This window comes from Lynx canadensis, chromosome X (genome assembly GCF_007474595.2).
Source record: "Lynx canadensis isolate LIC74 chromosome X, mLynCan4.pri.v2, whole genome shotgun sequence".
In the NCBI taxonomy this organism is placed as follows: Eukaryota; Metazoa; Chordata; class Mammalia; order Carnivora; family Felidae; genus Lynx; species Lynx canadensis.
The window spans coordinates 10,665,869-10,954,226 of record NC_044321.2 but is presented as its reverse complement, the minus strand read 5'-3'; the positions used below and the strand labels follow the sequence as shown (position 1 = coordinate 10,954,226).

Sequence of the window (288,358 nt, the reverse complement as noted above, 5' to 3'; positions counted from 1 at the left end):
ATTGACATGAGACAGACTAACAGGAGAAAAAACCCCAAGTTTTATTATGTGTGCACACAGGCCCAATAATTACATTGAGACCAAAGAAATGACCAAAGCAGGCAGGTTTTTGTACTTTTTAGGCAAAGAGACAATAAATCAGAGGAACTGACAGGACAAAGAAAATTTAACTTTGGGGTCTTTGATTAGTAAGGAATTCTAAACAATTTGGGCTGGGGTAGAAAATTAGTAAAAAGTAGCAAGGGTTATTTATACAGCTTTCTCAGCCCTGAATTTCCTATCTCTGGTGATGAGGATGTCTCTTTACCTCCTGATACAGGGAGGGTATCTTTCACATGAGAGATTTATTTCTTGCTTTCAGGGGGACAAAGGAGGGCCTGAGTGGCCTTCTTGTGCAGGTTGTCTCTTAAGTAACTTTTCCTTAACATAATCAGTATGTCAAAGTGGCACATTTTGGAGCAGCCTGCCCTTGGGCCCTACAGATTCAATTTAACTGGGCCACAGGGTTTCTGGACATTCGGACAAATACTATTCTGGGTGTGTCTGTGAGGGTGTTTCTGGATGAGATTAACGTTTGAATAGGTAGACTGAGTAAAGCAGATTGGCCTCCCTAATGTTTACGGGCCTCATCTAATCCATTGAAGACCTGAATACCACAAAAAGAATGAGTGAGAGGGAACTCCTCTTACCTGAGTGCTTGAACTGGGACATCAGTCTTTTCCTGCCTTTGGACGTGAACTGAAATACCTACTGTTCTTGGGTATCAAGCCTGCTGGCTTTGGGACTGGAATTGACACCATCAGCTCTCCTGCTTCTCAGGCTTTTGAATTTGGACTGGAATCACAGCTTTGGCTCTCCTGGGTCTCTAGCTTGCTACCTACAGATCTTGGGACTTCTCAGCCTCCATAATCATGTAAACAAATTCCTTATTTTATATATATATATATATATATATATATATATAATATATATATACAAATATATATAATATATATACAAATATATATGTACATATATACAAATATATGTATATATATACATATACAAATATATATATACAAATATATATATATATATACACACAAATATATGTATATATATATATATATTTGTATCCTATTGGATCCTCTTTGGAGAAGTCCGTCAAATCAGCCTTCTGTCAATCGCCATGTAAGAGAACCATCTTGCAAGCCCCATTCAAACCTTCAGATGACTGCAGCCCAGGCTGTGGCAACCTCATGAGAATTGCTGAGCCAGAAACTTGAACTAGGCTATTCCCAAATTCCTGAGCCATAGAAACCGTATAGGATAATAAATGTTCATTGTTTTCATCTACAAAGTTTTGTGGTAATTTTTCATATAGAAGTAGATTAGACCACCCTAGGTGATACCAATATACGGCCAAGCTTAAGGCGCACTGCCTTACTCTTCTGTCTAAAAATCATGAAATACTTGCCTTTTAGGTACTCATAGGGATCTTTAGCACTTATTTGTGTTGTAACAGATCTGTCAAATGTCTCACTGAAGCAACAGATCTGTTGAGCTAACTCTTCTGCACTTCCCAATAATTTCCAGTTTCGTCCTTATGTCCAGTCACATCCTCCATCAGTGAGCTTCATATCTGGACCATGTTACATTGACCTGGCCCTTTTCTCTATGCACTTGACTTCCCAGAATTGACTTCCCAGCTCCAGTGATTCTGGTATCTTATGTTTGGGTGTAGACATCTTTGTGTTTGGGACAGGGTAAAAGCCCGGTGAAAGACAGAGTATTGTTCTCAATGTCTCTGCTTATTTGCACCTTTCTTCTTTATTTTCAGAAGAAATTCCCACTGGAAGAATAACGGAAGCCACTGCACACAAATTCCCTCAATTTTCTTGCCATCATGCTGCTTTTGTGTGCAATCTTTTCTGTCCTCTGGCTGTTGTTCTTGAAGAGTTGCTGTTCTCCTTTTCATGGGCGAATATTCCCACCTCTGTTCTGCGTCTTCACTGTTCCCCCATCTCCTAGCCTCTTCTCATTGAAACTACTCGTAACTTAAGGATTAGACTCTTTCCTCAGCTGAACTCTAGACTTCTAGAAAGCAAGAGGAGTGTCTAATTGATGAAGATTCATTGAATATAGGAGTGAATACATTACTTTTGAAAATACAGGAACACTTAAAAATAGAGTTGTTCTTTGTCCACGTCTACCCCCAAATTTGTATTTCGTTTCATCAAAAAGGAAAACTAAGATGAAATTTAGAGCCTCTTTTCCAGAGATGTAGTGAAGGAAGCTACTGGCTGGTGGTAACTACCAGTTTGGCAATGTAATGGCCACTTCACAACATTTAAAGCATTATATTGAAACAAGAAGCCAGAGATTCAAGACATTTTTTCTCTTACTGATACCTGAGTATTCTTGATTTCTCTTTATTTTGTAGAGTCAGAAAGGCATGTCCACTCAAAGAGCCTAATGAAATTTTCTGTAGGAAGCAGAATAACAGCCATTATTGGGTGTGAGGATCCCTGTAGCAGGGTGGCTGCCTTTGCTCTCAGTCATACCCTTTATTATATTCTCCTCTTGGAATGTGAACTGTACACTGAGTACATTGGATTCTTGCCTTGCCCCCAATATCGTGCCTATTTTCTCTATACTCCACAGGCCTGTTGTTTGTTTTCGAAAACTCCATCCACTGCCATGACTTAGGGTCAGTAAGACACAGGAAGGAACATGGACTTTGTATTTAATGAGAGTTAGTTGAATCCTGCTTCTGCCATTGATTAGCTATGTGGCTTTTGGGAAGTTTTTTCGTCTTTCAAAATCTCTTTTAAAATGAAAAAATGTCCTCGTCAGTAAAAATAATGCATAGGTCAGAGTTGTCACGGACATTGGATGAGATCATTTTAAAAACATTTGTTATGGTGGCAGTTTTGTTGCTTTCCATATTCACAGGTGACTTCCTAACATACATAGTCCCAGTTTTCTCCTTAGATCCAAATCCATGATTACAACTGCATATCTCAAAGGCACCTCATAAAGGTATCTTCAACACAGTGATTCAACCCATATCTTTCCTTTCATCCTTTCTTTTCTGGTGTTCTCTAGTTTAATTAACAGCAACTTCATTCAGCTGTCCAACCTAAAAACCTTTGCATCATCATCCATCTTTCATCTTCCTCCCCCTCAGTCCCCAGGATCTATCAGTCAACAAACTGTTGATTCTGTCTTGATGGTACGTTAAAAATATAACCTGTCCTCTTCCTCCCTATTCAACTGCTTTACTTCTGACTCTTGAACCTGGGCCTGGGCCATTGCCTGGGCCATGTAAACAAAAGCATTTCATTCATTTGCTTACCCACAAGACACATTTTTTAAAAAATTTTTTTAACGTTTATTCATTTTTGAGACAGAGAGAGACAGAGCATGAATGGGGGAGGGGCAGAGAGAGAGGGAGACACAGAATCGGAAGCAGGCTCCAGGCTCCGAGCCGTCAGCCCAGAGCCCGACACAGGGCTCAAACTCACGGACCGCAAGATTGTGACCTGAGTCAAAGTCGGACGCTTAACCAACTGAGCCACCCAGGCGCCCCCCACAAGACACATTTGTAACAGTGTTCTAGAGGACCCCACAGCCCTTGTAGCTTCTTCAGATCCCCCACAGTGCTTGCCAAGGACCATGCAGTTGATGCTGTGGACCCCAGTAGCCTGAGCCAGTGAGTCACCACAGCCCCCACACCCAGAGTCTCCACACACCCCTTCAGTTGGCACCTTGCATTACTAGACCCAGCGTCACAGCCTACTCCAGTGTGCCTCCACCCACTGGTGAAGGTCTTTCCTTGCTAAAGTCAGCCCATAAAGTTTGGAAGAGACGACTGCTTCTTCAGCCATGCAGATACGTATAGAAGGCTACAGGGATCACAAAGAATCAGGGAAATATGACTCCACTAAGGAAACACAGTAAACTTTTAGTTCAAATTGACCCCCAAAGAAGTGGAGATACATTAATTGCCCCAAAAAGAACTCAAAATAATTGTTCTAGAGGTTATTAGAGAACTACAGGACAATGCAGTTAAACAATTTAATGAAATCAAGGCAATGATGTAAGAAAAAATTGGAAGTCTAACAAAAAGATAGAAAACAAAAAAGAACCAAACAAATTTTTTAGCTCAAAAAACAAAGCCTGGACTGAAATTCCTTAGAGAGCCTCAACAGCAGACAGGACCAAAGTGAAAAGTCAGTCAGCTCAAAGACAGATCATTTAAAATTGTCCAATTAGAAGAACAAAAAGAAAAAAGAATGAAAAGAAATGAAGGAAGCCTATGGTCCTTAGGGACACAATTAAGAGAAATAATCTATATATCATTGGAGTCCTAGAAGAAGAAGAGAGAGAGAGAGAGACAGAAAGCTTATTTTATTTTACTTCATTTATTATTTTTTAAAGTTGATTTATTTGTGAGAGAGAGAGAGAGCACAAGCAGGGGAGGGACAGAGAGAGGTGGGGGACAGAGGATCTGAAGCTGTCTCCATGCCCACAGCAGAGAGCCCAATGTGGGGCTTGAACCTAGGAACCATGAGATCATGACCTGAGCTGAAGTTAGATGCTTAACTGACTGAGCTACCCAGGTGCCCTCAGAAAGCCTATTTTAAAAAATAGTGGCTGAGAACTTCCCAAACCTGGGAAGAGACTTGGAATCTAAGTTCATGAAGCTAATAGGCACCCACCCCCCTAAATTTGAATCCAAAGCAATCTACTCCAAGACCCATTATAATAACACTGTCTGAAATCAGAGACAAAGAGAAGTTTTAAAGCAGCAGAAAATTCTCTCACACAGCTGAGCCCATATAAGGCTTTTAGCAGATTTCTTAGTAGAAACCTTGCAGGCCAGGAGAGAATTGCATGATATATTCAAAATGCTAAAAGAAAAAACCTGTCAGCCAAAAATAGTTTACCCAGTAAAATTGTCCTTCAGGAATGAAGGTGAGATAAAGACTTTCCCTAACCAGCAAGAGCTGAAGGAGCTCATCATCACTGGACCTGCCTTAAAGGAAATGCTGGAAGGATTCAAGCTGAAATGAAAGTACACTAACGAGTAATACAGAAAGGTGAAAATATACAACACACTGGTAAAGGTATGTATATATAGTCAGATTCAAATACCTTCCTGAAATATGATGGGATGTTTACCACTTAACTGTATTATACAGATTAAAAGACAAAGGTATTAAAAATAGCAATAGCTACAATAACTTGTTAATAGGTGCACAATATAAAAAGATGTAAATTGTGGTATCAAAAAGCTAAAATGTGGGGGTGGGAGTAAAAGGAAAGAGTTTGTATGCAATCAAAGTTAAGTTCTTAGCAGCTTAAAATAGGCTGTTGTACTTATAAGATGTTTCAAATAAGCCTAAGGGGCCTGGTGGCTCAGTCGGTTAAGCGTCCGAATTCGGTTCAGGTGATGATCTCATGGTTCGTGGGTTCGAGCCCCACGTTGGGCTCTGTGCTGACAGCTCAGAGCCTGAAACCTGCTTCGGATCCTGTATCTCCCTCTCTCTCTCTGCCCCTCCCCAACTCGTGCTCTGTTTCTGTCTCAAAAATAAATAAACATAAAAAAATTTTAAACATAAAAAAATTTTAAACAAATAAGCCTAAGGGTAACCACAAAGCAAAACCCTATGGTAGAGAGGTATAAGATTAAGAGAAGGGAATCAAAGAATACCACTACAGAAAATTACCACTTCACAAAGGAAGACAGCAAGAGAGGAAGAAAGGAACAAGGGAACTACAGAACAGCCAGAGAACAATTAACAAGATGGCAATAGTAAGTCCTTACCTATCTAATTATTTTCAAATGTAAGTGGAGTAAATTCTCTAACTCAAAGGGCACAAAGTGGCTGAGTGGATTTAAAAAAACCAGACCTGAGGATATGTTGCTATGGAGTCTCACTTCAGCTTCAAGGACACGATAGGCTGAAAGTGAGGAAGGGGAAAAGATATTGCATGCAAATGGGAAACCAAAAGAGAGCAGGGTAGCTATACTTATATCAGACAAAATAGACTTTGAGTCAAAAACTGTAATAAGAGCAAAGAAAATAATTATATAATGATAAAAGGATCAGTTTGTCAAGAGGATATAACAATTGTAAATACATATCCACCTAATATTGGAACACCTAATACCGACAGAGCTGAAGGGAGTTGTAGATGAGAATACAATAACAGTAGGGGACTTTGGTACCTCATTTTCAAAACAACCTAAGTGTCTATTGATGGATGAATAAATAAAGATGTGGTCTAAATGTATGCAATGGAAGATTATTCAGCCATAGAAAGAAGGAAATCCTGCCTTTTATGACAACATGGATAGACTCTTATGCTAAGTGAAATTAGAGAAAGCAAAATACTCAATGATCTTATGTAGGGAATCTAAAAACATTGAAATTGTGGAAACAGAGTGGAATGACGTTTGCAGGGGCTGAAGGGTGGGGGACATCAGGAGATGTTGGTCAAAACCTACAAACTTATAAGCATACATTAAAAGACGAATAAGTCCTGAGGATCTATTGTACAGCATGGTGACTATAGTCAACAATGCTACACTGTATTCTTGAAAGTTGCTATGAGAGTAGAGGCTTAATGATCTCACCATAACAACGGTAACAACAAGAATAACAAAATGGTAATCATATGAGGTCAAGGATATGTTAAGTAACTTTATTGTAGTAAACATTTCACAATGTATGCATATATCAAATCATCACTTTAAACTTACAGAATGGTATATATCAATTACATCTCAAGAATGCTTAAAAAAAGAAATCTATTCTTAAAAAAAGAATGCTTAAAAAAAAGAATGCATGTTAGAAAAAGCCTGCACTTTAGATTCCTTATCCAATAGCATAGGCTCTAAATAGCACATTTCCTTTTCTAATTTATAGAATCATAAATGGAAATATTATTTATGATACAATGCGTACATTACTTCCAACTTACTTTTTGTGTTTTTAACTCGATGAATTATAACCCCTTTTATAATGAGGCAATATGTTTAATTTTTAAAATTATGCATTGATATTGAAACCCAGTTCCTGATTTCTGTTGGCCAGCAGGGTTCAATGTATGTGATCATTCCAGAAAACCACTTAGCTTCAGGGAGGGACAGGTCAGCCAGGTGGAGAAGGAGAATCAGGTTCTAAGCAAAGTAGGGCATGATAAAGTGGCTTTCATGAAGAGCCTTGCTTTGTCTTCAGATCAAACATATTCAGCATCTTGAAAAAGTCCTCTCACTAATTTGTGCACATATTTCTTTTGAGATTGATGCTTTTGGAAGGAAAGTACAAATGACAGTGTCTGAGGGCAGTGCTTTTAGTAAGATACTCCTGACCCAGTTAAAGAATCTCAGATTTCAAGGAAAAACCCATGTTCCCAATTTCCCCGGCAGGTCTGTGACACATTTGTAGTGAATTCATTACAATTTTTAAACCTTTTCCCATATAAAATATTATGAATATAAATGTATGATTTGGAGGTGTAACACAATTGTCATCCATTTTGTTTTGTTTTGTTTTGTTTTTGCTGTTCTTACCCTAGGCAGAATGGAGGCTGTTCTGGAAATCGGACTGTTAAAATGTCCCTTTTTCAAGTGTCAACAAATGTAATTGGTTCTTATGAAAGAGGACATGGTATCTTAATGGCTGCATTAGGAAGGAAAGGTATATTAACAATTGAGAGGATAATAGGAGGGTTTACCATTGCCTCACATATAATGAACACATAGAACACACCTTTAGGCAGTCTCCATTCTAGTTCTAACCATTGAGTATTGCAGTTTTCCCACCCTTTATTTAGGGGGAGCAGAGAAACAACAGGACAGTCTCTCACCCTCGAGATGTCTACCTTCTGTGCACTCTGTAGATGTCTCTAGTACCCAAGTCATCTCCCTTGACTACTTCTAATTTCCACCATAGCTGTGTTGCATAGTTCCTTGTGTTGGGGAGCATGAATGCCTTTTCCCCTTCACAGGAGCAAGAACGCTTGTCCCCTTCAAGCTCCTTTTAGCTGGACTAAGAAACAAATTGACATTGATAGGGAAAAATCTGTTATATGATGGCTGCAGGACTGATAAGGGAATTTCAGTCCCTGCCTGAAGACTTCCCATCTGGGCTCTTCTTCCCACCCTGTTTGCCTCAGGCGCCAAATTACTACTAATGAGGGATTGGGAAGTAACATACTATAAATTGTCCCCTCTGTTGATGCTCTGGGCTCAGACCTCTGGAGAATGATCTCCTCTGAGCCCACTGGTGTAAAATAAACCTCCTGCCTTCCAAGATCTCCGAGTACTGCTTGGTTCTTCTGCCAGGTGATCCAGACCAGTTTCTGTAACATTATAAGACAAATTAAGACAAGAAAAATCAAATATAATAGGTGTACGTGTGGGGAATCCATATACATGGAAATTCCAGAGTCAGGCACAATGAGGTCTATATGTCATCCTGAACTAAGGAGAAGGGGTAGGGAGGGATCTAAGACTTCAGAGGATAGGAAAGCACTTCACAGGCAATGAGAAAAGCAGATGTTTGGTGATTAGATGTTTGCCCTACCATACACATGGGTCACTCAGATAAAATTTCTCTCTGTTAATAACCCTTATTCTAGAAAAGACCCCCAATTTAGATTCTTCTGTGTGGTTAAGGGAGGGACAAAAGTTTTTCTTGAGCACATAGGGTCTCAAGTACCTTCAGCTCAAAATAATCCACATGCCAAAGTGGCATATTTGGTTGGGGTGGGTGCCTGTCTTGAACCCCTTCACTTGCATGCACAGATTTGCCACAAAAGTGTCTGTATTAGTTTCCTGGGGCTGCTGTAACAAAGTACCATGAACTTGGTGGCTTATATAATAGAAATGTTTTGTCTCATACTTCTGGGAGGGTGGCAATTTGAGATCAAGGTGTTGGCAGGCCATGCTCCCTCTGAAGATGTTAGGGAAGGCTTGGTTCCAGACCCCTCTCCTAGCTTCTGGCAGTTTCTTGGCTTGTGGCAGCAGAACTCCAGTCTTCATATAATATTCTCTTTGTGTGTTTGTATCTGTGTCCGAACATCCTTGTCTGGGTAAGGATAATGTTCATCTTGGATTAGGGTCTGCTCTAATGACCTCATTTTAAACCTTAAACTCCCCTTAAACCCTTGTTTTTGGTCTCATGGCCTTGGCTTTCTCTCCTGTCTCACTTTCCCTGTGTCTTACTACAACAACTTCTTGGGATCTGTTCTCACACAAATTACCAACACTCTGCTGAGATTATCTCCTGTCTCAGACTCTGCTTTTGAGACAGTCCAAACAGCTGCTTTCCTTATCTTCAGTAGAAAAAGTAAGTAATTCCCTAGAAGATTGACTCTCACTTCAAGTTATACATGATAGTAGTACCTATGGTTATGATATTACTATCAAAAAGTATATTTTTCTCATCTCCATAAACATGGCCAGTCTTGCTGATAGACATATAGCAAATATAACTTTACTGCTGAAAATACCTTTGAGACCCTACTCCTATGTTGGCAGGTGAGAAAATTGAAGCTCAGGGAATATATAATTGATACTACAAAAAGTTAAAAGCAGAGATAGGGCTAAAACCTAGATTTTCTGATACCTAAATTAGCATGTTTTCCCACTACATATTTAATTCCTGTTGCCAGGAATACTTCCTATGTTAATAAATGTCATTCCTTTCACAGAGTGCTTTATAACCTTTTAAGGTGATGGAATATAAACTTCTTAAAGACAGGGCAGATTCCTATTTGTATTGTGACAAATGGGGTTAATGTCTTTCATAGAAGGGTGCTAAATAAATATAATGTTAGCTCTGTAATGGCACAGGTTTTTTTTCTTACTGAAGTATAGTTGCCACACCATGTCACATTAGTTCTATGTATACAGCATCGTGATTGCATTGACCATTCAACTCTGTACTTTGTGCTATGCTTGTGACAAGTGTAGCTACCATCTGTCACCATACAACACTATTACAATGCCATTGACTATATTCCCTATGCTGTACCTTTCATCCTCATGACTTACTCATTCCATAACTGGAAGCCCGTATCTTCTACTCCTCTTTACCCGTTTTGTCGATCCCCCCCCACCTCCCTCCCCTCCAGCAACCATCAGTTTGTTCTCAGTCTGTTTCTGCTTTTTTAGTTAGTTCGTTTGTTTTGTTTTTTTAGGTGCCAGGTGTAAGTGAAATCATATGGTATTTGTCTTTCTCTGTCTGACTTCATTTAGCACAATAACCTCTAGGTCCATCCATGTTGTTGCAAATGGCAAGTTCTCATTCTTTTTATTATATGTGTGTGTGTGTGTGTGTGTGTGTGTATACACACACACATATATTTACCACATCTTCTTTATCCATTCATCTATCATTGAACACTTAGGTTGCTTCCATATCTTGGCTACTATAAATAATGCTGCCATAAACATAGAGGTGCATACATTTTTTTGTATTAATGTTTTCATTTTCTTTGGGTAAATACGAAGTGGTGGAATTACTGACCATATGATATATCTATTTTTAATTTTGGGGGGAGCCTTCATGCTGTTTTCCACAGTGGCTGTACTAATTTACATTCCCACCTGTAGTACATGATGGTTCCTTTTTCTCTGTATCCTCACCAACGCTTGTTATTTCTTATGTTTTTTATTTTAGCCATTCTGACAGGTGTAAGGTGATATCTCATTGTGGTTTTGATTTGCATTTCCCTGATGATTAGTGATGTTGAGCATTGTTTCACGTGTGTGTTGGCCATCTGTATGTCTTCTTTGGAAAAATTCAGGTCCTTTGCCCATTTTTAAAATTTGGCTATTTGGGTTTTTTTGGTGTTGAGTTGTATTAAGTTCTTTATAGATATTGGATATTAATTCCTTATTGGATATATCATTTGCAAATATCTTCTCCCATTCAGTAGGTTGCCTTTTCATTTTGTTGATGGTTTCCTTAACTGTGCAAAATCTTTATTTTGATGTAGTCCCGATAGTTTGTTTTTGCTTTTGTTTCTTTTGTCTTAGGAGACCTATCTAGAAAAGTATTGCTATGGCTGATGTCAAAGAGATTACTGTCTATGTTTTCTTCTAGGAGTTTTATGATTTGGGGCCTCATATTTTGACCTTTAATCTGTTTTGAGTTTATTTTTGTGTATGGTGTAAGAAAGTGGTCCAGTTTTATTCTTTGGCATGTAGCTGTGTAGTTTTCCCAGCACCATTCATTGAAGAGATTTTCTTTTCTCCATTGTATATTCTTGCTTCCTTTGTCATAGATTAATTGACCATATAAGCATGGGTTTGTTTTTTTTTTTGGCCTTTCTATTATGTTCCAATGATCTATGTGTGTCTTTTTGTGTCAGTACCATACTATTGTGATTATTATAGCTTTATAGTATGTCTTGAAATCTAGGATTATGATACCTCCAGCTTTGTTCTTCTTTTTCAAGATTGCTTTAGCTATGGGGTCTTTTGTGGTTCATTACAAATTTTAGGATTATTTATTCTAGTTCTGTGAAAAATACTATTGGTATTTTGATAGGGATTGCATTGAGCCTGTAGATTGCTTTGGGTAGTATAGACATTTTAACAATATAAATTCTTCCAATCCATGAGTATGCATGTCTTTCCATTTGTTTGTGTCATCCTCCATTTCTTTTTTTTTTTAATCATTTAAGTAATCTCTGTACCCAACATGGGGCTTGAACTCATGACCCTGAGATCAAGAGCCACATGCTCTTCTGACTGAGCCAGGCAGGTGCCCCTCTTCCATGGCATTGGTGTTTTATAGTTTTCAGAGTGTAGGTCTTCCACCTCCTTGGTTAAGTTTATTCATAGGCATTTTATTCTTTTTAGTATTTTATTCTTTTTAGTATAATTGTAAATGGTATTATTTTCTTAATTTCTCTTTATGCTACTCCATTATTAGTGTATAGAAATGCAACACATTAACAGAATAAAGGATAAAAATTGTATGATCATCTTAATAGATGCAGAAAAGGCATTTGACAATATTCAATATTCATTCAGGATAAAAACTCTCAACAAAGTGGGTTTAGAGGGAACATAACTCAACATAATAAGGCCAGATGTGAAAAACTCACAGCCAACATCATACTCAATGGTGAAAAACTGAGAGCTTTCCTTTAAGATTAGGAACAAGAGAAGGATGTACACTCTTGCCACTTTTATTCAACTTAGTACTGGAAGTCCTAGCCACAGCAGGCAGACAAGAAAAAGAAATATAAGGAACTCAAAATGTTAAGGAAGAAGTAAACCATCACTCTTTGCAGATGACATGATACTATATACAAAATGCTAAAGACTCCACCAAAAGACTATTAGAAGTAATAAATGAATTCAGTAAAGTTGCAGGATATGAAATTAACATACAGAAATTGGTTGTGTTTTCTCTAATGGCACAGATTTTTGTCCAGTGTGTTAGTGATCTATCCAAGAACCTAGAATAGTGCCTGGCACATAGTAGGCTTTCAACAAACACTTTTTGATTGAACAAATGAATGTATACATGCTTAAAAGATAAGAAATAATTCTGTCTCCTTGCCTTCTGTTAGAAAACCACCTAAAACCTATTAATAATAGTGCAATTATACATGTCAAAGAATGTTCTAGATTGTTTACATATATCCATGATCTAATTTAGTTTTTACAATATCCCTGTAAGGTAAGGAAACAGAGGCTTTGAGGAGTTTCATAATATTGTATTACCACAGAGCTAGCAATTGACCCAAGCATGTCTTAACCATGTTGCCTCTGATGAACATAACTGTGGTGTTAATGCTATAGAAAGTGAGGATACAAAGAGTTCTAGTCTCTAACTATAAATTAAGCAATCATCTTGCAAACATCATAAACAAAAGATGAAGGACTCAATCAAAGGTATTTCTAAACATTGAATCTGATAGAGTGTGATGACTCATCATAAAATCAGAAAGAAACTTTATTTCTCCCTTTTGGGTTGTTGCAAGTCTTCTGGGAGTGAATTTTATTAAACTGAAATTACTTTCACTGTCATAATTCCTTATGTTATTAAGTGTGATTATTGTTAGCTTTTTTGTCCAATTCATTCTTTCTGAGAAAATAATGTTCTACTGAACAATGGCATGCAAATAAAATCTTCTTGTGAAATGTCAGCTCCTTTTAACAGCCTGAGACAATATATCCCAGAGGGTTAAGTCAAGGGCTCTGTATAAACTGTGTGGCTTTGATAAGTTCCTTACCCACTCTAAATTCTAGGTTCTATATCTGTAAGATGGGATCAAAAAAGTACTTAGCTCATAGTGTTGGGGGTTAAGTGAAATACTGAAATCAAAATGCTTTGCACAGGACCTGACTCTAAATGTAGAATAAAATGGGAAATTAATAAATATAAGATGAAAAAACTGAGATCCCATGAGAAATACAATAGAAACAGAAGTTGAAGGAGGTACAGTTAAAATAAAGCTTAACACTTTTAGGTTAAAAGGTGAGGTTTCTATGTATAGAAATAGTGTCACTGCCATGACACCACCACCGTCCCGATCACATTGAAGAAAAGTCCTTTTTATAATGGCACAATACTGTTACTTGTTTGAAGAAAGATTACTTTTTGCTGGGGTAGGGACGGTTTCTCTGGGTCTTAAGACACAACATAGAGGGCGAAACTTGCCAAGATCATTTGTGTTTCTTCTTATGTGAGTTAGGGCCTCACCATCCTCTACAGCTGTGTTGTCCTACATGGTAGCTGCCAGCCTCATGGAGCTCTCGAGCACTCCAAATATAGGTAGTACAAGTGAGGGACTGAATTTTAAATTTTATTTCACTTTCATATGTTTAAATTTTAACGTCAAGAGCTCCCTGTGGCTAGTGACTACCTGGCTGGACAGCACTGTGCTTTGGCATGCTGGGGATGGGACTTTGCTAACCTTTGTCAGCTGTTAGGCTCTGCCGGTGGGGGGCACTAGACGGAGACTTCAAGGTTGGGAGAAGGGCCTTGCTCCTTCCTGTCCACTTCTGTTCCTGCCAGCTAGTATCACCACAGCAATGGCTCTTTACTTTTGCCAAACTTCCAGGACTAGCCCAGCTGTGCCCCTCAGAGAGGCCAGGACCAGCTGGGCAGTGCCCCTCCCCTCCCCCAGGGCTTTTCCTGCAAACCTTTAATTTCTAATTACCCAAACCTCTTACGCTGGGGTGGGTTGCTGCTTCAGTTTACTCTTTTTTTTAAAAATGTTTATCCATTGAAAATTTTTTTTTAATTTTTTTTTTTTTATTCTTGAGAGAGAGAGTCACAGAATCTGAAGCAGGCTCCAGGCTCTGAGCTGTCAGCACAGAGCCCAACATGGGGCTCAAACCCACAAACTGCAAGATCATGACCTGAGCCAAAGTCAGATGCTTAACTGATTGAGCCACCCAGATTCCCCTTCTTTCTGCTAATTCTTAACCTCAGCTTTTAACCAAAAAGTTTTATTTTAACTGTACCTCCCTCAACTTCTGTTTCTTATATGGTCACTATATTCATATATGGTCAACTATTGTATTTCTCCCTGGATCTCAGTTTTTTCATCTTAAATTTACTAATTTTCCATTTTTCTTTAAATTGGGTTTTTTTTTAATTGGGTTTTTAATTATTACTATTTTTATTTTGTCTTTTGGTTTTCTCCTATCTTACTCTTGGTTTCCTCATTTAAAGTCTCATTTGTTTCATTTTTTTTTCTTTCTGTTGTTTATACTGGGTATGTTTATTTAAAAAAAAACTTTAAAGGAGTTTTAAAATTTTTTAAAATTACAAAAAAAGCATTAGCTTTCTTTTATTTTTTAATTTATTGACTTAAGTCTCTGCTTCTTTTTCTTTTCCCTTGTTCTCTTTGTTTCATGTATGCTTTAAACATGTTTAAAATTATAGTAAGATACACTTAACATAAAATTTACCATCTTAACCATTTTTAAGTGTATAGTTCAATGATATTAAATACATTCACACTGTTGTGCATCCATCATCACCCTTCATTCCTGTAATTCTTTTCATTTTCTAAAACTGAAACTTGATTCCCATGAAACAATAACTCCCCATTCTTCCCTCCTCCCAGCCCCTGGAAACCACCATTCTACTTTCTGTCTTTCTGATTTTGACTACTCTAAGTACCTTATATAAAGTGGAATCATCCAGTATTTGTTTTTGGGTTTTTGTGTGTGTGTGTGACTGGCTTATTTTACTTAATGTAATGTCCTCAAGGTTCATCAATGTTGTATCATATTATAGAATTCTCTTCCTTTTAAATTTTTTTTTTCAACATTTATTTATTTTTGGGACAGAGAGAGACAGAGCATGAACGGGGGAGGGGCAGAGAGAGAGGGAGACACAGAATCGGAAACAGGCTCCAGGCTCTGAGCCATCAGCCCAGAGCCCGAAGAATTCTCTTCCTTTTAAAATTTTTTTTTTTCAACGTTTATTTATTTTCGGGACAGAGAGAGACAGAGCTTGAACAGGGGAGGGGCAGAGAGAGAGGGAGACACAGAATCGGAAACAGGCTCCAGGCTCTGAGCCATCAGCCCAGAGCCCGACGCGGGGCTCGAACTCGCGGACCGCGAGATCGTGACCTGGCTGAAGTCGGACGCTTAACCGACTGCGCCACCCAGGCGCCCCTAAATTCTCTTCCTTTTAAAGGCTGAATAATATTCCACTGTAGATATAGACCACATTTTGCTTATCCATTCATCCATCAATGGACATGTGGGTTGATTCCACAGTTTAGCTGTTGTGAATAATGCTGTGAGCATGGATGTACATCATATATGTTTTAAGTGACTTTTTATAAGCACAGCAAGAACTGAGTGAGTCCCAAAGGGCACTGAGGAAAGAACACTTTAAATGCTGATTTTCTTTCTCTGGCTCCCCCTAACGGATCCCCCAGCCTTGGTGAGGGATGTTCTCCCAAGAAATTCATCATGTAGTGACTGAGGCCATATGAAAGTTACCATTCCTTGGAATCATAATCCCCATTTTGCCTTTGACCCATTTTCTTCATGGGCACATTTCTACATTGTGACATTTCACATCATCTAACTCACTAGGCTGTAAATCTATGGCCTATGAAATATATTATCACTGGATCCTGGACAAATCCTCCCGGGCTTACAAACCTGGAGAGCTTGACACTAGGGAGTGGCAACCAGGGCAAGGCTGATTTCATGGTGCTCTCAAGTGGGAATGAACTTCTTGATACCAGTGGAGGCCCAATAACAGATTATATTGCCACTTCTTGGGCAATTTTACCCCAGTCTGCTTTCTGCCTACTAATTTGGAGGCTCTTTCTTTTCACTTTTTTTTTATCAGGGCCATGGAAAGGCTCTTTTGAGGTAAATTTGTCATCCCTTTCCTTGCCATGAAGGCCAAGGAGAAATGGGTGAAACAGGAATTAGCATTAACAGGAGTTTAAAAATAGTTTATATTGTATTGGGGAGGTTCTTTTATTTGTCAGGTTCCATTCTTGGCAACTGATGTTAAGGAGAAAGACCAGACCCTAGCACTTTTATATAATAGGTCCAAGATGCCACAGCTCCCACCTGAGGGTCAGGAAAAGTCATCTCCGCATATCAAAGCTTCTGGGGCAAAGCTTTTAGAGACTTTTTTTTACCATAGTCCTTGTAGTGTGTGCTGCCCGTTTTCCCTTCAGGACTGAAGCCCATCTCCCCATGAGCTGAATACTGGTGGCTCACAGTTCACAGTGGGAATCTCTCTTTGGGAATTTCCCTGGGTTGAAGAGAGTCACTGCGTAAGGGTCACAACCCTTCCCTGGGGGCAGGCACAGTTGTTGATTAGCTGATGCAAGAGTAGAAAGATCTGGCCCCCTTGCTTCAAGGCAGGACAACTTGAAGGGCAATTTCAGCTGCAGAGCTCTCCAAGTGGGCTCAACTGAGGCCATTGTTGTGAAAACTTAACTTCCCTCTGTGCCCAAACCTGCTTTCCTCCCACCCTTATAGGTGTTTCCAAAAACACTCCTACACCAAAGAGATTTGGTGCCAGGAGTGATGAGAAGAAGCTCACTCTAAAACAGGATTTGGGAGGTGGATTACGCACCCATCACTGGGGGGCAGTGAAGCATGGACAGCCTCTGGCATACTGTAGCCCACAGGTTATTAAACCTTTCCAGGGTGGCAAACTGGGACAGAATACTTTTTTCTCCTCCAGCCAATAGTAGACGAACTAGGGTCATTTTACACCATAACCCTGACAGAGAAGTGCTGGCCTTCTGAGAGAGGAAGAGGACTGTATCCCAAAGTTCTTGCAGGATCTAGCCAACAAATGCTGTTAGGATCCAGAAGAGAACAATGGTACTGAGTCTTGAGGTGCTGGATCAAGGGGAAGCGAGCCAAAGTTGGATCAAAGAGAGAGTATTGATTTGGGAACACTCTCCTGTGATGTAGGATTTGACATTCTGACAAGGATGCAAGAAGACTGTGCTGACATACAATTATGATAACTCTTGGAAGCTTGGAGAAAACAACAGTCTGCACCAAGTCAAGTAAAAATGGCAGAATTGCCATAGCAGGTGGTGTACGCAAGAACCAAAAGGCTCAGAGAAAGGGACACTCTGGCCTGGATATAGTATGTACGACTAGAAAATCCACTAGTGATGATATTCCTAATCCCCACAGCCTGTGAATATGTTACTTTACACAGCAGATGTGATTAAATGAAGGATTTTGAGATGGAGTGATCATCCTGGATTATCTTGGTGGGCCCAATGTAATCACAAAGGTCTTAATAAGGGAAAGAGAGAAGCAGGAAAGTCAAAGAAGGAGATGTGATGACAGAAGCAGAGGTTGGGGTGACAGAATTGTTGATTTTGAAGATGAAGAAATTGGCCATGGGCTGAGGAATGCAGTCAGCCTCTGGAAGCTGAAAAGGCAAGGAAATGAGTTCTCCCTTAGAACCTTCAGAAAGGAACACAGCCATGCTAACATCTTCCTCTTGGCCTAGTGAGACCAATTTCAGACTTCGGACGTCCCGAACTGTAAGACAATAAATCTCTGTTGTTTTTAAAAACCTAAGCTTATGGTAATTTATTACAGCAATGATAGGAAACTAATAGTAATACAGGCATGTATTGCTAACATAACATGTCTGTGTCCATTGGCATTTGTAACTGTTGCATTCATGGTAATAGGGTAAAGTGTCCAACCCCTCCAGGATATCTTCTCTTGTAGTTGTGCCCCAGCCTTTCCATACTGAAATATGTGTTGTTTTATTGTGAATTATATTTTCTATTCTTCCTGTATACACTCTTCCTTTTGGGTTCAAAATCCTCAAGATCTCTTCCCACAAATATCCCCCTGATCTTTGCTCTTATGGTTTAATGAATTCCTAAAGATCTTCCATTGTATAAGCCTTCTCTTCCTGAGTTTGATCCCACACTCAGCTCTCCTCCCAGGACATGCTGGAATCTGATTATGGTGACTGACTGAGTGACACTGACTGGTGGGGCACACAGTAGTAACTTTGTTCTGTAAGGGTACACATTCAGGCCAGGAAGTAACAGTTTCTCTAAGCAAGAGAGGGAGAACTGCTCTGCAGACACAGGAGACCCAGTGGGAAGCTCTTCCTAAGGGGTTGGGAATTTAGGGTACTCCTCAAAGTGTTCCAGATATTTCCCTTCAAGTTGTTGGAATTGTACTCTTTCCAGGGCGCTGCCTTCACTCACTTCAAAGGCCTGGAAGGGCTATGAATCCTACAGTGGATACTGCCATTCCGCAAGCAAACTTGGATGGGGTCAGACTCACAGTCTGAGTTAGGTTTTTGGGTATTTGATTCCTACAGCCATAAGAGAGAACATTATTTAAAAATCATGTTATGGAAAATCTTTGATCTTAATCTGTGCCTTGAGGTAAACGTTTAGGCATATGAGGTGTTTGTCCATGCTTTAAGTTCTGCACTGCCATCAGGAGCAGCTATCCAATTTCATGAGCTGTTTCAGCCCTGCCTAGTCTGAACCACTGGGTCCCTGTATCAGATTACGGACAGAAGGTTCAGTGTGTGTCCCATCCCTGCTACTCAGAGTGTGGTCTGCAAACCAGCAGCGTGGACATCCCCTACGAGCTTGTTAGAAATGCGACATCTGGTGCCCCATCCTACATGATGCTGAATTAGACTTGCATTTTAACAAGATCCAGGGTCTGTATGCACATTAAAGTCCAAGAAGCGCTTTACACACTGTCAGCCAGGTCAACAAGGCTAAGTTCAGGGTTTAGCTTCTCACTATCTCCTGGCTCTGCATTCCCTGAGGTTTTCGGTTTGAATCTTCAAGAGCTGGTCCTAGCCTCAACATATTCTTTAACCTCTCAGAGTTAGGCTAGGGGGAAAGGGTACCATTGTCCCCCCAAGAAGCCCTAAAAAAGGGCTAATTACCTCTCAGTAGTTCAACTGGGCCACACATTATTTCTGAACCAATCACCGGGGCCAGAGAAATGAGATACACTGACCGGGATTGCAGGCTTCAGTGCCGTAACGAGGAGTAACATCCAGTGAGAGATGCCCAATAAATATTGTCCGAGGGTAACTGATAGCATATTCCAAGAGAATATGTGGGGACTTTATGAGTATTGTTTTACTAGAAAAGCAAATAAACTCTGGGCCACACAGGATAGCAGCTGTTTGCTATGCATCTCCCTTTGAGTCTTTGTGATGGCTCCCAAGGAAAGTGAGTTCTCGTTCGCGAGAACTCTGCCCTGTCACTGAACGTCCCCTGCCCTGCTCAGCTTCAGACAGTGATAGTTTCCCTCATTCTCGTGACGTGAAACCTGAGTGGAGCATTGGTGCCACAGGCTGGCACTCTATCTTATTGCCTTTCTTCCCAGAATGAGTTGTTGGGACTCCTCCTCTGTGGCGTGAACAGTCTCCTCTCCCCTGCTGGTGAACTCGTCTTAAGACCTGCAGACTCGAGCTCCACTCTGGAACTGCTCAGGAACATTCTCCATCCATCTACTTAGACCTACAGCTGCAATTTTTTATTTTAGGAGTTTGCTTTCCACATGACCAACATTCCTTTCCGGATATGGAGCCCACTGAATAAGGTCCCCAAGATGTTGGCTTCATTCTGGGTTTTTACCTTCCCAGCCTGTGAGCGACCTAGCTTTTAGAATGTTCTTCCCCTCAGATTTGTAGTTCTAGGCTCCCAGAGAAATAACACAGAAATCAAGGTTATTCTCAACGTTAGTGAACACTTTTTTTTTTTCCTGTGCCACATTCCCTCAACCTACCTATGATAGCATATACCGCTCTGCTGGAAGGTTCCCCGGGATGGCTGGTACCACCTCTTTGCTTTTCTGTTTCACAGCTTCACCAAAGTGGAGGAGCTTTACTGACCCACAGCCAGGGCAACTTAAATCAAAGAGACTGTAGCCAGGAGATAGTGACCCAAGCCTCCTATTCTTCACAGGGGCGTTTCTGAGGCATATTCTACCAGTTTCTCAGAGGATCCCCAGTGGGATAGAGCCCAGCTGCCTTCAGTAACCAACATAATAACAATTTGTAGGGTTTTTCTCTCTTTTTTTTAGATTTTTATTACATTTCTTTATTTTTGAGAGGCAGAGAGAGACAGAGCATGAGCAGGGAGGAGCAGAGAGAGAGGGAGACACAGAATCCGAAGCAGGCTCCAGGCTCTGAGCTGTCAGCACAGAGCCCGAAGCGGGGCTTGAACTCACAGAGTGTGAGATCATGACCTGAGCCGAAGTGAGACACTCAACTGACTGAGCCACCCAGGCAGCCCGGGTTTTTCTCTTTTGTACCCTCTCTCTCTCTCCCCCTCTCTCCACCCCTTTCTCTCTGTCTCCTTCTCTCTCTCCCACTCTCCTATTTTGCCTCAGCCCTGGTTTGAGGAAACCCAAGCTGGGACACCAGGTTCTCGAACCAAACCCACCCCACTACCCATTTTTATATAACCCACTAGTGAGCGGAGAATGATTTTTACATTTTTGAGTGGCTGAAAAAAAATGAAAAGAAGACTATTTTGTGACACATGAGAATTATATGAAAATCAAATTTCAGTGTCTGTGAAGTTTTATTGAGACATAGCTATACCCATTGGTTTATGTATTATCTGTGGCTGCTTTTGCACCGCAATGCAAGGTTGAGTAGTTGTGACAGAAACTATCTGGCCTACAAAGCCTAAAATTATTACTGACTCTTGCTTGCCCGTGATTTATGCAATAAGCATCACGTTGAAATTGAATTGTAACATTATCTATCAAGTATAGACTGAACTGTAACCTTCCACATTACATCAAAATAATTTTCTTTCAGAATATTTTAGACACTTAAAAAGTTTAGCAGACATTCTTCTACCTGATTATCATTAATAAAACTTACTTTTTTGACCTCAGACTAAGAGTTAATGTTGTAGGAAATCCTCTTCTGGTTATATACAGAATATAGAGTTTAAAAATCCAGAAAACTGGGGCGCCTGGGTGGCTCAATCGGTTAAGTATCTGACTCTTGATTTTGGCTCAGGTCATGATCTCATGGTTCGTAGGATCGAGCCCAACGGGCTCTGCGCTGACAGCATGGAACCTGTTTGGGATTCTCTCTCCCCCTCCCTCCATGCCCCTCCCCTGCTCATGTTCTCTTTCTCTCTGAAAATAAATAAACAGTTTTTAAAAATCCCGAAAACTATTTCAATTTTTAACTTTAATGTTTACTCCTTAATCTATCTAGTGCTTGGAACATAGTAGGCAGACAGAGAATAACAATAAACAAACAAAAAATGACCCTAATTTTCTGAGATACCAAGTAGTTCTCCTGTTTCATGTTAGAAAATTACCTTGTTATAAAGACAAGTGTTTCATTTTGTAAAATAAGTGGTCCCAGGCCACAGGGAAACAAGCTTCCTTTTTATGGTTGGCCATAATCACAGTTCAAAGTCATTTGATCTATTCATGTATTTCTAGAGCAGGAAGCCCCTTTGTACACAGAAAGTAATCAACACCTAAGAATTTTTCATTTTCCTTTATTACATTTTGCTGTACTTGCAAGTTCCCCATTATTTAGTAACATGCTTGGAAGATGTCTAATAAATTACATTTAGTATCCACTAAGGTTTATTAATGTGGCCAATTCTATTTCATGTGGAATGCTCTCCCCTACTGAAAATACTGGTAATGGTTTTCTGTTGTTCACAGGCTACATCCAAATTCCTTAGTTAGACTCATCCTGGGTGTGGTCTATCTCTCTGACCTTATCTCCCACTATCATCCAGCTAAAGGTCTTCTTACTCAAAGGAGCATCCCCAACCTCTTTAGCCTCCAAGATACCTCTTCTTAGGCATTAGGTTTCCCAGACAGAGACTCGGAGACTCGGACACAAGGATTTGCGTGGAAACGATTTCTTAAGGAAGTGCTCTCAGGAGGAAATGCTGAGGGGGTGGAGTAAACAGGATAGGGAGGAGAGTGGTTGCAGGTACAGCCCATGAAGTGTCCCTCAGCCTGACCCCGCAGGGGAACCCTGGAGTGTAAGTTACTCCTCAGTGCTCGTCTTGCCTTGAAGAACAGCACCTGGACTTCTGTACTCCCGCAGTGCTGAGTTAGTGGCTGAGGGCTGCTCAGAGGCAAATAGAACACCAGGGACTGTGGACTTGCCATGCATGTGGGCACACTGGCTCTAGGCATGTAGGAAGTGTTTTGAACAAAGTCCTAGGTACATGCTGTCTTGAGCAGAAGCACACCGAAGCTAGTGAAGGGTGCATGGAAGCAGGAAGAAGGATCTCAGTTTCTGTCACCTGATCTCCTCCAGCATATGCTTGCCGTGTGCATGTACCACCTTGTACTTCCAAATACCATGGGAACGAGAGAGCCCTGGGAGTGAATCTCGGCTTCCTATCCTACCAAGGGACCCGAGTCGTGTCTAAACTTCTCTTAGTTTCTTAGGTTGTGCTTCTTTAAATGAGCATAGTTCTACATACCTCAGAGGATTATTCTGCAGATTAAAGAAGACACCTGGGAAACTGGTACAAGATAGGTCTTCCATGGATGTCAAATCTGAAGTCGTCCCACTTTGCTAGTCTCTGGCAGCCCCTTGCTCTCCTGGCCATAATGTAGAATTAGACTCTATTGCATGGCACAATGGAATGAATTATGAGCTTTTCTATTTAGTACAGGTAAGCTCCATTACAAATGGCGCGTCATGCCCTAGTTGAGTTAAGCGGGAGTTTTCAACCTCCGTTGACATTTTGGACTGGATAATTCTTTGTAACGGGGGGCTGTTTTGTGCACTGTAGGATGTTTAGCAGCACCCTTGACCTCTACCCACTACATCCTACTAGCACTCCCCCGAGTTGTGACAACAAAAAGTGTCTCCATACATTTCCAAATGTCCCCTAGGGAGCAAAATCATGCCTGGTTGAGACCAGTGGATTAAATAAATTCCTAGGATCCAGTGCAGGGTTGATTTCAGTCTTGGAAACCATGTAGGTTGATTAACAGTAGCATCTTTTTAAAAAAATTGTTTTAATGTTTATTTATTTTTGACAGGGAGAGACAGAGCATGAGCAGGGGAGGGGCAGAGAGAGAGGGAGACACAGAATCCAAAGCAGGCTCCAGGCTCTGAGCTGTCAGCACAGAGCCTGACTCGGGGCTTGAACTCACAGACCGCGAGATCATGACCTGAGCTGAAGTCAGACATTCAACCGACTGAGCCACACAGACGCCCCAACAGCAGCATCTTTTAAATGCCAGGAATATGTTCCTCCTTTCCCTCTTTAAACAATAGAATTCTTCATGCATGGTTGTTTTTCTTTGTTTTGGATGTTCACAGGTAAAAGGGAGGAATCTCACATTATCCAAATGCAAGAATTAGAGGAGCCATGCTCTGAGCAATATGTGGGTCTCAGAGACCCAGATGTCCCACATACAGTCTTATCCCAAGTCTCTGAAGAAATCAGGATTTGAATACAGACTGCCTTGCTCAATGGTAAGCAGCCATTAGAAGACTACGATACTGGGTAATGATTGTTTCCTACATAACATTTTATTGGGGACAAGAGGAAGAGAATGAGTATTATTGGCTAAGGCAGGATGTGCCAATCTCTTATTTAAAAGGAAAGGTTAACAGTGTTTTGTGACTGTGATTCTAATGAGACATATCGAGGAGCGGATGTTTCCATACAAAATGCTGTCCAGTGTTCTTATCTTTGTAAGACCTGTGTGTTACAATTTCAACTTGTTTCAGTCATCCTTGTCGAGGAGAAAGCCAGACTAGTTGAAATCATCAAATTACTGTAATTGTGACTTTATACTAATCCAGTAATTATCCCCTGAATTCAGTTTCAACACTGAATATTTATATCTCTATTAGGGGCAGAGAGAATTGAAAAAAATACTGAGTATTGCAAATCATAATCTCAGGAATTTGGACTGATACAAAGGCATTACCTTTCCATCTTAGAAAACTAGTTTGCTCTTTTTAAGCTCTCTGGAAGTGATGAAAGCTGACTCTCAGCAGGTGCCCTAACAAGTAGATCCCTGGGAAAAATCAGCGAATTTCTACTACAACAGACCTTTTATTCAAGACATACAAACTTCCAGTTATAAAATAAATAAGTCACGAGGATATAAAATATAGCACAGAGAGTATAGTCAATAATACTGTAGTAACTTGGTATGGTGACAGTTCGTAAGTGCACTTATCGTGGTGAGCATTGTGAAATGTATGGAAATGTTGTAATGATTGGTTTTACTTTTGTAAACCCACTTTTAGATTCAGCAATGCCTGCAAGGTCTGGAAACAACCCATTGTTGGTGTGGGCTGAAGCAGGAATACCCACAGAGGTCAGCACACATGGCGGTGTTGCCTGACCGTTCCCTTCTAGGCACCTTCCGGTTACTCTGAGCCCACCTCGCATGGGCAGCCAGGAGTCCTCCTACCTTGGTCCCTCTTTCTGCTGCTTCTTCCAGCCTGTCCCCTCAGTTTCACCCCTCCGATGACCCAAAAGGCCACCCAGTGTGGCCCACATGACAAGTTTTCACCCCTTGTATTACAACTTCCATTTTGCCCAGAATCCTTCTTCCATCCAGAGTGGCACCGCTACAAGATGGGCACCTATCTCTCTTGCTGATATTGATCAGTCCTCACAGGTGTCCCTTGATTTTTTCTTATGAGTAACTGTTTTAGTTTGGTGAAGTGATTGTCAAGCTTTATTTTAGCACCTAAGTTTCCCCCTTGAATAAAAACAGCTAAGCAGTCCCTCTATGTGAAATAGAAAAATAGATGCATACGTTGCTCCTAGAGAAGTGGGGCTGGGGCGCAGGGGCCGTCTCAGCTGGTCTTCACAGCTCCCTTCTCAGCTGAGGCACTCCAGAGCCTGGAGCTTCCTGTTCAGTATTCCTGGTGAATCACTCATCTAGTTCAACCTGTCTACTTTATGAAGAACTTAGGCCCAGAGAGTTATAGGTGCAAATTCAAAGCTTCATTGCTTGTTTCTGACAGAGCCAAGATTTGAACTGGCCTGCTGCTCTTTCCCCAGTAGCCCTCCCAACCATCCTGGCCAGATGTCCAGCGGGTGTTTTTAACAACTCGAAGCAAGTAGGCATTTTCCCTAGGATCGGTCTGAACTACTTGCTTTTATCATTGTTGATGAACTAAAAAGCACTCCAAAGAGCCACCGCATCCAAGCTGGTGATGTGCAGCCTCTCACACCATGAGGAAACCACTCTTTTTCTCATTTCTACTTTTCCTGCGATTGCAGAACCCTTGGCCCCTCCCTGTCTCCCCGCCATCCCAGTAGCTTTGAGAGCGACTAGGGCATATAAAATGTGCCCACCAACAGATCACCAATTGTATTCTCCTTCTGACAACCCCCAGCAGGCCTGCTGGTCTCAGGCCCTGTGTTCTCCCAGCTCAGCTTATGGACACGGGTGACCTGTCCACCATACAGCGCTGCTCTTGTTTGGAGAGCTGGTGTGGAGTGGATGGAGAATCTCTCTTTCCTCTGTCATCCTCCATATAGCAGCATCTTGTGCCCTGGAGATTTCCAGAGTTTTTGATGATTGTGACCACGAATCCTCCATAAGGCACAGCCATTTGTCCAACAGTAGGTGCTCAGTAGAGAGATAACTCTGAATAACTGGTTCCACGCGATACTCGAAACAGCCTCAACCCTCTGATCATTATAACTGGGTAAAGGGATCAAGCTGGTTGTGCACGACTTCCTTCTGTTTTGCTTTAGGAAGTTCTGTCCCGGGAGTTCCCTTGATTCCTCAAAAAACGTGGGGGGATTTCTGGCAGGCTTACCACAGCGGGCCCACAGACGTGCACAGACACTCTCAATTCCCCTTGGCGATCCGGTGGAAGCTCCAGCCGAGACTCCACCATGCTATAAAAAGTAATTCCTACAGCTGAGGATTTGTCTACAAGTTGCACTCCTCTCTAGCCCACTGAGAAGGTCCAGAATAGGTACCTCCCCTTCCAAGCTGCTTCCTCTCTGTGCCAGGATTCCCACGTGTCCTCCTAACACCATCTCCTGATGCAGCCTAGTTCTTCTGAGGTTCCTCTGCCCCTCGCTGACTGGCCAAGCAGGGATCGTTTTGAAATGCAGAGTAAGGAGGGTAGGGAAAGGTTTGGCAGTAGGAAAATCTGCAAGTGTAGAAAAGAGAGTTACATTTTAATTAGTGTTAAATAACAGTTCACAGTTTATAAAGGCTTTTATATATACACGTAACGTACTTAGCCCTCAGACTTGGGCATTGTTCTCCGCATGAGGTTTCAGGTTCTTGGAGAATACCGTGCCACGAAAATGTTGTATGTCCTCAGAGAAACTGATATTCACTCTCTTTAATGAAAACCAAATATATGTGACCTCATTTTTCCCTTCGTGCCCTGGCTTTTAGGAACCTCAGATTCTAATATGATGAAAACGAATGGCTTATGTCAACCTCTATAGTTAGCATGCTTTTTCCTTTTTCGTTGATCTGATTCTTCCCAGCTTCACTTCCTCTCTTTTCTTTCTTTTTCATTTATTCATTTCTTTCTTTACCCATATGTACCCTCCTTAAAAACATTTGAAACAGATTATGAAAACTTATACCAACTGGTACCAAAATAAAAAGATTGAGTTAGAGGAATGGAAATTACAGAGTGGAAATAGAAAAAGGCCCCAAAAGGGAATGTACTAGTTTATAGACAACAAAGAGACATGGTCAGGGCTCTAGGAATTGGGTCCTTAGCTACCTGTGAAAGGATAGGAAAGAAAATAAATACATATGAGAACATTTGTACTTTTCCTCCGGGTTAGATACTTTGAATCACAGGCAAGTTTTCACTACTCCCAGGTTATAAAGAAACTGGCCCATTTTTTTCCTCTAGTACTTTTAAGATTTCATAATTTTACCTTTAAATCATTGATGCATTTGGAGTTGACTTTGCTCACAATGTAAAGTGGAGAGCCAGTTTCATCTCTTTCCACAGTCGTCCCTACATTTCTTAAAACATCCAACTTTACCCAACAGGTTTGAGACACCCCTTCTAGCTTATACTAACTCCATGTGTATTTCCATCCTATATTTCTAGGCTATTCAGTTATGTTGGCATTTCTAGTTGTGCACTAATTCCATATTTTTAATATGAACATTATAGATATGTTTTAATATCTAATAGCATTTGTCACTCCTCATTGCTTTTATTACTTTTCAGGTGTTTGCTTAACTACTCTTGTCTATTCTCTCATTTAATTTTACAATTAGCTTGCCTAGTTCTAGACAAAAAATATTGTCATTTATTGGAATCTCATTAAATTTATGAAATATAATATAAAAATTTTTGTGGTTACTTCTATTCTTTCATATTGATCTATCCTAATTTATCTAACCATTATGCTCTTTTGGGACCTTTACATTACAGGCATTGATTGTGTTGTCAGGTCTTTATTTGCCCTCTTTCCTTTGGGTAATGCTCCTTTCTCAGTCTAATCCTATGACTTGGTTGAAGGACATGAAACAAAGAACCTCATTACATCCTGGTAGCTGGTTCAGCAGACAGAACGGTGACACAGGCCTAACCAGTTAGATTCTTTCTCTGGGACCTCTTTGAATTGGGAATCTCATGGTAGGGTGAGGAGATGTGAAGTTTTTAGCGTTGAGTTGTAAGGACGGAAGAATGGTTTCGCTTCATGGAGAACACAGCAAGAAAGAAAAAGGCTGACATCAATAGAGTGTTCTAGTGACATGGATCTCCTGCTTCACATATCTCTAACTAGAATCACACTCTTGCTGGTTATGAGAGCTAAGAATCCCATTTTGCTAAAGATAGTTTTTCCCTTCAGTTTTATAGAGGCATGATTCACAAATAGAAATTATGTATATTTAGGATGCACAGTGCACTGATTTAGTATATGCATACATTATAAAATGATTACCACACTCAAGGTAATGAAGACATCCATCACTTCACATAGTTACCATTTGTGTATGTGTGTGTGTGTGTGTGTGTGTGTGTGTGATGGGAACACTTAAGATCTATTCTCTTAGCAAAGTTCAAGTATACAACGCAGTATTATTAACTGTAGTCACCATGCTGTACATAGAACCTGAGAACTTATTCATCTTATTACTGAAAGTTTGTACCCTTTGACCATCATCTCCCTATTTCTCCCACTGCCTAGCCTCTGGCAACTACTGTTCTAAACTGTTTCCATGAGTTTGACTTTTCTAGATTCCATATACAAGTGAGAATATACAGTATTTCTCTTTTTGTTTGGCTTATTTCACTTAGCCTATCCTTCAGATTCATCCATATTATCACAAATGGCAGGATTTCCCTCTTTTTATGGCTAGATAATATTCCCTTGTGTGTATACAACACATTATCTTTGTTCATTCGTCGGTTGGTGGACACTTAGGTTGTTTCCATATCTTGGCTGATATGAATAATGCTGCAAAGAACATAAGAGTGTAGATATCTCTTTGATATACTGATTTCATTTCCTTTGGATATATACCCAGAAATGAGGTTGCTGGATCATATGGTGGTTCTACCGTTCTACCGTTTTTCATAGTAGCTGCACCAAGTTACACTCCCACCAACATTGTATGAGCTCTCCCTTTCCTTTGGATCCTCGCCAACATTTATTAGCTTATCTTTTTGGTGATACCCATTCTAGCAGGGGCGAGATGATATAAAATAGTTTTAATTGAAGTAGGACCGAACAATACAAAAGATACTTTCACTCCTTCCCTCTCTCCCTCCATGCCTTTGTTTAGATGTGAGAAGCTTACTGAGTATTGAGTATCCTCTAAATTTCAGTCATGGCCTTTCTTACCTTCCTGCTTGTCAGCCAAACTGCTTTAGGACTACACCTTTGCCTTTCTTGCCTTTGGAACCTCTTCCAAGATTCCCAGATCCTCCTTTTTTCTAATTTGAATAGCGCCATTATGATACTTCACCATTCGTAGGAAGTATGTTCAGAGCCTTCACAAAACCCCACCTTTGCTAAGTTGAAATGTTTGTTCGTGCTTCCTTTTGAGCTGAAGTTTTTGTACAAGGCATGTCTATATCCTAGAACTAGCTCTTCAATCATCACTGATGTTTTAGGTTTCACTTGATTGCTGTTTTTCAGTTTTTTTAATGTCTTCATAAATTACTATACACTGCATAAGATTAAAGACAAATGGAGGGCAGGCAATGAAAACACATGACCAGCTAGTTTGACACATTAGCCCAATGATGCATCTTTCACCTGTCCTATGGTCTTGTGATAACTGCTTTTTATATTACCTTACCTGAAGACAATTATCTGTTATTAGAATTACACAAAGCTTTGATTGTTAAGTCAGCAGGATTTTGCTTCATTTTTTTCTGTTTTTCATTTGTTTGCATTAAGTATTAACTTGCAATTTTGTTTTTTTGAGGGAAGAACACACATCTAATTCATCCCCCATATCACTCCCAGGTGCTTACTAATTTATTTAATGGCCGAATGAATTTCTTATACACAGTTTTTCACAAAGCACCTGGCACAGTGAAGCACTCAATAAAAATTTATTGAATGAAGTATGAAGATATGAATGAGTAGGGAATGAATAAATCAAAGTGTAGAATGGATCAATGAACTACATGTTTTCAAAGTAGAAATGGTCTGAATACCAGAGTATTAAAGCAACCTGGGGGCGCCTGGGTGGCTCAGTCGGTTGAGCGTCTGACTTCGGCTCAGGTGATGATCTCACAGCTCTGTGAGTTCAAGCCTCTCATCGGGCTCTGTGCTGATGGCTCGGAGCCTGGAGCCTGCTTCAGATTCTGTGCCTCCCTCTCTCTCTGCCCCTAACCCACTTGCATTCTGTCTCTGTGTCTCTCAAAAATAAATAAACATTAAAAAAAATAAAGCAACCTGACTTGTCAGTGTAACAAAAAATTCATTTACAGACGGTCTCCGACTTATGATCGTTTGGCTTGCAACTTTGTGAGTTTACGTTGGTGTGGAAGTGATATACAAACTGTACTCGGAATTTTGAATTTGGATATTTTCCCAGGCTGGAGACATGCAGTACAAGTCTCTTGTGTGATGCTGGGCAAGGCTGGGAGCCGCAGCTCCCAGCCAGCCATGTGACCATGAGGGCAAACAACCAATACACTGACAGCCATTCTGTCCCCAGAGAGCCATTCTCTTTGTCACTTTCAGCACAGTATTCAGTGAGTTACGTGAGATGGTTGATACTTTATAATGAAAGAGGCCTTGCGTTGGATGAGTTTGCCTGACTGTAGGCTAATGTAAGTGTTCTGATCACGTTTAATGTAGGCTGGGCTACGCCACGATGTTCAGTAGGTTAGGTGTATCAAATGCATTTTCTACTTACGATATTTTCACCTTAGGATGGGTCTATCAGGATGTAACCATGTTGTAATTTGAAGATCATATATTTCTCTCTCTCTCTCTCTCTCTCTTTTTTTATTACAAAGCTACTTTTAATGCTTTGGGGTGAGCCCCACAGGAAAAACAACTCTGGGAAGAGGTAAGCCCTTCACCACCCCTCCCCCCAGGAGTCGCCCAGTGGGAGAGTGGCCACCTGAAGGAAGGAAACATGAAGGGGACCCACTGAAACTCGAGCAAAGGGAACACCACCGGTTCTGGGGGCTGGGAGCGCAACAGGAGGAGCCACGAGCGAGCTAGAACTGGCTCCCGACACACAGGCCAAGGGCAAGAGGGTTAGACACGAAACCACAAAGCTCCTTGGCGGCCTCCTCCTTCTTTTTATGCTTCCACATGATCTCCGAGTCCTTGGGGGTAGAGAGGATGGGGCGCTGTGCCTGGCGCGGGCAGAGGGCTGGGGCACTGTACTTGAGAGTGGCCACAGAAAGCCCGTCGTGTTGGCGCTTCCCCTTAACTGAGTCACTCTGCTTTCTCACATTCTTCTGGTGGGCGAGCTCACTCTGGGCACCGTGGGTCATGGCCATGGCAGCAGCTCCAGCCTGCCCCTGCTGCATCTCTCATTCTGTCCGATTGGATATTTCTCTTATGAAGCAGGATTTTTCTCTCAGCTTCAGCCCTGAAGAATTTTGGGTCAGATAATTCTTTGCTGATCCCACGGCTGTCGTGTGCATTGTAGGATGCTTAGCAGCATCCCTGGTCTACTAGATTCTGGTAGCTTCTGCCACCCCATTTTGACAACCAAAAATGTCTCCAGCCTTTGCCAAGTGACTGCTGGGAGTGGGGGGCGGTGACAAAATTGCTGTAGTGGAGAAACACAGCTCTTAAGATCCTTTGCTTCGTTTCCTCCCTTCTCTCCAGCTACATGTTTAATAATGTGTAAATCATTTTTAAACGTCTTTCTGTTCCTCCAGCGGCAGAGTGGACCCTGGCAGATCTCAGTAGTCTAATACACATTTGTCGTTCCCATCCTGGCTTGAGGAACTGCAGGAACTTGTATTTCTAACAGACATCACTTGTCTATCATCAGCATTTTCAGGCTGAATCTAGCTGTCAGGCTTTGTCAGAGTGAAGCCACTGTTGCCAACTTCAGTAAGCAAGAACAACAAAAAATGCCTTCTGACTTCCCTAATAGATAAGTCCTGTTTGACAGATTTAATTCACATAGGTACTGGGGCCTTTCATTAATAGATGATGAACTTAACTGTCATTTCTGAACTGTCTTCTTACAGTTCAACTGAAGAAGGGGTTTTGTTTCTTAGACGATGGAACCATTCCTCATTATTGTGTCTCATAAAAGACAGGCCGATTGGCCGAGATAGCAGGTAGACAGTTACCTATTATATTAGTCATCACCTAGTGTGTAACAAATTACTCCCCAAACTTAGTGGCTTTAAATAATAAGCATATACATGGGGCACCTGGGAGGCTCAGTCGGTTAAGCGTCCGACTTCAGCTCAGGTCATGATCTCACGGTGGTTCGTGGGTTTGAGCCCTGCCTCAGGCTCTGTGCTGACAGCTCAGAGGCTGGAGCCTGTTTCAGATTCTGTCTCTCTCTCTCTCTCTGCCCCTCCCCCACTTGCACTCTGTCTCTCTCTGTCTCAAAAATAAATAAACATTAAAAAAATTTAAAAAAAAAGTAAATAATAAGCATATAGGAGGCTCCTGGGTGGCTCAGTTGGTTCAGTGTCCGACTTTGGCTCAGGTCATTATCTGGTGGTCTGTGGGTTCGAGCCCTGTGTCGGGCTTTGTGCTGACAGCTCGGAGCCTGCAGCCTGCTTCACAATCTGTGTCTCCCTCTCTCTCTGCCCTTCCCCCTCTCATGCTCTGTCCCTCTCTGTCTTGTTGTCTCTCTCTCAAAAATAAACATTAAAAAAATATAAAAAAATAACAAGCATATATGATCTCAGTTTCTGTGGGTCAGGAATTCAGAAGTAGCTTAGCTAGGAGGTTCTGGTTCAGGGTCTCTCCCAAGCTTGAAATCAAGAGGTCAGCTGTGGCTGCAGCCAGATGAAGTTTTGATTGAAACTGGGCTGGGGAATCCATTTCACTCATATGGCTGCTGGCAGGTAGGGCTAGCACAGTCTCAGAAAACAAACAAACACAGAAACACCCCAGGGTGCCTAGTTAAATGTGAATTTCAGTTAAACAACAACTAATTTTGCAAATGTCTGCAACATTTGGGACATACTTATACTCTTATTCATTGTTTATCAGAAATTCAAGTTGAATTGGCATTCTTTTTTTCAATCCAACAACCTTATTGGCAGTAGGTCTTTGTTCTTTGCCATGTGGGTCTCTCCAAAGGGCTGTTTTAGTGTCCTTATGGCATGGTAGCCAGCTTCTCTGAGAATAGGTGACAGAGAGGTGGAAACTGCATTGTCTTTTATGATATAGTCTCAAAAGTCACATGTCATCATGTCTACCAACTTCTGTTGGTCACATAGACCAATTCTCATTCACTGTAGGAGGGAATTACACAAGGGTCTGATCGTGGAGTGCCATCTTGGAGGCTGATTCCCACGTCTATATTCTGGGACTTGAGGGATGGTTGGTAAGATCTCCCTCAGTCTCCAAATATTATCTGTTTGTGCAAGGCAGAATTCTAAGGTGCCCCTAAGGAGTTATACCCGTATAAAATACCTCCTCCTTAAATGCAGGCAGAGCCTGGGACTTGCTTCTAGCCAACATAATAAGACCAAGGTGATGAGATGTCACTCTCTTGATTAGGTGATATTATATGGCAAAGATACTAGGGTTTCATTTTCATAATTCTTTTATATGAGTCCCCTTTAGCCTACTAGAGCAAGAGACTCTTCCTTGCTGGCCTTGAGGGAGCTTCCCAGTTGAGAGGTCTGCCAGACGGTCAGTGTATGACAAGATGGGTGGACTCTCAGAGTAGAGAGTGGCCCTCAGCTGACGGTCAACGAGAAACTGGGGGGGGGGCGGGTCTCAGTTCTACAGTGGCGCAGAACTAAATTCAGCCACTGATCATGTGAGCTTGGGAGAGGACCTATGACTCCCAAAAGGAATACAGCCCTGGAAGCACCTTGATTGTACCTTTGTGAGACCCCGAAGTAGAGGACCCAACTAGTCTGTAACCGGGGTTGTGATGCACAGAAACTGTGAGAGAGTAAGTATGTGTTGTTTTAAGCTGCTGAGTTTGTGGGTATTTGTTACAAAGCAATAGATAACTGGTTCCCCCTTCTATCTTTCACACTGTATTGGGCTGATATTCCACCCTTGGGAGAGTATTATTAAATCTCACTCCCTTCTCGTGCCCTCTATTAAAATTCGTGCACTTTCACAATGTGCCTGAAAAGATATATAAAGCCAATTTGCAAAACTTGATCAAACAAGTAGCTGTAATTAAATGTGGAGAGTTGTTAAGATAGGTGAGCAACAGGAGATGTTGAATACACAGCAGGATGAGCTAAAATAGTCTAGGGATTCAGGAAAGGGCTTCTGGAGAAAGTGATATTAAAAGTTGGAAGAGAAAGATTTCCTTAGACAAAAGGAGAGATGCAGAGTATGAAGGCGGAGAAGTTTTAAAAAGGGTGAACTATTGTGGTATGACAGAAAAAGTGCATAAATCCTAAGTGTGCAGATTGACACATTTTCACAAAGTAAACACCCATGCAACTTTCGCTGGGATCAAGAAACTGTTACCTGTCCCTTAGAAGCCTCCCTGTGTCCCATTCCAGAGAGGGACCTGCCCTTCTTCTCCAGAAGGGTAACCCTGTCCAAACTTGTAACATCATAGTTTCGTTTTTGACTATTTTTATACTTTATATACTTGGACTAAGATAGCACCTGGCCTTCTATACCTGCTTTCCTTCCCGGTGTTATGTCTGTGGGACTCATTCATGTTGTCGCATATAGCTGTAGTTACTTTTGTCTCATGGCTGCACAGTATTGCCCTTTAAGGGGATCCCACATTTATTCATGTTCATGTGGATGATCTGGGTTGTTTCCCATTTGGAATGATGGTACACAGTGCTGCTGTGAACATTGTTGTGCGTGGCTCTAGTGAACAACAACATATGTTGAGGAGATTCCTAGGAGTGGAATTGGGTTATGGTATGAGGCATTGGACTTTTGCAATCAAGGAGTGAGGCATCGAATGTGACTTATAGGAAACCAAGCAGTCTAATGCCAGTCTGCCTTTGCAAGCTTGGTTTAGACCACTCTCTGAAATACAAGAGAGTGGTCTCAACAGATTCCAGGAAGGTAGGCCAGTTCTAGATTATTCACTGCCCTGCAAACCACATTCAATTTGGACTTTGTCCTGAGGAGCCATTAAAGGGTTAAAGTGAGTAAACGATCAAAATTGATTTTTTTCAATACTTAAACATTTATTTACCTCTAATTATTACTAAACACAATGCTAGACACTGCAATAACACCAAAAATAACAAAACGGAGTTCACATCTTCTGGCTACAGTTTGAAGAATGAATTGAAAGGAGCCAGGCCTGGTGTGTGGAGACAGATGGACTGCTCTTTCAGTGCTTGTGAACCACAAAAATGTTTGATCTTATAAGGGTTTATTGAGTCTGGTATCGATGTTTTCTGAAGTGAAGGGCCTTGCGTTGAATCATTGTTTTCTCCTGGCTCAGCCAGAGGACTTAACTGGCATTTTTCACCGAAGAAATGGGGCGGCCGGTGGAGCTGCTGGTTCGCTTTTGTTGGCTGACATGCTGTCCCGTAGTAGTCGTGCACTCTGCAAATGCTCCTGTAAAGAAAACAAGAAAAGCCTGAGTGCCACTGTCCTAATGGGGCCTTTGACCATAGAACATTGCTGGCTGTGGAAGAAAGCATGACTCCAATACTTTAGTGATAGAAATGCAGACTAATGCTTGGGCCAGGAGGGCATCCTTGATTCTCTCTGGTAGACATGTGTGGTCAACCCACCGTCCTCTACACACTGAGACACTTCTAGCCAGAATGGCCCTTTCCCCACATCATGGCTAGGGTTCCCCCATCTTGCTCTCTTTAATCGTCCCCACCGAGGTTTAACCATCACATCTACACTTGTTCACTCTCTTTATAGAAAGCTAACTCTCTACATCAGTATATGCTCATCTTCTCCAGCAAGGATTGTGCCTGCTTGAGACCTGTTTCATGTCTGTTCCCCATGTATCCACAATCTGCCTTCCACCTTCCACTTGTTTGGCCCGGCCTTTCATGATCTTTCTCACCACTCTACATCCGTTCACTAAATCCCATCTGTTTGACCTCAGAAAACCCACTTATGACCAGTTGTTTTCTTTCTGCACCTCCTGCCGACTTTCTAGCCCTGTTTCAGGCACTCTGCATCTCTTGAATGACCCCAACTGAATGAGCCCAAGTGACGCCTTGCTCATTCTCCCCAGCCTGCTTCACTTTTTCTATATGTCCAGAAATTATTGTCTTTTTGGCACTATTCTTCCAGCTGTAGCCACAGTTAGGGTTCACTCTTAGAGCTTCTGAGACTGTTGCTGTTCATTCGAAAAAACTTATGATCACTGACCTGGAAAGTGATGAGATGCATAGGCCCAGAATGGACCCCCTTTCCTTGGGATTGGCCAAAAGAGGCAATTGTTTCTTAGCCTTCTAAAAGCTCAGTCTAAGAAAGCAAGAAAGAGAGAGAGAGAGAGAGAGAGAGAGAGAGAGAGAGATAGAGAAAGAAAGAAAAATTATATATATATATATATATATATATATATATATATATGCTCAGTCTTTGCCCAGATCTCACAATCATGCTTCTAATCCATTGCCTGCACACCTTCCCCCATTGTGCAGATGCTTAAGGATTAGGACTCCCCTCACACCTGTGTGCATGATATATCACTAAGTGTTCGTAATACTACCATCTCCTTCTACCAGCACTGTGTCCCCAACTCCTTATAATCTCTCACCATTATAGCCAATCGTGAACTTCTGCCCATTCTGTTTCAAAAGTTTATCTTGGGGCACCTGGATGCTCAGTTGGTTGAGCATCCAACTCTTGGTTTTGGCTAAGGTCATGATCTCACAGTTCATGGGATCAAGCCCCACGTCGGACTCTGTGCTGATGGGGCAGTCTGCTTGGGATTCTCTCTCTTCTTCTCTCTCTGCCCCTCCCCTGCTCACGTTCTCTCCCTCTCCCTCCCTCCCTCTCTCCCTCTCTCCCCAACTTTCCCTCTCTCAAAAAATAAACCTTAAAAAAAAGCTTATCTCATGCCAGCCTCTTTTCTCCACGTCTTCTGCCATGCCTTAATTCAAACCCTCATCATCTCTTGAATCATTTGCATCTGACCTCCCTGTCACCATTCCTCCTTCAGTAATTTATTTACAATTACCCAGACTCTTTCTCAAATACTGAACTGCTATGTTACTCTTAAAAACTTCCTAAGATTACCTCTGTAAGGGTATATATTTTGTGGCTATTTAATAATATTCCATTGTATAATGTACTACATATGGTTTATCCATTTATCAGTGAATGAACCTTTCAGTTGTTTCTAGCTTTTGGTGATCATGAATAGTGCTGCTATAAATATTGGCGCACAAGTTTTTATTTGAATACCTGCTTTCAATTCTTTTGGGTAGATACCTAGGATTGGAATTGCTGGGTCATATGGTAACTCTATTCGTAACTTTCTGAGGAGTTACCACACTGTTTTACATAGGGGCTACACCATTTTACATTCCCACCAGCAACGTATGAGGGTTCCGATATCTCCACATCCTTGCCAACACTTGTTATTTTCTGTTTTTTGATTATAGCCGTCCTAGTGCATGTGAAGTGGTATCTCCTTGTGGTTTTGACTTGCAATTCCTTAATGACCATTGATATTAAGCACCTTTTCATGTGCTTATGGGCCATTTGTGTATCTTTTGTGAGGAAATGTCTATTCAAGCCTTTTGCTCATTTGCCCTTAGGATCCTCTTTTTGTATTATGTTCTAAGAGTTCTAATTACATTCTGGACGTAAGACTGTTTTTAGGTACAGTAAAACCTTGGATTGTGAGTAACTTGTGTGAGTGTTATGCAGAATGAGCAAACATTTCGAATAAATTGTAACTTGATAAATGAGTGACGTCTTGCAATCCGAGTAGTATATGATGCCAAATGTCACATGATCACAACTGAGCCAGTGGTTCTTCTCTCTCTGTCTCACTGCGGGATTGTGGAAGATCCTCTCCCACACTTGGTGTCAGGTCAGGCCACGGTGTTAGGCCACGGTGTTTGGCAGAAATCAGTGATTTTTCAGAACATTGGAAGGTGCCCACAACTGGCACTGGTGTATTTTTTGTCGCTTCAAAGCACCCATGGCCAGTCCTTTGCTTTTCCAGACAAGAGTAAGCTTAGGAATGCTCTGCTTCATTCTAGGTCAGGCTGCCTGCAGATACAGACCCTTTCCTCTGCTGCCTTATTGCCAGTTACATTAAATACAGCCTGTGACAAGAGTTTATTAATGTACTGGAGTCAACATCTGTGCAGGCATATACAATGGCCCCCATACAGAAAAAGGTTGAAAAGAAAGGTGGTAAGAAGAAGACGATTACAATGAAAGTTAAGAAGGAATTCATCGAGAAGTACAAATAAGGTATGCAAGTGGCCAAAATTGCAAGATTTCATAAAAAGTCTCCATCAACCATTTGTACAACATTAAAGAAGAAAGACGAAAAAAGTGGACTAGATGCAGCAAAAGGAGTCATGAGAATATCAAAGCAATGGCCACATGTTCTAGAAGATGTAGAAAGTTGCTTCTGGTTTGGATAAATGACAAGCAACTAGCAGGTGATGCTGTGACTGAGAACTTTATGTGTGAGAAGGCAAAGGCCTTGTATGCCGACCTCATAAGTAAACTGCCAGGTATGTCAAGAGAAAACAAAGAAGGCTTCAAGGCAAGTAGGGGGTGGTTTGATAACTTTAAGAGGGAAGTATCATCCATGGTGTTGTGAGGCATGGAAAGATTCCGAGTTTAGACACTAAGGCAGCAGAGGTGTTCACTCCCAAGTTCCAGAGGCTCTTGGTTTCCGAGTGGTACCTGCTGGAGCAAGTTTTTAACTGCAACGGGACGGGGCTTTTTTGGAAAAAGATGCCAAAGAGGACCTACGTTACAGAAGAAGAGAAAGCAACGCCTGGTCACAAGCCCATGAAAGACCATCTCACCTTCCTGTTTTGTGCTAATGTAAGCGGGGATTTTAAAGTGAAGCCCCCGCTTGTCTATCATTCCGAGAATCCACGGGCCTTCAAGAAATGCAAGGTGCAGAAGAGCCAGTTAAACGTTATGTGGAGGTCCAACAGCAAGGCTTGGGTGACTCGTATCTTGTTCCTTAAGTGGATCAACGAGGCCTTCGGTCCTGCAGTGAAGAAATCCCTTTTAGGAAAAAGTCTGCCACTCAAAGCCTTGCTGCTTATGGATAATGCTCCTGTTTATCATCCAGGCTTTGAGGACCACTTCCTGGAGGAATTTGAGTTTTTAAGGTCAAGTTCCTTCCTCCCAACACCATTCCAGTCCTTCAGCACACAGATCAGCAGGTCATTTTGAACTTTAAAAAGCTTTACACCAAAGCATTATTTCAGCAATGCTTTGAGGCGACCAAAGGAAGGAACAAATCTTCCCTTCCAAGAGTTTTGGAAAGATCATTTCGACATCGTGAACTGCCTCAGATCATGGATAAAGCCAGGGATGGGTCACCAAGAGAACCCTCAATTCTGCTCAGAGAAAACTGGCCTGAATGTGTTCTTGGGCATGACGTAGAGGGGCTTGCTCATGATCAGGAGCTGCCAGTTGTCACTAAAAGTGTGTCCTTGGGGAAGGCCAGGGGCCTGGAGGTGAACAAGGACGACATTCAGGAACTGGTGGAGGAACATGGCCAGGAGCTGACCACTGACGAACTGACGGATCTGCATCGAGAGCTACAGCAAGAGGTTACGGAGGAGATCTCGTCTGCAGAGGAGGAGGGGAAAAAGGCAGAGGAATCCCTCACTTCAAGCGAGATTAGGGAGATGTGTGAAATGTGGGAAGCAGTGCGAAATTGTGTAGAAAAGCACCACCCGAATAAGGCTGCAGCAGTGTGAGCGAGGAATCTCTTTCACGACAATGCATTGTCACCTTTTTGAGAAATCCTCAAAAGGAGGCAAAAGCAAGCGTCATTGGATAAGTTCTTTGTTAAAGTTGCACGAAAAGAAAAAGATTCCATTGAGCCAATAGATAGCAGTGATTCTGTTAGTGAGAATGAAAGTCATCCTACACAGTAACCCTCTTCTCTCTTGTCTCCCTCACACCAGCCACGAGGGTTTTCAAAGGTAAGTGAAGGTTAATTTGTTTATTTTTCTTTCTATTTTGTATTTTATGTATTATTTTGTATTATATGACAGTGTTGTGATCATTTTTATATGAATATTTTGGGGTCGTGGAACGAATCATCTGAGTTTCCATGATTTCATATGGGGAAATTTGCTTTGATATACAAGTGCTTTGAATTAGAAGCATGTTTCCGGAACAAATTATGCTCACAAACCAAGGTTTTACTGTATGATTTGCAAGTATTTTTCCCCATTCTGCAAGTTGTCTTTTTACTTTAATGATAGTGCCCTTTCATGCATAAAAGTTTTAATTTTGATGAAGTCCAATGAACCTATTCTTACTTTTGTTGTTTGTGCTTTTGGTGCCATAACTAAGAATTTATTGACAGATCCATGGCCAGACTAACTTTTAAATTTCCATTTCCCACCATGAACCTTTATCCCATGGTTTACCCAGAATGAATGTCTAATAAATCCCTTGAAACCTTTTCCCTTCCTTCTAGATCCAGTTCACATGTCACCTCAGTGAATTCCCAATACCCACAGGAGGAGTGTTACTTATTCAAATACCTCCCTCCTTCAGGTGCTGATCCTATCTCACCTGGTGTATAAATGTATCTGTGTCTTTCTTTCCTTTTAAGATTGTGGTGCTTTGAGCACAGGGATGAATTTTATTTTACTCTGAAGCCTATGGCTTGAAAACTGATCAATGTCTGTGGAATGGATGGATGAATGAGCAGTTATGGGAAACAACACATTTTCTTGTTACATAGCTTTAAAGGCATTCCTGGCACCCCATAAGTTTTGTGGAAAGGAGGGACAGATTTCCCACTGCAAGGGTCAGACAGATGTAAGACTGACTGAAATACATGGCATTGTCATTTGGCACTGAACACCCAGCAAGGTTCTTCTTGTCTTACCTACCCCCTATGGCCCTTTTTGGAGACCTTCCAATTCTCTAAGGCTCCCTGCCACCCTCTTTACATGAGAAGCCAGGACAGGGGAGTCTCATTTAAGATCTAATGTAGGCTTCATATTTATAAAGGGATAACCCAATTTATTTGAAGCTAGGGATATACTATTAATAAGGGGAAAAAAGTCATCATGGGAGTTAAAGTCTTTCATAGAAGTATATAAAAAATGAGCACTATTCAGCTGCTTGAATTTTAATCTGTTCTCTGATTCCAAATGTAGTCGTAATAAGACACAAGACTACCTTTACTTCGGTTTCTTTTTTTTCTTTCCCCTTCTGTTCCTCTTCAGCATCCCATGCTTTCTCTTATTCTCCCCTTTTATCTTGGTATTGGGGCAATCAGAGAGACTATGCTTTCAACGAAATACCATTTTTTGCACTTAATGGTTTTGTAGTTCATGAAGGTAGGAACATCACTTTTCAGAGAAGCAAGATCCCCCCCTGTGTACATTGACAGAGCTCTTCTTAGGTTGCCATGAGAAGTGGCCCTGACTTTCTACTTGGGCAGCCTTGACCTCACAGAGGAGCCATGCCCCTTGTGGTAATAAGCTCATAGCCCATTGTGAAATAGCATCTGTGGCCGTGTGAGGCCATGCCGCCAATGTAACCTTTGCAGTGTCCCACGTTAGTTCTATACAATTAATTCCAATAATTCACAAAGAGCCCTCATACTCTTAGGGAAAGATAGCCCCTTCTCCAGCCATGGTAACTGTCCAACCCCAGAACCAGAAATAAAGCTGTCCTATCTGCCTTATCTTATCTTTCTGAGAGCCAGCCAATCGGTGTCAGTCTCACACTTTTACCTTCATGTAATGGGAAGCTGCTGACTTTGAACTTGTTTCTAAGACTGACTACTCCCCTCTCTGACAATGTAACCTCAAAACAGACCCATCCCCTAAATCAGCTTCTTGTTTTGCTCAGGGAGCAAAGCTGCCTGACCAGTGAAACTCTCTTACTTAAGTAAGAAATAAATTCAGGCCTTTGATTTCAGAAATTGTGCCATGGTTTTATTCTTTGTCAGTTTTCCATTACCTCTCGAATGTCTGCATATGCCAGTATTACAATGTTCAATCATCTATGCTGTATATGATATTTCATGCTGAAGATGATAGTTATTGAGCATAAAGGTGTATCCATGCTATATATATGATCGTAAGTCTTGTAGTTATTGAGCATGAATAAAGTTACATTTTACATAGTCACAGGTTAAGAGAGATACTGTGCCTAAGGGGATTGGATAAGAATTTCATTTATCCAAAATTTAAAATCTTTCTGTTATTGAAGTTTGATTTTTTTTTTTTTTTGATTATAGGTTAGAATAGCTGAGATTTCAGGGCGCCTGGGTAGCTCAGTCGGTTAAGCATCTGACTCTTGATTTTGGCTCAGGTCGTGATCTCATGGTGTGTGAGGTTGAGCCCCGTGTCAGGCTCTGCACTGACAGCCAGGAGCCTGCTTGGGATTCTCTCTCTCTTCCTCTCCCCCCTCTCCCTCCCCCGCTCATGCTTTCTCCCTCTCTCTCTCTCTCTCTCTCTAAGTAAATAAACAAACAAACAAATAAACAAAAGTTGAGTTTTCCAACTCATGTTCTTGAGCCTAATTTAGCATGTGCATGTGCTCTTAAAAATACTTAAACCAACATTTAGAGAGTCTGGCAATTTCACATTTAAGTCTAGGTTTCCATATTTTCTTGGGAGGAAAAGATGGTGAATTTGGTGTTCCAGGGCCTCCACCGCTGCCTGGCAGCACTCAGCAATAATGGAGGAGCTGGTGCTGCTGCTTATAAAGTGGGCGTAGGCCCCCATCTTTCTCACGGTCTCGGTCCTCCCTGTCCCTGCCCCAAGAGGTAGAAAGATCCTCAGTGACTCTTCGTCACCTTTCTCATTTATCTTACAATAGGGACCTATTCCTCTACACAGAATTCTCCATCATTTAGCATTTGTGTTCACTGCATTGTGGCTTCAGAGAGTGACCATTACAATTCCTTTATGGGCTTTTAAATTTGTCCCCTGGACCAACAAAAAAAGCAGGGTAACAGACCCTTTATGAGGCCCCTTGTGTTACAAGCCCTTTTCCCACAGTAGTGTGGCATCTTGGATTTCATATTCTTTCAAGATTATAAATTTAAGTGTTCATACCTCACTGTTTTGGAGGCTTTTGTCTTTTCTCCCGATTTCTTCCATCAATAGCATATTCTTTCTTCCTTAAACAAATGTCATCCCTTGTGTTTAGCTGCTGTGGTAGATTATAAAAATGGTCACAAATTATGCTGCTTTTTCTACCCATGATCCATGCGAGTGTTCTCCCACACTGACTCTGAGCCTTGTGACTTCCTTTGGCCAACGGGACGTGAACAAACACGATGCAAGCAAAGGCTTGCAAAACGTTTATGCGCTGGGGCTTGCTCCTCTGCTGAGCTCCAGGACTATGACCACCACCACCGTGTGTGTGTGAGCCCAGGTTAGCTCACTAATGCAAATGATGAAAGATACATGGCTAAGTCGCCCTTAGCCCCCTGGCTCATATCCAACTGCTAGACATGTGAGAGAGCACATCCTAGAGCATTCGGTCCCAGTCAGGAGGGCCCAAACCAAAAGAATCATTTAGGTGACCCACCAAGTTGTGAGAAATGATAAATTTACATTGTAATAAATTTTTGGTTTAAGCTGCTAAGTTTGGGGGTGGTTTACCACATAGCAAAAACTAACAGGTACAATGTAAATTAAAGAACATGCTATTACCAGAAAAGACCTGCATTTTCCAAAAATGTCAATATTATGAAAGAAAAACAAAAAGACCAAAGAACTGTTCCAGATTGGAGGATAGCAAACAAGCGTGAAAATCCAATGTAATAGTAAATCATACTGGATTGGATCTTGGACTGTGTGGGGGAAATGCTTTAAAAGACATCGCTGGAACAATTGAAAAAATTGGAATGTGGACTGTGAAATAGATAATAGTATTGTCTTGAATTTGATAATTATATTGTGGTTGTATAAGAAAACATCCTTGCCCTTAGGAAGTACACATTAAGGTGTGATGCAATAATGTGGTGTGGTTTATCTAACCTCCAAAGAGGAAAATACTGATAATGATACTCTGACAGGATAGATAATAATAATAAAGCTACTAATCATAATGTGGGGGGGGGGAAGGAGGAAAAAGATGGAGGAGGAGGGGGAAGGTGGGAGGAAGTCAGAATTATAAAGCAAACTGTAGTAAATGTCAAAAATTGATCAGTCTGGGTAAAGTTATATGGGAGTTCCTTATACTATTTTGTATCTTTAAGTTTTAAAGTGTTTCAAATGACATGAAAAGGAAAACTCAATGATTGAGGAAGTAAAAAATTAACTGCTATAGCTTCCTTCAGAAACTTCCTGACAACATTATCTCAATCAATGTATTGAGAATAGTGTGTTTTAGGCAAGAGCCAAGATATTTATGTAGATCTCAAACCTTGGGGCTTATGACTGAAATTGGACATGGAGAATGCTGGAGCCATGTTCATTTTATGACCAATACATGTGGAGATAAACAGAAGCCCTTTAAAAATATTGGGCAGTAAAAAGGATGCTAGATAGGGAAAAGAGGATCTGGATTTTTGTCTTGGTTCTGCTACAACTATCCTAGATTCACAGGAAACGTAATTTCTCAAGGTTCCTCTTGGTGCTAACATTTATAAAATACCCACAAAACAAAACCACATGTGTTGATCAGTGACTTCTAGTGTAGTCAACTTAGTGACTCTTCATTATTATGTGATAACTACACACAATATGTATTTATGGTTATAGATGGGTGCGTCGTTAAATATATCGATGTACAGTGAGCACAGGCTTGAGTCATTATGTGGTTGCCCCTGTAGAAGCTAGGCTGTCTGGGGTGATATTAGCAGAGAAAGATTTTTGCATGGTCACGATGTTGGAAGCCTCCATTGGTGATACAGGTTGCAAGGATTGGGATTGATAAGGATCCACTCCTTCCCCATACACACACGTACACGTAACCATAGTTTCCCCAAGATGACACAGGAAAGAAGAATCACAATGACAGAAATGACAGGGTAGCATATGGAATAGAAAGACACATTATAATCTGGAAGACATGTAGTTGATTGCCCATAGGGAAGACTTGTATTTTTAGCAGCACTAAAACTTAGCCCAAATAAGGCCAGTGACACTGTGGGGAAATGTCCTGCACCCTTTTGTTATTGTCGGGGATTTGGGGCATATAACACAAAATGGCATTTTTAAGAAAAGTGGTAGATCTCTCTGGCTCTTGGTACCCTCCAGCCTTACTCTGCATCCGCACCATCTCTCCTCTCTCTGTACGGCTTACTTTCACATTTCTCCCCTCCTGTTCCTTTTAACTGTTTCTCCCCTTCCGAAGGCTGGTGGCATTCACGAGGAATATTTAAGCATGTTGGAAGTCTCTCAGGGGAAGGAGGCTATTTTTGAAAACTTTTTTTTATTGTTGTAAGTGTACAGCTTAATGAATTTTCACAAACTGAATGTGCTCTGTAACCAGCACCTCCCTCCTTCCAAAAGAGAACATCACCTGCCTCCCACGAGCCATTCTCACATCTCTTCCCATTCAGTAGCTTCCTCCAGGATAGCCGTCATTCTGACTCCTAACAGGATAGATTAAATTTGTCTGCTTAGAACTTTATACGAATGGAATCTCACAGTAGGTATTCTCTTGTATCTGTTGCTCAATATGTGTGACATTCATTCATACTGTTGCACGTAGCTGTAGTTTGTTCATGCAGTATTACCTGTAAGATACACTATAATGTATCTGTCTGTTCATGTGTAACCTTTTTGTACTTTAGCTATTGTGAATAGTACTTCTTTGATCATCCTGGTATTTAACTTTGGGTAAATATGGCTATGCATTGGGCATATATCTGGCAGTGGAATTGCTGGGCCATAGGGCATGTGAGTGAGTGCGTGCTCAACCTCTGTAGATGCTGTGAGGGCATTATTTTGCAAGTGCCTTTTATGGGCCAAGAACTTGCCGTACACTCGCTATACGTCTTGACAAAATCCTCTCAGGCTCTTATTATGGAGCTTATGCCGCTGCCGAAGACACTGAGGTTTAGGAGGGTTAAGTAAATTGTGCAACGTCCACCAGTGTTTGGGCTGGAGCAGAGATTAGAATCCAGCCTGCTTGGCTTCAAAGCCCTTTTTTATGATGCTCCCCCATAAGCTTCGGATCTCTGATTTAGAACCATGCAGCACTATTTGCATATGATTTAAGGATAAATGGCAGTGGCCTTCCAAGAAACGCTGTTCTATTGGTAACATTTCTACCTAGAGAAACCTTTGCCGTGTGTATTGTATACAAATGCTGGCAAAAGGAAAGGATGCGAAATGTTAGAAATCTGTGCTCTCTCTGTTCCGTAGTGAGGAAGAGATGGCTACCTGTTCCCCAGAGATTTGAGCTCCTTTACCATGATGTGGAGTCATTGCTGGCAAACCAGGAACTATGTTTCGTATCTTTCTTGTATCTAGTGGGACCACGTGACAGGTTCTCACCGCAGAAACGTAAATGACAGTGATGTGCGTCATCTCCAGGGATGAGTAGTTGAAAGCAGGTGTTCCTTCTTCTCTATCTTTTTCTGCACAACAGACAGATACAGAGGACTCAGTATGGGCCCTTGAGCCCATGGTTGGTGCCAGAGCCATCAAGAGAGGCTGGGTCCCAAATCACGGCTTGACAGACAGGAGAGCTGCCTGTCCATCAGAAATGCCCATTTGGACTTTGCATGAGTATCGATAAACTTTTATTGTGTTAAGCCTCTGAGATTCGGGGGCCTATTTGTTATAACATCTAGTGTTCCCTTAATTAATATGTCAGAGAAGTCTCCACGTTCATCCCACCCCTAACTTCTGCTTTCATCATTTGGATTCTGGTATTTCTGCCACGATTGAAACCTTGAAGACTGATCCCTCCCTCTCCTTACTGGCTAGGATCATAGGAATTAAATGCTCTGCTTTGCAGGGCCTTGATCTGATTATCTTTGTGAATCATCTTCAGTCCTATTATTTATTGCATGCACTGTGACAATGTCGTGTAATTTTATGTAATTTAGCCTTTGAACCTCATTGCTCTTAGTGAAGGAAGTCATTAGAGAGGAAAAAAAGGCCTTTTCATGGCAACAGTGGAAAATTTAGTGGAACCTCTTTTTATTTTATACATAACCGTGTATTTGTACGACTCTTTTATGCTTTTCAAACTCCAACCCACACAGAGCTTTGTGACATAGGACAGACAGCTTTTGTTATCTCCATTGGGCAGTTGAAGAAAATGAAGTGCAGGGAGGTTCAGTCATGCCGGCCGAGAAACCAGACTTGTGACTCCGGTTCACTGTCCTTTTGGCTCCTCTCTGACGCCCCAGTGTCTGCGACAGGAGTCTGTGTCAAGAGTCAAGGAATTAGCACAGAATCCACCAAACCACATTATGACAGGCTATCACATTTGGGATTCTTCAGTCTAGGTCCGGAGAGTCAGTCATTTAAAGAAATCAATAATTTTTCAAGAATGTTCTTTAAAGTTGGCATCTTGCGGGCTAAATTTAATGTCAGCTCCCAAAGCTTTGTTGGCCTATCACAGGGCTGTGATGTACAGCTGTGGACATTGAACATGACACAACCATATCTGGCAGCTCAGATGGGCATACAACGGATGATACAAACACCACAAGATTCAGGTAAGGGTTTTGGCACATTCTGTGCACAGATATGAGTTCTGTATCTTTGGGTGTAAACACTTCCTCTTTCTGCTTCAAGACTATGAAACTAGCAAGTTTCCCAAATTCTGATGCCCACCGTCTCTTCCTGCCCACCCATTTTTCTTATTTCCACATTCGCTCTGGCTGCTTGCCATAGTCTGATGCAAATGTTCCTCGGTTTGCCTCTCCACCAAGATTGGTCCTCCTTTCTCTGCTGACTTCTCTTTGTGGGCACCCTTTCTTTCCAAGGCCTCCCTGTCCTTACCTTTCTTTTTTTTTTTTTTAATTTTTTTTAACGTTTATTATTTTTGAGACAGAGAGAGACAGAGCATGAACTGGGGGAGAGTCAGAGAGAGAGGGAGACACAGAATCTGAAACAGGCTCCAGGCTCTGAGCTGTCAGCACAGAGCCCGACACGGGGCTCGAACTCATGGACCGTAAGATCACGACCTGAGCCAAAGTCGGCCACTTAACCGACTGAGCCACCCAGGCGCCCCCCTGTCCTTACCTTTCACATGAGCTTCAAGATGCTTGACCAAACTACAGAGATCTTGATTCTTCATACCCCTCCTGTGAGGTGCAGTCCCATCACTGTTTGTCATGTACCCCACATGTGGAATGCCTTCCCTAATTCTGCCCACTCTCCTAAGCCCTTCTTGAGCCTGACTTTCTACATTCTGGGTTCCTCCAGCCCTTCTGATATCCCTGTCCTCTAAACATTATCACAGAAAGTTGTGGGAGGGTTCTGTGGTGGGAATCAGAAGCCCTGGGTTCTATCGTGACACTCGCATGGATCCTGTGGCCCCCGGGCAAGTCACTTAGCTCTCTGCATCTCAGTTTTCATTTCTATAAAGTGAAGGTGTTCGGCTAATGACCTCAAAACTCCTTTCCAGACAGCAGTTCTTTAAATTTATGCTAGATTTAAATTGATGGGATCCAACCAAGTTTTGGGCACACACCCTATGTAGTTTTCCTATAAACACAAGCATATTCAGAAAGTCTTGGTCTGTTTCCTGGAAGTAAGTACCTAAGGATCCAAATCAGCTGAGCTTTGAGGGGACTAATTAAGCCATGCGTTTACTCCTTCATCAGCATATGTTTACTGATTGTATTAGTTATCTATTGCTGCAGAAGAAATTGCCTTCAAACTCAGCAGCTTAATACAACAAACATTTATTCCTGCCGTTTCTGTGGGTCGGGAGCCTGTGCATGGCTTAGCCGGGTCCCCTGGCTCAGAGTCTCTTACGAGGATGAAATCAAAGTGTTGGCCCGGACTGCAATCAACTCAAGGCTCAACTGGTGGGGGATTTGTTTCCAAGCTCATCTATGTGGTTGTTGGCAGGATTCCATTCTTCACAGGCCTCATAGGCCTGAGGACCTCAGTTCCTTGCTGGTTGCCGGCCGGAGTACTCCCTCAGCTCCTTGCCCCGTGTACCTCTCCATCGTGCATTTCAAAACAGGGCAGCTGGCTTCTTCAGAGCAAGCAAATGATAAGACCCAGAAAGAGCAAGACAGAAGTCGCAGTCTTTTGTGGCCTGATCTTGAGAGTGACATCCTGTCACTTTTGCCATATTCTCTTTATTAGTGGAGGCCAACAAATAGCCGTCTGCTTTCCATTGAATTGTGAGCCAGTTGAAAAACCAGCAAGAGAGGTGAGGCAGATGGGGGGACGAAAATGCCGACCTCTCTTGCTTAACATAGATTTTCTGTTCATGAAATCAGATGTTCTGCACAAAATGTTAAAGGAACCCTTTTCCACTTATTTTAAATGGGAAAAATGACTATGCATTACAAATCAACCCCAAACCCGCAAGCAACCCAAACACATCCAAATCCCCATGTATAAAGGACAAACTGTCCTATCATAAGGCAAAATACTTAAAACATTGCTTTGTTGACACCAAATAATGAATGTGGTTGTGAATAAGCAGCTGCTTTGTCTCCAGCCATGTCTTCGTGAGTGCCAGCAGTGCTCCAGCCACACATCCCCTCCGTTGACACTCCAGAGCTCTTCAGAATACCTACGCATGCTTCTGGTCCATCTAAACTTGATCTATTCTAAATGCCAATTGTATTAGGAGTGAAGCTTGAGATGTTTCCCGCACATTCTTTTGTTAAAAAGGTCACATTGATTTTTTAAGGCATAAATGTAATTTTGTAATACAACCCGCATTCCCCTGGAAAGTACTTAGGTGAAGTTTGGACATTAAAAGGCAAGAGGCATTTTCCTGAGAAAACATTAAGCAGAGACACATTCTGTGTGGGATACGTGTGTCGCTTTTATTGTAAATAGTGCCAATATTGGAAAATGTGATTTATATCTGTGGGCGAGCAGGCTCTAAAAGTCTGTGCTCTAGAATTAGTCAGACTTATCTGTTGAGTCATAGATCGTGCTGGAGAACCGTGGGCTTTCCCTGAAGGGAAATGTTGAAAACATTTCCTCCATGGACAACATTTCCATTATGTTGAAAACATATGGCAAGACCAGAGCACAACATGCAATTTTGAAGGATTGGCCATCCCCCAAGAGAAAGGAAAGGGGAGGTGGGAGCAGGAAAATACCTTCAAACTCCACAATCAGATCCAGTTGCTTTTCCTGTCCCGGGAGGGGCAGAGAGGGGCCAGAAGGGCTCACTTTACTAGTGAGGGCCCTCCACAAGTAAAGAAACCACCAAGTTTGGGAAACAAACCCTGTATCGTAGGTTCTAACAATTTACATGCATGAATCTCACAAGGGCATTGCCAGTCAGATGCTGCTGTCATTATTGCCATTATAGGTGGGGAAACAGAATTTAAGAGGTTAACCAACACATCAAAGAAACAGGAACAGAAAGTGACACATTTGAGACTTGAACCCAGGCCTATCTGGTGCTAAACCCTGTGTTTTTAACCAGAGTGATAATACCTTACCATTTTGCTTAGCTTTTTAAATGTTTGAGAGAGAGGGAGAGAGAGAGAGAGAGAAAGAGAGAGTGAGCCAGCATGGGAGCGTGCACAGGGCAGGGGCAGAGAGAGAGAGAGAGAGAGAGAGAGAGAGAGAGAGAGAGAGAATGAATCCCAAGCAGGTTCCATGCTGTCAGCGCAGAGCCTGATGTGGGGCTCAATCTCACCAACCATGAGATCATGACCTGAGCCGAAATCAAGTGTCAGACGCTTGACTGAGTCCCCCAGGTGTGCCAACTTAACTCTTGATTGTAACCAGAAATGGAACGTTACTGAAATTTTAGGCTGGTAATATGGTGAATTTTTGATGACTTTTAACTGGTAAAAATTTTCATCCACATTTCTAGGGTCCATTTTGCTTCTGTCTTTGTTCAGACCAGAAGTTCTCCTTTGCTTAAGTTATGTTCAGCAGTACACGGATCTTGTCAGGTTTCAACAGGAATATTTAATTTCCAAACTTTAGAGATCACCCCTCTTTCATCCCCCTCCTATCTCCTCTATGCTCCGTAGCTGGAATTATGTTCTGAAATGCAGAATCAATTCTGTCTCTCCCCTGCTTGAAAGCTTGTAATGGTATATCATTACTTACAGGAGAAATCCCAAGATCCTTAAAGCAAGCATGTGAATTTATCTTTTCATCCCCGCTTTTCTTTCCAGCCTCTTTTCTCATTCCCATTCCAGAATAAGAACCACCCATTTTAAACTATCTGCAGCTGGTGTAGTTTCTCTGTGAAGGAGGATGTGGAATGCTAAGATTTTTGACTGAATGATTTCATAAAAACATAACCATAGAATCGGAGATGCCCCAAAGGTCTCAAACACATCTCCAGCTTGCTCCCCTTCAACTGCCCTGAAGTACCTCTAATATGAGTTGTTGTTAAGACTGTTTCTTAAAAATCCAGAGTCCCCAGTCATAAGTCTCAAAGCTTTTATTGCGTTTGGAGGCATTCAGGGGCTTTCAAGCCAAACAGTGGGTTGTGTGTTCGTCCAGCCACCAGGGAAAGGGCAGTGTTGTTGCAGGATTCTGAACAGCTTGGAAGGGAAAGGAGCTGAGCAGGTAAAACAGCGGGAATCAAAAAAAAGTCGTCTCCTCACGAGGCCTGGAGAGAAACATAAAATCAGCCTCAATTCATTTTTAGTCTGGGGTTTGGGGTCCTCTTGCCCCCTCCGTCAACCCACAGACTGCATGGAGTACTTCTGGGTTGATTTGCACCCCGAGTGTTGCCTTGCCACTTCATTAACGGCTTGCTCAGTCAGTGCCCAGAGCCATGAAGAAAATTTCTGAAAGAGGGGACTAATGAGAGCACATGTTGAATGTTACCTTGATGCCTCCCAGGATCCATTCACAGGACCTTTTTGCCTGTTTTGATGTGTGATGTTCAGATATTTGCAGTCTGCAGGCCCTTACGCATGAGCCCATTTTAATGATACTCGTGAGCAAAAAAGAAAAGAAATTAGATCCATCCGAGGCTTTCCTGAGATCAATCCCATAATTACATTTGAGACCCTCCAGGTATTAATCTTCTACTTTCTTTCAGAAAAGCAATTCCATTTCCCTAACATGGTCTCTTAGAAATAACACTACTTCTCCACGGTTCTTTTGAAAATTTTTCCCCCCGAGGGAGAAGGAAAGGCAAGCTTTTCCTTTTTACCTTTGCTTCCGCAGCCCTTCTCTTTTAAATGGAATGTTCACTGATGCTCTGAGAAGACTGCACAGAAAAAGGGCTGATGTGAAAATATTTCCTAATATTAACAGCTTGAATATAAGCTGTTTTCAGTGCTTTCTGACACTTCTTGCTTTCATTATTTGATTTAACAGTCATTAATTGTGTTGTCCCAAAATGATGCTAATAGTATTTGTTGAACACTTATTATGGGCTAGTGATTGTTCTAAGCACCTGATGTAAACTGACTAATTTAAATCTCATTAGAACTTCGTAAAACAGGTACTATTTCCACATTAAGATTTCAGTGCATGGAGAATTTGGAACCTTTGCCCAAAAGCTCACTGCTAGTAAAGGCAGAACTAAGATTTGATCCCAGGCAATCTCATCACAGCACCTGCATGGCCAACCACTAAGCTGTATTTAGCTGAATCTGTAGGTACCTTACCCTGAGCCAGGGGCCTGGGAGGCTTTAACAAATTAGATGCGATTGGTGCCTTTACTGTGTTGACTATGGTTCCCCCCAAATTCGTGTCCACTTGGAACCTCAGAATGTGACCTTACTTGGAATTAGGATCTTTACAGATATTATTAGTGAAGATGAGGTCATACTGGACGACGATTGGTCTTAAAAAGTGTCCTTGTAAGGAGAGGGAGATTTTTGAGAGGGACACACAGAAGGAAGGTCACAGAGAGATAGATGGAGGCAGAGATTGGAGTGGTGGCGCTAGAAGCCAAGGAAAGCCCAGGACTGCCAGCCACCACCAGAAGCCAGGAAGAGGCAAATGCTTCCCTAGGGCTTTAAGAGGAAGCATGGCCCTGTTGACACCTTGATTTCATGTTCCCAGCCACCAGAACTGTGAGAGAATACATTTCTGTTGTTTTAAGCCACCAGTTTGTGATTATTTGTGACAACGGCCCTAGGAAACTAATATCGTGCCCTTGAAGATCTTGGAGGGGATATGGATAAGGAAATGAAAAATTAAATTTTTTTAAATGTTCATTTATTTTTGAGAGAGAGAGAGAGAGACAGAGCATGAGCGGGAGAGGGGCAGAGAGAGAGGGAGACACAGAATCCAAAGCAGGCTCCAGGCTCCGAGCTGTCAGCATAGAGCCCGACATGGGGCTCGAACTCACAGACCGTGAGATCATGACCTGAGCTGAAGTCAGATGCTTAACGGACTGACACACCCAGGTGCCCCAGGAAATGAATAATTTAAATGATATGATAAAATCTACTAAAAGTAAATGTACCAAATGTGTATTTTATATATGTAACATCATAGTTGTATATATATAATTATATATAAATGTATATCCATCATGATAATATTTTGTATTGAATAAGCAATATACTGTGGTGACTAAGAGCATGGATTGCGTAGAAAGACTGCCTGAGTTTGATTCTTGACTGTGAAATTTTATAATCTATGTGTCCTCTTCAAGTTACTTTACCTCTCTGTGCCCCACTTTCCTCTTTGATAAAATAGTTTTTAGATATCTTTGACATTTGTGGTTTTTATTTTATTTTTACAGTAGCCTTGAAAGGTGGGTAGGTGGTGGAGCAAATATCATTATCTTCATTCTGTAGACATTGCCTGGAGTCACATAGCCTAGTACCTGATGGCTGGATTTCCCTCTGTGACAGTAACCAATCCCTTAGCTGTGCTAAGTTTCAGTTTCCTTATCCATAAAATGATGATGACAGTGTGGTGATGATTATCGTGCACTGACAGCGTACTCCTTGCCAGGCTTTCTAATGGGAAACCATTATCCCTCCCCATTATGTTACAGGAGAATGAACTGAGGCTATGAGAGAAACTTGCCCAAGGCCACAATTCCTATGACCACAGGATAATCTGGCAGAATTTATGTGCAAGCAATTTGTAAACTGTACTGGTCCTGCACAAGTGTTAGTTATATACAGTAAAAGTCCTCCTAATCACTTCCTCCCACTGGCTCTGGTCATGCCAACTTAGTTTTTCAACGCTTAAATCAAGAAAATGTTTTCCTTTCTGTATTAGGTCAAAGTAAAACAATGAAAACTTTATTGTCCCTTTGTTTCTAACAAAGAAGTTTGTTCAGACTGGCTCTCAATCCGGTCCTCTTGTATTTACTTTTCACTTTTAGACCTTTTGATGTTTAGATGATAATTTAAAATTACAATAGTTACAGTAGATCATACAAGAATAGACTCCGTTTGTAGGTGATGGGTTCTGAATGGCATCATTAGTGAAATAAAACATGAATTAAATGGGCAGGAGAGGAAATGAGAACTAACACTTATGTATTACCCATCAAGTGGCAGATAACTCATTCAATTTAATGCTTACCTACAATTGTATGAGGTAGATATCATTATGTCCTATTTTACAGTATCTTTCTTTGTCTGGCATTAAAGCTTTGCCCAAGGACACCTTTCATTTGAATTCAGATCTGATTCTACAAACTATGCCTTAACAACCATGCCACCTGCCTTCTAGAAGAATAGGCAAATAATCACATGGAAGTAGAGTAATATGAAGGAGAGAAACTGCCCTTTCTAACTTTCTCTATCAGGGATACATGGAAAAGAGCTCATGGGAGTACTTAGAAAGGAGCCAGGATAGAATTCACGAGACTTGGGTTTCTGAGCCCCAAGTTACACTGGCATGCTGTGGGATACAGAGCATGTCACTTTTACACTCTGGGTCCTGGTCCTGTTAAAATATGATATTCATAGTCTAATAACAGTTAAGCATTAAATCTGAATTGTGATCGTCTGTCCAAAAAATGATCTGAAACTTGAAATAGGCAAAAAGAGGTCACAGGTGCTCTTTCAGTACAGTTCTGGGCTTGACATTGTCTCATCTGGTCTATTTTACCACTCTGTAGAGGCACAAGTGAATTTGTAGAATTTTGTCCAGTAGAAGTGCAAATAATTTCTGTCTAAAGAAGAAATAATCCCAATGGTTACTGGCTATAGCCCTGTTGGACATCAAACAGTTTTGTTTCTAACTCTGGAAACTTCTCACAGTGCTCATAAAAACTTCATTCTCAAATGCCCTTTGCCTTGGGTTTAACAGTTTACCGTTTTTTATCAATTCACACGTTAAATATAATATTCGGCATGTTAACTTTATATTTGCCTGAAAGTCATGATTTTATCTTTTTGAAAACTATGCTTTAAGAATATTTAGATACAAAGCTTCGAATCTACAACATTTTCTGGAATCTGTGCCTCTCTGCTTCCTCTACGTGACACAACAATGGAACTGGAAGTTGAGGCTGCTACCTAGCACTTTGTGTTCCTCCTGCCAGGGAGCCAGCAGACAAAGAAGGGGACTACTGTACTAGCTGGGGTGACTGATCCTGACTATCAAGGGGAAATTGCATTATTACTACATAATGGAGGTAAAGGGAAATATGTTTGAACTGCCTTCAATCCCCCGGGGTACCTCTCAGAAACCCCATGTCTTACAAGGCCCACATCTTCTGATAAAAGTCAATGGGAAACTAAAAACTCAATCCAGGCAGGACGTCTAATGTCCCAGACCCTTAAGTATCTGTAGAAATAGGGTTTTTCAGAATACACGTTGGAAAATGCTAATCTAATGTAATTTCTTCATTGTTATAAACCCCAAACCTGCTTGAGTTTTGACAGCAATTTTTCTCTAACTGGCTAGTAGTAGGTTGCTTACCTCTATCTCCAAGCCTGCCATGCAAACATTTAATTAACTTCTTATAAGTATTAACTTTTCAATATTCATCAAATAAATACTATATTGGTTGAACACCTACTAAGTGCCAGGCACAGATCTAGAATCTGAGAATATAACAATGAACCTATGTTTCTACTTTCTCACATGAAGCTAGCTGTCCTTCAAGTATGTATGTGTGTGCGTCTATGTGTGCACATGCCAGTAAACACATGAAAACATCGATTGGGAAGTGACAAATGCTATGCAAAACATAAGGCAGGAATAAGAAATAGAGTAAAATGGTTGGAGAGTACTAGTTTATATAGGGTGGTCAAAGAAGGCTTCTCTGATAAGAAGACATTTGAGCTGAGGCCTAAATTAAATGAGGGAGTAAGTATGTATGTATGTATCTAGAGCAAGTGTTGTAAGTTACTGCCCATGGGACAAATCTGCCCTACCACTTGCTTTTGTAAATAAAGTTTTATTGGAACACAGCAACACTCATTTGTTTACACATTGTCTATGACTGCTTTCATACCACAATAGCAGAGTTGAATAGTAGCAGCAGAGATTGTATGGTTTCCAAAACCTGAATGATTGACTATCTGGCCTCAAAAACTTCAGCAACTCCTGGTCTAAGGAAAGAGGGTGGCCAAGCAGAGGAAACAGTAAATGCAAAGCTCTGAAGTAGAAGTGTGGTTGACATGTTTAAGCACTGGTTAGTATGCCTGGAGGGAGAGGGGATAGGAGAGGGTGATGGGAGAGGTAGGAAGGTCAGATCACGTGGCCACAATGAAGATTCTGGCTTATTCTCTAAGATGGAAAGCCATTGGAGACTTAAATCACAGGGTCGTGATCTGATTCATGCCTTCAAAGGAACTTTCTGACTACTATCTTCCTTTGATTCTTCCCCTTTCTCACTCTCCTGCCTCTCTGTCTTTCTCAGAAAGCAGGGGTTGCTCAGGGAATGATTATCCATTGAATTTGATGATGTCTTGTTAGTTCTGATCCTTGCAGATGAATGGTCTCCTAGCTCTTGATTCTGTTATTTTTAGGGACCTGGAGCTTCTCACGAGGCTTCAGTCTACATGAGGACTTACCAAGCTGTCCATTCCATGACCAGCCCTGGGTCCTACCAGAAGAAGGCCAGTATGGTACATACTTCAAAAGAGCACCCTGGAGCTTTGCTCTCCTCTTTGAAGACACATTCACCTATTTACGAACCATTTGTGCCAAGGCGATAACGTGCTCTCTAAATGCTGGCTCGTGGTCTAAAAGCTTCACATACACACTACCTTCGGTTTGGGGAAAACTGACAGTGCGGAGCCTGCTTGGGATTCTCTCTCTCTGCCCTTCCACACTGTCAGCACAGAGCCTGGTGGGGGACTTGAACTCATGAACTGTGAGATCATGACCTGAGCTGAAACCAAGAGTTGGATGCTTAACTGACTGAGCCACCCAGGCACCCCACCATGATTTTATTCTTGAACTATTTTCCTTCAAATACCATTGTGAAAAAAAAATGTCCTAAATAAAATCTCCAATAACATTACAGGGGAATTATCTATTTTGCCAGAGTATGCAGCTCTCAAAATCTTTTCTCTGAGATTTTATCTTATTTCTATAACTCAAATCAGTGCACCAAAGAATTATTTCCACTGAACATAGACTAGAATCAGAGAAGAGTCAAGAATCCCTCTTGCCATCCAGTATGTTTTTGCCTGCTTGAATGGGTGGCAGATATGTTTAGAGGTGAGTCTTTTTAAAATTGTCTGATGTGGGGACCACCCCCCCAAAATTATATGGTACATACATAGATTAGACATGATCATTTAGCTTAGGATTATCTCCCAAGGTGCCTCCTCATTGCTCTATATGCAATATCAGGGCTCTTCCTAGAATTCTTAGGGAGTCAGGCCCATGTTTGGGAAGCATTTTAGCCTCAATTTACTATTTTCAGTGGGAGGAAGAGAAATGAGACCCATCAAAGACTTTGCCTTGTTTGTTTGGAAAGGAATGAACAATAAGACAGAAATAATGTTTTAGGAATGATACAAAAAACATAGCATTAACCTTGCCAAAGTGAGGAATTGTGAAGCTTCTTGCTCAGTGGACAAGTAATACTATTCATGACAATAATAATTATTGTTACCTCTTAGTAATTGAGGATTTACTGTGTTAGACACTGAGATAATGGCTTTACTTGTATTTTTCTCAGTTTTTCCTCTTAAAACTCTATGAAACAGGAGCTACTCAGAAAAGTCAGGTCAACCTACCCAAGATCACACTGTTGATAGGTGGCCAAGCTAGTCTCCCTATCTCCCGAATTCCTCCTGTTAGCCATTCTGCAATATTCCTCTCTGTGGAAATGGTTCAATATTTGAAGAGGTTTAAAAGGCCATAAACATCTACTTATGAATCTACTTCTTGAAAGTATCCTGATGGATATCTTTGGTTAAGGAAAGTCTGCAAGGGTCAAGGTGAATTACCTGGACTTCACTGAGGTTTTCAGAATTGTTTTTTCATCATGGAACTCCATTCCTGACAAAATCAGAATGGCTAAGTGCACAGGTTGTTCTTTTAAATTTCTTTCCACTTTGAGATTTCATGATTCCTCAGTGCTCTTTGGAACTTTCTCATATCTCGTATGAAGTATCCAATACTAGATTCTGCTCACAGTGACTACCAATAGTTCCACATCCCCATTTCTCCGTCTCTACAATGAGAATGACTTCTTTTTTCTTTCTTCTTGGGGACACTATAAGCTCCTATTAAATTAGAACATAGTGTAATAGCTATAAGTGCTTTAAGCTCACAAGGAAGACCAGAAACAAAAATGCAGGTTACCATTGTCATGTAAATTATTTACATTGTAGTGCAAAAATTGAAAGACTTTTGGGAAGTTTTGTGGCACACTTAGCTTTATTGAAATTGAACAAATATTTTTTAATAATCCCTTTTACAGCACATGTAAAATTTAAGTTTCTCGTTATATTTTTACAGGTTGTCTTTTATCTGAGTAAGCAAAAATACGTCTTTTATTTGTTTTCTTACTTAAAACATGTAGCCAGGATTCAAACCACGTAGCTCTGGTACCAAAAAGGCAACGGGTTATGAAAATCACAGTACAATTTTAAAATTCTGTAAGTTAATTAAGGATATTTAAAACGATATTCACTTGGATTGACAGTAGAAATCATGGTCGTTTGACATTAGGACTAGTAGTTACACCTACAATGAGAGCAGAAATGGAAAGTTCAAGCTAATATGAGCTACACCGTTCAGGACATACCATCTCCATAAATACTGTGGCCGAGAGGCTGCAATGGCTAAGTGACACTTGAGCAGTTAAAGTCACATGTCAATATAGTCAAAGCAAAAAAAATACAGTGTGCTGATTGGGATCTAAAATAAGATGGGCATCTATTTTTAAGAGGGTATACTATCAAATCAATTACACAATACACAGTTTAAACCCCCAAATTACACTGAGGAACAAAAAATAATATTAAATTGCACACCTACACGGACAGTAAAGTAGAAATCTGTTCTTTGTGGTTGGTGCTTATTTTTTGTTGTTGTTTTCTCAATAAATAGAAATAATTTACAACCCACAAAAGGATTTCTCGGGTGAAACACTAATTACAGACACCGTAAAGAACGTAGCTCAGGGTACTTGTTTTAAAAACGAGGCAGCATTTTCCTGAAAAAGTTTGGTCCTCAACTCACTATAGGCTAGTCACTATGGTCAGATGGTAAGCATTTTCCTTCTGTGTGTGTGTGTGTGTGTGTGTGTGTGTGTGTGTGTTTTAAGCTAACTTTTCAGTACCAGAATTAGTCAAAACCAAACCAAATAGCTCTCAAGCACTTGACCTTGCATATCCTGTCTAATTAATACATCACCTGAAATAACAACGCTAAAGACTATGAAGGGAATTATGCTCACGTGATTCTGCAACACCTTAATTTTGTGCAAACATTTTCCGTCATTGCCCGGATAACTTATCTTTATTCATGTACGTTCCAGGAAACCTGCCCTCATGATCTTCCCTCCCCCCTCCCTTAGTCATCTCCTCTGTCAAAGTGATAGAAAGACAATTTCACTGTGTATTTACAAGCACAACAATTAGGCAAGAAAGTCCAGGGTCCGAAGGGCACATCTATTTCTTGTGGACATCTTCATGCCGAATGATCTTGTATGTGATCCAGTAAAAGATGTTGAAAATGAGGAAGGCCAATGGGAAGGCAGCTCGGGATATCGTGTCAATCCTTTTTGCCCGGTCCACAAACTTCTTCTTGATGGCATCTGCATCTTTTGGGGGTTGTGGGAGCGGGTTGGCAGGTGTGGCCTTGACAGCTGTTCCATCTTTCACTTGGAGGCAGTGACCCATCCCATAACCACTGAAATTAAAACGACTTTCACGAGTAACATCTTCTTCCTGGGAGAATAAAGACAGAGGAAGCACAGATTGGTTGTCAGTCAAATCAGATGGAAGATGCTTAAAATTCTTCAGAAGTAAAAGGATAAATCACAGTTAACTGGTAGTGTGGGAGGCTTTGGGAATGTGGAATTCTCTTTCAAGTTCAACTCAATTATTCATGGAACAGATACAGTTCATTAAATTTCAGGCTGAGAGATTAAGAGTAAGAATCATGACTTTGTGGTCATTTTAATTAATTAACAAACAGAAACACATTATATTCAGCACTGACTTTCCCCAAATCTGGTTCATTAATCCATAACTTTGAATGAACTATTTAAAATTTTTTTTACATTTATTCATTTTTGCGAGACAGAGAGAGACAGAACACAAGTGGGGGAGGGGCAGAGAGAGAGGGAGACACAGAATCCGAAGCAGGCTCCAGGCTCTGAGCCGTCAGCACAGAGTCCAACACGGGGCTCGAACTCACAAACAATGAGATCATGTCCTGAGCCGAAGTTGGACGCTTAACTGACTGAGCCACCCAGGCGCCCCTGAATGAACTATTTTAAAGCCAAGTCTCCAAATCCCAATTTTATACTTCATGTAGAGCACCATTTGTTCATTTACTCATTCACGCTTCATTCACTCATTCAAAAAATCATTTACTGAATCCCTGCTGTGTACCTGGCCGTAAGCTAGGAACTTCTAGTTTTGTGGCCCATTCATAGCCTAGTTCCTTCCATTAACATTGGCTTTAAGGTTAATATTAGATCTAATATTAACCCCTTATATGCATACCTGTTTCCCCTCTGGTCTTCTAGTTGATCTCAGTTATATATCAGAGATTAAACATCCGCTATGTGGTGTTGAATATTTTGACCATGACTGATTTTTCTGGTGTCGATTTTTTTTAGGTGATCCAATTTTTGAAATTGTTTTATTTTCTAATATTGTTAGTATACAATATTAGTTTCAGGTGTGCAATACAGTGATTCAGCAATTCTATACATTATTCATTGCTCATCATGATAAGTGTACTCCTTAATCTGTATCACCTATCTCACCTATCCCCCTCATACCTCCTCTGGGAACCATCAGTTTGTTCTCTACAGTTAAGAGTCTGTTTCTTGATCTGATTCTCTCTCTCTCTCTGTCTTCCCTTTGCTCATTTGTTTTGTTTCTTAAATTCCACATATGAGTGAAATTATATGGTATTTGTCTTTCTCTGACTGACTTTTTCACTTAGCATTGTACTTTCTAGCTCCATCCATGTCGTTGCAAATGGCAAGCTTTCATTCTTTTTTATGGCTGAGTAATACTCCATTGTGTGTGTGTGTACACAACATCTTCTTTATGCATTCATCAATCGATGGACACTTGGGCTGCTTCCATAATTTAGCTATTGTAAATAATGCTGCCATAAATATAGAGGTGAATGTATCCCTAAGAATTAGTGTTTTTGTATTCTTTGGGTACATCGTAGTGTGATTGCTGGATTATAGGGTAGTTCTATTTTTAACTTTTTGAGGAACTTCCATACTGTTTTCTTGAGCGACTACACCAGTTTGCATTCCCACCAACAGTGCCTGAGGGTTCCCTTTTCTCCATATCCTCACCAACACTTGTTTTCTAGTGTGAATTTTTATCATTGATTCTTTTGTTAGTTATCTCTACCATATTTAAACAGGGGTCATTTTAGCAGATGTCAGTGGTATTTTGTGTTGATTATTTCAACGTGAATTAGATAAAAGACTGAAAAAGTATAACCTCAGGGTAAAGTGCAGATAGCCTTAGTAGAGTCAAACGTATGGAATCTTGGTGTGTGGTTGGGTCAAAATGGTGGAGTCGAAAGAGTGGAATTGAAATGACCTACTTAATAAAAGTTTAGTTCTAAATAACCATCGATTGAATCTTCTTTGGAAACTAGTTCACTGCCTTCCACAATACTGTACAACCCCTGGGAATCACCAAAGGCACTGCACTTTTTATTTTGCCAGATAATAACAATGGTTATGTTTCCCAAAACACAAGAGAACTTGGTATTAATTTTATTTCATGAGTTTGTATTGCACATCAGTTGTGCCTTAAGCCACATATAAAAGATATACTGAATGTTTATTTATTTATTTTGAGAGAGAGACAGAGAGAGAGAAGGAAGGAGAGGAAGGAAGGAGAGAATCCCAAGCAGGCTCCACACTGTCAGTGCAGAGCCCTACGTGGGGCTTGAACTCACAAACCGTGAGATCATGACCTGAACTGAAACCAAGAGTCAGGTGCTTAACCGACTGAGCTACTCAGATGGCCCCTGAGTGAAGTACTTTTAACATGATATGAATGAGAGCCCAACTGTAATTCAAGTGGTACAGCAAGGACAAATTTTTATCAGGAAAATCAGACTAGAGCTCTTAGAATAAAGTAACTGTAAAACTACCTTTATAAAATCATCTCAGTACTTTTATTTATATGGGATTGTCCTATACAAGTTGGTTCAAGATACTCTGTCTTATTTCTTAACAAAATGTATTAAGGAATTTCTCATGCAACAATGAATTATTGAGTGTTGAGTCTATGGCGGGCATTTTGCTAGGCACTCAGAAACAGTTGATGAAGTTGGATAAGAGCCCTACTTGCATGGAACTTTCAGAACCCACTGGAAGTGTTCAACCTCAAGGCGTTATCATATAAGGTAACTGGCTAAGAAAACTGAGCCTGACATTAGAGTACTTTCATGTGCCCAGCTATCTATATAAGCTCAATAATGAAGACTCTAATTGGACTCAGATTCAAATATTGAATCTGTTTTCTTTGCCTTAAAATGTGAATGGTAGAGGCGCCTGGGTGGCTCAGTCGGTTGAGCGTCTAACTCTTGATTTCGGCTCAGGTCGCAATCTCACAGTTTGTGGGATAGAGTTCCCGCTCTTAGTGCAGAGCCTGCTTGGGATTCTCTCTCTTCCTTTCTCCCTGCCCCTCCCCTCAAAACAAATAAATAAACATAAAAAAATAAAGAATGAAGTTCTAAATGAAGTATTTAAAAAGGTATTTTTAAATATGGAATAAATAGATATATTAAGCATTGCAGTGCTATCAGAAGACTTATTCAGTCCTTAGCAAGAAAGGAAGCACACAGGTCATTAGAGGGAGGGGACTTAGGAGTCACATGGGTTATAGGCGGTCTTGACTTTCTATTACCAACTGGTAATTAGATCTCAACTACTGAGTGAGAGAAGTAGAAACTGTGTCAGTTGGTTTAGTAAAGAGAGATACAGACTAGGAATTTGGATATTTGGGTTCTAGCTCAGGCTCCAAGGGTTGTAAGCTGCTGTTGATCTTAAGCAAGCTCTTTATTTTTTAAAGGCCTCAGGGATCTCATACCAAAAATATCAAGGCTGGACTAGATTTATGGGCCTCAGCTTTGACCGTTGGGGAACTTTTACAAGTATATGCATGCCTGCCTCGCCTCCTAACTCCTTCCAGATCAAATGAATTAGAATCTCTAGGGCGATTTAAAATCCAGTGACCCTGGGGCGCCTGGGTGGCTCAGTCGGTTAAGCATCCGACTTCGGCTCAGGTCATGATCTCGCGGTCCGTGAGTTCGAGCCCCGCATCAGGCTCTGTGCTGACAGCTCAGAGCCTGGAGCCTGCTTCACATTCTGTGTCTCCCTCTCTCTCTGACCCTCCCCCATTCATGCTGTCTCTCCCTGTCTCAAAAATAAATAAACGTTAAAAAAAAAAAAAATTAAAAAAAAAAAAATCCAGTGACCCTGATGCAGAAGGTTGGAAACCAGTAGCCTCGATGAGCTCTAAGGTCCAGCTCTAAAATGCGGAAACTATTCTATATTATTAAGTCTAAAATTACTTTTCATAATGGAAACTATTCCTCAAAGTACATTTCCCCTTATCTGCCTAAATTTACTGTGCTGTTTTTCCTTTCCGTATCTGTAGAATCTTGCAAATTGCTGTTCTCACCTCTATAAACATTTAGAAACTCACGATTAAGCATATAGTTCACTGCCTACGTGAGATAAGATTCTTTTTAAATTCCTGGATCCCTGAAGCAACAGGAAAGGTGGTTAGCTAGTAAACTGCTTTAGCACGCAGAACAAAAGGAAACCTAAATACCCACATCCATGTTTCTTTTCAGACTGACTCATTCATTTAGTATCTATAGTCTTGCCTCACATACTGTGAATGGACAGCTGAAGAGATGAACTCATCCGATGAAAGACCAGAGCTAGAGTAGAATGATGCCAGCTTGGGTTCTCATTATGTTGTCCGGTGCCCAACAAACCGTGGGTGCTTAATAAACGTTTGTTGCGTAATAAACAAAAGGGAATTTTAAGAGGGTTTTTTTCTGCTCTTAAAAATACTTTCCTCATTCATTCAGCAGTACTTCCAATTATGCTTGTGAGCATAGTTACAGCTAATTAAATCCATTCTTTAAAATCCTCCATCGCAAAAAATAAATTTGTCGTAGGTAGGAGTTATCCATTTAATTTTTCATATGCAGGAGATACGAATGCTAGTTTAAGGGTCTTCTTATTCACCGTTATGACTCATCCGACGCATTTTAAATACAGAACCTTAAATTCTCCACATCAAACGGTATGGTTTTGATTCAGAAAACATAATTGCAACAATTTGAGTTTCTGTGTTATAATGAATGACTAATTGCCTTTATAACAGGTTCAGCATAAAATGTTATGGTAATATGGCAGGATTCCTATATGAGGGTAAGAAGGAGATGAGCTTGAGTCAGGGATAAGCTGACGCTAAAATAAAGAGCAATCTGTAGGCACAGCTCAGTTGAACATATTCACAGGGAGAATCAGATCTTCCCAGTAAGGAAAGAATCTTACTCAGATATTCTCCACTTCTTCTAATTAGCCGGGAAACCGATTAGTTAAGTATTGCTGCTGACCCACCATCTTCAGTAACTTTGAACAGTAAATACTTCTAGCTCACTCTCTTTGGTTATGCACTGATTAAATTCCCACAGAAAATGAATCATCCCAAGCTTCAATATGTTCAATTTCTATATCCCACTCCTAGAAAATCTCCTTAAGTCCTGTCCTGCCGCATGAAGCACTGCCATGGCACCATGCAACTCATTTGAGATTTATTATTTTATTTAATTCAGGCCTCACTTTTACTTACTGTAAAGTTTACTCATTTCTGTGTCTGTAATACCTCCTGTCTAGATGTGAAATTGGACCTAAAGCTCACCAGAATTGCAATGTAGCGAATTGTTCGTCAGAAGCGAATGATTTCGATATAATTAAAGGACATGGCATTTATAAAATGAAAGATTTTAGTGGAGCTCATGGTTCCAATTTTTCTCTTCTACCCTAGAAAGGAGGAAAGAAAAGGATTCCTAAAAACTGGTGTAGGGGAAAGTTCTTTCCATCACATTTCTCACCCAGATTCTTTGATTGGACCGAAGCTCTCTTCTGTTGGAACAGGAAAGGGCTCAGTTGGAACTGAAGGTTGTATGTAGTAAGCCTCGATCAATACGGGGACATAATGGAGTCTCTGGCCCTCCTTAGAAAACACTGTGAGTCCAAAACCCAGCAGGTGTTCACCAAAAAAGTCCCCTGAGCAAATGAAGGTTGGATAATGTTTAGCGGTAAGGCCTGCTGATTTCTATTACCTGGACTTGGGTGGCAGGGATGGCCTTGAGAAATTCTCAAGTCTTGCAGCCTCAATTTCCTCCTTTGTGTCACAGGGACTTGGGGATCAATACGAATAATAAATAAGTATAATTTTTTGATTATAACTATGTACTAAGCACTTAAAACCACAGTCAGTCCTATCACCAAACTGACCATGGAAATCACATGCTTTCAGGAGAAACCGAGACTGGGGAAAGTCACGTGACTTCCCCAAATTGTATTACTAATGTTGAAGCTGAGATTCAAATCCAAGTCTTTCTGATCCCCTAACTGTCTGATTCCAAGGACTCTGGAAGTCTTTGAGTTTTATGAATTTTTCCCTATCAAACCCCAAATAGCTTCATTTAAGATTATGGATGAAGACTCTGACTGAACTTGGCAGAACAACAAATTTAAAGTAAACCAAATATGACCCTTTGTTGATCAATGAGTTGTGGTAAAATGAATTAAAACTGTCAAAGTGTCCTTCTGGCAGACAGTCCATAGCAATTTTTCCAGAAGAAAACTTATCATTGGAGCATCTCTTTTCATTGCATCATATTGCTATATTAATTTTTGCACAAGGAACCTTCTGGTATTCATTTTTTGAGCACTTGCCATTCGTGAATTTGTATTTCCAACAAATATTCATTGAGGACCTGTTATGTGCTGGGTATGTGGTGGGACTAGAGCAGTAAACAAGAAGGTGAAGTTTCGGGTTTTTTTGAGTTTACATTCTATTGGGGAAAACAGGCAGTAACAAGGAAAGAAATGACGTATGCACACGCACAAACACATTATCCTACATATACATATATACATATATGTATACACACATACATGATATTCCCAGACACTCACACACACACACACACACACACACACACACGGATATATGATTTTTGAAGAAAAACAATCAAGGTAAGAGACTTAGGAGAGATGAGTGGCAGAGAGGATGTTTTAGATTGAGTAGTCAGACAGAAAATGCCTAAGGAGATGCCAGGCACTGTGCCATTTGCGAGGGACCCAGTGGTAAACAAAACAGATCAAATTCTTTTCTTCAAGGAGCTCACAATCTTGATGTAGACAAATGTAAATAAAATAATCACAGGAATACATAATTAGAAACTATGATAAGGGCTCTGAAGGATAGGTACAGGGTACTATGCGAGCTTATTAATGGGGGACCTGACCTAATCTGGCAGATAGGAGAAGCTTTTCCCTGAGAAAGTGACATTTTGTTAGAGACTTGAAAAATCAAAGGCATTAAAGACGTGAAGGCAGAGTTGAGAGATGTCTCACATGGGAGGGTTTGCTGCAATGGAGAGGGGGCAGGAAGGCTCCTGGAATGCAGGGGCAAAGTGGAGTGAGACAAGGTGTCACAAGTGACCAGGGGCTGGGTCATGTAGGGCCTTGCAAACCACACTGTCTGTTTGGGGCTTTATTTTGAGAACCGTGGGAACCAAAAGATGAATAAGACCTTGGTTTGTTTTTTTTTGTTTGTTTTTTGGGTTTTTTTGCGGGGTGTATAGAGAATAATATAAGACATATGCTTGAGATACATACAAAGATTTATTGGTGGTCAGATGTGCCTCAAGTCTCCAGAATTGGTGAGGGTATCCATGGTAATGTAGCTGACATATACAAGGCAATGTGCAAATCATCTATGATTGCCCTAATCTGGAAAAGACTGTTTAGCTACCTATTGCTTTTTAGAATACATTTCCAATTTTCCTTTTTATTATTTAAAAATTTTTGCTTCCCAATTATGTTAAAGAATAGGTAGTCGGGAACTCTGGATTTTGATAGCTGATTTCCACTATTGTCTTCAGTCACTAGAGGGTGAACTCCTGAGAGTATGCAAAGTCACCTCTGTAACCCCATCCCCCGGTACGGTGCTAGTCCTGTGACAGTTATTCAGTAACTGTGCTTGCGGTGATCCTCTTGATTCTGAGTAAAGGTTCAGAAAGGATATGTTCCCCAGGAGAGAGAAGGGGCTAGTGATCGTGTCTTAGTTGATCTCCCTCTCTTTGCCAGTTGCAGTCCTTTCTGCAGCCTCTGGGTCGATATTCCTCAAAGAACTTTCATCCCTATCCCTCTCACTACAGACTCGATAGCCTTGTGACCGACTCTTGATTTTGGCTCAGGTCATGATCCCAGGATCGTGGGATCAAGCCCCGTGTTGGGCTCCAGGCTGAGCGTGGAGCTTCAGATTCTTAAGATTCTCTCTCTCTGTCTCTCTCTCTCTCCCTCTGCCCCTCACCCCCCCCCCCTTGTGCTTTCTCCTTCTCAAATAAATAAATAAATAAATAGATAAATAAATAAATAAATAAAACAGAGGTATTTGTGGTCTATATTTGAAACACTGTCCATTTTTTTGGCCCACCATTAAACTAGTGAGCAGCCCAGATAGTGTGAAAATACATAAATTTAGATTAAACTCATGAACAATCTTAGCAAAAACTGTATACTTACTTGCAAAGAAAATAAATGGCATAGACAAACATGCCAAAATACAAAGAAACATTTTTCATTTATCCATCTATTTGGAAGTCAAAATAATAATGCTAGGCAAATGAAAAGACAGTATATATTAGATATATGCAAATATTTCATCAAATAAATTCGACCTTATCAGTTATTTCCCATAGCAAAAGACTAAGGAGTATTTGCATAATATTAAGGGTATTTGAACTGACATGCCATCCATTTGGGTTGGTGAAGAGAATGAAATTCCTGTAGATCTGTTGTCCTCACCAAACATCGGTTTTATCTTATGAAATTCTAATTAATGGAACATTTTTTTCACAGATCTCTTAAATCACCACCTGCACTGTGGTCCTGCGTATCACTTAGCCACCATTACACAAAGTCTCCTTCATTGCCTCGGTCACATGACTTGGTTTACAAGTCTCCATATGAAAACAAAAGCCCCCTGGGCCTCTTATTCAGGACAAAGCTCACCTCCAGTAACAACGGAGAAATAGTGGGCAAGGAGGACAAACGGAACTCAGCTGTGCTATGAGCTGGGATTCCAGAACTGATGTTGCCACAGCCTACAAATGCCTTGCCAGGGGTTGGGACCCAGGGATGGCATTGGGCTAAGACTCCCAGTTATCCACAAAAACCCATTTTTCTAAGATTTCCAGTGGTGGATCCTCTTTACCTCAGGACTTTTTAACTGCAGCACTATTGACACTTAGGACCAGGTAATTACTTGTGGTAGGGAGCTGTGTTGTGTATTTTAGGATATTTAGCAGCAGCCCTGGCTGCTACCCACGAGATGCAAGTAGCACCCTTCCTTCCAAGTTGTGACGATGAAAAAATGTCCCTGGACATCGCCACACACTGCAAAATCACCCCAACTTAAGAGACCCTGTTTTAGCCGGCCACACATGCGCACATGGGGAGACTGCATTTTCTAGCCTCCCTTGCACCTGCAGGGGGCTATGCAACACACCTAGGACCAGCAAGTCCAGTCAGCCCAATCTCCAAACCAGAATGTAGTCACCTTTTACTCCCCCCAATGCTACATTCTGGTCTGAGCCACCCAATGGTGGCTCATCAGAACTGTTCCCACCAGAATTATTTTAATAGTCTTCTTCCTGGTCCCCTGGCTTCCAGACCCTCTCTCCCAACAATAATATCTATTCTCAGTGCAGCAACTAGAGGGATCCTGTGAAAATGTGAGTCAAGTCAGATCTTCATCAGTTCAAAACTCTCCAGTGGGTCTCACCTCACTCAGTAAAAGACAAGTCCTTGCAATGTCCCCGTTACCTCTCAGACCTTAACTCCTGCTGCTCGTCTTCTAGCCCAGGTGTCAGCAGACCTTTTCTGTGAAAAGGTTGAGACTCCATGGGCCATACAATCTCTGAGGTATATGTCTTTTCGATGTATATTTTGAATCTAATTTTCTAAAGTGCAATACATACTTCACTCTACTTTGGACCACACCTCACCTACAGCACCATACTTTTAATGGACTGGAAGTCCATTATTTAAAAGTAATTGTTTGATTTTTGGGTCAATATCTATAAAGCAGAAATATTTTTACTTAATGTCAGCTGTAGTCCTAGAGAGTGGTTCAGAAATCGATAACATGCCGGTGATGTTTCGATTCCTCAAGAGCAAGGCCGTGCCTTGTGTCTGGAAATTCTTTCCTCATAGTCTCTGTCAATTCTGGTCTAGCTAGAATGCTCAGAAGACACCCGAAAATCTTAGAAGCATGAAGGGGAACATCCTCCATCTGGAGTATGAGCTGTTCGATTATTAACATAGTTTGCCATCTGTTCAGGGTGCAAACAAAGTGAACATTGAAACTGTCTACAGAGCACAGCCTGAAAGGGACGGGTGATCAGAGGACGAGCCCTCTGCCAAAAGAAAAACAAGAACAGCAGCAGCCACAAAATCACATCAAGCATTTACTTGCTTTCTCACTTGGATGATTGTGACTCTGCCAAATTCTCCAGACCATTTATGTGCTCCAGTCCCTCTCTCCCTCCCTCCTGTCCTCTCTCTCTCTCTCTCTCTCTCTCTCTCTCTCTCTCTCTTTCCCCCTTTCTCTCCATATATACGCTTAGTGTCAAAAAGCAATTACTCTATGGGATTATCTTTGTTTACCCGGCACTGCTATTCCTGTACAAGAGCCTGCCTAAAGCTGGTGAAAACTACACTTCCCAGAATTCCCTTCTTGATTGGCTCCAGGTTAAGGTTTCTCCGTGAGAGGAATCTGAGAAATTTCAAAAGTGGAAGGGAGGCAGAGGCTATTATTTTTGGAAGTCTGAGGATGTCAGATGAGGCTGCTTTGTTAGACGTTGTGGAATAACAGATGTTTCTGTGGGCCCGTATTTTATGATCTCACTTTCCAGGCTGGATATGGTGGCTTCTCAGATTTCCCTGTGAATACCTTCTTTTCGACCCAGAGCTTCAGGTTCAAGTCCTTTTTTTCTGGCTATAGCCTTCTAGACCTTCATTCCTGTAGTTACTCTCATATTCATATAAACCCTAATATCTATATGAAACCCCTTGTTCTGGTAGTATATTAGTGTCTCTGTTTTCGTGACCAAATCCAGATACAGATATACAGGGACTCCAGGCTTATAAGTACAAAACACCATTTGAATGCAAGTTACTATAGTTTTATTCAATTAAGATTTATTAAGCATTATAATGCACCAAACATTGAAAAGAAGTAAGGATAAAAGAGACTGAGTCCTGCCCTTGAAGTCAGTGTGGGATTGTTTGGGGTGGGGGAGTGTTAGAACATGTGGACCAATGGTTCTCAACCAAGAGTGATTCCACCCACTAGGGGATATGGGCAATGTCTGGAGACATTTTTTAGTTGTCATAATGGGGGAGACGATGCTATTGGCATCTAGAGGGTAGAGGCCAGGATACTGCTGAACATCCTACAATGCACAGGACACTCCCCCACAGCAAAGCATGAATTATCTAGCTTCAGATTTCCATAGTGCCGAGGTTGGGAAACACTGATACACACAAATGATTCCAATATAATGTGATATCTGCTGTGGTAAAGGAATGTACAGACCAATAGCATACTGTGGAAGGGGTAATGTTAGGCTGGAATAACTAAAGGGAAGTTAGATGGCATTGTTTGTCTAATAGCACCTTGAAACGCACTGCCTCTGGAAGATACATAAGAGTATTACAGATATGTTACAGAAAAGCGATTGATGTAAAGGCAGCCTCATTTTGTTAACTGAGCCTACTTTTTAGTGCAACTACAGAGCAGCTCAAAGGCACCTGTCTGTGCCATTTGGCCAGGAGTTAGTATCTTTTAATCTTCCTGTATTTTAATCGGGGAGGATTTGTTAAGAAAGACAGAAACCTGCTTCGCAGTTGCTTAAATAAATGGGGAATTTCTTTAAGAAATTACTATACAAAATATTGTAAGAAAATCTCATGAATCTCCAAGGACAGGGAAGCAGTGCCCTGTAAAGGTAAGAAGCCTGACTTCTGGATCCAGAACTCCTGATTTCAAATTTTGGCTCTGCCTCTAACCAGTGTGGGAGCTGGGTAAGTCACTCAGTCCTCTATATGCCTCAGTCTCCTCTGCAGTAAAAGAGAAATAATGACATCTTCCTTACAGGGTTTTAGAAAGGATTCAGTGTGATAGTGCACATTAAGGGCTTATAGCAGTGCCTGGTATACAAAACTATTCAATAGATGAGAGGCATGATGAGGATATTGACGATGGTGTGAGCAGGTCTCCCCAGCCCAGGAACTCCAGTGAGCAAGTCAGGAAATGCGATTATTCTCAAACTTGCATGGCTGTTCTTCTCTCCCATTTCTGCTTTTCTCTTTTCAGCTTCCATTACTTATGCATGTTTCAGCTGGGCCAACCCAGCCTCAACCCTGTGGGAACCTTGTCAACTCAAGTCCTTACTATCATCTAATCAGAGTACTCTTCATTCAAATTCTTGAAAAGAGAGAATTTCAGGGACGCCTGGGTGGCTCAGTCGGTTAAGCGTCCGACTTTGGCTCAGGTCATGATCTCGCGGTCCGTGAGTTCGAGCCCCGTGTCGGGCTCTGTGCTGACCGCTCAGTGCCTGGAGCCTGTTTCAGATTCTGTGTCTCCCTCTCTCTCTGACCCTCCCCCGTTTATGCTCTGTCTCTCTCTGTCTCAAAAAATAAATAAACGTTAAAAAAAGAAAGAGAGAATTTCATTGATATCCCAGCTTATGGACTGTTGTCCTTGGGTAATTGGATAGGAAGAGGGGTAAGACATACAAACAGGATAGCCTTGAGGGCAGGGTAAGGTGCAAGGCGCTGATGTCCCTGAAAGCACACCACTTGAGGAACCATAGAAGGAACAGAGAGAGGCTGACCTTAGAAACAGATGAGTCTGGCTTATGTTAATAGCTCCAAGATTGCTAATTAGAGACAATTGGTTGACATTACAAGGGACAGAATTCAACTCATTTGTGGAAGGAAGTTAAACTCACTTTCAACAACTGTGTGACTGAACGTGGAGCACAACAACTTGGAAGGTAATGACTTCCTTGTTGCTAAAGGTATTCAAGTGTTTAATCATTTGTTGGAGATGTTGGGTATAGAGGTAACGTGTGGGTTAAGCAACTAGGTGACCATTTATGTACGTACTAACTGTGGTAGTCTGTGATCGTGTATGAAAATTGCTGAGGCTTATAAGAAGCCTAGAAGAGGAAGACACATTGAAGATGCTGACCCATGTGCAGTTAAGATATATTCAATAGGCTGTGCCCTGCTATGACCGTCCTTGATCTCCTGGAAGTTTCTAGTCATTCTGATCCATTTTGAGAAACCCTTCTCTATTATAATCAACCCCACAGGAACGGTTTGTTTCGGGTGTATTTTCTCTTTCAGTTATCTTTGACTTGCAAAATATTTTATTTTATTATTTCTAAGGGTTTCATTTAAGCAGCAAGCCCCTTCTAATTCAAAATTGGAATTTTGAAGATTCTAATATAGCATATGTAAAACAGAATATGAAATAAGCCCCCAAATAGTAACGTATAACCTCACATTATATAAAGAATTAGGCACTGAATGGATGTATTTTTGGAGGTCAACACACCATGTTCCTGGAGTCCTACCTTTATTCCCTTTTGACCGCCTAGAGGCTGCAAGCAGTAATATCAGCCTTCCAAGTAGCCACCTCTTTCCTTCTTCTCTTCCCACCCTGTGCTCAATTTCTGCTGAAAGGAGCTCAGAGGGAGAGGAGTCAGTGCTATTGGGCGTCAAGGTTTGGTGAGCTGGTTGTCGCTGCAGGGAGCTAAGTAAAACTCCAGAGCTGAGGGCTCAATCAATAGGATTGGTTCTATGTTTGGTCTTGCCCTTGATCCCTTCCTCTCAACTTTGAAGAGACGTCATGATGAAATCACCCAGGTGTGACCTGGAGAAGCATTAGGTGCTTTTGACAGAGGGGCAGTGAGGCCTAGCCTGAGGAAAGAGACCTCGGTGGGACAGCACTTCATTTTCCACAGCTGCAGAACAGACCTATTTTCTGCAAAACTATAAACCTGCTTTCTCTGGCCAGTCATGATTCCCTTTTGAATTTGAATGATCCCGATAAGCTGGGTCTTCTCAAATGAATATGGACCGTAGGTTCTATTGTAAAATTAGCAGTTCCCGAAGCATGTGAGCACCGTAAACCGTCAGGAGGCACTTGCGTGGCGCTTCTCCCAAGGACATGCAAAGCAGGGAAGTGAACCAGAAACAAAATCTCTGCTCCATTATTCTGGATTATTATTTAGTTTTGCAGATCATCTCTGCCCTAGCTCTCTTCTCCCTTCCCTGCAACTGTTTGTTCACTAGCACTTTGACTCTAGCTTCTGGCAAGCAACTCTTACAAAAAAAAAAAAAAAAAAAAAAGAAAGAAAGAAAAAAAATAGAAGAAAGAAAAATGGAAAATAATAGGTAAAATGAGGTACCCCCCCCCTTGGAGTATCTGTAGTGTATCTCCATGATCTCCCCTTCCCTCTGCTTCATTACTATGGTTACCAGATTTAAGATTTCAGACGGAAATTTGTCTGTAGGCCCGGAGGGAAGATTGATTGCAACAAACACAGAAGACAGAGATTGGGCCCAATTTGAAAATAATATCGCTCTCTGTTGATCTAATTGTTAACCAGTTGAGTTTCCGGTTAATAAAGTGGTTGAAGCTATGTCGAATCTGCATCCTTGTACTTTCCTTTTCAAAGATGTCAGTACAAAAGTCCTAATCAAAGGCAAAGAGTAAACCTTGTGTGGTTATAAGAAGATATATTTTCATGGAAAATAGACTTAAGTTCTGGGTAGGCACCTTTTCTCCCCTCAGCTTGGGCCTCCTTCTAAGGCAGATGTCACACCCAACTGAGGAGGACTCAGCTCTCAAGCTGCAGGCACAGGTTACCGCATGATGAGCCCACAGGGTCATGGGCATCCCAGTCCTCAGGTAGGGCGTAGGTGTGGGCTGGTAAGGCAGGCACGGGGGGCTCTGGGAGTTTGGGTGCGGTGCGGTAGTTAGTGCAAGGGCCACCTCCTGTCCCTGCCGTCAGACCCCAGCTGCTGGGCCTGTGACGGATTCCTCCGTGTATCTGTGAAGGTTTATACCACAGAAGTTCTGGTGAACTTGTCCGCTTGGCCTGAGACAGGCTGGAAGCACCTTATTGCCATGACCCAAAGTAGGACACATATTTTCCAATGACATCCGGGACACGCACACACACAGAGACTCCCACACACCTTAGTTTATCTAACGGAAACCAAAGTTTCACAAAGTCGTATTTGCTTTCCCAAAACGGGATGCATGCCGATATTTTCTAATTTTCTCCCAGTGTTTATTTTTCAAAAAAGCTGCTGTTGAGCTACAGAACTGGCTTCACGACCCACAAGTCCATCATACCCCACGGTTTGAAAAGTACTGCATTTAATGGTCTTAATTGGCTTCTTCACTGTCAGTTCTCATTCGTCAAATATTTACTGAGCGTCTAACATATGATAGGCCTGTGGTAGGCATGGGGAAATCTAAGAGAGAGACTTCTAAGTAAATACCTAGGAGAGTCTTGACAAAGAGTCAGCTGTTCCATTGAAACTCATTGCAGCCATAATCTGTCATGCTTAAGAAGGTGCTGGGACTTCACAGGAAATCTGAGAGGTGGCCTGCTATGTAGCAGGTGTTGTGCTTGGCCCTGAGACTTCCTGATGAGTCCTAGGTTCTATGTGTACCCGGCTTTTGGTTGATTTTTGCAATAAGGTAGCAGTAATGCTTCAGGTCTTCGGGAGCCTCTCGGAGCTTCTCGGGAGAAGAACCCCTCTGTTATGAGGCATGAGATCCAGTGTTCAAGGTTTCTGAATTCACTTGTGTGCTTATCCAAGTTGCTTTCCTCCAGGATAGAGATGCAGACTCTGTTGGCAGAGATTGCCAGGCTCTTTATAATCAGGCCCCGATGGAGTTCGAGTTTCGTTTTCTGTTTCTTTTTTAATGTTTATTTATTTTTGAGAGGGCAGGGGCAGAGAGGGAGGGAGACAGAGGATTCGAAGCAGGCTCTGCACTGTCAGCTCCCCCATCCCCTGCCCCCCCGCGTGGGGCTCAAACTCAGGAACCACGAGATCATGACCTGAGCTGAAGTCAGACGCTTAACGGTCTGAGCCACCCAGATGCCCCTCGACTTTCACTTTCCATCATTTCTCATTCCATATCCTGTACTTGGGAAACTCTCTGTTCCCTCAGTGGCCCAAGCTTTTCCACATCTCTGGGCCTTTCCATGTCCTCTTCTTTCTGTCCAGTGGTTTTCTTTGACTTTTGTCTGCCTGCTGAATTACAGTTCAAGCTTCCATCCTTAGCTCCAATTCTAGCTCTCTGCAGGAGGCTCTTTCCTCCTGCTTTTTCACCTGTTTAGCAGTAGCCCCACACCTTTTTTTTTGTATTCTATCCTAAATGCTTGCTTTTATTAGGTTGGCTTTTTAATTTTTTTTTTAATGTTTATTTATTTTTGAAGGAGAGAGACAGAGCAGGAGGGGGGAGGGACAGAGAGAGAGGGAGACACAGAATCTGAAGCAGGCTCCAGGCTCTGAGCTGTCAGCACAGACCCCGACGCGGGGCTCGAACTCACCAACCGTGAGATCATGACCTGAGCCGAAGTCGGACGCTCAACCGACTGAGCCACTCAGGCGCCCTGAAGTTGGCTTTTAATAAAACAGTTGTGAGTCTTTTGTGCACTAAACAGTAGGCAATTAATCAAAATAATACATAGGATCATTTTAAAGAGTCAGAGGACATTTTCCATGAAAAGGAGAAGATAAGTTTACATAAAGAGCTCATTCTATTCCAGGTAGCTGTCTGTTCCTTTTCCCACAGATTTGTGAGTTGGGCTAGAAGTTAGAGGCCAGTGGCCTGGATTCTTAAGACGTAGCTATCTAAGTTTACAGTGTGTAACGTACTGTCTATGGGACAACGTGACAGGCTCATTGGATTAAAAGATGAATAATGAACAGCCCCTGATGTTTAGATTTCTGATGACATTTTCCTGAGGGTTTTTATTTTTTTTTTAATGTTTATTTATTATTGAGAGACAGAGCATGAGAATGGGAAGGAGCAGAGAGAGGAGACACAGAATCCAAAGCAGGCTCCAGGCTCTGAGCTGTCAGCACAGAGCCCGATGCGGGGCTCGAACTCACAGACCACAAGATCATGACCTGAGCCAAAGTCGGAGGCTTAACCACCGGAGCCGCCCAGGTGCCCCTTCCTGAGAGTTCTTTTTTTTAAAAAAGAAAACAGGTGAAGGGAAGAGAAAGGAAATATTTGGTGCCTGCTGGCTGTATGCAAGGCACTGTCGTTTACATGCATACTCTTGTTTACTTCTAATAGTAATTCCATGACAAAGGGCTTTATTAGACCCTTTTTACGGACGAGGAAACTAAGACCCAGAGTGATTTGACCATGGCTCACTCCAAAACACACAGCAAATATAGTACCAGCCGGGATCTGAATTCAGCCAGCAGGACTCCTGACAGCAGCTCATTTCACTACACCCGCTTCTCTCTCACCTCTTTGTCTGTATGATTTGAAGCAAAAAAGGTGTGTATATATATATATATATATATATATATATATATATTTTTTTTTTTTAAGAGGACAGAAATTCACATGGCAGAATTATTCCAGAAAAGGGTGCTCTAATGAAACATGTTGACAGGATATTTGGCTGGGATGAAGAAAGCTGGCTTTATGACAGGGATTTTTACAAGTTTTTTTTGTCCCTTTTATCAATCTGTCCTAAAAGACAGGAAGTGTGAAAGAGCATTTGACGATTCAATGATGAATTACGACATCTAGGGTCTGGCAGCCAGGAGTTGGCTGTCCAACTTTTAACAAGTCTCCTAAACTCTCTACGAAAATATCACCGCCAGACTACTTTAATTTGAAGCATTTTGTGCTTCCTGGAATAAAGTCATATGACTATTTAGAACAACTGTTTTACCACGATACATGTGAGCACAGGTCAGTGTTGTTAACTAAGGTGAAACTCTTTAGCTTGGCATGGATTCTATTGGATGGCATTTCATCTTGTCTCCTCCTTGTGTATATGAACATAGAGCTGAGAGGGCACCTTTTCAGTTATAGGAAAAGGTGTTGCGTGGGGTTCTCATTTGGTTCCCAATGCCAGAATGATAATCTCAGGCCACTGGACAGCTAGTGCTACTCTTAAGAAGACACGCATGTAAAAAAAAGCACAACATGTGATTATTCTATATGATTACGATCTTTCATAATTAAAATAGATAAGATTTTCTGAAAAACCTAAGCAGCCATAGTGATGAATTTAACATTTCTCATCAAGTGAAAATTAATTTTATTTAGAGCTTTGGGGCACTGTCCCATGCCTTCATAGTGTGCCTTGTTTTAGATTGTATGTATTAAAATATGTGTATATTTTGGGGGGCAGGAAGAGGGGGACAGAGGATCTGAAGCAAAATCTGCACTGACAGGCTGATAGCAGTGAGCCCGACGCAGGGCTCGAACTCAGGAACCGCAAGATCATGACCTGAGCCGAAGTCGGACACTCAACTGACTGAGCCACCCCGGCCCCCCGCAATATGTGTACATGTTTCAAATTGACTATTTGCTGTATGTTCTAGAGCAGCACTTCTCAAGTTTCAGTGTGCTGTTGGCCCCCCCCTCCAATCCCGGGGATCCTGTTATGATGCAGATTCTGATTCTGGTAGGTCTCAGGTAGAGCCCAAGAGTCTGCGTCTCTAACAAGCTCCAGGGGACGCTGGTGCTGGTGGTCAGTGGGTGACACCCTAAAAAGCAAAGCTCTAGAGCACTGGTTCTCAAACCTGGCTGCACATTGAAATCACCTGAGAAGTCTTTAAAACATCAAGATGGCTTAATTTGTTTTCCACTCCGCAAAGGTGCTAACTTAACTGGTCTGGGCCTGGAGAGCTTAAAAAGCTCCCGGGTGACGATCATGTCTGGCCAGGCTTGTGAAGTTTGCTCCAGTGGATTACCTTGTCTCTAGAAGGTAGGAGGGCTCATTTCTGGTGTGACTTTTGTTGCTCTTGAATACATCCAGCAGCAGAGTGAAATCAAGTGGGAACATTTGGTAACTTAACCTTCTAGTGTTCACACCCACGTCAGCGTCTTCAGAAGCAATTAAATTATATGCCTCCAAAAACTCATACCCCTCTTCCCAGTGCAAAGAACCATACCTTGCATCTGTTTTTTACTATCTGGTGTACATAAAAGAAGCTTACATAAAGAGCTAACTTACTAAAGAGGAAATTCCTAATTGAAAGGTTTCTCTGGCTGTATAATCTTTTTTTTTTTTAAATTTTTTTTTTCAACGTTTATTTATTTTTGGGACAGAGAGAGACAGAGCATGAACGGGGGAGGGGCAGAGAGAGAGGGAGACACAGAATCGGAAACAGGCTCCAGGCTCTGAGCCATCAGCCCAGAGCCTGACGCGGGGCTCGAACTCACGGACCGCGAGATCGTGACCTGGCTGAAGTCGGACGCTTAACCGACTGCGCCACCCAGGCGCCCCTCTCTGGCTGTATAATCTTTTGGGTTATGCTAGCCTAATTACTCCTGACAGGAGTGATAGCATTGTTCATAACCGCGTTGCAGTCCTGAAGCTAAACTTTTTTTTTTCTCTCTCTCTGAAAACCACAGTCCTCTGTGAGTACAGCGTGTCTCTGTCCCTTTGATCAGGGTTTCTCAGCCTTGATACTGTTGCCATTTGTGCCGGATCATTGTTTGCTGTGGGTGCCTTGTCCTGTACCCTGTAGGACGTTTAGCAGCTTCGGCGGCCTCTACCCACTCACCGCCGCCAGGAGCTCACACAATCTCCCGCCTCCCCGCCCCCAAGTCGTGAAGACCCAAGAATGCCTGCAGACATTGCCAAGTGTCCCCTGGGGCAAGATCGGCAAGGGAGGCCGAGGCTGCGTTCCCGGGAGCCTTGATTGCCACCTCATAGAGCAGAATTTTCATTGCCCGTTTAATCAGTTCATTCTGTTTTATTTATCTGGCAATAACCAGATGAGGTTAGAATAATTGACGGTTAACATTCCAAGACGCAATGAAGTGCCTTGGATGCCAGGTCCTCCTGGAGATTAGCCCCTGCTCGTCACCTGGAAGTGTTTCCCTTCCTAGGGATTGCCACCGCTCCGACTAGAACTCTAGTATGGTTCTTCGCATTCTCCGCCCCATAGTAGAACAAATTTGCACTTCATTTTTCTTCCTATGGATCTGGAAAGCTGCACGGAAACAGGTTTCAGGCAGTTTTCATCTCCTCACTTCCCCTGATCTACAACAGAACTCTGTACAAAGCAAGCAGTCTAAAAAATATCTGTTGAATAAACGAAGTGTAGGGTTTGTCCAGTGGCGCAGGGCACAGACAGCGAAAACGAGACCGATTTCTGTATGCCCGCTTCTGCACAGAGGCCGGAGCATTTGTTTTCTAAATGGCCACACCTGCTTCTGATCATTCTTCACTCAGGTGGGAAAGAACTCCAGCTTCGGTGTTTTGTCCCCAAATGAACTTGTTACAAATAAGAATAATAATTGATGGAAGACAAAACTGTGATTAGGGAAGCACCAGGCTTCTCTCTTGTTCTGTTTGATCTCCTTACAAGAGCCCAGTGATGGTGAGGTACCTTTGGCTTGCATCCCCAAGGAGGATTTCACAGCAACTAAGAGCTGGATACGAGGATCCCTGCCATCACAGCCTTTGTGAGATAATAGTAGAGCTGAAGGCACAGGCTTCATTTCGGGGACATAAGAGAGAGAATTGTATTATGACACCTGTCAGGTTACTTGGAAAACCCAGTAGCACCAAATATTATCTCAATGCCAACTGCCAAGTACGACAGATGCAATGCAACTGTTATTCTGTAATTTGGAGAAACTACTCTTCTGGTTTCAGGGATGCCATTCGTTGCTCCTTCTAGATCCCTAGCCCTCTGTTTCTACACCTTGGGCACAAAATGTATTCTAGGGTCTGTTTGGCATTTGGTGAGGAGGCAGAGGGTGCAGTTAAAGGGGACTGTAATTGTCGTCGGGCTCCTGGCCCAAAAGGCACTGCACTGTAGTTTGCTTTTGTGGTCTCCAATATCCAATACAACACTGACACAAGGATTTGTGGGCAAGGAGTTTATTTGCGAGGCGGTACCCGAAGTGAGGTGAGGGAGGAGGGAAGCGGGACACAGAAACGAGGAAAGTCAAGGAAGGCTGAGTGAATCTTCAGCGCATTACTGTTGGCAAATGAGTTCAAACCTCTGAGTGACTCAGACTTGAACCTACCAAGGAGTGAGGAGGCTCGGTATTGAGCCACCAAGCCCCAGCTCTCACTGGTTCAGCGCCACTCCTGGGGCATTCGCCTCCTGGCACTTCCAAACTGCCTCGAGCATGGATGGAATATACCAGAGTGGCCTGCGGACATGCTCAGACAGTCCTGGGAAACCATTGCTCTGTGTGGTGGTCAGAATAATGGCTACCAAAGATGTCTGTGTCCCCATCCCTGGAACTGGAAATATGTTACTTTAGAGGACAGAGGGAGTTTGCAGGTGTGATTAAGTGAAGGAATTAGACATGGAGGGAAAGCCCTAGGTTATCCAGGTGAACTTAATCTAATCACATGGCTCTTAAAAGTGGCGGACCTTTCTCAGCTGTGGTCAGAGGGAGATGGGAGTGTGGAGGGAAGGTTAGAAAGAGAGAACATTGTTAGCTTTGAAGAAAGGGGGTTGTAAGTCCAGGAACGTGGGTGGCCTTTAGAAGTTGGAAAAGGCAAGAATCTGATTCTTCCCTAGAACTGTGTTATGTAATTGAGACAAAGTGGGCCACGATGTATTGGCTCCTGGGTTGTTTATTTCTTCACTGCGAGCTGGGATCTGTTGGCTCAAAAGCCTGCTGACATCTCACATGTTACACATTGAATAACTTAAAAAATTTTTTTAATATTTATTTTTGAGAGAGAGAGACAGAGCATGAGCTGGGGAGGGGCAGAGAGAGAGGGACACACAGAATCTGAAGCAGACTTCAGGCTCTGAGCTGTTGGTACAGAGCCCGACGCGGGGCTCAAACCTGCCGTATGTGGGATCATGACCTGAGCCGAAGTTGGACGCTTAACTGACTGAGCCACCCAGGCAACCCTTTAAAGTGGCCCAAACAAGCAGATTTTTAGCCACCTAAAGCCTGCCTGCTTTGCATAACTCATGAAACCATGTTCAGCATCTGCTGACCAGTGATAACATAGAGCCTTGTGATTTTAAGACCCTCAGCTGCCGCTGCCTTTTGAAGCTCTCTGACAAGGACACTTCTGAGCGCTGCTGAATGACATCACCTATACTGATAAGCCATCTCTCCCTTGGGAGTCCCTTTGCCCTCTTCCCTTCTGGGTGACAGCTCCTTGCTATAAGCCACCGGACCATCTCATGCGGTAAGTGACTTTCCCCCGCCCCGATGCCACCCCGCCGAGCTCAGCCCATACACCTTGTCGTGTGGTACTTCCTCGCGCGGCCATGTCTTTTTCCTTGATCGCCTTCCAGATCGCAAAACCCCCCACAAGCCTCCAGAAGCAATGCAGCCTTGCCAATGCCTTCTGCTTTTGCCCAGTGAGGCCCATACTGGACTTGTGACCTCTGGAATTGTAGATCCTAAGTTTGTCTTGGTTTAAGCCACTAAGTTTGTGGTGATAAGACAGCAACAACGAGAAGCATTTCTTAATGCAAATAATTCAAACCACAAAGACCTTTCCGTATTTATACTTGTTGAAGGAGAGCTTTGCTAAGGTTATAGTATGTATCCTAGATTTGGAAAAGTAATTCCAGCAAAATTACAAAAGGATTAACTACTGTGTATTCATAATCTATTCATCTAGGGAGGGGCTTTCAGGTAGGTGTGGACTAATTATACAGTTAAAAGCATGTTTAAATAGAAATGCCAAAGTAAATATTTTCCTGATCTTGTGCCTCGTTCCGATCTGATGCTTTTATGGGGAGTGTGATTTCTACAGCCCAATCTGATTACTGCATCTGTAAAACCTTTTGGTGGTTCCCACGTCCGGAGCAGCTGAAGTCTTCCTCTCTCACAGGCCCCATGTCCCCAGCATTCTGCTGGGTCCATCTCTTTATGATGACCTTCGCATAACTGTTCCCTCAGCCAGAACAACCTCTTTAGCCCCTTTTCGCCTGTCCAACTCCTACTCCTACGTCAGGACCCAAACGAGCGGTCACTTCCCAGGTACTACGAAGTGGAGGACCTGCTGTATCCATGGTCCTCACCGAATCTTGCACTTGAACCTTGCCTGTAGCACATAGCATTCTGTATTGAAACCATTTGTCTGCGAGTCTGTCCATCCTAGCCAACAAAACACAGACAAGGCAAAAGGGAGACTAGTTGGGGCACCTGGGTGGCTTGGTTGGCTAAGCATCTGACTCTTGATTTCAGCTCACGTCATGATCTCACAGTTGTGAGACTGAGCCCCCATTTGGGCTCCTCTCTGGGCATGGAGCCTGCTTGGGATTGTCTCTTTCCCTCTGCCCCTCCTCTTCACATATGCGTGCTCCCTCCCTCCTCCTCTCTCTCTCAAAAAACAAAACAAAACAAAAAAAAGGAGACGAGTCGATACAAGTTTTTCTTCTCATTTTAACATTGAATTCCCTTTTAAAATTTTGTGTAGCAAATCTCTGAAAAGGGTCTATCTGCAAAACTGGAGCTGCAGCTAAGTTTGATGATTCTAGAAATATAAAGTATAATTGATGTTTACAGACCTGAGGTAACTTTTATTGCAAAAAAAAAAAGTGGTAACTCCTGTATTGGTCACGTTTTCATTTATATATAAAGTGTCCTTTCATTCTTACTCATCTCCTTTTTATGTTATATAGCCATTGCTACCCCCTCTTGGACCTTCACAGGAGCCGTATTTTTGTCTCCCCATTGCCTTGAGGAGGAAGCCCAGCCTTCTTAGCATGGTGCAGAGTCTTTCCTTGCCTAGGACCTGCTCAGCTGTCCAGGCTCTTGTCTTGTTACTTATCTCTGAGGGAGCACAGGCGTTGGTTTGGTGCTTGTCTTAGCTGGCTTTTTCTAGAAGGCCCTGAGACAAGGATTTGAGTGCATGTAGTTTATTTGGGAGGTGATCTCAAGAGGCACCAGTAGGGAGTGGGAAAGTGAGGCAGGGAAAGAAACCATATCAATTTAAGGGGCATTGGTAATCAGGTTAGAGTGTGGGTGATGGGCTTAATCCCACTGGGAGCCAGTATAGAACATACCTCAGAGGGACAAGGAAGGTGGGATATTTATCTCCAGCCCCCAACTATTGTTGGCAGAGAGTTGTTCCTGGAGTAAGGTCTCAGTATTTCCAGCATGCCCTGCAGAAGTTGAGCATGCTTCTGGGGCCAAAGACCCGTCTTCTCCACGCCATGACAGAGTGAAGCTTATAGTAGGAAGCCATCATTGTATATAGAAAGCAGGAGTGCCATGGGAAAAATGGGTGGAGCATTGACAGTGTTTACCACAGAGCCACCCCCAGTGTGTTCCCATAGCAGTCCTCTGGCCTCTGTCACAATACCTGTCATATGTACACGGAAGGTGTGTCTGCTTATCAGTCTAGCTCTCCCTGGGCTGTGAGCATCCCCAGGGCAGAATCTGCTGGACTCTGTGGATGGCTTGTAGTAGGCGTGTGACATGTTTACACCGAATGAGTGAATGAATGAATAAAATGAGATAGTCTGAAGAGATGACGTTGAGAGTGAGGGAAAGAAAATGATGAAGAAAATCCAAGACAGAGAAACAGGACATAGTAGGAAGGAACGTAAAGAAAATGGAGATAACGGTAAATAGTCTGAGATGGAAAAAAAGAATTGGAGATACTAAAAAGATAGACATTTCATTTGTAAGGCTTCTTCTGCACATCACTTTTTGCATCTTGCAAAGGAGAATTCCATATTGCAAGCCTTAAAATAAGTCTGTCATAATACCTAGCAAAATGGAACAAGCTTGGAAGAAAAACACCTCAAAAACATTTCAGGCCTCTGTGTCCCTGACCAGTACCAGCTCTCTAGCCTGGTGGTGTATGGGAATTGCAAACTACCGTGACATTTATTTATTCTTGCTGGCTTTCACAATTAAGTCCGAACTCCGAATCCACACAGGCCTGTTAAAGCTTCATCTAAACTCCTCAACCTTTAAGACAAAGAACGAACGCGCGTTCTAGCTCCCTGGGGAAGCAGTTACAACCTCTTCAACATCCTGCTTGCTAAGGAAGCAGTTGTTACCTTAATTAATGATCTACAAAATCCTCTTTAAACACCTTGTACAAACACGTGGCACAATATCGGGGCAAATGCTAAAGGACAAAACAGCACACGTACTGCTTCCCTGTATTCTTGAAAGAAAAAGAAAAAAGCTAAAAGCTAAGACCCTGGAGTTTCCTTCTCAAGGACAAGGAAAAGGGAGAGACCTGTAGGGATTTCCAGGCTAAAATGTCTTCATGAAATATTTCCTGTCAATCTTTTAATGGCTAGTTTTTCAACAGGGAATCACTGGGGTTAGTGTCTTTGACATGACTATGGACACACTAGTAACAAGGGTGTGAAGTGATCCCAGCATCTTCATTACTGAACGCCATGTTAGAAATGTCCCAAGCTCTGACCGGCTGAGTCCAGCTTGGGGCTGGCTTCCAGGAGCCTCTGTTTTACCTAGGCCGGCAGGGGATCCTCACGCAAACCAGAGTTTGAGCGGGACTGATCTAGAGCAGATCAGCAGGTAGCCCATACTCCGGCGGCAGGCTGCGAACTACTCGGTCCCGTCTGCAAGCGGGCGAGTGTGTTGGTTACTGGTTAGTCTCAATCCCTGTGCCTATCGCTGGTCCAAGTGGTGAAGATTCTTATATGCCTACTCACAGTTTTAGTAACTGAGCCAGTTTACGAGTTCCTCGTAGATTCTTTCTAGAATGGTTGAAATTGTCGGTCTCTTTAACACCTACTGCGCTCCCTAACACTCAACATCATCGTGTGTGCCTGTTGGTCCGGTAATCTCAAAAATAAGCTTTCATTGTGACTGTTCACACCACTGAGCATTCTCTAAATAGGTGTGATAAAGAACTTAATTTTTTCCTGCCCACATGCAAGCATCTTCATCGCCCAGAATTTGGATATTCAGGGTGTGAACCTAATATTTCCCAGATAAGGGCCCTGTCTCACTTCCTGTATGAAGCCGTGCGTAGCATCATAGGCTGTGTGGATCCTTGTGATTTATGTTTTAATGTAGCCAATCAGATGGTGTTTTCTTTCATACTCGTGGGGTATTTGAATAAATCAAAATGTCAATGGTAGACTGCTGGATAGAATTTGCCTTTTTCTAATGTAAGGGAAAGCATTGGCCATCGCCCAGTGAGCCCTGCCTACATACGAACCATGGAGGAATGGACTCTGAGGTTAGCAGAACCGAAAGTACTCCCCTGACTGAGTGGGCAGTTGTATGTAAACCGTGTCTCCCTTGCAAATAAGAAACAAAAAATTAGGATATACTTCTCGATACGAAACAGTCTTAGCAATGTTGTAAACCAGGGTTTCTTCTACCATGGCACTATCAACATTCGGGGCTAGATAATTTTTCATTTTCTGGTGGTGGGGGGGGGGCTATCTTGTACACTGTAAGGATGTTTAACAGCATCCTGGCCTCTACTGCCCCTTGGGGGGCAAAATTGCTCAGGCTGAGAACCACTACTCAGCCTTTGGAGGGGAAGAGAAAAAGATGACAGACCTTGAGCAAGATTCTCAAAGGTGGATCCTATTCTACTTATAGGTCAGCGGACTCATTTGCTTAGATTTGTGTATTTGATTAGGTTTAGTGGTATAAACATCTGCATTTCAATAGTGGCCTTTCAAACTCCCATTTACATTCTTACTGGGTTAGAAGGCTTTTTTTTTTTTTTAAGTTTATTTTGAGGTGGGGGGGGGGGTTGCTCAGAAGAAACTTACCAGGAGATCATTACCTGAGATCATGACCTGAGCCGAAATCAAGAGTTGGGTGCTTAATCAACTTAACCACCCAGGTACCCTGGTTAGAAGGTTCTTAATGGGTTCTCTACTTTTGGAAAAAGTGCCCTTGCACTTAGGAGGGAGTTTAGCTACAACCTGTATCAGTTTGAGATAAAATGGAAGAATTCAGCTTGCTCCTAATTCTTTCCACTTCTCTTGTTAGAAGAAGCACTCATTATTTCAATACTCTGATTATAAAAATAGCTGTACGGAGATCACATCTGCTGTGCAATCAAACTCTCCGTTGTGGAAGAAAGACAAGAGGGATGAAAATGGGGGACGGAAAATGTAGGCAGCCTATTGTGGCTACTTGAAGATGCTGGATTTTGATCTGTAGAACATGTTCCCCAGTAAATTGAACAAAAACTTTATGACCCAGAGTCTGGTACGTCGTGGTGGAGAAAGTGGCTATCAAAATGATCACTAAACATAGAATTTACCACGTGCCAGTGTTTTTATTTTATGAGCTTTACTCGCGGGAACCCCCTTTATTCTCACCACAGTCCTATGAGGTGAACACTATTAACTCTATTTTACAGATGAGAAAACTGAGCCACAGAGAAGTTTTTGTATTTAAGTAACCTGCCAAGGTCACAGGACTGGTAAATTACAGTGCCTCCATTTGAATGTTGGCAGCTGAGGCCATCTTAGGAGGTGAAATCTGCAACTCCAAAACTTGAATCTATCTCCTAGGATACCCACCTCGGACGAGGCTACTCTGTGACCATGACAAAATCAGACAAAACAAGACCACTTCCTAACTTGGTCTAAGCACAAACAAAAACAAAGCCCCTATGCTCCCCACAAAATACTAATCGTCCCGCTCTTGGTTGAAGTGAGTGACTGCTGTGTCTTTACCAGTTTTATCCTCACATGAGTCTGCCCTTCTACAGGTAGAAGTTATTGATATCCCCACTGAATTATAGAATTTCCCCTGTTTTCTGACAGTATCCAATCTAGAGCAAATCCCTACTCCCTTAGACTTTCCTCCCAAATCGCTCCATTTACAGAGGACCCCTCACCCCCTGCTTCCCCTGGTGTGTGTGTTCCCTCACCGCAGAGTAAACCCACCTTGTTTAACTACAGCCTTCTTTCTTGTGGCCTTTGGCTGAAGAGTGTTGACACTACTTGTCAATGTTACAAAGCTAAAAGTGGTAGCTAATTTTCCAGATGATTAAATCATTATCAAAAAGATTAATATCATCTAGAAAATGGGCCAAATTCAGTGAAGTGAAATTTATAACAATAAATCTGAAGTTGTTTGTTTACATTAGAAAAAAAAGTCAAGGGCGCTTGGGTGGCTCAGTCAGTTAAGTGTCCGACTTCGGCTCAGGTCATGATCTTGCAGTTGGTGGGTTCGAGCCCCGTTATCAGGCTGTGTGCTGACAGCTCAGAGCCTGGCGCCTGCTTGGATTCTGTGTCTCCTTCTCTCTCTGCTCCTCCCCTGCTTGCACTCTGTCTCTCTCTTTCTCAAAAGTAAATACACTTAAAAAAAAATTTTTTTTTTAATTTTTTTTTTTCAACGTTTATTTATTTTTGGGACAGAGAGAGACAGAGCATGAACGGGGGAGGGGCAGAGAGAGAGGGAGACACAGAATCGGAAACAGGCTCCAGGCTCTGAGCCATCAGCCCAGAGCCTGAGCGGGGCTCGAACTCACGGACCGCGAGATCGTGACCTGGCTGAAGTCGGACGCTTAACAGCGCCACGCAGGCGCCCCTTAAAAAAATTTTTAAAAAAAGAAAAAGGCAAGCACTTAAGGGGAGATAACTTGATAGCTATTCATATTAACAATAGGGGAAAAAAAGACTTGGGAAATTAAGAAGCATTAGCATTAGGTCAAACTGAGCCAATAATAGAATAGACTACTTAAAAGCACTATTGTAATTTAATACTCTATTGAAAACTGCAGCTAAAGAGGGGACAGTACTGCTCCTTTGTGTTACCTGCTGGTCCTGCCCCGGGCTCTCTTTCAGATTCTGTGACTCCTACTTCAAGGTGCTCACTAGCAAACCAGAAAAGGGTGATCAGTGTGCTGAGGGGCTTTAAGCCACATTACAGGAAGGACTAGGTCTGTTTAGCTCAGAAGATTTGAGAAGAGCTGCCAACTCACCATCCTTAAGTGTTTGAAGGGATGTCTCAAGGAAGAGAGGAAGGAGATTTTTACCCCTAATGAGGAAGAGTGTCACCGTGGCCATTTGAAGACCCCATGGGTTTTAGATAAGCCACTCCAAGGTGACCATTTGCTCTGGGTCCTTGTCTTCTGGCCTTCACCAGTGGGGGCCTCGTGTCCCATTGGAATGGGAAAATCTCAGGCCTTTGGAACAGTGGGGAGGAAATAATGTAGGGTTTCTGGACCGACTGAGTGAAGGGACAAGGGCTTCAGCTACGTTGTTTCCCTCCTGGGGGCATTGCATTCAGATTTGAGGCCAAAGCCCGGATAAAAAATAGTTTATTGCCCTTGTAGGTTTATTTCCACTCAGTAAGTCAAGGAGAAGATGATTGGTTGAGAGCAAGATTCAGGTATTTCTAGGTAAGGTGTCATAAGTAATATCTCCCAATATCTTTCCAATCTTCTATAAAACATGGACAACAGTGGGTAGAAAGTGACACCTGTTATGAAAAGGAACAAATTGGGTACTATATGTACTTGGAATAGTGGGATGATATCAGCCCTATAGGATCAGGACATGATCTTTTGAGGAATTAGCAGTGTAGCTAAGAGTTAAAGTATAGATAAGGAGGAGGGAGAGAATCACAACAAAATGAGTACTGAATTTTTACTTTGCCAACTTACTGTCATCTGAGACCTTTTGATCAGGCCCTCACATTTCACCCTGTTGTCTAATCAGGTTGAAGCCCCGTATTTTCTTCCAGGGAGGTTGAAGTCTAAATAGTGTGTTAACATTCCTTTTAAAAGGCAGCTTATCATGATGAGCACCGGGTGTAGTATAGAAGTGTTGAATCACTATATTGTACACCTGAAACTGATATAATTCTATGTTAGCTAACTGGAATTAAAATAAAAACTTTGAAAACAAAGGCCACTTATTAGGTGGCCATGTTCTCAAGCATACCGATGTTCTCAAGCAGCCACCATTTCTGTTTGGTCTCTGAAAGTATAATAAAATAAATCAGGGCTCTGTGGGCAACTGGAAATAACTGAAATCAGGCCTGATGCCAAAAGTCAGGTGTGGTGTGGCCAGATATGAAAAAGAAAGAGGGGTGGAAGGGAGAAAGTCAGGTGAGGCTTTAAAGTTCTTGTGGGGAAGTTGTTAGAAACATCACATGTCATGAAAACTTACTGGAGCTCAGGAGGTAACATAACGATAGGATTTTAGCCGGTAGACCTGGGGCGTCAGCTTCTAATAGACCCGGGTTGGCCCCAGCATAGGGATTTGCAAGTTGTGTCCCTTGACGATCTGGGCTCGATTGTTTCCAGGAAACTCTGCTTTGATAAAATTGACTGCTTTTCGAGATGGAGAAAAGATAATCTAAGCAAACACACCTAGTCACAAAGTACCTGGCTCCTCCTTGAAAGTGACCCCATTTTAAAACTGGATCATTTAGTAAACACCAGGTATTCTTCCCATGCAAGTAAATGTCATCTCACGGTTCTCTCAATACATACGTTCCTGGAATAAATCTTAATGCTAATGTCACTTTGGAAAGTGATTCACTCTTGTTTTTCTTATATGCTCTAAATAACCTGTATTATGTTGGAGAGGTAGGGTACCCACTGGGAAATTAAAGAGCTGACTTTTTTCATTGGGAATATTGAACATTTAAAAATGGTGTTTTTGTTTTAACTCAGGCCACAACCTATTAGGGTCTGTGAAAATTGAGTAGTTCAGGACTACCTGGTCCAGAACTAGGGCAAGGTAAGGCCTCAGGTGCAAAATGTAAGGTGTGCCAGAACCTCAGTTCTCCCAATCAATATTTTCATGCAGTATTAAAAAAAAATTCATTGTTAATGCAAAAAATCCAAGGTGAACAATATATCAACATTTTAAATAACAGGATCTGACCCTGTACTGGTGTGCTCACCCCACTCGCCTTACCCTAACCACGTCTGCATTTCAAAAACAGGACAGGGGCGCCTGGGTGGCTCAGCCAGTTAAGCATCCAACTTTGGCTCTGGTCATGATCTCACGGTCTGTGAGTTTGAGCCCTGCGTCAGGCTCTGTGCTGACAGCTCGGAGCCTGCTTCAGGTTCCGTGTCTCCTTCTCTCTCTGCCCCTCCTACTCACGTTCTGTCTCTCTCAAAAATAAACATTAAAAAAAATTTTTTAAAGCAGAATAGACTATTAGAGTGCATTAGAGTTGTTTGTTTCAAGTATGTGTGTGTCTCAAAGATGCTGGATCATAATGTAAGATATAAAATGTGAATTCGGCAACAGCGGTTGAGGTCAGGGACTCTGGAGCCGGACTGCCTGTGTGTGTAGCTTTGGGCATTTTCCCGAAACTCCCTTTGCTTTAGTTTTCTCATCTGTAAGATGAAGATAAGAATACTGCCTTCATCTTTGACAGCATGACCATGTAATTTATCCAAACAAGGACAATTTGGATAGTGGAAGATAGCACTAACAAACAATTCAGCCTGTAACGTGAAGTATTACAAAACAAAAATGCATTATCAAACAATAAAGTTATCCTGCAAAAAATGACCAAAGCGTTCAATTGTGAATATTCAGAAGCCCAACAGCAAGACTGCTCCGTGTCTTTTTTGTTTTTTGTCCATCAAACCGTGTGTTCCCACCAAGTGGTGGCCTACTAGTGTCACGGATTTTTTGTGCCATGTTACGGACCAAGTGGCCAGCAGGATGGCAGTGTCCCAGTACTGACAGAGGCCAAAAGAAAGAACCCTTTATATCCAGTCTCTTGTGTCCCAGGCACTTCATTTTGATAACAGCAAGCTCCCTTTGAGCTATCCTGGAAAGAAAGTGATATGACATTGCTTCTGGTAAGGGTCAAAAACAGAAGCCAGGAATAGTGATGGCTATTTTTAAGATTTTACTACATGTTAAAGTGAGAACTTGTCCACTGAACACGTATATCGCCCTCCCCTGCCCCCCCCCCCAGAAGATTACACCATGACAGAAACCGGCTGTATAAAGTGGAAGTCAACCAAACCCATTTCAATTTATTTTAATGCAACTATTAATAAATTGTTTAAAATGAATAATCCATAACAAATGCTAAGTTACTATCAGGAAACCAGGCAAAACCAGGACTTTGCACCGTAAGCTGGGCTGTATGAGCACACCAGGTCCCTAGCTGTTGTGGGGATTAAATCAATTACTATATGGAAAAGTGCCTAAAACAGTGCCTGGTATATAGTAAGCCCTCAATCAGTGGTAGCTCTTATTACCACTTTTTTCTTACCATGGTTTAGATTTAAAAGACTTAAAGTGCTGCCTTAGAGAAAAAGATGCCATTTCCTAAGGGATACATAATTGGAAATGTCTCCTCTTTCCCCCTCCCCCGCCCCAAATTTAATTGTCAATGAAAATCAGAGCCTTGACTGCAAAGGTCCAAACATGATCTGTTTTGTTCCCCACCTCCCTCTAAAATCTTAAGTTTGTTTATTAAGCTTCATATTTTGAATGGCCATTTTGAGATGCATAGTCAAAGTCAACATCTCCAGGCAAAACACATAAACTTGGATTTCTCAATTTTTTTAAGACAAAGCAGTGGAAACCAATGCCAGCTGGCATCTCTAAGGAGTCTTCCCTTAATGCCCACCATTTCAGATGTCCTTCTTGCTCCTTTTTGCAATGCCCATACTATCTTGCTGTCTTCCTTTCTCTTTTTTAATTTTTGTTTATTTTTCAGAGAGAGAGAGAGAGAGAGAGAGAGAGAGAGAGAGAGAGAAACTGCCAGAGCAGGGGAGGGGCAGAGAGATAGAGGGAGACACAGGATCTGAAACAGGCTCCAGGCTGTGAGCTGTCAGCCCAGAGCCAGACGCGGGGCTCGAACCCAGGAACCGCGAGATCATGACCTGAGCTGAAGTCAGATGCTCAACTGACTGAGCCACTCAGGTGCCCCTATTTTTGACTTTTTGAGGAAACTCCATACTGTTTTCCACAGTGGCTGCACCAGTTTGCAGTCCCACCAACAGCGCACAAGTGTTCCTTTTTCTCAACAGCCTTGAAACACCTATTGTTTCTTACATTGTTGAATACCTATTCTTCTCAAATATTCCAAAAACTAGAAAAGAAAGCAAAACTTCCAAATTCACTCTATGAGGCCAGCATTACCTTGTTACCAAAAGCAGATAGACACCACTAAAAAAGAGAACTACAGGCCAATATCCCTGATGAACATGGATGTAAAACTTCTCAACAAAATACTAGCAAACGGAATCCATTAAAAAAAAATCATTCACCACAATTTGGGGATGCAAGTGTGGTTCAATATTTGTAAGTAAATCAGCATGATACATCAATAAGAGAAAAGATAAGACCCATATGATCATTTCAATAGACGCAGAAAAAGCATTTGACAAAGTACAACTTGCATTTCATGATAAAAAAAAACCCTCAACAAAGTAGTTTTAGAGGGAACATGCTACAACATAATAAATGCCATCTCTGAAAACCCCCAGCAAACATCATCCTCAATGAGGAAGAACTGAGAGCTTTCCCCCTAAGTTCAGGAGCAAGACAAGGATGTCCACTCTTACCACTTTTATTTAGCACACTACTGGAAGTCCTAGCCACAACACTCAGACAATAAAAAGAAATAAAAGGCATCCCAATGGGTAAGGAAGAAGTAAAACTTACACTATTTGCAGATGACAGGATACTATATATAGAAACCCCAAAAGACTCCATCAAAAAAATTGTTAGAAGTGTTAAATGAATTCAGTAAAGTCACAGGATACATAATCCATGTACCGAAATCTGTTGCATTCCTATACACCAATAATGGAGCGGCAGGAAGAGAAATAAAGCCAATGATCCCATTTACAGCTACACCCAAAATAATAAGAAACCGAGTAATATACCTCACCAAAGAGGTGGAAGGTCTGTACTCTGAAAACTGTGAAACACTGATGAAAGAAATTAAAGATGACGCAAAGAAATGGGAAGGCCTTCTATGCTCATGGATTGGAAGATTTCCCTAATAGCCTCCTAACTGATCTGCAGCTGCTACTCTTGACCCCATGGACTATCCACTTGATAGGCGGACATTTGCTATGTTGAAACTAATTCCCGCATTGCAGTCAGTTCGAATAAAATCCATTCCTTTATGACTGGCCTGCAAAGTCCTATATGAATCTGAAATCACCCAGTCCTCCAACTACGTTTTCTACTACTTCATCGTTCTTATTTTCTCCTACCTGCTCTTGTACTGCCCAGGTTTCTGCAGACTTCTCGTAATACGACTCACTTGGGCCTCTTGTGAAAAGTACTAATTTGTAGTGACCTCCCCTTGCAGACTGTGATTCATAGGTTTGGGAATCTGTGCAAGAACTTGTACTTTTAACAAGTGTTCCACGTGATTCTGATGATGAGGGAAGCTACAGATACAGCCTAAGAATCTTCCACATGGCGTTCCAAGGCGGTCCTACCAATTATTCAGAATTGGGAAGCATGATGAAACCCATTTTCCATCTCTGCTCTAGGAGACTATGCGGTCAGCGGCCATCTACTATGCTAAGCCAGGGAATTCTGGGAATACAGTTTATGGGCTGAATCCTCACATTCCAGTAATTTCCTGGGTGGCGCAAGTGCCACTTTGTGCTAGACTCCTGTAGGTGAAGTTGAAGAAATGGTTATCATCCACGCGGAGGTGAAGAGGAGAAAATTGAGAAAGGCTTGGTGTTCAACAACGTAGAGCAAGAGCATATGTGTGTGTGTTTCCCTGGGCTGTGGTAGGACAAACTATTCCTAAGAGGTAAAGAAGAGAAACGGGGCAACCAGCCAGATACCAGTCCAGAGTATGTGGAGGAAAGGTTTTGGTAGATGAGGTCAGGATTCTCTGAGCTCGTACACATACAAACTCCTCAACGTGACCAACATCTAAGTTACAACAAATGTTTAGCTTTGAATCTGGGTATTTGGAAGCCTTAAGATTGACACTGAAACGTTTTTGGTTTAATAGCAGGTTTAATTTCTCAAATTTGAGGGGAACAGGTTTTGAAAACTCTCTCTCATTTCCTGTATGTAAAATTTTAACTCCAGTTAAAATTCAGTTCTCTAGCGAAGATTATATGGGCACTAGCATTCTCCATAGCAAGGGGCATGTTTCTCTCCCAGAATGTGACACACAAAATAAGCACGAGCCTTCTGGTGTCCTGTATGAAATTAGATTATAAACCAGAGTGACGCTTCTCCAACATTTCCACACACTGAAATGACCTGGGGGGAGTTTCAGAAATCCTGACTCCTGTGCCCCATCCCAAGACTGGGATTTAATTGGTATGGGGTGTGACCACGGTTTGGGATTTTTGAAAGACCCCCTCCCCTCCAGGCTATTCTCATGTCCCTCTACTACACCTCTACTGTACCAGCAAGTTTGGGAACCACTAGAGCTAATGATTTTGAGCCATATATTTGAAACCGCAAACCTCTGGATAAAGTGTAAAATTTGGGTTCATGCGTTAAAGTTTAAGTCGAGACAACAAGGTCAGTTTGATTGGATTTATCAAGATGTGCCCAACATGGGTCGGGGCCTTATTTACATGAAACCAGAGCAATTGAAGAAAAAGTCAAGGCAGCTATGTCCCCAAAGTCACATACACACAAATTATTAATATTTAAAACAACAGGATTTTAAAGCAATTTTGTCAAATTGAGCATCTCCAATTAGAGTTGCCAGATCAAACACAGGGCCCCCAGTGAAATCTTAAATGCAGATAAACAGTTTATTAATACAAGTATCTCTGATGTAGTATTTGGGGCATATATATACCAAATGCTATTTGTTTATCTAAAATTCAGGTTTAACTGCATGTCCTGTGTTTTTATTTGCTAAATGTGACAACCCTGCCCTCATTTTAAAGGACTCACCGGAGCAATAATTCAGTAGAGTAGGGCAAATCAGGACAAAAATTAACCTTAGCTTCTTGCTCATTATGTATTCTATTTTCTGAATGACACTGCCTGGCTAACTACCTCAAGCTCTACCTGACTTTGTCTGCGCCAAGGGTCAACTGTACCTTATTCTGCCTCTTCTGTCTTCTCCGGAGCCGCAGGAACTCCTTGTGTTGCCTGGAGACAAAGTTCACTGCTGCATATTCCAATAAGGCAGCAAACACAAACAGAAGGCACACCGCCATCCAGATGTCAATCGCTTTGACATAGGAGACCTGAAAGAGAGAGAGGAGGGGAGCCACCGTGAAAACTTGTGGGGAAATCAAGTTCCTAATGTTGTGAGAGGCAGAATACCTCATTTTTCTTCATCAAGGATTTTCTGTCCTTTCCTTAACAGAGTGCTTAAGGGGCGCCTGAGTGGCTCAAGTCCGACTTCAGCTCAGGTCATGATCTCACGGTTCGTGGGTTCAAGCCCCACGTCAGACTGTGCTGACAGCTCAGAGCCTGGAGCCTGCTTTGGATTCTATGTTTCCCTCTCTCTCTGCCCTTCCCCTACTTGCTTACTGTCTCTCTGTCTCTGTCTGTCTCTCTCTCTCTCTCAAAAATAAACATTAAAAAAAATTGTTCTAAAGAGAGTGCTTAAGCATTTTCCGTTCCACTTCGCAGATTCTGGGCCAAGCAGTGAAAGTGACATGCCCCTGGCCCCAGGCCCTTGTTCCTTCGCTCTCAGTATAGCCCATCTGCTTCCGTCACCTCATCCCTGAGACCAGCTCTGAAGAGCACCACAAGAATCTGCTTAATGAAAAAAAAAGAAAAAACAAACTTTTGAAATTGCTTATTTCCTTCTATTTTTTTCTTAATATTTAAAAACTAGTATAATTAAGGTAATTCCAAAACCTTGATGAGAAATAGGCTATGTATGGCTTTGGGCCCTTCAAAAACCAGTTTGTAATTTCCATCCCTCGATTGATCCTGACATGAAAGCACATTTCTAAATAGTTTAAAACTGTCACAATTCAAGAATATTCGACCCAAATAAAACATCAGGGCTCTAGTCTTAGGACAGTATCTGGTTAAAAAGGAAACTTTAAAACACTTCATTGGTTGATTGGGTGTTTAGTATATCTTAAAATTTGAGAAAGCAGATTCTGAAAGCAAATAGTTTTTACTTGGAATGGAAAGTGCCCTTTATCTCACTTCCAATTATTTTTTAAAAATAACTAGATGGTGTAACCTATTAGACCCCAGACTACAAAGTCTTATCAAACTGCTAGCTGAATGTGTACCATTGAATGTGTAGCTCTAGTTTTTAAATAGGGTTTCCAATTTTTTAAATACGGACACTGAGTATTTACCAGCCTGTATTGTAAGCGTTTTACCTGTATTAATTTTGTAGCCACTACAACAACTATATTACCCCCGTTTCCTTTTTCTTTATGTTTACTTTTGAGAGAGTCACAGTGTGAGCTGGGGAAAGACAGAGAGAGAGGAGACACAGAATCCAAAGCAGGCTCCATCCAGGCTCTGAGCTGTCAGCACAGAGCCTGACGCGGGGCTTGAACTCACAAACAGTGAGTGAGATCATGACTTGAGCCGAAGTCGGACCTTAACCAACTGAGCCACCCAGGCACCCCTTACCCCCATTTTCTGATGAGGAAACTGGAATACAGAGAGGTTAAATTATTACCCAGGGTCGCAAAGCGAATTAAAGGAAAGAACTAAGATTGGAATTGGAGGTACGCCTGGGTGGTTCGGTCAGTTAAGTGTCTGACTCTTGGTTTCTGCTCCGGTCATGATCTCATGGTTTCATGAGTTTGAGCCCTGCATCAGGCTCTGCACTGGCAGTATGGAGCCTGTGTGGGATTCTCTCTCTCTCCCTCTCTCTGCCCCTCCCCCACTCCTGCAGTCTCTGTTTCTCTCAAAAGAAATAAACTTTAAAAAAAGAAAAAAGATTGGAATTGAATCCCAGTATGACTAGTGGATTTCCTTTCCACACACACACAAACACACTACTAGGATTATGCCAGTGCAGTTTGTATCTTACATTTCTCTTTGTCCTTTTTAGTGAGCATTTCTTACATCATTTAACTTTCTTCTTTTTTTTTTACTTTTATTTTTTATTTTTAAAAATTTACATCCAAATTAGTTAGCATATAGTGAAACAATGATTTCAGGAGTAGATTCCTTAATGCCCCTTACCCATTTAGCCCATCCCCCCTCCCACACCCTCTCCAGTAACCCTCAGTTTGTTCTCCATATTTATGAGTCTCTTCTGTTTTGTCCTCCTCCCTGTTTTTATATTATTTTTGTTTCCCTTACCTTATGTTCATCTGTTTTGTCTCTTAAAGTCCTCATATGAGTGAAGTCCTAGGATTTTTGTCTTTCTCTGACTGACTAATTTCACTTAGCATAATACCCTCCAGTTCCATCCATGTAGTTGCAAATGGCAAGATCTCATTCTTTTTGATTGCTGAAGAATACTCCATTCTGTATGTGTATATATATATATATATATATATACCATATATATATATATATATATATATATATATATATATATATATACCACATCTCTTTATCCATTCATCCATCAATGGACATTTGGGATCTTTCCATACTTTGGCTATTGTTGATAGTTCATTTAACTTTCTTCTAAAGTGTGCTGCATAATAGTTCATACCATGATTAATCATTCTGTATTATAGGACATATAGGTGATTTATAGTTCTATTTTTTGCTATGGTAGATTTTGAGGCTATGAACATTCTTCTCCCAAAATATTTGGCTGTATCTCTGATTCTTTATCAGATCAATTTTTAAAGTGGGATTATGGAAGTAAATGATATGAAAATAGACTTCTAACTTAAAGTTAGTAGCAACACAGCCGATGTAAAAACAGAGGCTTTATAACTTTGTCAAATTGTTTAACCTCTTTCTGCCTCCTGTCCTCGTCGGTATAATAGGGACAATAATAGTTATCTCAGAGTTATGTGGATAAAATCACTTAATATATGCAAAGTGCTTAGAATAGTATCTGGCACAGAAGAAGTGCTATATAAATGTTTACAATTATTTGTCTACATAAAGGTGTGACTTTGTTAACGGAGCAATTTTGGAAGAGACAGAAAAATCAAGGAAAATGAAAATCACCCATAATTCTAATATATTCCAATTATTATTATAATTTTTTTGAAAGGGCGTACATGTGCATGCTAGTGGGGGAGGGGCAGAGGGAGCAAGAGAAAGAGAATCCCAAGCAGGCTACACCCCAGTCTGACACTGGGCTCAGTCTCACAACTGTGAGATCATGACCTGAGCCAAAATCAAGAGTCTGACGCTTAACCGACTGAGCCACCCAGGCGCCCCTCCAATGATTATTTTAAGGTTACCGCCTGCTTTACACTATTTGTCTCCGTCAACCTGAACTACTGGTCAATCCCACATACAGTGTGACAAAATGGTCCAGCGCTTTGTCATCTCTAGTGATTTGAATCTATAACCCTTCCCACCTAGGATGCCTATTCCCATTCTTTCTGATTTACAGACTCCTCAGAATCCTTCAGGACTTGACTCAGATGCCGGCTTACCTGGGAAGCCTCCCCAACCTTCCTACTTTCTCCCATCTGGGTTAGGAGCCACTTTTCTTTGCTCTCTCATCATCGTCTATTGAGCCTGTCTGTTCCTTCTCACTCCATGAACTTCCAACCCCACCACTGGACCATAAACTTTTTTTTGGACAGGCTCTGTGTATTATTAATCTTTGTATCACCAGCACAGGACCTGGCAAATAATGAGTAAGCATTACATACGTGGGATGGATGGAGAAATCAATGATTGAATGACAAAAGGAATGAAGAAATTATCTGGCCATCTTTCCATCTTTGTATTAAATTTCAGCAGTTATGTGCTGTATAACATTACCCATAGTTGCATGTATTGGATATTTCTAGGAGTGGACCGTTAGTGCATTTTAATTCTCTCAGCACACTTAGCATGCCTGGAATGTTTCTTCCCTTAATAAGCAATCATTTGTCTTGTATTTTCTCTTCTGGAGCAATCCTGTTCCCTTGTAATAATAGAACATTACCAATCACAGCATTCCCCAGTTATATATTATTCAGAAGGCCCGTAAATGTTTTAAGACCCAATAATGAGAGGAATTTGTCAGTGCCTGAGATATGTCCGTACCAAGAGCTAAGTCCAATAGAGCTGACCATCATTCCTCCCCTTCCTGGTGTTTATAGCATTTAGTAATTTGTAAACCTTTTTCCCGTCTCGTTCCGGCCACCAGCAGGCCAAGCACGTATTTGGCTTCTTTTATAGCTGCTCATAAATGAGTCCTTTCAGTCTCTTAATCATTTTGGTTAGCCTCTGAGTCTCCTCCAAATCATGAACATCTTTCCAACATTGAAGTGCCGGCATTAAATAAATGCATTATTCACACGGATTTAGAAGGTGTTGTGAGACATCTATTACATATGATGTGATGTCCCTCGGTGCTGACCTCTGAGGATTGAAATGCCTTTTTGTTGCTTTTACCCAGCTCTGATGTCAGATTCTCTCTCTTTGGCTGCTCATCCCTAGATGTTGTTAGCTCACATCTTCCCCTGTCACATTCTTTTTATGATTCTTGGGCTTACATGATTGCTTCCTGAGCTACTTTAGTACAATCTTGCAAAAAATAGTTTTCAAAGGTAATTAAGTTCTCAAAATGCTATTATGACTCACTGAGTTGGTATCTTTCCAAGCATATTTAATTCAGAAAAATAAATATTGAGGGCCTACTACGTGGAAGGCTCTGTTATAGGTGCTGGTGGGAGGTGGGGAAGAAGATCCAAGGATAATTAAGGTGTATATTGATACTTCCCAAATTACACTTTAGAGGACCCTGTTCACACTGCGCCAGGAAGCATCATTCCCATATGTCAGGGAACAGCAAATTATGGCCTATGGATCAAATCTGGCCCACCACATGCCAAGTTCTTATGAATTCCATTTCCTTTTCTTGGGACACCAGTAAGATAAGATTTGCCAGTCCAGTAGGATCCCCAGTGGAAAGTGGGCAGGAGTGATATATGCCACTTTGGGGCCTCTAGGAGACCCAGGGCCACCCATTCTACTGTGGAGCATAGTTTGAGAAATAAACTTTCATTGTATTGCGCCACAGAGATTTAAGGGTTTTGTTTTTCCAACACTCCCAAATCCATCTTTCAGTCCTGACCTCTCACCTCTCGTTCCTGTGCTAATTCTAAAATGCCTGCAGTTAGTGTTTGCAAAATCAAACTCATTAAATGCCCCTCCTTCCCTTTCATCTCATTCGAATCTTTCTTCCCACTAGCTTACAGAGTTTCACCATTGGTTCTTTCCTTGCCTTAGTCTCTAGTATTCAGTCTGTTGTAAAAGGTCACCATTTCTTTCTGCAAAGCACCCTTGGGTTTACCCTTTTCTCTCTGTTTTAAAGATGTCACTACAACCCTGGCCATCAACACTTAAACCTGGTTATTATAACTTGCTGACAGAGCCCCCCTCCCTGTATTCAGTTCTTCCCCATGGCACTTTATCCTTTTGCTTCTGCAAGATTAAATTTAAAACGCCAATTTCATTTTGCAACACATCTGCTTAAGAACTGCCGAGGCTGCCTATTACAGGCTCTAGTATCCAAGATCTCGCACAGCATGTGTCCACCCTAGTTAATCAATCTTATTCCACTCTTTCCTAACGTGAACCTTGTACTTTGTTTAAGCAATTCTGCTTACACCTGAGGGAGCCAAGTCCATTCCTACTGAGAATCCCAGTGGTTCATAAATGGGTGTGATTTTGCACCCCAGGGGGGCATGTGGCAATGTCTGGAGATATTTTGGGTTGTCACAACCAGGGGGAGGTGCTACTGGTGTCTCGAAGGTTGAGGTCAGAAATGCTGCTAGATGTCCTAGAAAGTACAGGGTAACCCCACAATGAAGAATTATCCAACACAAAATGTCGATAACTCTGAGGTTGGTAAACTCTGTGATGGAGAAAGCAAAAACTCCCAAAACCCAGGTATTTATATCTAGTCCAGTGGTTCTCAACTGGGGGTGATGTTGTTCTGAGAAGACATTTGGCAATGTCCAAAGATGTTTTTGGTTCTCCCCACTGGAGAGTGCGGTTTTGCCACTGGCTTCTAGTGGACAGAGGCCCAGAAAACTGCTGTAAATGCCCAGCAGTGCATAGGACCATATCCATGGGGCACCTGGGTGGCTCAGTCGGTTAAGCATCTGACTCTTGATTTCTGCTCAGGTCATGATCTCGCCGCGTGAGTTCGAGCCCCGTATCGGGCTTTGCGCTGACAGTTGAGAGCCTCCTTGGGATTCTCTGTCTCTCTCTGTCTCTCTTTGTCTCTCTCTCTCTGCCCTCCCCCCTGCTCACACACCGTCCCTCTAAAAAGTAAATAAATAAACTTAAACCAAAGGCCTTCCCCATAACCAAGAATTATGCAGCCCCCAATGTTAATAGTGTTAAGGTTGAGAACACCTAGTCTATATATTTCTCCCAGCATAGAAATTCTTCCTGCTATTCCTCTACTTGTTTATTTCCAGATAATTCCTCAAGGAGTAGCTCAAATTCCATCTCCAGGGTGATTCTTTTTCTGCCTATTGTAGTCAACAGTGGTCTTGCCCATCTTTAGAATTTTTGTTAATACACTTAAGGTTAATAAGATCATACGGTTTAGTCTTTGCTTCATGTATGCATGTTTTATCTACCCAACTAAAGTATATGATACTGGAGGATAAAGACCCAGTAATGTCTTTTGTATCTATGCCACCCAGGACAAGCCTTTGAGCATATAGTAAGTGCCCCATACTTTCTGTTGATGGATGAGTTATCCAAGCTGTATATAAATTCAAATTCCTTTCACAATCCATGCTTTATATGAAGGATCAGCTACCAGAATAAAACAAGGACAACACAAACTGAAAAAAAATTAGCTTTGGTCTTTATAGGTGATGATATCCAGACTACTCTTTATTTGCACTAAGGGAAAGAAGAATATGTATTATTCTCATGACTTCACAATTTATGTAGTTGGCAAATCTATCTGGTGAAAAGATAGAGCCAGTCAAGTAGGTTAGGTTTTCATGGCACTAAGTAAATGTTTATCTGACATTTGAACACATCAGTTAGATGGTGGAGTTTACCTCATGGCTCACTTGTTTTGGCATCGTATTGACCTTTCTTTGATGTATTTTGCCTCAATGTTCTTTTCAACACTGTCTTGGAATTTTTTGAGTTAATTTTTTTATTATATCCTCAGATCAGTTTCAAAATGCAAAATCAAGCCATGAACTCATTTACTTTAGTCCCATAATTTGTTTTGTTCATTTTCAAAAACATCACCATATTCCCTGTCATGAGGCTGGTTGTTTAGGAGTTGGGCCATTTTCTACCCAGGGTTTAGCCTCAGCACAGAGGAGTGAATCATCATTGTATGAGGATTGCCTTACTGTCCTTCCAGCTTGGATGCCCTCTCCATCCTCTGTGGGCAAGTCACGCTCATCTGACAATTTGTTAACAAAAACATATCCACATTCTCAGCTTCTGGGCTGACCTCAGAAAGCTGTGACATTTCTCCGGCAGACAACCAAGGAGGGCTAGTTATGAACACATATGGAGGAAAGAAGCTCTCTACAGGAGAGAAAAGATGACTACGATCAGCCAAGTAGTATTTCTTTAAAAGAAAAGAGACAAAATGGACTCCTAGAGCAATCTGAAAATACTAAGATATTTTTCTTTCTTTAAGTTGAATGGTCTCCCACAACCACCTGCTTGAGTCAATGTTTATTCGCAAACTATACATACAAACTGTTGCTAAACCAGAAAAGAAGCTTTTCTGCTCTGTACAGTACAGTTTCTTCTTATCTAATTTAGAAAGCAGATTTTTAATTAACCCTGGTTAATGCAGCTGTTGAAATGGAGGCTACCTGTTGGTCACAGTAGCCTGACTTGTGCTTTCATTACAAGGAAGAGAAGCCTTTGGTAACACCAATGAACTTGTCTTTTATTCAGTGCCGTGAAGTATACCACCACCCTCTCCATCCCCATTTTATGGGGGAGAAAATAATTTTATTAAATGCATGTCCACATCTGATACAGCTAGTAATCAACAATAGTGGAAATGAGAATTTTGGCTTTGATATTCTGTCTTGACTCTTACCTATATTCAGTCATATAAAAATATCATCAGAAAAAATATAGGCATTCAAATTAATCCTAGTACCAAAGATTCATGGTGTTATACAATTTTATCTTTATAACTTCGCTGCCAAGTTGCCATTTTTATGGCCCGATTAAAGAGCTCACCTCTGCCGTTGAATGCCAGGAAAATCAGATTTCCTTGGCAGAGAGGGATGGTGGCAGCATTGAGCACGTGGCCCATCCCAGCGTCACCACCCCACCCCATTTTCTCTCCATGTCTCATGCTCTTGTTGGGTTCTGGGTAAAATATGGAGTAAACTCTTGTGAATGTGCTGTTTGTAGAAACAGCCATTGGGTGGCAGTGCCTCCAAGCCTGGTATCCGCAGGAGGCAACTAGTTACAAATGGTACTCCTTAAATCACAAAACTTTCCTAAGGACAGGACCTGAACAACCTTCAGGGACCAGTTAGCGCGTTGGGTGGCACACAGGCCTAGAGAGCTGATATCATTTCCAAAGGTGAGTCAGTTTCTCTCCCTTATGGTGCTCAGAGAAACAGTTCAAAGTAGCTGGCCAAAGCAGGCCAACTTCCTGCATAAGTTGTTGTGGATGGAGAGGCTGAGAGAAGGGTAGACATGGAAGCCCCAGAATATACAAGGAGTATTAGGTGATATCCACTGTTAGAGGCACCAAAGGGATACCCTGCAGGAAGGCACCCCCGAGTCTCTCAGCCTTCTGCAAATGTAGGCATCTGGGGAGGATGCCAAGGTGAGGAGGGAGTGGCATCTGGAGGAAGGGGAGGAAGCCAGGTGAGGGGGTGTCATCTTCCCTGTGCTTGTGTTTGCACTTGCCTCCTTACATTCTCAGCTCAAGGGCAGAAATACTCATTTCTCCCAGAGTCAGTTTTCTGCAGCTGCACCCTCAGTGATGAAACAAGTGCAGTATATTCTCAAAGAAGGGCAGAAATGAGAAGGGAGTGGGAGTCAGGAGCAAATTGCCCAATAGTGTAAAAAACAACCCCAATGAAGAAAAGAGCCAATTGGATTATCTCAGTATAAGAAAGACAACCACCAGCTTTTGGGGGGATAATGAGATGATCCTCCACTTAACAGATATTTGTGTGGTCACTGTGGGGGTGGGGTAGGGAGAGAGAGAGAGATTGGGGGAGAATATGAAGATGGAAAAGCAAGAAAGAAAAGAAACAGCCAGGCCAATTCAGGATTTGAATTCTTGCTGAACAGCCAATGAACTTGGGGGAATTACTTAACCTTTTAAAACCTCAGTTTCCTTGGGGCGCCTGGGTGGCTCAGTTGGTTGAGTGTCCAACTTTGGCTCAGGTCATGATCTCATGGGTCATGGACTCAGGCCCCGTATTGGGCCCTGTGCTGACAGCTCAGAGCCTGGAGCCTGCTTCGGATTCTGTGTCTCCTTCTCTTTTTGCTGCTCCCCCACTCGTTTGCATGCTCTCTCCCTCGTTCTCTCACTCAAAGATATTTAAAATTTTTTTAAAATAAAAAACGAAAGACCTCAGTTTCCTCCTATTGAAGTAAGGGCTCAAGGATTCCAGTGTCATGGGATCACTGAAGGATTGAATGAGACACTTTATGTAAATCTTAACGCTCATTTGGCAGATTGCAGACCCTCAGTCACATTGGTTTGCCAGGGATGAGCTCCTGAAGACATCATGTAATTCAAAACTTGCATAATTCAAGGCAATTTTCCCTGGAGGAATGAATGTAAAGGAGAATTTGTTGTATTTCATGTTCCGTGCGTGCATGAAGACTTTATTAGTATTTTTACATGGCCCTATTTCAAATTCACATCAGCTAAGTTCACATGAAGCGGAATGTCATTGCAGTGAGCACAACGGATGTGTTGTGACGGAGGTCAAGAGAGCTGATAGATGCTGTTACAAACAACAGACCCCTGCCACCATCAACAAAGAGCTTGCAACACCAGGACTCCAGGAGTTCCCTCAACTCTAAGTATAAGAAAACTTGAGTTTACTCATCAACTGCCGAGATCACGCAGCAGAAGTGTGGTTGGACTGCGCCTCACCTCCACCTGGCTTTACTCCATGCTCACTGACCCCTGTGGGAGCCTCCCTCTCTGGGGAGTGAATCAGGAGAATTACTCCCGGATGATGATTTCACCGGATGACAACATCTGATGTGGAAGAGAGCTGAAAAAGTGCCCACAGTGGGCCGGGCGAGTAAGAAATGGCAGCACAGTCACGCCCGCAGCCGCAGAGATACTATGAAAATAAATGTTTAAAGATGAAAGCTAACCACCCTGGTTGTGATTTGCTTTCTCAGTCAGCAGTTAGTGCTGTTTCCACTTCTTTATTTCCCTTACCCACCCCACCCAGCTTCAAATTTCATACTTGTGAGCAAGGAAGGAGGAGGAGGAGCAGTTAAATAAAACAGTCCTTGGGGCACCTGTGTGGCTCAGTCGGGTAACTGTCTGGCTCTTGGTTTCTGCTCATGATCTCACGGTTCATGAGGTCGAGCCCCACATCAGGCTCTGTGCCAACAGATTCTCTCTCTCTCTCTCCCTCTCCCTCTGCCACAAAATAAAAATTTAAAACAAAGAAAACCCTGTCCATTCTTGTCCTTTGGACTAAGGCTGAGTGAAAGGCCTTGAAATGATGGCTGTGACTTATAGTGATGATAAAGATTTTCTCCTGCTTTCTATATTGTTTCCCAGGGAGGAGGCTTGATGGGGGAAGGAGTATGGAAAAGCTGAGGCATCCCTACCTCCTAGACTGGGCTTGGTGGCTTATGATTTCCAAGTTGGCAGTGCTCCCTAGAGTAGGATGAGGAGGTCAGATTAGAAAGGCAGCATTGGCCAAAATTCTCAGGCTGACCATTTCTGAAACTCAGAACCTTGGAGTGAGTGGGTAGGCCGGTGCTGAATGTGTGCAGGCTTTTTCACCCTCCCACCACAATCATGATGGTATACCCCTGACTGAGGCCAACTTCTGAGATGATCTGTAAGTAAGATAGCTGGGGAATGGGTGATTCTGGGCTACAAAATGGTGGCGGTCTGAGGGGCCCGGTTCAACCTGCTATTATAGAGAAGCCTAGAATCTTTTGATGACTTCAGGGTACAAAGAGACTTCTCCCTGTGCTGGGCTTGCCCACTTAAATCCTTTGAGCACTGGGATGCTACATCCTGGGAATAAGAACAAGTGTCCTTTTGCTGGAGGGACAAAAAACTGTTTCACAGGTGAGGACATAGTGTGAGATGATAACTGAATGGCAGAGTCGGTGCTAGGTGAGAAGTTCACCACCCAACTCCTGACTTCTGGCCTGGTTTAGCGTTGGCTTTGTACTTGAATGTGAGCTCACAGTGGAGGCAGCAGGCCAGTGAGGATGTCTCCATGATAGAACCTTGACAGAAACCTTCCCTTCTTGGCTTGAGACTCTGGGTACATGAGTGCCTGGTGCGTGCTCATCTAAAGCTCCTGAAGCCAATCAGCTACCTAGTGTTTCATGCCATTCGATGTAAAACTGAAATGGAAAAATTCCAGGCCCCCGTCAACTTCCAGCTTACATGTGGGGAGGAGAAAACAAGAAAAGGAGCTCCAGGTCAACGAGAGGTTGAGAATTAACTATACAAAAGCTACTGGCTGGGCTAGTGATCTCACTTTTTGTTACTGTAAATTACCAAAGAGCTGGCCTCCACTGTATCTATTTCCTGTAGCTTCGCAGCATTTCGATGCAAGTCAGCTCCATGCCTTTCTCCTCACCACAAAAGCCAGAAGCACAAATCACCGCTAATAATTAGATACTTATTTGCAATAGATACTAGCCTGCAGGAGTCTGTTGGTAATTAAAAAGAAATCCTACAGCCTCTTGAATAAAATGACAAAAATAGATATGCAAGCTCTTTGAAGAAATAAAAGTCCCTGCCATCAGGGAGCATTATTATTATATTTCAATATGGAAATGTACAGACTAGTAAAAACAATAAATTGTAAATGTGAAAAGATTTTGGTAGAACTCATTGAGCACACCAGTTTGTAATACATCAGTTGTATATATCTGCTTCAGAGAGTTATGATCAATCTCAGTCCCTTGGTGGAAATCAATCCTGTAGGATTATATATAAAAAAAAAAGAGGAGGCAGCGGGGCTGTGATGGAGAGAGCAGTGAGAAGCTGCCGGGTATGTGCGTTTTGGCTTTGCCACTGTCTGGCTTTGACCATATCATTTCACCTTCCTGGGCCTCAGATTCCTTCTTGGAAATAGAAAAGGCTTAGAGGATCATCTTTACGGTTTCTGCTATTCTATAATTCTGTGGCCCACGGGAAAGAGAAAGTGAGGAGAGAGAAAACCAAGTCAATAGGAGGATGGGTTTCCAGTCTCAAGGTAGCGACCCTCTGCTCTGCTGTCTTACCACCTTCAGTGTCATCCAATCATGCATATTCGTTGAGCTCTTTTGTGCCGTGCAGAACTTGCCTAAAATGGTGAATCCCTTGCTTAGAAACAGATTGCGGTGATGGACAATATTTACATGTCTAAGACGTGTGGAGCAGATGCACTGAATTCACCTCCAAATTCAGTGGGAACGTCTCCTGTAAATGGTCAGCAACTTACCTCAAGCCCCTGAACCTCTCTGCTTTTCTGCCTGAGAGATTTTTCTGGCACTTAAATAACTTCTACTTGCATACAAGGAAGCCTAGAACACTCCTCAGGGGTAGCCCTCAACCGCGGAGGAATGGGTGTTGAGTTGGTAGATGAAGACCCCAGATTTCCCATTATTGGTGGGACAAGTCCAGTGAAAACTCTGTGTGGTTTTTCAGAGGACCCCCACCAGGGCTGAACCCCAGTTGCTCTCCATGGGTAACCAACTCAGTAATCTGCTTTATTGTCTTTTCTCCTTTCCTTGTTTATGCTCCCTACTCCTCACTTGTCCTTCCTGAGACCACCTCCCAAATGAACTCTCAGCATCCAAATACTTGTTACAAGGTCCACAGATTACTGAAACAAATGGCCCCAACCTAAAATTAGATCAGGGTAACCTGACACAAATACGATGCCTGCCATATCAGGCACCATTTAGAACCAGGATGGCAAATGAACCACACCTCCTCCTGAAAATTCCTTTCTTATTGGCAAAAGCTCAATATCTAGCCGGTTTTCTCATCATCAATAAGAGTGGGGTGTCAGCGTGGTTCAAAAACCAATCTGGAGAAGTATCAAATCAATTTTGGATCTATATTACCCATATCATTTAACACCTATCACTTCCCTTTTCATTCTACACAGCTAGTTTTGAACTGATCAAATCAGAATTGTGTAGCTATAACAGAAACTAATATTTTCTACCTAATAACATGCAAGAGTTATTTGGCATATACCAACGCTCTTGGGGTTAGGGAAATCATGAGAGCACCTTATTTGCAGAAACAGTCTGTTCCATGCTAGGTATGATGTTTGTTAGGGAGACTGAGTCACAGCTATATTTTGAGCCTATAAGGATGTGCATATTATAAAGGTACAAATTACTCCTGTTGACAGGACATCAATTTTAAAATGCTAACATTATGGTAAAAAAAACAGTGGAGACTTAGTTTTAATAGTGTGTAGGCATCCTTCTAAAATGATTCTTGCCTCCTGGTATTATAACGCTTCCTCTTGACTATGAGCTGGACCTAGAAACTTGCTTCTAACAAATATGGCAAAAGTGATGGGATGTCACTTTCACAATTAGGTTATAAAAGACTTCCATCTTGCTTGAACTTTCTTTCTTGCTGGCATGCTCTCTCTGGCTCTTTTCATGTGCTTGCCTTGGTGGAGAGGGCTCCCTGGCAAGGAACTGAAGGTGGCAGTCAGCCAACAGTCAGTGAGGAACTGAGGCCTCTGTCCAACAGCCCGGGAGGAACTGACTCCTGCCACCAACCACGTGAGTTGTCTTGGAATTGGATCCTTCTCTAGTTGGGCCTTCATGTGAGACTGCAGTCCTAGTCGACACCTTGATTTTAGCCTCCTGAGAGACCCTGAAACAGATGTCCCAGCTAAGTTTTGCCTGGATTCCTGATCCGTAGAAAGTAAAGATTAAAATGTTGTTGTTTAAGCCGCTAAGTGTGGAGGGTAGGGGGAGTAATCTATTACGTAGTGGTAGTTACCTAATACATGGTGTCTTTAGGAAAGAGCAGGAAGGAAAAGAGAGAAGGAAAGGGAGAGAGATAAGTTCTTTACTTTGGGCCTCACAAAGGCAGAATTTGGTAAGATTTTATTGTTAATTTTGGACTTTTTAAAGAGGAAAGTTTAGTTAAAAATAATACCCAGGGTATCTGGAAGGATATAATTAATCAGTGTAAGAGAACAAGAAGTGAATACATTCATTTTAAATCTATTCATTCAAGTAAGCTCCCTGCTTGAACATATATAAAATAGCTATTCAGAATCAATTTGCCTTTGCTGAAGTCCAAGGGTCAGCAGACTACTGCCCATGGGTTACATCTGTTCTGCTGTTTTCCTTTATAAATAAAGTTTAATTAGAATGCAGCCATATCCATTCATTTGCATACTGTGTGTGGCTCTTGAGTTACTACTTCTAATGGTAGAGTTGAGTGGTTGCAACAGCTCTTACAGCTCAGAATGTCTAATATATTTACTATCTAGCCCTTAACAGAAAAGAATTTTGTCATGAATTCCTGATCTAATCATATATTGTAATTCAAGCTAAACACTATCCAGGGTAGTCTGAGTTAATAAATTTTCTCTATGTCTTGATCAACATAGAAAGTAAAACTAGATAATTCATACTCAAACATTCCATGTTAAGGGTTGTTGTTTTTTTTTCTGGGATCACTTCAATTCTCATCTCAACTTCTTGTTGGTATTGTGTATACAGATATAGGGTCCCAAAATGAGCTGCATATTTTTGGCAGTCAGTCAACAAATCCTTCTAAACTGTTCAGTAGATGATGGCCATGCATTCTATCAGTGCTTTGTTGGCATGGTGGTAAAACCCATTTGCGCCAGTGTTTGACTTTGAGGGTCTAAATCAGGCCTTGCATCTTTCTACCTGTATACTTTGCATAAGGTACTTAATCACTCTGTGCCTCAGATATCTCAGCTGAAAAATGGAGACAAGAATGAAGCTGATCTCTTAGGTTTGCTATAACAATTGAGATATACATGAAATAAGGGAGTAGTGCTTACACTGGGGCCTGGTACTTTGTAAACGCTCAAACATGTTAACTCTGATCATCACGGTGGAGCTGACCTCTTGTACTCCCATCCTGCCATCAGAGTCAACGCCTTGAGTACTGCAAATTAGTTAGATTAATTAATAGTTTCATCCAATTTAGGATCTTCATTAAAATTAAATGTGGGAGTCCGTCTCGTGTGACTTCTTCCCGGATGGAAGTACTTGTGAGATTTTGGTCAACAGCTGGATCTTGAAATCCATGTGAGTGGCTAATTTTCCTGCCACTATTCTTGTTTTAGAATTACCCTTTGGCCTGAAATGGCTCAGTTTTACCTTTAAATCCCCAACTGTTTATTTTTAGAAAACCAGGCAAAATTATTCTTGTGGAATTTAGATAAACAGGATGCAAACTGTATACTTGCTCAAATGCTCTTTAGAGATTCATTGATGGTCCTATAATTCATAATTGAATTTGATCTTTTCTATAAGCTTTTGTTGAGCTTCTTCCAATATTATGACTCATGGTAATATTGCAGGCATTTCAGAGCAATATTATGAAAGTACTAAATTCATGTAATTTTGCCCAGTTTTCTCTAATATTCTGAAACATATTATCACCATGAACAATTATTATTATGTATTTAAATAGCATACATTGATCTTTCAAAAATACTTCAATATATAATTTATTCTATCTCCTCCTACCATAGTTGTACAGATACTGAGGTCAGAGAACTTGAGAGATCTCCCTGATATCAAAGAGCCAGTCAAGAGCAAAGCCAGGCCTGGAGCATGATTCTTGGTCCAGTCTTATTTCCACTGCGACATCACATACTCATCCTAGTTTTAACACTTGGAATATTTTTATTGTACTCTAAGTCTTTCTAACACTTAATTGAAATATTTGATTAATCAGAATGCTTCCTACAATACCCTTTTCCAGGGGATTTATGCCTATATGGAAAGGGTTTGGCCCAAATGGTGTCTTAGACTCTTCCTTATTCTTTTGTCTTTGCTCACTGATAACAAACAGATTTTTGTGTTATTCACTGTTCAGATATTCGTACCATGCCCCAGTCGTGTGGATAGTCAGGGACTAACTGTACTACCCCTCCCCCAATTTGAGGATTTATCAAGTTCAATATTTGCCTTGCTTGTCCTTACTAATTCTCCAGTGGTGACTGAGGTTATTTAGAGTAATTTGCCAAGATTAGATGACAGAACACCAATCATAGAATTTTAGAGCTGAGACAACTTTCTAGATGAGCTCACTGAATTCCCTCATTTTTCAGATGAGAAGAGGAAATGAAAAGGGCAAGATTGTGTATGGCTGCCTGCTTTAAACTATGCTGATTCCATGCATTCTGAAAGCATAATTATGCATGGATGTGGAGGTGTCATTCAGAAGAGATAAACAGCAACTAACTCAAGATGTACTTGGATTAGCAGGCTCCCATTTGGGGATGAACATATGTCCTGAAAAACTAAGTTATAGAGTCAATTACAACTCATTGCCGATTACTTTAATAAAATCAGTACTTAACTGAGACTGGCCTAATTGGCTGGAATTTACATTGCAGAAGGGAAAAAAGGACTGAGGAGGTTTCAGAATGTTGGAACTAGATCAGTCATATGAGATTAGTGACTTCATCAAGGCCGACTAAAGAATACGAATAGAAAATGCCGGTGATGAACACTGGCCACTGTGCCATTTTTTCTGATGTAGTTGGGCTGATAGCGTGCTACTGACCACATCTGTGTACCAATAATGGATGCTGCTAATGTCTGATTGGGAATCATAGGACTTGTTTAGAGTGTTACCTACTTGCCAGACACCTTCAGTCTATCCTTAATATTTTCCTCCCAGTATCTCGCTCCCTCTCCCTAGTCATCTTCTCTAAGAGAATTCTAACGGGAAAGCTATGGAGATACTCATCCGTTCATTCAACAAATGATTCTGAGGATCTTCTAGGAACCAAGGGCTGTCAGGTCTTGAGGACGTAACAGTGTACAACACACGCTCCCTGTTTTTGAGGACCTTAGATGTGTTGATGAGTAAATAAGCGGTTATGATACAGGCTAAGAATTGTGAAAATAGCTAGAAGTATAGGTGCTAGATGAACAGAAAAGTAAGGAGCCCATCTGGGCTTAGGGTGTGCATGGTTTGAAAACCCGTGTCAGAGGAAATGTCTGGTGAGTCGAAGCAAGCACGAATGGAAGACCTAATAACATAATTAATGAGGAAGATCTGACGTTTTCTGAACTCTCTAAATAAAGAATATGCCTTCTTTCCCATAGAATGTTCACAAAAATCCGTCATGTACTAGACTGCAAAGACAATCTTGACAAATTTCAGAAATTCAAATAGTACAGCAAGCATTTTTTCATAATATGGCAAAACTAGAAATAAGCAACAAAAACAAGAACAATGAAATCCAGAAAATAAGACCTTTCTTTTTGGGGTAAAATGTATTTCTCTTAATCCTTAAACCATGGAGGAAATATAAATTGAAACTGCATAGTGTCTAGAAAATAGTAAGAAAATATGTATTGTAATTTATAAGGCTTATCTAGGGCAGTACTCAGAATGATATTTATGTTTAATATTGTATCAGTAAACAAAATAGACTAAAGGAAAGTAGAAGGAAGTAATTAAAAGTTGTCTTTGGTAAGCAGGAATTAATGAGGAAAAGGAAATTATTTGAAAAATAATTACAATGAAAAACCAGCTTTTTAAATACTAAAACAAGATAAACTGCTTGCTAGACCAATCAAGAAAGAGAAAATAGAATTTCTTATTTTATTTGGTTATAACAGCAAAAAACTGAAAAAGAAAATTAAGACCACTAAGAGACTACTTTATTCAACTTAAACATATTTTGAAACCTGGATGAAATGGATGATTAGTAGAAAAATATGATTTACTGAAACTGATTCCAGAAGAAATATTTTAAAAATCTAAGTAGACCTGGGGCACCTGGGTGGCTCAGTTGGTTAAGTGATTGACTCTTGATTTCAGCTCAGGACCTGATCTCACGATTGTGAGATCAAGCCCCGCATCAAGCTCTGTGCTGCGCATGGAAACTGCTTAAGATTCTCTCTCCCTCTGCCCCTCACCACCCCCCGCCTGTCTAAAAAATAAAATAAAAATAAAAATCTAAGTAGACCATTTTCCCAGAAGAAATAGAGACATTTGTTCAAGGGCTCCCTTTTTTCAGCATATAGATAACATGATTTCTCTCCTTACATAAATTAATATGAAGTACTTTAGCAATAGATTTTCTTATAGCAACTTATCAGTGCATTCTTTAATAAATCCCATTTGGTTATAACTTATTTTTTAATGCCTTGCTGAATTGTTTGCCCATGGACTTATTACATCCATTTTTTTAAGTGAGTCTTGTCTATAGTTATTGTTGTTGTTGTGTGTGTGTGTGTGTGTGTGTGTATGTGTGTGTGTGGAATTGGAGAATTTTGTATCACTGTTTGCTTTATGACTTAGAAGTTTCTTTTTCATACATGAGGTTCTGGAGTAGACAAAACAGATTAGAATTATTCTCTTTCAAGGTATATCAGAAATCCTGTAGGAAGCCATCTGGGCCTGGAATCTAACGTGAGAAATTATAAGGTCATCTTCTGATATGCTAAACAGATGTTTGTACAATTCAACATACATTCTTGATAAAATAGTCAATAATATTAATTTGGAAACTATGTATGCAAAAGCCAGAACTACGTTTAACGGGGGAGACACTAGTAGAATTACAACTAGTGTCAGGAACAAAGCAGGGGTGCCCACATTACCATTATCATGCAATATTGTACTAGAAGTAGACATTAAGGCAATTAGGCACAAGAACTTCACTAGGGGTATAAAAATTAGAAAGGAGATGGTAATAAACTACTTGTGAATGATATAACAATCTACCTGGAAAACCCAAGAGAATGAACTGAAAAGTCTACAAGTGGTAAAAGCATTCACTAAGGTAGTAAAGTACAAAATTAATATATAGGAATCAAAACCTTTTATTCATATAAGGGTGTAATAAAATAACTTATTCGCCATAGCAATAGAAAAAGAATAAATGTCTATAAATACACTTAGGAAATAGGCAGGAACACAAAAGTTAATTTAGTAATCAAAAGACATTCCATGTACTTGCATCAGAAGGCTCGATACCATTTCAGTTTTAATCTTTTATAGATTAAATTTTTAACTGTAATGTATTCCTGGGAAATATGTGAAATGTTTACTTGTTGAGAGGGATACAAACCTAGGAAGTGGGCCTGTGGAAGATGTCGTCAGGGAAGACTTATTTTTAGTCCCTTATATGGGCATTTATGTAAATGTATTGCCTGTTCATAAAATGAAATAAACATTTTTATAGATCACGTGCAACTAAACCTCTAAAGCCTGAACATTCATATACATTTTGTTTCGGCCCTGGAATTCTTACCAGGATCATTTCTCTATTTTTTTATCATTTATATCTGAAATACAGTTTTTGAAACTGAGTTAGCTTAAGTGAATTGTGTTGCTCATCTTTCTGTGTAGTAATATAGAACCTGAAGTTAATGTGAAAAATACGAAATCAAGTCATACCTACCCCTTTAAGTAAAACTGTCTTATTGATCATGAGTTTTCATTAATAAGTCTTTGTGTGTGTGTGTGTGTGTGTGTATGTGTGTGTGTGTGTGTGTGTGGTGTATACATGAGTGTGTGTTTTGTTCTTCATGAATTTTAAACAGACAGATCTTAGAATGTGTAATTCATCTTCATTTATCACAAGTCAACAAAAAGAATTATAGTGACAAACTAGGGAGTATTCGGAGAAATAATAAATCCCAGATGTCCTCGCATTTCAGTTCTATCCACGTAACTATTCCACCCCCTTTGTCAAATACAATCTGGAAATTAAAAGTGATAAAATATTCATATTAGTATCACATTTATCTAGATAGAGTTGCAAGTTTTAATAAATCATAGGCTTGAGATCTTATTCAGATAAAAAAATTAGGTGATTTTTGAAAATATACTGAATTCTTAGACTGGATGATATTGACAAATCTATTTTAAAATTAAGCTTTAGCTTCCTTCTCTGTTTTTATCTTATATAAGGGGCTTTTTTTTTAGTGTTTATTTCTGAGATAGGGAGCATGAGCTGAGGTGGGGCAGAGAGAGAGGGAGACAGAGGATGGGAAGCAGGCTCCACACTGACAGCACAGAGCCCGATGCGGGGCTGGAACTCACAAACCGCAAGATCATGACCTGAGCCGAAGTCAGACGCTTAACCCTTAACCGACTGACCCACCCAGGCTCCCCTGGGACTCTTAAAGAACAAACCGAGGGCTGTTGGAGGGGAGGTGGATGGGGGTATGGGCTAAGCAGGTGATGGGCATTAAGGAGGGCACTTGTGGAGATGAACACTGGTGTTATATGTAAGTGATAAATCACTAAATTCTGCTCCTGAAATCAATACTACATTATATGTTAACTAACTTGAATTTAAATAAATAAAAAAATTTTTTTAATTTAGTTTTAGCAAAATTATCTACTTTCTAGAGTTTATTATATTTCTCTTGGCATAGTTTTCAACTACAGAATTTTTCCCAGATGGATGAATTTTCCTGCCCTTTTTCTTTGGAATTCAATTTCTCTGATCATCCAGCTTGTTCAGAAATTAACAACTCTTCTTTGATCAACCGAGTCATTCTTTCATATCAAGAATAACAAGAATTAGGATTTTCAATGCATTTATTGTCTTCATACAAGTAAAATGATGGTAATGACTGCATACTGCCAAGTTTGAAGGTCATATGTGATCTTTTACTGTGGTACCCACTTGAGCATTGCTTCCTAGATACTATTAAAGGTAAAGAAAATAATTTGAGGTCTTCTCTTTTCCACAGAAGGAAAATATTCCTTTCTCAAAGTGTATAAGTTGGTCTCATTAAAGTATTTGTCCATTTACTTATTCATTCATTCACGTAGCATCTTTGAATATCAGTAAAATGCAGTGTTATCCCTTGTGCTCCTGGTACCGTATTAAGGGCTAGAGATAAAAAGATGAATGAGAAAGGGTCCTGCCATCAAAGAATATATAGTCTAGTATATTAATCTATACTATATATAATCAATGAAATTTGCATCTCTAGCTAGAACCTTCTATTAACTCCACACTTGAGTATGTAATGTTAACTCAGTAACTCTACTTTGATGTGTAATGGACATCTATACTAACCTGCTCTGAAATCTTTCCCATGGCCATATTACTTGGTAACTCCATCCTAGTTGCTATGCTAAAAAATTTAACTACTTTTTTTCCCATTTAAATCCCATATCCAATCCATCAGGAAGTTCTGTTAGCTCTATTTCAATATACATCTAGCAGAATGCAGCCATTTCTTGTCTCCACTGCAAGCCACTGGTCTCACTCTCCACCACCTCTCATTTGAATGACTACAGTAGCCTCCCAACTGGTAGTATTCCTGCTCCCTTGTTCTCCCAGAATCTCTCATCAACAAAGTAGCTGCAGTAAACTTTTGAAAACATGAATTGTATCATATTTCTTCCCGGTTTAAAAAGTTCCGTTGCCCATATTTCACTTAGAACATCAGCTGAAATGTTTGCAGTGGTTTAGCAAGGACCTACATGGTACCATCCATCATAGTTACTTTGACCGCATCTACTAATTTCCCCTTTATTCTCTACTTCAGACACACTGTCCTCTTTGTTCTCACCTGAGAGTCTTCACACTGACTGGTCCCTGTGCCTGGGATGCTCTTTCCTAGAATCCTATGTGCCTTTCTCCTCATTTCATTCAGTCTTTGCTCAATATCCTCTTCTCAATGAGGAGAAGTGTTGAGGAAAAGTCTACTCTGCCAACACTATTTAAAATTGTATCCTTCCATTTGTACACTCAGTCTCCCATCAGCTTTTTTTAAATCCCACAGAATATCTCTCCTTCTAAAATACTGTATATTTACTTACTTATTATATATATTATTTATTATCTGTCTCCTCTTGCTGCAATGTAATGTATAAAAGCATGGGGGGGCAGTCTTGTTCACTAATAAATCCCAAGAGAATCTGGCATATAGTAGATAGTCCATAAATACTTCTTGAATGAATTTACCGAGTGAAAACATTGGCCAGAACCCAATTTGCAACAAATAAATTCATTGAATGACCAATTTACCATATTTAACAAATTTATCAAGTTATCAAATTATCTTAAAAGTATTTGTGGTGAATTGGCCTATCTCCAGCTAACTGTTAGATGTGCTATAAGGTGTTCTTTTAGAGCAGGGGTCAGCAAACATTTTCTGCAAAGGGTCATATAGTTAGTAATTATTTTAGATTTTGCATTCTCTGTCACAGCTACTCAATTCTGCCTTTGTAGTGCAAAATCAGCTGTAGAAACTATGTAAATGAATGACAGTGCCTACATTCCAATAGAACTTTATTTATAAAACCAGATAGCTGGATTTGGCCCATAGGCCACAACTTGCTGACCTCTGTTTTAGAGGCCACTGGAGCCCTTAAGGGAGATTGAAGGGCTTAGGCCATGTACCCAGTGTCTGGTCTGGCTAAGCTTTGGGGCTTTTATCTATTCAGACTGGATTCAAATTCTGGATCTGTATTTATTTACACTATCAGATTGGGTGAATGAATTACACCTCCTTTTTTCCATCTTAAAGTGGCAAAAACTGTCATTATTTGCAGACAATATGATACTATATATAGAAAATTCTAAAGATTCCACCAAAAAACTACTAGAATAGTAGTAATAAATGAATTCGATAAAGTGATAGGATACAAAATTAATACCCAGCATTTGGTAGCATTTCTATACACTAACAATGAAGTTGCAGAAAGAGAAATTTAAAAAAAACAGCATCTACATTCTCATCAAAAGTAATAAAATACCTAGGAATAAACTTAACCAAAGCAGTGAAAGGCCTGCTCTGAAAACTGTAAAACACTGATGAAAGAAATTGAAGACTACACAAACAAATGGAAAGATATTCCATGCTCATGGATTGGAAGAATAAATATTGTTAAAGTGTCCATATCACCCAGAGAAATGTAAAGATTCATTGCAGTCCCTATCAAAATACCAATGGCATTTCACACAGAACTAGAACAAATAATACCAAAATGTGTATGGAACCACAAAAGACCCTGAATAGCCAAAGCAATCCTGAGAAAGAAGAAGAAAGCTAAATCACAATACCAGATTTCAAGATCTACTACAAACCTGTAGTAACCAAAACAGTATGGTACTGGGACAAAAATAGACACATATCAATGGAACAGGATAGAGAGCTCAGAAAGAAACCCACATATATATGGTCAACTAATCAACAAGGGAGGAAAGAATATATACAATGAGGAAAAGACTTTTTTTTTTCCTTTTTTTAAATGTTTGTTTATTTTTGAGAGAGGGGGAGAGAAAGAGAGTGTGTGTGTGAGCAGGGGAGGTGCAGAGAGAGAGGGAAACAAAGGATCCAAAGCAGGCTCTGTGATGTGGGGCTGGAACCACCAAATGTGAGACCTTGGCCCGACCAGAGCCAAAGGATGCTTAAACGACTGAGCCACCCAGGCACCGCAAGGAAAAGAATTTTCAATGACTGGTGCTGGGAAAACTGGACTACTTTCTAACACCATTCACAAAAATAAACTCAAAATGGACTACAAACCTAAATGTGAGACCCGAAACCATAAAACTCCTGGAAGAGAACATAGTAATTTCTCTGACATTGGCCATAACAACATTTTTCTATAGATGTCTCTTAAGGGAAGGGAAACAAAAGCAAAACTTATTGGAACTATATCAAAATAAAAAGCTTTTACACAGAGAAGGAAACCATCAACAAAACAGAAAGCCTACCAAATGGGAGAAGATATTGCAAATGATATGTCTGGTAAGGGGTTAATATAAAAAATGCATAAAAACTCCTACAACTCAACCCCCCCCCAAAAAAAATCTGACTAAAAAATGGGCAGAGGACCTGAATAGACATATTCCCAAAGAAGACCTGCAGTTGGCCATAGACACATGAAAAGATGCTCAGCATTACTAATCATCAGGGAAATGCAAATCAAAACCACAGTAAGATACCAACTCATGCCTGTTAGAATGGCTAAAATCAAGAAGACAAGAAACAAGCATTGGCAAGGATGCAAGAAAAAGGAACCCTTGTGCACTGTTGGTGGGAATGTAAATTGGTATAAACTGGTGCAGCCACTGTGGAAAACAGTATGGAGACTCCTCAAAAAATTAAAAATATATGTACCATATGATCCAGTAATTCCACTATTGGGTGTTTACTCAGGGAAAATGAAAACACTAACTCAAAAATATATATGCACCCCTGTGTTTATTGCAGCATTATTTACAATAGGCAAGACATGGAAGCAACCTAAGTGTCCATCAGTAGATGAATGGGTAAGGAAGATGTGTTTTATACATACACACATGCACACACAACACTGGAACATTACATACCCACAAAAAGGATGAGATTGTGCCATTTGAGACAACATGGATGGACCTTGAGGGTATTACGCTAAGTGAAATAAGTCAGACTAAGAAAAATAAATACCATATATTTCACTCATAAATGGAATCTTAAAAAATGAGTAAACAAAAAGCAGAATCAGAACTGTAAATACTGAGAGCAAACTGATGGTTACCAGGGTAGGAACCTGGTGGTTGGGCAAGAGGGGCGAAGGGGAGAGGGAGATACAGGCCTGCAGTTATGGGATGAGTAGTTCACGGGAATGAAAAGCAGAGCCTAAGGAATACAGTCAGTGGCGTCGTAATAGTGATGTAATGGGACAGATGATAGCTGTACTGGTGACAAACATAGCATAATGTATAAACGTGTCAAATAACTAAGTTGTACACCTACAAGTAATGTAACATTGTGTGTCAACTATTCTAAGACAAAAGAAAAAAAAAAGACATAGGGTGACTGGATAGACAAAAAAACAAAAAACAAAAAAACAAGACCCAGCTATATGCTGCCTACCAAAGACTCACTTAAGACCTAAAGACACAGACCAAGGGGTGCCTGGGTGGCTCAGTCAGTTGAGCATGTGACTTCAGCTCAAGTCACGATCTCACAGTTTGTGGGTTCAAGCCCAGGGTTGGTCTATGTGGTGACAGCACGGATCCTGCTTCAGATTGTCTGTCTCCCTCTCTCTCTGCCCCTACCCCACTCACTCTAATTCTCTAAAATAAACATTTTTTTAAAAAAAGACACAGACTGAAAGTGAAGGGATGGAAAAATGGCAAAGATTTAAACCCATCTTAGAGTGGTGATAGTAAATCGAGGAAGTGTGTATGACAAGGGCAAAATATAAACACATGGATGGCCATTGCCTTCTCTTTTTTCCTTGTAATAAAAAGGTTCCTTTGCTGCTAAGGCCGCTACCTCTACAGTGAGGTCAGTTGATTGAGCACCCATCCTATTGGCCATGGAGAATTGAAGCCAAGGTGGAAGAAGCCTAAAACATAGTAGACTGATTTATACTAGAAAAGATACAGAGCTTCTCTAGAGAGAGAAAAAAGTGGATTTGGAAAGAAGGGGGAGTTGGGAGGGAGGGAGGGAGAGAGGGAAGAAAGCCTATGCCAGGATGGGTTTTAGGGAGAGAGTTTCAGAAGTTTCAAAGAAATGGGATTGGAGGCAGCCTTCATGCACTGCTTTGTAAGCTAGAGAACTGGTGAGGGAGGGGGAGAGAAGGATTCTAAGAAGTATTACTCTGTGTTATGAATGTAATTCTCCTTCTGGAAATTTTAGAATACAATTAAGACTAAAAACTACAATTTAATTTTACAGTGTAGGGCTTGGAATAAAACCATTTTACTGCCTGGCCAGGAGGCAGCCTAATTTTATAAGGGTTACATAAGTACAGCACTAAACACAGAGCCTGACACAGAATAAGAACTTAACATTGTAATGCTAGAGTTTTTGCTATAGTATTTATACCCGATGATGGGGAGATAAGGGAAAGCTACGTAGACAGTAGACTCTTTTGTAAGATAAGTAGCAGGTTGTCCAGCAGGTAAGCTATATGAGCTCATGCTGTGGAACCAGAAAATCTGGAGTTTGAAGCCTGTTTTGATCACTTTTTGTATGCCTTTGGACAAGTTGCTTAATCTCTATGTGGCTCAGGTTCCTGGGAATGAACTTGACGATAACTAGTGCATAAGGAGATCATGGGGATCAAATTTGATAACACATGTAATGTACTTGAAGACAGAGTAAATCAAATTATCTTGTGCTAGTCAATATTCTTATTATGAATATTTAATGTGCACTTACTAGAGCTAAATATCATGTGAAAAAGAGGAGACCTCTCAGGAATATATTAATCATCATTATCACCAATCATCATCATCAAGAGTTGTTTCCTTGGGGGCTTATATTCCAACTTCAAGATTTGCAGTGAAGACTCTGAAAGTCGGAACACAGATCTCTGAACCCTAGATGGACTTTGGTGGTTGAACAGTAGAAATAAAACCATGACATCTGGTGAAAAAAAAAAAGGTGGTTCAAGAAGCAAGACAGCAACAAAATAATGATGATCTGCTTATCTGGAACCAGAGACTCTCACAGTCTGGAACCAGAGCTAAGCTCCAGCACTCTGGAAGCCAGCGCCAGAGGCCTGGCTTTATCCTGATCATGGTTTTCTGAGCAGTTCACTAGAGCTCTGAGAAGAAGAGACAGAAGCAAGAGTGTGCCCAGCTGGACCTTTTCATCACACAAGAGAGCCAGGAGTAAATCCCCGGAACTCGAGGCGCTGTCTAGAATGGTAAATATTATCTGTGCTTGTGTTTGGGAAGCACAGTCCGGCAGATTCTCAAGTAAAGTACTAGTATATTGAGAAATGAACAAGCCAGTGATGGTAATGCTCTGGTTTGTGTTATTTTTCTGCTGCCCCAAATATTAGATATTTTTACCTTCAGGTAATTTATGTTTCCCCCAAATGCACTAACGCTTTGATAGTTCCAAGACTGACATAAATCTAGCTGATCCTTTAAGCCATAGACTAGCAACGTCTACAAAGAATCGTTGCCTATGTCTACCCTGACTACTCCTAGCTTGTTTCTGCCTCAGGGATTTTAGTCTTGCAGGTTCTCTGCCTGAGTTCACCTGGCTTACTTCTTCCATCATTCAAGTCTCTGTTCAGATGTCCCCTCTTACAGACCTCTTCTCTGATCACCCAGCTATGTTGCTCTCCTCACATAATTTACCACTGTCCATCACTTTACTGTGCTGTTTTTCTTCTTAGTACTGATTACTACCTGTGTCTCTACTCTCTGTATTTCTGTTTGCCTGTTTGTTATTGATGGCACATTACAATACAAGTTCCATGAGGACAAGACTTTTCCTGTCTTGGTTATTTACTGTTGCATCATCAGTGCTTGGAACAGTACCTGGCACAGAATAGATGCTCCTAAATATTTGTTGAATGAATGGCTAACTACTAGAATAGGAAGTCATTCACATTTGACTGACAAAGAAATGGACTTCCTAACAAGTTCAGTGGTCTGCTCAAGGTCAAAGACGTCATGTCTTGTAGAACTAGGACGTGAACCCTAGTCCTCTCTCTCCTGCTTATGTTCCCGATCACCCATGAACATGTGAGTAACCACCATATGCTAAGTACTGTTCAAAGGGCAATTTGGAGGACACAAAAAATACAAGAGATGGATTTGGCCTTCAAGGATCTTCCAGCCTAACACTGAATATACAACCTGTACAGCTAAAAAGATCCACATTTTACCTAATGCTCATTCTAGAGAAGTAGCGTTTCTGATCTGTGGTTGCTCTTTAAAATAAATGTGAAAGCTAAAAGTAATACCCTTATCAGGGCCCCATACCAAACCAATTAGAATCTCTAGGAGTCGGACCTAACTTTGGTTGTTTTAAGTTCTCCATGTGACTAATGTACAGCCCTTGCTTCAAAAACCACTGCTGTAGTCCAGTGTGTCTCAAATTATAATGTGCACGTGAATCACCTAGAGATCTTGTTAGATGGCAGATTGTAATGCAGTAGGTTTGGGACAGGGCCTGAGATTTTACATTTCTAACAAGCTTCAGATGACACTGATACAGCCGGTCCTCGACTACAGTATGCAGGTTCCCAGGTACAAAAGTGATCGGTGTTAGAAAATAGTCTATATATAGTTATGAAATAAATGTGCCGAGTGCCATGTTGTAACGCAGATGGATCCATGGCATAGAGCCCACATTTCATAGTGAGGTTCCATTATATTTGGGGAAAAAATGAAAAACAACAATGTAGAAACGCAAGCAGCTGAGCCCAGTATAAAATACAGCCAACAAGAACTGGGAAGATGCCGAGGGAGGCAATTAAGAACATATCCTAAGAACTGAAAATAAATACTAAGCTACAGAAACCTCCTTCTGGACTGATTCTGAGAATGGAACGGATTCAAATGTGCAGCTACAGAAGCCTACTTCAGATTCCTCTAGGGAAGAGTGGCGGTCGAAGAGTCAGGAGCAGTTTTAGACAGGAACCTTCGGTTCGGATTATTTTCACCAAGAATAACAACAGATTTCTCATGAGAATCTGATCTGGTCATCACCTTTCCAGGTCGACAGCAGGAAGTAAACCAGGGGTGGCCAGAAAAAGGTGAGTGAGGCCCAGTCCAGGTGTCGTTGCCTAGATTACAGGAGGAAGAAGGGGAACCCGCCGCTGCGAGAGTAATAGATAACCTTGGCAGTCCCTCAGCTCCCTGCCCCACAGCTGCTCCACACAACCCAGATTGGCTCTCATCTCACCTGGTTTGTTTTTACCTAGTTTCTCCTATTTCCGCAATGAAACCTCAGGATGCTGGGATTTACCCAAGGAAGCACTTGCTTTCTTCTCTAGAGGATCCCCAGTGTGCAGAGAGCCCCTGCTCCGTGTGGGGATCAGACCTGCCTGGCTTACTTGTTTCCATCCAGACAGCCCTCCCTCTCCTCCATTTTGGAGTACCTGGATAATCCAGGGTACTGCATCCTTATAGCCCTGAGTTCAAGTGGAAGTTCACCAGAGATGGGTGCTGATTTCCAGGACTAAAAATGCTTCAGGGATAGAAACGCCCACATGCTGTCTATGTGTGGAAAGAAAACTCAGAGGGAGAAGAGAGCAGTGTTTCTCTCCTACCTCCAGGACATCAGGATGACTCTCTGTTCTCATTTATGTCCAGTAATCCCTGGCTCGATTTCTGCTCAGGCAAGCGAAGCCATGCCTAAGTGACAGCCTTGAGAAAGTGCTCTAAGTAAAGTTAGTCCCTGAGTTCCAAGTTAGGTTGGTTTTTTTGGAGCTTTACATTTCAGTACACCCAATTTTACTGTGGGATGTCTGAATACAATAACATGGAGCTAAGCTATAATTGGGTCATAGATATTATAATATAAAACAAATTTATATTTTAATATGCTGCATGTTTTTGAATATTATAATAGAATTTATATTACAACATCAGGCATAATTTTACTTTGAAATCTCCCAACACTCGGATCCTTACATGTAAGAAAGCACATTGCACCCTATCCACTGGTTTAGAATTACAAAATGTGGGAAAAACAGTTCTCTGGAATTATTTAAAAGCTCTTGCTTGAACTTCATTTAGTAGCCAATTCTCTCCTCATGAAACAGTAATACCACTTTCAGAAATGATTAAGGTCTTGCTATTCTTCAAATTCAACAGAAGAATAAAGAATATATTCATATTTGCCTGCGATGACTTCAGAGAAGGCATGCTCTACAGTGAATGCTATGCTATCATAGTTGAACTGTTGACACATGTCTCCTGGAATATAGTGTTACTGATATCATTATATAGATAATGAGCAAAAGAGTATAGGAAAAATTCTACCTTCCATCCGAGAACGCACCTCTCAGCATCCACGTTCCACAGGAGGATCTTCTTCTTCTTCTTCTTCTTTTTTTTTTTAATATTTATTGACTTTTTGAGAGAGAGACAGAGTGTAAACAGGGGAGGGGCAGAGAGAGAGGGAGACACAGAATCCGAAGCAGGCTCCAGGCTCTGAGCTGTCAGCACAGAGCCCGATGCAGGGCTCAAACTCATGAACCGTGAGATCATGACCTGAGCCAAAGTCAGATGCTCAACCAACTGAGCCACCCAGGTGACCCGAAAGGATCTTCTTTTGATTATTAGTTAAGCAATAGAGCAGAGAGCCCTCCATTTACTTATTCCAGATTATAAATAGACATTGATGAAGTCACTAAGTAAAATACCATGTCAAAGATTCAACCCTGGGATGACACAGATAAGCTCCCTCTCGCCTTACAAATACAGGCAAATGTTGGTCCTCCGGATTTCTCTTTCGGAGATGCAAATGCAGATGAAACCCTTGTGCACTTGAGGCCTTTGGGGTGGAGGTGAGATTGCGATGCAATGGAAAGCAAAGGAGTAGACTGTCTTTATTATAGTAATAAAAAAAAAGTGACGCACAAGCTATGTTTTCCTTTCTGGGTCCACGCTGAACAGATTGCTACTAGAATTCCTTGGTGCGTAGAACAGAGTTGGGATCCACTCTTTGGGTCTCAGTGCCCAGGCTCCTTCAGGAGGAGGCTGGCAGGAGTGGTTGGAGGCCCTCTCTAATGAGACAGGAGACTTCTTTGTTTTCCCAGAGGTGAAAGGTACAAGGAACATTTAGATGTATTTTCCCTTCCTGCCATATTTACTCGATTAACATGTCACTAAAGAACAAAAGAACAGAAGGGAACAAGGGAACAGGGATTTTGTTAATTTTTTTTTTCACGAAGCTTAATTTGCACACCAAGAAGAAAAATTGAACCTCTTCTTATGTCTGCTACTCTGTTGAGAGTGTTCTATGCAGAAAATCAATTTCCTTGTCTCAAGTTGGTTTGCCTATTTAATTAACTTAGAGGCTTAATGGAGACAAACATGATTAAAACCCAGTTTGAGAAAGCTTTCAAAATTGTCATTTATTATATATAATAATATATCATCAGAGATTTTCCTGTAGTCATTATGGTGTGTTTGGATTTTGTTTTCCTTGCATCAATGTTTTATTAGTTCTCGAAGGTGATTAGTGCAATAGTCCTGTGATAATCAGAAACTAAAATATTCCTATTATGCTTTAATTTATGCAATACAGTACTACTGGGTTGGAATATTATGTTGTACATGAACCTGTAAGTTGGTGTTTTATTTGGCTTCCCTAGATTCTCGTGTTGAACAATCATTATATATTTGTCAACTAACCTAATTCATAACAATGAAGTTTTAAAGATCTACTTTTAGGAAATCACTTTTTCCATCTAACATTTTTTACCTCTTCATTTTCATGTAAGTGATCAAAATCCACATATTCCTGGTGAGGGAAGTAGATGGGAGGAAATCTGGGGAATCAGATTAGGCAGGTCAGAGAAAACTTAGGGAGAAAGATGACATATTGCATCTTGGACTTGATTTACTTTAAAAGTTAATCTCCAAGCATACATAAATAAAGTTGACTTAATGTTGCCTAAATATTTTTTAAGTTTATTTATTTTGAGAGAGAGAGAAAGCGCGCGAGCCAGGGAGGGGCAGAGAGGAGAGAGGACCCGACGCAGGCTCTGCTGACAGCGCAGAGCCCGATGCTGGGCTCGATCCCGTGAACCTTGACATGACCCAAGCCGAGATCAAGAGTCAGACGCTTAACTGACTGAGTCACCCAGGCATCCCTAAGTTTGTCTAAATATTTTTAAATTATTAGGAGTGAGCCGATTCTCATTGTTCTCTAATTTTTGCTAGCTGTGCTTTATCTGCGTTGCCAAAGCGTACAGCCATTAGGTACTGTGCTTTCTTCTTGATAGCCTTAATTTCATTTTAGTTCTACAGATAAATAAGGACCAGCACTTCTTGTACTCTAAAAGTTCATGGCACAGATACACTACAGTGTGCTTATTCATTCAGCTATTGATGAACATTTGGATTGTATTCAGTTTTAGAATATTGTGAATAATACTATGAACATTTATATACAAGTCTGTGTAGACATATGTTTTAATTTCTTCTGGGTAAACACCTCGGAGTGGGATTGTTGTGTTTTATGGTAAGCGTCTCTTTAATTTTATAAGACGCTGCCGTACTATCTTAAGATGTGCTTTGACATTTTGGATTCCTACTAGCAATACAGAGGATTTCAAATGCTCCACATTCTCACCAAAATTAAGTATGATCAGTCTTTTTAACCTAACCATTCCATTGGGTGTATAATATTGTCTTGTGATTCTATTTTGCATTACCTTAATGACTAATGATGCTGTCTTGTCTTTACTGGCCATTTATAGATCTTGTTTGTAGTATCTGTTGAGACTTTTTGGCCCATTGTTTTATTAGGTTGTTTCTCTTGTTATTATTGACCTATAAGAGCCTTTTTTATATTTTGGATATAAGCTTTCTGCTCAGTTATATGTCTTGCAAATATTTGTCTCCCAGTTTATGGCTTGCTTTTTCATTTACTTAAATGTCATTTCACATTTAATAAGGTCCCTGTTAGCATTTTGTTTTTCTTTTATGGTTTGTGCTTTTTGTGATTTGAGAAAACTTTGTCTACTCTGGTATCTCAGAGATTTTCTCCTATGGCTTCTCATTTAATAATCTTAGCGCCTACATTTAGATTTGTGGTTATTCAGGATTCAGTTGTCCAAGATTCATTTCCCCTGTGACTCTTCCAGGAAGAGTTCATCAAATCTTCCTTCCGTACTTTCACAGCACCATATGTACTTAATTGTAATTATTTATTAAAATGTTCACTTTCCCTGCTAGACTGTGAGCTTCAGTGCATAGTGATGAGTCTTCATTTATGAACACCAAATGCTTAGACCATGCCTGATATGTAAAAGGCCCTCAAATAATACTTGTGAAATGAATGAATGAGTGAATGCAATCATATAATAATACTTAAATATATTTTTACAGAGCACTTTTGCATCAACATTTCATTAAAATCTCACAAGGGGGAGCCTGAGTGGCTCAGTCAATTAAGCATTGGACTCTTTTTTTTTTTTTTTTTTTTTTTTTTTTTTTTTTTAAATTTTTTTTTTTCAACGTTTATTTATTTTTGGGACAGAGAGAGACAGAGCATGAACGGGGGAGGGGCAGAGAGAGAGGGAGACACAGAATCGGAAACAGGCTCCAGGCTCTGAGCCATCAACCCAGAGCCTGACGCGGGGCTCGAACTCCCGGAGGACCGCGAGATCGTGACCTGGCTGAAGTCGGACGCTTAACCGACTGCGCCACCCAGGCGCCCCAAGCATTGGACTCTTGATTTTGGCTCAGTTCATGACCTTATGGTTCCTGGGATTGAGCCCCATGTCATCAGAGCCTGCTTGGGGTTCTCTCCCTCTCTCTCTGCCCCTCCCCCACTCGCATGCTCTTGCGTGTGCTCAGGTGCATGTGTTCGCTCGCGCTGTCTCTCTCTCTCTCTTTCTCCCTCCCTCCCTCTCAAAAATAAGAGAAAATACTTAAAAAAAGAAAATCTCACAAGAAACCCATGAGGCTGGCAGTGAGTTACCTCGATGTTTATAAATTATTATTGCTTCTCCAAAGCCTATGATGGTAGTTAAGAATTAAGATCAAACTGTAGCTTGGCATTCAGAAGTGGCCATGGTGTTATCCATCCCTCCCCATGGCTTTGTTTTCTGCAAAACCCTTTCACATAGCCAGTGCGGCACCTGAACAGGGCGGTTCATTGTTCCTCATTTATGCCATTGATTTCTGCTTTTTTACATTCATTCAACTTGTCTCTTCCACCTGACCATTCTCTCCACCCCATTTCTGCTTGAGAATATCCTACCCATCTCAAAAACCAACACTTCTGTGTACCTCCCATAATCTGACCAGATATGTGACCAGTTGGATATGAGTGCTCCTTCCTGTATATAACCACAACCTCCATCCATCTTACCATAAAATAACTGGTGTTTGTCCTTAAATTTATACCATTTTTCTCTTAACATCTGTCTTCTGGCTATGGCATGCTCTCCTCTGTTAGTAGGTTCCCCTTGCTCCTCTGTTGCTCATCTCTCCAAATTGGTCTTTTCAGCCTCCTATATCCTTAGACCAGGAGTCATGAAATCCGGATTTCAACTCTAGTTCTGTCAGGCACTGACAGTGGGGATTGGCCCTTAACTATCTCCTTTGCAAAGGAGATCTAATACTGCCTACGTTTGAAGGCTGCTCTGGAAACTTAATAATGGGAAAATCACTTGTAAATTTAACACACTATGCAAATATAAACGATTATAGTCATTATTGAAATCAACCTTTAGCTTGAATCCATGCATTGTTCAGTCTCACAGTTGAAGACCAATGTGTTTGGGAGAAATGATTGAGGTGTATTTTTGGTATTTCCTCAAGATGGTCCTTGACTCCTAAGTCTCTCTGTGGCCAGGGTAAGCCCAGAAAACAACCTTCTTGTTGCTCACTGCATTTTGTTTTATTAAATTCTATGCTTTTGGATTGCCCTGTCCATTGCCCACATCTGTTCATACTTCCTCATGTCAGGTTTTCTATAGCTGATGTGAAGAGTTGCAATGACTTATTTTGCTTGATTTACTTAGGTTTTTGCAGTTGTGAAAACCTGGCCGAAAAGTGGCCATCACTGTATTTTATGAGGTCTCAGGGATACAGATAGCAGTATATGAAAGCTGAAGCCCAGAGTAAACAATCACTTCCTGTTTTCAACACCATTAAAGGGTCTTGCCTCCCTAGGTGAAACAGCTTACCACCTTCCTCTGCTGATGGGCCCTCCCCACCTTTGCTAAACCTTCCCCTCTGGACTACGTCACTCTCAGTCTTCTCTGTCACGTGACCACCTGCACATCCCAATCATCTTCTTCCAAGGCCTTTGGTCTGAGACAGAGTCAGACTCTCCAGATTGTTTACTTGCCCAACTCTCTCTCATGGGGAATGTTCAAGTTAGTTATTTAGGGACATAAGAGGCCACAGTTAAAAGCACAGTCTCGGGTACAAGATTTTCTGAATTCAAATTCCAGCGCTCTACCTTACTTCCTTTCTAATGATTGCATGCTATTGAACTTCTCTTGCCTCAGTTTATAAAAGTGTAAAATGGGCTACTGAGAGCCTCTACCTCATTTGTTATTTGATTAAATGAGTTAATCACATAAAGAATTCATTACAGTGCCCAGTACCAACTAAGCAGTCAATGTAAGTCCAGAATGCCAATTAAGTGAACTGAGGGAACCTAGAACAGAGCCATAAAACACATGGCTTCAGACTTAACTGTCCAGGCACTAATCTTGTCTCTGCCACTCACTGGCCGCATAATCTAAGTTGGTAGCCTGAGTTTCTTCATCTACATATAATAACAGTAACTTCACCATATGGGGTTGTATACATATAGGGTTGTATATAGGGTTGTATCACCATATAGGATGTGTATAAATCACTTTTAGTGCAGTGCTTGATGCATAATAAGCATGCAACTCATTGGCTATTTTTATTTCTTAGGTTACTGGAATTCTCCTCTCTAATTATTTAATCATGGTCTTCTGGATCACTCTCCATTTGTCTCCACTCATGCCAGAGGGATGGCTTTAATAGTATATAGTCTTAAATTTGGTTTGGAAGATGGAGAAGCTATTTTTGCATAGACTAGATTTGTGGTACTTTTCAACTCACAGAGGATCAGTGGAGTTATTGTACAAGGAATACAAACAACGGAACAGGCAAGCAAAGGGGCAGTTTTAATTCACCCAAGAAATTAAAGCCCTTTAATTACTTTTCAAAGCACATCTCTCTCACTCTGTGGGAAGACCAGCCATCTAACATTGCACCAGGTCTGGCAAGCCCCAGGTGGACTTTGCTCCAAAATCTGTGATGAGTTCTTGTTCTAGTCTTTCTTGTAGGTTAATTACAAAGAGGCAAGATAATGGATTGAGAGCTGTGTTTTGTTTGGATGTATGTTCAAAGTATTTTGCTTTGAAAAATGACTCTGCTATTTGCACATGTATTTGTGCAGAGTATCTAATTATGGATTCAAAGAAGAAAAGACCAAAAAATAGAGTTTACAGTCATTTCTCCATATTTTTTTTTAGTTTTCTCTTGGTAAAAGTATAATTTAATTCCCATCCCTGAGGAAGAGACTGGAAAATATAACCCAATAAGAATAAGAAGCACATCTGGCCATTAGGAGTGAAGAAGAGAAAAATGAAGGCATCAATTAACTATTCACCTTCATTAGTGCAAGGAAAGGGAGACTATTTATTAGACACTTTGATCTGTAGGTAAAGAGGGTCTGTGGCTCAAATCAAGGAAAATGTACATTATCCACCTTGCAATTATCTTTCATCTACCCAAGCCAAGTAATCAAACCATGAGCAAAGTGAGCATAGAATTTGCCATTCACCTTTACATACCTATGTCATTACTATGGATCAGGAAAGTGATATCAGTTACATAAAATCAATATGTCTCATTAATGCCATATATAAAAGTTGTTCAGGCCATTTTTATTTATGCCACCACCAAAATTCTACTTCACTTGAAGATGAAAGCTGAAGCATGAATACGTTTTGAAGATTGTACAATGAACAGTATTTACAGTGCTCACTGAAGTGCTATGATTGGTACCAGAGGTTAGCACTAGAAAGGTATAGGATAAACAAGAAAGGAATTGCTTTTATGAAACTATAAAGCCGAGAGCCAATACTGAGCTGAATTATCCTCTCCTGTTCATTCCTTTCCTTCAAATCAGCATTTAATTTGACGAGTAGGAATGTTTAAGGATAGAGCAATACTTTAAGCAATTTAGAACCACTCACTTAGGCAGGAAATAAAATTTATTGTTTGGCAGACCAAGGAGACTTCTAGTTTTTTTTTTTAAATCATACTAATTAAAAAGATAAATCCATCTTCTGAAATCCTATCAGCAAAAGAAACACTATAAGTTAGGATAATAAAATAAATTACCCAGATTTGATGCCCTGGGCTTTTCCTTTTGAGATTTTGGCTGTAGGGAATAGCATACTTCTTTTCCTTGCTTAAACTAGCAGGCTTTGAATCTGTTTCTTTCTACAATTAATTCTCCAGTTTTTAGAAAGCTTGGACTATTATTTGAAAGAAGGATTTTCCAAATATCTAGATTGCCCCATTAGTTTATTAAAATCCATGACTCTCAATTTCTCTACTCCTAAGAAAATTCTACTTCATTTTTTATTTGATTATCTAGTCTTTCTAAACTTGTTTTCTATCAGAGCAAGGGATGTGAGCTGTGGTGAGGAGAGGACTCTGGATTCATAAAGAGGAATGTCGTTTGGACAGTATCATGGGGAATCTTTCTGAAAAAAATCTCATAAGAACTGGAAAGGCTATAGAAGAAGGGTGAAGGATGGCAGGAATACAGAGAAAATGAAACAAGATGGTGACACATTTGGGGAAGCATTCCAATGGGAATGGTCCACACCAGAGTAAAGGGACTTCAGAGCTGTTCCTAGGAACTGTAGGGATGGATAAATAAATGTATCCTTCCCTTAATAGCTTCTTACTTTAGCTCTGTGTTAGGTACACACAGGACCCATACTCCTATCTTCTTTCTTTTCCAAGATTCCTGAATCAACATATCATACTTTCTTATAATTTTGGCAATTATTTTTATTACCACTTGGCACCTTCCACTTTTCTAACACCTTGTCACACCTATGCTATGTATGCTTTAATAACGGATTTTGTGATAATGATAATGTCAGCATTTTCCTATTTCATTCATGGAGCTGTCGTGGCATTCCTGACCTTGGCCGTATTGCTACAGGAATGAGAATGAGTCCTTCTAAGTCAGAGAGGAAAGGGAAGCACAAAAAACAAAATGACAGTCCTGTTATGATTCAAATTGGAGGAAAAATGATTGTCAAACCCAGCACCTGGTCAACTCTCTTGCGTAATATTCTTTTCCTTACCCCAATTATATTGTGGTAATTACTGTCAGATGGGGTCAATTGGAGCCTTTTCTTCTTGAAGTGACCCCATAATGTCTAATAATCTGAGTTAATCCCTGGGTATTTCACAAGCCTTTTAATTTTCTCTATTCAATCCTCATCTGTTGCTTGGCCATTTAAAAGAACGCAAAGAGCAGAAACCAAGTGGGTTGGTTTTCTATCGTGTAACATATGACCATAACTTTAGTGGCTCAAAACAACACCCATTTCGGGGCACCTCGGTGGCTCAGTCGGTTAAGCAACCAACTTTGGCTCAGATCATGATTTCAAGGTTCATGAGTTCTAGTCCTGCGTTGGGCTCTGTGCTGACAGCTCAGAACCTGGAGCCCATTTCAGATTCTGTGTCTCCCTCTCTCTCTCTGCCCCTTCCCCACTCATGCTCTGTTCTCTCTCTCTCTCTCTCTCTCTCTCAAGAATAAATTAAAAAAAAAAATTTTTTTTAATCTAATAAAACACCCATTTATTAGCTCATTTCTACAGGTTCAAAGTCTGGCTCAGAATAGTTGTGTTCTGTGCATAGGATCTCACAAAGCTCAAGTCAAGATTTCAGCCAGGTGTGTTCTCATCTGAAGCCTGGAATCCTCTTTAAAGCTCATTTTTATTAGAAGCAGAATTCAGTTCCTTGTAGTTATAGGCTTAAATACCTATTTCCTTGATCACTGTCAGCCAGAGACCTCTCTCAGCTCCTTAAGGCTACTTACACTCTTGTGGCCTCCTCTGTCTTCAAGCTCGAGTAGAATCTCCCTTGTGCTCCAAATCTCTCTAACTTCCCCTTCTGCAACCAGTCAGAGAAATCTTTCTGCTTTTAAGGACTCATGTGATTAGATCTGTCGCACCCAGATCATCTCCCTACGTTAAGGTCAATTATGCCATACAACATAACACAAACACAGCAGTGATATCACATTCAAAGATTCTGGGGGGAAAGGGCATTTTTAGCATTCTGCCTACCACACCAGGTCAATAAACATTTTTTTGTAGTTTAAAGTGTATTTATTTTGAGAGAAAGCTTGATGCGGGGAAGGGGAGGCAGAGAAAGAAGGAGAGAGAGAACCCCAAGCAGGCTCCGCACTGTCAGCACAGAGCCTGATGTGGGGCTTGAATTCATGAACCTTAAGATCTGAACCTGAGCTGAAATCAAGAGCCGGATACCTAGCCTACAGAGCCACCCAGGCACCCCACAATAAACATATTAAAAGGATCCAGGACTGCCTTTCCTCTGAGCCAAATAATTCTCAAGAATCATTTTCTTAAAATCCATGAAATAGTTTAAAAACAACAAGCAAAATGAAAATAGCTGCTTGTTGGACATATTAATAGCAAGAAAGCCATGTAGCTGTAACTTGATGAATTGTGCAAAAAAAAAAAAATGACCAAGTGCAAATCATTGAACATGCTTACATGAGCATGTTTGGGAAGCTAGCATCCTGATGGCATCAGATAAGCAAGGGTGTGATTCCTTTCTGAATGTAATGATTCAGTGGAAGAAGGATAGTCAGCACTGTCCTCTGTCCTCATTGCATCAAATGACTAGAGGAGCTGGGTGACTGAATGATCATACCTGGTTGTGCCTTGGAAGGTCTCTTCCCTGAAAAATTGTTTCTGACATGACGCTGGCACATGTAAAAGGATAGAGGTGAAGACTTATTTTTTCCAGTATTAGGAAGAACAGAATCTCATTAGTAGAAGAACTGCCAAGCACCTAGCCTAGGCAGATGGACTTAATGAGAGGAAAAGCCCATGCCCCCCTTTAAGTTACTGATGGAAGAGTCAGTGCTCTTACTTAGGCAGTTTCTCCCCTGCCACATTTGACTTGTGCTTTCTGGCCACTTGGATGTCCTTGAATATATAACCTTTATATGAGTGCATTATAGATTTTACAAAATGATTCTTATGAAACCCAAGTTCCCATTTTAATTAAAGTGTTCCTCTGTCTTGGGCTGCCTAGAAGGGGAGCTGCTATTTTTTTTCCCTACATCTTTTAGTTCCTGTTCAGAACTGGACTGAACAATTTACAAGTCATGAATATGTATAATTGGGCCTGGGCCCTCCTAACTCAGGCCCCGGTGGAGCTATTAGGCATACGCTAGGTCCTCAAAACCAAATGGATCAGAAAGAACATTTTCAACAGGCTTACGTGATCATTTCAAACAGCCAGTTCTGAAGATTCACACCCAATCCCCCAGTTTGTTGTTTGAGTGGTCCAGATCCGTGTGTGAATGCTTCCCCAATGTACTGGGTAATTTTCTAATCTTCTCTTGATTGGACAGACACGATGAGGGCCTAATCTGGCACCCTAAGTAATGTTATCAATAAACATTACTTCTTGAGGGATTGCTCTATGCTACACATCACTCTAAGAGTTTTATGTAGGTTAATCCCAGTGCTCTCCACAGGACTATGAGGCAGGCAAGTCCTGTCATGATCCCCATTACACAGATCAGGTATCAGAGGCATGTACATATCATCAACATCGTGTGGCTTGAACCCACATATGTTGGCCTCAGAGTCTATGCTTTGAACCACTAAACTGTGGGATGGTATCTCACTTCTGGTCATATATGCAGGATAGGAATCCTATCATATAGAATTTTGCACTTGAAAAAAAATTATTTTGAAATCAACTGTTTTGGAAAGCATGACAGAGAACTTCTAAACAGGCAAAAATTATTGCCCCTGAAAAACCTCATTAGATTGATTTACTGAAATTATGTAGAACTCAACATACAGTATTCAGATAATAGAGTTCAAATAAAAAATTGCGCTTGGGTAATAACATAATGGGCAAAAACTTGGAACAAACACTCCACAAAAGAAGAGAACTAAATGGCCACTACTAAATTTAGGAAAAGATGTTCATCATCATTGCTCATTAGGGGCATGCAAGTTAAAACTGTAATGAGCTACCTCTAAATACCATCTGAATGGCCAAAATGAAACAGACTGACATTGTTGACACAGATATGGAGCCACTGGAACCCTCATACATTGGTAGGGAAGTGTACGTTTTTCATCCCCTTGGGAAAACTGCCAATATATACTGGAGCCAAGCATATTCATACCCTGGGGCCCAGCAATTCCTCTCATAGATAGATTCTCAAATGAGTGTATAGGTTCATCCAAAGTTATGTGTCCCATGTTCACAGCAGGTTTAACACATAGTAGACTAAAACCTAGAAGCAATACCCATCAACAGGAGAATGCTCAACAAAAAGGCATGAATTATAGCTATACAAACAACATGGATACATCCCACAGACATCCAGTTCTGTGGAAGAAGCTAGTCATAAGATACATATTATAAAATTCCATTTATCTGAAATACAAGAAGAGGCAAAACTAGTCAACAGTTTAATACATCAGAACAATGGTTTTCTCTGGGGGTAGGTGTTGACTGTGATGGAGAAATAAACTTTCTGGGGGTACTGAAGGTGCCTGGGTGGCTCAGTTGGTTAAGCATCCAACTTTGGCTCAGGTCACAATCTCACAGCATGAGTTCGAGCCTCGCATCGGGCTTTGCACTGGTGGTGCGGAGCCTGCTTGGGATTCTCTGTCTCCCCCTCTCTCTCAGCCCCTCCTGTGTGCGCGCTCGCTCTCTCTCTGTCTCTCTCTCAAATAAATAAACTTTCTGGGAGTACTAGAAACATTCTGTATCTTGATCTGAGATATATATACCATACACGTAAAAATTTGGGGGGATGCACCCTTAACGTTAGGGCATTTTGTGCATTTTAATGTGTGTATATTTTTCCTCTAAGGAAAAGATTTGTGCCTGGGAAAGTTTTATTGAACAGAACATTTTGGCTTTTTTCCCTTTCTTTTTCACTTGCATGATATTCCTTTCCTTATGGTGCAAACAATATACTTGTTGATTATTTTTTTTCAATGAGGATTTTATCATATCATTGTAGGCACCTTCCAAGCAAAAATAATAAAAAGAGCAAATATAGCAAACAAACAAATGGGGAGCTATTTAAATATATTAAACTCTCAAGTTTAGTTGGATTTCAGTTCTTTTTGTGGGGTTTTCAGGCATTTTTTAGGAATTTAGAATCTTACAAAGGCAACATAGGTCCGAATTGCTAATGATGGGCAGCATTTGACGAGTAGAAAACAGAGGCACAGGGCCCAGAACAGAAGAGCTGGCTTTAACGACTGTCCCTGGGGTTCCCATACTGACACTGGAATAGAAAAGCATTGTCATTGAATAGAGAAAACCATAAATAATTCCAACACAGGAGGGAATTTCTTCTAAGAGTGTTAAATCGCCTCATTTAACTAATGAAATGTTGAGGATTTCCTTCCTTCTGATGTGGGATTTTCTCCAATGGAAAATTCCTAATCTTCTTTTAGTTATTCATTCCATAAATGTATATCGAGCACCTACTTCATACCAAGCTCTGTGCCGTGCTAGGTACACAATGGGTCTCTGCCTTCATGAGGTGTATGTTATATTTCTGCATGTCTGCAGTGTCCTATTTCTCAGCCCTGGGGATGTGATTCCCATTTAGAGTCACCTGGGAAACAAAGTTTGGGTGACTTCCTAAGAAAGACAGGCAGGAGTTTGAAGGAGAAGAGAAGAGAAGTACCTTTTATGGAATACACAATGCAAGAATTTACTTGTGGAATGTGTCATGTAAGACCCCACAGCAGCCTTAAGAGGTAGCTAATTATAAAAGCTCGTTTGACCAAGGACACTTACAGCTGATAAGGGATTCAAGTCCAAGGAATATGAATCCTGGATGTTTTATCCTGCAGGGAGCTGTCTCACTTCCACCTTCCCCGGGATCCTTGGCAAACTTTCCTTTTCATAGTCCTCAGAACATCAAAGAAAGCACATATTAAGTAGCTTTGGTATGCTTTTACCTACATGCTCAAAATTCCAATTCAATAACCCCTTTCCATTTGAGACACAAAGTGCCAGAGTTCAAGGTCATTGGATTAGTAGTTAGGAGACATGTAACTGAGACCCTGCCCTTTCTCTAGTAAAATCTTCTCTAGCTGCCCCTATCTTATCCATAAAAGGCAATAATAGTATTTACCCTGCTTATGTCCAAGACTTGTTTTGGTGATTAACAAAATAACAGAAGAGGGATTTGAAAACTAAATATTATGTAAAAACACGATATTATTATTATTAGAGGTTATTCTCCAAAACTAGCAAAGATATTGTGTATTTCTCTCACTGTGTTCAAGTTTTTAAATTTGTTCTCTTGTATGGTTTTTATTTTTGAGGCTCTTATTTTCAGAGCTACATAGAAATTGACATTCATGTTCTTCAATATATGTACCATTATGTATGTATCCTTTATATGAAGCCCATGGGAACATTTAAGCCCTGTAATTCAGAGTATTTCAGATTTTATTAACGTGATACTGTAACATGTACAATTGATTACATATTACTTACTCCTGGGGCTTGGGGAAGGCCCTGTAATCAAACACTTTAATATTTCTTTGGCAAACGGTATGAATATTCACACTAAATGGGATATGTAGAACGTATAATTAGCCTCCCGTCAGTTCAGGACAGGTTTGCTGCCAAATGAGCTATGGAAAATCTTTTGGTTTTCAGAGCTTTGGGGATTTCAGAAGTATAGATAAGGGATTTTGGACTTGTATGTTTTCAGAAGTGCTAAGTATTTATGTTTTATATTAAGTCTGATCTTTCCCCCTCAATCTTAGGAGCTTTATTAGACCTCACTTTACTGGACAGGAGCTACCTTGTCCTCTCCACCCTGAGAAAAACTCTCTTCCTCCTCCCCCTCCTGCTCCTCCTCTTCCCCCCTCCAGAAGAGGGTCTCTGGGCAGCCATGTTCACACATATCACTGTTCCCTTGATGGCGACTGATTTGTCCAGGGCGAACAAGGCAACCTAAGTAGGCTAATCGGAGTCCTTTCCTCAACCCTGCCTATGACAGTTGATGGAAATAGAGGTGAACTCCTGTCCCAGAGCAGACAATCCTTTCCTCTGGGAATTTGGCATTGGGCCAGAAAGAGAACAGTTCCTCTTCAGGCACATGGCATGCAACATGAACATTCTGGCACTGTCCATAGCCAGGCTTGCTACCTTGTGTGGATAAGAGACAAGAGTGAGAGAGAATAGAATGAACTAGGTCTCTTATTTAGAGAGAGAGAAAGAGGATTCCCCTAGTTCTTTCCCTCTCTCCAGTCCAGTTTGGATGCCCAGGGACACATCAATTCTTAGATTCTATAAGACATTTCAGTTGCTTTAAAATAGGTAATACTTTTTAAAGTAAATTTTAAGAAGTTTAGATTCATAGAAAGTTGCAAAGATAGCACAGGGAATTTCCATATAACCTATACCAGGTTTTCCTAATGTTAACATTTTTCTTTGGTCTGGTATTTTTGTTGTTGTTGTTCAAGGATCCCATCCAGGATATCATATTACATTTAGTTTCTGTCTCTCCATAGGCTTCTTTTGGATGTTGACAGTTTCTCAGATTTCTCTTGTTTTTGGTGACCTTGACAGTTGTGAGAAGTATTCTTTCGGTATTTTGTAGAATGCCCCTCAATTCAAACTGTCTGTTGTTTTTCTCATGATTAGGCCAGCGTTATGTATTTCGGGGAGGAAGACTACAGAGGTAAATTTCCCTTCTTATCACATCATATCAAGGTTGCATGCTGTCTACCTGACCTATCACTGTTGATGTTGATTTTGATCATCTGGCTTAGGTAGTGTTTGTCTGGTTTCTGTACTGTAAAGTTATTTTATTTCTCCTTTCTGTACTGTCCTCTTGGGAATAATGTCACTGTACACACCCTACAGTTAAGGAGTGGGGAATTAATGGGACGCCTGCGTGGCTCAGTTAGGCATCCGACTTCACAGCTCATGGCATGATCTCGTGGTTTGTGGGTTAGAGCCCCATGTCAGGCTCTGTGCTGACAGAGCACAGCCTGCTTGGGATTCTCTCTCTCTGCCCCTTCCCAACTTGTGCTTTTTCTCTTCAAGTAAATAAACTTTTTTTAAAAAAAAAAAATAATAAGAAATCAATAAATAAAAGTGGGATTATGCTCTATCTCCTTGACAGCAGAATATTTCCATAAATTATTTGGAATCCTTCTGCATGGGAGATTTATCTACTATCCCACAACTATTTCTGTTCATTTATTTATGTCAGTGTGGACTCATGGATATTTATTGTATAATATGGGTTATAATCTAGTACTATTTCATTTCGTTTAAATTGTTTCAGCTTTGGCCACTGGGAACTCAATCATTTGGCTCCTATATCCTTTTGACATATCCCTATCATGTGTGTGTGTGTGTGTGTGTGTGTGTGTGTGTCCCCATGTCCATCTGCCCAATTTCAGTATAGCCAGGGAATACCAGGAGCAGTGATTCTACCTGGGCACAAGGGGGAGTATCTCTTTGCTCGCAGTACCAACTGCAATACATTTGAACCCTATGATTTGGGGCTGGGAGACATATACTCAGAACTCCTCCTTAGGAGTTGTTTCTAATAGCGATAACATGAGACACACATCTCACATGACCTAATTAATTTCACATAAAGAACAGATTAACACTTCTCTAGAGGCCTTCAAAGACCGTGACAGAAATTGTCTTGCGTTCTCATATTTTGATGTGTACATTATATCCTTATTACACAGTCGTTTTCTTCCGAATAGTGACACAGATTTCGGCCCTCCTATTTCTCTTCTTTGCTTATTTGGTGATATTTACTAGCAAAAGAAGGTTCCCCCTCAGAAGCTACCACCTAAATAGTCTCAGACACACAGGTGTTACGTAAACAGATCCTGCTGACGGATAGTGTCACCATTTGCTCCTAGGAAATCTTCATTAAATGGACCTGGGCCTCTTCTCTCAACCCCATATGTAGTCAGATTCCATTTTTGCTGTCTTTCTTCATTTTCTCCATGGACATGATAAAGCCGATTTATAATTCTGCAGTTATTTACTCACATCGCAATTCAGAAGGTTCATTTCAATGCTAACTGCTTGGTGTTTTTCTTTAAAGAACTGCTCGAAAAGTACGTCTTTGTGAAACACTGTGCATTTTACCAAATAACTGCTACGGAGACGCCGTGGCAATTGCAGGAGGATTTGAGAATCTTTATCAGCTTTCCTGTCTTCTCAGGTTAAACTTGCCGTAGGCAATTTTGTCTGCTGATGCATAATTAATGGGACACATAAGATTTATACTCATTTCCTAAGCTTTATTATTCATTTTAATACTACACTGACTTGATTTTAACCCATTTAAATTATTTATTCCAAATTTCACAGAAAAATGTATTCAAACATAAAGATTAATTCACTTAATTAACCTTTTGATTAAAAAATAAAACCCCAGTACTTATCTATATGGATTTTCCCCCTTGAAATAGAATGTGGCGAATTGCAACCTGGAAGCTGTATTTCAAGTGGCTGCTAATTACAGTCACATGTCCGTGGTGGAGGAATGAAGGGAATTAACCTATGCACACCTGCATGGTCTCTTAACCAAAACTCGTGTTGAAAAATAAAGGTGCCACTCTTGTAACGGGCGAACATTTCTACTCCCTGGGAGTCAGCTCGTCTTTAAAATGGTTCTGCGGGGCCTCAGCGTCTAGTTAGTAAACCCAAATGGTGTGAGCTGAAGTAGATGTTTTCATTTATTAATCCCACAAATTTCTTTGCCCTGCTGCTGGGTCTCATCTCTGGCTCGAAACAGTGGAGATTCAAAGAGGAGCGATGTATAATCATTGCCCTAAAGGTGAAGATTGTCTCGCAGAGGAATAAAGAGAAGTGCAAACATAACCATACTATAAGGCAGAATGAGATAAAGGCCCAAGGACAGGAGCTTAGCCGGTCCGGAAGAGGAAGCTATTTCTGTCGGGGGCCGCGGGGAGGGGGGGGTACCCCAAAGGCCTTACATTTCCTTCTTTCTCTACCTCACTCCTGAGTACAATCAACATTCTAGCTAAATAGGACTTCTTTTGCCCCCCAAATCTTCAGGGCTTACTCATCTCTAGTACTTATTTCAGGTCTCCTGTCATTTCTGCTTATGATGATTCTGTCTAATCTTAATACATCAGCTCAAATATTGCTGTCTCCATGAAATCCCTCACTGTTTTTATAAACCTGATAGTAAGATATGAGTCTCCCTTCTTTGACATCCCATAGCACTTGGTTTTGGTCATCTTTGTTTTATATATATATATATATATATATATATATATATATATATATATATATAAAATATATATATATATATTGTTCTGTGTACTTCTCTGCCTCTTCCTATTAGGTCAGGGGTTTTATTGGAACATAGCTACACATTTGTTTACATATGGTCTGTGACTGTCCCTTTGCAGACAATATTTGCTGACTCTTGTACTAGATCATAAATTCCTCAAGGGCAGGGACTATCTTACCGTCTCTTTGACCTACTTAATGCCTAACATAGCAGGTGTACCTTGAATATTTAGTGAATTGCATTAAACCTAAATGAAGTAAATAAGTGACTGCTTCCATGGGGGCAAACGGGAACCATTAAGAGAAACTGACTCGTGGAGAGGAGTTGCCGAATGGGAGGTACGGTCCCTTATTCCCAAAGAAGTCCAGACAGAGTGTGTTATAAAAAAAGTTAAGGATAATCAGTCCACTATAAGCCTAAATATGTTGGAATATACCACTTTGAAGCACATCTTTTGATGAAACATTTTGTAGAGCAAAACCAATTTTCCCATTAGGATATTAATATTCATGCCCATACATACCAATGATTAATTTCTTTACAAAACATTTGTTCTCGGTCTTAGAGTTCATAGACCGTGTGTTTAATAAATGCAGTCTTCATTGATTAGAACAACTGTACTCTTAGCATTACAAGCTACTGCCGCTTCTGGTATTATTTCAATTGCCTAAATGGTCGCATTCAGTTTATTTACATCCCATGTCAGATTTTAAAACTAAACCAAGGACTCAAAACCATAGCACTGACTTCCACTTAACGTCAAGAGGGAATAACAGGGACCAGATTTACCTTCCGTCCTGAATCACTAAAAAGTCTGCACAAAACATGGGGAAAAATGGATTTCCAGGCACTTAGACATTAAGCAAAAAAGGACAAGGATCCCTGGAAGATAGAAGAGAAGAGTTTTCAGGTCATGATGCCAAGAGACATGGAGCTGAAGGGCATAGAGGCATGGAGGGCATGAAGACATAGTGTCCACAGAGCCTAGAGTTCACGGGAGAGAATGCCAGCATGGAGACAATTACTGAGAGAGACAGAGGGGGAGATTCTAGAGGTCTGAAGAAGGTTCCTCTGGAGCAGTCAGCAAAGTACTAATAAGTGCCTACCTGTGAGGAAAGTAACTGAGGCCAGAGAAAGGACAGCCAGAAAGGACTAGAGGAAAGAGTATTTGGAGTTCGCAACAGGGCTGAGTTCCCACACCCAAATTAGAAAACCTGATCATCCATAGGCCTATTGCAGTATCATCAGCTAATCATATGCTCAATATTTGGCACTCCAGTGCAATGCAAGCTCTCTGAAGGCTGAGTGCATGTATGTTTTAGTCACTTCCATATGCCCAATGCCAAGCATAGTGGCTGGCTCTAGAAGAAGTTCTGTATAATAGTTCACTAAATCCAAGAAGCCAGTAATTGTAAGATGTGCCCTGATTTTACATACCACTAAGAAAGAAAAACCTCTCTGATAAAACTCTGATTTGCCTTCACTTTTAAGTGGCAACTCAAACTCAGAGCTGTGAAAACAGGAAAAAGTGTGTCTTAGAATATAGGATATACTATGAATATTTAAAAAAAAAGGAATGACTAAAGACTAGTCCTATAACGTATTTCCATATTTGCAGACCATACTTTCTCTAGAGTCCCACAAAAAGAGAAACCCGTGCATATGGTTTGGAACCAACAAATTTATGGGTAAAGGGAAATGGTCTTCTATATGAGCCAATTACAAAAATGTTCATTCCTTTTTTTTTAAATAATCTTTTAATTAAGGTTACATAGCGCAAGAAACATTATTAGGTATCAATTTGTATAATGTCTTGGATCTTCAGATTTTCTCCAGTGATAGGAAGCTGTTAATTTCCCTTTCCGTAAGAAAGGATTGTTTGGCAAATGGGCAGGAAACAGCAGTGGAAAGCAAGAGGAAGGGTGAGCCTGTTGCAGGGGCAAGTCAAAGCTGGATGAAAAATTCACTACGATCACTCAACACTGTGCACCTTATGTTAAGAATATGGAAGGAATCTCTAGGTTACCGAATCCTTTGAGACTCATCAATCGACCATCAAGCACATGAACCGCATAGTCGTAAAGGACATCCATTCTAAAGGCTGAAGGGATATTAGTGACTATAAAATGAGGAAAGTGGCATAGTAAGAAAGGAATATTTAGGATCCAATTAAGTTTGAATTCTGCCTTTGGCACTTATTACTTGTATAACCTTGAGTTTTTATGTATTTATCTAGAAAATGGGACCCATAATACGTAGCTTATAGGATTGTGAAGAGGTTTAAATAATAAATGAAGGAAAATCACTCAATCACAAGTTTGGGAGCCAGAGTCAAAAAATATCAGCTTTTGTTATTTTTATTCTGAAAAAGAAAGAGGAAGCTGCCTAACGTGTATGAATATTCTCTATTGTTTATTCGTTATTGGTGCAATCTGGGTTTTTAAAAATTTTGTTACAAAAATCTTTAAAACTACCAGGACCAAAAAGAAAATTAAAAACAAGAAAAAGGAATGGCTCTGTGCCAAAATGTTCTTGTAAGCTCATTTGGAGAACCTGTATTTCTTTGCTTTACCAAACCACCTTTATTCATCTTTTTATCAACAAAGTGTGCCATTTATATTGGAAACAAAAAAGTACCAGGATCACGACTGTACAGTTCAGTGAATCACCATGAAATGCACATGCCCATGTAACCACCCTGGTCAAGAAGTAGAACATTGCTTGACCCCTGGAGCTCAATCCTCGTGGTCCCTCCCCATCTCTAATTCCTCTCTACCTCCCAAATCCAACCATAACTCTAGTTCAAACACCATAGATTTGTTTCGCCTGTGAATTTTTTGTGGGTATGTTTGTTAACTTGTTTTTTCAACCTTAGACTTGAGATATCCATCTCTGTTTTTATGTGTGACTGCAGTTCTTACATTTCTGTATCTGTCATTTCATTGCATGAATAGGCCACCATCAACTTAACCATTTTATTGTTGATGATCATCCGATCTGCTTTTGCTCAACTTTTTAGTCGACATTAAATGATAGATAATGGCTCATACCTGGTTGGGCTTTTAACGTAATCACTCATGTGAGCTGATGAAAATGATGGTTAAAATGGCTACAGCCGATAGAAGCTATAAACAGCAACTGAGTTCAGTTGGAAAGTCTGCTGAGGAGGAACGTGTAATGGAAGTCTCAGGAACCATTATAAGTTCTTCATAATATGAAAGAGGGCAATCAGACAAGCATTGTCTCTTCATCAGAATGATGAACAGAGATGCCAACTGCATATAATATACAGTGAATACAATATGCATAGCCAAATAGAGGGATTTCAGAGGCTGGAAAATAACTTATCTCCCACTCAAAAGCTTCCACCTGTAATTAGCATAGTACAGACAGCGTGATGGAACTTAAAATTCTTAGTTCTTCCTGTAGGAGGATTTGAATTGACCTGAGGTTTGAATCTTGTTTCTTCACTTGCTAGAAAAATGACTGTGGACAAATTGCTCAACCACATCACATTTCAGTTTCCCTACCTGTTAAGTGATGATGCAAAGTAGCACTTGCATCATCTGTTTGCAGTGAGAACATACGTAGAGGGTTTAGCCTGGCAGCAGGTGTAAAGAAGGAATTCAAGAATGAGGCCAGATGCTGTGGCATAGTGATTCGTCATACAACCTCAGGGTCAGACTGCCTGGGTTCAAGGTCTAGCTCTGTGTGAACTTGAGCCAGCTATTTGACTCCTCTGTGCCTTAGTACCATCATCTCCAAAATGAGGATGATAACAGTAGCTAATCCAGAGTGTTGTTGTGACAGTTAAGTGAATATATATTCTGGTACATGATCAACACTGAAAACATTTCCCCAGACACTAAAATTCGGAGCCACAGCCTCAGCCCTGGCTACATATTAAAAATTTTTTTTTTCGATCCTGATGCCTCGATCCTACTGACAGATAGTTTGGTTTAATTTGTCTGTGGTGAAGTCTGGGAGAGCTTGAAAATCTCCTCAGCTGATTCTAAAGTGCAGCACAGTCTGAGATCCCCTACTTTAGTGATTTTTTCTTCTCAGGCCAGTTAAGCTCCAGCAGTCATTCACACTGTGATCCCCGAACACCAGGAATTGTTGAACACAGTCTTCTTACAGTACTTCAACTATAATTACTGAGGGGTTCTTTGTAAGTCACCTGAGTTGTGCAGAGTTGAACAATACTAGGGGTTTACAAGAACTTAGGGCAAGTACACATGGGCCCTGGTCACTAAGCCACTAGCCCAAAATGCAGTGATTGCTATAAAGCACAAAGTTCCATAGAGGCAAGGAAAACAGGCCATTAACATTTTATGGAGACCCATGAGGGCTTCGTGTAAGAAATGGCATCCACTTCAAGCAGATCTTAAAAAATGAGAAGTGAATTCACCTTCATAGTCCTCAGTTTTCATATCCCTAATAGGACTGCTGAGGCCCTTTCTTCTAACAACACTAACGTTTAAGATTTTAGAAGATCAATTCATGTGTAGTTTGGAAAATATTTTGATATTCTGACTTCATTAAGGCATAGTCGTTTTTGGAAAGCAACTGCAGTTGCCCTTTTTTGGGGGGCAGGGATGGAACATGATTTGCTTTAGGCATATGCAGTTTGCTTCAGATTGGAGCTCATGGCCTCTCAAGTCCTTGACGCAGTCCACAGCAGTCCTTAGGTTTCAATGCGCAAATAGTCTTTGATGACATTAAAATCAGAGAAAAACACAAATCCACTTGGTTTTCATTAGGTAAGGAAAGGGGAGTATTTCCTGCTGACTGGGCTCCTATGGCAGAAGAACGGAGCCCTAGATACCTACATGAGAATTCAGAGAATATGCTTGCATCCGAACAAACTGAAGGAGCAAGAAGGGGAGATGGACACTCTCATCGGCATGCCGAGAAACTTCCAAATTAGTTGTGACAGTGCTGAGGAAGCAAAACTTAGATAAAAATCACCTGTCTGGGTGCTCTCTCGTCATCTAGACCATTGCTGTTTTATTATTATTTCTTTGGTTAGATTTCTCTATAAGAAATAGCTATCAAAGAAAAAGGAACATAATGCTATTTGGTAGAATCAGAGAAGTGAAACTTTATAATAATGTAATTATGTGACAGTAACATAATGTAGGCAGCCAGGATTCTCTGTGGTAATGAACAGCCAGCCAGTTAAGGAAAGATGGGCCCCTGGCTATGTGGGCTCCTTTTATTTGTTCTATATCCTAGAGAAAGTTTTGATGGATCTTTCACAACGACTAGACTTTAGAGAGGTATATATTCGTTCATTCATTCAATCAACAAACATTTACTGAGCATATACTATAGGCTAGGTGCTGTTTTAGGGAGCAAGTCAGATAAAGATCTTTGCCTTCAGGGAGTTCATAGCCCAGCGAAGGGAAACAGGCAATGTACAATAAGTTTAATTCATAATTGAGTTTGATATAGGTAAGAGTGTTGCTATAAGGTAATAAGGTATGGTGAGAAAACAAAAAACAAACTAAAGAGTTGGGTCAAGGTATTGATGAGGGCATGGGTGAGATGATAAAGGCCAGAACAGGCTTTATTGAGAAGGCAGGATTTGAATAAAGACTTGGAAAAGCATATCAGGTAAATATCTGGGGTCAGAGCATTCCAAGCCCAGAGAAGAGTCATTGCAAAGGTCCAAAGATGACAGCATGTCCCTGGGATGTTCAAGAAGCTGCAGGAGGCCAGTGTACCTAGACCAGTGAGCAAGGAAGTGGTGGTCAGCTGGCTGTCATCTTGGTAATTGAGATAACCAGGCCATGTGTCTCTCGTCATTCAATAGGGTAGCCCGGCTTTGTTCCCTTGGTAGTATTTATAGGATCCCAAGAGTAGCAAGAGAAAGCTAGCTACAATATGCAAGCATTTTTAAAGTCTCTGCTTGTGTCACATTTGCCATTGTCCCATAGGCCAAGGCAAGTCACATAGTCAAGTTGACAGCTAATGTGGGAAGGGGCTACTACCCAAAGCATATGGATAGAGAGAGGAGAATCATTACAGCCATTTTTGTAAAAACTATACCCCATTGCTTTACTTTACTGAGTTGTAATCTATTTTATGGATACATCAGTCTTCTTAAAAGTTCTCTTTCTTTTTGTAGTACATATGCCATAATAGTTCATTTTTACCTCACTGTGTGGCATTTCTAAGAACCAAAGACATTTAGGCTATATGACCCAGATAGTTACCCATTTTAGTGAAATGGAAAGAGAGAGTTCAAAATAATCCTGTCTTTAACTTTTTGAGAGATCTCAAAAAAGTTAAAAATAGAACTACCCTATGATCCAGTAATCATGCTACTGGGTATTTACCCGAAAAATACAAAAACAGTAATTCAAAGGGATACATTTACCCCTATGTTAATTGCAGCATTATTTACAATAGCCAAGATATGGAAGAAGCCCAGGTGTCCATCGGTAGATGAATGGATAAAGAGGTTGTGGTATATATACACAATGGAATATTATTCAGCCATAAAAAGAAGGAAATCTTGCTATTTGAGAGAACATGGATAGAGCTAGACAGTATAATGCTAAGCAAAATAAGTCAGTCAGAGAAAGACAAATACCATATGATTTCACTCATGTGGAATTTAATACACAAAGCAAGTGAGCGAAGGAAAGAAAGAGACAAAGCAAGAAACAGACTCTTAACTATAGAGAACAACCTGATGGGTCCCAGAGGGGAAGTGGGTTGGGGGCTGGGTGAAGTAGGTGATTGGGGATTAAGGAGTGCACCTGTGATGAAGAATGGTTGAATCACTATAGTGTTGAATCACTATAGTGCACACTTGAAACTAATATAAGACTGTATGTTAACTATGCTGGAATTAAAATAAAAAAACTATAATCCTGAACCTCAAGATGCTATCCCAAAAAGATTTATGAGTCTCACCAGGACTTGAGCAGAAGCACAGCCTGGGTAGCTTCTCCCACCATCAGCTTCCCCATAAAGGCTGCCAACAACATTCTGGAACTAGAGTGCCAGTGGTGCTGCAGCTCTGTCCCAAGAGAATTCACATACGTCATCTCTCTGCATATTTTTATCACACACTCACTACATCAACAACTCTTCAGTTTGCTGTGGCTTGGGGAATATCAACAGGGAAAGTTTATAAAGTCTCCCATACATGCAGACATCTGGCTAAAGCAAGCAGGCCTGCAGATCAATTTGCCAAAGCTTGGCTTTCTTACTTTTCAACCTTTTATCCAAAAAGTAAATAAAATCCGGATTTTACAAGACAAAATTATTCCCACCGTCTTCCAGAAATACCAATCTGACCTAGCAAATTCATTCCAATGAGCTGTGGAGGTACTCGATTCAAGGAGCAATCATCTTTGATTTTTAGAGTTAAAACAGACATTCAGATAAATTCTTATTTCAAAACTTCTGTAGGTATCAGCCTTACTGCTTTCATAGTTTCTCTTACTGAAGCCTCTAGCTAGAAACATTCTCATGGGAAATAAAGCAAGACCAAACATAGTAAGCCTCTTTTGTTTTAAATTCCAAGCTGTCCCGGGTTTGGCAGCTGCTTGAAATGGTCCAGCTGGTCTTAGTTGACCAGATGGCCAAAAAGTAAGGGGGAAATTTGCTTATATAGGAAATAGGGCATCTCAGTTAATGATGGCCAAAGATAATACCTCTGGATCCCTGCTTTAAAGGAGATGGTTATCGATCTGTCAGAGTCACCTGCACACTGCATCATCCCAACTGTCCCCTACCAATGCTAGCTCTCCCCTCTACAGTCTCTGGGCTGCAGCTACAAATGGGGACTCAAGACACACTTAGGAGTGGCAGCAAATCATTCAGAAATAATCGAAAACACAGAGTAAAGGAAAATAATTGTTTAACCCTGTTTGGCCACGCTCGAAGCCTGCCTGATGTCCCACAGGCTGCTATTCACTTTATCCTGATATTTTCCCATGGGCTGGAAAGACAACAATACACCCAGCCTTTAGTCTACCATTAGGGGTTTTATGCTCCAAATAGAACATTACCAGCAGAACAGCTTCTTGGAGGTTGGCAGAGATGTATATTTTTAAAAAAACAACAATTTTACAGCTTCAAATGGGAAGGCACCTATGAAACAGATATCATGCTGGTATTTCATTTTCCTGTATTTAGGGAAGAGATCGAACTTTTGAAAACCAAATCAAACCAAACAAAACCAGACCAAACAAAACAAAAACCACAAAAAGCTTTGGTTGGCAGGAAAGCAGGAAATTAACTTGGAATCAATAAACACAAGTTTCTTACTTGAAATGTGTTTAAAATTTGTGAAACATGTTGGAAACCTGCCCAGAGCGTCTTCTAGAAAAGCTTATGTTATGAGTGTAGCCCAAATATTATGAGTAGGAAGTCCTCATTTCCTGGAATAACCTTTACCACCTCCTACTTTACCTATTTAATATGCTACATAGATTCAGCTCAGGCTCCCTCCTTCAGGCCATTTTCCCAACACTACTCCTTCTCTCCCTCCTTCTCTGGCTCTCCTCCTCCAACCCTTCCCTCCCCCTCTACTTCTCCCTCCTTCATTTAATAGGTTTGGCATCCCCCTGGATGTCCTTATATTCCACATCGTTTAATAGTCACCATTTCAAGTTTCTGTCTCTGGCATACTAGATGACAACCCCCTGGGGCGGGGCCTATGTTTTATTTATCTTTGATTTACCTAGCTCCTAGCACAATGGGTGGCACATTGAAAACATTCAATAAATGTCAGTTGAATAAATGAATGGACGATGAATCACCAATTAAATAACGCCTGGAATACCACTTGACCATAAGTCTTTTTAATAATGTTTATTCATTCACTAACCCACTCTTTACTGAGCACCTACTACTACTTTACTGAGCGAGACGTTGTGCTAAGTGTTAGGTATGTTAACGAGGACAACATCAATGAAGTCCTTGCCCTCATAGGTATAAAGCTCTAAAATTAAGTATGTTTATATATAAGTGTGACAGTATAGGAATGAGATATTGTCTCAGAATTTCGACTAAATCCTTATTCTGAAGGGAGACTACACATGTGCATGAAGGATACAGGACTTGCTAGAACAAAGCAAATGCTATCTAGAGACCATTGCACCCAACATCCTGGATTATTACAGAAGACTAGACATTTGAAAAGAATTAATTGAAATATTGGAATTCATGGGTATTGACAGGGCTGTGGCATTTTCTCTATTCTCCTAAAAATGGGGAGAATGTGGTTCACCCCCACCCCTGCAAGGGAAGAGACAGGCATCTCCTGCACGTGTCTTGTATCTGCTGAGCTGATGAAATTCCAACAGGTTGCTCCTGGATCAGAGAGTAAAAGTGTCATTAGGAGAACCTGTCATGTGTCCTCAGTAGTTTGGGGTTTGTATGCAAACAGGAACATCACTACTTGTTTCTTACCTGGATAAATTCTGAAGGCAGTGGGCTAGCTGGAATCCCCAAAATGGTGGGGTGGAAGTGGAATGGTCAATAGTTAAATTACATTTCCACTATTTAGCAAGGCAACAAACACACGTTCTTGGTGGGCCAAATACATGGCGTGGAAGATAGATGTGAACCATCTTGAAAACATGTCAACCAGGAAGGCTATCTTTGTAAGTAAGGAAACCCTGAGAGTAAGATGTTTTATGGGATAAGCTGCTAGGAGGTGATAGATAAGAGGAGATTATGACACCAGTCAGAAATTGCATTATTCATCTAGGAATGGTGTAGTGTGCAAGTGCCCCTGGAATTACCAAGGAACTCAAGTTCACCTGACAAGAAAGCCAGCATTTGGAGGCTTGCCACTAGAGAAGGCAAGAGTTAGAACCAAATAGTGTCAATCACATATAACTTTCTTCCATCCATTCTTTCCCTCAGCCCTCAACAGTGGAGAAGCAAGCAACATTCCCACCTCGCTGCACATCTTCAAGCCAAAGGTGAGGCCTGGGCTGGGGACAAGGGAGGGAAAGAGCATTGAATTGGTTGTGAGACTGAAGTTTTATTCAAACTAGCTGATTGCTTAAAAATCGGATAATGGACTGTGCTCAAGTATTTATCACCAATACTTCAGCTGTCTATTAAATTGTAAAACACATGTTTGTTCATTCTGGGTCTAATGGCATGGCATGTAATTACCGAGAATCTATGGGATCTTTCTGAAGTCCTCCAGGGACAGGGAAAACAGAACCAACTGAGGATGTTTAATAGCAGTGATTGTAGAAAAACAAAGCCATTGCTTATTCAGACCCTCTAGAGCTTAACCCATTTAATAAATTGCCTACCTATGAAAAACACATCCATGGGTGTATACACACACACACACACACACACACACACCAAACTTCGGCTCATCTCATTGGCAGCATGATTATAACCAAATAATGGGCCATCCAAAGAACATAGTATCTTCTACTCATAAGGCCCTTTATGAGTCTTCTAATATATCCTCCCATCCCATGGAGCAGTCTTTTCTATTATATTATGGACTGGGAGCAATAACAATGAGCAGAATGATTTGAGTGCCTACCATGTACAAAAACTGGGCTAAACAATTTCTATAAATAATGCCTCATCTCATCCTAGTTCAGTTTTTGAAAGGGGTAGATAAGGTTATTCTCACTTTAGAAATGAGGAAACAGGCTTAGACAGGTCGAGTGAAATGAAGGCTTTAAGATTTAGATCCAGGAGGCCTGCCTGTATTTCAAAATATGTATTTGTGGATATATTCTTCCCAAAGTCTACTTGAGAACTTCTGGAAAGGAAGACATAGTCATTCCTCTATAGTGTATGTCATATTTTAGGAGATTGTTCCATATATTAGGACTCTAATATTTTCTGTAAACAAAAAATTTACTCATAGGTTCTGTTTTTAGTCTGTCTTCTGCATGGTTTTATATGGGGGAACATGGCTGTTCAGTAATTTCTTTATCTACTCAATGAGGATTTATCGTTCATCTATTGTAAGTCACACACTGTTCTAGGTGCTGAAGTTAACATGATGAACAAGACAAAGTTTTTGCCTGAATAGAAGATATTGGGCATCTTCCTACAGATTGTACCTCCTTTGCTCTAATAATGTTCAATTTCTTCTTCTTTTTTCCATTGCAAAATAAAATTTAAAAATGTATGCACATGTCTTCAAGAACATAGACACAAGCCTTCATAAACAAATATATTTATCATGATCACACTTAGAAAAGCCAGCAATAAAATCCTCAATATCCAAGATAGTAAAATAAGTATGATGAATATGCCAGATAGACTATTAAGTCATGGCAAATTAAGTTCATGATAGATTTTTAATGCTATGGAAATAGCGGATGATATATAACTGTCTTAAAAGTTTGATCCAGTTTTCGGTGTGTGCATGAGTGTGGGTTTGTCTACAAATGTCTGTAGAAAAAAGGCTAAAGGGAAATATGCCAAAGTCTTAACAACAGTTATTTACTGGATGATGTTTTCTATGTTTTTTTATAATAAGCATGTCTTTTAAAGTGCAAGGTTTATGCCTAGTGTGTAAAGGGCGTTGCTTTAGGCAATGTACAGTCAGCAGTCAACATAGTGGGACATCTGCTTGGGGACTGCAGTGTTTATAAATCAAAATGAGTGTGTGTGTGTGTGTGTGTGTGTGTGTGTGTGTGTGTGTGTGTATAAATAAGTATATGGTCAATTCTTTATTTTCCAGAACTCACTTTTTATCCCATTTTCCTTTCTCACTGTCTGTCATCTATATGAGTCACATCTCGCCACAGTCAGTTGCGATCCAACCATGTTTAATAATAGCCTAGGAAAAATACACGTAGGAAGATGAACCTGCTTATGGCAAAGGGAGAACCACTACAAGTTCAGAGCCGTGTAGAAAATGGTTTTGGATTATACCATCTTCTGGTTTATCTGAGTTCCTAATTGCCTCTACATACAAAGATCACTAATCAGTGACCATTTGCTTAGCAATAGTTTTGACCATTGATGTAGAATCATAATAGCTAATAAGAATGAGTAACAAATTTATAAAAACTCATGCTCCCATTCTGGAAATAAAGGACTAGTTCTTTTTCACGGCAGTGATAATTTGGAGGCAATAAATGTCTTACATTTTGACATTATCTGCTTACAGTTTGTCACCAGTATTTTAGCTATCTATTAAATTCTAAACTATATGTTGTGTGCATCCTGGGGTTCAATGGCGTGTTATGCAGTGATGGCTATAACTAACAACTAACAAGGAATAAGCAAATGAACCTGTTTGGGATGGGGCACGCAGTGGATTAGAATTTTTGTTAGGTAAAATTGATTTGAGATTACATAGCTGCAAAAGAAGCTGTTAGTGTTTCTGATATCTGTATTTCAATAAAAATACAACACAAGTATTTTGTACTATTTGTCATTCTAGACAATTAAACAGTACTAGAGATAGATCTATCCCTCTCTCCATTAGCATGCAAATCCTATATTTGTCTTTGGAGGCATAGAACTTGGAAAGTTGCTATGACCGTTTCCCCGGTATTCAGTCCATCTCTGTTACAGCCCCACCTCTTGCACATGCTATCTTGTCTTCCAACGCAGGAGATAACGCAGAACATGATCTAACATATCTCATGTCAAATGCAGCGCAGCTGAACTTAAGCTCAAGTCAGCAAAGACAGGCGATTATATCTCAATTATTTTCTGGAACTAGGTTTTGGAGAGACGGCTCAACCAGTATAAGACAGTGTACAGTGAATACTAAATTGAACTCACACTCCTAGAAAATTGAAGACCGCAGCTCAATGTAGTCAGTGAAAAGGAAACCCACATAGGCACACTTCTGGGGTGCTGGGATGTTTCACAAACAGGATATTTATCCTCACTTGCTTAAGGAATATTTACAAATATAGAGGGCCTGCCCTTATATAAAAATAAATTATACAGCCATTATGGATTGTTACATAGACATTTTGTGGCACTTCAGGTAACAATCCATAATGGCTGTATAGATTCACGTATCTGATCTGCTGCACTCTAATATTTACATTTATTTCTCATATATACTCAATAGTATGGCGTTTCTATGTAAATTTCCAGGAGCTTCATTCAAACGTTTATTACTGTACATGACTTCACTGAGCATATGAATCACCATAGCCTCACCAGTAAATACTGGACAATACAGCATAAGTTGCCTCAGTCTTACTGATTCCTGCAAGCTTCATGGCTCATGAACAGCATGAGGTCACAATCACTCAAGGGCTTCTTAGACATAATTCCTGAGCCATGTTTCTGCCTCCACTCATTCCTCTTCTCTGTCAACCCTTATTCCCCATCTCCCCTAACTGATCTGAATAGGAATTTCCCCTAGGTCCTCAGAGCTCTAATTCTCTCAAACTCAGCTCTCCGTTCTCTTATTGTGTTACACCTCCCATAATACCACAGGATGGCAAACATTTCTGTCCTCACAAAATCTGCCAGCCCACAAGACCTTTGACACCTGCCCTCCCACCCCTGGTCACTTGTCAAGTGAGATTTCTTACCTTTGGCAGAGATGCCCTGGAACCTGAACTCTGGGTGGTCATCGTCAAGACAGTGGTGATGCCCAGTGCGACCCTAGCAGGGGCTGCATCCATGTTTATCCAAAAGGAGACCCAGGACAAAATGACTATCAACAGACTGGGGATGTACATCTGGATCAAATAATATCCCATCTGGCGTTCCAGGTGAAATTTAACCTCGATGCAGGTAAACTTTCCTGGAAGCAGGAAATAATTATTTATTTATTTATTTTTTTTTTAAACATTTTTTTTTTTAATGTTTATTTCTGAGACAGAGAGAGAGCATGAGTGGGGGAGGGGCAGAGAGCGAGGGAGACACAGAATCCGAAGCAGGCTCCAGGCTCCCAGCTGTCAGCGCAGAGCCGGATGTGGGGCTCGAACTCACAAACCATGAGATCGTGACCCGAGCCGAAGTCAGTTGCTCAACCGACCGAGCCACCCAGGTGCCCCGGAAATAATTATTTAAAATCCAATTCGAATTTATCTTTCCCATTCCAGCCTCCCACTGTTGCTTTCTTTTTAAGAGTATTACAGGTAGATTTAGAAGATTGCATAAAATGCCCACCATGCATAACCAATTCAACTCTTTTTCAAATCAACCAGTAATGAAGTAACAGTGGGGAGAATGAATGATCTAAAGAGTCATTGGACCCAGACCATGTGGCATATTTAACTTTCTAACTCTGTGCTTGTTGTAGCTTGATTATTTAGAGTTTCAGAATTTACAAGACTTTCAGAAACTGACCAGAAGAAATACTCACATTTTGTGAAGTTATAATATATAATATATAACCTGCAATATATATGCATGGCATAAAATATATAGCATATAACCTACAGTATATATGTATGGCATAAAATGTATAGCATATAATATGTAACAGTTGAAAATGGTAAAGTTCACATGGAGCTCTCAAAGTATTTGGATAACTGTGTATCTGTCTTTGTGCTAGCCATAGTAAGAGAAAAAATGTACATTTGTATATGCCGTGCATATAATCTACTCATTGTAACAGTTTCCTAGCTTTCTGGGTAATTGCTTGAGGACATTTAGAATATTCCTACAATCTGTTTACAGTGGTATATTACTTATAAAAAAGGGTGCATACAAAGGTTTTAAAACTTTGGACATACTATTAAAAGACAGAAGCTCCTGCCCCTCGCCACTTTTCTTCTTCTTTAATTGGTTTGGAGTCAGAACCTTGGAAGGTAATTTGGCTTAGTCCACACAAATTACAGGAGATAGGGTTGGATTCCTCTTGGTCAGGAAAAACACTTTGGAATCAGATTTTGGTCACTTCATTAGAAGCACCATTGACTACAGGAATAAGTGTTCACGAACATTCTATTCAGCAAGAGATCTGGGGCCGTCACTGAACAAGCCATCCTGTCTAGCTTGTCTCTCCATGATCAGCCTGTGTAGAACCAAAGACTGGGACATCCATAGGAAAAGCCACCAGCTTTACTGGGCAGGCATGATCTCCCATTCTCCCCTGGCCCTGTGTGTCTATCAACACTACTGACAGTGCATGACCTTAGAGCCAGCTGAATTCCTGCCAGCTGATTTTCATCCAAATTCCTATTCCTGTCCAGGACTGGAGAGCACAGCAACCGTATTCCTGAGTTTACAGAGACCTAGGTGGTTATTCCTCTCCCACTAAGTCAAAGAGTACAAACTGACCTGAGGATCCAATGTCAAGAGTGGATGCCAGGGATGGGCCAGAATTTATGCTTTTCCTGCACTACACACAAGGTCTTGTACACATTTCCTCAGATTCATTTGACAGCAAATGGTCAGTAAGAGAACAGCAAAAGATTCCCAAATCTGCTTCCTTCTGTCTCCATTTTGAAGGAATTACCTATTTTGCCCACTGACTTATTCCAGAGGGTATAAGCATCTATCTCTAGAGGGGGTTTTGAGCCAAGCCCAGGTCTGTGCCTTGTACCTCCACTTTCTTGCTAAAGAGCTAGCAATTAAGGTGATATGATGGATCTTCCACGCTACAGATGGAGTCCGCTTGGGTTTAGCAGCTGAAAGGAAACTTACCAGTGTTGTAGTGCTTTGTGCAGTAGCCAAGTTCCTTCTCTTCTTTCAAAATAAACTGAGGCAGGGTCAGTCCTTCAGCAACTTGAACTGGACCATCGCTTAACCACTCAAATATCAGGTCATTCATCGTGTACCCAACTGGAGTAAACAAATCATAGTGAAAAACTGAATGCATCTTTCAAGAAAGCTCCAAATTCTAGCTATGTAAAAAACAAGCAAGGAAGCCATCTAAAGCAGACACATGCTCAGTCAATTCAAGAGCATTTTAAAAAAAAATAAATGTTTATTCATTTTTGAGAGAGAGAGCACATGAGCAGGGGAGGGGCAGAAAGAGAGATGGGGACAGAGGATCTGAAGCAGGCTCTGTGCGGACAGCATCGAGCCCAATGTGGGGCTTGAAATCATGAACTGTGAGATCATTACCTGAGCCACAGTTGGACATTCAACTGACTGAGCCACCCAGGCACCCCAAGAGCATTTTTAATAAAAGAGCTATAATCATCATGACAACTACATGTCATTGGACCCAAAGATATTGAAGACAGCAAACTATTTCTGAATGATTTTTTTCTGTGTAATGGGAGGATGGAATCTATGAAGTCCATTTTCTTCTACCCTCTTTATTTACTAAATCTTTCTGAAGAACAAACAAGTAAATAAACATAAAAATCCTTTGAAGATTGTCTTTACTTGAAAGAGCTGACAACCCAGTAAGACAATCCAATTCTTGGCACCAGGCTTAGTATTTTAAATGAAAAGCATTCTTCTTCTTCTTCTTCTTCTTCTTTTTTTTTTTTTTTTTTTTTTTTTTTTTTTTTAGATGAGAATGAATTCATCACAGGGCTGCCTAAAACACTCCCATTGCAAGTGTGGCCCCTCTTCTAGGGTATATTAGCTTTATTTTCAGAAAGCGTATCTTAAAGTCTTTATGTTCAATCTTATGTTATTTTACCAAGTGGGGAATGCTGTAGAATAACGCAAATCAAGAATATCCATGTGTGCTAGTATCTTGCTAAATGGGCCCACTCATCACAATGATTCATAGGAAGTAAAACAGATTCTCCACTATGTAAGGTCCTATTGTTATGTAACTTTTGAACCAGCCACAGTAAGATTGTTATCAGTTTATTAAACCAAAGTCAGCTCTTAGTTTCTAAGCTCATGCTAACTAGGTCACTATCTGTTAACTGCTCCTGGACCTTTTCACACCTCAGAAATGAAGGCTGCTATACCTTCAGGTATCATTTCTCTCCCTTCCCACTTTGTTTGTGATATTTGAATTCTAAAATGAGAGTGAGTAGCACAAGAGATATTATGTGAGGTCTTGGCTGGCCAATAGCTTCAGCATATTTATTAAGTTTATAGATTCTTATTCTTGTTGACTGCAAGATAGTGACTCACCAAAGCCACCCAGAAATCAATGGCAAAGTTAACTGGAATCTACTTTCCTCTTTCTTTGGACCACCTTTTCTATTCAAAGCCAAAAAGGAAAGCATGGACGTCAAGGAATTACAAAGAGAACCCTGTGCAAGCATTGATGTTCCATTAAGAGAATGGCCAACCCTGTCTCTTGCACTGCTACCCTGTAAGAGTGCTTCTTGGGTGTCTCCAACAACTGCAAGAAGCTTATAGCCTTGTATCCTTGTAGCCCCACATCGTTATCCGGCAAGCTTCCTACTGGCCACCACAATAATAATTGTTGTCAGCCATCCTGAAGTCCCACACTGGGACAGAAAGAGGAGTCAAAGAGAGGGGGAAGGAGGGAGGAAGTAACATGAGGGTAAAAAAGTGAGGAATAATTCCCACCCTATACATTCAAAGTCAGAGGTAAACACACCGCTGCTTCTTTGATTTCGTTACTTCCAGGGCCCTGCAAGAACCAAACATATTTACTAATTGGAGCTTTTTAAATCTTGGAGGAGCCTCAGATGACAGCTATGGTTGCTATTTTACAGAGAAAATAAGTGTTGGGGTGAGGCAGGGGACAGTTTGGACCAGTAGAGAAGACACAAGAAAGGAACCATTATGTAAGAAAATGTTTTTCTCAACTTTCTTCTCAGGAGAAGGGACAATAGGGAAAAAAATAAATACATAAAGCCTATTGTAAATCAAAAATTCTCATTTTATCCCCGCTAACTTCTTAAAACAAAGACATTTCATTATTTTGTTTATTTCTGTAGGGAATTTCAAGGGAAATCTACAGTGATTTGAAGTGATCAGGAGGAAACCCTGTGACTGCCTCTTTTTTTAATAATAGTTGACACGTCTTTTTATCTTTATTATTTGTCTACACCCAGAAGTTAAAAGTATTTCCTTGCCCTTGCCTCATTAAATCTCCTAACATCCCTGTAGGTCAGTAGCACTTGTTATTCTCTGCATTTTACAAACAGAGAAAGTGACAGAGCAAGCCATAAAAACATTTCATGTCTCTTGCCTAAAGATCTTATTACCTTGGAGGCATCAGCGACTTATGGAACATGTCAAAAATTTCAGTGACATCAGGGTAGGGCATAAAGGGGACAAAGTAGATAGCATTTCTCTGTTTCCTTCCCCATGCCTTTGTGAATCCACTGCCCATCTAAGGGAAATGCCATTTCTTCCATATCATCTCTAGTCCCCCGTTCTTCTACCCTCCTCTGGTGAAGGTCCCTGTATCTTGCCCTCAAATCAGGTATCCCTTCCTGCCACAGTTCCTTTGCGGTGATGGTCTTCATGAGCATAAGATAGAAAGAAACAATTTTCTGATTAGAGAGTGATTCATTCTAGAGAGTGAATGACTAATAATCTTAATTTTCCCAGGACACATTTTTATTTCAAATAAAAGTTACTAAATCAGGTTTGTTTTTTTGAGGAAGGGTGAGTTATTTGGCCTTTTATTTTGAAAGATTGTCTGTGTATGAGACTTGCACACACACTTGCTACTCCTTCCATTAGGGCCTTGGGAGTTGGTAATGGGTAGAGAATGAGTCTCATGGGTCCTTTCTTCTTAATGACACATTAAAAGAACCAGGTCATTGGTTAAAACAAGCAGGCAGTCATTTCAACAGTAGGGACTTACAACTCTCCAGCTGCATTGTACACGTCTGGACATCCATTGGAAAATTCTTCAAGTCCATGGGACAGGATAGGGTCAAGGTGAGTCTTAGCAAAGAAAAAAATTAAAAACAAGTTTTAGATCAGTGAGGTCTGATTCTTGAGGAACAAACCAAAAATACATTTGGCATTAAGCAAAGTGACACTGATCTAAAGAATGAAATCTAAGCTTTCAGAGCAATGCTTTCTGTTTTTCAAATGAACAAGTAGTCATTGGTAAATTTTGAGAATATTGTAGAATTTCATTATAACCCCTTACTCTCTATTTCCCATCTTCCCACCTCAGTGATCTCAAGTGTATTCTAGAATCAATAAGAGCACCTGAGAAATAGTGTAATGAGAACAATGGGCTCTTGGTCACACTGATGTCCAATAGACATAAAGTTCATACTATTTTAGAGTTATACTTTGGACACGTGGACTTTGCTCCAAGGACAATCAATGATGTGATAAACATAATTGGTTGTGATAAGCATTGGCTCTCCTTCCATCAAACGGGCACATGCTTACCTCTTCTTTTGCTAATGCCCTTGGATAGGTTAACAATATATGGTCATACTTATTCTAAAATTTTGACAAATCTGGAGCCAATAATGCTTGAGCTGAAAAAACCATTTAAGGATAGTGGTCTTCACCTCTCTGCACCCAAGAAAGGCTACTCTGCTCCTCCTTTCCTCTTCCCTTAACTTTTCAGAGCTCTGGCCAGCTCTGACCATGCCTTGTATCAAGGTGTTGATTGAGCTGCTCTCTCTTTTCCACCATTTCCTTGTTTAGTCCTCAAGGAGATGGTGCACACCTGTAGCTCTTCGATTTTTCAGTACCTCAGAAGTGTAAGGAAGGAAATTCAGATTGAGAATCAGCAGATCTGGGTTCCCTACCCAGTATTGCCTCAAACTATATCTGTCCCCTAAGCAAGACCTTAAACTGAAACATTCATCTCCTTATCAATCAATGGGGTAGGGTAAAATGATGCTTATTCCCATTTAGCTCTAATATTAGCGTGCCTGTTATTCTAAACTTCAGTGCTCCAAGTTCTGTTCATTTTCTCCCAAATATCTTTTATATGCATAGAACCCTCTGATGCGTGCCCTATTACCTGAACTCTCCTCAACTGTCATGCTCATGCTTGCTCTCCTTTTCTGGTTCTCTTCTCTTTCCTTTCTCTGCTTCATTTTGTCCATTCCATGCAAGCCAACACAAAGCAAAAAGTAATGGCATGCTTATGTTAAAGCAAGAAAATGTCTGGGATTCGAAGTGAGATTAAGTGCTGACAGTCTTCAAAATTGTTAAAATGCTACAATGATTGGGAAAAGCAAGACACCATGGAGTGTATTGTAATCCCAATTATGTAAAAATATTTTCAATTTGGGGAAGAAACACGACGCTGTCTTAAAAAGTATTTGTGTTTGGTGGGATGATTCATATTTTGTTTTTACTCTTTATTCTGCATTATCTGTGTTGACAAGTATAATTAAACATGCCTGTTTTCAAACAATAGCAGGAAGGCAAAATTATAAAATTCTGTTTTATCCAGTGATCCCTTGATTTGTTGTATTCTTATTAAACTTTTGCCATAAACATACAGTATTTCACCTTCATTGCTAAACAAATTACCTAGCTTCTGTGGGCTATTCTGAGAACACAAAAACTGTGTTTCTAAGGGAAAAAAGAATTGTTTTGAGTTGTAAACAAAGGACTTAAAAATAACATTTTATGCAAGAAAAATAAGTTTTGTCAATCATGGAGTTCATTTAGAGATATAGATATAAATGTAAATACAGATATTTAGATTTTTTCATGTCATGAAGACTTTATTTTTGGAAAACACAATATTATTGAGATTAATGATGTAAACTGTTTAAGGGCAGAGTAAAAGAATCAAAATGAAAATTTCTAGTAATCAAAAACTGTTTAAAATCTGACCCTTTATTAAGGAGGAAAAGACCTCAACAGGATCTACAGATACAGGTTTTGTTACTAACACGATGAGAATCTATTTATTTTCTCCTACTTTTTAAACTGGAATATTTTTGTCAAACAAAAATAGGTTCATCATACAGAAATAATGAGGGGGCATGTGCATAATTTAAGTGAATCAAAACCAGAAACTCTGGAAATTTCGTCACGATTTTGAAAAGTTTACTTTTGAGAAATTAAAAAAAATAATAGTGGAAATGAATACAGCTTTACAAAATATGCAGCATGCAATTCAACTGTATTTCATCTGCTATTGGAAACAACTCAATTTTAATATTCTTTTTTTAAGTTTATTTATTTTAATACATAAAAATGCTTTTTTTATTATTTTATTTTTTAAAATTTTTTACCATTTCGATTTAGTTTTGAGAGACAGAGTGCTAGTGGGGGAGGGACAGAGAGAGAGGGAGACACAGAATCTGAAGCAGGCTCCAGGCTCCAAACTGTCAGTATAGAGCCCCATGTGGGGCTTGAACCCACCAACTGTGAGATCATGACATGAGCCAAAGTCGGACGCTTAACCGACTGAGCCACCCAGACGCCCCTACAAATTTTATTTAAATCCAAGTTAGGTAACATGTAGTGTAATAATGGTTTCAGGAGTGGAATTTAGTGATTCATCACTTACACATAACACCCAGTGCTCATCCCAGCAAGCTCCCTCCTTAATGCCCATCACCAATTTAGCCCATCACCCCACCCTTCTCCCCTCCAGCAACTCTCAGTTTGTTCCCTGTATTTAAGAGCCTGGGTGGCTCAGTCTTTAGTCCGACTTCAGCTCAGGTCATGATCTCCTGGTTGGTGGGTTTGAGCCCCACATTGGGCTCCTGCTGACAGCACAGAGCCTGGATCCTGGTTCCGATTCTCTTGTCTCCTTCTCTCTCTGCCCCTCCCTTCCTTGTGCATGTGTGCACACACGTGCACTCTCTCTCTCTCTCAAAAATAAATACACATCACGTGGTTCACAAGTTTGAGCCCCGCATCAGGCTCTGTGCTGACAGCTGGGAACCTGGAGCCTGCTTCAGATTCTGTGTCTTCCTCTCTCTCTCTGCCCCTCCCTTGCTTTCTCTCTCTCTCTCTCTCTCTCTCTCTCTCTCTCTCTCTCAAAAATAAACAGTAAAAACAAGAGTCTTATGGTTTGCCTCCCTCTCTATTTTTATCTTATTTTTCCCTCCCTTCCCCTATGTTCATCTGTTTTGCTTCTTCAATTCCACATATGGGTGAAATTATATAATATTTTTAATCATAGGCTTGCTGAAAATGTTTTTATTGTGAAGTGAACTTTTTACATTTAGGGAGAAGTGGCCTCACACACGATGATTTTTGCCTTTGCAGAAGATCTCACAATCCTACAGGGACCCAGAATTCTTAGGGTCAAAACTGTGGAGAACCCCACTGAGAAATTCCCAACAAGCCTGAAACTATCTGTGAGCTTTGCCTCAGGTGAGGACTCAGTGGGTATTCTTCTTCTTCCTCATTTGTTTTTCTAATTTCCTTTCCAGATAGGATTTGTATTGGAACCCAATGGGCACCAATACAAGGAGAAAAGTTAACGGCTAATAGTTTGCTAAATCATGTCATTAGCTGAGCAAATGGGAAGCCTTTGTAAAGACGTAATCAATCCCTTCATGGGTCACAAAGCCCATAATTTATGATGTCTCATTTACCACACATCTGCAAGCCTAAAATTCAGACTTGCCCTTTACTTATTTTTTTCTTTTTCATTGAAGTATACGTTAAACACAGTGAAAACATACAAATCCTAAGTTACAGCATGATGACTTTTTACATCTCTATCCACCTCTTTAAAAAGCACCCAGATCCAGATTTAGCATATATCCACCACCCCAGAACATTCCCTTGTGTTCTCTTCCCTGTCAAGAACCTTCAAAAGGAACTACCACTACATTTATTTTTAAGCTATTTTTTATTTTTAAAAATGTGAGTTTTGTGGGAGGGGGGATGAGCTTGATATTATTCTGTTCATCTCTACTGAATTGTAGAAATGGCACCAAATAAGACTGACACATACAACATTATCCTGAAACGTGAACAATTTTTATCTTCTTTACTCTGGCTCTCCATCTATTTTTTGGTGGGTCTTACAGAATTAAATATTTTAATTGAAACTCAGACTTTTTGCTGGCAGACACTGCCTACAGAATATCAGATATGCTCGCCTCTTCTCCATGATGTGAAATATTAAGGCCATTGCCCCTGAAGGCACTGAGCTGAGGCCACCCATCTTCCATTTGATTTTTGTTGAAGAACTCATTTCCTGAAGCATTATCACACGTTCCCCCACTGTCACTGTGGTTGACATACATGCTTTCAGGGCACCCATGCTCCCGTTTGCACAAGGTAGAGAGTAAAGTTCCTTTAGCAGGGGCCCGGTTACTTTCCTGAGCATAAGAAGGCTGAGCAAACATTTTCATTTTAAAGGCAAAAAAATAAATAAAATGAAACACAGGAAGTGAGTCTCCCAAAAACCTCACTTCCCTTCCCTCTCCTGTTTAGTTCACTTTCCCCATAAGACTAGCTCTTGGGTTTACACCTTACTCAAAGTTTAAATGACTAACAGATGCAGACCTTGTAAAGTGTTTCAGCTAGCTTTCCATGTATTTCTCCCGTATTACAGTGCATGATCCACAGAGCCTGGGACTGTGTTATTTACCATGTAAAATGATGCCTGGCATGGGGCAGACATTCAATAAATATTTGTTGACCAAATGGATGAGTCAGCATCCTAAAGTCCTATGGGAGAAATCCAGGCTTTTCTGTGGAAATGGGAAAGGACTACGGATTTAGAAGAGAGGAACCCGGTCATCAGAGCCCAGAGAGTATTGCCAAATTAAAAGATAGAGGAAGCTGGCAAAGCTTGCTTGCCCCTTCTGTAAGTTGCTAGCAGGTTCTCAGTAGAAATAAGGCAAATCAAGCTGAGGGAAAGTTAGGAAGCTCAGGCCACCTGTCCTTGAGCCTTGGACAGATAGCTGGGTCCACGGCAGACTTTTCTCACATTGCTAGACAGATGCAAATTAATCACTTAACTTTCCATTGGAAAGCTCCTTGATTCATGAAGCAACTACTGGTTCATAAGAAACTCGGTGTCAGACTTGGGAGTTCATTCCTAGGGAGAGATTCTTGAGGGGAAAAAAAAGCCATTTGAAGAGGAAACGAGTTTTCAGGTAGAAATACAAATTTTAATGAGTGATCTGTTTACCTGAAGCAAAGATTACCAATGTACTATTTTGGTAGAGTTGATTCTAATGGTTACAGTCGTATGTCTTTCTTGGAGAGGATGGACAAGGGGATGCTTTGTGTTTTTCAGGATAAGCAAGGGAGTCTCTGGTATATTGCTATCATTCCTCTGTTAGGGACTATGTTGAGCACCCTCTATGTAGCACACCACAAAACCCAGCAGAGGGGTAAGACCTGTGGTGGGGTTTTTTTTTGCATTAAAATACTTAATAAGGAAAAATAAAAATTTAGTGATGACAGGGTGCCTGGGTGGATCAGTTGGTTGAGAGTCCAACTCCTGATTTCAGCTCAGGGTATGATCTCACAGTTCATGTGTTCGAGTCCGCTTTGGGCTTTGTGCTGGCAGCATGGAGCCTACTTGGAATTCTGTCTCCCTCTCTCTCTGCCTCTACCCTGCTCACTCATGCTCTCTTTCTCTCACTCTCTCTCAAAATAAGTAAACAACGTTTAAAGAAATCTAGTGAGGACAGTGATGCTCTTAACAATCATAATTCTCTGAGCGCCTGCTGTAGACCAAGCACTCTTATTGGTTTACAGTCATGGAATACTCTCACGCCAGGCAGACAGCATTCTCTCTGTTTTTGAGCTAGGCAGAGTGAAGCTTAGAGATTAAGCCATTTTCCCAAAGTCGCAAAACCTTTATCTAAGTGACCCAAGTTAGATTTGAACCAAACTTTAACTGGTGTCAAATCCATTTATTATTTTCCACTCTACTACATTTTCTCCTCAGGAAAAATTCTTACTAATTTCTCATCCTCTTTTGTCTGTGAAGTCAGGAGAGTGGATTATAGACACTTTAGTTGCTTTCTAAGGAAAGCAGGAATACCTCTTCCATTTTTCTTCAGAAATCCAGACTTCTCATGACCTGTTCTTTTAAGAACTCCTCTAGCCTCCCGTGGTAGCCTCACAGAGTAGAAGCCTCACAGTGTAGAAGGGACCTGGGTGGTAGACGTAGTTTACCCATAAAGAGCTATTTGACCTTGACTAAGTTTCTGGCCTCATTCTCCACCTACCCACAGCCCTATCCTGCTCAAAATTTTTATGATTCTAAACTGTAAGTGAAGGTGACCAGCTTACAGGATTTCCTCTTATAAGCCAATTTGCACCCTTTTTTGTTTTTAAATAGGCTTCACACCCAGCTCGGACCAACTGTGGGGCTTGAACTCATGACCCTGAGATCAAGACCTGAGCTGAGATCAAGAGTTGGACACCTAACCTACTGAGCCACTCAGGTGCCCCTACACTCTTGAATATAGTGAAAACTTTCAGTGCAAGTAATAATGCTGCTTAAAATAGGAACTTTCTGGCAATCCAGGTATATAGGTGAGATATTTACTCCCCCCATTGGACTTTGTCATCCAACATCCTAGAACACAATCCACTCTTTCCCCTAAGAACATAAGAACAGCCTTACGATATAATGTAGGTTTGTTGAATCTCTCCTCTGAGTTGTACTTTGATATATCTGAACCATGTGACATTCTAATGCCAGGGAGATTTGATAGGATACATCAAGTATCAAACAAGTGTGTCATCTTCAGCCACCTAGACCTTAAGTGAAATTAGCCTGGGGGCAAGTTAGAAGTCAAGTTAAAAGTGCATCATTAATACAACCCACAGATGGAGAGAGGGAAGGGAAGAGTTAGGGAGTTAGTGGATTTAAAGACACTGCCAGGCTGGTTGTCTGATCAAGAAACCTTTATCATTGTGGGTTTTAAACCCTGGTGGGCATAAGTGTCATCTGAAGGGCATATGAATGCAAGTTCTCTGGCCCTCTTGATAAGCACCCCACATAATACTGATGCTGGTGTCCTGGAGCAAATTTTAAGAAGCACCACTTTAGCATGTCCCAATGGATGACTCTAATTACTGTCACCATGATAGATTAAAAGGAGAAAATTTTTGAAAGGGAAATAGGAAAGGGGATTGAGAAAGGGGTCTTAAATTTTTCAGTAATGCTAACACTCTTTTTGGGAAATACTACTTTCTACTTGATACCAGGGCAGGACAATTAGGCTCAAGTAGGGTTCTGTGTGACTGTACCAGGGGCTGTGAGACAAGAGGTGTGAATTGTGATCCTCAGTCACAATAGAGAGACATGCTGGTCAAGCCAAGACAGTGAAACCAAGCTTAGTCCGCTGGCAACCAAGAATATGGTGGGTGTGTCCAGGAAACTGGGATAGATGCCAAGCAGGGTATGAGGACAGTTTCCATGTGCAGCAGAGAGGAAACCAAATCCATGCCTATTAAAACACATGAACATGCAAAGGTAGGGCAGTGGCAGTGTGTCGGGGCACCACTGTCCCTGGTCTCTGGACTAGAAAATGAGCCACTGAGAAATTGCAAAGGAAGTTGGGAAGGTGGCTGTAACATGCATTGGATGAACCTCCGCTATAAATTTTGAGAAGCTCATGGTACTTGTCAGGAAGGACAGCACAGAGGAGGACAAGCACCAGGTCCATAGGGAGAAGGAATGAGTGTTACAGAATTCCACCTGGGTTGTAATCTAGCACATCCATTCAGCAGTTTTTGACAAGTGTTTTATTGGGCACTGTGCATATCAGACACTTGAAATAACAGTTTCTCTCTTGAAGGAGATTTTAGTTTAATATTATCAATTTGTTATTTCTATATATATATTCTTTTAATGGAATATATCCCAAGAGTTTGCATTTATTCTTCAACTTTTTAAAATTTTTTCCAAACATCCATTTAAAGAATCTTTCCAGACTATGTCAGTGAGACATACCTGAACTGAATTAAGCAGAAGTCTTTTAATTACTCCCTTGGGGCCTAGATAAGTGCTCACACTGATTGGGTAGAACAGATGACATACCCTTACAGACCTAGATCCTGAGTGGGCCCTTTGGGTGTATAAGGGAAGTAGGATTTGTAGTAATCATTTGATGCTCCTGAATCAAAACCCGTGGTACCCACAAAAGGATCTTGATCTATGGAGAACAAAAATAATTGGTCCAACTTTGGCAAGGCAGGCAAGGAATGAAATTTTTAAACTCATCTTTTGAAAGCTTTGTAATTAAATGGCTGCTTTGAACTCATTCATCATAAAAAGCATAGGCGAGGGTCCTGCTCACTCCAGCCCTGAGCTATTCACCTAATCTTTGGGCAAGCACAGGTGTGGCTGTATGGAGGAAGGCCTTCCACATAAGTAAGGATTGCAAATTCGTGGTGTGTAAATTATTAGGAGTTCAAGAAAGTTCCCAATGCGTATCCTTGCTCTTAGCTGCTACCTTCTCTTAGCTGCTACATATAATAGACATTTAGTGAGAGCTCCCATGACTATTAAGATGCAATCCTGGTGAAAGAATGATGTTTTAAGGACCGTTAGTCATTTCCTCCTTTACATATTTGAGCTGATGGATTCTCACATTCCCTACCGATATCCCCTAGAGCAGACTTTGATACTGAGACTATTAAATGGAAGGATGAAACTGGATGGAAAACACGGCTCAGAATAGTGTGGCTAGGGCACCAGAGATCAATCGTTTTTCAATATTGTTAGGGCAGAACGTAAACCCCACATTGGTTCTAAGCAGTACAATTAGACTCTATCCTCTTAGTCAATTTCAAAAAAAAAAAGAAGAGGACCTGTTTTTCCCCGTTGACCTTGGGGTTTGGAGGAGATAAATTGCATCACTGCTGGTTCATCAGCAGTTCTCCTTTCCCCTAACGAAAATGCCAGTGGCTGACTAGGAAGGTCCATGTTTACCAAACATTATAAAGGCATCAGAAAATACCCATATGCATTGAGCAATACTAGCTGAGAAGGACAGAAATACAATATCTGTTCCCATCTGTGCCTGGTCCTTTCAGAAAATGTGCACACATATGGTTAGTCCATGTTAATTAAGTCCAAATATGGATTGGATTCAACTTGGAGAGCAGCTGATAAATCTGTGGCTAAAACTTTTCCAAATGCTTTGATATTTCCTGAACAAAAATGTTTTGAAGGTGTTGAATAGGAGAAGGCTAAATTGGACACCACTGGAAAGAAGAACTCAAAGTATCGAAGACTCAACTAATACTGTTCACATTTTAGTTACATGTTAAATTTCAAAAACATTTCATATCTAGAATTTATTTATATACCCAAATATTCATGAAGACAAAATGTTATTAGGTCTGCACATGAGAATAATGAGAACTGACATGTCCATGGTCACTATATATCTAAAAGTACTGTATAGTAATTTTCTTAACATTTTGTTTGGGATTATTTTACTTTTGGCAAAAGAGAACAAATGCTTGTGAACTGCAGATATGGTTTGAAGATAACCAAAGTTGCTTTGTATCTGCTAACATCTGAGAGAAAAATTGTGCTACTTTGTTGGTATTTTACTTCATTAAGAGTTCTATTGTGGTCAGTGGTAGAGAGTACTGGCCGCTGTTTCTGGTGGGAAAGGTTGGAGAGAGAACGGAGCCCTGGTCAGATGGTAGGATGCTCCATCATTGACCAGATAACACTTTGAAATCCAGCACAGTTCCTCAATTTACTTTTAACTGGCAGATAAAGAGGAGACCTGAGCCTTATCTGAAAGAAAATGCAACTATCCCTCCTGTCATGAGCTAAAGGTCTCCCAACAGGAGGAAACCCAAGGCAGGGAGGGGATCCATCTGCTTGAAACTAAGTATGGAAGGTGAGTGGAGCCTGAGTGTTAATGGGCACTGAATAAGGAAATGTCCATGGGTGTGGGTTAGGGAGAATGGGGAGAGCTGTCCTCCCCCTATTCTTCCCCTTTATCCCATAGCCAACTTGGGGTTATTATGATATCCATTGCACATTTAGTATGAATCTGGAACTGAGAAAAATTGCAGATGAAAGAAAGGTTAAATGACTTCTCCTGGTCACCTAGTAAGATTGAGTTTGAATCCAAGTCTTCCTAAATCTCAGAACTGATGTCTTCCCCACCCCCATAGCATTCTGTGTGTAATCCCTACTAAAATGAAACATCAAATAAAGCGTTTGTTTTACTGTCCTTTGGAAGAAATGATCAATCAGATATGGGATGGCCTCGCTCCGAGTGTGTGTCATGTGTAGAACTTTATAATTCAATACATCCTTAACTGTCTTTCAATGACTGTCCAGTGATAAATGTTGTATCTTCTTCAGTACAGACATTGGTTTGTAATTTTAAATGCCACAAGCAAGGATAGACTTGTTGGAGAGACTACTGAACTTTGAGGACGTATAATTTTTTTCCCATTTTAAAATGGCCTGCCTTTCCTTTGGATTATGTGCTTTGAGAATGTGCTCAAGTAATTCATATGTCTCATAGGAGCCCTGGTGATATTATATGTTTTTATTTTGGGATTAATGCCATCTAGGGAGGCTTTCAAAGACAGCACTATGGACCAGGCAGGAGCCCACGTCAACATAAGTTGAACAGACTCACTAGGACCTCTGAATTTCCTTTGGCTTCCTGCCACAAGATAATTCAGGTAATGAGTAATAGCAGATCTACCCTTCAACTCCACTGGCTCAAATATACCGGGTAATTTCCTTTAGCCTACATATCTAGTTAATAATTGTCCCAGCCTACCATCTTTGTATAATTGTCTAAAAGTATATAAACCCATAATTCTTGAATACATTCTAAAATAATATCTCATGGATACTCCTGCTGAGTGAATCAGAGGGTATAAATGATCTAATTTGCGATCGTGAAATTTCTCAATAGGGACTTTGGTGTTGAGTATTTATCATTGTGTAAACTCCATACTGCATATAAGGCTGCCTCTTAAACTACACGTAGTCCATTCTTCCCTGCCTCACTCCAAAATCAGGTTCCTCTGGCACAAAAACAGACACACAGACCAATGGAATAGAATAGAAACCCCAGAACTAGACCCACAAACGTATGGCCAACTCATCTTTGACAAAGCAGGAAAGAACATCCAATGGAAAAAAGACAGCCTCTTTAACAAATGGTGCTGGGAGAACTGGACAGCAACATGCAGAAGGTTGAAACTAGACCACTTTCTCACACCATTTACAAAAATAAACTCAAAATGGATAAAGGACCTAAATGTGAGACAGGAAACCATCAAAACCTTAGAGGAGAAAGCAGGAAAAGACCTCTCTGACCTCAGCCGTAGCAATCTCTTCCTCGACACATCCCCAAAGGCAAGGGAATTAAAAGCAAAAGTGAATTACTGGGACCCTATGAAGATAAAAAGCTTCTGCACAGCAAAGGAAACAACCAACAAAACTAAAAGGCAACCAACGGAATGGGAAAAGATATTTGCAAATGACATATCGGACAAAGGGCTAGTATCTAAAATCTATAAAGAGCTCACCAAACTCCACACCCGAAAAACAAATAACCCAGTGGAGAAATGGGCAGAAAACATGAATAGACACTTCTCTAAAGAAGACATCCAGATGGCCAACAGGCACATGAAAAGATGTTCAGCGTCGCTCCTTATCAGGGAAATACAAATCAAAACCACACTCAGGTATCACCTCACGCCAGTCAGAGTGGCCAAAATGAACAAATCAGGAGACTATAGATGCTGGAGAGGATGTGGAGAAACGGGAACCCTCTTGCACTGTTGGTGGGAATGCAAATTGGTGCAGCCGCTCTGGAAAGCAGTGTGGAGGTTCCTCAGAAAATTAAAAATAGACCTACCCTATGACCCAGCAATAGCACTGCTAGGAATTTACCCAAGGGATACAGGAGTACTGATGCATAGGGGCACTTGTACCCCAATGTTCATAGCAGCACTCTCAACAATAGCCAAATTATGGAAAGAGCCTAAATGTCCATCAACTGATGAATGGATAAAGAAATTGTGGTTTATATACACAATGGAATACTACGTGGCAATGAGAAAAAATGAAATATGGCCTTTTGTAGCAACGTGGATGGAACTGGAGAGTGTGATGCTAAGTGAAATAAGCCATACAGAGAAAGACAGATACCATATGGTTTCACTCTTATGTGGATCCTGAGAAACTTAACAGGAACCCATGGGGGAGGGGAAGGAAAAAAAAAAAAAAGGACGTTAGAGTGGGAGAGAGACAAAGCATAAGAGACTGTTAAAAACTGAGAACAAACTGAGGGTTGATGGGGGGTGGGAGGGAGGGGAGGGTGGGTGATGGGTATTGAGGAGGGCACCTTTTGGGATGAGCACTGGGTGTTGAATGGAAACCAATTTGTCAATAAATTTCATATATATAAAAAAAAAAAAAACAAAATCAGGTTCCTCTTCTCAGGAGTTGAATATTCAGTTTGTGAGAGAAAGATTCAAAGATCCAAAAGTAGTTTGAGAGAGGCACCTTAAACTTCAGAATCCTCTTTTGCTTACTCCCAAGCCCCAAGGGACACAAAGGACTCACTCTTATTTCTTCATCCTGAGGGAATTTTGTGGTTTGGGAAGGAGATCATTTTGAGTTATATATGTATGCTAGAGCTCCAAGGAGCCTCAGATTTTATCTAATCTTTTCTAGTTCAATCTCATGTTATGGACAAGGAAACTAAGACTCCGAATGACTGATGGGGTTAGAGAGGCAGTTCCATGAGCCTGGAGGATACAGTAAATGATGCAAAGAAGTGTGGAGTTCCTGATGCCCTGAGCTACCTTCTCAGTATTCTGTTCTTTGCACCATCACCTTCAGAGCAAACTCTGATGAATGTTAATGAAGTGGAAAGTTACCTCCAAGAGGAGGAAGATCTACTGGTTGCCATGTATTTCATTGCACAACCCCCTCTTTTCCTTCAAACAAGGGTAGAATCCTTACTCTGTTGCGTTTGAACCAATATTATGCCCTTAAGTATATGTGTATTTCTGAACCCAGTCAGGAGCTTGACAGAGCTTTCCAGCACTTTAAGAGAGTCTGTCATATACAGAACACACTTTCTAGACTCTAATACTTCTACCCTCAATGTTGCCTTTTTCGAGAGCCACTCTCCAGAAATACCTTCTTTTTATTGCTTAGCTCCTGATGAATCAACCAGTGTTTGTGTATGCCACTGCTTCCCAACCTCCCAACCTAGCTTGCCTCTAGGAAGAATGGAATCCTTGTGGTTTCCATGGCATTTACCAGCACTTCTCTAAAAACTTGCTGCTTAATTCTGATGTGGGCGCTTATGTTACAGTCATTAATTACTGCATTAAGTCAAGTCACAAAAGTAATGAGGATTTGGGCACAGAATTGGAAAATGAGAATGTAATTTTGCCTGGATTATAGGATATAAAGATAAACACGGTCCACATATGCACAAAGAAATCACAGCTTTCATAGCTGTCTTCTAACAGGAAATATGGGCTTATGTGCCTCATCAAAATTGAGAGTAAGATAATAAAAGTATCACCATTGGTAACATTTAGGCAGGTCTTAGTTCACTGTGCATTTTATTTCCAGCTCTGACATCTAAATAGAGAATTTTCTTTTTTCCTATGCCATAAAAATCATCCTGTAACTAAAGTTAGAATTTTCTGAAGTTCTTGCATCAAGCTGCAGGCTGAGTCAAGGATAGGAGGTTATGTGAGAAAAGTTGGCCTTTTATATGTGTGGGTAGAGTTGGTCATTAGATAGGATTATTTGCAGAACACCGTTGGATGTCTGTCTAGAAATCTACACTCCACCTACTCTCAGTGGTGCCTTTATCATCAGAGGGAGAGGCATGTCAATCGCCAAGAATTCTCTATTACAACTCAAGTACTACTGGGAAGGTGGAACACTGAATCATTCACACCTAGAATTATGAATCGAATCAAGAGCGATTAACAAGCAAATCATCTCCAGTACCATAAAAGAATGAGTTTCAGGTCAGATAACATTTGACTAACAAGCAAATCACCTCCAGTGCCATAAAAGAATGAGTTTCAGGTCAGATAACATTTGACGATGAGGGGAACAGATATCTTGGTGATAAGGGGTACTGTTGTGGAGGAGAAATCCCATAATTATTTATGGTTTGGAGGAGTCTCTGTTTGGAGGGTAGCATAAAGCCCATAGGTACCTGGTCAGTCAAATAAGAAGACGCGGAAGGCAAACAATATTTCCTTACCAACTTTGCCTCAGATATACCAATTCTGGAGGCATGCAATAAATATAAAAGCAAAAATAACAGTTGGAAGATGGTAGCTTCCTTAAGAACGATAAAGACCATTTTCTCTAAAGAAACAAACAAAAAAGCTGAATACCCCAATACATGAAACATGCATACACTTTAGGGAGATTCAGGGACCCCCTGGAGTTGTCACCTAGCCCTCAGGTTAAGAACCCTACTCTATAGGGTCACATTCCAGGAGTAGGTCCATCCCATCCTTGTCTGGAATTTGTAGGGAGTTATCTTGATCATTTAACTCTTTGTCTTAGAGGCTGGAACAAAAAACACTATCATTAATTATAGGAAAATACCAAGAGCCCTAGAGTATATGGCAATGCCACTTTTGACCTGTATCCATATAATATATATTGTATTCTACGAACGTTCTTAACCAAAATCATCTTTTTCAAAGCTGAAAAAAATAGAAGTTCAGAGAGTAACAAATCTCCCTAGGTCATACAGCAGGTTCTGAGGCCAGAGACTCAAGCCCAGGGGTGTTTTACTCTAAAACCCTTGTCTACTATAGTATCAGAAATAGCCAAGACAGCATTCAACATCATAAGTTTCAGAGTACAGCAAAATGAAAACTGGGAGATGAAGAACATCTTGGGGCTAGAGTGGAACATACTGTAAAATCAAATCAGCAACATAGTGTTGGTGACCAAGCAGATGTCTACTAACTCTAGTGGGACAAAAATGTATGAAAGTAAAAAAAACAGTGAGGCAATTCCCTCCATTCTTCCAAAAATGGTAGCCATTTGTTTATAATGTTAACAAATGTAGGGAAAAGCTACTGATTTAAGATGTAACAACTGTGATTTAAGTTATATAAGGAAGAGTTTCTGTACAATGCTAGACTAACTTATTATAGGATCCAAAGAGAGAATATGAAGTCTCCTTTTCTAAAGGTCTTTAAAATGAGAATGAGTTCTCAACAGGTTGCCTGAAGGTAGGGAAGTTGACTTAATGACTTTAATGCGTCTATTCAGCCCTTTGGTCCCTGGGATAGCAAAATTTTTCAGAAAGTAGATATGCTATATAAGCTACATATGCTATATAAAACTGAAGAGCTTTGATTCTTGTCCTAGCTTTCCTATTTATGGGCTCCATTATTTTACCTCACCTAACTTGCTGGAAGAATTCACTTCCTCATTGGTAAAACAGGGTGTTGGATTAGATATTTTGCAATATAATTCCTTCAAATTAAAAAAAAAATACACCTATGGTGCTATAAAAGTCAGAATACTGGCAGAAAATTTTCAGAAGCAATGGGAAGTAAAGGAAGAAAATAAATATTAGCAAAGACATTGTGGACAAGTGAGACAAGATGCTCTTCTCCAAAAATACTCACCCTCTCCTTTTTTCTTTCATATTGCATACCCTATGCCATGGTGCCCTGACTTCCACTGCAATTCATTACATTCAATTCAACAGATATTGTTTGAACAATAATATATACAATACTCAAGGCTCACCTCACTATTCCACTGTGGATTCAGGCCTTTTCAAGTAACATGAATTTAGAATTTGACTATCTCTGAAAAGAATGTACAAAGCAGGATGTGTATCTTTGTTTACACTTTGGTCAGGGATGATCAATACATAATGGAGTGGGTCAACAAAAAGACTTAAAAAGAAAATGGAGTAAGATCAAACATATTAGGGAAGTGAATATTAAAGAAAAAATCAGAAGAGAAGCATACAAAAATAGATTTGACACTTTTTCACCAGTAAAGACTGTGTCTTGCAACACTGGATAGAAATTTTCTAACAAGGAACTAAGACTTTTAGTTCCTATTTAAAAAATTTGTTTGTGGAGCCCCTGGTTGGCTCAGTTGGTTAGGTATCCAACTTGACTTCAGCTCAGGTCATGATCTCATGGCTCATGAGATCGAGCCCTGCGTTGGGATCTGTGCTGACAGCGTAGAGCCTGCTTGGGATTCTCTCTCTCAATCAATCTCTCTCTTACCCTCTCTCTCTCTCCCTCTCCCTCTCTCTCTCCCTCCCTCCCTCCCCTCTCCTCTCTCCTCTCTCTTCCCCCACCCCAAGAATAAACAAATAAACATTAAAATAAAAATAAGTATATACAAGATTCACTTGGTTCTTACCAAAAAACTTCAAGTGTTTGAATCTGCAGGACACTTGTGGAGTTCTGGTCTACTATCCCCTCTTTTTTAAACTGCTGCCTTTTGGGAAACTTCTTGGGAAGTGTGATCTTGCTCGTTATGACATCAATGGACTGCATAGTTCTCTTTGGGTTTTGTTTGGCTATCAAAAACTTAGACTTTGGTTTCCATGTGGGAAGCTACAAAGCTAAGGAAGCATGGGATTGTTCATAGATGAAATGCTATCATCAATTTGTTTTAGGTTTTAGAAAATGCAAATGTAAAGCATCACCACAGAACATTATTTTTTTTAATGTGAACCAATGTTTAAGTAATTATTTAAATGTGTAGGGTAGAGACAATTCATGTTATTTTTGGTACTTCCGTTGTATCCCTTCCTTGTATCTTTCTTAACTCTCTTCGTCCTGATTTCTCATCTCAGGCATCCAATTTTCTCATTCTCATTCTTCTTCATAGACATTAAATGTACTATCAGAAAGAAAATTTCTTATCAGCTCCTTACAGGTTAGTGTGAATTTAGGTCAATGGATTCCCTCTTCCAGGGGTATTTGCATTGTAAGCCTGAGTAGAGGGAAAATCCTTCCTGATGAAACATCAGCAGGGATCTTTCCAGCACCTTTAAAACATCAGAAACTGTCACCCGCAGGGCCATAAACTTGAGTTGGACCTCTAGTTAAATCGAGTCCAGTGACTCAAGTAAACAAGTGTATAGGTGTCAGTCCCCAAATTCTAACAATATTTGAATCACTTTCATTTGCAAAGTTAGAGCCATTTTTCTTTTCCTTATTCCTCATTTATTCCTATTACTTAATTTATCTTCTATCTGCCTGCCTTGTTAGACTGGAGCCTTTCCAGGGCAGGGATCATATCTTATTCAGCTCTGGATCTCTAGGCCCAGCACAGTGTCTGGCTCATTGAAAATCCTTCCAGGCAAATAATTAGATTCCTGTAGTTCAAATCTGCCAAGAGCCGTGTTTCTCTAAAATGACATGCCCAGTTCTACACCAAGGATCTTTCCTCTGATTTCATAGAACACCCACAGTGAAGGAAAAGTCTAAGCCAGCCTGCCACAGGACAAACTCTACCCAATCCAAAACAATTGTGAGGATATTTCAGAGCTTGTAATATGCTACGCTGGGAACGAAAGATAGAAGAATTGCCTCTGGATCTAGGTCTGGGAAACATCTTCTTCATGGTTCTAGAATGGAAAGGCCTTCACAGAACAGAAAAAAAAAACCCTAGTTTTATTTCTGTAGTGCATGATGCCAGGTATTTACTAGAGCACATGCCACTCAAGGCCCAGAGGGTTAGCTGGAGCAGCTGATAACCTGTGCTGCTTTTTATAACTCTCCTCCATAGCACCACGCTCTTCATATGTCCCATTTCATCAGGTCACATAGACTTAGGTTGTGCCCAATACTGCATCTTACACCAAACACATCACCATGTAAAGTATTGTGTGTTTCCTTAAAATCTTTAGAAAAATAAAAATAAAAGTAAAGTTCCTTAAAAATAAAGCAGAGGATGTTTCCTGGTTCTTCATGTAAGCAGTGACTTTGCCAGTTGTTACAAATGAGCAGCCTCTTTCATTCCACAAGACATTGGGTCTGTCAGCCATTAGCAAACTGTGAAATTACTAGGTTAAGAATGGAATATACAGTACAGACTTAAATTGTATATAGAGTTGTGAAATGAGTTTTTTGATGGTGGTAAGTCTACAGACGTTTGAAAATTATTTGCAAGGATAGCTGTCCATTTTCTTTATAATAAGATTGGAGAGAAAGGGGGAATTCTATAAAGGATCTTTAAAACATCACTGCTTATTTAATGTATTAAATATCTCTCATATACAATACACCATCTTGGACCTTTGGGAGGAGTTACGAAAGGCGCAAAATCCAAATATCTTGGCTTTAAAGAGCTTACTATTTAGAAAGAATGTTAACTTTAAAATACAGGCAGCCACCATTGCATTTATTGAGCACATACTCTGTGTCAGGTACTGTGTCAAGTATTTTTATATACAATATATCAGGGATTGGCAAATTACAACCAGAGGGCCAAATCTAGTCCACCATCTGTTTTTATAAATAAAATTTTATTGAAACATAGGAATACTCAATTGTTTGAGTATTGTCTCTGGCTGCTTTTGTGCTACAATGGTAGAGTTGAGTGGTTGTGACAGAGTTGAGACAGTCTGGTCTACAAACTGAAATGCTTACTGTCTAGACCCTTACAGGAAATATTTGCTGACCTCTCCTCTACATCATTCATTCTTACAAGAATACTTAGAGATAAATTTAGTGTTTCCCGTTTTATAATTAGGTAACTGAGGGCTACAGGTTATGTGGCTTAGTAAGTGGCAAAATTTGTATTTGATTCTAGATCGTATGATTCAAAAGATCTATTCTTATTCTAAATTCATACACAAAAATAGCCAAAGCATGAGGTAGGAAGAAATAAGAGCCTTACAGATTCACAGAGAAACTGTTACTAGTGTTCAGAAAAGAAAGATACTATTTTGAGTTTGGGGTGATAAAGATTCTGGAGAAGATTGTATTTGAATGTAAAAGCAAAAATGAATCTCAGAATTTGCTACTCCCAAGCTCAAGCCCAAGAGAAGTTAAGAGATCAAGGTCACGTGATTAGTCAGAGGCAGATCTGAGATTAGGACCAGTTTTTCACTCACCCAGCCCAAAGTATACTGTCACTGACCATGCTGAGCCATTGAATGTTTTTGTATGTGTGGTTACATGTTATAGAATGGCAAAACTACTTGAAGTGGAGAATTTGTACATTATTCTCAATGATTAATTGAACTAAAGGCTTGTACTCCTTTTATTGAAGCAATCAAAAATACACATATACAGGTATTTACATGATATCTACCCACCATCCTACCAAATATATTTTTGTTGTGGAGAATCACACTTCTGAGACCATAGGAATCTCTGGCATTCTCACCAGTTTTAAGATTCAGATGATAACCAATTGACCACAAAAGTCAAATATTTATATGCATGTTGCCCTCCAGAATCAGACAGCTCTAGGCCAGAAGGAAAATGGAGAAGTAGATAGGTGCAGCCAACGGAAGCTTACCTGATACTGTAGAGTACTTTGCCATTTTTTGAAATTCGAAGCAATTTGTTGTCAGTGGTGACATCATGGAAGTTGGCACCCTTCTCATTGGCAAAGAATAAATCTGGTTTCCAAATGGAGTCCAGCATGGATGGGTCCAAGTCCAGGGAATCATCAGGATACTCGCTATATGCCAGCCGTGAATCATTCCACTGTTGTCTCAGAAAAATATTCACTCGGTAGTCCTATAGAAACCCCATGTATAAGAGTTACTTATCACCCAGTCTTGCATAAGAGGTCCATCTACACTTCCCCCTCATTCCTCCCCCTGATTTTGTGCAGTATTGGTGTCTATATGAACCAGGCTGTGTATATCTTGGTCAAAATAAACTACTCAGTTCTATTAGGAGGGGAAACAGAGGGGAGAAAGGAAGAAGACTCAACCAAACCAGAACACTAATGGAATAGGTTGACTTCATTGAATTTTTTCATGTTTAAATTATTCATTCTGAGAGGAAATAATACCAACTCAAGCTTATTTTTCCACAGAGAAAGGTAACCATGAGTACAGAAGTCAGTCTGTGATGGCAGATTGTCAAAACTGATTCCTTTTCCAAATCAGAAACGACATGATCTCTATTCTCATTCTGCTCAGATGCTCTGGGCAGAAGGAAACCCACTCTGTACTTTTGGTAGTGGAAATCTTATCATAAAACTTTGACATGATGGGACAATATTTTTACATCCATCTATATAAATACTGAGATGCTTCGTGTTGACAAGATAATTCCATCATGCTACTTACTTTTAAAATTCTTAAATATTTTCTCATTTCTCTGAATGGGTTGTAGCTACAGTTGTTGACTTGAAACTTCATCAATACAGAGATCTTTTTCATTTTTCCTAGTCTGAACACCTTCTGACAAAGGTGCTCCTCCCTGTGAGAGACTCAGGTACACCCTGTCATTCCCACTTGATCCGGGAGTATACTTCCTTGCCAGTAAATCAGCTTGGGGCAGTGACTTCTCTCCTGGGAATTTCTACCCAAAGATCTTTTGGTTCATGGAAATGGTTGCTTTGCTTGGTAGAGCAGACCCCAAAAGAGGCTTTAATGGTGTTCCATAGCCATGTGGGACTATGATTCAGAGCTAATAGTTGTCCACTCTTGACACTTAGGGTCATTTAAGATGATATATACTCATTCCTTCTTGCTCTCTTTCCTTTTCCTTTTTTCGCCATTTGCTCCATCCCCACATCTTTGGTGCTTGGATTTTTGGTCACTGTTTATTTTACTCTAATGGTAACCAACTTGTCCCGGTTTGCCTGAGAACCTCCCAGTTTTATTCCCCAAAGTACCACATTCATGGGATCTACTCAGTCCCAGACAAAACTGGGATAGTTGGTTACTCTACCAGGTACAGTGGATACCACCTCAGGAAGGTCAGTTTTGGTTTATTCCCTTAGGGCCAAAAGAAGAAAAACATACTAAGTTGTAAAGATTACGGTATATGGAAAAGAGCTTCAATCCAGTTCCCTCTACCTATTACTAAGCTATCCAAATTCCTATGATATTTTTTCAAATACAGCCATCCTAATTATCAGGCTGATACAGTATTTTGGAGGCGGCAGGTCTCGGAAATAGTGCCCAGTATAGGCTTAAAGAATGCTAGTAATCAAATAGTTACTAATTTCTGAAAATCAGTCATCAAAACCCAGCTTATTTGGAAAGGCTGAAATGTTAGAAGGAATAACCTTAAGGTTCTCCACTATACAACATACAAACTTTCTAACTTGGAAAATTTTATCAGCTGACTTTTATTTGGGATTTTACCAAGCATGAATGGCAAATTCTCAAACCTAAGAGGGCACTGTTGTGGGCCCAGTCAGGCTTCCATCCCGTCCTGTTTGCTCACTGACTCCTCCTGTGCTTGAATCAAGAGAATGGCAGCACCTCAAAGTTGTCCCCATCACATATTTTTGGAATTGTTCAAAGGGACCAGAGGATTGTAACTGGAAAGAGATTACCAGTTCAGTGTTTCATTGGCAACAGGAGTTGCCAGAAGCTTTGGAATTTTGTGTGAATAAAGAGTGGGAATGTGTGATATGTGGAGAATCAAAAATGGGGCTATTGAAAATACAATAATCCAACTTACATAAAAAGTGTACACTAGATACATCAACTGTGAGCTTTCATTAAGGTTTCCTGAGGGGGGAAAATGCAGCTTCTCCAGTGTTTGACATCCACCCCTGTTATATCCCTTATAGTGAGAGCCAGTTATCCTTAACAGATTTGGGGAGGGGAGCAGGTGTCTGTGAGTGTGTTTCAGTAGGAAGTAGGAGAGAAGAGAATCTCTTCCCTCAGACAGCTCTGGAGGTAGAGAAACTCTAATATGAGAAGTAATGACAGCTAGAAATAATAGAGGTGAATGGGTTAAATATCTTGGACCATAGGGAAGACAATTAGGGCCCCTCAGAAAGCAATCTTAGGATGGGCAAGGCCATGAGAAGCCAGGTAGACAGTATTGGGCAGAAAAATCACCAAGAGAACATCACTGCAATCCTCCCTTGAGCCTGAGAATGATTTAAAGCTGTGTATCGAGAGACTCTAGAGAATATTACATTAGTGACATACAATATGAAAACATTGACCTTTAAAAAAATTCAGTATAAATTTTCACAGCTAATGTACATCTTTTTTTAAAGTCTTTCCCATGAGTATTCTTCTCCAGTATTTCCTGGTTTCCTACTTTGAATTTTGTATATAGAAAATAATAAAACATATTCACCCAATGTCAGAACTTGAAAGAGAGTACTAAATCTATCACATCACGATAGAACCATTAAATGTCTAACAGTTCATTTAAAATAAACGAATCCTCCTATTTGTAAGCAAGGACAAGTAGAAAACTTAGAGGAAAAATACAGTGTGTGCCACAATGACAGGAATTATATGAAATAAGACTTTTATTAGGTCTTTTGGAAGTATTTGTTGTTTATATAAATGTATGGGAATTTAAATTTTCGATTATTTTATTTATGATGATATACACTATTTTAAAATAAACAGCTGCCCTTAAAACCTTTAAGAATAGAAAAGGATGCTCAAGGAACTAGAGACATAGGTATCCAAAGAAAAGATTTTGTGAGGCTTTGACCTCTGTAACTCTTTCACTTTACTATGATTTTCGATACAGGGTAGAAACTTGACACATGTGATTTATCCATGCATCATCTCTGTTTATGTAGAGCTAAGTTTATTTTCTCATGATATTATAAACCACAGGAGATAGTTATATTCTTCTGTAGTTTGTCTTTGTCTTTATGTCTGCTTCTAGGTTTAATGAAATATTAAAGGGGGAATAAATATTGAGAGACATGCTTAAATGCAGACTGAATTTTCTTTTCCTGCCTTCTTTCTCCAGAGACCTATTCTATGTCAAATAAATGTCATATTTCCTTGTATTAAAATTTGTTTTCCTATGACTGACTGGGTATTAAATTAGGTCATGGAAACATTCAAATTAAAAAATATATATAAGAGTAAATACATATTTTTTTTCAAATGCTACGTGTAAGTCATATAATCTTTATTATATTCTTAACACAAATACAAGTACCTACATTCCATACTATTATCTCACATCAAGTTTAGTATTTCTAAAGTTTCACTTTTCCTAATGCCACAGATCGTTTCCTTAAATTGAATTATTTTGGTACTATTATATTTGGTCTAGCATTTGTACACAGAGATTACCACTATGTCTCATATACACTCTTATTAAACCTTACTCTTGCTGTCTTTTATTTGCATACATACACATTTTTCAATCTAGTTACATTATAAAGTTATCAACAAGAAGGCTATGCTTTGTTGACTCCCTACAGTGCCTCTGTGGCACTTTGGTTTTAACCTGTGGCTACACTGCAGTAAAGTTTCATCCTCCTCAGTCTGTGCTAGCTTTGATACGGGAAGTTAGCCTTGAGTTGGAAATTATGGGGGTGGGTGCAGTTGTTTTATGATGGATTCAGGCTTTAACGTTGCAGTGTGAGAGACCAAGGTCACCTTGTATCTCAGTTTAACAAAATGCCAGGCTTGGGGTAGACTCTTGGTGCTTCCTTAAGTCAGAAATAAGAAACGTAGCTACCTGCTATTCCTGATACGTTAGCATCTCCTCCTGAATTGCGTATGCAGCTACAGAATGAAAGGGAACCCACGGTGTCATTTCAGCAGTTACAGCACAGCGGGCATCCTCCTAAGGGGCTGTCTACCACTCATCCAGTTCCTCAGGAACATGATCTCAGATCTGAGATAAAACAACTCTTCACCCTGCAGCAGTAACCGGCAGAGCATGTGGAACTTATCTTTTGGGGCCAAGTTTGGGGGAGCTGGACTCCTATTCTGGAGATACTGTCTGAGTGAACACATTTTAGGCCCTTCCAGCTCTTTCTCCCCCACTTCAAGTGTTAAATGAGGAGGGAGTCAGGATCTGCTACTGTGGCATGGGTAGTGTTCCAGCACACACAGGTCCAAATCACATCCTTTGAGGAGACTATCTCTTCATTTTCTGATGGCCAGTCTTGGGGAGAGCTGCATGCTGGTGGCGCGCAAATACTTGTGACCTTTACTGACATTACTGATATTCCTAAAGTATGTCTTTATATGAGGAAAGCAGGCATTGCAAATGTATTCCCTCTCCTCTAAATTCTCTTGCCATCAGCAGCTAAAGAAAAGGGGGAAAGGAAGAAAAGGAAATGGTAAACTGACACTCTCAAGACAAAATATAACCTTTCTCGGAACCACAAAAAAATTGTTCCACTGAATTCTTTTAACGCAAGGTTGGTGGGCAATGACCAGCCACAGATCCCTATGACTCTTAACGAAGAAAAATGTGTATTTTGGAATAATGTATATCATCATAATGATTCATAAAAAAGCATTCCTTAGAATAACACAACTGCATTTCAACACTAACATATCAAAGGGATGAGAGGCAGTATTGGGTCTCTAAGGGAGCCTATATTTTGTGGGCAGGTAGTGTCAACAATAGTTTAATGAGATGACATCACCTCTTATTTAGAAACAAATCAAATACTCAACTAAATCCTTCAGTAATGCGACCAGGGTTATGGAGTGAGAGTGGGGCATGAGGGAAGAGAGGAAAATCAACATGTTTAGAAACTCAAAATTCTGAGGCACTCTTGGAAAAATTCATCCCAGAAAACATAGGTAAAGCAAAAATGATTTTTGCTTCCATATAGCTCTAAGCAGTGTCTTCAGTGACCACACACGTTATTGTGCATAAAGACTAAGGGTCTGGTATTCTGACTCCTACTAAAGACAGTTCAGAGAAAAATCTGGTTCTGTTTCATTTTTTTTTTTGTCCAATTTTCTTTTAGTCAAACTTTGTGAAAGTGTGGGTAAATTTATGGGCGATAGAATCTCAAGGTTTTTGCAAGGGAAGCTTGGGCTGCCATGATATTCCATGTGCGTCAGGTAGATTCCCAGGTAGGACCTGAGGGGTCTGGGAGGATAGACCCTTTCTTTCAAGGTGGAGCCTATTTCTGTAAGTAAAGTTTTTTGGCGTACAGCCACACCCATTTGCTTACTATTGTTTATGGTTGCTTTCATGCCAAAAGGGCAGAATGGAGTAGTTGTGACAGAGACTGTCAGACCCTCAAAGTCTTAAGTATTTACTGTCTGGTCTTCTACAGAAAAAAGTTTGCCAGTTCCTACCCTACGTGGCATGAGGATTTATTAAGCACGATAGAGTTTCAAAAAAAATATTCATTTTAGTTTCACACAAAAGCTTTAACTGAAGAAAATAAAAGATCCCTTTTCAAAGCCAAATGAAGTTGGTCATTACATCAAAAGCTAAGAAATAAAAGAAACACAATATCCACTACTCTTCTGACCATGCGATACAGTCTATATGATACGGCAAGATAGGCAGGCTGTTCATTTTACACTTGAGCAATGATTTCCAACGTTTCTCACAGGAAACATGACAAAGGACACCTTAATAAGTGGCCAGGAAACACCTAAGCAGCCCATTTATTAAACACCTTCAGTAACTATTAAACACACAGGAAAACAAGGATATCCATAGTTTCCGTTTTTATCTCCTTAAATGTTTAGCTTTTTCTTGCATTAATAAACATTGGAAAGGTGCACATTTACATTTTTGATTGAGGGTAAATGCAATGAGGAGTTTAATCAAAGCAACTTAGGATTCTAATTAATGCAATCAGCATTAGGTCGTGCAAATATCGTCATTGAATGCCATCGTGTAAAGCGGGTGACAGTGGTTTGGGCTGCTGGAAGATTTGCCCCTCTGTTATCAGGATAAAACCAAGAGGGGAGAGACAAAAACTGAATGCCAAGCCTAGAGCTTGGCTTAGTCCTTCCATGTTTACATTTTCTTGTGAGTCATTTAATAACCCTATCAAAACTATATTGAGTAAAATTCTTAATGCACTACCTCCTGTCAAAGCACCAGAAGGCTCATTTCTGGACAGTGCTGTGTCAGTAATGTTAAAATGGGTAGTGGAGTTGCATTATGTCTAATTTTGCCAGTGAGAAGGAATGCTAAAAGGTAAATTACTTTTTTCTAGCATTGAGGACACCAAAAAGTACAGTAATTTGTTAAACACAATCCTAGTAGCCTGAAAGAGAAAATTCATAAAGACAAGGGAACACTATTTTTTACTTCCCAATGGCATTATGCTCATTATTTCACTTGAGTGTTTCTAGGACATCAGCCATCAAAGTACTTAGTCAAGTTCAACCATATTTTATTTTGACTTCATCCAGTAATATGGCTACTTTACGTAGTCATGAAAATTAGAACCTGCCAATTGATTGAGGACTTAAAATAAACTGTGTGAGGACCAAGAAAAAATTTCACCCAAAAGTCAATTTCCACACTATCACCTAGCACTGTAAGGCTCTTGATCTCATAGGCTGTGTCACAGCACCATCACCATGAAATTTATAAGAAATATTGGTGGATTTTGTAGTATCTGAAATCTTTTTCATGTACATGGAACATACTTGTACATACATGATGATGAGCTTATAATTAGTTTTATGTTTATTGGGGTTTTTTTTTGAGGAGGAGCCACGCATATGATGTGTTTGCTATGGACTCGGGGCTACTTTCTTTTGCAACAAGATCATGTGTGTGCGCACACATGTGTGTATTTAGTGTAAGGTCAGCCCCTTGGCATGTATCTTTAATGTTGCATATCCGAGGCTTGACTATGTTAAAACTTTGATTATATGAAAAAGACTGGCTATAAAAAAAATACCCCCTAAACGTTGAAATTTGTATTTCTGAAACATTAGAGATATAAATATTTAAATATCTTTAATGATACATGATGCTTATTACTGATAATTGTACCTAAGTCAAGCCAAACATCAAGTGTTTTAAAAATTTCTCTGGCATGATAGATAAAATATTATTGAATTTTAAGTAATGAACACTTGACTAATGACTTTCTAAAGTGACAGTGTACAAATAATCGCTTTCTAGGGGTGAGTGAACTTGGAAATTGGCATTCAGTAAGTGTCTCACACATATAAAACAGTGCTTCTTCGATCCTATATCCCATTCCTTCACACGATGGCTTCAATGCTCAGTCCCACTCACCATTGTAGTTTCTGCTATTGACCCAAAGCTGTTGATAAATATGTTGCAGGTAACATTTACAGGAGGCCCTGCAAGTTGAACAATAAATAGAAAATTTGACAGGTTGTGTTCATGGCATAATCAAGTCACGTTTGTCTCTTGCCAGTGGCATTGTGGCACTTACCATGGTAGTTTCTGTGACCGATCCAAAACTGTTGATAAAAATATTGCAAGTAACGTTTACTGGAGGACCTGCAGAATGCAATAAGAATATTGCAATAGACATTGAAGCAAGAATACAGCTCCGTCAACATCTGTGCAAATGACTAGAAACGTAAACTAAAAATGATGGTGAGATTGCAAAAAAAAAAAAAAAAAAAAAAAGCCAAAAACCAAAATCAAAAATGTTGTACCCAGAGGTTCAGAGTGATAACATTCCCACTAGTGTTTTGAATAAGGACAGTTAAGCAATGATAACTTACCCAGCAGAGTTTGGGATTTAGAAAATATAAGCTGGAGACTATTAAACTGAATTCATTGTCACTAGTTGCTATCAAAATAGCCTTTTGGGTGGATGGCCTTTATCCATCCACTTCCTTTTCCAGGACACCCTTTAAATCAGTGGGTCTAATTTGATTCTCTTGACACCTTTGAATTTAGCCCATTCATTCTGTATATCCTCTGATCCCCAATGAAAAATGATGTACAAAAATACAAAAATAAAGAAAATTGGCTGATTTTAAGAAATAAACACAGAAATGTCACTTAATGTCTGGATTGTAAAGCAAGGGCTATTAATCCTAGATATGCTTTCAAAAGAGAGTCCACTTTTTTCTCCAGAGACCCAGAGGCTAGCTTTCTTGATCTCGCCCTTGGTCTCCCCAACCCAAGCCCTACTCAGGCCCTTTTCTGCTTAGCATCTGAGATCAGATGACAACAGATATGTTCAGGGGGGTATGGCCACAGATTCTTTGCCCTTCGATGATAGATATCACTGTCTAATTATTTCCAGTTTCATGTTTTTCTGGGAGATATGTTTATTGCCCTCACATAGTTACCCCTTAATTCTGGGTTAAGAATACACTGCCATGAGCCTTCTATCGCTAGAAGATTCTCTCTCTTTACTTAACAAGGTCTATGTAACCTAGTTCAAGCTACACCCTGGTTGGCTCTATACCCAACATGCCATGAGGATCTAAGTGACTGAGGCCTCCCTCTAAGGGTGGTGGTAAAACTCAACCATGGTGGCGTTTGGGTACCGTGTGTTTAAACTCAACAAGTCAGAAGGTTCTCCAGCCCTTTCCTTTGAGGAAAGGAAACTTAGGTTAAACAGTGAACTTAAGTCTCCAGGCAAGAACTTTTGGTAAAAGAGATGTGTTAAGTTTTTTTCTTTAACATAACTAACTTTTCTGTTCTTAATAGAAAACGATTGTGTTTATTTTTTTAAATGTTTGTAGGTATGGAATCACAGGCACCATCATATTATCAAAATATTTTTCAGCCTGCATCTTTGAGATATTCCAAGTCTTTTAATTCATTCCTTCCCCCTCTTATTTCAACATCTGCCAAGATGACTTCTTCCCCAGGGTCACTTTCTACTCTATTTGACTTTGTTTCTCATTTGGTTACTGAAAACAGAACAAAAATGAGTCTCTTCCTTGATGATAAAGTTCTATTCCATAGCAAATATACTTTTATGCTAATAAGAAATACATTTAGACAAGGTAGAGGCAAGTTGTGAGACATTGTATATGTTCACTTTTTTTCTTCTCTTCACAACAAAATATTTCATTGTAAATAGCCCAATTCAGGATGGGAAGCTTTCATGAATTTTTATATGCAAGATAGATAAGAAAATGAATGATGGGGGGGGGTAAAGAAACAGGAAAGAGACATGTCTTCTACTGTACATTATCCTGGCCTCCCCAATTGGCCTCCCCAGTCGGCTTACAGGCATTTAGGATGCTGGGTCATACCATCATACACTTATTTTTATCCTTCCAAGTAAATGGTGGTGTGAGTGTATTGCTAGAACTCAAAATATTTTTTAAGCTACCACATATTAACAAGCTGTACTAAGCACATTTTAAAAATTATCTAGTTTAATCTTCTCAAAAGAGGAATTGTTTTACTGCACCAGTAAATGTTTTCAGATGAGGAAACTGGGGGTTAGAGAGATTAAGCAACTTGCTTAAAGTCATGCCACAGTAAGTAGAAAGGCTGACACTCCATGCCTTATCATTCTCATCCCAAACACCTAAACGTTCAGCCCCTTTGCTGCACCACATTCCTTACACAATAACCTCGCTTCCTCTTGACCTGCCAACCATGGTGTTTGCCACTGGTTTGTGGGATATTTCTGGGACAATTTGATCCTTTACTTCTGACCTCTTCAATCTTGGGTATTTTCTCAAGTTTCATTTGCATCCGGATATAAAATTTTGGAAAGAAGAAAAAGCAATTTTTTTGGATGCAGGGTTAGTACATGCATGTAATAAGAGTTGATACATATTAAAACCCTGCTGTGCACCAGTGAGTGCCTTATTTCATTCTTCAGTCATTAGGTGCTACCATGTCCCCCACTTTATAGATGAGGAAGCTGAGACACAGAGGTAATTAATTAATTTTCCCAAGGTCACAGAGTTTGTAAGAGGCAGAAGTTGCCTAACTTATGGACACTTTTCTTAACTGCAGGAGTAAAATGCCTGAGGCCCCTGAAATTATCTTTCTGATAAAAGCTACTAGGACTACAGCCTGAAAATTCTTTGGGTTAGATGTTAGAATTGTTTTTCATTTTGTTATCCTGATATGTGTCCATACAACCTTTCGTCTGTATTTTAACCCAATAATCCACTAAGGTGTTCTAATTAACAAGGACACATCCTTAGATGGGATCATAAGTGAATGATTATTCTGTGAACTGTAGAAAGAAATAGTTAACACTAGTTAACCTCATGTAATTGGTTTTATCAGCAAAGTTACGATATTCCAATGTGAATTGGATGAGAATTCAATAGGAAAAAGAATTATGTAGACACCTAATCTCTCATATCACTGTTATCCCTTCCTTCTTTCCAAACATCGTCTCCTCTCTCCCATCTCCCCTCTCTCCCTCCCTGCTTCCCTTTCTTTCTCACTCTTTTCTTTCTTTTTTGCCTTATTCTTTTTTTTTTTTATTATTTGAGTGTAGTTGACACACAATGTTTTATTAGTTTCAGGAGTACAACATAGTGATTTGACAGGTTTAAACATGATGCTATGCTTACCACAAGTGTAGCTACCATCCATCAGCCTACATTGTTATTACAGTTTCATTGACTATATTCCTTATGCTGTGCCTCTTATTCCCATGACTTATTCATTTCACAACTGGAAGTTTTGCCTATCCCCCCACCCCCTCTGGCAGCCGTCAGTTTGTTCTCTGTGTTTACAGGAATGACTCTGCTTTTTCTTTGTTTATTCATTTTTTTTTTTTTAGATTCTACATATAAGTGAAATCATGTAGTATTTGTCTTTCTCAGTCTGACTTATTTCACTGAGTATAATACCCTCTAGGTCCATCCATGTTGTGGCAAACTGCACAGTTTCATCTTTTTATTTTGCATGATATTTCTGGGTGTGTGTGTGTGTGTGTGTGTGTGTGTACAACATCTTCCTTATCCATTCATCTATTGATGGACTCTTAAGTTGCTCCTGTATCTTGGCTATTGTAAATAATGCTGCCATAAACATAGGAGTGCATATATCCTTTCAAATTAATGTTTTTTGTTTTCTTTGGGTAAATAGTCAGTAGTGGAATTATTGGATCTTATGGTAATTCTGTTTTTAAGTTTTTGAGGAGCCTTGGTACAGTGACTGCATCAATTTGCTTTCCTGCCAATGGCATGTGAGGGTTCCTTTTTTTCCACATCTTCACCAACACTTGGTATTTCTGGTCTTTTTGATTTTAGTCATTCTCACAGATGGAAGGTAATATTTCATTGTGGTTTTGATATGCATTTCTCTGATGATTAGTGACGTTGAGCACCGTTTCGTGTGTCTGTTGGCTGTCTGGATGTCTTCTTTGGACAAATGTCTGTTCAGGTCCTCTGCCCATTTTTTAATTGGGCTGTTTGTTTTTATGGTGTTGAGTTGCATAAATTATTTATATATTATGGATATTAACCCCTTATTGGACATATCATTCTCAAATATCTTCTCCCATTCAGTAGGTTGCCTTCTTGTTTTATCAATGGTTTCCTTCATTGTGCAAAAGCTTTTTATTTTGATGTGGTCCCAATAGTTTATTTTTGCTTTTGTTTGCATTGCCTTAAGAGACATATCTAGAAAATGTTGCTACAGCTAATGTCAGAGAAATTACTACCTGTGTCCTCTTCTAGGATTTTTATGATTTCAGCTCTCACAGGTCTTTAACCCATTTTGAGTCTATTTTTGTATATGGTATTACAAAAGTGGTCCAGTTTCATTATTTTGCATGTAGCTGTCTGGTTTGCCCAGCACTATTTATTGAAGAAACCATCTTTTCCTCGTTGTATGTTCTTGCCTCCTTTGTCATATATTAATTGACCATGTAAGTGTGGGTTTATTTCTGGGCTCTATTCTGTTCCATTGATCTAAGTATCTCTTTTTTGTGGCAGTACCATGCTGTTTTGATGACCACAGTTTTGTAATCCCAGATTACCTTGTAATGTGGGATTGTGATACCTGTAGCTTTGCTTTTCTTTTTCAAGATCGCTTTGGCTATTTGGGGTCTTTTGTGGCTCCATACCAATTTCAGTATTATTTGTTCCAGTTTTGTGAAAAATGTTGTTGGCATTTTTATAGGGATTGCATTGAATTTTTTTGCCTTATTCTTATGAGAGACTGATCTTGCCATAACTTTAGTATGTAATTCACATATAAATGGAGGTAGATTTTTATATGGTAAATAGATTTCAAATACTTTAAATGTATTTGGAAGAAAGCCTCCCTTCCCTGATCCCTGGCACAAAGATGACAAGCCCCATTCTATACGGGTCCACTTTTTTGCTATATACTGCTCTCTCGGTTTATCTTCTTTGGAGTAAGGCATTTGTCTTGGTAACCCAAGTAAAACTACAATTATGCTACAATTATCACCTATTAACATCTTCACTTTTGGATCAGTTGACCAAATTGGCTGTAAGAGGGCAGCTACTCAGACTGCAGTTGGAAGCTCCGCAAAATCAGCACCACCTGGGAGCTTGTTAGAAACGCAGACTCTCCAGGCCCATTTGGGTCCTGAGGAGGCAGTTTTCACTTTAACAAGAGAGATATGTTCCTTCAGATAATTCTGTCTCCCTTTCAAAATTATAATCACTTGTACTTTGTTTCAGTCTTTCAAGAATGTCCCTTGAAATGTCAACTGTAGTCCATTAATAAAACCACTAAAGTTAGGACAAGTTTGGAAAACACTGTTGAATCAATTAGGCAAGTTTCTTTAATATAAGTTTCTCCAAAGTTGTGGAACCACTAACCACTATCTATTTCCAAAGTTTTTCCATCACTTCAAACAGAAACTTTGTAACCATTAAGCAGTAACTCCCCATTCTCCTCTCCCTCAAGCCCCTGGTAACTTCTAATCTACTTTCTGTCTCTATGAATTTGTTTACTCAAGGTATTTCATATAAGTGGAATCATACAATATGTATCCTTTGTATCTGGCTTCTTTCACTTAGCATAATGTTTTCAATGTTCATCCATGTTGTAGCATGTATCAGAACTTCTTTCCTTTTTATGACTAAATAATCATTGTATATATATACTACATTTTGTTTATTCATCTGTTAATAGAAACTTGGATTTTTTCACCCTTTGGCTGTTGGGAGTAATGCTGCAATGAAATGTTTGAGTTCCTACTTTCAACCCTCGTGGATGTATACCCAGGAGTGGAATTAGGGGTCACATGCTAATTCTATGTTTAATTTTTAAGGAACTGCCATACTGTTTTCTACAGTGGCTATACTATTTTAAATTCCCACAAGTAATTTTTGAGTATTCCAATTTCTCCACATCTTCACCAATACGTATTTTCCATGTTTTGACTGTAGTCATTCTAGTAGGTATGAGGGGGTATCTTATTGTGGTTTTGATTTTCATTTCCCTAATGACTAATGACATTGAACATTTTTTCTTGTGATTATTGGCTATCATTTTGGAGAAAAGTCTATTCAGGTCCTTTGCCCATTTTTGTATTGGGTAGGTTGTCTTTCTGTTGTTGAATTATAAGAGTTCTTTATATATTGTGGATATTAAGCCCAATCAGATATATGATTTGCAAATAGTTTCTCTTAGTAGGTTTACTCTTCTTTGATAATGTACTTTGATGCACAACAGTTTTTGGTTTTGATGAAATCCAGTTTACCTATTTTTTTTCTTTTGTTGCTTATGTTTTAGTGTCATCAAAAAAGATCAATGACCAAATCCATGGTCATGAAGGTTTGCCCCTATGTTTTCTTTTAAAATTTTAATGGTTTCAGCGCTTATATTTAGGCTGTTGATTCATTTTGAGATAATTTTTGTATATGGTGTGAGATAGAGGTCCAACTTCATCCTTTTGCATTGTGGAAATCTAGTTGTGTATTATGCTAAGTGAAATAGGGCAGAGAAAGACAAATACCATATGATTTCACTTGTATGTGGAATCTAAAAAGAACAGAACAAATTAACACTCGACTCTTCAATACAAACTGTTGAATTTGTTTTGCTAATATTTTTTTGAGGATTTCTGCATCTGTATTCATAAAGGAAATTGGTCTGTGATTTTCTTGTGGTGTCTCTGTCTGGCTTTGATATCAGGGTAATGTTGACCTCATAGAATGAGTTTGAATGTGTTCTTTTTTATTTCTTGGAAGAATTTGAGAAGTACTGGTGTTAATTTTTCTTTAAATGTTTGGAAGAATTCACCAGTGAACCCATCTGGTCCTGAAGTTTTCTTTGTTGGAAGATTTTTGATTATTCGTCCAATCTCTTTACTTGTGATAGGTCTGTTGAGATTTTCTATTTCATCTTCAGTCATCTTAGGTAATTTTTGTGTTTCTAGGTATTTGTCCATTTCATCTAGGTTATCTGATTTGTTAATAATCTTATAATTTTTTTTTATTTCTGAAAGGTCAGTTGTAATGCCCCCACTTTTATTTCTGATTTTAGTTATTGGAGTTTTCTCTCTTTTTTCCTTGTCAGTCTACATAAAGGTCTGTAATTTTTGTTGATCTTTTAAAAGAACCAACTTTTGGTTTTGTTGATTCTCTAAAGACTTTTCTATTTTTTTTTCCGATTCTAATCTTTATTATTTACTTTTTTGGAGAGTGTTAGGTTTAGTTTTTCTCTTCTTTTTCTAGTTCTTCAGAATATAGTATTATGTTATTTATTTAAGATCTTTCTGCTTTTTGGGGTGCCTGAGTGGCTCAGTCAGTTAAGTGTCCGACTTCAGCTCAGGTCATGATCTCATGGTTCATGGGTTCGAGCCCCGTGTTGGGCTCTGTGCTGACAGCTCAGAGCCTGGACCCTGCTTCAGATTCTGTGTCTCCCTCTCTCTCTGCCCCTCCCCTGCTCACACACACTCTCTCTCTCTCTCAAAAAAATAAGTAAACGTTAAGAAATTTTTTAGAAAAAATCTTTCTTCTTTTTTAATGCAGGCACTTGTTTTATAAATTTCCCTCTGAGTACTGTCTTCACTGCATCCCATAAGTTTGTTTTCATTCATTTCTAATTTCCCTTGTGATTTCTTCTTTGACCCATTGGTTGTATAAGAGTGTGTTAATTTCCAAATATTTGTGAATTTTCTGGGTTTCCTTTTATTATTGATTTTTAGCTTCATTCTACTGTGGTTGGAAGAGATACTTTTTATGATTTTAATCTTTTAAAATTCATTAAGAATTATTTTGTGGTTCAATATATGCTCAATCCTGGAGAATGTTCCATGTGCACTTGAGAAGAATGTATAGTCTACTGTTGTTGGGTGGGGCACTCTATATATGTTTGTTAGATCTAGTTGATTTATAGTGTTGTTCACATCCTTATTTTCCGTACTGAGCTCTGTATAGATGCTCTATCCATTATTGAAAATGGTGTATTAAAGTCTCCAAATGTTATTGTAGAAGTGTTATTTCTCCCATTGTTTCTGTCAATGTTTGCTTCATGTATTTTGGGGCTCTGGTATTTGGTGCATATACTTTTAGAATTGTTATATCATCTTGATGATTTGATCCTTTTATCAATATATACTGCAATTCTTTGTTTTAAGAGATTTTTACTAATATTGTATTTTGTCTGATGTTAGTATAGCCACCTCAGTTCTCTTTTGGTTACTGTTTGCATAGAATAATCTTTTTCTACCTTCTGACTTGTGTCTTTGGATCTAAAGTGAGTCTCTTGTAGATAGCATATAGTTACATCATATTTTATCCATTCTTACCGTCTATGTCTTTTGATTGGGGAGTTTAGTTAATTTGCATTAAAAGTAATTACTGATAAAGAATGACTTACATCTGCCATTTGGTATTTGATATCTATGTATCTTACAGCTTTTTTGTCTTTCATTTCCTCTATTACTACCCTCTTTTGTGTTCAGTTAACTTTTTTGCAGTGAATTATTTTGATTCTCTTTTATTTCTTTTTTGTATACTTTTTAAATATTTTCTTTGTGGTTACCATGGGGATAACATTTAACACTGTAAATTTATAGCAATTTAGTTTGAATTGATACCAACTTAACTTCAATAACGTACAGAAACTCTACTCCTATACAGATATATCTTCCTCCCTTTATGTGTGGTTGTCACAAATTACATCTTTATTCATTATGTGCCCAACAGCATAGATTAACAACTTTTAAATGCATTTGTCTCTTAAATCCTGGAGGAATTAAGAAGTGGAGTTACAAACCCAAACTACCATAATACTGTTTTATATTTGTCCATGTATTTACCTTTACCAGCAATTTTTATTTCTTCATTAGGTTTTGAGTTATTTTCTAGTGTTCTTTCATTTCATTTCAGAAAGGACTCCGTTTATCATTTCTTGGAAGGTAGGTCTGGTTGTAATGAACTCTCATAGCTTTCGTTCATCTGAAAATGTCTTTATTTCTTCTTCATTTGTGAAAGACAATTTTGCTGGATAAAAGCTCCCAAGCTCTCATTTACATTGATTTTTTCCCTCCCAACACATAAAATATATCATTCCATTGCCTTCTAGACTCCAAGGTTTCACTGAGAAATAAGTTGATATTCTTATTGGGGAATCCCATATAAGTAATGGGTTTTCTTGTGCTGTTTTAAAAATCCTCTCATTGTCTTTGGCTTTCAACAGTTTGATTATAAATGTTCTCAGTGTGGGTCTCTTTGGGTTTTCCTACTTGGAGTTCATTGAGGTTTTTGGATTTGTAGATCTATGTTTTCATCAAATTTGAGGACCCATTATTTCTTTAAATATTCTATTCAAATATTCTTCCCACCTTTTCCTTTTTCTCTCTTTTTTTTTTTTAGTTTTATTTATTTTTGAGAGAGAGAGACACCAAGTGTGAACAGGGGAGGGGCAGAGAAAGGGGGAGACACAGAATTTGAAGCAGGCTCCAGGCTCTGAGCTGTCAGCACAGAGCCCAACACAGGGCTCAAGCCCACGAACTGTGACATTATGACCTGAGCCCAAGTCAGATACTCAACCGACTGAGTGCCCCTCTCGTCTCCTTCTTGAACTCCCATAATGTATATGGTGGTCCAGTTTTGGTATCCCATTGATGCACTTGAGAAAAATGTATATTCTGCTGTTGTCGGGTGGAGCATCAGTTCAGTTTTCTTCATTCTTTTTTCTTTATGCTCCTCAGACTTGGTAGTTCAATTGCCCCATCTTCAAGTTTACTGATTCTTTCTTCTTCCTGCTTAAATCTAATTTTGAAATTCTCTAGTGAATTCTCCATTTCTGTTACTCTACTTTTCAGCTTCAGAATTTGTTTGGTTCCTTTTTATAATTTCTATCTCTTTATTGATAGTCTCATTTTATTCATATATCACTTTTCTGATTTCGTTTCATTCTTTGTTTTTGTTTTCCTTTAGGCCTTTAAGCATATTAAGACAGCTATTTTAAAGGCTTTGTCTATTAATGTCTGGACTTGCTCAGTGACAATTTCTGTTAATTTATTTTGTTCCTTTGAATGGAACATACTTTCCTGTTACTTTATATGCTTTGTAATTTTTGTTGATAATTGGATGCTTGAATATTATAATGTGATTGTTCTGGAGATCAGATTCTTTCCCTTCCTCAGAGTTTGCTGAATGTTTTGATTGTTGAAGGATACAATAGGTCATCTGTTTATTGAGTTTCCCAAACTTTTTTTGCAAAGAGTGTATTCCTTCTCATGTGTGGCCATTGTAGTCTCTGTTCCTCAACTTGTGTTCAGTGAGGGTTTTGACAGAGATTTCCTTGAATACCAAGAGCTAACAAATCAGCAACCTATGAAACAAACAGATGAAACACACCTTTCCCACACTGCAGATTTTTTTCTGTGTTCGGACATTCCTTCAACACCTAGCCAGACTTGAACTGAATCTACAGATCAGCCCAATGTGAAATTTAGGATCTTCTCAGGTCTTTTCTGAGGATGCATATTGCCCTGAGAATGCATGTTGCTTTCAAAATTCCCCGGCATACATGGCTGATTTGAATTTCCTAATTTTCCTAAGAAAATTTCCTCAGCTTTTGCTCTCAGCCTTAGATGGCTCATTGTATGTTTCAGCTGTCATCTTTTGCCCCAGGCATCTGCAGGTTTTTAGTGGGTTTTTTGTAGTGTTTTTGATCAATACTTGCTGTTTTTTCCATCCTGAGTTCCAAGTTAGGTGGAACAGGGATAGGAACTGTTATGGGTTGAATTGTGTCTGCCCCCTTCCCCAAATCATATGTTGAAGCGCTAACCCCCAGTACCTCAGAACGTAACTGTATTTGGAAAGATCTTTAAAGAGGTAATTAAGGTTAAATAAGGTTGCGAGGGTAGGTCCTAATCTAATATAAATTGTGTCCTTGTGAAAAGAGAAGAGAGACGCCAGAGATGTGTGTGCACAGAGGAAAGACCTCTGTGAGGATGGGTAAGAAGGTGGCCATCTGCAAGCCAGGAAGATAGTCCTCGGGAGACCAATCCTGCTGACACCCAGTCTTAGACTTATTGCCTCCAGAACCGTGAGAAAGCAAATCTCTGTGCTATTTTGTTGTGGCAACCCTAGCAAACTAATGCAAGAGCTTTGTATTAGTCCATCTGGTAGCACACAGTGGTTAGAATAGAGAGACAAAATAATTTGTGAATAATGCTTGTTCTGCCCCCTCCAGAACTAAGGACCAGGGTTCCACGCTGAGAATGCAGGTTGCCACTAATTCAAAGCCAAAACCAGTGTTGGGGAGAGAATGGGGCAAGGGCAAAAAAAAAACACCACAAAACTTTCCTACCATTTGAAGTTGGCTTTTTCTTACTTCAGCAGTCTCTTGGTTACTGAAAGCTTTTGACTGTTTTCTAGAGTTAACTCTGACAAAGTTAGTTCTGACCGTTTCTACTTACTTTTTGCTGTTTCCGTGGGGGGACAAGAGCTTGGAGATGCCTACTCTACTGTTTTGTTACTGCCAGCCTCCTCCTCCCCAAAACTTTAATAAACTCTTGTGGATTATGGTGCCCCTGAAGGAGAACATAGTGTGTGTTGTTGTTTTCCAAATTTATTTGACCGTGGGAGATTTTTTTGTTTTTTTAAATAGACTATCCTTTTAATGAAGCATATTTCAAAAATGGCAAGCATTCTGCAAAACATAGTTCTGGAAACGCTGATCCACATTTTTCTTTTAGTAATTCCATTAACAATTTCTTGTTGAACAATAAATATGTTAGATGGTAATAATAAAACTATGACTAAAACTAAAGGCAATTGTAGGGCTATAATAAAATTCTGTGCTCCTGCCAAGGAGGGACTGTTTTATTGGGGGCTGCAAGATAAGTGCCTGGGATAGAGAGGTAATGGAGGAGCAACAAAGAGTCAGTAAAGATCAGCTGAATCTTTCTTGGCTACTTGTCTAAGACTAAATTTTTTTTTCAAATGTTTATTTATTTTTGAGAGAGGGAACGAGTGGTGGAGGTGCAGAGATAAAGGGGGCCAGAGGATCCGAAGCGGACTCTGCCCTGGTAGCAGAAAGCCAGATGCAGGGCTCGAACCCACGAACTATGAGATCGTGACCTGAGCCCAAGTAGAATGCTCAGTTGACTGAGCCACCCAGGAGCCCCTGTCTAAGATTAAATGTATGGAATGATACTGTAGTCTAGAGATATAACTCAGGGATACAAGTGAAAAACCCTGCTTGTAATCAGATTTGATAAATGTATTAATTCCTGGATGAGTTCTCTTATGGGACAGCAACATTCTTTTTGTAAAGGGCCAGATGGTAAATATTTTAGGCTCTGTGGGCCACAAAGTCTCTGTCACACAGACTCCATTCTGTCTTTGTAGTGCAAGTAGCCATAGACAGTATGTAAGCAAATGGATGTGGTTGTGTTCCAGTAAAACTTTATTTACAAAACAAGTAGGGGATTAGATTTGTTCCATGCAAGGGCCACGTTTGCTGAGCCCTGCTCTATTTTCAGAGGAGGAGGTTAGTGAACAACAGAAATTGTTCTGGAATTCCATGATCTTTCCATAATGATGTCCTTTGGGCCAGCTGCACTAACTAAACCATTAAGTTTGAGTTAGACTACTATGTTATTCTAAGAGCTAGGAGGCAGTATGGAAGTAATATAGGACTAGGCCAGATAATATGGACAACAAATACTTAGTGTATTTGACTCAGTCATTATATTTAATATATTCTGTATCTTGCATATTTAAAACCTAGAACCAATTTTTATAACTTCTACCATGGTAATGAAAATTTTACCTATTATTCGTAGTGACTATATTAATACAAACCTATAGATAGATAGATAGATAGATAGATAATCTCCATATTGACCAAAGCTTTCTAAGTTAAGCATACATATATTTTTTAAAGCTTCATGATGGGGGCACCTGGGTGGCTCAGTCAGTTAAGATCCAACTTGTGGTTTTGGCTCAGGTCATGATCTCATGGTTTGTGAATTAGAGCCCCATGTCAGGCTCTGTGCTGCCACTGTGGAGCCTGCTTGGGATTCTCTTTCTCTCTCTCTCTCTCTGCCGCTCCCACATGTGCTTTCTATTTCTGCCTCTCTCTAAATAGATAAATAAATAAACAAAAAAAAAGCTTCATGATGGATTCTATTTAAAAAATAAACAGTAAAGACAAATATTGTATAATATCACTTATTTGTAGAAACTAAAAAAGCCAAACTCACAGGAGCAGAGAGTAGAGTGATAGTTACCAGGGGCTGTGGGTAAGAGAAATGGGGAGATATTGGTCAAAAGATACAAACTTCCAGTCACAGGATGAATAAATTCTAGGGATATAATGCACAGCGTGGTAACTATAGTTAACAGTACTGTATTATATATTTGAAAGTTGCTAAGTGAGTAGCTCTTAAATGTTCTCACCACAGAAAAGAAATGGTAGTCATGTAATCATCTTGTAATATTAACACTACAACAATAATTATTTTGCAATATTTAAATGTATACCTCAACACATTGTACACCTTAAACTTACACAATGTTATATGTGTCTTATATCTCAAGTTGGAAAAAAATTTGAACAAAGGCTGCAGCAAAGGTCTTAAAAATAAACGGTAGGAAAGAATAGGAGATTTGGTATAATACCAAAACAAGAGTCACTATTCGTTAGGTTTGCCCCAAGTATGTTATTTTCCAACATCATTTTAAGGAGAGAGATTTAAGAGCAGAGGGCAGGCAGCCTTTGAGTTCCAAGATGAAAATGTTACTTTTTTCTCTCTTGTCACAAATAGGCAAGAATGGCATTTTCATTTTGCATTTTATTCCTAGTAAATAATTTAATGTGTCATTAAGTACCACAGTACTTTAGTGTAGGACCCTTGGATGGGAATGGAATATTAAATATATGTGCTTGATTTATACAGAAATGAAGTTTACTTCGGAATAAGATTTTTGTCTAGCAGAAAGATTCATGCCATTGGTTCAAGAGATAAAAAGAGAAAATAAAAAGCACACAGAGGAAGCAAGAAGATGTATAGTTAAGGGTCAGAGCCTCCTTTTCAAACATGGAGAAGCAGTGTTCCTTATGATGGCTTCCTGTGTTGCATGGTACTTTGATGCTCATGAAAGAGAGAGCCTTGGAGGATGGGAGGATTGTAAGGGGAAGGAATGGCTTTTCATGGTGGTACTCCCTTTATGAGGGGTGATTTGAGGCATCTAAACTGAAAGAATGGAGAAGGCTTTTTTAAATGTCATGATTGTAATTATAAATGACCACATAAACTAAGTAACCCTTTGCGTTATTTTCACCTTGATAATTCACCACGAATAAATCATATACCGTTGATTCTTCCGTTCAGCACATGGTCAAAATGGTTTTACTAGTCCTGCTACATTTAGTTTGGTTGCTGACATCCAGGTCTGTGCTAAGGGCAACATATTTAGAGAAATAAAAAAGTTGGCCATTTACTGACTGCTGCAGCTTATGAGACAGTCCAGCAAACCCTTTGCTTTGGGCCAGCCATGTTGATAAAATGATGAAATTGCCAGACAAAGCAATTAATTAGCACCTAAAGTAGCTTAAATATAGGGAACCAAATGGCAGTTTCTGTGAGTCCTTCCCACTAATGGCTACCAGTTGTCAACCACTGTCGCACAAGGATGAGTGAATAGAAAGATGTGCACGTAGCTCAGATCCATGTCAGAGGGCTTTGAGAATGTCGGCAAGTTTCTATTTTTGCACACTGTGGTATCTCTGTGATTTAAAGACAAGGGATAAGACGGGAGCCATTATCTAATATAGGATGATTAATTTTTAAACAGAAAGTAGGTGCTGTTGATAACTATACAGAAACACCCAGCATAAACCAGGAATGTCCTGTGGAAACCTGGACTTTGGGTCATACTACGTAGATATTTTTGAAGTGTGGTGACTCCCAGTCTATCTTGTTTTTACCACTAGCTCTACCTATTACCACCTGTGAACTTTAAACAGTACAGAAACTCTTTGAGTCTGTTATATATTCTGTGGAATGGGAATAATGATACTTGCCATGATGTTAATTGTGAGAATTAGTGCTAATGTATGGAAAACACATAATAGTTGCTCAATCAGTTATCATCAGTATCATTATTACAAGTTCATTGGATTGTCAAAATATGCCTATGCAGGAGGTGTGTCATTAGACCCATTTCAATATAGAGTAAACTGAAATGTTGAGACTACAACTTAGATCTCCCAACGTTTTCTGGGCTCATCTTTACTGAAATAATGTCCATCTCGTCCAATTTTCTTTCTCTTCTCTCTGTAAGCTCTGTTTTTTTTTTCTCAGCTCTATAGAACTTTTTAGCAGGATCCAACCATCTTTTATAACTCTTTTTTCCAGGAGTTATGCATAAACAATCTTTTTGTTTGGACAACCACATAGCACTGTGGCTTTGAGATCATTGCTGCCAGCTTCTTTATTTAAATTAGGGTTTCTCCACCTTGGGATTATTGGCACTTGGGGCCAGATTGTTCTGTGTTGTGGGAGCTTGTCCTGTGTATCGTGGGATGTTGAGCAGCACGCTTGGTCCGTGCTTATTAGATGCCAGTAGCTTCCCAAACTTCATGGTCCCTATCGTAACAACCAAAAACATGTCCGTGAACTGCCAAATATCCCCTGGGAGAAAAAAAATCACCCCTGGTTGAGAACCAGTAAGTTATTTTTTTTGTTATGTTTATTTATTCTTAAGAGGCAGAGAGAGACCCGGAAAGGGGCAGAAAGAGAGGGAGACACAGAATCAGAAGCAGGCTCCAGGCTCTGAGCTGTCCGCACAGAGCCCCATGTGGGGCTCGAACTCACGAACTGCGAGATCATGACCTGAGCTGAAGTTGGACGCTTAACCGACTGAGCCACCCAGGTACCCCAAGAACCAGTAAATTACAAAAAGATGGCAAAAACGGCAGGATGAGGGGCGCCTGGGTGACTCAGTCACTTGAGTTTCTGACTTTGGCTCAGGTCCTAATCTCACAGTTCCTTGATTCCAGCCACAAACTGGGCTCTGTGCTGACAGCTCAGAGCCGGCTTCGGATTCTCTGTCCCCCTCTCTCTCGGCCCTTTACCCCGCTCATGCACACGCTCTCTGTCTCTCTTTCTCTCTCTCTCAAAAATAAATAAACATTTTTTTTAACGGCAGGATGAGTGGAAAGGTTTTTCAATAAGGATTACATGTTTATTTATAATAATGTAATGAAATGAGCTTCAGATTATTTTGCTTAGCCAAACATATGTTAGGGTCATAGTAAAATATTTTTGGTCATGTGACTTTCTCATAAGCATGGTCATGAAACTTTTACGCCTTTGTTGGGTTCAGGAAATTAAATTTGGTGCCTCCTTGCAGGAATTTACTGAATTCTGTGCATTTCCATCCTATAAATCTTCAGTCATGCATTAAATCAGCAAACATTTATTGCATACCCGTATGTACCTGGCATATATTTGGTCTTCTTCTAATTATCATTTACTATTAGATGGTGAATTGTGGGACTAAATATAAGAAAATCAGGCATTAAGGACAAGTCAGAAACTATTTGCTGAAAAGCCCTTGAGTCATACTGCAAGAAATGTCAGGTGGAACAAAAAGTGTGCGCCTAAGCAAACATCACACAGAGGGCATTTTTGTTAAACCTCTTTCTAATCCAAGTGAACTGCTGCGTTTTTGTTCATTGTAGGATTATAGTGACCTTAAAGTGAAGGTTCCTAAGTGAAGGTTCCTATGTGACCTAAAGTGAAGTGTTCTGGAAGATTTAGGGCCCTTTGCCTATGGTGACAAGGTTCATTTACTATTTTAAAGATTGCAGAGACTGGATATAGACCTTCTTTTGGGAGTAATTTGTAAGTGTAATCTACATATATTTCTATTTATGCTATAATAAAATGTCATCAGATGGAGAATTGCTGAAAAATATGAGATTCTTGCTACCTTGGGATTAGGGTGGATAATAAATAAAGGCCTATTTAGCTTTAGAAGAAGTCAATTTTAAATGCCATTTGGAATTAGCTTTGAAATGAAGAGACCTGAGAATTTCTCATGAACCCAAATGATAACTTCCATTGATTTTAGGAAGTAACAAAAATAGAATTAAAGACAACTTTCTCTCATGTTAATTGGATCCTTTAGTACTTTGCAAAGTGAATAGCAGGTTGATCAACTTGTTAGGTCCTGACGAGTTGAAGATAGATTTTTTTTTCATTAATAATTTTTAAAGAAGGAACTATGCTGCATTTAGGTTTATAATAATGGAATCAGTAGGTGCAGTCTACCCACATATACATACATGTTCCCATGTTCAAATCTCATGCTTCAAAGTCTAGTTCAAATGATACATACTCAGTGAATTTCTCCATGATTCTTCCCACTTGAATATCATCTTTCTTGGCATTTCCATAGCCCCATAACCCTTACCATGTTGTATTATTGTCAATTTGTCACGTGTGTCTAGTTATTTCTAGTATGCTCTGGAAAGGATGTGGTTCAGGTCTGATTCACTGTAATGTTTTCCAAAGCATTTAGTATAGTAGTGAGCACATAGTAAGCATTCCACAAATGCTCAATGGATGTTATTGATCAGAATATAAGCCTTTTAGTGCAAGGAAATGCCAATGGTGTCCCAAGAAATCTGTGTGTTTCCATTTCATTTCAGAACAGCTTTCAATCCAAGGCATTTTAACCCCATCAATTGGCCTCCATCCATTCAGCTTCAAAGGGTAGTTCATTCAAAAGGTTGTTCATTTAAATCAATTGCCTCACCTCACTCTGTGAACTCAGAAGCAAATCCGGTTTGCTATGTTTCCAGAACACTCAGCAGAATGAGAAAATTATGACAAAAACTTGATAGTCACCAATGAGCAGCACTGTAAACTGGCCTGATGAGCTGCCCTGTCTGAGGTGTGAGTTGGGAAACTTCTTGACTGTTTCCCTCCCTCCTGACATCATCTCTCACCAGGGCAGCCTGAAATAATGCGAGGAAAATCATAAACTTCAGAGCTAGAAGAAAGGGATTTAAATCCTGGCTCTGCTATGTACTATTTATGTAACCCTCTGTAAGCTATTGAATCACTCTGGGCTCCTCATCTATAAAAGAAGAAATATCTTCACCTAGCTTTTGGGTCCATTGCGGGGATTGAATGTGACTGTGTGTGGGCAATGCCACCTATTTCTTTTCTCTCACCACCTCCTTCCCCTATCAAGGAAGGATCTTCCGTCTAAACCTTAAGTTTTTTCCCTTTATTTTAAAACTAGATGTGCTCTTCTCAAGCACCATATCTCTGTTCTACATTTAAATTTTTTTTTAATGTTTACTCATTTTGAGAGAGAGACAGATCTAGTGTGAGTGGGGAGGGGCAGAGAGACAGGGAGACACAGAATCCGAAGCAGGCTCCAGTCTCTGAGCCATCAGCACAGAGCCTGATGTGGGGCTTGAACTCATGAGCCATGAGATCATGACCTGAGCCAAAGTCGGACGCTCAACAACTGAGCCACCCAGGCACCCCATCTCTGTTCTACATTTAATTGCTCATCCCTACTCACAGTATTAAAAAAAAGACCTGGATTTTTTTTTTTAATTTTTTTTTTAACGTTTATTTATTTTTGGGACAGAGAGAGACAGAGCATGAACGGGGGAGGGGCAGAGAGAGAGGGAGACACAGAATCGGAAACAGGCTCCAGGCTCTGAGCCATCAGCCCAGAGCCTGACGCGGGGCTCGAACTCACGGACCACGAGATCGTGACCTGGCTGAAGTCGGACGCTTAACCGACTGCGCCACCCAGGCGCCTCTAAAAGACCTGGATTTTAACAGTATAAACAGGTACTAGGAAATTGGAGAATCATGAGGTGGGGGCAAGAGGAAATGTGTTTCAGTGGGAACTATGCATTGCCAATAGTACACCCTTTCATGTTATCTGATTCTGATTCTGCAGGAGCTATTTTACAATTCTATAAATTGTATAACTGATAGCAACATATATTTTGCTTAGAGACACATAAATTCTGTCCTGTTCTGTCCTGTAGAAGTTCAAGTGATTGCCCTCCCCCAATGTGGAAGAGGGTAGTTTTGCCACTATTTGCACATTCATTTCAATGTTCTTGATCTATTAATGTGTCTGTTCTTTGGATTTTCTTTTGAGCTGCTTATACACCTGTCTGGTCTGGTTCCCTCATTGATTAATGAGTCGAATAAAATCTTTAACATGTATTCATTTTGTATCTGCATGAGAGTCATGATTTTACATTTAAAAAAATTATTTTTTAATGCAAGGCTTAAAAAAAAGAAGAAATGATTACGCTTTGGAAATGTTAGACTCAGAACCGGGCTTTGGAAGCTTGGAGACCTAAATTCTGTTCAAGGCCATTGCACTGCTGGGCAACCCAGCTCTTGCTGTTTGGCTGCCAAAGGAAGTCTTAGAGCACCATGCCTGCCAATATATAGTACCTAAGTTTTCATTTCCCTCCTCTTTTCCCCTGTGGCTTCCACAAATAAGGGACTATTTTCTCATTAGGCATTCTGCACCATTTCTCCAAGGGTAGGAAGGTCACCATTGTACTATTAGGAAACAGAGGTTTTCTATGTCAGCAAGAGATCTAAAAATAGAAGCCAGAGTTCCTGACATGCACTCTTCTCTACTAACAACTAGGACAGCCGCTTCACTACTGCAGAGGGAAACCCTGAAATCATGATGTTTGTTATGTTTACATGCGCTCAAATTTGACTAATAGGCCCCTAGCACTTATGTAGCATCGTGCTTTTATACCTCTAATGTCATGCTACACTCTGTATCTTTGTAATTAAGTTTCATTAAAAGGACATTCATTAGACTTCTGTATATTGGGTGATTACTTCATTTAGGTTATCCTTGAGTCAAGGACTCAGGTGAAAGTAGTTTATTAAAGAGGTGAATGATACACCAGTTGGGAGGTGGAGAAGAGAGACAGGGTAGGGAAAGAAACTAAGAAAAGGTACTTTAGCAAGTCCATTATTCTTTGAGGGCAAATGAAGCTTTATTCCATGAACAACTCTGGAAGGCACATTCTTCTGAGCTATACTTCCTAGGGGAAGAAGGAACTGGGGTATTTTATATCAACTCCCATCAGTCATTGAATGAGAGTATTCTCAGGGGGCATTAATTCATCTGCACTTCTGGTCTGCCACAGGGTGGGCAAAGTGGCTTAGGTCAGAGAAAGCCTTCAAGCAAAGAAATCCAAGTGTTGGCAGTTGGAAGTCAGATGGTGCATTGAAGACATCAGGGATTGGTGATATGGGCTGGGCACTTACAGTGGTGCCTATAAGTTGCTGGGAATACCAAAATGCACTCTATCCTTGCATCCAATTAAGTCAATCTGTCATGGCACAAAGATGAACGGATGCTTGGGTGGCTCATTTAGTTAAGCATCCAACTTCGGCTCAGGTCATGATCTGACAGTTCGTGAGTTCAAGCCCCACATCAGGCTCTGTGCTGACGGCTCAGAGCCTGGAGCCTGCTTCTGATTCTGTGTCTCCCTCTCTCTCTGCCCCTCCCCGCCCTTCACTTTCTCTCTCAAAAATAAATAAACAGTAAAATTTTTTTTAAAAAAGATGTAAATCAGACTAACTGTAATACAATGTGATGGTAAGACTAACATTGTAAGGGAATGTCAAAGAGGAGACAATGACGCATGGGGAAGGAGAAAAGGAAAGGAAAGGAGAGATTCTTTGTAGGGAGGCTGATGTATTTCTTTACATACAGGATGGGAAAGATATGGCTCTGTTTTATAAATGTACATATTATTAGCCAACACATAATCAGAAATCGAAGATGGACCCTGCATTATTGCTCTTGAAATTCAAAGGCCTCCAAATTGTGCATTGTTTGAGATTTTTTAAAGTTGTAGAGAAACTGTCCTATGTCTGGATTTTATCATATCATATATTTCCACCTCCATCTCACTGTGATAGGATCTCTGATACTAAGCCAAGTGGAGCTGCCCCTCCACGAATGAAGAAGTTAAGTGGCCTCCTCTTATGCACCACAATTAAGTTCACACTTGAATTGGAGGATGTCATTCTCCCATTAGACATATGTGAGCTCATGACAGCAAGCAGGAAAATCACTTTGGGACCTTGAGATGGTTAGAATTTGAGGACATGAGAGTCTGGATGATTTGCTGAAGAAATACAGTGGAGTTTGTACTCCTAATCCGTGCACACTAGAGACAAGTTTTGTTGAAGCTTTTAATGGGCTCTAATTTTGTGTGTTGTGCCAAACACAGGATAGCAGTGCTGTAGAAAAGAATCCTCTGATGAGAAATGACCCCCATTCCCAAACTCTCAGGTAATGGAGGTAGAAAGTCCCTCAAGTTAAAAAGCAAGAATCTTCCTAAAAGAGTCTTCATTCTGGGGATTACCCTGCGTTCACGCACACCTCTTCCAAAGCTCCCTTCCAGTCGGATGTGTTGTTCATTTGCAAACACAGACCCTGGCAGTCTGCTTAGGCTACCATAAGAACGGGGCCGTGGGTAGGTCTGTGGGCTCCAACGCTCCACAGCCTGAACGTAACCAGCTGTTCTGCCTCTCACAGCTGTGCCAGCTGTAAGGGTTCTGAACGTTAGCTTCTGGATCTGGCAAAAGGGAATTGGTAACAGTAGTGTTTATCCATTTTGTAGGGAATCAACAAGATCCTGCATGCGACACATTTAACATGTTGCCTGACACGCCATGAGGCACACATTGTCTCTGCAAACCCCGCCTATAGTTCAAGTCCTCCCTCATTTTCTACCTCTTCCTTAAACTTCAGTCATCATGAACTCCCTTATTCAGAACTCCGAGTTGCCATGATGTAATTCCACACGTAGCTGCATGTTTATATAGAGAAGAATTGGCTTCTGTAGCTCAGACTTGTTTTATGTCTCTTTATTTCATTTGTTCACCAAGATGACACATTTTCTGAAGGACCGTTACTGTCCTATTACTGCCTTCAATAAGTCCTCGGAGTACCTATAAGTTAGGCACACCATAAGTGTTTCTCCAAAGTATGTTGTGATTGATTTTTACCTGGCCTCAAAGTAAAGTTGACTTTGTACTTAAGCAGTCAGTGCCCCTTCTGTGTAAGAAGAGACCACATACATTATTTCAGAGAGCAGTCTCCTTAGGTCTTAAAGAACACTACTCCAGCAAGCGGTACTTAAAACCTTCCTTCCCCTGTTATCTTTGCAAGCTTGGGCTCATCATCTATGTTGGAAAGTTATGATAAAGAGAATCAAATTGCAGACTTCAGGTCCCAGACTTAGCATTTGTTCCCACTGTGTCCAAATGATTGAGATTATTAAATGAAAACATTCTCAGAGCCCGGAGAGTAAACTGCACTAGAAAGTAGACTCTCAGACTACAGAAAATGCCAGATGCTTGTGGTATGTCATAGTCAGCATTTTTCTGTGATATATTGAAACACATCACAAATTTGCACTGAAAGAAGATGTAAAAACATGACTACAAAATGCCATTAGTCAGGCACCAAATCACAGAGCGTGTAACCTGTGAAGAAGCCGTGGCTGAATCTCTTCTCCTTCCCTCACCCACTAACTGCCTCCCCACCCCCACAAGCTGCAGGCCAGTTCCAACGTATTCCGAGCAGAAAGCTGTTGGTTGATTGGAGAGAGATCAACTTTGCTCATTCATTTAATTATTCCTCAAATATTTATGAAGGATTAATGTGCTCGAATCTGAAGATACAAAATTGAATAATAAACGGATTCTGAGGCAAATCTCCTGCAGCCTTCCAGACTCATAGGCCCAAGCGTGGCTCTACAATTAAGAAATGGATACAGGTCTAACTCATGAACTTGGTGTACAACAACACCAATCTTCTAGGCCTTTACTATCCCACTAATGGGAATAGGGTAGACTCATGCCACACTACATGGGATTGAAAGTTAGCTCTGTGTCCTACCATGCTCTGCTTTTCAGTTTCCTTATCTGTAAAATAGGGCTAATAATACCATGTATATACTTGTCTATAAGGGTATTGGAAGGATTAAATGAATGAATATGCAAAGTGCTTACAGGAATCCTTGACACATGGTAAGGACTCAAGTAACGTCAACTACTACCTTTATTATTAACTCTTTCTGGGTCTCTACAATGAAAATAGTGTGAAATATATAGATAGATACAGTGAGGGATAAAGGGTTGGCCAAGGCAAATGATGGATATCTTGGACACTGAACCTCTTTAGTTCCTTCATTTTTTGTCTGAGTATTGCACATATTACCTTCTGGCTTTATCTTCTGGGTCTTATGTTTAAAACAGATTTGGGGGGCACCTAGGTGGCTCAGTCTGTTGACCATCTGACTCTTGATTTTGGCTCAGGTCATGATCCCACGGTCGTTGGACTGAACTTTGTGTTCGGTTCACACTAAGCATGGAGCCTGCCTTAGATTCTCCCTCCCCTCCCCCTCTGCCCATCCCCTGTTTATGTATGCACTCTCTCTCTTTACTTTATATATATATATAAAATCTCCCTACTCAGTAATCCTACTAACAAGTGTACTTTTAGTAGAAAAATCTGTTTTTATGATTTATTTAAATTTTAAAAATGCTTCCTGAATGTCTGGGTGGATTGTCCTGATAGTAAAGAGGGCCATCAGTCAAAGCATCAAGAGTCTGGTGCTCTTTTCCAGCTTATTGGTGACTGTACTCAGGACCAGCCCATGCTGATGGCAGTGACCCCTCTGTGTGGGGTGATAGAGTATGACTTCACCAAGAAAATAGAGGCCTTTGGATGTGAACTTACCCTGACTACCATCCTGTCCACCAGCAAAACTTACTATCGGAGTAAGGAAGTGATATTTCTCCTTGAGTGCAAGGATAATCTCTGCTTCGTCAGTTACCTTCTATCTCTCTTGTATTTTCAATCTACCTTTCCCTTATTTCATAAATGCATTCTTTTCATCTTAATATCAAAACAAAACAAAACAAAACAAAAGCCTTCCTTCTCTCAAACTCTGTAAGCTAATATGTGAACTCCCTTTTTCTTCCTGGCATTAGTCTTTTATCTTTTATTTTTGTATGAATTTTTTAAAAGTTTTTTAAATTTATTTTTGAGAGAGAGAGAGCATGTACAAACATGAGCAGGGGAGGGGCAGAGAGAGAGAGGGGGAGGGAGGGAGAGAGAGAATCCCAAGCAGGCTCTGCACTGTCAGCACGAGCCACGTGTCAAACCCACGAACCATGAGATTATGACCTGGGCCAAAATCAAGTCAGATGCTTAACCGACTGAGCCACCCAGATGCCCCATCCCTGGCATTACTCCTTTATATGAAAAGTTTACACATTAACTTTTTTCCACTTTGTAAAATTTCATTCACTCTACAACCAAATACAATCTAAGCTTTTGTCACCCTTTTTAGAGAGATTGCCCCTGCTAAGGTCAAAAATGTCCCACTGACAAAATCCAGTGGTCTCCTTCCTTGCCTCTTTCTACTCAACGTTCCTGCTGCACTTGGCATGATTGATTTCCTCATCCACGAAACTCTCTCTTCCTTTAACATCAGTGACTACATACATCTTTTCTTGGTTCTTTGCCAGATTTTCTGACCACTCGTTCTCAGTACTCTTTGTTGAGTCCTCCTTCCCTTCCCTCTACTCCCTCAATGTTCATGTACATGGACGTCCTATTCTTAGTCCTCTTCACTACTCTTTCTACACTTCTGCACTGAGTGATCTTAGTTGATACTATCACATTCTGATGAATACCATTCTTACATTTGTAGCCCTGACATATCTTTTTGGCTTCAAATTAACATTTTCAATTGCAGGTTAGACATGTCTGCATGGATTTGTAGTGGTCATCTCAAACACGTGCCCAAAGCTGAGTTTATTATCTTCCTCCCTCAGCATCTTCTTCCCCTTATAGCTCCTCTTTGGGTAAACAAAATCACCAACTGCTCATTGCCTGACCTGGAACCTTGCATCAAACACTACTCTTTCTGTTGTACCCTCCACATCTTGTCTAATGCAATTTGGCCTTAAATTTATCTTGTTAATCTGGCTCCTGCTCTCTAATCCCATTGCCACTGTCTAAGCCTAAAGCTTCACTATTTCTCTCTTGTGGGTGATTGTCATGGCACCCTGATTCTCCACCATTCTAGCGTATCATTTGAAAGGTATTTTGAGTTACCTTCCTAGAAACCACATTTAGTTATGCCCCTTCTCTACTTAAAAACCTTCATTGCCTTCCTGTTACCTATGGTTAAATTTCAATGTGTTAATAATCTCCTTAACACTCTGGCCCTAACTTTATTTTCTAGCCTTATCTTCTATGACTCACCTCCTTTTACTTCCTCTAGGTACACTCATCTTTTGTTATCCCCCAAGCTAGCTGTTTTCTCCCCAGACATAGAGACTTCCCTAACTGAAATTCTCTTTTTCATTCATAGAGTACCTATTCATCTCATAAGACCCAACTCAAACAATCACCTCTTTTATGGAGCCTAGAGCTACTTTTTGTTTCTCCTCTGTAGTTTGACCTCTAGCATATAAAGGGCTCTCCAAAGAAATATAAAGATCATCATTAGTAGTAAGTGCCTAAGTTGGGCTTCTCAGGCTCTATGAAAAGTTTTTGTCCGCTGCCTCATAATCTGAGAGAATCCTATACCTTGAAAGCCACTCTTCTATTTTGGATGAAGCTGGAAGATGAGGCTCAAAAGGAGAATTTTAGAGGAGAATCAATCACAGGCTCACTGGTTGGAAGGGGTTAAGGGCTATAACCATGAAGGGAATCTGATATTGCTTTAGCAGTTGGAACTTACTGGTAATTCAGGTATAACCAGTATTCACAATGAGTATCATTTGGGCACGTTGGTTTTATTTACTAAACACTGCAGGCACTGAGTAGGAAAGTTGCCTCAGGCCAGTGAATCCTATTTGGGTACGTTTGCTGCTACGATACATCCCTGTGCAGAACTGGGCACGGAAAATACAGCTTTTTATACATAGGATGTTAGCCCTGGAATAGTGGTAAAGTAGAAGGAGGTGGGATAGGAAAGTTGGAGGTTAGAATGCTGGTAAATTAACAATTTCCCTTTTAATTCTCCTCTACTTGGTGCCTAGCACAGTGCCATATGCACAACAAATATTTGATATGTATCTATATGTGAATGAATCTCCTCACTCAACATTGAACATTTATTAAGCTCCTACAAACAGCACAAAAATCTGGGAGTTCAAAGCTAAATTAGACTCACCCCGTAATAGAAACGGGGGCAGTTACATTAAAAATACATTCAATGAAGGATTGCAGATCGAGGGTTTTTGTCTTCACTCTTTAAATCATGACCTACATTCTTCTCCATCCTAGGTTTTATGTATCTGGGAAGGTAGTGTTGGCCTAAGTCCTATCTGACAGCAAAATGACTTTTTCTTCCCCCTAAATAATAAGAATGGTAAACAAAATTCCAGCTGTTTTTGATTCTGAGGAATACATAAGGAGTCAAATGAGATAACACGTGTGGGGAAACTTCATGCATTTTTTAATGTTTATTTTGGAGAGAGACAAAGACAGAGACAGAGTGTGAGCAGGGGAGGGGCAGAGAGAGAGGGTGACACAGAATCCCAAGCAGGCTCCAGGCTCCGAGCTGTCAGCACAGAGCCCGATGCGGGGCTCAAACTCAATGACATCATGACCTGAGCCGAAGTCGGATGCTCAACCCACTGAGCCACCCAGGTGCCCCTTGTGCATTTTTAAAGAATCACAAATATTACCAGATAGTAATTTTTTATTTTAATTCAGTTGTTCATGTCCAACTTTGTTTTAGTATAGATTCTAAGAATAAAGCTTTTTTTTTCTAGGAATAAGATTGGTATTGTAAGTTTTTCTATCCATTTGATAAATGTTTATTGGCTACCCACCTACTGTCAGATGTTGGAGGTACAGTGGGGAATGACATAAGCCCAATCTCTGGCCTCCTTGAACTAGTTTAGAGGGAAAGAGACAGAGAAGCAGCCAATCACAAGAGACTGGAGGACATGATATTGACGCTGAGGTCTGTAGGATGAGTAGGTATTAGGCGGCTGGAAAGGCAGGCACAGTGAAGGGAAATTAAAGTGGCAAAACACCACAAATAAAAGGTTTGAGGAACAGGAACTAGGGCACTGAGGCTGGAACAGAGTGGGAGGGCATGGCTGGAGATGTGGAATGGTCACATTGAAATGGACAGTATTGATTCTCCCCCAGGTTCCTTGGATCCCATTTATCATTTTCGGCCCCTCACCTCAGTGTGCTTTTGCTTCCAGTAGTCAGAACATGTGGCCTTTCACAGAGGACTGTTCTGGGGCTACTGGAGGTCCTTTTGCCCACATGAAAAGAGATACATAGAAACATCTGGGAAATTTACTCTCTCCACTCACTTACATACACCCTGAGGGCAGTCTTTACTCAATAATTGACAGAGGGGAGTATGAAAAGCCAGCTCTCTTGCCTCTACTCAGGAAAACACTGGGGTACAGCTTACACTGAAGAGTTTCCCCTGAAACTCTGGCGATCAGGTCGAACCCACCTTCTATTGACCTTTGCCTGAGATCACGCCCATACTGGGTTTCTCCTCCGTTCTTTCCTGACTTTCATATCACCCTCTTATATGTCTCTACTGCTCACTTGTCCTTAGTAAATTACTCGCACACAGGGTCTGCCTCTCAGAAATCTAACCTCAGATAGATGTAGTCAAAAATCTAACCACAAAGATCCTTGTAAGCCATGTGCAGGTGTATAAGGAAGTGATAAGTCCCAGGAGAATTTCTAGAGTCATGAGAGGCCTAGAACATCGAGGATACTAGTATTTTGAGCTCTGCACTCTCTTGGGTGACAGCTCAGCTTGCTTTTCCTGTGCATTCAGATAAAGATATCGCCAATCAGACACCCCAGAGCAGCTGCACTATGAGTTTTCTAAAAAAAGTATAGGAGTTTATTTCTGATCTTAGCTTGCCTTTAGAATCTATTTATTATCCATTCTATATTTCTTTGCCTTCTTTGCACCTGCCACATTACCCCTCGGCAGTAAACAAATTTTTTTCAAAGGTGTCATTCTGCAATTTATATGGCATATTGTGCGATGTCACCGATGGGCACTTTTTGTTAGTACCCTCAACTGTTTTGCTCTATCGCTGAAGCAGATAATTTATTCTGACATTTATATGAATAGTTCGACACTGAGGGATAGCTACTCTCTTGAGACTTTACATATGCACAGTTTATTGTGGCACATATTGTTAGCACCTGGTTCCAGATTCTTATAGAATATCTATGTTCTTTTCATGTATAGAGGAATGAGAAAGGTCTCATGGCAAAGGACTCATAATTCAGTCATGGAAACGTCGTGTGTCGATCTATTTTCACTGAGCTCCACAAACATTCCTTCACCCAAGCTATATTGCTGTTAACTATACATTGACACCTCTTCAAAGAATTCAGTTGGGGTGAGTGGGTGCTATGGAAGACTCTTCACCCAAGGGCCCTATGCAAACCCAGTTTCAAAAGTAGGCAGGAAATAAAAAAAATCTGCGTGTAATTATGCTATTTGCAGAGTCTGTTTGACAAGTAGAAATGTGGAATTTTTTCCTTAAGTGTGTTCTCTTGCTGAGGAAATCCTTTTTTTTAAGGGGAGTTAGGATATTTGCCCCAAGTCACAAATTCATACACTTTGCTGAAAGCCCAGCATTTTAGAAACTTGGTTGGCATCAGGAGATCTATGGAACAGGAAGCCACCTGCTGGGTTTTAAGTGGGAATATTTGTTCAGAAGATTTGAATAAAGGATGAGCTTAAATGAGGCATATGTGCCCAATAAACAAATATGAATATTGGAAATGTAGGTAGGTGCTTGGGGGAAATAAATGTAACACATATCCCAGACTGTGGGTAATTCCTCCTATTTTTGGAGAGCTGGAGAAAATCAGCCTGATAATATAGGATTCATTTGGTAAGCATTAGGTCAAGTATGCTACTGGTCACAGAGTGGTCACCAACCCCAGAAAATGAAACAGGATATTCCAGAGAAAATAAATACTGAATAGTATAGCAACTTTGCTGATAAGAAGCTATGATCTCAAATTTTAGAGAGAGGAAGCAGAGTGGCATTTTATCTATCAAAACTCCTCCTGAAAAACATGGAAATTTTGGTGCCAGTTTTCCTACTCACAAGACATGGCATTGGGCCTATGTGACACTTCCTTTCAAAGAGCCATGATCTCTTCTTAAATTTTTATATTTTGGGAAGATATTATGTACTTTGTTTTGAAAGCAAATCTCAAAATTCTGGAGAAAATGTTACCTTCTTGTTTGTATTCCCTGACTTCTATAGCTAAGGATTCAGCAAAGCCATCTCCTTGTCCCCTAATGGTCCCTAGTCCCCCTAGTCCCTAGTCCCCTAATGCCACTGTCCACCTCCTAGAAATGGAGAATCAGCAGTGACATCAGAAGCAAATGATAACAAGGAATTTGAGTCAGGCATCAGGCTATATGAAACAAAATTTGAAGACAGAGTAAGCAAACTGTGTATATGCTAAGTAATTTCATTATAGTTAGTCTTCACTCACTTCCTCCTTGAGGTCCAGTATGTCTAAGGCTGCCAACCCTCAATCACCAGAAAAGCTTAAAAATTGGTATTCCATTATCTGTGGGTCGTACAGTGAAATGTCAGCTACACTGATGCCATCAGTGTAGATACCTTGAAGCAATGTTTTAAATAAAGGACTAATCTCATACAGAATGTGTAGTTGCTCTGTCATCAATGTATCTTCATCTACTGTATGAAATCAGTGGCATGGATCAGAAGTCATTGATTAAATCTAAGGTAGCTTTAATATTTCCTCACTCTCCACTTTGTTCTCGTATTTCCCTAAGATCCTGGAGTAAGAAACAGAAAGAAAAAAATCATACTTGGTTATTTGACAAACTCTCTGAGAGAAAGCATGGGAGAATAACTAGTAATAAAGATTATATATATAAGATTATATGTATATAATCTTTATTACATTATATAATAAGATTATGGGGCGCCTGGGTGGCTCAGTCGGTTGAGCGTCCGACTTCAGCTCAGGTCACGATCTCACGTTCCATGAGTTCGAGCCCCGCGTCGGGCTCTGGGCTGACGGCTCAGAGCCTGGAGCCTGTTTCTGGTTCTGTGCCTCCCTCTCTCTCTGCCCCTCCCCCGTTCATGCTCTGTCTCTCTCTGTCTCAAAATAAATAAACGTTAAAAAAAAATTAAAAAAAAAAGATACACACACACACACACACATATATATATTTTTCCCAAGACATTTAGTAATTATGTCAAATACATTTCTCCCCACATCCACCTTTATTGAAAACAATTTTCAATAGTTTTTCCTGGGAATTTATATATCTAAGTATGAAACATAATTAATTTTGAGAAGACCCACTTAGAATATATTTTAGTGCTAATAAATGAAGACCTTAATCTTAAACCTACACAAGTTATCTAGGATAAATATTGTATAATTTCAATGTTTTTAAATGTGGGGTTTTTAAGAATGGATTCAAATTTGAAAAATTTCATTTCAAGGACGTGATGGGAAAAAAATTCTAAACCACCAGCTGAATGGAAATCGTACAACCATAAAATTTATCCATCTTGGAAAACTGCCTGAAAGAGACAATGGCAATCCAAAAGGAAACTCTTCATACGGGCCTGAAACTTTGTCCTAGCCTGCTGGAGAAATGTCTTTAGTTCAAGGTTAAAGGTCACTTGTTTGGATGTGTATTTGTCATTCAGCATTCAGGAAACATAAAGACTAAAATAGAAGATGATCATCCGATTGAAGTATTTTGCTGTATTGACTAATGTCTTTTCTTTTGTCTTCAATGTTTGTTTTTTCAAAACACCACCGTTTGCTCATTTATTCATGTAAATGAAACAGGAGATAAATAGCCTGCAATAATATTTTAACTTGTAGAGTAATTCTCTTGTGGCATCAGGATGCTCATGTTGACCATGTATCAAAATGAAAGCCAAGTTTACTGAATGCAGGAGCCTTCTCACTCTTATGGATATTATCTATCAGAGCATCATCATCATCATCATCTATTTTCATGGCAAAAGATTTCATTTAGATTTATGGAATTTAGGGGCACCTGGGTGGCTCAGTTGGTTAAGCATCCAACTTTGGTTCAGTCATGATCTCATAGTTCATGAGTTCGAGCTCCAACTCCGGCTCTGTGCTGCCAGCATGGAGCCCACTTCAGATTCTCTGTCGCCCTCTCTCTGCCCTTCCCCCTCCCATGTTCATTCTCTTTCTCAAAAATAAATAAATATAAAAAAATTTTTTAAACTATGGATTTTACCAAGACCACATTTTCCAAAGTGTATTCTATGAAACACCAGTCCCTCAGAATGTTACTCATTTAAGAAATTCATGATCAAATAAGCATAGGATAAGCCCCTGTGGAAAAAAAAAAAGTTTTAAAAACATTTATTTGTGTATTTTTACTTCAGGTTTTCTTGAAACTTTTTAATATGCTAATGACTACTGGGGCTCTCTCAGAGGATGTTTTGTAGACTATCCCATTCTTATTTTACATTTTAAACCTCTTATCTGAGAATATTTCATGGGACTAGTGTTTTGAGAAACATCTTTGGCCAGATGCTGAACTAAAGAAACATGGTGGTACTTTTCCCAGAAGCAGCCTCTGTGCATGAATTTGCCACCTCCAGACCAAAAGCAAGACAAAATCATAAATGCCTGATTTCTTCAGTAATCCCCTCATAAGTTTCCAGAGTCTTCCCATAGGATAATGGCCATCCTTGAAATATTGGGAGTTAAAATGAGACAGGGGCAACTGCAAAAAATATCTGGACATAATTACTATTTCTCAGCAGAAAGACCTGTTCTCTAGGAAAAGTGGATGTATCCAAGCTCTTCTGCGGGTGAATTAATAATTTATAAAATGACATACCCTAGAGTTTTAATTTAGAATATAAAGGCAAGGGACTATCAAAGTTGGAAGTGACATAGACATCTTGGTCCAAATCCTTTATTTTTGGAGATGACAAAAATGAATCCCAGAAAGGTTAGGTGAAAAAATCAGCTCTCATGAGTCTCTGTTTAGATTTTTTTTTCTCTTGTGGGATTCCCCCCCCCCCTTCATTTGGTAAGGCAATTCCTGGCACGTGGTATCTTGGGGACAATACAAGGAAGGTATTATCCTTCAGATACAGGGGCAAAATTTTCTCATTCTAGCCCTATAAGCTGCAAGGTGTTAGGAATTTGTTCAAGTGAATATTTTAAGATCCCATCACTCAGCAGTTCTGAAGAGGTAAGCCTGGAGAAGTGTGGGGCTAGGTATGTGCCCTTTTAACAGGACTCTCAGGTGACCCTGAGGCAGGTGTTCTGAAACTTGTGGTTAGAGAAACACATCTGGTTGGTTGCTCATTTGGTTTAGTACTAAATCCTCAATCCTTTGGCTTCACATACTTTATGCAACGTTCAAGTACTAAAACCAGAGTTAACTCAAAGGAAAAAGTAGACTGTAAGAATTCCACTGTGAGCATTGCACATTATATTTATAAATTATTCTGAATCACATCATTTAGCTTGAGTTGCTATAGTGCCGTTTGCCAAATGTGTGTATCATTCAATTTTCAGAGAGTTTGAGGTTCAAAGCTGAATAAACAGACTCCTTGTTTTCTGAATATATTTTTGGGGCATAGAATGCTTTTTTGTAGGAGAAAGCCTGATAAAAGAAATCTCAACTGCCTTGTTAGACATGAAGTGGTTCTTAGAAATCAACATCTTGCAGTATTTAAATGTAAATAAATCAGAAAAAGATAGATTATATTATCTTCTCTATACACTTGGGTTTTAAAAATGAAAGAAAAATTATGTGGTAAAGTGGTTCTGAGGTTTTCCTAAAGTAGCAAAATTGCCGTGATAACTGTGTTTCAGGTGCGGTAATCAAACCAGCCAAGGAGTGGGAAACAGGCCTCACCATTTCCTTGAAACACACACGACTCTACTCCTGGTCTTCACACTCTTCTAACCTCCACCCAATCTTTTCTTCGTCTACCACTCTTCGGCTCTATGCAGGACACAAGAGCATGGCTGGAAAGAAAGTGTCTCAGAAATGCTGCCCCAAAGAGACTCGGCATTAAGTCTTATGCTCAAATCTAAGCCCGTAACACATCCCGGTATGAGGAGCCTGGAAGGGATGACCATGGGGCAAAGCACAACAATATAGTATTGGCAAACATATAAACATATTAGATAGACGGGAAGCCATATTGATTATGTTCACATACTCCACAGAAAGCTTTCTCTCTCCGCCCCCCTCTCGGCCCCCCCGCCCCCGTGCACGCGCGAGCCATGCACACACACACGCACAATGTGCCTCTTTCATTTGTCAGTTTAGGAGACAGAACTATCAGTTTACATTATCTTCCTCTCTCTTCTGTGCTTTTACAGGTATCATTTACTCTTGGGATAATATATCCAAATGACATCCCTTTCTCACTTCCCTTCTTTCCCAAGACTGATCAGGGCAGACTTTCTGAACTGATTATCAGTTTTGGAGATATCTGCTCCACCACTGGAAGGTTGAGGGATGACTTTGCTTGCACATTGGCTTTGTGCTGATTATCTTCCATTTCTTTCCAGAGACACTGTCTTCTCTTTTCTGTTCTCTGTACCTTGGGAAGCTGACCTTTCAGGTATGCATCTTTGAGCTCCCTTGCCCTCTAACTTCTAGTTGGATTTGGCCAATGAGAGGCTCCAATAAGAAAATGGAATATAGGAGGAAAGTAAGATCAGAATATTTATTCTGTAGCTTTCTCCCTGCTAGGACAGCATAGAGTGACTACATTGCTCTACAGATCTCATTAAGTGGCCTGTCTATATAGCCACGTTGTCCAGGTTCTGGTAACCACTCCCTCCCTTGCCTCTTCAGGTCTGTTGTTGATAGTCCCAGAGTACTACAGTCTCCTTTCAGGACTGGTTTTCCAAACCTTCTCAAGCCCCATTGGAGTGTGCCATTTCTTTCCTACAAAGGTCCTGCAGCATTCAGTTTACAAATTATATTCCAGTTTTTAGTAAAGTGAGGACTGACACTTAAAAGTTGGATTTTAGTTTACCATCTTATACTTAGCAAGTAATGTGGCACCTGGCTCAGAGTAATTACTCACTACTTATTATAGGAACAAAGAAATGAACTGTGTGTTTAGACTCCAGTATAAAGATGTAAAACCATTACATGTACTTGCCCCATGACCATACTTGTTTGGCCAGCTAGACTATACTCCAAGAGGGTAACCCAATGGCTTCATTTTTTTTAAATTTTTTTTACATTTATTTATTTTTGAGAGACAGAGTGAGACAAAGTAAGAGTGGGGGAGGGGCAGAGAGAGAGGGAGACACAGGATCGGAAGCAGGCTCCAGGCTCCGAGCTGTCAGCACAGAGCCCGGCATGGGGCTCAAACCCACGGACCGCGAGATCATGACCTGAGCCGAAGTCGGACGCTCAACCGACTGAGCCACCCAGGCGACCCCCAGTGGCTTCATTTTTAAATGTCTTTCTCACTTAAGAATACCACTTAGAGACCTATTCCTTTGTGCAGGTCCTTCCTTCAGTGCATTTCATGTGACAATGTCTGCAGTCAGTCACAAGTGTCCAAAGTAGCCCTCTCAAGAAATAAGTCAATGAGCAAATGCTGCATGCCCCAGTCAGGACAGCCTCTTAGGTGTTAACCACAAAGAGTACCCAAAACATTTCCAAAGGCCTTGGTGTTATGAGGATTGATCAACTATATTTCCATTTTTAAGACCCTATTCTAAACATGTCTGATCCCACACCACGAAACATATTCAGCACCACCAGGAACAAACTAATGATTATTTTTTCCTCACTCTAAACATGATAGCCCTAACTGGACACACTTTATTTTTTTTAATGTTTTTATTTATTTTTGAGACAGAGAGAGACAGAGCATGAGCCGGGGAGGGGCAGAGAGAGGGAAGGACACAGAATCCGAAGCAGGCTCCAGGCTCTGAGCTGTCAGCACAGAGCCCGAAGTGGGGCTTGAACTCACAGACTGTGACATCATGACCTGAACTGAAGTCGGACGCTCAACCGACTGAGCCACCCAGGTGCCCCTAACTGGACACACTTTAATGTCTAATCATTAAGGACCAAGATACCCTGATATCTATGCTGTTATCTTTTTTTAAGAAATGAAGTCTCGGGTTAACAGCAAAATGGACTGAATTGTCCTTCAAGATGGACAGCAAGCACTATATAATTCAGGATAACATGCTTAGGCTCTTTCAATAATGAAAATTAAGGATATGAAGTTACCCAGAATCAACCAAGGAGCAATACAGTACATTCTCAACAACTAAATTATGGGCTTCCATTTCCAGTGCTCTTAACCTGCCATGTTGTAGAGACCAAATGTTCTCTTTAAAATACTCATTCTAAAATAAGAAATCAATTCTGCATGCTTGTGCAGTGACCCTTGCAACTACAGTAAGTGGACAAGAAAATACATAAGAAATGACAGTCATATATCTCCAGTTAAACCCAGGGTCCTTCTTTCTAGGGCCAAGTAAAGTTGGTTCTTTCTTTTACTTGGTTCTTGTAAAAAAATGAGTCCAAGAAAATAATCAGGGATGGGATTTGAATATATAAAGATAATTCCTTCCCACAAATGGCTCCCTCTTTGTTTCATATTTAGGAATGTGAACTAGCCCTTTCAAGTTGGAAATCTTCCCACCAATATAATAAAAGGAGAGCCAACTGAGACTCATGACATCTATGCTCTGATTAGTGCAGTAGCACTCTAAGGTACTAGAACTTCTCTGACTTTTGTGTGTGTGTCTATTAACAAAAATCAAGTAACAATAAGGCCCCAACAGCCATAAAGGGTTAGCTTTGGCGATACAGCATCAGTGTCAGTTACAAAAGAGAAATGAGGGACTAGTAATAATAATTCAAATTGTTTTCAATAAACATAATAGTTAAAGACAAATCATTCAGATGCATGATCTCATATGATGCTCGGAAGGACTCAAATGAAATGGGCAAAGGCAGAAGAAAACCTGAGGCATGGAGAAGTGAAGACACCTTTTCTCAAAAAGGACATGAATGTGAATTTTCTGGATCCAAGTCTAGGACTCTCTCCACCATACTACTCTGTCACCATGGAAAGGAAAACATATACTTTTCCAGAATCTATTAGAGTGTTGTACATGCCTCCTTCCTGATGTCACCTCAAATCCTGGCAAGCACGTTGTAGGCCCATTGTAGCAGCGTAGTATATACAAAAGTGTTGGTTGGTGTCCATACAGTCCAGAAAAGCTAAATTGTGGCACAGTCAATGGATTTCAGATGTTCAAAAATCTTGGGGCACCTGGGTGGCTCAGTCGGTTGAGTGACCGACTTCGGCTCAGGTCATGATCTCACAGCTCGTTGAGTTCAAGCCCCGTATCGGGCTTTGTGCTGACAGTGTGGAGCCTGGAGCCTACTTCGCATTCTGTGTCTCCCTCTCTGTCTGCCCCTACCCTGCTAGCACTCTGTCTCTCTCAAAAATAAACGTTAATTTTTTTTACAGAATCTTCATCAGCATCATTTCTGAACAAAACTGTCATACGTAAATTTCCCATTGTTATCTGCAGCCTTTCATTTCAGTAATCCCTTTTCCCTTTTATCTCCTATTGTCTTGTTCTAAAATGGCTGTACCCTTTCAGGTGCCTGAAGGCTTCTGCAACTTCCTGCACTCGAGTCACATACTTCTGATACTTGCAAGAATTCTAATCTTTTTCTCAGAATCCACAGTAACATCTGATGCCCCACATCTACCAGGGTGATCAAAGAAACGATCACACTGGGACTGCATTCTCACTAACTGAGAGAATCACCCTTTCCAAATGTCCCTGCTGGACATTTGTGCTCAAGCTACCCCCTACAGGGATTGGTAAGCACATTTGAGCTTGAGCTCCACTTGGCTACATACAATAGAATTTCCAAGGGGAGAAACCTGAACCTCTAATTTTTTGGAAGTGGATCTATTTCTACTTGTATCCGAAACACCTCTTGAGCTGATAACTCCTTAGAAAATGAAGGAAACCATATTGCATGCAAATGTAGGTTTTAATGTCACACATCACACTTTCAAATTTAGGTCTCCCAGACTTAGAAAAAAATTAGTGTGCATGGCATGCACAAAGAAGTGGAGTGAATAATTATCTCCTGGCATTATCTATCCCAGATCTTCTTCCAAAATGAATGCTATAGTGAAATGTTATTTATTTACATTGGGATGCAACTTAGGATATATCTCTAAGTTAATTTTATTTTCTTTTTTTTTAAATTTTTTTTTCAACGTTTATTTATTTTTGGGACAGAGAGAGACAGAGCATGAACGGGGGAGGGGCAGAGAGAGAGGGAGACACAGAATCGGAAACAGGCTCCAGGCTCCGAGCCATCAGCCCAGAGCCTGACGCGGGGCTCGAACTCGCGGACCGCGAGATCGTGACCTGGCTGAAGTCGGACGCTTAACCGACTGCGCCACCCAGGCGCCCCTAAGTTAATTTTATTTTCAAAGAAAATTTCATTAAAATAGATAAAAGCTTTGTTTCAAAGAGACAGAATCGGAACTAATGCATTTTGCCCAGGCTTGAGCATTTCATTTGGATTCCTTAAAAGCTTAATGTTTAAAGTGGCATTTTCAAGATACAATAATACTGACAAAGGAATATCTGATAGGATGATGGAATAACACCATGATAAATCAACTGACAATGAGACAAATCACCCAAGTGGGGAAAGTGGCCCCTCTGTTGACATAGAATCAATATTTACCATGGTTTCAGAACCAGGTAATTGTGAATGAATATAGCTTGTGTTTTCATCTGAACTGAAGATTTTGAAAATTTATGTTTTGACAAGATCTGACCCAGGTCTCTATGGATCTTATAGTTGGAATGCAATTGGCAACACTGACTCATGACTTTGTTTATACACTTGTGCTTCAACACATCAGAAAAGCTATTTCCCCCCATAGTTTCTAAGAATGGCTCTCAATTATAGAGCCTAAGTCTGATTCATTTCTGGTCCCCTTTTCTAGCTTACGTCCATTTTCCTTCTTGTATATATGCCCATTATGACATCTTTCAGAGCCCATCAAGGATATGGAATAGACATGAAATATTTTATTGACTTAAAAGCATGCAGGAAAAATTCCATCCAATAAGAAAAATTATGCATATGCATTTCCTTTTCCCTTGCCAATGTATGGCAGCAAGGAAAACAGAGAAGAGCTAATATTTAATAGGACATCTAGAAAAGCCATTCCCTTTACCTCAAAAACCCATATTTTGCTCTTGTTTTTATTTTTATGGTCAAATCTTGCCCTTCTGTCATCTTATTAATTACTATTATTGTTGTTTTCAACATCATGTTCATCACCATGTTTATTGTTATCATAGCCAATTTATTTTTTAGCATTTACAGGGTGCCTGTCACTATTCTAGATACAGTCACATTTCCTAATTACCCTTCATTTCTACCTACTATAGAACATTTCTCATTTGTACATTGCTAATCAACTACAGTGTTACAGTAAGTACTATAATGTTCTTCCTAGCCTCCTCATTTAACAAGTTCCCTATTATCTCTTTATGTCTTTCTCCTCAGCTCAGCTAAGATCATCTTTACTAGCCATTGTGACCCCTGGTTGGTCCCTCAAAAGTTTCCACCCTCAACTTCTACTACATCTAATTGTAAGCACTAATCTTCATAATTGATCTATATTTTCCTTTCTTTATCAGTCCTTATTTTCTCATTCTGGAGAAAAGGATGACTTCTTTTCCCTATGCGATGTGTGTGTGTGTGTGTGTGTGTGTGTGTGTGTTGTATATAGTACATTCTTGCCCTCTCAGATGCATTGTGGGGTGGGTTGATAAAACATAAATATGCAAAGAACCATATTAGACATATAAAGTTTCATGGGAACACAAGGAGTGAAAATTATTTTAGTCTAAAATAATGGGGAATGTTTTACATCCAGGAAGAGCCAAGATTCTCAGAGTAAAGAGAATTGTGGGAGCTGTTAGGTAATTAATCTGATATAAATGGTTCATGTAAATAAAATTTATGAAAGAGGATCAGGGTTCCTTGAGGTGAAGAGTTAAAGGGAGAGGGAGGCAAAACTCCATGAAGTCCATTAATGTTAAGAGTCTGAAAGGATATCTACCCCATTTCCCTTTTATAAGTCTTTAAAACATCCTGTGCTCAGGTCTTTAAGTAGTGGAAAGATCTCAAAAACATGGCCATGATTTGCTATACTTGATATTCTCTCCATTTATTTATCCTTGAGAATCATGAGAAATATCATTTCCAAAGAGTAACATCCCCAGAAGGACTAGAAAAAAAGCTGTGTGAAAGTGATTGCTCATTCTATATGGTCATTTGAAGTAGCAATGGCAACATGGACATTTGTTTTATTACTCTCTTCACTTCTCTCCCCTTTTGGAAAGTTACTTTTAGAAAATAATGAATAAGTGCTGCTATTAAGCATGATGCTCATAAACTTGAAACAATTTTCTATCTCTGGACCTTCTCTATGAACCTTTTCCTGAGTAGCTTAATAGGAAATCATGTTTTCATTTGTTGGAATCCTGTAGCATTTTATCTGTACTTCCTAATGTTACTTAACTATTAACTCCTTAACTATTTCTGTCTAATATTATATACTCTTGTATTTAACTATTCATGTAACATCTGCTCTCCCCTCTAAAATTTTTGACAGTAGCTCCCAAACCTGTTTCGTCTCTCAACTTTTCAAAGCATGCAGTAGTTAATATTTCCCATATAGTTCAGACTCAAAAGTTATTGAATGACTAAATGAATAAATTTATGAATGAGCAGTCCCATTGAAAGCTCATTCTCAACTTGTTACTCAGAGGATTTTATTTCAAATATTGACTTGCAAAGCAATGACCACAAAATTAGTATGAAATGGGATGAGCATGAAAATTGTTTTTAGTAGAATCAAGCTTTGAACTTAGTTCTGTTTTTGCTTTTGGAAATACTCTAAAAATCAGAAACATTTGTTTTGTCAAAATTCTGACATATCTGTTTATGAAATGTGCACTCAGCTGGGTATATTCAGAGGTGTAGCATTTAAAGAAGAAATGATTTAGAATTTAGTTTTCATGCTCATATTTGCCAATAATAAAATTAATCAAAACTCAAGGAAAGCAATCTAATTAAGCTGCTAATAAGCAAAACAAAAACAATGCATGAATATTATAAGATTCTTCTTTTATAAAATATAAACACTCCACAATGCATTATGTTAAATTACAAGATAAAATTCAATTGTCATTTAAAGGGAAGGGAAACAAAAATAATATAAAAACAGGGAGGGGGACAAAACACAAGAGACTCTTAAAATATGTATTTGAAAGTTAAAGCATCAGGAATAATTCATTTATTATAACTGGTTCTTATTTAGAATAAAAATAAACAGATAAGAAGTAATTTCTACAGATGATTAATTACATGTTTATAATGTTAAACAAATAAAAACATCAAACTTTTTGGTTTGTTTCTAATTAAACAAAGAAAGGATCCACCATCTTTGACATGTGCACTTTACGATTCTATGATTTTTGTTAATTTCAGATAAACAATTTCAAATAAACAGTTAAAATGTTTAAACAAGAGGAAACCAAAAATTTCTGATGTATTCAATTAGAGCCTCTTGTTACAATGTTGAAAAATGAGAGAGGCCTGACAGTGTGTAAAATGGCATGTTTTATATTGAGATTTAAATTTCACTTTGGGAGTAGGTATTCAAAATAAAAACCAAAGATCCTGAACAATCCTTGAATCTTGTATGAATCCTGGTAGACACTCATACAAGTCAAATCCATCATTTGCTCTTGTATTCATTTCCACTCACACTCCCACTTAAAATAGGGAATGTAGCAATAATCTCTGACATTAGTTTTCTTTGTGGAATGGAATAAAAATGAGGGAAGTTCTCAAAGGTGGCAAACAACCTGTAAAATTTAAGGTATTAAATGTTGGCTAGGTCAAAAGAATGCCAACTAGAAATGACTACTATACTTGTTTCCATTTTATAATAAAAAGTCCTTAATACTTATTTCATATTATTCAAACATCTAGATTTCCCACAGGCTTAACATAAATTTAAATGGAACCTACCTTTAAAATTGGGCCTGATTCTTGCATCATATCCTGATGTCCTTCCCATTAATTTGTCCAAGAAATCTGAAGGCGATAGGGTCTGTGAAGGTTGTTTTCCAGACCTGGAGTCATGGTCTTTGCAGAAAGCCGTCCTAAACACATCATTAATTTGTTTTAGCAACAATTCCACTACCATCGCCTGAGAACTAATGCTCACAGAATGTTTGACATCATGTTTTGTTAATGTATTCGATATGTTTGTAAGAAGAAAAGGAGAATTATAGACTCTTTGGTCAGCTTCTGAACTTGTACATTCTGTAAAGTTAACTTTAAATGATGAGAGTTATAAATCCTGACTCCTATCTCCCAGATGTCCAAACTGTAGCTATAAAGATGTTTAAGATGATATAACATGCATAGCTTATGTTGTAGATTTCATGGACATATATTAAAGCTATTTCTTTCTAGAGTCATCAGAGAAATAAAGATGATGATAATGAAATGAAGATGGTAATTTATAAAATGTGATTGTCTTAAAATCATTCCATGACTTTCAAACAATTCTTCCAGCATTTCAGCCCTTAATAGAAGTCTTCTACTTTTTATTAGAAGTATATAATAATATGAGTAGAACAAAGTAAACAGTGAACTAATTATTCCGTTGCTTATTTTCTCACCTGCTGGATTCTATTCCAGCTATCAACTACTAATAATTTTCTATGCATTGTCTAAAAGAAAAGCTTCACTTGGACATTTATCTTCATTCTAAAATAGGTCAACAATAAGTGTGTCTGTACTTCTATTATTTTATCAGGTGTTATTTATATATTAGTGTTTAAATTGTTGACTCTCCAGTAAAGTATTCATGAAAAAGAACTTCTAAATCATTTTGTCTTCTGCATTATCAAAAACACTAAATGTTGATTGGAAAATTTCTCATGTTTTTAATTTCCTTAAAGGGCTTATAAAAAGAACCTATTTGGTTCGTAGTGAAATGAATTCTTTCACATTACATAGTGGCTGACTGAATGTCTATTTCTTCCCTAAAGCATAATATTCTACAAGCTCTGTTTTAATAGTTTAACAAATAATCTAATTAATTCTATCACTGAGAAAACACATTTTTGCCACTTTTTCAAAGAAGTAGTATTAAATACAAAGTATTAAATGCAAGGAGGATTTAAACATTTGGCAGGAGTTAAAATTGATAGAGTCATCTAAAAATACTCACATTCCCATATGCAGATTCATCTGATTAATCAAATATTATTTGATTACGATGGTGATAGTGGTGGTAATGAAGGTGATGATGATGATGATGATGATGATGGTGATGATGATTCTAATGAAACCCAGCATACAATTTTTCTTAATCATAGTAGGTGTGAACCTGAAAGGAACATAGTGGGTTTTCCCAGTACTCATAGAATTATCACTATATGTTCCATTTCTCTTGGTTCTGTGAAAAAATACCATAAAATTCGGTGAAAATAAATGAAGACTCCTACACTTTGTTGTATGAACATCTCTAATCTCTACGCTGTCTTAGAACCTCTGCCATTAGGATGGCTCTTTCACTTACTGATAATTATCTGATATTTTGAAGTATCAATTGATTTGGTAATTTATAAATTAGGTAGAAAATGCAAGCATGCAAATAATAATTTCCCACTTGTTTTAATTATGCATAGTCCATTTCTCATGTATAGATAAATACAAAGATGTGATACTAATTAAATTTTGGTAGGCATTCAACTTCCAAATATACCAAACAGTGGAATATAGTGGTAAAATGAGATTTTAAATATTTTTGATGTTTCAAGAAATTTCCTGAATTGTAGTGCTCGTAGTATGCATCTAGTTGCTGAAATACAAGTTTCAAGTTGACTAAGAATTAGGGTTCTTTTATATTTTATATAAAATGAGCATGCTCCTAGAAAATTAATCCAATCACTTCCACCACATGAAAAGCATTGCATCCAATAATCATTTTAAATGACTTTAAGAAGAATTTGACAGCAAAAAAAAAATCATTATTATATAGAAATGTAAAGAGCATGCAACTCATTAGACTGCCTTAATATCACATTGGCTGTGAAAACGTGTTGAAATGCATAGAGTGGGGTTATGCATCATAAAACTTGCCTTTGTGAAAATTTACTACCCTCCCCCCATAATTACGCCTTTTAAAAGAACAAAAGAAATCTAATTCTCCTCTATAAAATTAAAATAATATGGTCCAGGGCATAGAAAAATAGATAAAAATTGTATGACACATTCTCTTTAAAACAGTTTTCATGGGGAAAATATCAGCATGCAAAGTCGTTTCACCTACCTGAAGTGGTTTGTCTCTAAGAAAAATGCAAACAAGGCTGTCAAAATGTTCACTAGCTGCCGGTTCATTCCTGTTTCTGTGATGCTTGTGGAAAATATTCCCGAAAAGATTCCAGAAAGAAGCTAGGACAAAGTATCTATTTATTGTCCAGATTCGAAATCTGGCAGGAATCTAGTTTCCTTGGAAATCAAAAAGAGATTTGGGCTTGTACAGTTTGCTGAGGAAAAACAAAAAGTGCCAGTCCTAGGCATCATGGTCAGGTCAAATCGGGGCTCAGGACCATCAGTTAACCAAGGAAAGACAAAGCCTTAGAACTGATGGATTCCCCAGCTGCTTTTCCGAATAATAAAAATGCCGCTACCTTAATCGCATCACCATGCAAAGGGGGCTGGTGACAATGCCATGCTGGAAGTCGGGTTGCTGTGGCTTTTGTTTTATGTCCTTTCTGTTTAGCAAATCTCTTTTCTCTAGAAAATGTTCTCTTTTTAAAAGAAGTTGTAAATGAGAGAGAAAAAAGGACTCTGCGCGCTGGAATGGGCAGGGGGGAAGAGGGCAAAATTGCTGAGATCCTGTGCTGGAATGAGAGCTACAGAAAGAGACGGAGACGTGATCTTACCCAGCCTATAAATTTCAGCACTCGGACAGCTCCTAGCTCTGAAGTGCGCATGTTTCGTTTTTCAGTCGCTTGGGGCGGGGGTCGGGGAGAGCATTCAAGAGGGGACAAGCCAGATGTTCAAAGGCAAAGAGTGAGTCGCTGTTCAGCGAAAGGGTGCTAAGGGGGGGGGGGGTGCGACGACAATCGGGCGGACAGAGGTCAGGGTAGACGGGGAGGGTGAAGGAGGTTAGGGTCTGATCCCCTGGAAATGGGAGTCTGTAGGTGGGTGGGTGGGACGGGAGTTTGAAGCAGAAAAGAAAAGGGAATACGGTCTAGCTGTGGGAAAAGGAAATTGGGGGAGACAGAAAACAGAATCTGGAGTACTGAAATTATAATAGGGGAGTGGTAGTTCATTCCTTGTCAGTGGAACCTAGAGGCAAAAGAGGAGTCCTGTGCTGAAGAGGAGGGGACATTTCCTTGGCATTGAGAAGTCTATGTGCAGAAAAAGGTTCGTGAGGATCGATAATTTAATTTAGAAGCCTTTTATGCCTTCCTCGCCCCCTGAGTGTTTTCGTTTGATTTTAGCCGCCTGTTCCCAAAGGATCTCTACATCTCTACTAGGGAAAGCCCCTTCCGCTGAGCTTTCTTCCGTGGCTCAAAATCCTTGGGCATCCTGTTCAAGACGATTTGAAGAGGAGGAAAAATACAATAGGCCAGCAGGGGGCAGTAGCAATCTTTTTTCTGTCCTGATTAAAGGTTAGAGTAAGGCTTCAGGTAAGAAACGGAGGAAGGAAGGGAGAGACTGAGGGGTTGAGTTTTCATATGTCCATTCCAGATGTTAATCACCAGGAAGGGCCATGCAAGAAAGTGTAGGTGTTCTCCTAAACTGGCTAAAGAGAAAATGATGAAAGTTTATAAATCCTGTACAAAAAGCATGACAGGTATGCTATTTCAAAGTAATTTTACAAATATTATTTTTTAATGTTTATTTACTTATTTTGAGAGAGAGAGAGAGAGAGAGAGAGAGTAGGGGAGGGGCTGAGGGAGAGGGAGAGAGAGAATCCCAAGCAGGCTAAACGCTGTCAGCACAGAAATCCATGGAGGGCTCAATACCATGAACCCATGAGATCATGATCTGAGCCAAAATCAAGAGTGGGATGCTTAAGTGACTGAGCCACCCAGGTGCCCCACAAATATTATTAATAAAAGAAGAGGGGTAAATAGTTCAGTGCAAGTAATTAGCAGCTTCTGGCAAGGGGAAATGAAAAATACATGTTCTGCCATGAGTTGGGTGAGTAACCTCCTTTTTGCCTGTAAAATATACCTTATGAGTCACCTTGGCACTCGAGTGCAGGTCTTAATTTTAAAACAAAATAATATGATTAGTTTTCAGTCCATAAATGACTAATCTTCCCTTGGATCAATTTAAATATCATAGCAGAATAGCAAAGGATTCTCTATTTTTAAAAAGTAGATTCTGAGAAAAAAAATTACAAGTTCTTTTCACCTTTTAATGTTAATATAAATCACCTGAGGATCCTGTTAAACTGCATATCCTGATCCAGTAGGTCTGAGGTGGTGCTCGAAATTCTGCATTTCTAACAAATTCCTAGCTGAGGTTGATGCCGCTGGTCCACTGACCCCACTTTGAGTAGCAATGGTCTATGCAACCGTTTATCAGATTTCCGTCCTACCAAGACAGTGAGAATATAGGAACTCCTCTTTAGATGAAAAGCAGCAGTGCCCAAGCATTCTGCTTACATACAAAATCAATTCTTTGGATGTGTTCTTTTAGCTCCCAAAGCCCAGAAAAGGTGATTCAATTTAAAAGGAAAATAGTATAGTGTAGTGTGAGACATCCCTGGACTGCAGCTTTGAATCTGTTCACTTCCAAATTCATCCACATGGAAACTCTAGACTTGATTTCATCCCTGCAGTCCTGACCCGAAAAATAAAACCAGCTCTTGGAAATATATCTCTTGAATTGATGCTATGGAAAAATCATGTCAGAATTTTTGTGCTCAAGATTCTTTTCAAAAGAAAAAATATATATGTCCAAGTAGAATAGAATGATTTGTCCCAAGTTGTTTGAGGTTGTAATGATGCTTAAAGTAATACAGTCTTTGCAAATCATTTCTTTCAACAGCAGAGTCTTTTTTATTAACCAGGAGTAGGGTGAGTAGGGAAACATGTGGCAAAGAGAGGCTCTGGCCAGCAGCATGAAATCACAGCATTTACTATTTTAAAGTTGGAAGGGACTTTAAAGAAAATCTAGTCTAGCCTCCTCGTTTTACTTTTCCACTCTTTTCCATTTGGATTCCATCTCTGTCAATCCACAGAAACAGCTCTCACTAAGTCTTCCAATGAGTTCCTTGTAACTAAGGCTGAAAGGATATTTTTCTGTTGTCATCTTGACATTTCCATGGCCCTTAACATTATTGGTCTCTTTTCCCTTCTTTCTTTAAAATTATTTTTATTTAATTGTGGTAACAATGTATAACGTAAGATGTAGTCTCTCAACAGATTTTTAAGTATGCAATACAATATTGTTAACTCTAGGCAAAATATTTTACAGTGGATCTCTAGAACTTACTCATCTTGCATCACTGAAGCTTTATACCCATTGATTAGCAGCTACCTATATCCCCTTTTCTTCTGTCACTAGCAACCACCATTCTGCTCTCTTGAAATACCTTCCTCCCTTGACTTTTGGATACGGTGCACTCCTAGCTTGTCTCCTATTCTGTCTTTTTGGCATGCATATCCTACTTTGCCTGGCTTATAAAAGTTACAATTCCTAAAGACTATATTCTAGGTTCTTTCTTCTTCTCATACTACACTCTTTTAGACAATATTATGCACATCCATACCTTCCATGATCCTTTTATACAGATGACATGCAAATATATATTTCTGTCCAGACCTGTATATCCAACTGCTTCCTAAACAATTCCTACTGGATGTCTCAAAGGCTTCTCAAACTCTTCACGTCAAAAACAAACTTTTAATACTTTCTCCAAATTCATGCCTATTCTACTGTGCCTGTTTCACTGTTGCCAACCAAAAGCCAATGCATAATCTCTAAGACTCCCTCTCCATCACCCACCATATTTAGTTCTTTATCAAGCCCTATTGATTTAATCTCTCAAATGTTTCCCAAATTGTCCACTTCTCTCCATCTCAACATCCACAACCCCAGTTGAGCATTCTTTATCTCTTCTTTGCATTGTAGCAATAGTTACCTTACTAGTCTATCTGGACAAACAGCTGATCCTCCCACCACCTCATTCTATACACTCTAGCCAGAGTGGTTGTTTAAAAATAAAAATCTGATTATATCACACACCCTGATTAACACTATGACTTTCCATTGATCTTTGGGTAGAACAAAAAAACTACTTAACATTACCTAAAAGTTCCACATGGTCTGGCCCATGCCTACATTGTCCTTCATCTCCTCCTCTACTCATCTCATTTCTTCCCCTATAACCATATTGGCATCTTTTTAGTCCCTCATGCTTGCCGTATTGCTTAATCCCGAGGAATGCCTATGCCTCCCACTTTGTCTTGTTAATATCAACTTATTTTTCAAATCTCTGCTCAAATGTTATTTCTTCAAGGAGGCTTTCCCTGACCTATCAACTCTTCCTATTACAGTCTTCCTTAGTACTCAGCAACTCTGATTCAAAGAGTTTATCACCATTGCATGTATACATATCTAAGACTAATTGCCTAAATAACGAGCTTTGTAATGGACAGGGACAGCATCTGTTTTAGGCTATCATTGTATCCTCATACATTCACCGATGACAATAATCACAATGGTTTTGATGATGATTAGGATATAATTTTTTAAATGCACCCAGAAGTACTGCTTAAAGAAAACAATATGCTTAAATATGTATAGTTCTGTCAAAAATTACTTGCCAGGGAATTAAAAAATGAAGAAATATGATTATTTGAAAGGAAACTAAGCTCAGTGGCTCATGAGTCTATAGCTTGAGATGAAAATACACATAAGAGCCTAGGAATCTGATGTCCTTGATTCAGGTTCCAACTCTAACACTGATCAATTATGTGACCTTGGGCATGCCGTTTAATCCCACTGAACCTCTTTTTCATAATATGTAAAAACATAGATGACAATATTGCTATATAAAATACTTCTACATGGAATATTCTTGAAAGTCATATAAAACCATAGCTAAGGATGTGTTTTAGGCTCTTAATCTCAGTTCATAGCATCTATGGACTGCTAAAATTCATGTTTTGACTTTATCCCTTGGACAGTTCCACTTTCAAGCACAATAAGTCTCAGGAGCTTAGAAAAGGTTTTATTTGCAATGCAGTGGAATCCTGAAGTTGAATGTACTTATGCTTCTAAATCACTAAATTACAACTAGGCATGTGGCACCTTCATTTTGTACTCTTCTTATCAGAGAAAAGAGAAGATTCTGACTCATCCCATAATGTCATAAACATCAGTAAACAATGTTTGGTCTCTATGATGCTACATATTAAAAATTTCTATATAGATATAAACAAATAGAGATGTGTTATAAACATCAGTATCATTTACTAATGTTGATAAACCTCTAACATATACAATGCTTTACACTTTTCAAAATACTCATACTATGTGATAGGCAGAACAATGATTAATCACCATTTTTTTCCAATGAGGAATCTAAAGTTCATGTAAGTTGATCAATTTTCCCACATCCACATGATTATTAAGTGACAAAGTCATACTTTCTGTATTTACTACCCAAGTGAGCAGATTTATTTCTCATCATATGTATGACTCCACTTATTTTTCAAGTCACTGAAAACCTACTATATTTTTACCTATTTTTACCTACCTATTTTTAAACTATTTTTTAATCACTATGTTTATGATTCCATTGTAGTAAGTGACACTTTCTTGAGGGCATTTTAGTCTCCATTATATTGGGATCCAATTACCCGCAAATGACAAATGAAAAGCCCATTATTAAGAGTCTAAAAGGTCTTTCCTTAGGGAAAGAGTTCAAAGATGTCCAATATATCAATATCCAACATCCGATCTCCTTGTAAACTCTTATGGGTCTTGCTGCAGAGAGATGATCCTCCCCAAATATGGGCATTTTTTTTCTCCACTTGAAAAGATGAAGTATGGATTAAGAAAGGGCTTATTAATTTACAGTTGACACCAACCAAGATGCAGAGATTTCAGGCAAATTAGACAGGGCAAGAATTTGTTTTACCAAATCTTCAGTTTCTTGAGGATGCTTCCTCACAGAGAACAATAAAGTCAATTTCATCTTGATAGAATGCACTTTATGAATTTTAAGAGAGATTTTCTTACTTCAAACAGACCCTTCTCTCACTATAGTGCCCTAGATCAGAATGAATTTCTGGGTGAGAAAGCCCTCTGACATGCATGTTCATTATGGTATTTGTTAAATCATGTGGTTTGTGAGATTAGTGATTAGTGATTTCCACTCTTTGATTATATATAACATCTCAGGGATCAGGTAGAAAGTCTATCTCTTAAATCTGGGATCGCCAAGTAACCACTGCAGCCTCAACAAATGGCTCTCAACTTTCATGGCCACTCATTGGCCCGTATGTTCCTTTATCCCCTTGCAATCGTTGTATTAGAAATGAAAGGCCCACTATAGAGCTCACTCTGTTGGATTAAATAAGTTGCTAGGAGTTCAAGAATCTAAAAAGGAAGGTGAGAAACGAAGCATGGTTCCCGCATGTTGATTTGTGCCGGCTGCCAGAAGCACTAGTGCTAATGAATTTATAGCTGTTTTCAATGGCCAGTATTGTCCACAGAGCAAAGATGCCTAAAGAGCTGATTCGCTCTGCATTTATTCTCTTTCATTTTTAGAAATCCAGTTTGCTTCTCTCTTCTTTATCTTGTGGACTGAATAAAGATGCTCAGCATGCAGAGAGGCAAGCTTCAAGGCCATGAAGTCTTAATGTGAAATCACTGCTCTTCCAGGTTCCATGCAGACAATTGAATGTCTGTCCAGAGCATTTCTGGATTAAATTACTTCGAAGTCAGAAAAATCATTTTCGGATTGGAGCTCTCCTGCTTATTAGTGTTCAGTGTTCACAGACCACAAATGTGTCCAGCACTTGAAACAATTTCTATTTCCAGCGATGATTCATACAAGTGATTACTTCTCTGTTGGCTAATGTGAGAAATGTGGCATTTCTTTTCATAAACATCAAGTGGGCAAACAATAATTTGGAAGATAAATCAAATGTAATCTCACTTGAATGTATTAGAAGGTTCCTCCGGGGCGCCTGGGTGGCGCAGTCGGTTAAGCGTCCGACTTCAGCCAGGTCACGATCTTGCGGTGCGTGAGTTCGAGCCCCGCATCAGGCTCTGGGCTGATGGCTCAGAGCCTGGAGCCTGTTTCCGATTCTGTGTCTCCCTCTCTCTCTGCCCCTCCCCCATTCATGCTCTGCCTCTCTCTGTCCCAAAAATAAATAAACGTTGAAAAAAAAAAAAAAAAAAAGAAGGTTCCTCCTTTGCTACAATTCTAAAAATGAAAATAATGAATAACAATAAGATTGACCGCATCAGTTGTCTTAGAATCTCCTAGGCTTTTGCGACTAACCCGAAGACTGCTTCAACATCACCTTCATTATCACGATACCCTTGCTGAAAATGTCTTTTGAAGAGTTCTCAGATTTAAAAAAATTTTTTTTAACGTTCATTTATTTTTGGGACAGAGAGAGACAGAGCATGAACGGGGGAGGGGCAGAGAGAGAGGGAGACACAGAATCGGAAACAGGCTCCAGGCTCTGAGCCATCAGCCCAGAGCCTGACGCGGGGCTCGAACTCACGCACCGCAAGATCGTGACCTGGCTGAAGTCGGACGCTTAACCGACTGCGCCACCCAGGCACCCCAAGAGTTCTCAGATTTTAAAGTTTTTGTTATTGATTTTATTAATGTTTATACCCCCTCCCCATGAAATGCCTCTTGGTTCACAGAAGGCTGAAAAGAAGCTGAGTTTGAAAAAGTGAATTATTTTATTTTATTTTTTAAGGTTATTTTTTTTAAAATTTTTAATGTTTATTTTTGAGAGGGGCAGGAGGGAAGAGCAGAGAGAGGGAGACATAGAATCTGAAGCAAGCTCCAGGCCCTGAGCTGTCAGCACAGAGCCTGACACAGGACTCGAACTCACAAACCGTAAGATCATGACCGGAGCTGAAGTCAGACGCTCAACCGACTGAGCCACCCAGGCGCCCCTATTTATTTGTTTTGAGAGAGAAACTGTGTGTGAGCAGGAGAGGGGCAGAGAGAGAGGAAAAGAGAGAATCCCAAGCTCTGTCAGCACAGAGCCTGACACAGGGCTTGAATTCATAAACTGTGAGATCATGACCTGAGCCAGGATCAAGAGCCAGATACTCAACCAACTAAGCCACCCAAGTGCCCTGAAAAAGTGAATTATTTTAACTTGAACAATGGTAATAGTTTTACATCTGCAGGTAAGCTATCACTTGGTAGTTGAAGTGTAGTTCCGTTCATTATATTCAATGATGACATTTTTATTATTGTTGTCAAGTATAGCATAGATATTAATGGGATAGTGCATATGTAATCAACAATCCTTCCAATCATCCAGTCAACAAATAATAATTGAGCATTTACTGTATACAAACTACTATATACTTCTATGAAGATGAGGTAAAGTAATATAAGACATTCTTTCTGCCCTCTAATCTATCTATATGTGAGGATAATAAAAATAAATATTATAGAAGTGGGGCTCTAGGTCAGGGTATCATCTGAGGAGATCAGCTTTCTGACACTCAAGAGCTTCAAAGTGTGGCATTCACCGATATACTCTTCACAGCCGAAACTCTGGTTTTTAGCTTGGCAGTTTCACAAAATTAATCTCATCAGTGCCCCAAATACGTTACTAATCAGGGATGTGACATACTAACTCTATAATACCCCAGAGTCTGATATATAAACCAGAATGAAAATATAGCTGTCGAGCTGCCAAGTAACCCATGTAGGTTGAGCAGTGTATAAGCTTCTTGAGTACACACTGCCTGGGAAGGCTGCACGATAAACATGAAGCTAGACAAATAGGATCTGACTGTATAGTTGAAATGTGAAAACCTTGAGTAGAAACTGTCTCAGATGGACCGATGGAGCCCTCTCCAGCTTCATAATATTCATTTGTGAAACTGAATATTTATATTCTCTGTTCTCATTACTCATTCCTTGGTTTGGATTTGGTTTATCTCTCAGACTTCTTTTGTTTATACTCCATTTCTGATCAATTCCACTGCTAATTGACATATTCACTGCTTTTTGAAAATGGCATATTAAGGAATAATACTTACTTATAAAAATATATACATGGAATATCCCATCTCTTAGGTTAACTTCTATCCTGATTATTTTGTTATCATTTTCTTACTTTGATTCATTATTCTAACCCACATATATGCACACACACATTATTTAATTTCTCATGTTTTCAACTGTACCTAAATTGAATGAGATTGTATTCTTCTGTGGCTTGCTTTGTTTGGTCAATATTATGTTATTACACATAGTAAGAATTCATTCATTTTCACATTACATTGCTCCATTCTGTGTGCATTCCACAATGTATCCATCCATTCTACTGCTGATAGGCTTTTGGGTTGTTTCCAGATTTTTTGCTATGATAAATAATACTTGCATAATATTATGCATTTCTTCTGCCGTACATAAAAAATGCATATTTAGAGGAAGAATTATTGAGTCCTAAGGTAGGCACAGCTTCAATTTCATTAGGTGATGCCAAATTGTTTCCTACAGTGTTGTAATTTACACTCTCACTATAGTGTAGAAAAGTTATAGTTTCTTTATATCCTCACTAACAGTTGACGCTGTCAGACTTCTTAATTTTGGCCAATCCAGAGAATGTTAATTAGCATCTCATTGTGGTTTTAGTTTGCATTTATCTAACTACTAATGACTTGAGTGACATTTCAATATGTTTGCTGACCATTTGTGTTTTATCTGTGAAATACATTTCTTTTGAAAACTCTTCAATTAGGCTGTTTCCTTTTCCTTATTTATGTGTAAAAACTATTTTATATAGCAATCCTTTGCTAGTTGTATGTTTCACAAATATCTTTTCCCAGTTTGTGCCTTTTCATTTTCTTGATGTTAGCAATATGATGAAAGTCAATTTTTCCCTTATAATTTTTGCTATCTTTGTCTTGTAAGTATCAGTATTGATATTACGAAGATGTGTTCCTATATTATCTTCTAAGGTTTTTAAAATGTCATTCACATTTAAATTTTTTTAGTGTTTATTTATTTTTGAGAGAGACAGAGACAGAATGCCAGTGGGTTAGGGGCAGAGAGAGAGGGAGACACAGAATCTGAAGCAGGCTCCAGGCTCCAAGCTGTCAGCACAGAGCCCGACGCGGGGCTCAAACTCACTAGCTGTGAGATCATGACCTGAGCCGAAATCAGATGCTTAACCGACTGAGCCACCCAGGCGCCCCAATAGCTACAGTAAATATTGTCTATTTTAATTATCTATGTGGCTGTCATACACATAGGTGTTAAATGGTATGTGTAGATCATATATGGAAACAAGAATTACCTGCCCCCCTTCTAAGAATTTGGAAATTAAAATGCCCTATAATATAAATATAGCATATCAGAGCATAGATTTGCAGTCACTTCAAAGAGGCAAAATGGCTTCTAATCCAAAAAGACTTGACTGTTGTTCAGGTAATGTATGACTGTAATAAACTACCCCCAAATTTTTATGGTTTAAAAGAACAATTTATTGGGGCGCCTGGGTGGCTCAGTCGGTTAAGCGTCCGACTTCGGCTCAGGTCATGATCTCGCGGTCGGTGAGTTCAAGCCCCATGTCGGGCTCTGTGCTGACAGCTCAGAGCCTGGAGCCTGTTTCAGATTCTGTGTCTCCCTCTTTCTCTGACCCTCCCCTGTTCATGCTCTCTTTCTCTCTGTCTCAAAAATAAACATTAAAAAAAATTAAAAGAACAATTTATTACTATCTCTCAAGGTTCCATAGGTTGAATGGGTTCATCTGGACATTCTTCTTTGGGCTCTCTCAAGATATTATGTGGTAGCTCAGGCTTAAGTTAGTTGTCTGAGGACTCAGTTGGGTCAGTCTTCCAAGATGGCTTCCTCACATGATTGGTATTTGATATTGGCTGTTGGATACTGGATGGGAACTCGGCTGGAATGGTTAACCAAAAGACCTACCCATGGCCTTTCCTTGAGGCTTGGGTTTCTTCCACTTTGGTGCCTGGGTTATGAAAGGTATGTCCCAACAGTGAACATTCCAATTCCAAGATAACAAGGAAGATGCTGCTGCAAGGATTCTTATGACATAGGCTTAGAAGTCATGTTGTGTCACTCCTGCTGCATTTTAGTGTTTACACATGGCCAGCTCATTTCCGTATGGAAGGAGACTTCTCTGGGTGTGGATACTAGAAAGTATGGTTCATTGGGCAATAGTCTTTGAGGATTAACTACAACAGCCACGACAAAGGATTACTAGTATTAATATTTGCAGAGTGCTGCGTTATCTTCTAATTCAAGCAATAAATAAGATTAGATAGACTAAAAAATTTCTCAATATAAAACACCTACAGTTTGTGGATAAAATGTGTTTTTAAAGGCAACGTCGAACTGGCCATGAACTAAAACAAATTCTCAGAGGGGCACCTGGGTGGCTCAGTCAGTTAAGCATCCAACTCTTGATTTCAGCTCAGGTCATAATCTCACAGTTCATGAGCTCTAGGCCCACATCGGGCTCTATGCTGATTTCATGGAGCCTGCTTAGGATTCTCTTCCTCTCCCTCTCTCTCTGCCCCTCCCCGCTTTCATGTGCTCTCTCTCTCTCTCTTTCTCTCTCACTCTCTCAATAAATAAACATTAAAAAAAACTCTCAGAGATCCAAAACAAGAGCATAAAATTCAAATGCTGAAGACAGGAGCTACTCTGGAATATCTTTTGATCTTCAAGACTAATAGCTTCAATTCTAATGGCAGCTTGGGTGGGGTGGGGTGTGGAGCAGGCAGGGAGACTAAGATAGAAAGCCTTGAGCCCAGCAAGTAGATAGTCTATTTGGAGACTCTCTGTCCAAGCCATACAAAAGGAGAGATAGCACAGAAACATTTGCCTATCAAAAACTTGACTTTAAATGGAGCTTAAACGTATCTGAGAGTTTGTAACCATGGGAAAACATCATATAGGATTGTGATCCTAACTCTATAATCCAAACAACTCAAACCAAGAATTTATTTAAAGTTGTTCTAAGTTGGCGACTTCAAGTATCTCTGGTTGAAGCAATGCTAATCTGCTTGGGGGAAACAAATTCCAATACACATGTTAAAGTTTGCCTTCAGCTAAAGTTATACTGGATATGATTTGCAAACACAAATCACAGAACATATGACAAAACAAGGTATGCATAAGTAAGATCCAGGAGAAGCAATTAGAAATAGAGTAAGACACTCAAACACTTCAGATATTAGAATTATCAGACTTAGAATAAAAGTATTAATTATGTTTAACGATTACAGAAGCAAAAAGTGAGTAAGAAATAAGTGACTCTAAAAGAGCAAAGTAGAATATCAGGAACTGAAAATTATAATTTATACTTAAAAGCCAATGAGCCCTTTAAATATTCTTTTAGATTTAAGTTATGAGATAACTATTGAAGTGGAAGATAGGCCAAAAGTGTTATCTAGAAAACAGCACAAAGAAGCAAAGAATTTGAAAACATGAAAGGGAAGATACATGGAAGATAGTGAATGAAGATCTAATACATGTCAAGTAGGAGTTTCAAAGAAATAATAGATCTTAGGAGCAGTGATTTTTGAAAAGGCAATGGGTAAAATTTTTCAGAATTGATGAAAAACTTGAATCATCAGAATTAGAAACTGTGATGATATCCAAGAAAAATACATGGAAAGATTACCACACCTAAATAAATTGTACTTAAAGTGAAACTAAAGATACTAAAGAGCAAGGAAAAGACCTTGAGATTAGTCATAAATCAATTTTAAAAAATATTAAGTGACAATAATTAGATGGACAGCTGAATTCTTAGCAATAATAAAAGGAAAAGAAGATGATGAAATGAATTTTTCAGTATACTAAGGGAATATAACTGTCAACATAGAATTATATATCTGCAAATTATTAAAAAAACAAAAGTGAAATTAATATATTTCCAGACAAACAAAACTGAGAATGTTTACTAACAATGAAACATCTGGAAAGGAATAAAAGAAAAATAAAACTTAGAGTGAAAGACTATTTCAGGAAAAAGGAAAATGACTCCAGAAGGAAGGTGTAAGATGAAAGAAAAAGTGAACATAGTAATTGCTACACAAATAGGTAAACAAGAACAGGTAATAGTGTATATTAATTTCAGGCAAAAGTAGGTTGTAAGGCAAAAAATAAAATCTTACTACTGAGAACCGGGAATAGTACCCAGATCAATCTGATTAAAGCTACACTATGATACCACATTAGGATAGAGCAAAAAGAAAAATCAAGGAAGGTGAAGATGAGCAAAGAGAATAATAGAAGGAGTAGAAGGCCAGAGGGTCATCCTGACAAGTTTTTAAATGCTAAAAAAAAAAAAGTTAAATAGAATTAATACTTTCAACTTGAGAATCAAAGGCATTCTCTCTCTGTCTCCCTCTCCCCACCCCCAACTCCCGGTTCTCAGAGACCAAGATGTTGGGATTAGTTCACTTTATATGAGAACATGAAAGGACAATTTAATTGTTGCCTTCAAGAATATAAAGTCCATTTTCTAAAATATGCTAAACCAGCATATTACCTTTCATTATTTCCTTTCAGGACAACCATATGGGGGCCATGGGTCTAGGATATATAAATGATGGGAATTTTTGCCAGATGGTTGGCTGTTGGACCAGGCAAAGAAGAAATGGGTAGAATCTCCATCAACAGATATTTTTTAAAAACATGTGGGTCTGTCATAAACCTACTCCCTCCCCCCCAGGCTTATGCATCTGTGGCACATGATATTATTTGAAATTTTAGAAGATGTATATTCAAGTTCTGGCACCCTTACTTACTAGTTCTACAATCTTAGGCAAATTACTAATTCTGTGAGCTTTAGTTTTCCCTTCAGTAAAACGGGAGATAATTTCATCTTCCCTGTCTACCACTCCTGATTGTAGCAAGGATCCAATGACATGGATTACAGGGCTATATAAACTTCAAGGACTCCAATAAATGTAAGTTGTTATTCTTGAATAAATGCTTTCATTATCACAATCACATGAAACTATTTATGTAATAGCCTCCTTACTCATTTCCTTAATTCTAAGAAGAGGATTATTATTTGTATTCAGCATTCACATTGAGTTAGGAAAATAGAAAAAAGAGAAACGTAATTTTCAATGGTAATGAATAATATATGCAAAATATATGTGGATGAAGAAAACAAGATCCTATTATTTTTCAGATGGGCAACCACATGAGCTTCTGGAAAGAAAACCTAATTCAAATATTAAGTTACTAATTTTAATAATAAAAAGTATGTTTAATAGTCATGCCACATGACTTGGATAAATTGCTAAATATGAGGGGGGGAGAATTCAGTTGACATAAAGGAAAGGTCTCGTCAGAGAAAAAATGTTAAAGGTAGCTAAAGATAATTTAATGTAACCGTAAGACTGACTCTGGAAAATATCGAGTTTTGTTTGCTTCTTGACCAGTGCACCAAGAAATGTAATCAACTCAAGAGACTGAAACAATTGAGTAACCATTCATCTTTCTCCTTTTAAGGAAAACTATTTTTGTTATGGCCTGTAATGCCTTGAAGATAAGGCCAAATTATACTGCAAAACTAAATCAGTTTTTAAGTAAATACTAGACAAATCTAGTTGTACAGGCTCCCATCATATAATAGGAAATAAGCTTTTATATTTATTTATAGGGTACCATAAAGGATGGATGCAATTCTCAATGTCATGTATACAAAGTCACAATGATACAGATAAGAATGAAAATGAAATATGAATAATGGATGATGAATCATTTTCTTGGGTCTCCAGAAGCCACTTAAAAATTAAAATGAAAGGATGCCATGATTAATCTTTTGTTACATAAGGACATTGTAAACCATCTTACTGTGAACTTCAGACCCCTTGATTCTGCTATGTTAATTAGACCCATTATTCCCAGGAGTGTATTTTTTCACCATGGAGTCCCAGGTCCTTGCACCAGGATTGCACACTCCCTCTACTTTCCAGTTCTGTCAATACATTCTCTTTCCCTGTATGTCCCTCCAGATTCCCTCTCCTCCCTTCATCCTGCTTTATGCCTCTGGAGGCTGACGTCAATGGGCTGCACAACTGAGGCTTTATTGACATTTGGCTTCCAGTTTATTTCACCAAGTAGGAGGGACCAGCGGGAGATCAGGGTTGGGAGGGAAGGAGAAGTTGGAGTATTTATTTCATCAACTCCCTCCCAGCTAAGCAGAAATTTGGTAGTGGTTTTGTTCTTCTGTTGAAAGCCAAATTCAAAGAGATACAAAATAGATTGGTGGTTTTTAGTGACTTGAGGGAGAGGAAAATGGGGAGTGATTGCTAATGAATATGGGGTTTTGGTGGGTGATAAAAATGTTCTTGACTTCGATGGTGGTGGTTGAAAAATTTTGCAAATATACTAAGACTATTTAATTGTACATATGAAAAGGGTGAATTTTATGATGTGAGAATGGTATCTCAATTTTTAAATGGATAGAAAATATTCAGTGGACTATTATTCAGCCATAAAAAAGAATAAAATCTTCCTATTTGTGACAACACTGATGGACCCTAAGGGCATTACACTAATGAAGTAAGTCAAACAGAAAAGGACAAGTACTGTATTATCTCACTTATATGTAAAGTTAAAAATAAAGCTCATAGATACAGAGAACAGATTGGTGGTTGCCAGGGACAAGGGGTGGGGAATGGGCAAAATGGGTTGAAGAGAGTTGAAAGGTACAAACTGCCAATTATAAAATAAATAAGTCATGATGATGTAATGTACAACATGATGACTATAGTTAATAATACTGTATTGCATATTTGAAAATTGCTAAGAGAATAGATCTTAAAAGTTCTTATCACAAGAAAGGAATTCTTTATAGCTATGTATGGTGACAGATGTTAACTAGACTTATTGTGGTGATCGTTCCTCATTGTATACAAATACTGGATTATTATGCTGAACATTTGAAACTAATAGAATGTTGTATGTCATTTATACCTCAGTTTTTAAAAAATGGATAGATGTTTCAAATTTAACTTTCGTAGCACCAAAAAAAGAAAATACAGGGAAAGAAACACTAAAAACTGAAATTATAACACAAAAATACAAACCAAGAAAAATGTATCACTTATATCAATTAAAGGATATAGACAGACAGAACGGCCACAGTTCCTGGAAGGTTGTGCTCTCTTACTGCTACAGCTCTTCTCAGTTTTCAGTAATGTCTCTACTCTTGAAACTTCAGGCCTAGGATGGTAACAGCTTCCTGTTGTTGTTGGCTCTTGGGTATTTTACCATTCCTAGTTTGCTTCCTTTAATTCTGACCACAGACCTCTGTAAATAGTCCCTTTAGTAGACCCTCTTCAATTAAACCATTCGAGCACACCCTCTCTTCCCATACAAACCTAGGACCCCTTCCCATACAAGCCACCGTTTCTCATGAGATCATGTCCAAACTCCTCTCTGTCCTTTAACCCCCTCTTCTATTATTTTTCACCTTCCTGTTTTGCAAGTTGTGATTGAACATTATTTTCTCTTCTTCCATATCACCTTTAGTGCATATTTGCTCTGCTCTATCATGACTTTGTACTTTGTTAAATTCACATATAATTATTTAGTTAAGTGTAAGGCATATTTCACCTAAAGATGACACAGAAATCCATTCTTCATACTTCTCATAGCTTTTAGTCCAGGAAGAGGCTTTAGCTGGGAGCTGGATTTGAAATTTTAAATTCATTATTTCTTGATTTGCTTCTCCTCCTTTTGAGCCTTCCTTATTTACTTTCCATTTTAACCAATGCTTTCATCCCTATATTTCTCCTGGATCCAATTCTTATAACCCTTTAAGTCCCAAGCCCTCCTGTATAAAGCCACTAAATTAGATTATTGATGACAAATCAAAGGACTCCGAGTTTATGAGTCTGAAAGTTCTTTGCTCTCTGAATATAATAGTATGAATTTTGCATCCTTCAGGGCACAATACAAAGCTCATCTTAAAATTGTTTTGGCTGATGAAAGAAAGGAGGTCAATTTACTTGGAAAGTGCTATCACATTTACTTAAACTAAACACTATTGTTAGTTGTTTTATTGTATTAAAAAAAATCAAGTGAAGGAGGCTCAGGGGTCATATAATACCCAAGGCTGTTGGTTCAAGAAAGATAAAGATGAGACTGGAATGGATTTTTAGAGTCAGATTCCATTTTGGCTTTATACTTCACTCTATTACAGCAATGTCTCTTTTTGTACCCCCAAGGCCAGCTTGGGTTCTTTAAGACATGGCCAGAACACATTCCGCAGATGATGATAGAGAGAGGGAGGACTTATTTGCCCACAGGAGAAGAGTCCAATTTTATTTTCCTGGTAGTAAGCTTAAGAGGCACCATCTGTGTCTGTCTTTAGAGAAGCGTGAGAGAAGTGAGGGGTAACTCTACCCCATGGAGTCTGGGGAGGGGTGGCCCAGATCGGGCATTCTGGAGCCACCCCAGTTATGCAGGGCATGGCATTTGTTTCTGGTGTCATCTCTGCAACATGCTGTAGTAGAATGCGCATTGAACTCTGGAGTTGGACAGCTCTGTGTTTGAATTCTGGTTCATCATTTACTGGGACCAGGCATGCTGGACTGAACCAGCAATGGAGCAAGGTTTCTAGAGGTATTCTAATTTGGGTGACTTCGAAGTCATTTATTCATTCAGCAAATATTATTTTGAGTGTCTACTGTGTTCCAGGCCCCATTCTGTGCATGTGAGATGTTAAAAATGGAAGTAATATGAACTTCCTAACCTCATAGAATTTATCATGACTTTGTAGGCTGGCCTTCTCTCCAGCCATCAATTGACCCTAAAAGGGCTAGATGCCACATTGCCCCTCCTGTGTCCATAGGCAATCATGCAAAATGCACTAATTAAATGTCTCCATAATGACTGTGTGCTTCAGGAATGGCCTGGTGCCAATGCCTTGAAAAGACTGCTCCAAATGCCGCTCTTGTCCTGAAGCTAATGGATAAAGTGACCACAGCATACGCCTAGAATTGATTGTTTTCTTTAGATTTAATGAAGCGCTCTTCCCCTCCTCCCCTGAAAATGTTAATGTTTTCTTTCTACTATAGCCACTATACCTTAACATGAAAAGAATGAAATTTCCCCTCTGACTTTTAATTATCCACTGACAGCTTTGGGAAATGGCACGGGTAACAAATCAGAAATGCCAGTTGGTTTTGGAATGCGTCCTGCATGCTTTTGAAACAGATTTTCTGAGTTATGTTTTGAACAAATGTTAACGTTAATTTGTGTTTCCTTAACAGACACCAACAGATGAGCAGAAAAGGGAAGGAGGTCTTTCATGAATGTGATGATGTGATTGGAGAACTTTCAAGGATTAACAAAACCAAAGGTAATTGGCCAGCAGAAAAGGGAGAGCTCGTGTAATATTTCTTACATGCTAAACTGTACATCAGACATTTCCCAACTAGGGCCCATTCCATTTATAGCAGTGTTTCTCTAACTATCTTTGGGAAAGGACTAGTTTGTTGTTGTTGTTGTTGTTGTTGTTGTTGTTGTTGTTGTTGTTTTAAGAAAATTACCAGTCTAAAATTTTCTAAATGGTAACTCTCAATTTCTGTACCTTTTTTTTTCTTCATCATAGACCAGTATTGAACAATTAGCATTGGTCCATGAAGCATACTCTGAGTAGCCCTGTTCCAATAGTCATTACCTTTTAAGGGGGAGATATTATGCCAAATATTTTACAAATGTCATAATTTAGTCTTTACAACAGTCCTGTGAGGCAATCCTTTCTTGTTTTGCAGATGAAAAAATGAGGTTGAGAGAGTTCAGGTAATCAGCTGAAAGTCACGAAATAAATCAGTGGTGGAATGTTTCTACCTGACTCACATTTATCCACCACCATCTTTTCTTAAGGAGCAGTAAGTAGCAAGGTTGGATAGTTTGTAATGTGCAAGGTTATTGACAGAAGAATGACATCAGGAAGAATCAGATCTGATAGTCCGAGGTCATAAATTAATGCTGAAAGCAAAAAAACCAGGAGAACCAGGTCAGGCACAAGCAGGTACTAGGTAATTGAAGATAGGAATGGTTGAAACTGGGTTGGCTGCTGCCCCATGGAGTGTTCCTTGTAAGCAACTACCCCAATAAAAAACTGGAATAAAGGGTTTTGCTTTGATTAAGCATTCCTTTTTCCTAAAGCAACCAAAGATGTTCTTTATTAACAGCAGTCACCTGATTCTTCCATCACCTTCTGATGTACTGTCTGGGTCTCACTATAACTCAGTGGTCCTGATCCTTTTAAGGTGATAGGGTCATTAATATCCATAAAGCTTTGCCATACATGGTAAAGGGAGGAACACATCCTTTGTCATAGTTTCAGGCTCAGTTGGAGGGTCTTTATCTTGAGGGAGACCAAATGACTATGAGACCATCCAGGGTCATCAAATTAAAGGACTTGTCTCCTCTTTATCACAACATTCTCTTCATAAGAAAGCACATCCTGTGAGGTCAACAGAACTGGGAGTAGATCCCCCACACACACACCAAGGCCAGGAGTTGGGCACAGGATGATTACTAAGCTATGTTCAGGGAGAGAAGACTTATCCAGGGAATTAGCTCCTAGGGAGATGCGCAGGAAACAGTGTGGCACCTTAGGGCTGGGTCAACTGTCCCCTGGGAGCAACAGGCATTAAAGCTAATGGTAGAAATTCACACTGGAAGCTAAAGTAGGAGGAATAAATGCAAGGTGGAAAATTATATAGGAGAAACTGGAAAAAAGTGCAGTGTCAAAGCAGGGATGCAAGGCAAAAGGGAGGAGCCAAGAGAAAGAGTCTCTGAACAGGGGGAGTGGTAGGTCAAACGGAGTCAACGAGGCCAAATAATGTCCAAGCCCCTGGGTTTGGCTCAAGATCAAATAAGTATTACATCCAAATTGTAGAAAATGCATGAAAACACACATACATGCACACACTACCAGAAATCAGTCACCCATAACCCAGGCATGATCATTTCAGTATGTTTCCACTGCATCCTTTTGACTTTGAGGATACGCGAAGCCCAACCACACTGGTCCCCTGACTGTGTTCTGAGTAGTATGTGTGTTGGAGAGAGGGAGAGATATTGAGGCCAGGACTCTGAAAATAGGGGCAGCTAATCCAGTTCTGAAGAACAGTGATAATGTTGCAGATGGCCAAGGCATCATGGGATTTCTGACCCAGAGAGAACTTGAAGATCATCCAGCTGGTGGTTTTAAAAGTCTGTTCTTAAGAGCTGTATAGGTTTGGTGCAGATGCCTCAGAGGCTGCCTGGGCACAGAGTGGGGGAAGCTTGAGTGTACAGCAGAGTGGTTAGGATTATAGGTCTCCCCACCTGCCTTCGACCCAGTGGCTCTGCTTTATCTCGTGTATGTATTCCTTTCTGGGTAAGATGTCATTTGAAGAAAGGAGTCTGCTGCTTTTCAAAGGGGAAAATAAAAATGATTGAAAGTCATTGCTCTGATAGCAGATCATTTCGTACACAAAGAAACTGAAGTCTCAAGTGATGAAAGGACATTTAGAAGATCCCATGGCTAGGTATGGTGGCTATAAGGAGCATTCTTGATTCCCTAGCCCTTCTTTGACATTTTCCCTCAATAAGCTGTATCCTTTTGTAATCTTTAGAATAAGCCTCCTTTTACTCAGAAAAATGTCTGGTCTTGGCTCAGGATTATATAGCCATAGGGTAACCTGCCATCTCTGTTTCCCCAGGTCTGAGAGGTTGCCCTGGGTGCAGAATTTTGAGAGTCCCACACCAACCAGGACAGTTGGTCACTCAATAAGGAAGCCCTAATCTCCAGATCTTTCCTTACTAACCACTCTGTCTTTGTTGCTGGAATCCTGAGTAACCTTCTGTATCACTTTAAATTCTCAGAGTCCTTCAACCTTTGGAGCCTGATCTTTGAGATGATGCCATGGTTTCCAATTCATACCTGTGTAGAAGCATTCTTTCTGTTTGGGGTTTTTTTTCCACCATGGACAGCACACTCTATCTACCCCTCATTTTTCCCCTTCTGAGATCCAATCACATGTAGTTGTTTTCACTGAGTGTCACTTGCCCTCCATGTGAATTGTAATAACTGCTGGCGACTTTTCAGCTCAGTCCTGCCAAACTTCTGGAAGTTCCTAGACCCAAAATTCAGATTTTTGTCAGAGTTTCTTTCTGTCATCTTTTCTCCTCACTGCTGACAGTTTTGAAAAGCATCACCTTTGGGTTGGTGGAGGTCAACTGTATGTCTTGTCTTCCATGCAGTCTATGAACTCAGTATCCAGACCTATCAAATTAGCAGGGAATAACTTTTTAAAACTCAATTTTCCCAACAGCTAGAAAGGGTATCTTTAGACCACTGCTGATCAGTATATCTAAATTATTCTTACCACTTAGTTTTACCTTCAGAAGATTTGCTGCCTATCATCCAAGGAGGGTTTTGTTAAGGAACTCAAGCGTGGAATTTTAGTGTCTCATTTGAGGAGAACTCTGCCAAAGTGTTCCTGTTACTTCACTCAGCATTTGGCCTGTGGGGAGAGCCTTGTGGCCTCTGCTCTGCTCATCTGCCCACTCAAATCTATTCTAGGCTTACTTCGTAGATTCTGATCTGAACTATTTTCCAGAGTTCCAGACGTGTTCTTTTTCAAAAACAAACAGAAAAAAAAAATGGGTTGGTTAAACCCTGTGTATGTCCTGCTCTCTCCAGCTGCAGCGAAGGCACTCAGACCTAAGTGCTCAAGGGATGTGATTACAGACATGAGATGGCAGTGAAATTCATGCCATGGAGGATTCAAGTTCAGCTAGTATGTGAAAGATTATGGTGCTTTTCTTTCCATTTAGTAAATAGTGAGTTATATTTTTGTCTCTTTTGTTTTTTGTTTGTTTGGAGGGGAAAAAATCACTTTACTTCCTTCCAAACTTACAAATGGGGGGACAGACATCAATGATGTTGTAAACATGCTATGGGAAAGAAATTCTGTTAGTCAACATCTTTCCTATAGTAGGTACATCAGTGGAAGAAGGACTGGACAGGGAAGTACCCTGGTAATTTTGAAATAGAATTTAGGATTGTAGCTCAGAGCATGTTATCTTGGGACTCATCAGATACTGATATCTTTTTCTACAGATGAAGAAAGTGAGACTCAGGGCAATCAAAGTAGTGGTTCTCCACCTTGGCTGCACATGAAATCCATCTGGGAGCTTTAGATAATAGGGCTCCCTGTGCCCCACCTCCAGAGCCCATCTGATTGGCCAGAGATGGAACCTGGCTTTGATGTTTTTTTAACCCCCACTCCAGGTGATTCTCATACACAGCCAAAGTCTAGAATCCCTGTTTTAAAGCTCAGAGGCAGAGTGGGGAGTAGAACAAGGCCATGTGAATCCCAGATCAGAGATGTGTCCACTGCCCCCCATGCTGCCTCCTTGCAGAATGTGGGCTGTTGGCATTGCAGAGAGCACCAAAAGGAGGTGAGCCACAGCCACACTGGAGAGGGAAAGTGTTGCAGCCAGGAACTGTTTGAGTCAGAGGGAGAATGTAAATCCCATGTTAGTCAAGTACGAGCATTTCCTGGGGACACAGGACACACAAGGAAATGGTGACACACTACATAACTCAGCTTGGACCTCAGTAAGGTCCTACCCTGATTATGGCACCCTCTGGAAAGAGATACTCATCATTCAGCAAATACAGTGATGGTAGAGGTCCTTCGGGAGGCAGATGCTTAGAATCCTCTTCCTTCCCAGAGGAGTCAAAGAATCTGAACATTCCTGCAAAGACTTTGAGTCACCCTAACATTCTGTCCCCTGCTATACCGTAAGCATCACTGAAGAATCTGCCTTGTTCTTGAAGTGTGCCCTAGAACCTAATACAGAGCCTGACCTACAGTTAATCCTCATTGTTTGCAGGTTCCATGTTTGGAAATTCACTAACATTGATTTGTCACCCCCAAATCAATACCCACAGAACTCTCATGGTCATTTGTGGGCATGTGAAAGGCACCAAAAAATTTTTAGTCTCCCAAAGCACATGCATGCTTCCAGCTGAGGTTAAATAAGACAGAGTTTCACCTACTCGTTTTTAGCTCTCACACTATAAACAAGCGTACATTTCCCAGCCAACTTAGCGCCACCTTCTTACATTTTTTGTGCTTTTCATTGGTGATTTCGAAATTTACAATGGCCTCCAAGTATAATGCTGAGGCGCTGTCTAGTGTTGCCAAATACAAGAAGGTGGTGATGTGCTTTATGGAGAAAATGCATGGGTTAGGTAAGCTTTGTTCAGGCATGAGTTATAATGAGGTTGTCAATGAGGCCAATTTTAAAGAACCAACAATATACATTGAAACCAAAATATACATAAGACTAAGTTATGTATTGGTTAGTTAGCAAAAATGTTGTGGTCAGAGACTCTCAGAAGCCTAACCCTGTATTTTCCCTAGGAGCAATGTTTCAATATTCGCTAATTCAGTGTTCACGGTGACCCTTATAGAACATCACTACTGCAAATAATGAGTATCGACTATATAGTGTATGTGCTCAACAAATACTTGTTGGGCAAATAAGCAACTGAATAAAAACCTCACATTTGCATGTTTTTATGTCTGCAAAATTGTATGTGCATTCGCATTGAATTCAGTGTTGGTGTTGGGGCCTCAAAGAAACCAAAAACAGCTAACTTTTACTGAGTGCTTACTGTGAATCAGGCACTTTACATATATTATTTTATTTAATCCTCACACCAGTCCTATGAGGCAGACACTTACTTTCTTCATTTTACGGAAGCCCAAAGAAGTGAAAGAAGTTGCTCAAAGTCTCTCAGCTACAATGAGGTGAATACATATTTGAACCCAGGTATTTGACCATTGTTGTGAGCTGAATTGTGCCCCCACAAAATTCGTATGGTGAAGTCATCCCCCACAGTACCTCAGAACGTGAGTGGATTGGAGACAGGGTTTTTAAAGAGGTAATTAAAGTTGAATGAGATCATTAGGGTTGGCCATAGTCCAGAATGACTTGTGTCCTTATAAGAAGAGGAGATCAGGACACTGACGTGCACAAAGGAAAGACAGTGTGAAGACACGGGAAGGAGATGACCGTCTACAAGACAAGAACAGAGGCCCTCAGGAGAAGCCAACCGTGCTAACACCTTGATCTTAGCCTTCTGGCTTTCAGAACTGTATGGAAATAGATTTCTGTTGTGTAAGCCACTTGGGCTGTGGTCCTTTGTTATGGCAGCCCTCGCAAACTAATACAACTACAGTCTCAATGCCTGGCCCCGGACTCTAAATCATTCGGAGGGTAGCCACTTCTCATAGTCCACTGGACACAGTGTTCTTCAAGGAGCGAGTAGTACAATTGCAAATGAGGCTGTGACTAAATCTGGAATTCTGGAACTGCCTACAAGGATGGAGCAAGGGAGAAAAATGCTGGATCTTGGGCCAAAGCCAAGTGGAGCATAAAGGTGGCCAAGCCAGAACAAAGCACTGGGAGGGGTGCCAAGTAACAGAATTACAAGTAAGACAGGGAGGAGTCATGCTGGATGAGAAGCAAGCCAAATGATCCAGCCAAGGAAGAGGACCAGGTCACGAAGGCAAATGTTTTAATAGCAAACCTGAAAGGCATGAGACAATGGGAAAGGGATCAGGAGGACTGCTTTCTGGATCCATAGCCCACCTGAGACCCAACTGGCCATAATGTGCAGCTTTAAAAACCTTAAACCCACTTACTTTTTATATTCCTTTATCTGTATAAAAAGCTCACTGTTGTCATTGAATTCTGACATCCCCATTAAAATGCGGTTGAGTGACAGACCGATCGTAACTGTGTCATAGTGGGTTCCCCAGAAGCAGACGCTGCGACGACGATTCTGGAACACAATAGTTTTTAATTTTAATAGCAGAGAGGATAAATCTCTCCTTATTTTCCAGCTTTTCAAAACCATTCTTGGCAATTTTGCATACTCTGCTTTCTTATATTTTCTTAAGCCATTGTTTTCTATTTAAAAAGAAAGTCTGTTGTGTTTCTGATGGAAATTACGTGCAATTTATTTATTTGAAATTGATTAACATATTTATTACATTAAGACTTTCTATCTAGGAGCATGATATGTCTCTACACTTATTTGGGTCGTGTTTTATGTCCCTTGGTAAAATGTATCTCTCTCAAATCTTATACTTTTTTGTTAAATTTTTTCCTATTTTGTAGTTTTTGTCTCCATTACTAATAGGATGTGTGTGTGGTATTTCCCCCCACGGTTCCATTTCTGTCTGGTTTCTACTAGTAAATGAATGGATTTTTAAAGTATTTTTCCTGGTAACTGGTACATCACTAAACTATTTTACTTGTGATCCAGTAATTTACTTTTTAATTGCACCTATTAGGTTTTCTAAGAAAGCATCATACCATGTGCAAATCAGGATAATATGACCTTCTTCCAATATATTTACAGAAATTCTTTTCAAGGCTTATTGCATTAGCTACAACTCTGAAGAAATGAAACCAGCAGCACCTTCTTCCCTGAGAGAGCATAAGCTGTTGGCTAGTGTTGACATTAGAGCTATACTTGACCTGTAATCCCTTGGCCCATCAGGATGATATTGCTGGGTAAGACCGCCTCCCTGAGCGGAACCACATGGAATCAGAGGGTTCTGAAGGGACTCATTTTGACAGAGTTCTGCCTAGCTGTGAGGTTGATGGCAGGTGGGGGAAGGGAGCATGCGGGGCAGGGTGTGGACTATATCTCAGGGATTGATTGACCCCACACAATTGTTAGTAATAGTAACGACGCTTTTAAAAACGAAGAAAACTTGAACTTCTTACTTTTTAGGTCTGGCCAAAATGCGCCCCCCCATTAAACAGAATGGAATGAAAATGCTCCCAGAACACATCTCAGGCCTGGTGGGAAGCTGGAGGCCCAGCCTGCCTCCCTCACTCCATCTGAGGGCTGTGCGGGAAGCATGCGGCTCTGTTCTTGTTTGCAAAGCCAGGGACCACATCTCACACCCTTCTCTGTCCTCAAGAACAGAACCCATTGCACATACCCAGGCCCACGTGGACCTGCGCCCTGAGAATTATAAACAACTGCACAGAGCCTGTTCTCCTTCCCTAACTCATATGAGGAATCCTTTTGTATGTTTCAGAAATAAGTAGCTGGGGTAATTTGCCCTCTCCGCCTTCACCTTTTTGCTTTCCTGTTTTGAAATCACCATGCTACTACTTAGCTCAGAGAAGCTAAGATCAAGTCGCCCTGGTTATCCGATGATTTCTCTCTTCCGTCTTGACCCCTCATCATCCCCCTTACATCATCTTTCCATGTGGTACAAGTATTTATTTGAGTGCCTTGGGCTCTGAGCTCTGTAGAGCAAGCAGCTGTGCTTTATTTTCCTCTTCTGTGCTCTAAGACACCTATAATAATTATCTGCCTAAAATTAACCCAATCCATCAGACGCATAGTGTTTGGTTGCCCTTCAAAGCTTTTTGTTTTGCCCTGTTTAACGCTGGCTGGAATGGCGTGATGCTCGGCTATACTTCACATGCATACAGTGAGAAGATTTGCCTCATTTTTCTAGGACTTTGATGCTCTGGTGTTTTGCACCCAGGCTGTGATAGTCAAGTTGCCTAGTAACCAGCAGAAGACCGGCACCAGAGTAGAAGCTAGAGAAGCCACGTTCCTTAATAAGGAAAGCAATAGCTGGGAACCAGCAGGTCCAGGGTCATGGCTGAGCTGGAGTCTAATTCCTTTGAGGGTGTGAATGGCATGTCTTTTATTAAGCCGCTCAAATCCTCTATCTGTAAAATGGGCCTGACATGTGCCAGCGCGTCCCTCTGGCGCTTATTGTGAGGATTAATCATGAATCCAGAAAACAGGGCGCCCTGGGGGTGCGGTCAGCTAAGCATCTGACTCTTGATTTCGGCTCAGATCATGATCTCAGGGTCGTGGGACTGAGGCCCGTGATGGGCTCTGCATTGAGCATGGAGCCTTGGATGAAGTCCTCAACCTCTCTCTCTCTCTCTCCCTCCCCCTTTCTGCCCCCCCCTTCTGCCCCTCTCCCTAGTTCTTGCTCTCTCTCTCCAGAAAACAGTTTGAATTCCTCAGAATAAATGCACATGGGAAATACACTGGATTAATAGTAATTTGGTGCTACCATGAAGACGATGTCAGAAAGCAGGACCGGCGAAATCACCGATTTCCAAGATTATAAGCAAATATAGTAATGTCAGTCTCTCTGCTTGCCTTACAGCTGAGATAACTGTGTTTATACAATTATTTCAAGGACAGAGAGTAATGACAAATGCATTGGAAATGGAGGAAAAACATATCAGAATGTTCACAAACAATCCGACTATGACGTCTGAGGTGAATCCACATATGTGGGATTTACTCAGCACTAATTTGGCTCATCTTACTTAGAGAAGTCTGTCACCTCAAGGAGTTGAGACTCAGGGCACAAGGTGTATGGAACCATGAACAGATTATAAAAATGGCTTCATTTGGGTTTCCGTCACCTCCCTTGATGCTGAGGTAGAATTTGGGGTCACCTGAGACAACATGCCTCATCTAGGGTTCAAGAATGTCTCTCTCCCCTGCAACCTGAGCATCCATTTCTCCCCCTGTCAATTGCCCTATGCAGACCTTGCATTTACCTCGTGCTGCTTTATTTCCTCTTCCCCAGACACACGGGATTCGTCATAGCTATGCACCTAAAGGCTCACAAACTTCTGCCTTTAAAATGGTTTTTTTCATAGTTCTCTTGGGTGATCTGAAACAAAATTATCCTGAAAACCCCCATCTCGAGTCCTCCTTTGTAAAAACAGACTGTTTTATTTCCCCGGCCAACACTGGTCATGAAGCCCCTGGGTAGCACCAGGCCTCAAGCAGAACGAGATTCAAATCCTTTCTCTTCTGTTTTCTGTGCGTACTTAAGACAAACTGCTTCATCTCTCTCAATCTTAGATTCTCTCTATAAAGCAGATAACACACTCAAAGGTTGTTGAGAGGATTAAATAAGGATATATGTACACACATATGTATATATCATGTATACATTGTAAGGATAATAGAGGTGTAAATATACAGATAGACATATATGGTCATATATCTACATCTCTCTCATTTTCTCTCTCTGTCTCTCTGTCTCTGTCTCTCTCCATGTGTGTGTGTGTGTGTGTGTGTGTGTGTGTGTGTGTGTGTATATACACATATATAATCAGAAATTTCATAAGTACTCTGTGTTCCATAAACTTGTTATCAATAACATTTCCTTGCTCTCGCTCTCGCTGTCTCTTCTCTCTCCCTTCCCCTTTTCTAATTCTCATACCAATCATGGTAGCTTTCTAGAAGCTAGAGTAGGACTCTGTATTATCCACTAAAAATAGACATGTAGATGTGTTCCTTTGGCGGACAATTAATACCACGTTAAAAAGCAAAAGGGCCTGCATTGTAAGCTTCTGTAGCGTTTGGAGAACCCAGTCACTTGGTCTGTTCCTCCATGCTGAGGCCATTTGTTAATCACAAGTGCAAAAAGCATGATTATTAAATAAGGCAAAGATACCTCCTATTAAAAAAAAAAAGGAACCATGCCTTGGTCCTTCTTAAGGGGACAAGTTTTGATTATCTTACACTGAATATTTTTAAGTGGTGTTCACCAAGTATAAAAGAAAAACATCAAAAGCTACAACCCTAGAGAGAGAAACCATCTTACACTGAAAATTCTCCAGGGCTACTGTGCCATTTGTGCCTTGTGTCTGGGCACTAGGGAACTCACTGTATGGAGACACATGATTGCCTTGGCTAAATCTGATCCACCAGCAAGGACTTTGAAAGAAACTCAGTTAATCACTTGTCCTGAAACCGCTCTTGAAACTGCAGCCAGCTGAGGTGACACGGGAAACCAGGTCCCTGCGCCCAGCGCAGAAGATGAAAGGAGGGATCACACAGAGGTTTGATTAAAGGCCAGGTGCTATGATGGCCCTCGCCCTTGGAACACTGGGAATTTCTAAATGCTGCCCTGACCCGCAGTCGTTTTCTTCAAATATAGGAACTGTAGGAAATTCCATTCTGTTTCCCCGTGAAACCCATCTGGGTGCTTCTGTGGGGGCAGGTGATTTCCAAAGGGCAATGACTCCAATGACACATGACTCTGAAGATTTGCTCTTTTCTAAAAAGAAGCAGGATGGGGAACGGGGGGTGTCTCTTCCACTTCTGATCTGGTTTGCCCAGGACTTTCCCGACTTTAGCAGTGAGTGTGCTGAGTCCTGGGAAACCATACAGTCATGGAAAAACATAGAACAGCTTTCTCAAATGTAGCGAGGGGTGGGAAATGTCACATGCCCACCAGCTTCTTTAACTGGAACAAGATGGACTCCATTCAATTTAGAAAAAAAAAAAATCCAGCAAAAAGTTTACCGGTCAACCCATCAACCTCATGCCATTCAAGATCTGCTCTTTGTTGTGCAACACAATGGTTGCAGTTATTTTTGAGGCAGGAGCTCCTTTACAAAACTGAGTCCCCAGGAAAAAAATCCATGTGGAAGTATAACATACATAAAGCGTGCTAAAGTTGCATAAGGTTACAGTCCAATAAATTTTCCAAAACAGAACACACCCCTCTCAACAGCACCCAGATCAAAAATAGAACATTACCAAGACCCCAGCGGGACCTCTCTTTCCCCTCTCAGTCATCGGACCACCAAGGGTAAATGCTACCCTGACTTCTAACACCTTAATTAGTTTCTGCCTGCTTTTGAATTTCATATAAGTGAAATCATCTCGTGCATACACTTTTATATTTGGCTTCTTAAAATTAAACATTATGTTTATGAGAGGAGACTGCATTATTCTGTGTAGTTGCAATTGACTACTTCCCATGCACATCCCATTGTATTGACATAGCACACTTTATTTATCCGTTCTATTATGACGGACATTTCAGTAGTTTTTAGAATTGGACTATTGAGAATAGTATTCCTGCGTTTTCATGCATGTGTTTTAGTGAACAAACAGGTGCATTTCTTTCAGACATAAAGGAAAAAGTAGAATGGGTGTGTCTTAGAGTATGTGTCTGTGCAGCCTGAGCAGGTATTGTTTTTATTTCATATGTTTTTCAGTTTACATACAGCAAAATTCCCTTTTGTCTTGGTGTAAAGTTCTGTGAGTTTCGACAAATGCACGGAGTCACATAACCACCACCACCCTCTGGATTACACCGCAAAAGTCCCCCCCAAATCCCCGCCTGCTGCTCCCTTCTGGTCAACCCTTTGCCCACCTTTTTCCCCGACAAACCACTAATTACGCCATAATTTTACTTTCTCTAAATGTCTTACAAGTCAGTTAGGCAGGATGCAACCTCTTTTGGACAGGTTTCTCTCATTTGGCACAATGTATTTGGGATTCATCTATGTTGTTCGTTTAGACTTAGTTTATTCCTTTCCGTTATTAGTAGCATTCCATCGTGTGGATCACAATTGGTTCATTCCTTCACCTGTTGAAAGGCATTCTTTTCACTCTAAGGCTTCTGTACACCTTCACGGATGGCTTTGTGTATGAACGTTAAGTTTTCACGTCTCTCGGATGATCACTTAGGAATGTTCATGTATTTGGTGTTTTGTTTACCTTCAACTGCTTAATTGTTTTCCAGAATGACTGGCCCATTTTGAGTTCTCATCAGGATTGTACAAGAGCTCCATTTGCTCAGCACCCTCACCAGCATGTGGTGTTGTCAGGTTACCGTAGAAGCCGTTCTCATAGCTGTGTGGTGATATCTTATTGGAGTTTTAATTTACATTTCCCCGGCGACTAAGGATATTGACATACCTTAGACAGTTACTTTACATGTTGTGTCCAGGGTGTTTAGTCCTCAATACCTTTTTTTTTTCAACATTTAAAATTTTTCATTGAAGTATTATTGACATATAATATTAAATTAGTTTCAGGGGCACCTGGGTGGCTCAGTCAGTTAAGTGTCTGACTTTGGCTCAGGTCATGATCTCATGTTTCATGGGTTCGAGCCCCATGTTGGGCTCTGTTTTGACATCTCAGAGCCTGGACCCTGCTTCGGATTCTGTGTCTCCCTCTCTCTCTGCCCCTGCCCTGCTCGCACTCTGTCTTTGTCTCTCTCTCTCTCTCTCAACAATAAAAAAAACATTAAAAAAATTAGTTTCAGGTGTACAACACAGTGATTCAACATCCTATACATTACAAAATGCTCACTATTCGTGTATTACAATATTATTGACTATATTCCCTATGTTGTATTTTTCAGCCTTATGACTTATTTATTTTATAACTCTGAGTGGGCACCCCTTGATCCCCTTCACCCATTTTGCCCATATTCCAGCCCCCTCCCCTTTGGCAACCACCAGTTTGTTCTTGGCACTTATAAGCCTGTTTCTCTCTTTTTTGTTGTTGTTGTGGTTGTTTGCTTATTTTGTTTTTTAGATTCCACATGAAAGTGAACTCATATGGTATGAAAAGACGCTCGATATCTCTAATCATCAGGGAAATGCACATCAAAATCACGGTGAGATATCACCTCACACCTGTCAGAATAGCTAATATCAAAAAGGCGAGAGATAACAAGTGTTGACCAGGATGTGGAGAAAAGGGAACCTTCGTGCACTGTTTGTGGGAATGTAAATTGGTGCGGCCACTGTGGAAAACAGTATGGAGGTTCCTCAAAAAAACTGAAGGCAACAAAAACAGTAATTCAGAAAGATATATGCACCCCAATGTTCATAGCAGTACTATTTATAATAGCCAAGACATGGAAGCAGCCTAAGTGTCCATCGATGGATGAATGGATAAAGAAGATGTGATACATAATGGACTGTTACTTGGTCATAAAAAGAATAAAATCTTGCTGTCTGTGATAACATGGATGGACTTAGGGGATATTATCCTAAGTGAAATAAGCCAGACAGAGGAAGACTCAATACCTTTGGACTGATTTTTAGTATATCCCTCAGAAGATACGAAAGCATCTCGACGACACTCAAGGACACCACTTCTCCTTTGAACCATGCCTCCTGGTTTGTTGAGAGCCTGCTATTCTGCATGAGAAGCTCCTACAAAATTCAAGTGTGCAGAAGAACTTGTGTGATTTGTTTTCTGTCCACCCATTTCACTTTCCCAAGGAGACAGGTTCACCCATTGCCCTTGGGCTCTGGCGTTTGAAACTGTCATAGAAAGTAAGTGGATCTGCTTGGGGGCTCTCTCCCTTTTCCACAGGTTTACTGGAATGACCTCAAATGTCATTTGACCCAGGAGTTCCCAAAGTAGAGACCCAGGCTACCCCTAACATACGCACACTTCTCAGGCTGCCTTAACAACAGAACTGGAAGGCATGAGTCATGGTGATCAGCTATGACAACATATTTGTCAAACTGGAGCCGGTCTCAACACATCCTATTTCTGGGCATTTTAAATGGCTTCATTAACTCATCCAGGTCATTAGAATAGTGCTCCTCCAAAGTGTGGCCTGCAGACCGGCAGCCTGAGAGTCACTTGGGAGCTTGTTAGAAATTCCGATGCTCAGGCGACCCCTTAGTCTAAACCAGAGCTCTGGGGGTGGGCACAGGAATCTGTACCTTAACACGCTTTCCAAGGGATTCTTACGCATTCAAAAGTTTAAGAACCACCGATTAGGAATTTATACTAGAAGTTGGGAAGAGGAAATGAGATGCCTCTCCTGATATTTTCAGAGTTGTACCGAGTGTTGATTTATTAGTCTTTTAGGACCCAACTTCCCCAAACCTAAACAAGGAAGAACTAAAATGGCTCCAGTGATAGCACTGAACAAGATCGCCTGCTTCCAGGAGAGTGTGTGGCCCTCCTTTTACAAGCACAGCTGGTAAAATATTATTATGAACCGTAGGTAAAACTACAGCCCTATTGTTGAACCTCTTCAGAGGAAATGCGTGCGATAAAGTAATTTTTAAATGAGGGCAGTTTTTAATTTTTCTTACAATTAATGTTTTAAAAACGAATGTTCAGAAAACCTGAGGAAGAAACAGGCAAAGCTATTTGTGGTGTATTCCCCTAGGAAAGATAGTGTTTTCTGAGCATAATACCAGGGCAAAACGTGCAGGTTTTATAGTATTTCCGACTATAATCTTGGTCTCGAACCTCATTAAAGGAATTCTGAGAGCTGAAATCAAGTAGAGGAAAACCGGCAGAGAGGACAGAAGCAGTCTTCTAAATTGGTCTCCAATTGGTCAGATGCTGTTAATAAATATTTATCGGGTACTTATTATGTGCAGAGTGTGTGCCTTGTGCTGAAGCTGGCCATCATTATGCCAATTTGGAAGCATGTAAACTGGCCTTATAAAATGTCCACCAGAACCGATGGAGGCAATGGACGGTGATGACGTTTGATTCTTTCCCTCCACACTCTCCTTCCACTTCTCTACAGTCTCCCCACCGCTTATCGAGGTATGTTGTTTTCCACAGGAAGCTGATACTACTGATTTAGCATCAGGGGCACAGGATTTTCATGGTCTCTTTGTTTTATCCAGTCATGAATATTCTCTGATTCACCCCTTCTGCTCCCAGTTATTAGCCAGAATGTGCATTTTGCAAGCTGATGAGCCAAATTCTGAGGTACAAAGTGTGGACATGGAACTGAGCTAAAGGCGATTGTTACACAAAAGGAATTTATTTTAGGACAATTGTGTGTCCCTGCTGTTCATACTTTCAGCAAAAGATACATATCACATAATACTTTTAACTACTTTTCCAATGAATTTGTGGAAAAATTTAACAGAAGTGACTTAGTCATCACATCGTATCTGTGGAGCCTGGGCCTGGAGCCCAAGTGCGTCACCGGTTTTCGTCCCTGCGCTGTCCCCCAGATTCCAACTGCACCTGATTGAAGAGAAGCTAACGTTGGCTATTTAACCAGAACTGCAGAGGTACTTGGCGCACAGCACATGTGGGCCTTGCGGGAATCGTCGTTGGCTACCTGTCTTCCTACAGCTTGAATCCCAGGCAGATGGATAGCCCGAAAAGAAGCAGAGGGTTGTTTGAAAGGTGAGGGTGCTAAGGGGTTAACTGGGCACTGCCTCCATCCAGGAACACCCAGAAAGACAGGAGCAGGACAATGGAATGCTTGGGTGAGACTGGATGGCTAGATGCCTGGGATCCCTGGAATTTTCATCCATGCTCCCTCTCGGTGCTATTATTTCCTTATGTTTGGAAAGAATAGCAGTATTCTAGGATGTTTCAAAAAGAGGAGTTTGTTCATTTTCCTTTGTTAACATCCCAGGTATCCGTCCCAGGTTCTGCTCCTGAAATATTCTGACGTAGTCTGTTGGCAGATGTTAATTCGCAGTGACAGAGAACGCAACTCTGCGTGACTTAGACCAGAATTTCCCAACACCGGGAGTTTGAAGACCTCTTTATACAATCAGAAACATCTCCAGATCATCATATAACTTTACCTACGTTTCTAGGATGCGTTGGTTGAGAAAAGTGTTTTATACCAGGGCCAAAAAAATGACTATCATTTCAGAAACAGTTTTAAACGATGTTGTATTTTATTAATGGCAACACCTGCAGACATTTGAAAAAAGGTAGTCCATATATAGGAAGACCTATTTGTATTCATTATGCAGCCAGTTCTTGGTGCGCAGTGGGAACAAAGGGTCCCTTTGCATAACACCTAGAATTCCTGAGTGGCCACAATGCACAGATTTGAAACCAGTGACTTAGACAATGAATGTTATCAAATAAACGAATGAATAAATACAAAAGAAATAATGGGGGAAAGAAAACAAACCTAGACTTATTAGTAAAACAGAAGGAGTCGACCTCAGGGGCGCCTGGGTGGCGCAGTCGGTTAAGCGTCCGACTTCAGCCAGGTCACGATCTTGCGGTCCGTGAGTTCGAGCCCCGCGTCGGGCTCTGGGCTGATGGCTCAGAGCCTGGAGCCTGTTTCCGATTCTGTGTCTCCCTCTCTCTCTGCCCCTCCCCCGTTCATGCTCTGTCTCTCTCTGTCCCAAAAAATAAATAAACGTTGAAAAAAAAAATTTAAAAAAAAAAAAATAAAAAAAAAAATAAAAAAAAAAAGGAGTCGACCTCTTTGCTGAGTCTGGAATTATGATTACTTTGGTAAAAGGGGAATTGTTTGGGGATAATTCTTGTTACTGCTGTGAATATCTGTGATGAATTTAGGGGCACTCGTTGTTTTGGGGTCAACAAACTGTGTTAGTAGAGCAACCAGATGAAAGGAGTTTTCTTTACAAGTAATGTTTAGCTGTTAAAATGGTGTTTTTAAAGATGGCTCTTCTCTTTAGGGATTCAGGACTGCAGACCAGGCAAACACCCGTGGCTTTCAGATGTAACTTTGCCAGGATGGACAGGCACGTTCTAAGTGCCCTGAGTGAGGACAGAGGGAAACTCGATGCCTCCTGCCGTACCACACCTGGTGTGGATGGGATGATGACCACCCCCAAGGTGAGACAAACCCCTGTTTAAGGAGGGCTGTGGGCTGCTTGCAGGCTCATGACCGCTACTCTTCTAACTCTGCATTCAACTCTGAATCACAAGTATCCTCACCTAGGATCTCTGGGGCTGACTTTGTGGTTTCAAGTGCCATTAAATGGAATTTTGAGCAAAGGATAAAGTGTCACTGAATCTGATTTTGGTTCGGCCCCTCCCTTCTCCTTGAAGTCCCCAAAGTCACTGTGCCCACAGTGGACAATGGCAAGGGAAGAAAAGCATCTCCCCCCCCCCCCCCCCCCCCCCCAGGGAGCTTGTGCCTAATACTCCAATACAGAGCTTTCTAGGCAACCAGATAAGAATCCATGGCTTAGACCCAAGTGCAGAGGGAGTGTTCTTCCCTCCCCTAATTCCAAACCCCACTTTCAAGACTTTACCACCCTTTCAGAAACTGTATTAGGAATTTGAGGCCAGGGTTTAGAACATCCAAGTGTGGGGGAGATAGAAAAGAAGGGAAGGACGCCCAGACCCCAAGGCCAGATTCTGCCCCACGAAGGCAAGGGAAACAGAAATACACCCATGTATTTGACCCTCCTAATGCACAGGGTGAAACACACACTAGAATACCAGAATCTGAACCATGCAGATTAGCAACACCTGCTTCGGGGAGGCCCTAGAAAACAGGTGGGAAGAACGCAAAGGTCTCTTTTCTCTATAGTACCTATGGCACTCATTCTAGAAGACCATTTTCCACTTATGAATTCTATCTTGGAGGATATATGACTTTGGAAATCTTCACACAATGAAATTTTTTGGCAGATGAAATTCTGCTCACGACCTTGTTGGTACAAGAAGCTGCATGGAAACTGTCTTTGACTTCCTGAAGCAGAATAGTAATCAGGCTCATGCTGCCATTTGATGAGTTAAGTGAACTGGAATATGAAGTCTGACAAATTTGTTAATGGAATTTTCTTTAACCAAGAGGTTCAACAGAATCCATAGGAAGTAAATCTTTCCTTCATCTCCTACTGCTGTTATTGACAGAATTATAGAGATTTCTTTTTTCTTCAGAAAGCCAATGAATTGCCTGATTTTATAAAAAGTGGATAAAAACAGTATCTAACACTAAGGAGATAAAAATGTTCTAGAACAGTGCTGGCCAATAATCTGCAATATCCAATATGGTAGCCAGCAGTCACATATGGTTATTGAGCTTTTGAACCGTGACAGTGTGACTGAGGAATTGAATGTTTAATCTTATTTAATTTTAAATAATTTTATTTCAAATAGCCACACGTGTCTAAGGACTATCATATTGGAAAGCACAGTTCTAGAACTCATGGGTACTATATTTTTATTAAATATATCATAGGCATAAAAGAGTATATAGAATATATGGTTTAAATAATAATCAAATAATCCATGCATCCTCCAGCCCTTCCTAAGAAAGAGAACATTACCCAAACCTCTGAAGTTCCCCAAGTGCCCCTGCCTGAACCCTTTTGTAGCACACCCTCCCCAGAGGTAACTACTATCCTGAATTTTGTCTTCATCATTCCTTTACTTGGCTATATGTTTTTATCAGAATTTTAGGCATTTCTAAACAAAATTTTATTTCACTTCACATGTTTTGGGACATTTTATGAGCAGAATTATACGGTATGCCTTTTTCAGTGACTTGCTTTTTTATTCGGCATTAGATTTAACAGTCACCCATTATTGACACATATATTTCCTTTTCGCTGCTCTTGTTAATATGCTAACACTTTTTGGGGCGCCTGGGTGGCGCAGTCGGTTAAGCGTCCGACTTCAGCCAGGTCACGATCTCGCGGTCCGGGAGTTCGAGCCCCGCGTCGGGCTCTGGGCTGATGGCTCAGAGCCTGGAGCCTGTTTCCGATTCTGTGTCTCCCTCTCTCTCTGCCCCTCCCCCGTTCATGCTCTGTCTCTCTCTGTCCCAAAAATAAAAATAAACGTTGAAAAAAAAATTTTTTTAAAAAAATATGCTAACACTTTTTATTTATTTATTTATTTTTATTTATTTATTTTTTTATGAAACTGATTGTCAAGTTGGTTTCCATACAACACCCAGTGCTCATCCCAACAGGTGCCCTCCTCAATGCCCATCACCCACCCTCCCCGCCCTCCCACCCCCCATCAACCCCCAGTTTAGTCTCAGTTTTTCAGTCTTTTATGATTTGGCTCCCTCCCTAACTTTTTTTTTCCTTCCCCTCCCCCATGGTCTTCTGTCAAGTTTCTCAGGATCCACATAAGAGTGAAAACATATGGTATCTGTCTTTCTCTATATGACTTATTTCACTTAGCATAACACTCTCCAGTTCCATCCACGTTGATACAAAGGGCCATATTTCATTCTTTCTCATTTCCAAGTAGTATTCCATTGTGTATATAAACTACAACTTCTTTATCCATTCATCAGTTGATGGACATTTAGGCTCTTTCCATAATTTGGTTATTGTTGAAAGCGCTGCTATAAGCATTGGGGTACACACTGAGATATCACCTCACACCAGTCAGAGTGGCTGAAATGAACAAATCAGGAGACTATAGATGCTGGCGAGGATGTGGAGAAACGGGAACCCTCTTGTACTGTTGGTGGGAATGCAAACTGGTGCAGCCGCTTTGGAAAACAGTGTGGAGGTTCCTCAAAAAATTAAAAATAGATCTACCCTATGACCCAGCAATAGCACTGCTAGGAATTTACCCAAGGGATTATTTATTTTTTAATACATTTTTTTGTCAAGTTGGCTCACATACAGCGTGTACAATGTGGGGTAGATTCCCGTGATTCATCGCTTATATACTCTAACACATTTTATTTAAATGGAAGTACAGATAGGTGTTGTTTTGTGCCCTGCTCCAGTGTATTAATATACTATAGTTTTTTCATCCATTCTCCAGTCAATGGTAATAGTGTTGTTTCTATTTTCTTGCTATTACACTGTACTTAGAATATTTTTCACATATTTCTAGGGTCAGATAAGAAAGAGTCTCTCTAGGGGGTGCCTGGATGGCTCCGATGGTGGAGCGTGCGACTTTTGACTTGGGGTTGTGGGTTTGAGTCCCATGTTGGGTGTAGAGATTGCTTAAAAATAAAGTCTTAAAAAAAACAGTCTCTCTAGAGTACAGGCCTGGGAAGCACACCTGGGAGTCAAACTGCTGGGTAATAAGAGTACACATATTTCTAGTTTACAAGGTAATGAGAAGTTGTTTTCCAAAGTGGTGGAACCAATTTATATACTCACTCACTAATGGCTCAAGAAGTGTTTGGTTCTTCACATTCTAGCAATAATCATCTGTGTCAGATATTTTAGTTTTTGTTTATCTAATAGGCATAAAATACCATCTCATTGCATTCTTAATTAGCATCCCCAGATTATTGATGGGATCAGGGAGATTTTTATTCACATATCCTTTCTTTTGAAATGCCTGTTTGTTTTTTTCTTTTTTTCATTCATTTGTGGGATTTTCTTTATATTCTGGATATTAACCCCTTGCCAGTCATGTGTACTACAAATCCCTTCTCCCTAGTTGTGGCTTGTCTCTTACCATTTATGGTCTACTTATTGAACATGAATTCTTAATTATAATGTACTTAAATTTAACATGTATTTCCTTTGCTTGTGCCTTTGTCACCTTTTTATTTTTTTTAATTAAAAAATTTTTTAAATTATTTTAACGTTTATTTTTGAGAGAGAGTGCGTGCGAACATGACAGGGGGAGGAGCAGGGAGGAGACACGTAACTGACTGAGCCACCCAGGCACCCCAATTTTTTTTAATGTTTTTAATTTATTTTTGAGAGAGAGGGGGAGAGACAGAGTGCAAGCAGGGGAGGGGCAGAGAGAGAGGGAGACCCAGAATATGAAGCAGGCTCCAGGCTCTGAGCTGTCAGCACAGAGCCCGATGCGGGGCTCAAACTCACCAACCGTGAGATCATGACCTGAGCCAAAGTCAGACGCTTAACCGACTGAGCCACCCAGGCACCCCTATTTGTCACCTTTTTAAAGAAATCCTCCCCTCCCGGAAGTTGTGATGCTTTTCACCTGTATTTTCTTTTTTAAGTTTTAGTTTTCTCTTTGCCTTTGAGTCTTGTATCTACCTATAATTGATTTTGTTTGTGATAGAAAATGGAGATACAAGTTCATTTCTTTCCATAGCAGTAACTATTCATTCCAGTGTTAGTTGTTGAATAGGTGGGTTATTTACTCACCGATCTCCCATGCCAACTCTTGTGTATGTGGGCCAATTCTAGTCCCTGTCTTTTCATGTATCTTTATCTCTTTTAATTTTGTCATGTATCTTTTCATCTCTCTCATGTACATGTGGGCACAGCTCCATACCTTCCCTTTTGTGCTATTAGTCTGTTTGTCTAGCTCTGGGACAATACCACTATCTCTTAAATACTGTAATGTTGAAAGAAAGGAGCAGACACACAAAAATAACTAATCTGTGCTTCTATTTACATAAAACTCAAAACAGAATGAGGCATGCAGATGAGCAGGAAATGAAGTCCAAGAGGTACTAGGTGGGACAGATCATGGAGTGAGCTGGAAGCTATTGGAAGGTTCTCAGCAGAGGAGCAACCTGACCCACCTTATGTTGTCAAAGGATCACTCTGGAGCTTAATTGGAATAGGCTGTTTTGAGGCAAGAGTGGAAGCAGGGAGACCAGTTATAAAGCCAGTGCAACAATCCGGGTGAGAGAAGGTGGCAGATGGGACCAGAGCAGTGGCAGTAGAGGTGGTGACATGTGATCAGATTGCAGGTATCTTATGAAGATAAGGCTGATAACATTTCCTTGTGAATCCATTGTGAGGAGTAAGAGAAGAGAGGCATCAGAAGAGAAGAGGTATCAAGAATGATACATTAAGAGTTTTGACTGAGCAACTGTAATGATAGATTATGTAGTTTACAGTATGTATGTAATGTACATATCACCTATGTGAAATCTATGTAAAGTACACATACATACATAGTGCTTAGTACTGGCTTGCAACATGGTATGTCTATGTGTTTAATAAATTGTCCCTCTCTCTCCTTCATGGGGCATGTATATACAGGACAACCAAGTTCATGTTGTAATATACTATAGTTCCTCAAAGTTAGAGATACCCTCATCCTCAAGTGGTGACCCCGGGTGATACTTGCTTGGTAACATAGTGGAGATGAAAGAGTGATGTCTGGGGGCGCCTGGGTGGCTCCGTCAGTTAAGCGTCCGACTTCGGCTCAGGTCATGATCTCACTGTTCGTGGGTTCGAGCCCTGCGTCGGGCTCTGTGCTGCTAGCTTGGAGCCTAGAGCCTGCTTCGGATTCTGTGTCTCCCTCTCTCTGCCCCTCCCCTCCTCATGCTCTGTCTCTCTGCCTCTCTCTCTCAAAAATAAACATTAAAGAAAATTAAAAAAAAGAAAGAGCAATGTCTATAAGGCTTGATTCGTAGGTAACTGATAGGTACCAACAGTGTTGCCCATCTTAAGGAATAATCAGAGTAAACAAGAGTAGCTATAGTGATGTGGCTTCCAAGAGCACAAATTTTTTTAAGACCAAGTGCTATTTTAGCTTGAGCCTGGGGGTGAATGTTTACAGTAGAGAGCTTTGAGATTTCTGTGTTATCTGAGTATAAATAGAACCTTTGAGCCCTTTGGAAGAAAGCTTAGGTATTTACCGAGATGACCATTATTTTCTGCTGCTGCTGACCAGTGAAATACTTTCCAAATGCTGTTTTAATTCCATCAGCCCTTTTCGATGGATGGCTTGATATGACCTTATTGACCATGTGACTTCCAGGGATGACAGGCCCCATCACCAATGTGACACAGTGTCTCTCCATACATCTCAGTGCGCAAAGATAGTACCAGGCACTTGTTTTTCAGGTTAACATTAGCAACACCAAATTAATCTGTGTGGTTGCTAAGGAAATTATTCTTTCTCCTTTCTTGGGTTTATAATGGATGATTAATCAAAACATTTGGCCAAAAACTGCATCTCTCTGTGCCACTCTGCTTCCTTACCTAACTTCACTCGTATCCCTAAGGACTCATAAGCTTATGCCCAAATTCGACTATATATCCAGTTGGGTTAATTGCTTATACAAGGTCAGGAACATTAAGTGTTCTTGACTTGGTGTTCTTTCTAAGATAAAAAAAGAAACTTCAAGGCACAAACCAGCAGCAAACATTGCCTGGGTCGAAGCAAAACCCTTCCTTTTAGGTAATGCAAACTATGTAAGAGATGCTTTAATGTGATTTGAAGATACTTTAACATCTGCTTCATTAGTCAAGTATAGCAGCTATTTTTATACTGTCATGACTCCAGCTTTTGAAATTTGTAAAAGTAGCATAAAGATAGACAAAGGTATAAAATAAAAGGTCTTTTCTGTCACCCATACTTTTGTAATGCAGTAAGGCAATATGGAGTTCTTACACGTAAAAAGGCAATTGTGCTGGGCAACTGGAAGCGGGCACCCACCACTAAGGAGTTTGATATCATGGGGAGACAGAGTTAGACGCCAATCATTGTAGAGACAGCAAAAGCCCAATGGTCACCTCTAGGGGACAGTTTAGTAGTGAATAGGTGATGAACACCACAGTCAGGTAATAACACAAGTTAACATTTATCGCATAGTTCTGAGTGTGTTACCTGTAGGATCACATTTAATCTTTACTAGAGCCCTATGAAGGAGGATATTTTTATCCCCATTTTGTAGACAATTAAATTGAGGTAGAGTCACATTAAGTGACTTCCTCGAGTCACACAGGTACCAAGTGGAACAGCCAGGATCTGGAAGAATCCAGATTCTGCTCCAGAATTTGTGTCACAACCTCCGTGTTGTTCTGCCATTTTGATGTCTAGATGGGAAAATCGGCTGTGCTGCTTTCTGTGGTAACAAAGCGTGGGTGAAAAAAGAGAGCTTTTTCTTTTGTGCCCTGGTGTGTCTGTGCACCACTTTACATGTTTGGAAAGCAGAAGTCATGATAACATGAAAATAGCTGCTTCCTGAGTAGTCAGGTAATGGCAAGGGGATCTTTAACACACGTTCAGATCTCTTTCATGCTTCACATGGGAAGATGGTTGTCCTTCAGTCTAGCAAATGTTTATTGCATGCTTCAGACTTTAAACGTGTGATCTTAAAAAAGAATACCAAATCACGAGCACTTAGGATTGCCGTCTCTCTACTGGCAAATAAATGGCTGGATAGCAGAATTTGGACTTTGGTGCTATATATTTAGCTGCTCTAAGACTTAGTTTGTTCCCCTGTAAAAGGAGAATAATATCTCCCTTATAGGGTATGTATGAGGATTGCATTACCTATTAGAGGAAAATGCTTAACTCTCTGCCTGGCACGTTACAAGAAAAATGCCCCATGATAATGATGATGGAGATGATGATGATGGTGGTGGTGGTGATTAAAAAAAAACCCCTCTGCTGTTGGCACGCTCAGTATTAGAACCTTAAATTTTAGGATGCTTGGCTGAGATGTTCTGGGTTTTATACTTACGAATATAATATTTATAATTAGAGACATCCCTTTATCAATGAGCTCTTCTGTGGTCCAGTACTGCCTTTTCCATGTATTGTCTTTACCATCCCGCTGAGTGTTTCCGAGAACGTTTGAAAGGAAACTTCTGGCAATTGCGCTGTAACCAGAGTTGGTGTGAACCAAATTTGGTGAGAGGATTTTGGTTTAGATGAAAGTTCCTCTACCCCTCACTCTGCAGCCCCACCCTGCATGGCCCAGACATAAGAATTTGCAGAATGTGATTCTGAACATTCTTGTGGATGGACTAGAGCATTCCCAGAGATGAAAGAAATAGTGGGATGATGTTGCCTAGAAGTGAAATATCTCGCCTAATTCCTTACACATACTATACATACATCTACTCCCGATACAGAGCCGACTGTAGCCAGGCACACTGCAAGGCATTCCTTACCCAAATCAATGCATAATTCTGTTCACTGAGCATCTGTGTTCTTTGTGATCACTGATAAGACATCAAGAAAGGCTTCGTCGAATTCTGGAATTCCTTCCATTTGCTATCACAGGAAGTTTACTTTCAGATTTTAGAATGCCAGTTGGGAGTTAAAGCACATTCTAAAAAAATCTACAATGCATAATTAAACCCAACGGTTAGTCCTGTTTGCTATTATGTGTCATATAAGCATTTTAATTGTATCCAATTCTATAAAATAGAAACATTTAGTTGATTGTTTTTCCCTGCAGCTTTCCAAAGCAATATTTATGTTGCATCCTTAGATGTGAGAGTGGGCTAAAACATTACTTCTAAATAGGACCAAATTTCATTGAATTAGAAAATTTCATCCCTAAGAGTGTGTGTGTGTGTGTGTGTGTGTGTGTGTGTGTGTGTGTGTATGGTGTTGTTGTTGTTGTTTTGTTATACATTGTAATCACTCTTCAGGCTCTGAAATAATAAGTGTATTTTGTGCATCTCACGGAATTCGTTTACATTCACACAGTGAAGGAAAATCTCTCCAGATCAACATATCAGAGTATCTCGTGAAGAGGAGAACAAAGCTCTAATTTTAGTCATGGAGATTGGGTGATTTTCTATCTTCCAGTCTTTCTTTCTGCACAGGCCTCACGTCCCCAGCCAGCAAACATCCATTGTTAAAATGTGAAAGAGCTGGAGGGATGGGCAGCTGGATTTTCACTCTAAATTGCTAGCTTGCATGCCGTTGCCACTGCCAATATCCAGTCCTCATCTCTGTCTCGTGACTCGTCATTGACCTCAGTGAGATAAACCATCGGGTGCAGGCCTGATACTGACTTATTCCTGGCTTTGGGGTGTGCGGGAAATACCTCAGGCTTAGTGAAGACTGGGAGAGGCCAACCAGGGCATTGATTAGGCCACTGGGTGAAAAGTGGATTCCTGCAATATAGATCAGAAATAAAGCCAGAAGGCCCGTTGCAAACGAGTCTGGAAAAAGAAAAAACATCCAGGATCGGCGATATTAAGCCCGATTCAGTCAAAGAAGGTTTTAAAAGGTGATCCCTTGGTAATGATGTAAAAACGAAGATGAAACTCTGTCTCTGAAATTCAGCACTTAGCATGCATGCTTCCTTCTAAGCTTACCCAATAAGTCTTTGGAGGATAAATGAAAGAATAAACGTGAATGTCGCAAGCCCAGTTTAGCTCTCCATTCTCCACTTGGCCTCTTTGTTTTCCTGCATGCCTACTTCTGTCTTCTCTCACTCTTGTTCTCTCTCTCTCTCTCTTTCTCTGTCTCGACTGGTACTCTCTCCTCCCTCATCCATATGGCAGTAAACATGGCCATCTCATGACTCTATGCCTGAGTTAATACCCTCTCCACTCCAAGGACCGACCCAAACAGAACCAAATTTCATTAGTATGAATTCCAAATACTCTGTGCCCCACCTTCTCACCAAAGCATTGGAGTCAACTGAAAGTAAAAATGCACAAACATGTGAACCGAGGCTAGTAAAAAGGAATTTGAACTGTGGTCAGGAATCATATAAAGAAAGTAAGACTAGAAGCTTAACAGTAATAAAATAATGAAATAGTCACCATAACTGGCATGTAAATTTAGCTAGGAGTTTTCTAGAAGCCAAGATAATTAGGGAAACATTATCGATTATAAAACTCTCACCACCTAATAGGAGAAATTGCCATGTTGTTAACAACCAGGTCTTATGAAGTTGGCCACGTAGCAGGTGCTCAAAAACATGTGTCAGATGACTTCCAAGGAGTTAAACATTTTCATGGAGAAAATGTAACATTATATGCGCTCAGAAGTAACATTCACACGTCTTTTATATAAAGATTCTGATATAAGCTGAGAGATAACATTAGACAGTAGTTCAGAGAAAGAATTAGTCCTACTTACAACTCCTTTGACTGCATATAACAGAAATTGACTCAAGGGACCCAAACTAGTAGAAGCAAAAAAGTCACGTCTTATCATTAAGATGTATTAACATAGATCCCCAAGGCCTTGTGAATAGATGAGAATGAGGCTTAGAATCCCAACTGCACTCTTCCATTTCTATCTCTGTGTCACTCTATAAGTCGCCTTCATTTCTTTCTCTTCTTCTCTAAATTTCTGTCTCTCTCTCCTCCTTCTGGGCCTCTCTGCTCTGCAATTGACATGGTAAAAAAACAGGATCACACCACCACTCATGGGTTTATATTGCTTCCTTTTATTTATTTTATTTTTTTTTTAAATTTTTTTTTTCAACGTTTATTTATTTTTGGGACAGAGAGAGACAGAGCATGAACGGGGGAGGGGCAGAGAGAGAGGGAGACACAGAATCGGAAACAGGCTCCAGGCTCCGAGCCATCAGCCCAGAGCCTGACGCGGGGCTCGAACTCACGGACCGCGAGATCGTGACCTGGCTGAAGTCGGACGCTTAACCGACTGCGCCACCCAGGCGCCCCGTATATTGCTTCCTTTTAAATAAGCAGTCCCGATGGAACCTGGAATATCAGTCCTAATTCCAAATGTTCAGAGAATGTCCTCTATTTTGTACAGTCTAGGTCACACATTCAAGTCTGGGGCAATCAACTGTGCATAGGAAGCCAAGGCCATATCACAGAAAATGGTTGCCAGAGGGACTGCTCTTGCCTTTTGGGTGGGTCCTGAAGAAGAATTCTGCTGCAGCCAAGATATCACTGAATGCCTTACTATTAGGGGATCTCTCACTTAGCACAAGACTACAAGTAAGAGATCCTAGAATGACTGGTGCGCAATCTAGAACGTCCTTCCCAAGCATGATTTTGGCCAAAGCTGCATATCATTTCAAAAATAAGCTTTCCAGTGCATATCTGGCATGTATGCATTTTGTCAAATGAAATGAGACCCATTTGCCTTTCCTTTCAGATGACTATGGAGAGGTTAAACGTCTTTTCTGAAAATTAAAGACCATGATTTGTCATTTTTACCCTTGTTGTTATGGTTTATTACAGAGAAAGGATGCAAATTAGAATTAAAGGAAGAAGCACATAGGACAGAATCCAGGAAAATAACATGATTTGTATTTTGACTTAGATGAAAAGTCATCCTACCTTTAATGGAAATGGGCCTCAGATAGACCTGGGCACAGAGTCCAAATTTTTCTAAGAAAAGAAGTTAAAATCTGCTCAAAGCCCACTCCCCAGATAAACAGATCACAGGATACAGGAGAGAGAATTTTTACCTTGGGAATTTTACAGGGAGGTGTTCGGGTCACTGGTTAGTACCATAGCACCATTCTGGCCCTGGTGACTAGCTGGGTGACAAGTGAGGGAGGGAAAACACGTGATGAAATCAGATTCCCAAATATCTTTTCCTTGAAGCATTCATGACATGGGCGTTAATCAGCTTATCATACCAAGAGAGGACGGTTGCCTACAGTGGGGTCAGAAGGCAGGGTTCTTGGAGAGGAATGAGTCCCCTACCCCCCATTTTAAAACATTCAAAGCTGGTCCATTCTTACCATGGGCAATACAGGATTGGGGAGGGGGGATCTAGACTTGTCTGCATCCCCCTTCTTTTTTCATGGCCAAAACAAACTCGATAGAATGGCTAGAACAAAAGCCACATTTATGCACTGAGAGGAGAGAAGGCGCTCGAATAACTTGCTGTTTTGTCCACTTCCCGCCAAACATATAAAATTTCCAAAAATGTTTCACCCTACGCTTGTGGTGGTGAATTTCCAATAGCATGAGGCACAATAATAAACACAGGCCAGTAGACTCAGACTGAGACCTAGCAGGCCCTTGGAGGAAGAAATGATGAATAACATCAGAATGACATCCTCGAGGGGCTGATCTGCTATCTTGGAGACAACAGTAATCTAACTTTACAGAACAAACAGCACCACTAGCCTGGGACTTGAGCCACCTTAGCGCATTCTGAAGAAACAGGGGAATGAAAAGAACAGCTTCGAATCGTGGTCAGGAGACATGCCAGCAAGACAATGGTTGGAGTGCATTTGGCAGGCTTTAGGGAAATGCCAGCTGAACTCAATATGTTCATTACCCATTGCAAGCTAAGTCTGAGTGAGAGGAAAGCAGCTGAAGCAAATGTAGCTGGAAAGCAGTAATAAAAAAAAAAACAATCAAGAAATGGTGCAAGTGCAGTTAGAAAACGGTAATAAAAATCAGTCGGGAAACTTGGGGATTTCTTAACAGTTTGCGGAGCAAATAAAAGAGACTGGAATATATAGGGCAGTGGTTCTCAAAGTTGATCCCTTGAGAAGGATCAGTCTGGAAAGTTGTTAGAATGCACATTTTTGGCTTCTCCTAAGTCTTGTTGAATCAGAAACTCTTCGGGTGGGGCTCAGAAAGTTGGGATTTGAGAGTACACAAAGTGATTCTGATGCATGCCCAAATTTGAGAACCACTGGTACAGGGGAATGGATACTAAGAGGCATTTATTTTTTTTTATGTTTATTTTTCAGATAGAGAGAGAGAGAGAGAGAGAGAGAGAGAGAGAGAGAGCAGGAGAGGGGCAGAGAGAGAGGGAAACAGAATCCAAATCAGGCTCCAGGCTCTGAGCTGTCAGCGGGGCTTGAACCCACGAACCGTGAGATCGTGACCTGAGCTGAAATCAGCCGCTTAACTGAGCCACCCAGGTGACCCAAGAGGCATCTATTAAATGTAGAAAAAAGAGCATTATATATTTGGTATGTATACATGGGAGAAGAAACAAAAATGTTCAAATAAATGTACTCTGGGCATATTCCCTAGAGCTGCATTTTTCAAAAGGCAGCTCATCACACATTATTGGGTTATGAAATATATCTGAGTCACTGATCAGCATTTAGGAAACTTAAATAGATTAGAAAAGATCTATTGTACTTAGGGTATTTTCACCTCAAAATCTTTTTTTCAGTCATCTGTCTCTGTGTATATAAATGTATGTGTGTGTGGAATTAGAATGTAAAAATTATTTATTACCTTGTATAGAGGTCAAACATCGTAAACTCCACTTGTCTGAGACAGCGATTCTTAAGTTTTCATGTACATAGGCAGTAGGCAGGTGTGTTAAAGATAAATTTCCAGGCCCCAAGCAGAGATTCCTGAGGTGGGGCCCAGGAATCTGCATGCTAACAGGTGCTGCAGGTGATTCAGATGCAGGTGATCGGCAGACCCAGTTTGAGTACCCCGTGTGTAGGGCACATATTGTAACTGATATTAATGCTAAAAATTTCACAATTCAGATTAAATATTTTTGAGCCCAAATTAAGGCTAAGCTAAAGACTGTGGAGTTTATAACATTGAAGTGGACATGGATCCTTCCCTTAAAGACATACAAAAAATATTTTTTATTAAATGTAATTTATTGTCTAATTGGCTTCCATACAGCACCCAGTGCTCATCCCAACAGGTGCCCTCCTCAATGCCCATCACCCACTTTCCCCTCTCCCCCACCCTCCATCCACCCTCAGTTTGTTCTCAGTATTTAAGAGTCTCTTATGTTTTGGCTCCCTCCCTCTCTAACCTCTTTTTTTTCCTTCCCCTCCCCCATGGGTTTCTGTTAAGTTTCTCAGGATCCACATAAGAGTGAAACCATATGGTATCTGTCTTTCTCTGTATGGCTTATTTCACTTAGCATCACACTCTCCAGTTCCATCCACGTTGCTACAAAAGGCCAGATTTCATTCTTTCTCATTGCCACGTAGTATTCCATTGTGTATATAAACCACAATTTCTTTATCCATTCATCAGTTGATGGACATTTAGGCTCTTTCCACAATTTGGCTATTGTTGACAGTGCTGCTATAAACATTGGGGTACAAGTGCCCCTTGCGTCAACACTCCGGTGTCCCTTGGGTCAATTCCTAGCAGTGCTATTGCTGGGTCATAGGGTAGATCTATTTTTAATTTTTTGAGGAAACTCCACACTGTTTTCCAGAGCAGCTGCACCAGTTTGCATTCCCACAAAAAGTGGAAGAGGGTTCCCGTTTCTCCACATCCTCGCCAACATCTATAGTCTCCTGATTTGTTCATTTTAGCCACTCTGACCAGCGTGAGGTGGTATCTCAGTGTGGTTTTAATTTGTATTTTCCTGATGAGGAGTGATGTTGAGCATCTTTTCATGTGCCTGCAGGCCATCCGGGTGTCTTCTTTAGAGAAGGGTCTATTTATGTCTTCTGCCCATTTCTTCACTGGATTGTTTTTCAGGTGTGGAATTTGGTGAATTCTTTATTTAAAAAAATTTTTTAATGTTTATTCATTTTTGAGAGACAGACAGGGCATGGACAGGGCAGAGAGAGGGAGACACAGATCCAAAGCAGGCTCCAGGCTCTGAGCTGTCAGCACAGAGCCGGACATGGGGCTCCAACTTACAAACCGTGAGATCATGACCTGAGCTGAAGTCGGGTGCTTAACCAACTGAGCCACCCAGGCACCCCTATGAGTTCTTTATAGATTTTGGATACTAGCCCTTTATCCGATATGTCATTTGCAAATATCTTTTCCCATTCTGCCGATTGCCTTTTAGTTTTGTTGATTGTTTCCTTTGCAGTGCAGAAGCTTTTTATCTTGATGAGGTCCCAATAGTTCATTTTTGCTTTTAATTCCCTTGCCTTTGGAGATGTGAAAGACATACAGAATTTTAAGAGACAGTCTTTATGATTGAGCCTGCCTGGTTTGGAAAGTCTGCAAAAAAGGAAAAGGGTGAAATATCCCTGGGGATATTATTTGCCATGTACATCTAGTTAGTCAAACAGAACATATATTGGGGCAATCTAGAGCCTCTGCTAGCATATATGGTACCTTTTTTAATTGTCAAAAGAGGTGCTCACTCTGAGCAAATGAATTAGGAAAAGACAAAACCTAAAGACATATCTAGAAATAGTCGCCCCTTCCTCCACGCTAATGTAGGTGCAAGCCAGTGCCATAGCTCTGTGTTGTAGATTATCACAAGGGCCATAAGTTCTTCTCTCTTATCTGTACTCTTTTGTACTGCACTCCCATACTAATTCTGGACTGTTGTTAAGACTTGATTTGGCCAATGAGACATCAGCAAACATGATGCAAGCAGAGACTTGGAAAGGGCTTCTACTTTGGGGTTTGTCCTCATGCTGCTCTCAGTAACCTTTATTAACATGGAGACAAGCCTGGGCTAGTCCGATAGTTGATGGGAGTCTGTAAAGTGTCTCAGTCATCCCAGCCAGCCCAGCTGAGGCCATCCTAAAGCAACCAGCTCTAGCCTGCCCATCAGCTGGCCACAGATGAAAAAGCAAGCTAGCCGAGATTAGTCAAACTTAGAAGAACCAACCAGCTGAGCCCAACCCAGATTGTCAGCCTATGATAATCATAAGCAAAAAAAAAAAAAAAAAAAAAAAAAAAGGTTATTGTTTTAAGCCACTAAGGTTTGACATATTTGGGTATGTAATGAAGGCTAATGAGACACTTAGTAAGCTCTCTGGTTGGAGTTCAGTGTTGACTCAAGCCCCCCAAGCCCAACAATCTGTCAGGCTCAAGCTGCACCATTACACAAGGCAGCCTGAGGTATAATGTACCTCAGGCCACACTACAGCCACCAACAAATCTCAGGCTTGTAGAGTGGGTGGATTTGATTATCTGACCATACGTGAGAGACCGAAATGACTTGAGAAGACCCTGGTGAGCTGGGGTGATCTAATGATAAGATCGTAGTCAATGCATAATGAATTGTATAGCATCACCCAAATTCCCAATTGACTGTTGTAATTCTGGTAGTCATTGTACACACACAGCCTCTTAGGTCTAAGGATGGCTTTGGGCCATTTTTATTAAGGAAAAACATTCATACTGAGAAGATAAAATTCTTTCAGTATTCCATTACCAATCTGGATCTTGTGCAAAACCATTCTTCATATGTGTTCCTACATGACAGAGCAGCAGGAAATGGCCAGACAAGGTCCAGTGACCAGTTCCCCCCATTCTCTACTTCTTATCATGCCATCAAATGTGAACGGAAGACATTGCAATCTCTCTTCCATATTTTCTTCCATTTGGAAAGTTTTCCTTTTCCTCTTAGAATCTGAAAGAGTTTCCTTTCATGACAGTAACAGATACCTGTACTGATCATGGAAAAAGGAAAATTGTATCCCTGCACAGCTCCCCATGTGCAGAAATGAAGTCCGAGCAGGCTGGTTTGTCATTCTGAAGCAGGAGCGGACCACTGTGGAATGAAAGATGAATTGGGTACATAGAAGCTGACAAGACACAGAGATGCCCACAGCACAAGGGCAACACCTTGTATACCTATTGGGGAAGGGAAGAAACCAGAAACAACACCGAGAACAGTTGGCAGCGCTGGTGTTCTTTAATGGGCTCCATGGACAGGTCACAGCTGGGATGTATGGCACCGGGATTACATGTAACAATTCATGTGTCTGAATGTATGTGCTTTTATCTTTGGAGAGGGTTCACAAAATTCATCAGATTCCTAAAGGGATCTTTGTCCTCACTACCTTTCCAAAAAAAAAAAAAAAAAAAAACCCACTGAAGTAATGGAATCTTACTTTGTAAGCATCTCAATTCATTAGAGGATGACTTGGATTTCTTTTCCTTTTTTTTTGAGAGCTTTATTGAGGTATAATTGATACACAAAACAAATATACATGTTTAATGTATACAGTTTGGTAAGTTCGGACATATGGGTATACCTGTGTATATGTGGTAAGAACACTTAACGGGAGATATACCGTCTTAAGATATTCTTAAGTGCATAACACTGTGTTAACTATAGGTACCATGTTGCACAGCAGATCTCTAGAACTTACTCATCTTGTGTAACTGAAACTTTATACCTATAGAACAAGTCATGGGGAGCTGTTGTTCAATTGTTTTGCTTTTTAAACCAGACCCTGATTGTCCTTTACACAGAAGTACTTCGCACTCCATATGTAAGGTCGATCTTTCCTTTCCCTTGATTTTAACGGTTTTTTTTTAATATTTATTTATTTTTGAGAGACAGAAACAGAGCACAAGCAGGGGAGGGGCAGAGAGAGAGGGGGACACAGAATCTGAAGCAGGCTCCAGGCTCCGAGCTGTCAGCACAGAGCCTGCCGCAGGGCTCAAACTCACCAACCACAAGATCATGACCTGAGCCAAAGTCGGACGCTTAACTGACTGAGCCACCCAGGCGCCCCCTCCTTGGTTTTACAATGAAATTAAATGTGTGTTCCCTTGGGGAAGAAAAAATCTTCCAATTGTTGCTGTGGAGTCTTTTTGGCAAGGAAAGGGTCAGGCAGGGAGGAATAATTCTCTACACTAATCTCTGTGCTTATTTCCCTCCATTCTTTTAAAAATTTCTTCTCTGGTCTTTTCGTCTATTAGAACTTATTTTTTTCTGACTCTAGGAAACACCTGATGCTCTCTGGTCCAAAGGAAATGTTCTCGGTCCTGAGTTTCCTCTGTGATCCCCTGGTTCACTTCAGCTGCTGGGTCTCCGCTCTCTGCCTTCTCGTATGTGAGTGAGTACTTAGCAGAACTGAGATATTAACCCTCCCTTCGTCTCCCCTGACATACAAACACTGCACGTGGCCAGAGGTCCTCAAGTTTGAGGTGTGATGGCACAGAGAATGAATCAGTCCCTTTCCTCATCTGCATGTCTGTGAGTTCGGAACCATGCTTACTTGTCTCATTTACCCAGATGTACCTAGCGACCGTTCATAAGAGATGCTATGCAGGATTGTGAAAGGTTTCTGTATCCTACCATCCCCAGTATTCTGGGGAAGGATCTGGGAGCAGGGGATGATGAAGGTGTTCGTGAAAATCTTTCGGCAACAGACTGGCCAGCCAGGGATCCTCAGAAGGGGATGGGAAGTGTTGTTCAGCCATCGGCACACTCCATTGCAGAGCTGGAAGGTGATTTGGGAACATAGGCGACCTGTTTAAATGGTGAAGCTGATTTGTTCATCCATCCTGGGGAAACCTCTGATTAAAGTGAGGTAGGCCGTGTCCGCTCCTGAGGGAGGTAGAGAGAAGAGGGATTTATTTATTGGCGTCCGTTGCTTCTCATTTTATTTTTTTATTTTTTTATGAAACTGATTGTCAAATTGGTTTCCATACAACACCCAGTGCTCATCCCCACAGGTGCCCTCCACCATGCCCATCACCCACTTTCCCTTCCCTGCCACCCCCCATCAACCCCCAGTTTAGTCTCAGTTTTTCAGTCTCTTATGATTTGGCTCCCTCCCTAACTTTTTTTTTCCTTCCCCTCCCCCATGGTCTTCTGTCAAGTTTCTCAGGATCCACGTAAGAGTGAAAACATACGGTATCTGTCTTTCTCTGTAGGACTTACTTCACTTAGCATAATACTCTCCAGTTCCATCCGCGTTGCTACAAAAGGCCATATTAAATCAGCAAAACCACATTACACACAACTGAAATTAAGAGGTTACCGTGTTTTAATCATGCAGTATGATCTACTTTTTCATCGTGTGTGTATAAAACCCAGTATCTCAAGCCTTGTTTGTTTTCTGGCCATCCCATTCTGGAGATACCTGTAGTAATTTGTGGTTCTCCCACAGAATTTCAAATTAGCTAGAAACACATGGGAAAACATCTTCCAGCCAATCAAATGGGGCTATGGGGTAAAGCTGACCGGATGACCTTACCTATTGGCTGAGCTGCTTGGACCGTTGCTTACCATCTTTTTTTTTTTTTTTTTTAACATTTATTTATTTTTGAAAGAGACAGAGCACAAGTGGGGGAGGGGCAGAGAGAGAGGGAGACACAGAGTCCGAAGCAGGCACCAGGCTCTGAGCTGTCAGCACAGAGCCCGACGCGGGGCTCGAACCCACGGACTGCGAGATCATGACCTGAGCTGAAGTCGGACGCTTAACCGACTGAGCCACCCGGGCGCCCCGCTTTGGCTTACCACGTATATGTATCAGGATTTTCCTTATAAAGTGAAGATAGTAATGATCACTAGCCAAGCGCATTGTTGAAGAGGTAAGACAGTCTTTTAAAACACACAGCAGAGGCCCCGGAACACAGTAAGTATTCAATAAATGCTGGCTGTTAGTATTAGAAATAGTCTACCCTAGCATTTGTCGGTTTATGTTTCCGACGTAGTGTTTACAGCCCCCAAGCTGGGAACACAGAGCCTCTCAGCCAAACAGGAGAAAGAGGATTGTAACAACATTGTGATCTGTGGTTGTCATGGCTAGTTCTTAAATGAGAATAGAGTTCATGTGTTATGCTCTCAGCCTCATGTTTGTTCAAGATACCATATCGGTTGAAGGTGCCCTTGTGAGCCTACCCAGCACTACGGTGGTTTTCTATCACCATCAATCAGGGAAACACATGTTAATTAAGTGCTTTACTGTTTGCACACATGATTTATTAGGTCTCTTTTCATTAATGTGCTTGATCCAAAAGAAAAGTAATTAAGTGGAGAACAGTGGCAGGAATATATACTCGTCATCAATTATTAAAAATAAAAATTCTTAGGATGAGAGCCTGATCATTCATCCTTAAGCCATCTGGGGTTCTCAGCCGATGGCAAACCATCTGAACTATTACTATCTCTAATTCTTAGATTCATTGTTATTTTTTAAAAGAGTTAAGGGAAAATATACTTTGACATGTACAGTCAAAATACCTGCAGTTGGC

At 40.3% G+C, this 288,358-nt stretch overlaps 1 protein-coding gene across 2 annotated transcripts; it reads right to left on the bottom strand.

Annotated features, from left to right (window-relative positions):
• Positions 1 to 59,098: 59,098 nt before the first annotated feature.
• Positions 59,099 to 234,041, bottom strand: GLRA2 (glycine receptor alpha 2). Of its 2 annotated transcripts, none has more exons than XM_030306271.1 (9): positions 233,420 to 234,041; positions 231,103 to 231,236; positions 189,914 to 189,981; positions 182,120 to 182,343; positions 162,548 to 162,630; positions 159,490 to 159,627; positions 157,425 to 157,639; positions 96,450 to 96,599; positions 59,099 to 60,625 (listed from the first exon to the last, which is right to left on the bottom strand). In XM_030306271.1, exons 1-9 carry the CDS (start codon positions 233,485 to 233,487, stop codon positions 60,347 to 60,349), a joined length of 1,359 nt encoding a protein of 452 aa, XP_030162131.1. In that variant the 5' UTR covers positions 233,488 to 234,041; the 3' UTR covers positions 59,099 to 60,346. The 2 variants fall into 2 exon arrangements, with proteins under 2 accessions (XP_030162131.1, XP_030162133.1); XM_030306273.1 differs by lacking the exon at positions 189,914 to 189,981 and adding an exon at positions 189,751 to 189,818.
• Positions 234,042 to 288,358: the final 54,317 nt, after the last annotated feature.

Excerpts from the sequence above, each read along its gene's own strand:
- GLRA2 (XM_030306271.1), bottom strand. The coding sequence starts at position 233,487 with ATGAACCGGCAGCTAGTGAACATTTTGACAGCCTTGTTTGCATTTTTC. Across the intron at positions 231,237-233,419 it reads TTAGAGACAAACCACTTCAG|GACGGCTTTCTGCAAAGACC; the intron begins GTAGGTGAAACG and ends TGATGTGTTTAG. Across the intron at positions 182,344-189,913 it reads CGGTCACAGAAACTACCATG|GACTACCGAGTGAATATTTT; the intron begins GTAAGTGCCACA and ends GGGTTTCTATAG.